This window comes from Leopardus geoffroyi, chromosome C2, assembly GCF_018350155.1.
Source record: "Leopardus geoffroyi isolate Oge1 chromosome C2, O.geoffroyi_Oge1_pat1.0, whole genome shotgun sequence".
NCBI classification, from domain to species: domain Eukaryota; kingdom Metazoa; phylum Chordata; class Mammalia; order Carnivora; family Felidae; genus Leopardus; species Leopardus geoffroyi.
In genome coordinates, this window is record NC_059333.1 from 42,535,500 (window position 1) to 42,823,857 (window position 288,358).

The 288,358-nt window shown below is 37.2% G+C and overlaps 4 protein-coding genes and 1 pseudogene across 10 annotated transcripts; 3 read left to right on the forward strand and 2 right to left on the reverse strand.

The window, feature by feature from the left end:
* The first annotated feature begins 6,420 nt into the window (after positions 1–6,420).
* Positions 6,421–6,747, forward strand: LOC123610311 (annotated as a pseudogene).
* Positions 6,748–20,339: 13,592 nt separating this feature from the next.
* On the reverse strand, positions 20,340–97,236 carry PROS1 (protein S). The gene is made up of 15 exons (XM_045501702.1): positions 96,943–97,236; positions 74,581–74,738; positions 71,817–71,841; positions 63,441–63,527; positions 60,558–60,680; positions 60,327–60,458; positions 56,734–56,859; positions 48,132–48,253; positions 45,131–45,246; positions 41,883–42,072; positions 34,730–34,897; positions 33,287–33,455; positions 27,346–27,494; positions 24,842–25,067; positions 20,340–20,742 (listed from the first exon to the last, which is right to left on the reverse strand). Exons 1-15 carry the CDS (start codon positions 97,016–97,018, stop codon positions 20,582–20,584), a joined length of 2,028 nt encoding a protein of 675 aa, XP_045357658.1. The 5' UTR covers positions 97,019–97,236; the 3' UTR covers positions 20,340–20,581.
* A 5,314-nt stretch (positions 97,237–102,550) lies between these two features.
* Positions 102,551–172,603, forward strand: ARL13B (ADP ribosylation factor like GTPase 13B). Of its 4 annotated transcripts, XM_045501703.1 has the most exons (11): positions 102,561–102,890; positions 116,400–116,470; positions 122,926–123,175; positions 149,057–149,162; positions 150,211–150,413; positions 154,980–155,094; positions 158,268–158,493; positions 161,252–161,368; positions 162,321–162,389; positions 165,120–165,197; positions 170,538–172,603. In XM_045501703.1, exons 1-10 carry the CDS (start codon positions 102,832–102,834, stop codon positions 165,185–165,187), a joined length of 1,284 nt encoding a protein of 427 aa, XP_045357659.1. In that variant the 5' UTR covers positions 102,561–102,831; the 3' UTR covers positions 165,188–165,197; positions 170,538–172,603. The 4 variants fall into 4 exon arrangements, with proteins under 4 accessions (XP_045357660.1, XP_045357661.1, XP_045357659.1 ...); XM_045501704.1 differs by lacking the exon at positions 165,120–165,197 and having other exon boundaries at positions 102,551–102,890; XM_045501705.1 differs by lacking the exons at positions 162,321–162,389; positions 165,120–165,197 and having other exon boundaries at positions 102,554–102,890.
* Positions 131,726–145,365, reverse strand: STX19 (syntaxin 19). 2 transcript variants are annotated; one of them, XM_045501709.1, is made up of 2 exons: positions 143,832–145,365; positions 131,726–132,640 (listed from the first exon to the last, which is right to left on the reverse strand). In XM_045501709.1, the coding sequence occupies exon 2, from the start codon at positions 132,628–132,630 to the stop codon at positions 131,746–131,748; it is 885 nt and encodes a 294-aa protein (XP_045357665.1). In that variant the 5' UTR covers positions 132,631–132,640; positions 143,832–145,365; the 3' UTR covers positions 131,726–131,745. The 2 variants fall into 2 exon arrangements, with proteins under 2 accessions (XP_045357665.1, XP_045357664.1); XM_045501708.1 differs by having other exon boundaries at positions 131,726–132,755.
* A 4,949-nt stretch (positions 172,604–177,552) lies between the features above and the next one.
* Positions 177,553–237,786, forward strand: NSUN3 (NOP2/Sun RNA methyltransferase 3). Of its 3 annotated transcripts, none has more exons than XM_045501711.1 (6): positions 177,556–177,741; positions 178,562–178,671; positions 189,798–190,141; positions 204,533–204,687; positions 205,405–205,526; positions 235,923–237,786. In XM_045501711.1, exons 1-6 carry the CDS (start codon positions 177,739–177,741, stop codon positions 236,191–236,193), a joined length of 1,005 nt encoding a protein of 334 aa, XP_045357667.1. In that variant the 5' UTR covers positions 177,556–177,738; the 3' UTR covers positions 236,194–237,786. The 3 variants fall into 3 exon arrangements, with proteins under 3 accessions (XP_045357668.1, XP_045357667.1, XP_045357666.1); XM_045501710.1 differs by having other exon boundaries at positions 177,559–177,788; XM_045501712.1 differs by lacking the exon at positions 178,562–178,671 and having other exon boundaries at positions 177,553–177,788.
* Positions 237,787–288,358: the final 50,572 nt, after the last annotated feature.

Here is a 288,358-nt window from a genome sequence, read left to right on the forward strand (position 1 = left end):
TCCTAGAAGAGAAAACAGGCAAAATTTTTTCTGACATTGGCTGTAGCAACATTATTTTTGGATATTTCTCCTAAAGCAAGGAAAACAAAGCAAATAAACTATTGAGACTACATCAAAACAAAAAGCATTTGCACAGCAAAAGAAACCATCAAGAAAACAAAAAGGCAATGCACTGAAAAGGAGAAGATATTTCCAAATAAAATATCCATTAAGGAGTTAATATTCAACATATATAAAGAACTTATACAAGTAAACACCAAAAGGAAAACAATCTGATTGACAAATGGGCAGAGGATCTAAATAGACATTTTGCAAAGAAGACATCCAGATGGCCAACAGACACCTGAAAAGATGCTCAACATCACTCACCATCAGGGAAATGCAAATCAAAACCACATGCCATGTCACTTCACACCTGTCAGAATGGCTAAAATCAAAAACCACAAGAAACAACAAGTATTGGCGAGGATGTGGAGAAATAGGAACCCTGTGCACTGTTGGTAGAAATGAAAACTGGTGCATCCACTGTGGAAAACAGTAAAGAGGTTCCTCAAAAAACTAAAAATAGAACTACCTACTCTATGATACAGCACTTGCACTACTGGATGTTTACCCCAAGAATACAAGAATACTAATTTCCCCTATGTTTATTGCAGCCTTATTTACAATAGCCAAATTATGGAAGTAATGTAAGTGTCCATTGACTGAGGAATGCATAAAGGAGATATACGTATATAATGGAATATTACTCGGCCATAAAAAAGAATGAAATCTTGCCATTTGTAACAACATGGATGGAGCTAGAGAGTATATTATGCTAGGTCAAATAGGTCAGTCAGAGAAAGACAAATACCATATGATTTCATTCATACGTAGAATTTCACAAAACAAATGAACAAAGGAAAAAGAGAGAGGAAGAGAGAAACCGGGAAACACACGTTTAACTATAAAGAACAAAGAGAAGGTTACCAGAGGGGAGGTGGGGGGGAGGGGAATGGGTGAAATAGGGGAAGGAGATTAAAGGGTACACTTATCTTGATGAGCCCTGAGAAATATATGGAATTGTTGAATCCCTAAATCCCTAAATTGTACACCTGTATGACTACAACCGTATGCTAACTACACTAGAATAAAATCTATTAAATATACATATTTTATTAATTGAATGTATATATTTTTATTAATTAAATATACATTTTTTTAAATTCAGAGAAAACAGTATAACCAAAACTGTGGAAACTTAAAATGAAACTCTGAGGGCAGAAATTCATTTGCTGCTTTTTTTTTTTCCTATCCTTAGCATTTATCACAATGCTTGCCATACAGTAGCTGTTCAGTAAATGAATTGTTCAGAAAATAAGTGCATCGAGAGTTAACTGAACTGTGGAATGCATAGGAGAAATTCAATATAGAGAATGACAATGGAAACACAGGCAAGGAGAAATGCAATCACCCACGTGGGAGAGGAAGTGAGCAGAGGGCAGCAGTACTGTAAGCGGTAAGTGAGAAGAGATAACAAATCCCCAAAATATTTCAGGGGTAGAATTGACAAGATGTGGTAACCGAATGAATACATACGAAGGAAGTGAGGAAAGAAAGAAGCATGAGGTCACAGATGAAAGGTTCGCAGAGAAAGCGCCCAAGTGAATGATGATCCTTTTATTTAAGATAAAGAACACAACAGGAAAAACAGACTTGCAGGAATTAATAAAAAGTGCAATTTCGGGCTCTGTTAATTTTGAAATGCCAGGGATGTGTTGGGGATGTTCTAAAGATACAGAACAAAAGCTCAATAGAAGTCAGGACAGAGATACATCTTTGGAAGTCATTTCCAAAGAGTTTGACCTCTCAAAACGGAATATGCACAAAAAGGGTCTATATACTTAGCAGCACAGTGAGTTTACACTAAGTCATAGGAGACTACGGGGTGTTCTCCTAGGACAAGTGATCTCAAGCATTGGCAATGGGAAAACAAATTTTAAAACTAAGCTCATGGCGCGTAGCTCTTGCTGAAAGAATTCAGTTTCCAGGAAAACGTTAAGAAAATGATTCTCAGAATGTGTCGATGCAGAACATCCTTAGAGGACAGGCCGAGGCAAATGGAAAGGTATCACATGATGGGTAACTGCGAATACGGATGAACAAGAATGGCTAATGTCGCTTTGAAGTTACTTTTTAAATAACTGTCATCAGGTACATCAAAACTCTACTGAGTGCTGCACCTTTAAATTCATTGTGTCAGCTGTATTTGGAAAACTGCGGAGAAAGAAGTTTATCTTCTACACTTGGGGCGATGGTGTTCTGACAGGGATGGATGGTACTAGAAGGATAGTGAAATAGTATATAAAATGAACTACATCAGAAACAGCAGGAACTCAAAGTCAGAAGTGACTGAGGAAAGCTTAAATGCCTCTCGCTGCCACACAGAGTCACCAAATCCCCAGAGAGTTGGAGGGGGACCCACAGTACATGGTATGAGGTTTAAGCAAACACAGTAATCATTCCCAAGGACAGACTACCTCACCTGACATTTTAGTGACAAGTTTTATAAATTAAAGAACAATAAATATAATATCAAGTGGAATAGAAAATCCACCTGAATTAATATAAAACTCAGACCTTCGAAGTAGTTTTGTGCTTAGGGTGAACAACTTCATGTTATGCTTCCAAACCTTCACAAGACAAAAGTTCATTCTCATTTGCTCTTGGAGCTGTTTTTTCAGTTTGCAGAACAACTAAAACAGAAGACAGGAGATGGAATGAGAGATTGTGAAGTCAACCATGGAAGTGTATAAAGTGAGTAGAAAGCCAAATATGAAGTTTTAAAAAAATTCAATTTAAAGGATGGCTTTCCCAGAGTTGGCCCCGCACCCAATGTTTTCTTTCTTTTTTTTTTTTTTTTTTTTTCCCCCAGAGGGGATGGAAAAAGAATCCTGAAAGAGACATAGCACAAAAACCAAAGACCAACAGTGTTTCAGATCAAATAGTAGGCCCTGGTCAACAGGGTCAAATGTGGTTAAAAGGTCTTTGAAAATTATAATTAAGATCTTCAGTTTGGTAAATGAGAGGTGACTTTTGCAAAAACAGTTTTAGTGGAATCTGGAGCATGGGTTAAGTTGTAAATAGATGACTTTTTAAAATGAGCAAAAGAATACGATGGCTCTCTTGAGAAGTTTAGAAAAGTGGGAGGCAGTCAAGAGATAAGAATGGACTAAAGCCTTTCACAGAGTGGAGAAATCATGGACCAGGGAAACAGGTAGAAAGAAGAAAGAATTGATTAAGAATGCAAGGAAAGGGAGCCTGGGTGGCTCAGTTGGTTAAGTGCCTGATTTCACCTCAGGTCATGATCTCACGGGTGTGAGTTGGAGCCCCGTGGGAGGCTCTGTGCTGTCAGCATGGAGCCCGCTTCAGATCCTCTGTCTCCTTCTCTCTTGGCCCTTTCCCTGCTTGCACACACGCTCTCCCGCTCATCTCTCTCTCTCCCTTTCTCCCTCTCTCTCTCAAATAAATAAACATTAAAAAAAAGAATGCAAAGGAAAGAGGGTATTTGGGGGCACAGGGTACCAACAAAGTGGAGGCAATATGACAGAGGCACTGCTGAGAAAAGAAGGGGTACAAGAGGTGAAAAGCTAGGAAGTCTGTGAGGCTTCTGCCTTCTCAGAGGATTTAGACACTGGTGAGAGCTGAAGGCACAGGGTTGAGCTCAGTCATGAAGAGATAACAAAAGTTTGTTAAATATGGTCAACTCAACAGAAGTAAAAGAATTAGTGAGTACATTGTAAATGCACTCGACGCCACCAAATGACTTTAAAATGGCTAATTTTATGTTATGTGAGTTTTACTTCAATTAAAAAAAAAAACAAAAACAAAAACAAAAAAACTGGTGAGCAAAAGCGAGAGCCTGAAAAGCACCCAGTCAAGGTTAGTGCAAAACAATAGGAAGGGAGAAATATAGGTTTTGCTCAAAGACCATGACATGTTCTGCCAAATACGTTACAGTTCTGGTTTGACTTTACTGACCTGAAACAAAGTTAAGACTGAAATATGAGTCTATCTTCAAAGGCAGACAGAGAGAAAAAGCAGTATTGTAGGCAAAAATATTATATGTACAAAAGGAAAAAAAAATGTAGTCAGATATTGGTCTTTTAAATCAGGAGGGGGAAAAACAGGTCTGTTAAATGTAAATAATGGGAGATTTTTCCCTTTGTGATGGAGTAGAGTTCATTTGAATTATTCCCAAGGATGTCAAGGTCATGATGGAACACTCCTTTTGTAAGAGTATTTGAAAAATAATGACATGACCAGGTTGATATGAAAGTTGAGGATTTCCTTCGAGACAGTTCTGGCAAGATTTGTGGGTGTGGGCTGTTCTACAGTAATATGAGTCATCTGTTTTGCCTGGGACGTGAAATTCCAAGAATGAGGAGGAAAATAGGATGCATCTTTGCATGTCAATATCTTCCCTACACGATAATCTCTCTTTAGAGTGCAATGCCTTTTGCCCTAAATCATCTGGTTGTGGACTTGCATAGAAATGGCTTGTTCTTGCCTCCTTTTAGAGACAACAGAAACACAGAAGCCTTCAATGTTTTCCTTTATATCCTGCAAATGTTCTGCCATAAACATTCAGCTCCAAAAAACTTCATTATTGTGATATTCTCTTTTAGATGAGATAGTAGGTGAAGCATAACATACTTCCTCTCTGTGTGCTAAAAAAGCGCTTACGGAAACTCACGTGCCTCATTCTTTCCCACCTTCTTGCTTGTTCTTCCTTTGACCTTCACTAGTGCCTCATGATTTTAATGAGCCTCGATTTTTGAAGTATCCATGAAGTCACTGGTATTTTAGGAGGCAGACAGATTGTCCAGAAGCATCTGTGGATTCAAAAAGAATAACAGGTATTTTTCCCCATATGAGAATATTTGCAAATTTGTTGCAAGTTGGAGAGGAAGTAAAGCAAATACTTACAAACAAAAGTATTTAACAAATATGTATTACTTAACAAATGCTAGGCACTAGCGTAGAGATAATGCCCAACGTTCATAAAAATTGCAGTCCCTGGGAGGGCACATTGTAAATAATCAGTGTATATGAAAGTGTATAAGTGGGATCAGGTGCTACAAGGGAAAATGGATGGATTAATTTCAAAAAGTCTGGATTAAAGTAGGGAGGGCTCTGTTAGTGGATGAAGACAAGGGGATTAAGTGGTAGATTAGTAGTACCTGTGAAAAGCCACAGAGTAACTGACCTAATGAGGTAGAGATAATGGCTGGGGAAGTACTGTGATAGGAGGAGAAAAGATTATGAAGGACCTTGGAAACTCTGCAGGGAACTTACACATAAAACAAAGCAATTAGTGACCAAGGAAGTAGCCTGTTTTTAAAATAAGCTTAAGCAGACTCATCACTTTTGTCTACAATGAGGATTTACTCTTAGTCTTTTCACTGGAGAATTTTGCAGGTGAGGGAAAAGGTGGGAGTCAGAGAAAGCACCTGGGGACGTGTGGTAACTTGTCATTTTGTCTAGTTGCCTTCGGTTTTACTTACGAACTTCACTGAAAGCATAAGTGGAGAGAAACTTCATGCAAAAGGCTTCTTTAACACCTGAGTAATTAATGGGGTGCCTGGGTGGCTCAGTCAGTTAAGCGTTTGACTCTTGATTTCAGCTCAGGTCAGGATGTCATAACTCGCGAGATAGAGCCCCACGTCGGGCTCCGTGCTGACAGTGCACAGCCTGCTTGGGAGTCTCTCTTTCCCTTTCTCTCTGCCCCTCCCCTGCTTGTCACTCTCTCTCTCTTTCTCTCAAAATACATAAATAAACTTAAAAAAATAAAAATTAAAAAAATAAAATAAAATTTAAGTTATTAAGAGCAAAAATGAAAGTCATCTGATCATAGTGTTAAATTTGGATAACTCATAATAAATATTGAGCTGCTTTTCTCAGCCCTTAGATACACTTTATAAACAGTACATTTTATTATGCAATTAATGGAGCTAAATATTTTTTCAACGTACGTTATTACTGAGTAGTCACATAAATGTAGAGTAATAGAGAATCCTAAGAATAACTTCGAAATATACGTTATTTTCCTGACTTTACCTCACCATGGTCACGAGACCACTTTTTTGGATCTAACAGCCTGACGCTTTCTAGTTTCTGGCCAGGCAAATTAAACGTGAGTAATAATAACACAGATAAAAAGCTACTTTCAGAAACACAGTTTTGTTCATTACAACTGACATTTTTCATACCAATTATTTGAATTATTTAGCATTTCCCATTCTGCCCACCCCCAGAAGGGTCTTATATTTATTTTTAACAAAAGAGATCTTATCCTTTCTCACTCCCATCCATCTTGGCAACTGCTCTTGCTTGGGACCATCCCGCGCCTAAGGCAGGAAGAGGGTGGCCACAACGACGATGAAAAAGCCACTGGAGTGAATCAACTCTAGGCTCCAACTCACTGTGAAAAGTGGAACGTACGCACTGGGGTATAAGCAGACTGGAAATGATCACACATGGCAAGCAAAACTAGTCATCCTCCTCAACAACTGCCTGGCCTTGAGGAAATCCGAGATGGGATACTGTGCCATGTTGGCCAAAACTGGCGTCCGTCACTACAGTGGCAATACTATTGAACGGGGTGCAGCGTGTGGGAAATACTGCATAGTGTTGCACGGCGGCCGTCATGATCCAGGTGATTCTGATATCATTAGAAGCATGCGAGAACACACCGGTGAAAAGTAAACCGTGCAGAAGTTTTCCTTAATAAAACCCGCTGGAGCGCGTTAAAAAAATAAATAAATAAATAAATAAATTTTTTTAAAATTAATTAATTAAATAAAAGGGATCTTAAAAATTAAAAAAAAAAAACACAAAATAAACTAAAAGTTCAGTTGAATTGGATTTAAAATGAAAGTCAGAAAATAGAACAAAGCATTAAATAGTAATTGCCTATATAATTGACCAGATCGTGGAAGATAATTTTTATTTGAATGAATCTATGGTCTACAAATGAGGGTCAATTTGAAAATGGAATTCTAGAGTTTTTCTTTTTTTTAACTTTCTAAACCACATAATTGGCTATCTGAAAATTCTATAGAAGAAGCATAATATGTCAGTGTTTTAAGTAATTCCTAGAGGAAGCAACAAAGACATTTTCATACTTGCAGAGGAAAGGCATCAAAATGACTTATGTGAGTTAATTATATTTTATATTTCTTACCTTCCCCCTCACATAATTTACCAGGATGTCAGAATCTATTTATTTTATTAAATAAACATTAACATGAGTGCTTAGTGGACTAGCATTTCTGTTCTTGCACCATAATGAATCTGAATGAATGTTCTAGTGATGCTGATTCAAATTGTGATGGTGAAAGCATATAGCATTAATACATCTTTCAAGGTTTTCAAAGTTTGCTTTTTCCTAAATCTGGAACTGTTGGAGGAAGGGACAAACTTAAGCCATTTTGATCAAGTAGAAGGTATACATTCTCCTCTCCAATTCAAAAGAGGAACCAGGAAAACAAAGCAGCCTGTTACCATTTTCAAGACAGACCTGAGACAAAATTGGAATGTACATTTGAATGAAGTTGGATCTTTAGTCCACTCCTTTCAAACCTAGTTAGTGGACTTCTAAATGGCAAATTTCTGGTCTTGCACAGTAGAAGATTTTCAATCTTTAATAAAGGCCACTATTTTAATGAATCTTGGGAATCCAGCCAACCTCCCTCTACTTAATAATAACAATAATAAAAATACTAATAACAAACACATATATTACTATGGGCAATTTAATCTTCAAACCAACCCAATAAACCAGGCATTATTATCTCATGTTACAGATGAGGAAATAGAGGCACAGAGACAATAAGTAACAGTGCTAACAGCTAGGTAGTGATGGAACTGGTATTTAAACTAGTCTGGCTCCAGATTTCATGTCCATAATAATAACATAATATTCCTCTCACTTTCAGGGCACATGGGTGGCTCAGTCAGTTAAATGTTTGACTCTTGATTTCAGCTCAGGTCATGATCTCATAATTCATGAGATTGAGCCCTATGTCAGGCTCTGTGCTGACAACTCAGAGCGTGGAGTGTGCTTCAGATCCTGGGTCTCCTACTCTCTCCACCCTTCCCCCACTCTCTCTGTGTCACTCAAAAAGTAAATATTAAAAAAAATATTCCTCTCGTTTTCTCTGTTCTCTTAATTCTTAACATCTATCTAATGTGAATTTTATAAATTTTTTTTAACATTTATTCATCTTTGAGAGACAGAGAGAGACAGAGTGTGAGTGGGGGAGGAGCAGAGAGAGAGGGAGACACAGAATCTGAAGCAGGCTCCAGGCTCTGAGCTGTCAGCACAGAGCCCGACGCGGGACCCCAACTCACTGGCTGCGAGATCATGACCTGAGCCGAAGTCGGACGCTTAACCGACTGAGCCACCCAGGCACCCCTCTAATATGAATTTTAGACTATAGTAAATGTAATGGGCTGGATGGTGTCCCCCAATACTCCAAAAATACATGCCTACATCTTAATCCTGTAAACTACAGATGTTACTTTACTTGGAAAAAGAGATTTTTTTTGCACGTGATTAAGTTAAACATCTTGAGATGAGAAATCATTTGGATTATCTAGGTGGACCCTAATTTTTTTTTAAGAGAGAGAATGAGGGAGGGAAGGAAGGAGGGAGGAGGGGCAGAGGGAGAGAGAGAGAGAGAGAGAGAGAGAGAGAGAGAATCTTAAGCAGGGTCCACATCCAGCACAGAGCCTGACACTGGGCTCAATCTCAAGACTGAGATCATGACTGGAGCCAAAACCAAGAGTTGGACACTTAACTGACTAAGCCACCCAGGCACCTCAGATGGGCCCTAAATTTAATGGCAAAGGCCATTGAAAGAGACAGATGCACAGAGAAAAGACACACAGAAGGGAAAGCAATGTTAAGAAGGAGACAGAAATGGAGTAATGTGGTCACAAGCCAAGAAAGCCAAAGAATGATGACAACCACCAGAAATTAGAAGAGGTAAGGAATGGATTCTCTTCTAGAGCCCCCAGAGGAAGCATGACCTTGCCAGATTTTGAACTCTGGCCTCCAGAACTGTGAGAGAAGAAATTTCTGTTATTTTCAGCCACCAAGTCTGTAGTAATTTGTTACAGCAGCCTCAGGAAACTAGTACAGTAAACAATGTGTTGGTTTTGGATGACTACACTGGAAACACATTTTGAGGAACTATTAACAGTGGTATAGCTCAGACAGACTTGTGAGAGATGATTCTTGAATATTCAAGAATTTTGCAAATTTGTTGTTAAATTGCTACCAATCAGGCATCCCCTTATCCCCTCAGAACCACTTGCCTATTTCCCCACTCCCTCTACTTGATACACTACTGGAGCTGGGTGTTCTCTCTTGGCCTAGGTCTCATCTTTTCACAGCCCTCACTCATTGAGTCTAGTAGAGCTCTGGATTCTGGCAATAGGCAATGTTTTCCTTTCTTCAGGAGAGGCATCTTATGCCCTTTAGCAAGTTTTGATTATTACAGTTAGTGTGTATAGGGAGAAGAAGTGTGGAGAAAGCAGGACAAGAATATGAAGTGTTGCTAAACAGCAAAACAGGGGCTTCTATAACAGACCTGTTAGAAAAGCTAGTTAAGTATCGACACATTCAACACCTCCCCCCACCTTCTCTCGCCCTGCCTCAGACACACATATACTTCTATTCTAAAATTCAGCTTGTATTTCATAGGATAATTCCTGAGATCAGATATGCTTGAGTCAAAAGATATTTCAAATCAAAAACTGGAATATTGTTAACTTCCCAAAACCCATAGACATGCCTCTACTGTCTGAATATCTGTTGATTTACCCTGTATTTTTTCCTTCTGTCCCAAAAGTTTTACCTAATTCCTAACTACAGGAAACCTTCTGCTGTGTATTGAATTGTGCTTGCCCAAAATTTATATGTTGAAGACCTAAACCCCAGTTTCTCAGAATGTGACCTTATTTGGGGACAGGGTCTTTACAGACCCTAAGTATCAAGTCAAAATGATGTCATTAAGGGAGCACCTGGGTGGCTCATTTGGTTGAGTGTCAGACTTTGGCTCAGGTCATGACTTTGGCTCAGGTCATGATCTCACGGTTCATGAGTTCAGGCCCCACATCAGGCTCTGTGCTGACAACTCAGAGCCTGGAGCCTGCTTTGGGTTCTGTGTCTTCCTCTCTCTCTGCCCCTCCCCTACTCGCATTCTGTCTCTCTCTGTCTCTCAAAATGAATAAAATAAAAAAAAAATTTTAATTGTTAATATGTGTCCTAATTTAATATGGCTGCTATCCTTCTAAGAAGGGGACATTTAGAAACAATTATATAAGGAGGAAGATGATGTGAAGACATGGCAGGAGATGGCCATCTGTGAGACAAAGAAAGATGGAGGAACATATCTTCCCTTCCCAGTCCTTAGAAAGAGCCAAACTTGCTGATATCCTGAGTTCACACTAAGCCCCCAGAACCATGGGACAATGAATTTTGTTATATAAGCCAAACAGTTTGTGCTATTTTATTCAGCATCACCGGCAATCCCATTCAATCATACATAATCTGAATAGAAAAATTGGACAAAGACAGAACCAAGAAAAATTATCTAGACTTACCCCACTTATGAGTATATAAAAGTGTCAGAATATACTATAAATAAAAACCCTTTATTTGACAAATACAAGGATAGTTCAATGTTAGGAAATCTGTTGATATAACTAACTACAGTATATTAAAGAAGAAAAAAATAATCCCAGTGGACACTAATGACATACATGATAAGCTTCAATAAGCAATCTGGAAAAAAAACTAGAAAAATATAAAGTATTACTGTTAAGTAATTTATAAATAAATTGATGAGTAAGTAATATTTTTAGATATCTACAGCAAATTTTAACTTAATGGTGAAATAGCAAAAATAATCCTATTAAAATCAAGAGCAATATAAGAACAACTGTTAACAATCAGCAATATTCTGAAAGTCTTAGCCAATATAATTAGTAATTAAAACAAATGAAGCATAGTGTACAGAGAAGAAAAATTACCACTATTTTAGTAGTAGTGAAAACAGTAAAAACCAAAGAAATATACTGAGCCAATCAAATGGAGCATTCAGTGATAAATAATAGATGATAGATGGTTTATAAGATAAATAATAGATGATATTTAATATCTATGATATATAAAGAGCCCCTAGACTTCAATAAGAAAGACAAACCATTGAATCGCAAAATACATAAAGAACAAGCAAGCCTCTTCTCCCCAACCAAGTCAACATAAAATTCCAATAAATGTGTGCAAAGTTTCTCAGCCCCATTTGTTATTAGTAAAAGGCAAATAAAAACAACAAGCTGCCACTTTTTTCTCATCAGATTAACAAAACGTAAAAAAGATTATCAATATGAAGCATTGGTGAGAAAGTGGAAACAATATTTAAATACATTTTGAGGGAATAAAGTTTGGTATCTGACCAAATAGAACGATAACATCAGAAAGCATGGTAATTTACAAGAGAACCAATCATTTAAACAGGTTTTACCAAGACTCTCCAAAGCAAAATGAAGATAAATTCAAGAAAAAATTTAGTATTGTATTCCAACCAGGGTTGCTTTAAAACATTTCTGAAGAGCCTGAACAGGCAGAACGTGAAACCTGGAAAAGAGGTGGCCTCAGTAGATCCCACTGCTAAAGTGGTATCTCCTCCACAATGGAAGAAAGTAATTTATTAAAAGGAGTTATCTGCTAGCGTAAGTTTAATGCCAAAAGTTTGGTTTGTTTTAGAAGCATATATGTTTTCAGACTTTTCTTTCTGTATGAAAAGTATATTTCAAGTTAGAGGGTTTTTTAAACAAATATTATTTTTATAAGGTATATATATTACCTGCTAGAGTAAGTTACTTTTCCTATGGTACATGAAGGATTTTTTTGGTATGTGTTTTTAATAAAATCTTTAACCAAAAACGTGGCAAAATAAGACATGCTTTAAAAATGGGGTGTAGAAATATAGCTTTTATTGAATAGGTTAAGTAAAAAGGTTCCTTAGAAACAATGGAAAGTTTTACTTCATGGTGGGAATCTACAGGTGGTTGCCAGGACCGCTTCTTTGCAGTTGTTCGCACTCCCACCCCCTCCCACCCATCTAGCTTCATGGGTGATGCATGTTCCTGTGATGTGCCTTAAAATCACCTGTAGAGTTTTAAAACTCTCCATAACCAAATGGCACACCAAACTGATTAAGTTACAATCCTGGGCTGGAGTTTGGAGTCTGGGGGTGAGGCGAAGGGGATGGAGGTAAGTGGTTAGTATTTTTAAAGGTCTGCAGGTGATTTCACTGTGCAATCAAGCTTGAGGACCACTGGTCTAATGTAAGCCCACCATTGTTGCTTTCCTACCATTGTTGATGGTTCAGAATGAACACTTGACCCAGGCTGGGCCACTCAAATATTCCCCTTGGAATTCTGGAACTGGAGATGAAAAAAATATTACCTCTGAGCTGTATGTGACCTGAATACGCAAATTCAGAAACAGTTGGCAGCCATATTCCATGATGTTCCAATTCAATAGTTGAGGAAACCAGTATGTATTCTTATGGCAAACTATAGTTGTTCAGAGAGAAACAGCCATGAGAAACAAAGTGAGGAAACTTTCCTTGTTTATTACAGCAATCCAACCCTCAGGAACAGTTTTTACCCTTAAATTCTGAAAGTCAACTAAATACCTTTCTAAAAATTATTTTTGTGTAAGCTAGTTCTAACTGAATTCCTGCTACTTGCAACCAATAGAATCCTAATTCGTTTGTGTCAGTAATAGAGGAGCATTTAGTGTTAAGTGTGGATACTCTGATTTTTTTTTTAATATAAGGAGAGCTTTCTAAGAGAGCTGACGGGAAGCTCTCTTAGAGCAGATAGGGAAGCATGCTGCTTAGACCACCTTTGAGAACCTGCTGTTGGAACACAGCTGACTGACAGCTGCAGTTGTTCCCTCCCTGGATCCATCTGGAATGTCTCCCAGCCAATAACTAACCACAGTTACAGCATTTACGCCAGGCCACTCCTGCCTTGTGCAAAACTCTTCTGATGGACAATATTTTCAAGAAGTCCTCATCAACCTAGATGAAACTTTCTCAGAACTACACTGAGATATTAGACTCTTCCTATCAATCTATTTCCTTCTCTCTTTGTATGGGTATCAGACATACCTGGCTACCTGAAGATTCTCCCTACCCATTCCTGCTGTCTCCCACTTTTTCCTTCACAGGTGATTCTCCCAATAAATCTATTGCCTGCTGTATTTGCTAGGACTGCCAAAATAAAATACTACACATCAGGTGACTTCAACAACAGAAACTTGTTTTCTCATGGTTCTGGAGGCTGGAAGTCCAAAAACCAAGGTATCAGCAGGTTTGTTTCTCCTAGGGCCTCTCTCTTCTTTGCCTTGCAGATGGCTGCCTTCTTCTCGCTATGTCCTAATATGATTTTTCCTCTGTGCGTACATCCTGTCTCTCTCTCTCTCTCTCTCTCTCTCTCTCTCTCTCTCTCTCCTTATAAGGATAGCAGTTGTATTGAATTAGGACCCCACTCTTACGACCTCACTTAACCTTAATTACTTCCTCAAATGCCCTATGTCTAAATACAGCCACACTGGGGTTTAAGGTTTTAACATACAAATTTGTGGACATGCAATTCAGTTCATAACATCTGCCTAATACCTTCTTGGTATCTGCTTCTTGAAGCTTCCAAACTAATGCACTGAGCAAAGAGAAAAGGAGCTTTCTCAAATAGTGAGCCCTGCATCAGTGAAGGTGTTCACACAGAGCCTGAAGGATCGCCTCTCAATGATATCATCTGGTCCTACTGATTAGGTTTCAATCTGAATTCCAGACTCAAATAAGTTTTTTTTTAATGCTTTATTATTTATTTTTGAGAGAGAGAGAGTAGGAGCAGGGGAGAGGCAGAGAGAGAGGGAGACACAGAATCCAAAGCAGGCTCTAGGCTCCGAGCTGTCTGCACAGAGCCTGACATGGGACTTGAACTCACAAGCTGTGAGATGATAACCTGAGCTGAAGTCAGATGCTTAGCCAAATGAGCCATCCAGGTGCCCCCTCCCGCTTTTTTTTTTTTAAATAAACATGAGCAGTAAAAAAGTAAACTGAAATCTGGAATACAAAGTAAAACCTGATTTAAATTAAGCCATGATATGCAAAGAGTCACAGAAGATACTTTTGCTTTCTGGGTTGGACCTCTAGTTTCTTTTTTTCCCATGACTGTATTTGTACATAGGTGCAAGGTTTTCACTCATGTAGCCCAAGTACCTACAAGTATAGAACAAGTGTAGCATATTGTATGTGTTCCACAACAAAACTTTCAGAAGTTTTCCTACAATCGTGTGCCGTTCATGGCCTTCAGAAACCCCACAGATAATTCTCTGGGGTAAACAATCTGATCACCAGGAAGACTTGATGTTATTACACCAATAGTTTTCAAGCAATCAGGGCCTGTAAGGCTTAATCTTCCTTACTAGAAAGGGAGGAAGGAATAAAGATGGAAGGAAAGAAAGGCAGGAGCGAGGAAGACATCTTTGTGATCTTGAAGGGAGATTCATGATTAGATGCCATGCTCTATGCACAGAGCTCTTGTGAAGCTAGATTGAGCTAAGAGTGAAATAACAATTACTATTTAAAAGTTACAGATCCCTTGGGGCGCCTGGGTGGCTCTGTTAAGCATCTGACTCTTGATTTCAGCTCACATCATGAGATTGAGCTCCGCCTCAGGCTATGCACTGGGCTTGGAGTCTGCTTAAGATTGATTCTTCCTCACCATCTCTCTGTCCATCCCCTGCTTGCAGGCTCTCTCTATCTCAAAAAAAAAAAAAAAAAAAAAAAAAAAAAAAAAAAAAAAGGCTATATATCCCTAGTCTTTTCAGGCATTTCTAGAGTATTTTAAACAACAGACGGGAAAGTACAGATACCACAGAGTGTGAGGATTCAGCTCAAAATGGCCTGGCATAAGAGAAAAATTTTCTTTGAAAGCTACTATTTTTAGTTTCATATGCATCTGCCAAAGCCTTCCAAGAGCAACATGTTCAACAGCAAGTTTCACGCTTTGGGGAGATTCTGGAAAAATGTGGTGCTTGCAAGGAAAATAAAAACACATTACTTAAATTTCCAGACAATTAGTTTCCAAAACTAATTGTTCTACATGTTTTGGGGTCTATAACAAAGACAAAGGAATGTTAAAAATCGAGAGAAGCTGTTCCAAAGAGGTATAAGGAGATGGCTACATTACCTTAACAATTCATTCTACCGGAGGGTGCAATTCAAGCAAGCTTCTTCCTTTGTGGAATATGATATAACACTCTCTGTAACTCAGTAGTTTTCATAAACTTGTCATTTGCAAATACGACTGGATTTTCTTTCCTTCACTCCTAGGGGTTGCACATTTATATAACTAGACCACTATTAATAGGCCAGCAGCCACAGGCTATGATGCTTCGATTCTCATACGACAGTGGGTTTAAAAGTTTTTGGGGTGCCTGGGTGGCTCAGTAGGTTAAGCACCCGAGTCTTGGTTTCAGCTCAGGTCGTAATCTCACAGTTTGTGAGTTTGAGCCCCACATCAGGCTTCACACTGACAGTGCAGAGCCTGCTTGGGATTCTCTCTCTCCCCCTCTCTCTCTCTGCCCCTCCCCCGTTCTCTCTCTCTCCCTCTCTCTCTCTCAGAATAAATACAAACTTAAAGAAAAAATAAAATGTAAGTTCTCACTGTTCCAATTGTAGCATCGATCTCACCCCATGTTTAAGAGTGCCCTCTCTCCTCTGCATTTCCCCAGATGTAATTCCTGACAATTCCTTTTGGTGTAAACTGACCGAGCCCCTAATTTCAAAGAGGTCAGAAATAAGGCCAGAAAAATGCCAGCGATGCTAGTGGCAAGCCCTTCCATCCATTCCTGGCAGAATGGTACAAGAGCATACCTATGAATTCCCATAGAGGATTCCTTGGTGATGATTTTGGGGACACTCTGGGGTGTATCCTATTTAGCAGATACTTGGCCGAGAGCTCCGCCTCCCAGCATGGAACATCATCTCCAGCCCCAAGTCTTACAGTTGTCACCCTCACCTTGGGTAAACTGAATGCGTCCCCTCTACTTCTTGCCTTCCTCCGTATTTCTAGTTCTTTCTTTCTTTCTTTCTTTCTTTCTTTCTTTCTTTCTTTCTTTCTTTCTCTCTCTCTCATTTCTTACTTTTTCCTCTTTCAATTATTACTATTTCTTCTTGTTCCTGCGTTCTCTTCCCGGACATATTCTCTTTATTTCTACATCTGCCCCTTTCTTGTTTTTCTTCTGGCACTCTTTCCCTCCTTCTTTCCATTTATATTTGTTCCTTCTGTCTGTCTGCCTATGCTTGGCTCATCTCCTCCCTACTTCTTTTTTTCTTTCTATGCTCATCTAGTCTTTTGTTTGTCTCTTTCTACCTTTCTTCTTTCACTTTTTCCTTTTAAATGTCTTTTCTTTTTTAACGTTTATTTTTGAGAGAGAGGGAGAGAGAAATAGATTGTGAGCTGGGGAGGAGCAGAGAGAGAGGAAGTCACTGAATCTGAAGCAGGCTCCAGGCTCTGAGCTGTCAGGAGAGAGCCCGACGTGGGGCTGGAACTCACAGACCGGGAGATCATGACCTGAGCCGAAGTCAGACGCTTAACCGAATGAGCCAACTGGGCGCCCCTAAACTTCTTCTTATAAATTATTATCTCTATTTCATTATCTCAGTCTCTCTCTAATCCCTTTTCTATGTGGATCTCAGTTTGTCACTACTAATATCACCTACTCCTATCTAAGTGTCTAGAGGAAAGTAGATATTTCATTTCTTTTTATATTTTTTCTCTATATCATATTCTCTTCACCAATATCTGTCTGTGTCCTTTGCTTTTTCTCTTTCCTTTTCTTCATTTTGTATCTTACCAAATCGTTCACTGAACCTGTTTTCATATCTTTCTCATCTCCTCTCATTTTCTCTTTGTCCTTTCCTCTCCTCCTGGTTTTGTTCACACACACTCTCATACCTGTCCCTCCCTCCCTTTCTCCTATCTCCACTTTTCACTGATTTTTTGCTTTATGTCTGTTTTGCTGTGTGCCCCCGTGAGCTCACATGCACATGGGAGACAAAAGGAGACAGAGGGAAGAACCCAGAGGCTGGATCTGTGCCTTGTGACTCTGGTTATCCACGGGAATCTTCTGATTCAGTTGTCTGCAATGGGGCCAGTGAATCTAATAAGCATCTTGGGTTGAGATTCACTAGTTTAATGATAAAAGCTCTTGACAACTAGGATTAATCATCTGTACTTCATGCAATAATCAATAGGGAAATAAGGGAGATTTTGAGAATTATGCTGAAATAAGATCTCTGTGTGAGAGATTACCAAAACATTATGGGAAAGAGGACTTGGAAGCAGAGAAACTAATGGAAATTCATATGTTCACATATATGTATATATATGTATATGAATATATATACTTAATGTTTATTTTGAGTGTGTGTGTGTGTGTGTATGTGTGTGTGTGTGTGTGTGTGTGAGAGAGAGAGAGAGAGAGAGAGAGAAAGAGAGAGAATGAGCAGGGGAGGGGCAGAGAGAGAAGGAGAGAGATGGGAGGGGCAGAGAGAATCCCAAGCAGGCTTCATGCTCAGGGCAGAGCCCAATGCGGACTCAATCTCATGACTGTGAGGTCAAGATCTGAACCAAAACCAAGAGTCAGATGCTTAACTGACTGAGCCACCCAGGTGCCCCAAGAAATTCATATGGATCTTATTAGGCCTAAGTTAAATAGCAACTCACTAGGCTTGCATTTATAATCAATTTCTCCCTCACCAAAACCCCCTGCATATGGTTTATTCTCCTGTTGCACCTCTTACCAAACTCAGGCTCACATTTGAATTATTTGTACCATTTCTCTACTATCTCCTAGACTGTGATTATTTTTATGGGAGGACTAGAACATTTTCTCCGTTGTTTTCCTAGGACAATATATAGCCTAGAGTTCTAATTATATACATTTTCAGAGTCATTGTCAGCATTTCCTTAATTTAATTAAGTAATATTAATTTGTCTTCAAAACTATTAAATTGTTGATATTATCAGCTGAGAAAGATATAGCAAGTCTTTGCTATATAGAGCTAAATACAGAATTTGTTCACACCAACAATTAACATTTACTGAGTGGTGGGATAACTGGTAAGGATATAAGAGCAATATAGATTTTTGAATTTGGACATGGACTCTTGATTCAGACGACCTAGTTTGGATCCCCTCCTTGTAACCTGCTAGCCACACGTACAAAGCAGGCTAGGACTGTACCTATTTTCCAGAACAGCCAGCTGTTAATCCTCTGTGGCTGCCTTGTCCATGCTGAGTTGGCTCAGTAAGGTATTCATCCCTGAAGGCTCCAGCCTCAACCCATGTTCAATATAGCTCTGTTTAATTACATTTTATATTTATTATTTATATCTGTATAAAATAATTTATTATTATTTTACATTTATTTATTATTTGGCAACTCCAGATAATGATATTAGATTCTTCCTATGTCATTTAAATATTGACCCAACTCCCTGAAGATCAACTTGAAAAAAGATCAGATGTATCCACTGGTTTTTCCGTCTGGAGACTACTAACAGAATAAGACTTTAGATCCCACCATTTGAAACTTTAGTAAGAAAAACGATTTATCCCCTTCTATAGGAGAAGATCCAATTTTCAAATGTAAGTTCTCTGGGAAGCCTTGAAGTCTGGTATAACAAATAACCCATGTGTAAAATCATTGTCGGATGAATCTTGTTTGTAAGAAATACCCCCCACCCCAAGCCACATGTACATGCATCGCAAAGAAAGATGGAGCCTCTATGAAGGTCACTGCATGTTGGAAGTTTTCTGTTTCTGATGGGAAATGTGGAATCGATCCCTATAGCTGTCCTCGTATCTGGGCATAATTAAGCAAGAATGTGAAAACTCCTCCGCAAAGAAAATTCATTTCCCTTCCTTCCTTTCCTTTTTTCCCTTTCCATATGCTTTCAGTTTTCGTACTTCTTTGCTTTTTTACACCAACATAATTGTCCATAGTTGTTGCCTGAATTCATCACCCATAGTACACCGTAGTAACTGGGAGAAAGATTACAGCCAGTAAGATGAGCTAGCACAATTTTTGGCATGAGTCAAACACTCAACACATATTACCTTTGCTTTTCTTCCCTTTCTGAGCTCCAGCATACACCTTACCCATAACTACTGATCAAATATTTGAGCTTTACACCTTTCAACTAAAGAACTACTGTGCTGTATGAAGACTCACATGTATATTACATAATTATACCTTCTGTTCAAAGAGTTGATAGAATATAGATATTATTCACATAATTTTTAGAAAATACCCCAGTCGATTATGTTTTACATGCTATAAAATATCTACAGTAGAAAAAAAATTTATTTCCAAAACTATCAATGAAACCTTTGGTACCTACCTAATGTGACTGGTAGGTTTGGGAGTGATAAAACTGCCACTGGAAATGCATTACCAACAAGGACTTGGCATCCTTACCTCCTCATTCCAAAGACACAATCTTAACTATGTCCCCGTGTGGTTATCCTTTCATTACATCTGTTTTACTTTTCAGAGTTCATTGCCCTTCAACAATCACATGCTGGCAAGTTACCCTGGTAATTGAAGTTTGATTTAAGAATAACTATGAACTTCCACCTCATTCATTCTCTCATTCATCCTTTCCACTTAGGTTCTGCCTTTTCTAATCTAGAGCTTGTGCGCCCCCACACAGCCAAATTTAAGGAGTGTACCCGTCCCAGGTTTCCACGCCCATTCCAGCACAATATAGTATCTCATCCTTGTGAACTCCAATTACTAACCAGCAACAAACATGAGCTCTCGTGAACAGGTGTCCCACTTGTTTTGTAACTCACGAGAGCTACTGGTTAAAATGTGAAGCTAAGAGAAAGAAAAATGAAGCCAAAACTGGTCCGCCTGAGGAGCTGCTGGGAATAAAGCTTTAAAGCCTTCCACTCAATTCATACTTAGGCCACTGTCTCTCCTTCTGCCTTCATTAGGAAATAATGAAAATAAATAAAATAGTATCTGCTATGATCACAAGTATTTAGTACATGCACTTTTGTTTGAGTTTACTTCCCTGCCTTCCAAAAAAACACAGATATTTAAGCACCAACTCACGGTGATAAAATTAAATTTTACTTTTGCAAACATAAACATGAAGAAATGTCATTTGTAGCAAAAAAATTCAAATTAGAAATGTTTGTGTATTTCATTATTTAATTTCTAGGCAGCAATAGAGGTAAGAATTTTTTAATGTGGTTTGTATCACAAAAGGGTCTTGTTCTCTTGAAAAACAACCTTTTTTGAAATTCCAGGAAAGTCGAAGTACCATAAAATAATCAAGGCCTGCACACTGCAGGTAAAAACCCTTCAGCTATTATTGAAACGTAAGTATAATTACACACAGGAAAAAAATATCATCAGCACAGGAAAGATGCCTTAAGAATTCTTTGTTTTTTTCAAAACTGATGGACATGAGTGAGCTCTAATATCATTATGCTTAGAAATGGCTTCATCCAGATCCAACTGAACACCATTAATGCTCATTTCCATACAGCCATTATAAAAAGCATTCACTGGCGTGGCGCTGAACGGAATATCTGTAAAAACAGAACGTTAAGATATTAGCCCAAGACTTTTGGCATCTTATTTGCTTACAACTAGAGGAACTATTCAGACTTCCCATTTCCAACCTAATTCTCACCATAAGGCAAATGTTAGTAATGTTATTCAACCCAATAAATTTATATTAAGTGACTCATGTATATAAAGTATGGTGCCTGGCACTGGATTCAGCATATCATGAGTTCCTCTGATTTCATAAACACAATCAGTCTCATCAAAACCTAAGCTAAGTAAACACACTTGAAAAAGAGTCGAAAAGAGCATATTCTTACTTGCGATGTTCTACTTTATTATTTTCTCTTTTGAAAAATTTTTTTTGAGAGAGAGAGAGAGCATGAGAGCAGGAGAGAGGGTCAGAGAGAGACAGAGAGAGAGAGAAAGAGAGAGACAGATAGAGACAGAGAGAGAATCTCAAGCAGGCTCCATGCTCAGTGTGGAGCCAGATGTGGGGCTCGATCCCATGACCCTGGGATCATGACCTGAGCCGAAATCAAGAGTCGGACACTTAACTGACTGAACCGCCCGGGCGCCCTTATTATTTTCTCTTTAAATTTGAACAATAGTTTATAAGCATTTTTAAATCATTTTTTTCAAATCCAAGCTATAGCTACTTGGAAATCTTTTAAAAATGTCATGATAAATATATCTCTTTTATTATTGCTAGAATAAAAGCAGATTTCTGTATTTTCCCAAAAAATAGCTTCTTGCTGAGCATAAAATGGCAACTCATGATAGGGAATTCACTTTTATGTGCTGTTTGGTGTTCTAAAAAATAATTTTAATAATGCTTCAGTGACTAGGGTCTTTGGGCCTTTCTACACTTTCACTTTCTTCATCAGACTTAATACTTGAGTTACACCCTTGAATTCCTAAGAGCTATGATTCATCTTAACAACAACCATCTCTATACTTGCTTCTTTCTTGGCATCTTCTCTCCATCAATTTAGTTCCCAATGCACATGTTTCAGCCTTTATTCTTCTTCCTTAGTGCCTTATGCAAAAAATATTCAGTTCAAATTTTCTACCTCTAGTTTGCCAATACAGTGAATAAAGTCCATACTTTCCTAGGGGCTCACAGCATTTTTTATGAAACCCTTTCAAGTCTGGCAGAGCATCAAAGATTATGCCACTATTATAAAAATCCTCAGAATCGTCAATTTTCCCTGATTTTTACTTCATAACATTCAATTCAATATGCCTATTTTGCATGTTAACTGGTACTTTACCTATCCCATTGTTTCTACTCCTAATATCTCAATTGTCACAGTTCTCCTCAATTTTCCTCACTCTTTTTCTAAACACATCTTACCTGAAGTCAATCTAAAGTGTTGGTGAAAAAGTCCTGGAACCGCTAAAATTTGACAGTTTTACCTCTTTCGAACTCTTTCGTTGTCTGATTTACAAAAATTGCATTCAACTAATTTGTAAATAAGGAGGTAGATTTTGATATAGAATTCATTTATTTGAACAATAATTATACTTCCTAATAATTATCCACAGTAACTTAAGTAACTTTGTAATAATTAACAATGATAGATCTTCTATCTGTCTAATCTATCACTTTAAAAAAAATTTTATGTTTATTTTTTTAACGTTTATTTATTTTTTGAGAGAGAGAGAGAGAGAGAGAGAGAGAGAGACTGTGAGCAGGGGAAGGGCAGAGAGGGAGAGGGAGACACAGAAACCGAAGCAGGCTCCAGGCTCCGAGCCATCAGCAAAGAGCCTGATGCGGGGCTGGAACTCACAAGCTGTGAGATCATGACCTGAGCTGAAGTCAGACGCCTAACCGACTGAGCCACCCAGGCGCCCCATAATCTATCATTTTCATAGAATCTTTACTTCTATTCCTCAAAAACCCAGATAAAATTTCCATATACAAAAAAGAAGGCCCTGAGCAGTTAAAGTAATATAATGAAGATTACTAGAAGTCCAGACATCAAACTCAGAATTTTCCTAGGAGAATAACCTGAAAATGGTATCAGAAAATATTCCTCAAAAACTCTCTCCCTCAATTATTTTTGCCATTTAAAATGAAAGATCAATGCCAATTTCATATTTTCCAATATTAAGTTAAAGATGAATGTGCTCTTCCTCCAGTTTTCCCCATTTTATGGTAAATGGAATCTCCACCCATGAAACTGGACATGCCAGATACCTAAGAAGGGGATCCCTACACCTGCCTTTCTACCCTATTAAAATTTTTAATGTTTATTTATTTGTTTTGAGGGGGGAAGCATGGGGGGGGGCAGAGAGAGAGGGAGAGAGAGAATCCCAAGCAGGCTCCGCACTGTCAACACAGAGCCTGATGCAGGACTTGATCTCACGAACAGTGAGATCATGACCTGAGCTGAAATCAAGAGTTGCTCAACCAACTGAGAAACCCAGGTGCCCCAATCCTATTAATTTTGTTTTTCACATACATCTCCAATCTAAACACTGTGCCATCTTCACTGCCATCATCCTAGTCTGGCAGCTTTCTCATCTGTAATATGGGGATAATAATAGCACCTACCTCACAGGTCTATTTCAAATTAAAATTAAACAAGTGGATCCATTTGAAGCAGTCTGAACACGCCCAGACTGGTCACTAGGCACTCATTGATGACGGTATGCTTATTGCTTCTGTTTGTTACTACTTCATTAGCCCCCAGCTCATCTCATCCACTTTTGCCTTCCACCTGTCCATTTCCATCCATCACGCATGGTATATTGATATACCATTTCCTTGCCTACAAATTTTTATTTTTTTTATTTTTTTATTTTTTTAATTTTTTTTTCAACGTTTTTTAATTTATTTTTGGGACAGAGAGAGACAGAGCATGAACAGGGGAGGGGCAGAGAGAGAGGGAGACACAGAATCGGAAACAGGCTCCAGGCTCTGAGCCATCAGCCCAGAGCCTGACCCGGGGCTCGAACTCACGGACCGCGAGATCGTGACCTGGCTGAAGTCGGACGCTTAACTGACTGCGCCACCCAGGCGCCCCACCTACAAATTTTTAAAGACTCCCATGGTTCTTACAAGAAGACTCGGGACCCCAGACCAGGTCTACAAATCCTCACCCAGTTCACAGCCTCATCTTGTACTACCATCCCCTTGCTCAATATGCTCGCACCATACCCATCTTCTATATGTTCCTCAAGCGTGTCAATCCCCCGTTCTGCCCACATATAGACCAGTTCACTTGCATATTAATTCCAATTCCTACCCCATTACTTGGTTAAGTTTAATCCTTCAATTTATCATATTTATTTACATCTTAGCCTTTTCTGTAGAGAGCTCATTCCTGGCCCCCACAACCAGACCAAGTCCCCATTTTCAGGCTCTAAGAGCAATACCTACTATTCCTTCATAGGAGTTATCACTATTTTAACTATCCTCATATTTTCCTAACTGGTTATTTAATGACTGCCTCTACCACTAGATTGTAAAAGGTTTAGAAACAGGGATCATATCTTTTTTTTTATTACTATGTCCCTGGTACCTGGGATGTAGGTTCTTAATAAATATAAGGTAAACAAATGATGGATGAATTAAAGAATAAATGTTAAACTCACAAGACTATTTGAGGATGAGCTGAAATAATAAATATGTTTTTTTAAATTTTTTTAATGTTTATTTCTGAGACAGAGAGAGACAGAGGATGAGTGAGGGAGAGGCAGAGAGAGAGGGGGACACAGAATCCGAAGCAGGCTCAGGCTCCGAGCTGTCAGCACAGAGCCTGACGCAGGGCTTGAACTCATGGACCGTGAGGTCATGACCTGAGCTGAAGTTGGACGCTCAACCAACTGAGCCACCCAGGCGCCCCAATAATAAATATGTTCTGACTAAGATAGTCAAATGCAGCAAAACTTGGTTAGTTTTAGTTCACTATTAAAAACAATTAATAAACAAAATGTACCAATAAAATGTCAATATAAATCCCCAGGAAAAGACTAATGGATACCGGAATTTTGTCTTCCCTTCTAATGCCCTTTTATTAAAATGAAAATTTTAAAATAGTATCAATTTGATTAAAAACATACTTTGAAAGATGTTTTAAAGATAACTTTGAAAAAAAAAAAGTAAGAAGATACCTGGAAGGCCACCCAGGTAAGTGGACACTCTTTCTTTCATTGCTATGTCCAAAATGGCAAGTTGACTTTGAAGGTCTTCGGAGTAGATGATATCTTTTTTAAGTGGAGTCAACAGTTCCAGACTGGTTCTGTTGACCCTTACTTCCAGATGGAATTGTTCATTGGAACACAGACTTACGGCCTCTACCCTAGATACTACCATATTTTCGACAGATACCAGGATATCCTGAAAAACACAGCAAAGACAAAATGTAAGCAAATATTAATGGTAATGCCACTTAAGAGTGACTTTGGGGTTTTTAAATTCAAAAACTGACTTACAATGAAGAAAAAATAAGTATGATAGAGCCTCCCAATTTAAATTTAAAAATTTTGTTATAATAATCATAACTTTAAAATTTTTTTTAACATTTTTTTTATTTATTTTTGAGACAGAGAGAGACAGAGCATGAACGGGGGAGGGGCAGAGAGAGAGGGAGACACAGAATCGGAAGCAGGCTGCAGGCTCTGAGCCATCAGCCCAGAGCCCGACGGGGGGCTCGAACTCACGGACCACGAGATCTTGACCCGGGCTGAAGTCGGACGCTTAACCGACTGAGCCACCCAGGCGCCCCTAATCATAACTTTAAAATATACATTAGCTTTACGAATTTCAGGGTCAGCTAAGATGTATAGTGGCTTCTAAAAATTCAGTAAGCCAAGAGAGTTGTTTGCCTAAACTCATGTCTTAAGCAATATTTTTCTGTTTGTGAGCCTTCCTAACTTCAACACTTACATGTGAAAGAGGAAGGAGCTGAATAACCCTTTGTTGGGGAAAAGACTTGGAAAATGTAAAGTGCTTTAGTAAGCACATGCCAGCAAGACTGAAAGGGTTTTGTGTGCCACACAAGCAATCCTGTTAAGACTTGGGACAAAGTGAGCGAAGAACTCCTGAGAGGGAAAAGCCAGGGTTCACCAGAACTAAGTTAGAGTATTCACCAGATGATATTCAAAACACAGAATGTTTTCATTTTGTTAACTTTTCAAAGTGCTGATACACAAAATCACTCAACTTGTTGACAGTGATCTATGCATATAACATATGTGTATGTAGAGGAAATGTAAAAAGACAGAAAATAAAATGGGGACTAGGAACATGGATGTTATGAGACAGTAGAAAGATAGTCTGAAATATTTACTTAAGAATCCAAGATACCTATGTTAAGTCTCTACTTCACAAATACAGGCTGTCTGAGGAAATCTGTTACCGTTATACATGTCTATATCCTTGAACTCACTAATATGAGTCTTAAAATGGCCAGCTGACAAACTGTTCCAGAATGATCAATAGTATGTGAAATAATGTTATGAAACGCTGCACACAGATCTTGAGAAGGCAGTCTGACATGGAAATGAAGAAGGAGAAGGAGGAGAAGGAGGGGGAGCAGGAGGAGGGCAGTGAGGGGAGAAGCAGCAGCAGCAGCCATGGAGTCAAACACGGAAAAGACCAAATAAACATCAAAGACATGGCATGCCTTAATGTCCTCTACTGCATGGATGTAGTGCTGAAGATAGGATTTCCATTTCATTAAAAAAAAAAAAAAAAGGGCAAACAAAAAGTTGAAATCAAGTTGAAATCTAAAACGTAGTAAGCTCCTGGTGGTACACTGGAGATAAAAACTTGGCAGGATCTCTTAGGTTGCTTATGCTTAACCACCAGCAACTCTCTGCAATCATCATTAGTCTGCAAACAGCACATCTTTGTATTATTACAGACATGATTCAATTACATGTCTCTTTCCAAAAGCTACAGAGAACATCCAAACCAACCTGGGCATAAACACAAGCTTCTTGTTATAACTTGTTGGAATCCACTGTCGATGACACATGGTCAGAGCTATTAGCCTCTAATAGAAGGCTGAATAATATAGATCTTCTGATAACGGTCATGTTTGCTTTTATCCAAGAGGTTTTTTCCTGTTCTTCCTCTTAATTTGAAATCAGAGTTGCCAGCAAGAAGCCAGGTGGACTGGTTTTACTTTTCTCTAGTTCTTTCTAATTTACTCATGGGAGAAAAGATTAAGAGTGCCAGAGAGCACAAAACATTATAATTAGGCACAGAATATCTGCGAGTGTTTTAATCAGACTCACTTTTATGTAGTTAGCACAGACTCCCGTGATAACTTCCAGAACTCTAAATAAAGGTGGATCTCTATGAACTCTGGGAAACCTCGAGGCAGCCTGTGTGTGTCTACCTAATCTTGGCTGTAGATGCAGTAACAGGCTTTTCAATTTCTCCCACTTCTTAGATCAGACCTTGGAAATAAGCCAGTAAGAAAGTGATAATAATGGACATTTATGGAGTCTTTACTGATGTACTAGAGACCGTGTGCCAAATACTTTGCATATGTTATCTCATTTAATCTTCAAAATAGCACTCTGAGGTAAATACTGCTAATATATCCACTTTACAGATAACAAAACAAAACAGAAAAACAAGAATCACAAAGGTTTAGTAAAGTTACCTGAAGCTTTTCAGAGGCGGAGTCTACCAAAGACAAGGCAAAGGGCACCGTGTAACCAGAAACCAAGGCGAACATAACACCAGTGCCCGCGGACGGACGAATATTCAAGGACACGTTTACTTGCCAGCCCTCAGCGTTGGATATATTATCTGTTTAAACAATAAAGCAGAAGCAGGATCAGTGTACTCCTAAAGTGCACCAGAAGGAATTATTCCAATCCTATTCATACTCAAAGCCATTTTCGTGTAATACTAAAGATTTTAGTTCTCCTTTCTCAATGATCTATGTAACTTAGGCAAAAAAAAAAAAAAAAAAAAAAAAACCCACAGAAAAACAAAAGCCATTTTTTTTTTTTTAAATGCAGGCAAAAAACAAATAAATAAAGCCCCATTCGTCTGGTCTTTCTAGAATAAAATTCTAGACGTGGTATTTCAGATTATTATGAATTTTCCCTGTTTGCTCTTTTATAGATATTCCTTCCACTTGTATAATCACCACTGGTCAAATCTCAAGGTGGTCATATTTGAAAGCACACATTTAGAAGGAAGTTCACTGAATTTATTATAACATTTCTGAGGGAACACTTAGGTATAGCCCCACCACCCACCATTCCTCATCCTTAAAGTGGGGGGGGGGGTGGGTCAGTTCAAAGCAGGGGGAAGGAAAAATAAGGATTTATACAAATAGGGGAGTTAGATATTTGATAGTAGAGAAATACTCTGAAATCAATTCTGGACTCTGAAATTCTAACAGGAACTCTTCTCCTGTGATTCTCTTGTCATAATAGTTAGTTAACATCCTTTTTATTCATTACTAGGTTAATTGTCTATCCCACTAGAGTACAGGCTCTACATGTCTCTAACACCATGTTGTTCTCCACAGCAGTCACTCAACAAACATGTGTTGAATTGATATGTTTCCAAAATAGTGTAATTCCTAAAAATATTAATCCACAATTTGAATGAAGTCTTCCTTATTTAATAAGAAGTAATATATAGCAATAGCCCAAATACCGCTTGTAGATTTTGAAAAGGTAAATGTCAATGGAGAAAATAATGACCCCCTGACAAGATGATCTTCCACTTAGCCACATCTAATGCTATTACATTTTTTCCTCCTAATCCTTAATTTCCACTCAAGAGAAAAAAAAAAATATATATATATATATATAAAATATAATCATTTTGAAATAAGTAAATTTACAATAAGATATTAACAAACTAAAACTAAAATAAACATGCAAATGTACAGAAATTATAATGTAACTTTAAATATTAATTTAAAAGTTGGTCACTTTTGGGCAGTATGGTACTGGCACAAAACCAAACACTTAATAGAAAAGAATAGAGAACCCAGAAATGGATCCACAAATGTATGACTAATTAATCTTTGAAAAAGTAGGAAAGAATATCCAATGAAATAAAGACAGTCTCTTCAGCAAATGGTGTTGAGAAAACTGGATAGCAACATGCAGAAGATTGACCCTGGTCATTTTCTTACATCATTCACAAAAATAAACTCAAAATGGATGAAACACCTAAACGTAAGACAGGAAGCCATCAAAATCCTAGAGGAGAAAGCAGTCAAAAACCTCTTTGACATCAGCCACAGCAACTTCTTACTCAACACATCTCTGGAGGCAAGGGAAACAAAAGCAAAAACAAACTATTGGGACCTCTTCAAGATATAAATCTTCTGCGCAGTGAAGGAAACAATCAACAAAACTAAAAGGCAACCAACAGAATGGGAGAAGATATTTGCAAATGACATATCAGATAAAGGGTTACTATCCAAAATCTATAAAGAACATATCAAACTCAACACCCAAAAAACAAATAATCCAGTGAAGAAATGGGCAAAAGACACAAATAGACACTCTTCCAAAGAAGACATCCAGATGGCTAACAGACACATGAAAAGATCCTCAACATCACTTATCATCAGGGAAATACAAATCAAAACCACAATGAGACATGACCTCATACCAGTCAGAATGACTAAAATGAACAACTCAGGCAATGACAGATGTTGGTGAGGATGCGGAGAAATCCCACTACTGGTATGAATGCAAACTGGTGCAACCACTCTGGAAAGCAGCATGGAGGTTCCTCAAAAAATTAAAAATAGAACTACCTTACGACCCAGCAATTGCACTACTAGGTATTTATCCAAAGGATACATGTGTGCTGTTTGAAGGGAAACATGCACCCCAATGTTTATAGCAGTGCTATTGATAATAGCCAAAGTATGGAAAGAGCCCAAATGTCCATCAACTGATGAATGGGTAAAGAAGAGGTAGTATGTGTGTGTGTGTGTGTGTGTGTGTGTGCATATATATATATATATATATATATATATATATATATATACACACATATATACACACACACAATGGAATATTACTTGGCAATCAAGAGAATGAAATCTTGCCATTTGCAACAACGTGGATAGAATTAGAATATATTATGCTAAGTAAAATTAGTCAGAGAAAGACATCATTTGACTTCACTCATGTGGAATTTAAGATATGAAACAGATGAACATAAGAGAAGGTAAGTAAAAAAATATAAAAACAGGGATAGGGGCAAACCATAAGATGCTCTTAAATATAGAGAACAAACTGAGTGTTGCTGGAGGGGTTTGGGGTGGGGGATGGGCTAAATGGACAAGGGACATTAAGGAAGACACTTGGTGGGATGAGCACTGGGTATTATGTGGAGGGGATGAATCACTGGAATCTACTCCTGAAATCATTATTGCACTATATGCTAACTAATTTGGATATAAAATGTTTTAAAAAGTTGGATCACTTTCAAGTTATCCATGAAATAGCTAATTACTTATGAAAGTGATTTTTTTCAGACACGATATAACTATTTTCATTTTCTTTTTTTTAATGTTTATTTATTTTTGACAGACAGAGACAGAGCACAAGTAGGGTAGAGGCATAGAGGGGGAGACACAGAATCTGAAGCAGGCTCCAGGCTCTGAGCTGTCAGTATAGAACCCGATGCAGGGCTTGAACTCATAAACCGTGAGATCATGACCTGAGTGGAAGTAGGAGGCTTAACCGACTGAGCCACCCAGCCGCCCCTCATTTTCTCTTCAGGGAGTTTTTCCTTCAAGCAAATTATTGTGGGCCTAGTTTTTTCCTGCATTCAGTCATCAACTTTAGTTAAAACACTTTTTAAAAATCATATACAGAACTGGGCGCCTGGGTGGCGCAGTCGGTTAAGCGTCCGACTTCAGCCAGGTCACGATCTCGCGGTCCGTGGGTTCGAGCCCCGCGTCGGGCTCTGGGCTGATGGCTCAGAGCCTGGAGCCTGTTTCCGATTCTGTGTCTCCCTCTCTCTCTGCCCCTCCCCCGTTCATGCTCTGTCTCTCTCTGTCCCAAAAATAAATAAACGTTGAAAAAAAAAAAAATCATATACAGAACTAATGTTGAATACATTGCATTAACTTATGTTAGGAATACAGAAAGTACCAACGTAAGATTCATCCTTAAAACTGTAGCAATACTTCGTAGACTGCAAATAAACACATTTCACATATAATGTTTTTCTTGGGGCGCCTGGGTGGTCCAGTCAGTTAAGCATCCGACTTCAGCTCAGGTCATGATCTCACAGCTTGTGGGTTTGAGCCCCGCGACAGGCTCTGCGCTGACAGCTTCAGAGCCTTGAGCCTGCTTCGGATTCTGTGTCTCCCTCTCTCTCTGCCCCTCCCCTGCTCTCTCTCTCGAAAATAAACATTAAAATTATATATATATGTATATATATATAATTTTTTCTTAAAGCAGAGATATCAGAATAACATTAAATTTATGACGCAAAATTTAGTCACTCAAATAACGGACTCCTAAACAGAAAAAGACAAAGAACCTAATAAGATAGTTAAGATATAAAAATAGCTAATTAGCATCTGGAGAGATATTCAACTTCAGTAGAAACTGGGATAACCATACATAAAACTACAAGTTGTAATTTTTCAACTCTCAGATTGGAAACAAATCTCAAGCACAAACTCTCTTATTCTGTTGGTAGGAGTGTAAATTCATAAAACATTTTTGGAAAAGCATCTAACTGAGCAACAGGAACTATACATTTGCATAATCTTTGATGGACATAATCTAAGATTCTCTCCTACAGAATTAATCACATAAAAGTACAAAGATGTATGTCCTAGGATATTACAGATATATTATTTGTACACACAAAAACCTGGATCAGTCTGGCAAGAGCTCCTGTTCTGCTTAAGACTGTAGACAAAACTGGAAATAGCACTGCTCCTGCCCTTACAACCACAACAACAAAAGACCAATTATATACTTAAACACAATTTTTCTTGAACTGTCAGGGAGCTGTGGTTGCAGAGCAACTAACAAAGTAGAAATCTGAAGAAAGATAAGTGCTTCCATGGAAAGACAGGAAGAGTTTCCTCTCTTACTCAGAGCAGACACCAGATGCTATACAATTTGATGAGAAGAATTTAAATAAAAATATTAACAAACTGATAATTCCAAATGGGGGCTCATATGAGAATACAGAAACCCTGGGAACTTCAGGCACATGAGGAATCCACACCCATTTATAGGCTCTTCTTCATAGACCTTAAATGGGTACTCAAGAGAAAAATGGGGCAGAGAAAGAAATTAGAGAAAGCTTCCCTCCTGGTGCAGGCCTAGAAGAGAGGAGCAGTAACCTGAAGGGAGTATACAAAGTCCCACCCAGATCCTTCTCTGTCTTCTTTAGGCAACAAAAGCCTTACAGCTTTGGGAGAAAGGCAACAAACTTTGTCATCATTAGGACACATACAAAGACCCATTACATCTTCAGGTTAGGGAAAGGAAACTGGAAAAAAACAAAACAAACAACCAAAGAGCACCTACCATGGAAAAGAAGCAGAAATGAGTCTTGACCATTAGATATCTCCCCCGCTGGTGGTTGGGAGGGGGGAAAAGAAAAGTCAAAGGATACAACATCTGCCAAAAATTGAATCTGTATTAGAACATTAGAGAATGCTCTCCAGACCCCATTGCCTTGCTAGCAAATGTCAAGTAACGAGAGCATTCTTCTGGGGAGAAGCAAGACCATGGAGAGACACGTTCTTGAGGCATACCCTAAACAGAATACCTAAACCTAACGATGGATCAGCTATTAAGAAAAATCCTCTAGAAACCATTCCCTACCATAAGCACTAGGTAACAATAAAGGAATTTGAAGAATACTCGTGGAAACAAGAAAGCTTAAGCAGCTCAACTCTTGATGAGACTGATTCAACCACCTTATTAAGGGCCTAGCAAAAGCAGAAATATGCTCATTTCAGACAAAAAAAGTATTTATCTGTCTTTACTATTCTACATAAGTTGCTCATCTTTAAACCAAAAATTATCCAATTCAGAAGGAAACAAAGAAAAACAACACATCGTCAAGAGACAAAGCAGTCAACATGACCAGTCTTAGCTATGACTCAGATATTGGACCTATCAGACAGGGAATTGAAAATAATTATGAATAATAAGTTGAAGGCTCAGGTAGAAAATGTGTACAGATGGGCAATTTCAACAGAGGGGTGGACATTTTAAGAAACAATTACATGAAAATGCCAGAAATGAAGACAAATCCTTTTGATGCATTAATCAATAGACTCAATACAACTGAGAAATGGGTGAACCTTAAAATAGGTTAAGCGAATTTACTTGAAATTGATCGGGTTATGTGCCAATAATCTTTAAATAATAACATAAGCATATTCAACTACTTTTTCCCCCTAATATACTTCAAAAAGTTAATTTAAAAAATATATAACAATATGAATTAGCCTAACACCATTCCTGGCACATAGTAAGTACTCCATAATGTTTACTGAAGGAATTACTGAAGTTTGTCAATGAATAAATTTAGTCATTAATGAGAAAAGAGAAGTAAAATGAGAAATCACTTACTATAATCTATGCTAAATAGGGCAACTCCAGAACCAGGATAGTAGGAACCCTTCTCCACAGTGACAAGACAATGCTTATTTTGTTTTTCTTGAATAATTTCCTTTACTCCCGAAGCTCCTTGATTCATCAAATTCCAGCCTCGTATACATCCATCCAGACGAGGGTTAATCTAACCAATTGAAATATAGGTCAAGGAGTGCAACTTAAACAAGTCAGACTCAGAGTGGTTTAACTGAATATAGATGCAGTTTTCATTTAGAGGGAAAACCCTTTCTTTGATGACATTTTAAAATATTTTAAATGTTTCGAATTTTATCTAATTTTTTAAGGTATCCTTCAGATGGACAGTCTTTTTCAGTTTATGCCATCACAGAGCCCCACTGGGATCCTAATGATTTTTAACACCTCAAGTCCTACTGGCCTTTCCCAGCCAGAGATGGTTTTTCTGCTCTCAAGTTCCATGTACGCTATTAGCTGTGGCCCTGGGCTGTAAGCTGCTTTCTTTAGTTGCATTTATAATATAGGTTTGTGTTGCCATCAGACCCTGACTGTCTTCAGGAACAAAAGTGTTTGCTTTCTTCAGTCAAAAAAGCATCCAGACTCGAGACACACAGTAGCCATTTTACCAATAGTTTTTGAATAATTTATTTTACTTTTAAAATGTCTTGATTTCTCAATTTCAAAGGAACAGATATATTCACTCTGACATGGGTTAACCAATTCAGGTTTTATACCATATTGCAGAAATCTTTCAAAAGTTATGGTAACTGAATTGCCATGAGTAAAAGATGGATATAAAATAGTAAATATTTAAGGTAAATCAGCAAGTATAATTGGCAGGCCCGTGACTTCAAATGAAATTTTTAAAGCTCTTGAAGAACAGTGATTAGTCTCCTTTATAAAACCTATTCCATGGTTATTAGACAAACATCATATGCAGAAAATCATCTTTTATTTATAACTTCAATTTATGACAGGCTGAAGTTGTACTCCCAGCAAAGATTTTTTTTTTAAGATTTTTAGAAGTTCTATCTTACACGCTATTCTGTCTCCCAAATTTTAAGTCCTAAGATAGACCTAAGAAAATTCTTTGGCTTCCATAAAATATTGTATTTTTGGACTCAAATAAATGTACTTGTATCTGCAATAGCTGAATATGGACAGTTATCTTGACACTGAATTGATGCTTGAGAATTGAAAAGGCCTACTTCTCCATGAGTAACACTGGGGATTTAAATGGGCTCAAAAACACGACATTCATTTTCTTATTTCCTTAATACAATTTCAAGGATCACTATGTGATTTTTCCTTGTTCAATTCAAGCTGTCACAGTTGGTGTGTTCAACAAAATAACTTCTTTGACTATAAGAAAAACACATCTTCAAATCTATTACAGACAAGAGGAATTCATCCATGATAAATGATAGAAGCTTGGATCATTACCGGTTTAATGAGTACATTCTCCCCTTTCCGAGGTAATCCTGCAAAATAAACTTTAGTTTCTAGAAATCCATTTGCAGGCTTAAAAAGGCTTCTGGGTTTATTTATATTCATTACGGCTTCTTTAGCTATTTTTACACTAATACTGTATTCTAATTCTTCCACAGAGACCTACAATTAAAAATACAGAAATTATCAAACAACCAAACATCACTGCATGTCATTTGAAACACTAAGATTGAAAAAATCCTGGCATTATTCCAGTAAATAATTTTTCAAAATAATCATTTTAATGTAATAATTAATTTGTCGTAAACCCATTTGAAATGTCTAATTACTATAAAGGTGGTAAAAAATGTGTTTTAAAGTGATAATTCTTGTCTGAAAAGTAAATGAATATTTTAAGGTAAAAAAATCAATATTATTCTTTTAAATTTAAACATTCAATTATAATACATCTTTCAACCCCAGTGTGTAATTAAACAAAATCTTAGGAAACTTTTAAGTGTTCTTATTTTGCAATTGTCTGGAAGTATACATATGGAATCAATAAGGGAAATAAAATTTTAATATAAATTATGAGAAATCAGTATCTCTAGTGTTCCGTTCATTACATACAAGTTATATTTTATTTCATAATTCAAAAGTAATTGAGGTCATAAGGAAACATAATACATAAAATTAAATTGGGTTTTTCCAATTTTGAAAGTGGTTTGGTTTTTTAAAAAAGATTGAAAGTGATGGCAAACAACAATAAAAAATCCTCCCAAAAAGACGACTTGAAGAACCAATCTCCTCAAGCAAAACTCTAGCACTCAAAATGAAAACTCTTCTTTTACTCATCAGTAATGGAAGTGAAAAGGTAGGCATGTTAAAGCACCACTATAGGAAGAGAAAAATTATGCTGTAATGTAAAAATAACTTTGGTAACATTTACAGATTTAAAGTTGGTCAATGCTCTGTCCTCAATGCAGCCAATCAGTATCATTTTACTCAAATGACTATTCCCTTCTGGAGAAATTTTTTTTTTTCAATATATGAAGTTTATTGTCAGATTGGTTTCCATACAACACCCGGTGCTCATCCCAAAAGGTGCCCTCCTCAATACCCATCACCCACCCTCCTCTACCTCCCACCCCCCATCAACCCTCAGTTTGTTCTCAGTTTTTAAGAGTCTCTTATGCTTTGGCTCTCTTCCACTCTAACCTCTTTTTTTTCCTTCCCCTCCCCCATGGGTTTCTGTTAAGTTTCTCAGGATCCACATAAGAGTGAAACCATATGGTATCTGTCTTTCTCTGTATGGCTTATTTCACTTAGCATCACACTCTCCCCTTCTGGAGAAATTTAAGTTAGCCTCTAGAACTTCAGTCTAGCTTGCTTCTGGAAGTCTTACCACTCCATCTCTGTCTCTTTTGGGGGCTCCTCCTTTTCTTTTCAACCTCTATAATAAGCCCCAGAGCTCAGTTCTCAGACCTTTTTCCCCTTAGTCATGCAAATACTTTTAAATGGGGTCTCTACTCTCCCACTCTAGGGCATTTGGAAAATTTGGGGGTGGGGAGGGTACTTAGCTGTTGCAATGAGTAGGATGCATGCTCACATTGCAAGATGCTGGATACCTGTAATAGGGAGGATCGTCATGCAAAATAATAAAATGCCCAATATCCTGCAAACCTTCTGAATATCCCTGCAGGATATTCATGCAGAGTGTACTCATGCTTATCTGAGTTTGGCATATATGAACACAAAACATTTTTTGTACCATTTCAGCATTCACTGAATTTTTCAAGAATATCAACAGTCTTGCAAACCAAGGATAAATTGATGTTTGTTTTGCGTGGATCTTTACCAAGAGTTTCTCACTATTTTGGAAGATCACCTTTACTGATGGTATCTATGCATTTACAGTATTTGAATTGCCAATACAATACTCCAGCATGAGTCTTCATTTGCAGCTTTCACATTATTCTACATATAGGAGCAAGCTTTGACAAATACTGTACTTGCACTTGAGCCCTTATATACTGAAATATGTATTATTTTCTTATAAATTACTTCCCTTTATTTCTTTTTATAGTAATTAGGGTATTCTATTGGTTTCTACTAGGGATATGCAAAAGTAGCTTACATTATTGACGCATTTCATTATAGGACAGGAAAGGAGCATTATGAATATATGGGCACTCGATGAGACAGTTTAGAACCACAGATAAACAATAATCAATCTCATGGCTGTTAAACCCCTCTTTATGTTGAATATTCAAAACTTTTTATCTACCTTAAATTGAAGGCTGAAGCTCAAAAGTATATCCAGAATCTGATTACTTCTCACCACCTACCATCAACGCTCTAGTCAGAGATGCCATCTTCTCTCCACTGAGTTACTACAGTGGTCCAGTGGTCTCATAAACTCATATCCTGTCTCATTCTTACTCTCTACTATCTAGTTTCCACAAAGTCATCATGTCCTGATTAGGATTATCTTCTTTTTTTTTAGTGTTTGCTTATTTTGGGGCGGGGGGGGGGGAGGGAGAGGGGCAGAGACAGAGTGAGAGACAGGGAATCTCAAGCAGGCTCCACACTGTCAGTGCAGAGCCCGACATGGGGCTCGATCCCACAGACCATAAGATCATGATCTCAGCTGAAATCAAGAGTCGAAACCCAATCAACTGAGCCACCCAGGTGCCCCTAGAATTGATTATCTTTTAACATACATGCAAATTAAATCATGTCACTTCTCAAAATCATCTTAGGTCTTTCTACTTAGCATAAAATCTAATTTCTCAATAGAGTCCCCATGGCCCTACCTGGTGTTATTCCAGACCACATTTCTAACCTCATTTTCTATTCCTCCCTCCCTCCCTTACTCCACTGCATCTATGCTGAGCTTTGCGTTGTTCCTCAAATACAACAATCACATCCGCTTGCCTGATGGTCTGCACTTGCTGTTCATATGGCACAGAATCATCTTCCCCCATATATTGCTCATGATGTGCCCTCAAGTCTCCGGTCAGATGTGATTTCATCGGAGATGGCTTTCCTGATTCCACATGCACACTCACCATCATGACTCTTGCCTGGCCTTGCTTTTCCTTTTTCTCTGAGCACTAACCACTATCTGACGTAGCTATTTTGTTCATGCATTCGTGGTTAACATCTCACCACTAGAGTGCAAGCTCCACAAGAGTGGTGATTTTGTTTTAATCACTATTGTAGCCTCACTACCTAGAAGAAGGAACAGCACATAAAGCACTCAATAAATACCTTTTTGAATGAATAAAAATATGGTACAAAGTACAAATTTCCCACCAATATTGGAATTATACCTATTTTTTTTCTTTTTTTTTTTTCAACGTTTATTTATTTTTTTGGGGACAGAGAGAGACAGAGCATGAACGGGGGAGGGGCAGAGAGAGAGGGAGACACAGAATCGGAAACAGGCTCCAGGCTCTGAGCCATCAGCCCAGAGCCTGACGCGGGCTCGAACTCACGACCGCGAGATCGTGACCTGGCTGAAGTCGGACGCTTAACCGACTGCGCCACCCAGGCGCCCCTGGAATTATACCTAAATATGAGATGTAATGACTTATAATATAGCCTTATTTATTTCTATGGTTTATAACCATTTTAATTAACAATTACCCACATTCTATTTATCTCAATTACAACAATCCTAAGCTCTACATTTTAAATTCTTATTTTCAAAGTATTTTATTTGAGGGGCACCTGGGTGGCTCAGTTGGTTAAACATCTCACTTCGGCTCAGGTTATGATCTCACTGTTCGTGAGTTCGAGCCCCGCATCAGGCTCTGTGCTGACAGCTCGGAGCCTGGAACCTGCTTCAGATTCTGTGTCTCCTTCTCTCTCTGCCCTCACCCCAAGCTTGCACTCTGTCTCTGTCTCTCAAATATGAATAAACATTAAAAAAAAGTTTAAAGTATTTTATTTGAAATTTTAAAATTATTTAAAATTAGTGAAGCAAATGGTACTAAGTGAACACTCCAGTTTGCTTAATGTAACTTAAATATTAATGCTTAATGATTAATATAACTTAACTTTGTCAATTAAAGCATTTACTTAAAATATCTATTTATTTGAGATAATTTCCGTGTCTGCATAAATTTGCCTGAAACTGTACAAGTTATTAACAAACCAACAAAACTGTAAAATGGTAAAAATACCATGAAGCAATATTTTTTAAATGAAAGATAGGGAGAAAAGAAATCTTATTTAAATGGCGGGGGAGAAAATTCATAAATTCCTAAAATACCAAATTAAGAATTTTTAAAAACTAGCCAGCATCAAATTTATTACCAGATTAAAGTTTTTCTCTGATTTCCTTATTATTCTTAAATTTTTAATGTCAAGTTGTATTCAATTTACAAAGGGAAATTTTATGTTTTATTTAAAATATGGGCATATCGGGGCGCCTGGGTGGCACAGTCGGTTAAGCGTCCGACTTCAGCCAGGTCACGATCTCGTGGTCCGTGAATTCGAGCCCCGCGTAGGGCTCTGGGCTGATGGCTCAGAGCCTGGAGCCTGTTTCCGATTCTGTGTCTCCCTCTCTCTCTGCCCCTCCCCCGTTCATGCTCTGTCTCTCTCTGTCCCAAAAATAAATAAACGTTGAAAAAAAAAATTTTTTTTTAAATAAAATAAAATAAAATAAAATATGGGCATATCATTAAATAATAGTTTATTTTTAATAAGAATCATAAATATAGAAGACAAAATGTATGGAACTGAATAGCTAGCTGCCTTCCATCCAATCCAGAATCCTGCCTCTAACATATCATTCATGGATAACTCATTAGTAAACACTATCTGCAACTCAAGATGTTAGCCTTGCAGGTAAATATTTACCTTCTTTATATATATTCTATATTACCTAAAATGTATCTAAATTCTCCTCCAAACAGCTGACATTCTCAATTTGTATCAATTGATCAGAAAAATTCTGTTTGCTCTCTTTTGCTGAAAAAGTAATTTTAGTGATTTTTAGATAGGAGATGTGGGGACACGAGGCAATAAAATGTATTCTTCAGGAGTGCCTTGGTGGCTCAGCCGGTTAAGTGTCCGACTTTGGCTCAAGTCATGATCTCGTGGTCCATGAGTTCAAGCCCCACTTCGAGCTCTGCACTGACTGTGCGGGGTATGCTTGCCTTTCTGTCTTCCTCTTTCTGTGCCCCTCCCCTGCTCAAGCTTGCCATCTCAAAATAAATAAATAAACTTAAAAAAATGGGGCGCCTGGGTGCCTCAGTCGGTTGAGCGTCCAACTTTGGCTCAGGTCATGATCTCACGGTTTGTGAATTTGAGCCCCACGTCAGGCTTTACTGACAGCTCAGGGTCTGGAGCCTGCTTTGGATTGTGTGTCTCCCTCTCTGTCTCTGCCCCTCCCCCACTTGTGTGTGTGTGCGCATGCGCTCTCTCTCTCACAAAAATAAACATTAAAAAAATTTTTTTAAAAACTTAAAAATGTATTCTCTAGGACAGTCGAGGAATAGCTGTATGAGCCAAGTATTCTACGTATAGATGCAGTAGGAAAGATGTAGCGGCAAAGCTACGCTAATGAGAGCATTTGGAGAAGCCAGAAAATTTTAGTGATTTCTCTGACAGTTGCATCTGATCATGCGCAGACACTGTTTGGTCAAGAGTCAAGAGCCCCGGGGCACCTGGGCGGCTCAGTTGGTTAAGCATCCAACTCTTTGTTTTGGCTCAAGTCGTGATCTCACGGTTTGTGGGTTTGAGCCCCACATCAGGCTCTCCACTGACAGTGTAGAGCCTGCTTGGGATTCTCTCTTCCTCTCTCTCTACCCCTCCCCGACTACCCGCTGTCCCTGTCTCCCTCAAAATAGAATAAATAAACTTAAAAAAAAGTGTATTTAAGAGTCCAGAGCCCCAAATCTATGGCTATCAAAGGACAGATAGCCCCATTTTTGGTAAACCATATCTGTGTGCAATTGTACCTTATTTGCTACCTGTACTGTAATGATTTCACATTATATTGTATTAGTTCATAAGGCATCACCTGTTAAATTGTGAGGTACCAAGTAAGCTCAAGAGCAAGGAAAATCTCTTGCCATAGCTCTAGTGCCTTGAACTCAGGAACTTAGCATTTTCATCAATTCTTTGTTTTAAGTTGATTTATTTTGAGAGAGAAAGAGACAGACGGCACATGTGAACATGAGTGGCGGAGGGCCAGGGAGGGAGAGAGAGAGAATCCCAAGCCGACTCCGCACCGACAGCACAGGGCCGGATGCAGGGCTGGAACTCACAAACCGTGAGATCAATGACCTGAACCAAAATCAAGAGTCAGATGCTTAACCGACTGAGCCACCCAGGAGCCCCAGGCACTTAACATTTTAGAAGTTCTCACTAAAGGCTTAGTTAATATAGGAGTGCACGAGTGGGTAAATAAAGAAATGAAATAATGTAGTGATGATGTCACATGTCTTTTCAATATAGACCTCTTGCCAGATCCCACAGGCATATAAAGTGTCTCTTTTGGGTACCACGTTCTAAGGTGAAGCTGATTTCTCAGTTAGAACCTGCTGAAAACAGCAATGACTCTTGCAGAAAAGAGTTCTCCCCATTATAGATGAAAGTAATCCCTTCACGAAAACTTCCATTTTAGGCTCACTTTTAGTGATTATCTAAAAGAGCACTGTAATTGGTACTGGCTGGTATATACTCTCTATACAAATTGGTTCCTTATCTATATGCTAATATTCGAAATTGAATTAATTACTATATGTACCAGTCTTTCGATGTGTATTTCTATGTTACTATTGCATTTCTCTTTCATTTAAAAAATATTGGTGGCTATTCAGTATTTTTGTCCTTGATCAGTAGTATCTTTGCACAAACTGTTATGCCCGCTAATAACCTATAGGAGAGACATCAATAAGTCATTAAAAAAGGTAAAAAGTTATAGAGTAGTTTAAGCAAATAACTGAAAACAATGTTACAAAAATCCTAAATATATTCTGTGACATTATCATTTCTCAGACTGTTTCAAGGATTTACAGCGTATGTAGTATACTTCATATAACATCAAATAAATCAACTCCATTTTGATTTGGTATCACCATAGAAATAAATTATTAATGATGTTAAACTGTGTTAAAGTAGAGATATTCTTTCTAAAATCTATAAAACATACCGTATTCCATAAACCATTATTAATAACTTTGCCTCCAGTTGTGATTTTGGTTGTATATTCATTCTTAAACTGAATTTCAATCTTTCCATCACGAAGAGCAATCAGGAACCAACATGAGTGGTCAAGAGATTCTGCGTACAGGATAACACCTTCTGAATCATAGGTCCGGAAATCAAATTCAGCTGAAAATCTATATAATGGGCAAAGAGAGAGCCTTAACAGAGAAATAGGGAATGCTTAATGCATTATTCTTTTTCTCTTATACTAGAAACAGTAATATGTTGAAAGAGTCAAGTATTTCTTTCTTTCCTGGAATTAGTAAAAGAGTAGAGCACAATTAGACTGTTCATGTGTTATCTCTGGCTCTGTGTATGCTCAAAATCAAGGTATTATATTTTCTTTCGTATTCTTGGAGACTTTTTCTCCAGTGAACAGATGCTTTGGTACTTTTTCATCTCTTTTTGGCATTTGTTTTCAAGGTACTCTTGTAAATGCTGGAATTCATACATATGTACAAAATATTAGATATATTGTATCTCTCCTGGAGCTTTTTATACACTATATAATCTGATGTTAAGATTCCTTTTTTTTTTTTTTTTTTTTTGGCTGTATCCTTGATTAGTAAAAGATGTTACCATCTCATGATTGGTTTATACATCAAAAGGCCTGTTTTCCCTGTGACTTCATATATGTCAGGAAGGAATCACTCACAGAGATATACAAAACAGCATCTGGATGACTGCAAACATAATTAAGTCTTTGTGTGCGGTAAGAAAAGTAAAGTAAAAAACTCTAAGATAGATCTGTTAGCTTGATTTTAAAAAGTTCTCCAAAGCTTTAATTGTATAAATCACTACACTAGAGCACATGGAAGGAAACCTGAAAAGATATAGTCTAGTCATATGTTTGGGGGTACCTGAGTTTGGGTAATGTCTGTTGCTATTAAGACACTGAGTATATATGTAGCTATTACAGGGGAGGAAATATCTTAGAAATGCTGGGTTAAAAACATGTATCCGGGCCCCTGGGCAGCTCAGTCGGTTAAGCGTCCGACTCTTGATTTTGGTTCAGGTCATAATCTCACAGTTTGTGAGTTTGAGCCCCATATCGGGCTCCACGCTGACAGTGCAGAGCCTGATTGGGATTCTTTCTCTCCCCCTCTTTCCTTGCCCCTCCCATGTTTTCCCTCTCCCTCTCTCTCTCTCAAAATAAATAAATAAATTTTAAGAAAAAATAACATGTATTGACTAGTGCCCTATGACACTGTAATGAAAATTAGCATTAACATTTCCAAGAAACCATCAAATCAAAATGATTGAAAAAAGACAAACAGGGAATAGAAAAAAAATAGTTGTATAACTGTTAGTCACTTGAATTAAATTAAAATAAAGGTGATTTAAGTTAAAAAAAAAAAAAGTCAGGACTTCAGATAATTTGCAAGAAAGGCAAGAAAGAATCCCCATAGAGGCACTATATGCAATGGGGAACAGACTTAACTTCAAATAGAACAAAGAAAGGCTGATGAAATAAATGTTTTAATCTTTAGAATTCCAAAGAAATATTTTAAAGAGGTTATGTGGAGGGAAGTATGTTGGACAGATAACAATATAGTAGGGATTTACTGAACTAAGATTATTTTGTTTATTTACTTTTGCTTAGGATAAGGACCTCTATTCTCTTTCATAATCATCACATTTTGCTGATGTGAAGCAGGTATTATCTTGTCAAAACCCAAATCTGCATATGCTCAGGATCTTCCAGAAGTTGATCCTCTTAGGGAGATAATTTCCTTCTCTTTGCAAAATCATGCTACACCAGTAAAACAAAGAGTTGTGTTCTACATTCTTTCTGTCTGGAATACATCAGCATACCCCGGGGAACAATTCATTCTTTCTCTGAAGTTTTGTAGAATGAAAAAGAAGAGTGAATTTGTTAACTTTAGGGTGGGATAAGTATTTGATCATTGGAGACTGAGCTGAAGGAATTTGCAAAAAAAAAAACAAAAAAAAAACAAGGAAAAATGCCACAACAAAGCACTAGTTATTCTTTGTGTTGGTTACCAGGTGGCAGTTTATAAACAGTTCATCAAGTTGTATATTTAAGATACGTGTTTATTTCTATACACATATATATATTAAACTTCAATAAAAAAGTTTAAACTATATAAATAAAGGACAAATAAATACTGGAAAAAATAATAATTTGGCTTATGTTATTCCGTGTTACAGCCCAAGCTATTGTGAATTGTCAGAAATGAACCCCCCTGACAGTGACTAAAGGTATGCAATAATTAACCTTTTTCTCTCTCATTCTCATTATTATCTTAGCAAGGAAATGTTGTCTCCAGTCTATGTCACTAGATGACATTATTTGCTCTGAGATATTAAAGGGGAAAACCAAGTCTTGGTAGATAAAAGAGTGTTGAAGGAGCACAATTACATTAGTGAATTTGAGAATAATGTTCCTTAAGGATACAATTTCTATGAATTTAGTTGAATTATTTAATGAATAATCATTCATGTATCTAATGAATTAAATTGTACATATGCATGCTTATCTAATTAAAATATTTTAAAATATGGATTCTGTAATCAGTCTTAAATACATTCCCTTTCTATTATTACAACAAAATTCTAATTTCCTTTTTTCTAGTTTCAATCATATATGACTCTTAGAAAATTTGATAATTAAAGGAGAATCATGAGTCTAAATCATCAACAACTATTCTTTCCCTAGACACAACCTAACTACAGGAATAGCAGATAAGCTACTCAGACAATCAACTAAAATCATGTGATGTGTTTCTTTAAAATACCACTTACACAATCTTATGAATTTTCCTTAGTAATTATGAATACAGCTATATTCTGAAAGCAATACTTTCAGTATTTTCTTTTTACTTAGCTTTTATAACACGTATAAAGAAGAATGAAAATTTGACAAATACATTAAATCTACTTTCCCAACTTCTTAGTAAATTTGTATTCACTAGAAATGGAAGAAGGATGGATTAAGGTACAATGATCATTGGGGAAGGGCAGCCTAGAATGACCCAAATGATTTTAGCATGAAAATTACATGTGTGAAGGGGTGAATTAACGTTAGGGTTTCCTAAATTATATGATTGATAATATATCTAAATTATCTAATTGGGAGTGCAATTTCATACATTTCAAACCTTTTTGGTCACTTTTCTTCTGTCCTTACCTGCTTACCTCTAGAGATTATCACTGACATTGGTACCTCACCTGGTGATTTCCGGCAAACGAAATTTTAAATATAAAACCACCCCTATGAACTGCTCTGCCAAGTAAAGTAATTCATAATTTTTGTCAAGGTTCAAGGGAAGGCACACTGGAACAGCCTGGAGAAAAGGAAACAAAGCACATAAAAAAATGCATAGATTATTGCTTGCTGTTTGTGTCAGGTTATACATTCTTTCTCTGGTTCCTAGTGATCTTGTCAAATGTATTCTTTGGGATACATTAAATAAAGAACACCCTTGGTAATAAAGCAACAGTTTTTACTTCCTTATATAGTCCATGAGTAAAACCTCCCAGAACACATGTTTTAAAGTCTTGTTCAATGTGTGTGGCTTTATATTTTTGTCCTTAATATTTCCTTTGCAAATCTCAGAACAAAACACAACCTTTTCCTTCCAGTAACAACATGTATCCCCTTAACTAACTGCAGTTCTGATGCTTTCAAAGAATTACATTGGAAGAAAAAAAAAAAAACTGGAGTCAGAAATCATGGAAGAATTAATATACCAATAAGTAGCATCTCATACACTCATTCATTTATTAAGAAAAAATTTTCTGAGCAAAAATATACTATCTAGACAGTGAAGCTGAAGTAGGGAAGTTGAAGGAAATCCATTTTAGAAAGGCTCCATTTCTGCTGTTTTCTTGCCAGGCCCTATTTACTCATGTTCTCTATTTCACTTTGAGTCTATATAGAAACCAAAGAAGCCATATTCCCACTCCAGGGGGGAAACAAGAAAGTTGATCATTTTCTGAGTTTTGTCCTAGGGCCCCCAAACACCTGATAACATCTAAGAAGAGCCAGATCCCAAACATGTTGCAGGACATTAGCCTCGAATAAACCCCAGCTGATGCTGGCATCAATACCCCCTACCTTCTATGATTATAAAATAGGCAACTATTATCCACCACCACTTGCCTTTGATTGGACCCTACCTAGATTCCTGAAGGAACATGTATCCTGGACCCTTTCCAATATAAACCCCTAACCCTCAACAATGAAGAGACTCATTCTCTTTTCCTTTCTGTGTCCCCCAGACACTCTGTCTGCTATACTCTGTTATTCATGCTATTCAATAAACTCTGCTTTCACTTTCTCCGGTTTGCATTTGATTTCTACCCTTTGCAAAGCCAAGGGACCTCTTGGATGATCCCGTGGGGACACCCTGCCCCACCTCAACCCAGGTTCTCGGACTCAGCCTGACAGCATCAAAGAGAATGCCTAGAAAACCTAGATAGGATAAATATAAGCAAATAGATTGTGTTAGTCTCCAAGGAATTTACAAAAAAGTGATTCAGAGTCATTAAATTTAATATCAAGTATTTTTTTCCTAAGAGTAACACCAAACATTAAAATGGAAAGATTTTGGGGTGCCTGGGTGGCTCAGTCGGTTAAGCGTCCAACTTCAGCTCAGGTCACGATCTCACAGCTTGTGAGTTGGACCCCCGCATCAGCCCCCTTCCTGACAGCTCAGAGCCTGGAGCCTGCTTCAGATTCTGTGTCACCCTCTCTCTCTGCTCCTCTCCCGCTCATGCTCTGTCTCTCTCGGTCTCTCAAAAATAAATAAACATTAAAAAAATAAAAAAAATAATAGAATGGAAAGATTTTTAGGGATAAGTTTTCAGGCATACATACAGGGATGTTCTGGGGGAACTGTACACACGGCACGGAAACAACATCTCATCTCCTCTTAGAACTTTAACAAACCTATTCTAAGGAAGATGGTGATGTGTAACTACTATGAATACTAAAATAATAAAAGGTTAAATTACAAAGCAGACATTCACGCGGCATGGAATTCCATTCAATAAAATCAAAGTTACTACATTGATATAGTATAATCTCACCTTCCCTGTCTTTACCAAGGAGGTAGCATATATTGAATGTTTCATTCTTGGACATAGATAGTTTTATCTTGGTAACAGATACAGAGGTTTGTGTATATACATGATTAAATCATTATTGAGGTGGGTTTTTTTGTTTTTTGTTTTTTTTTCTTACTGTCTGCTTCATGATCATATAACATTTTACTTTCACTTATGAAAAGAAATGCTGGAGTTGGACCAAGAATCACTAACACATGATCCTTAGTTAGGGGGAGAAACGCTTCAGATGTTGACCTATTTATTTCAGTGAAGGAAAAGCTACCCCCAACATTCAATTCCTGGATCTATAATGAATTAAATCCAAGTAACTAAAAGCAAGTTTGAGGGGCGCCTGGGTGGCGCAGTCGGTTAAGCGTCCGACTTCAGCCAGGTCACGATCTCGCGGTCCGTGAGTTCGAGCCCCGCGTCGGGCTCTGGGCTGATGGCTCAGAGCCTGGAGCCTGTTTCCGATTCTGTGTCTCCCTCTCTCTCTGCCCCTCCCCCGTTCATGCTCTGTCTCTCTCTGTCCCAAAAAAAAAAATAAATAAATAAATAAAAAAACGTTGGAAAAAAAAAGCAAGTTTGAGACATACAGATTAACAAAATCAACCTCTCTGAATTTTGATGTACTTAAACCTCACTGAATCCTATCCTGACAGTTATTTCCACCTGAGATTTTATGAGCCCTCTTGCAAGTACCAACATGACGAAATGTGATCAGACTCATCAAGAGTGGGATAAAGTATACATAGGAAAATGTTTCTGCTAAGGTTTCTACATAAGATTTTTTTCCTCACAAAGAGAGGTATGAACTTCAGCTTGTCTTAATTTTTTAAATAAACATACACATTGGATTTTGTAAATGTATAGGCTATACAGATGAGTGCTCTCTGAACTATGACTTTGCAGCCTTTTTTAAACCTAGTCACTAATTATCCCCAATATTTATGGCTTACATGACCAAAATTAGTAAATAGGCTATGACTCTGAGCCTGCTAGATCTATAGCAATTATTATAGAATATCTGTATTTCCCCGACTTACCTCAGCTATATGGAAATAAGTACCCAGTTCTCTCATTTTAGAAAAGAGACGGGAAGTTTAACGTTGCAAAATGTTACCTCACAACTCTTGTGATCTTGGGCAAGTTTGAATCCTTTTTTCCCATCACAATAACAAGAGTAACCTCCAGGGTAATTGACACAAAGTTGAGCACACATGTTCTCAGAGCATTCATCCACATCTGGGGTAAAAGAGAACATAAATCTTAATATCTTCTAAATGTTCAATCCAAGAGGAGTATTCTGATTTTACTGTAAGATAATCAGTGATAATAGATTCTTTAGTGAAAGGAATCTCTGTGACATGAAATCACATTTCAACACTTGACAGAAATTTAAATGAGTTACAAGCGTAATGCCTATCTATTTATACACCTAAAGCAACAAATGTAATGTATAACTTTCAGCAATAAATAATTAGTAAAAATATAACAACTACACTAATTTTCCAATTTTTGAATTTGAGGGAAAAAAGACTAAGAGTCTCAGGATAACTATCATTTCTGACTAAATAAATTCCATTAAGACTGCTTCACCATTCTTTTCTTGGAAGAAAAGAAAGGGAAGGGTAAGGAAGGGAGAAGAGAGGAAGGGGAGGAGGAGCAGATAGTGAAGAGAGGGGAAGGGGAAAAAGATCCCTTTTAACTGAAGGTTAATGTAATCGGGTATTAAATAATATCAAGAACATTTGACTTTCCATAATGCAGTGATTAATGGTGGCAATATATTTAAGGTTCTATCTTTATTTCTTATCAATTAAAAAAGAAAAACACACCTCACGGTACTATAATCTCCCATATCGTGAAATCTTTGATATGGCCCTGTCCTCACTCCATATTTTGAGAAAATCATTCTTGAAAAGTTGTAATGATACACTTCATCTAAAGTACACTTCAGAGCTACGTAGGATCCTTGATATTTTCAATGAATGCACCCTGCAATCTTTGAAAGTTCCCAAGTACATAAACGCATATATTCATGGCATATAAATTCCCCCATAAAATGCCTCAACATACAACTCCAAAATTAGTGATCCCTCAGCATTAAAATTAATTGGCATATAATTCAGTGTGCCTGGGTAGCTCAGTCAGCTACGCATCTGACTTCAGCTCAGGTCATTATCTCGCGGTTCAGGCTGACAGCTCAGAGCCTGAAGCCTGCTTCGGATTTTGTGTCTCCCTCTCTCCCTTTCTGCCCCTTCCCTGCTTGTATGCGCTCTCTTTCTCTCTCTCTCTCTCTCTCTCTCTCTCTCTCTCAAAAATAAATAAACATTAAAAAAAAAAAAAAGCTATTGAGATGTTGGAAGATGGCGGCGTAGGAGGACGCTGGGCTCACCGCGCGTCCTGCTGATCATTTAGATTCCACCTACACCTGCCTAAATAACCCAGAAAACCGCCAGAGGATTAGCAGAACGGAGTCGCCGGAGCCAAGCGCAGACGAGAGGCCCACGGAAGAGGGTAGGAAGGGCGGCGAGGCGATGTGCGCTCCACGGACTGGCGGGAGGGAGCCAGGGCGGAGGGGCGGATCGCTGGCCAAGCAGAGCCCCCGAGTCTGGCTGGCAAAAGCGGAGGGGCCGGACGGACGGAGTGTGTTCTGACAGCAAGCGCGACTTAGCGTCTGGGAGGTCATAAGTTAACAGCTCTGCTCAGAAAGCGGGAAGGCTGGAGGACAAAGGGAGGGAGAGATGCTGAGCCCCCGGACGACAGAGCTCAGTTTGGTGGGGAACAAAGGCGCTCGCCAGCGCCATCTCCCCCGCCCATCCCCCAGCCAAAATCCCAAGGAGAACCAGTTCCTGCCAGGGAACTTCCTCGCTCCGCACAAACACCCAACTCTGTGCTTCTGCGGAGCCAAACCTCCGGCAGCGGATCTGACTCCCTCCCGCTGCCACAGGGCCCCTCCTGAAGTGGATCACCTAAGGAGAAGCGAGCTAAGCCTGCCCCTCCTGCCCCTGTGCACCTTGCCTACCCACCCCAGCTAATACGCCAGATCCCCAGCATCACAAGCCTGGCAGTGTGCAAGTAGCCCAGACGGGCCACGCCACCCCACAGTGAATCCCGCCCCTAGGAGAGGGGAAGAGAAGGCACACACAGTCTGGCTGTGGCCCCAGCGGTGGGCTGGGAGCAGACATCAGGTCGGACTGCGGCCCTGCCAACCAACTCCAGTTATACACCACAGCACAGGGGAAGTGCCCTGCAGGTCCTCACCACTCCAGGGACTATCCAAAATGACCAAGCGGAAGAATTCCCCTCAGAAGAATCTCCAGGAAATAACAACAGCTAATGAACTGATCAAAAAGGATTTAAATAATACAACAGAAAGTGAATTTAGAATAATAGTCATAAAATTAATCGCTGGGCTTGAAAAGAGTATAGAGGACAGCAGAGAATCTCTTGTTACAGAGATCAAGGGTCTAAGGAACAGTCACGAGGAGCTGAAAAGCTCTTTAAATGAAATGCAAAACAAAATGGAAACGATGACAGCTCGGATTGAAGAGGCAGAGGAGAGAATAGGTGAACTAGAAGATAAAGTTATGGAAAAAGAGGAAGCTGAGAGAAAGAGAGATAAAAAAATCCAGGAGTATGAGGGGAAAATTAGAGAACTAAGTGATACATTAAAAAGAAATAATATACGCATAATTGGTATCCCAGAGGAGGAAGAGAGAGGGAAAGGTGCTGAAGGGGTACTTGAAGAAATTATAGCTGAGAACTTCCCTGAACTGGGGAAGGAAAAAGGCATTGAAATCCAAGAGGCACAGAGAACTCCCTTCAGACGTAACTTGAACCGATCTTCTGCACGACATATCATAGTGAAACTGGGAAAATACAAGGATAAAGAGAAAATTCTGAAAGCAGCAAGGGATAAAAGTGCCCTCACATATAAAGGGAGACCTATAAGACTCGTGACTGATCTCTCTTTTGAAACTTGGCAGGCCAGAAAGAATTGGCACGATATTTTCAGTGTGCTAAACAGGAAAAATATGCAGCCGAGAATCCTTTATCCAGCAAGTCTGTCATTTAGAATAGAAGGAGAGATAAAGGTCTTCCCAAACAAACAAAAACTGAAGGAATTTGTCACCACTAAACCAGCCCTACAAGAGATCCTAGGGGGGATCCTGTGAGACAAAGTACCAGAGACATCACTACAAGCATAAAACATACAGACATCACAATGACTCTAAACCCGTATCTTTCTATAATAACACTGAATGTAAATGGATTAAATGCGCCAACCAAAAGACATAGGGTATCAGAATGGATAAAAAAAACAAGACCCATCTATTTGCTGTCTATAAGAGACTCATTTTAGACCTGAGGACACCTTTAGATTGAGAGTGAGGGGATGGAGAACTATTTATCATGCTACTGGAAGCCAAAAGAAAGCTGGAGTAGCCATACTTATATCAGACAAACTAGACTTTAAATTAAAGGCTGTAACAAGAGATGAAGAAGGGCATTATATAATAATTACAGGGTCTATCCACCAGGAAGAGCTAACAATTATAAATGTCCCTTCGCCGAATACCGGAGCCCCCAAGTATATAAAACAATTACTCACAAACGTAAGCAACCTTATTGATAAGAATGTGGTAATTGCAGGGGACTTTAACACCCCACTTACAGAAATGGATAGATCATCTAGACACACGGTCAATAAAGAAACAAGGGCCCTGAATGAGACATTGGATCAGATGGACTTGACAGATATATTTAGAACTCTGCATCTCAAAGCAACAGAATATACTTTCTTCTCGAGTGCACATGGAACATTCTCCAAGATAGATCATATACTGGGTCACAAACAGCCCTTCATAAATTTACAAGAATTGAAATTATACCATGCATACTTTCAGACCACAACGCTATGAAGCTTGAAATCAACCACAGGAAAAAGTCTGGAAAACCTCCAAAAGCATGGAGGTTAAAGAACACTCTACTAACGAATGAGTGGGTCAACCAGGCAATTCGAGAAGAAATTAAAAAATATATGGAAACAAACGAAAATGAAAATACAACAATCCAAACGCTTTGGGACGCAGCGAAGGCAGTCCTGAGAGGAAAATACATTGCAATCCAGGCCTATCTCAAGAAACAAGAAAAATCCCAAATACAAAATCTAACAGCACACCTAAAGGAAATGGAAGCAGAACAGCAAAGGCAGCCTAAACCTAGCAGAAGAAGAGAAATAATAAAGATCAGAGCAGAAATAAACAATATAGAATCTAAAAAAACTGTAGAGCAGATCAACGAAACCAAGAGTTGGTTTTTTGAAAAAATAAACAAAATTGACAAACCTCTAGCCAGGCTTCTCAAAAAGAAAAGGGAGATGACCCAAATAGATAAAATCATGAATGAAAATGGAATTATTACAACGAATCCCTCAGAGATACAAACAATTATCAGGGAATACTATGAAAAATTATATGCCAACAAATTGGACAACCTGGAAGAAATGGACAAATTCCTAAACACCCACACTCTTCCAAAACTCAATCAGGAGGAAACAGAAAGCTTGAACAGACCCATCACCAGCGAAGAAATTGAATCGGTTATCAAAAATCTCCCAACAAATAAGAGTCCAGGACCAGATGGCTTCCCAGGGGAGTTCTACCAGACGTTTAAAGCAGAGATAATACCTATCCTTCTCAAGCTATTCCAAGAAATCAAAAGGGAAGGAAAACTTCCAGACTCATTCTATGAAGCCAGTATTACTTTGATTCCTAAACCAGACAGAGACCCAGTAAAAAAAGAGAACTACAGGCCAATATCCCTGATGAATATGGATGCAAAAATTCTCAATAAGATACTAGCAAATCGAATTCAACGGCATATAAAAAGAATTATTCACCATGATCAAGTGGGATTCATTCCTGGGATGCAGGGCTGGTTCAACATTCACAAATCAATCAACGTGATACATCACATTAACAAAAAAAAAGAGAAGAACCATATGATCCTGTCAATCGATGCAGAAAAGGCCTTTGACAAAATCCAGCACCCTTTCTTAATAAAAACCCTTGAGAAAGTCGGGATAGAAGGAACATACTTAAAGATCATAAAAGCCATTTATGAAAAGCCCACAGCTAACATCATCCTCAAGGGGGAAAAACTGAGAGCTTTTTCCCTGAGATCAGGAACACGACAGGGATGTCCACTCTCACCGCTGTTGTTTAACATAGTGCTGGAAGTTCTAGCATCAGCAATCAGACAACAAAAGGAAATCAAAGGCATCAAAATTGGCAAAGATGAAGTCAAGCTTTCGCTTTTTGCAGATGACATGATATTATACATGGAAAATCCGATAGACTCCACCAAAAGTCTGCTAGAACTGATACATGAATTCAGCAAAGTTGCAGGATACAAAATCAATGTACAGAAATCAGTTGCATTCTTATACACTAACAATGAAGCAACAGAAAGACAAATAAAGAAACTGATCCCATTCACAATTGCACCAAGAAGCATAAAATACCTAGGAATAAATCTAACCAAAGATGTCAAAGATCTGTATGCTGAAAACTATAGAAAGCTTATGAAGGTAATTGAAGAAGATTTAAAGAAATGGAAAGACACTCCCTGCTAATGGATTGGAAATATAAATATTGTCAAAATGTCAATACTACCCAAAGGTATCTACATATTCAATGCAATCCCTATCAAAATTGCACCAGCATTCTTCTCGAAACTAGAACAAGCAATCCTAAAATTCATATGGAACCACAAAAGGCCCCGAATAGCCAAAGTAATTTTGAAGAAGAAGACCAAAGCAGGAGGCATCACAATCCCAGACTTTAGCCTCTACTACAAAGCTGTCATCATCAAGACAGCATGGTATTGGCACAAAAACAGACACATAGACCAATGGAATAGAATAGAAACCCCAGAACTAGACCCACAAACGTATGGCCAACTCATCTTTGACAAAGCAGGAAAGAACATCCAATGGAAAAAAGACAGTCTCTTTAACAAATGGTGCTGGGAGAACTGGACAGCAACATGCAGAAGGTTGAAACTAGACCACTTTCTCACACCATTCACAAAAATAAACTCAAAATGGATAAAGGACCTGAATGTGAGACAGGAAACCATCAAAACCTTAGAAGAGAAAGCAGGAAAAGACCTCTCTGACCTCAGCCGTAGCAATCTCTTACTCGACATATCCCCAAAGGCAAGGGAATCAAAAACAAAAGTGAATTACTGGGGCCTTATGAAGATAAAAAGCTTCTGCACGGCAAAGGAAACAACCAACAAAACTAAAAGGCAACCAACAGAATGGGAAAAGATATTTGCAAATGACATATCGGACAAAGGGCTAGTATCCAAAATCTATAAAGAGCTCACCAAACTCCACACCCGAAAAACAAATAACCCAGTGAAGAAATGGGCAGAAAACATGAATAGACACTTCTCTAAAGAAGACATCCGGATGGCCAACAGGCACATGAAAAGATGTTCAGCGTCGCTCCTTATCAGGGAAATACAAATCAAAACCACACTCAGATATCACCTCACGCCAGTCAGAGTGGCCAAAATGAACAAATCAGGAGACTATAGATGCTGGAGAGGATGTGGAGAAACGGGAACCCTCTTGCACTGTTGGTGGGAATGCAAATTAGTGCAGCCGCTCTGGAAAGCAGTGTGGAGGTTCCTCAGAAAATTAAAAATAGACCTACCCTATGACCCAGCAATAGCACCGCTAGGAATTTATCCAAGGGATACAGGAGTGCTGATGCATAGGGGCACTTGTACCCCAATGTTTATAGCAGCAGTCTCAACAATAGCCAAATTATGGAAAGATCCTAAATGTCCATCAATTGTTGAATGGATAAAGAAATTGTGGTTTATATATACAATGGAATACTACGTGGCAATGAGAAAGAATGAAATATGGCCTTTTGTAGCAACGTGGATGGAACTGGAGAGTGTGATGCTAAGTGAAATAAGCCATACAGAGAAACACAGATACCGTATGGTTTCACTCTTACGTGGATCCTGAGAAACTTAACAGAAACCCATGGGGGAAGGGAAGGAAAAAAAAAAAAAAAAGAGGTTAGAGTGGGAGAGAGCCAAAACATAAGAGACTGTTAAAAACTAAGAACAAACTGAGGGTTGATGGGGGGTGGGAGGGAGGGGAGGGTGGGTAATGGGTATTGAGGAGGGCACCTTTTGGGATGAGCACTGGGTGTTGTATGGAAACCAAGTTGACAATAAATTTCATATATTAAAAAAAAAAACAAAAACAAAAAAACAAAAAAAAACCTATTGCCAAATCCAAAGTAATAAATGATTTACAAAAAAAATAAATGACATATAAAGTACTTTGAATATTGTACATAGGTACCACACATGCATCTTTTTTTAAAAAAGAATCTGTCATTCTTGAATAAAACTACAATATACACAATGAAGTTGGCTAATAATAAATCTGAATATTACCACAGTAATTTCTATCTGGAGTCTTGGGAGAACAGAGATGGTATGTGGAGGGCATAATTTTTGATGAGTGTATGGGAGGTAAAACATCAAAATATCAAGAGAAGCACATATATTTGAGAAAAAAAAACTATTCTGGAATTACTATTGATTTAGGCAAATTAATATAGAGAGGAATTAGATTAAAGGTTATCTCCCAAAAAGTAGATAGAGACAGAAGGTAGATTAGAGTTTAGGAGAGGAAGGAGGGGTAACTTATTGCTTAATGGTTACAGAGTTCTGTTTGGGATGATGTAAAGTTTTGGAAACAGATAGCCTTGATGGCTCCATAACCATGTGGAAGCAATTAATGCCACTGAATTGTACCCTTAAAAATGGTTAAAAGGGTATCTTATATCATATATACATATATATACACATGTATATACATGTGTATATATATGTATATATATCTCCACTATGAAAAATCACTATTGATTTGATTAGTTTTAATTATGATATTAAGTTTATTTTGAAATTTTACAAAATTTAAAGGAGGATATGAGTGTATTTGCATATATCCATAATAAAAAAATCCCCCAAATATCTAAGCCTCTGGGGCACACCTGGCAGTGCGCCTTCAGCCAAATGAAGTAATGAGTCCAAAGGGCTCTCCCAAATGCGCAGATGCTGACAGTACTAATCAATACTTCTCAAATTTCTAGAGCTCAGTTATTTAATTATGATGAGATTTTTCTTTTACACGTATTTAATTATCACAGAACTACGTCATTTCCTATTTGAGAATAAATGACATAATAATACATGCACAGAAAATCATCCAAAAGTTTGGCATACACCTGAAGGTTTCTAACCATCCATGTAACACCCGTGTGATTTTTCAACTTATCTTTCATTTGCTTATGTTTTTCCTTCCAGGTTGAAATGCTTTTCATCTTTGAATATTATTTAAATGATGTGAACGTCTTTTTATCATCCACGGGAGATCTCCAATTCATACACAGCTTTGAGGGCAAACAGACTGCACAACCCCAGACTTAAAGACCATGTGTCTTACGTACTGTTATTCTGGAAGGAAGCCAACGACCCCCAAACCGACCAAGCTACATCACGGAGCTTGCCATCGTAGAACATCTGATTGCTGATTTCAAGCAGAACCAGTGCTTCTAATAGGAAAGCAGGACTCAAACCCACCCTCTGCGCCATCAACAATGATACCACCACAACTCTACCTTCACAAGACTTTAATGTGGGGTTATATCTGTAGCCTTCAGCACATTCACATTCAAAGTCTCCTGGAATGTTCTTGCACACAGCTGTGCCACAAATGTCTGGCTTCATTGAGCATTCATCCACATCTATAAATGAAACCAATAGATTAAAAAAAAATATTTTTTCCCATGCCAGAGAATACTAGCAAAGAATGCTTGATTTGCGTTTCCTGGATCTAGTTTAATATATGTAATGAGAAAAGAGAGTGGCCTGGGAATAACAAAATTTTAAATCTGTCACCATGTTTTAGTTTACTAAATATGATTTCTTCATACACACATACAGGGAATTTGATGTTTGCTATGTTCTTTATAGTTATGTAAAAGGAGAGGGCTGTAGTTATTTTCTTATCTACCAGGTTACATTACATGAATAAATGGGAGAAAAGATTCACCATATTCTTAATATATACCCCTAAATGCATGTTTTTGAAGTATGTTCTTAAAAGTAGATTCACTCTGTATTATCACAATCATAAAAAATAAAAAAGAGGTGGCTCATCAGTCACTTTTTCCTTTGGAAATATACACTTGCTAAATCTGCATACTATTATTGTTGGCTAAAGTATTCAAGAGTGATTCAAATTTAAAATGGAATTGAGTAAGGTCTCAAAGTATTTATAAAATCCCAATACAAACTTTAGTGCTAAATTAATATCCAGAAATTTCAGACGCATTTATTATATTACATGGTAGAGTAGGAAATAAAGTATTGATTGCAGCTAGTCGCTAGATAAAAACAACTATGAGAAAAACAAAGCAAGAAACAGAAATAGTTCAATGGAGATGTAATTATTTTAGTGAACTTTTCTCATCTGTAATCTCTGGAGACAGACAAGTTCAGAATAGGAAAAATATTTTCTACTCTAAAAAATTGAGAGTTTAATTTTTTCACAGACTAATAACCAAAATTTCAGATAATACTCTAGCTAAAAAAAAAAAAAAAAAACGGCATGCACAGAAATAATTGAATCAATTCCTGTGGTAAGGGAATTTTTCTGTATCATGACTGTATCAATGTCAATGTCATAGGTGTGATATTGTACTATAGTTTTGTAGAATGTTACTATTAAGGGAAACTCAGCAAAGAGTACATGGGATCTCTTTTTATAATTTCTTGCAACTGTATGTGAATCTACAATTACCTCAAATAAAATATTCATTTTTTTAAAGAGCTATTAAATCCATATTTTTAAATGAAAGTAGGGGCGCCTGGGTGACTCAGTGGATTGAGCGACCAACTTCAGCTCAGGTCATAATCTCATGATTTATGAGTTCGAACCCTGCATCGGGCTCTGTGCTGAGAGCTCAGAGCCTGAAGCCTGCTTTACATTCTGTGTCCACCTCTCTCTCTACCCCTCCCCTGCTCACGCTCTGTCTCTCAAAAATAAATAAACATTAAAAATAAAATAGTAAAAACATATGACTAAAATTATTTGGTTTCAGGCATATTGCAGAGAATTACTTAAATCATATGAGTCCAAGTTATAGTACGTTGATTTTATTACTCTACACTGACATCTAATGTCTGATAAAAAGTTTCATTCTTCCATTTTTAGACAATTACTGGCAACTTGATCTCAAGCATATCCACATCTTGGCAAAGGCCTTATTGTAATAGCTATACACATATTCTTCTATCACCTAGTTTACAGATAAAGACTGTAAATCAGGATGCCTGGTTGGATCGGTCAGTTAAGCATCAGACTTCAGCTCAGGTCATGATCTTACGGTCCAGGGGTTCAAGCCCCGCCATCAGACTCTGTGCTTGGAGCCTGCTTTGGATTCTGTGCCTACTTCTCTCTATCCCTCTCCCACCTCATGCTCCATCTCTCTCTCTCTCTCTCTCTCTCTCTCTCTCTCTCTCTCTCTCTCAAAAAACAAACATTAAAAAAAAACAGATTAATAAGAAAAACATATTTGAAAAAAAGACTGCGTAAATGAAGTATACCAGAACACATGTTCTGGTCATCAGGGACATTCTATGTGTGAGAACTTCTTGTAATAATTTGCATACATGTGTATTAACTCAATGGATAAGAATTAAATACCTTTTAATTAAAAATATAAGTTACAACTTCTTTAGAAGAACAGACCATTCAAGTACTAAGATGCAGAAGTATAAATGGGTATTATTTGCTTATAGAATGCATATGGTTCCTGCATTATGATGGCTTTCTATAATGTGTTCTAACAATACTGGTATTCTAAATTTCTAACCTCAAACAGACCTTCAAATAGGCAGATGAGAAAGATGTATATTCACAAATTGGGACAATGGTTCAGGAATAATTGTTAATGAATGCAGTTCACTTTAGAGTCATTAAACTGCACTTTAAATAATATAGTAAATTATACTAAACATTATAGTACGATGAGGGACAGATCATCTCTTGAGTATGAATTCAATCTGGGGATTTCCCAAAGCAGATATGAATAAAGTTGAACAAGGATACTTTATGTTTTAACTTACTAAATTTTCAACCTCACAGAAAAAAGAAGAGGAATAGGAGGAAGGAAGAAGGAAGGAAGGAAGGAAGGAAGAAAGAAAGGAAGGAAGGAAGGAAGGAAGGAAGGAAGGAAGGAAGGAAGGAAGGAAGGAAAGAAGGAAGAATAGAAGGAAGGAAGGAGGGAAGGAAGGAGGCATGGGAGGGAGGATGGAAAGAAAGGGAAAATTGCTCCCAATTTCTAAAGGCAAAATTTAACTCCAGGCTGGGAAATTTCATTTTTAGTCATCCACACACCTAGCACAAATATTTGAATATTTACCTATGGCAGATAAAGGAGTCAAATAGAAAGGACAATAGGCAGAAAGAAAAAGTAAAAATTGAAGGGAAACATAAAGACAAAGAAAAACAAAAGAAATACACTAGTAAAATGACTTACTGAAATAACCTGACAGGAATTTTTTTTAATCTGAAGGAAAAAAATAGTTATGACCAAAGATGAGATCTTAAATGTATAAAGAGAAAGAAAACAAGTTCTTCATCTTTCCCAAAACTGCAACAGGAGATAAGGTGCAAGAGGAAAGGTTTATACTGGATACGCAAAAGGTATTTCTAACAAGGAAATACGACCCACAGTGGGAGAGGTTATGAAGGATTGGATTATGGTGCACTACTTTGTATAGATGGTGTATACTTTGTATAGATGTTTACCTTATTGGAATAAAGGGCATCATATTATAGTGTCTGACAAAAATACCAACAATGGTTTTGCAAAGACTCTAGTAAGCAAGGATTTGCACTGAGACTTCACGTTATCACCATTTGATGAAATTCTTTATTCAAACGTGCACAGGCACACACACACACACACATACACACAGTAAGAAAACAATAAAATACTCAGTAATAAAATATAATAAGAAAACACTGAAAAATTCTATAAATAACAAAATATGAGTATAAACATTAACCTAAAAGGCAGTCCCCTAGTATCATAAGCCTTCAAGGTGGATAATAACGTATATATATTAGAAGCACTTAGAACCAGAGAGTTCCAAGCATTTTCTGGGGGAAATTCCTGTAGCGGAACTTTGCTCTCACACTTACCTTTACAGTCCTTCTTATTTGAAAGCATAACAAAACCACTTTTACAGGAACAGTGGTAACTTCCAGGTGTATTATCACATATCTGACTGCAACCTCCATTCACATTTGAGGGATCTTTGCATTCATTTATATCTAAGAAGGGAAGAACAGATTGTTTTCAAAGAGATAAAGCCTTTGGAGAACTTCCCAGGAGGTCAATCCGGACGAGCCAGGCGGGTTTACCATACGTACCATATTCACACTTGTCTCCTTGCCAACCTGATTTACAAACGCAAGTGAATGTAGCTTGGCCATCTTTGCAGCTCATATATCCATCTTCATTGCATGGTAGAGGACTACACTGGTCTGGAATGGCTGAAGGAGATAGACAACTATTTAATTTTACCACGTGCCATGGTAAAAAAAGAATTATATGCCCTTTAATAGAAATCCTGTGCACGAAGCCTGTAATCAATACCAAAAAAAATTACAACCCCTTCCTTCAAGTAACACTTTTTCATAGAAAAGTGAGTCCATATTTATTTTTTCTTCTATGATTGTTTGCCTTGTTTTCCAAACTCCACATATGAATGAAGTCACATGGTATCTGTCTTTCTCTGACTGACCTACCTCACTCAGCATAATACTCTTCAGCTCTATTCACGTTTCTGCAAATGGAGAGATTTCATTCTTTTTTTTTTTTTTTAATTTTTTTTTTTCAACGTTTATTTATTTTTGGGACAGAGAGAGACACAGCATGAACGGGGGAGGGGCAGAGAGAGAGGGAAACACAGAATCAGAAACAGGCTCCAGGCTCTGAGCCATCAACCCAGAGCCTGACGCGGGGCTCGAACTCACGGACCGCGAGATCGTGACCTGGCTGAAGTCGGACGCTTAACCGACTGCGCCACCCAGGTGCCCCAAGATTTCATTCTTTTTTAAAAAGAGAGGCAGACCATGAAGCCGCCTTTTGACTATAGAGAAGAGGCTGATGGTTGCCAGAAGGGAGATGGGTGGGGGGATGGGTTGAATGGGTGATGGGAATTGGAGTTACGATTGTGATAGCGCAGGGTGTTGTTGTATGTAGGTATCAAGTCACTATATTGCTCACCTAAAACTAATATTGCTTTTATGTTGGCTAACTGAAATTTAAATAAAACATTAAAAGAAAAAGGAAAAAAAAGAAAGAAAACACATAACTTCCTGAAAAAAAATTGATTCCCCTAAACAAACCTTTATAATTATTTTGCAAAAGGGAACTACTTCTTTATTTGCAAATATAGAGAGTACTTAACTGTAATTTGATATTTTTCACATAAATTATTTTATTTGATCCTTAAAATGATTCAGTGAGGTGTGCAGAACAAATAAAACTACTCAGTATCAACAGAAAATGAATTTGGGACTTCCAATTTGGCTAAGAAGAAGTAACATGGACTAGATTTATCTTCCTGCTCAAAATACATAAAACAGTGGTTTCCAGACACTGGACAACAGGTAGCAGAGTATTGGTGATGCCCAGGGGAAGGCTATTTTCTTCATAAAATGTTATAGCACCTTATCATGATCTTAAATGATATGCCCATTTGCTTCTTTACTAATTTGTGGTCTCTCTACCTCCACTAGACACTGCAATGGTCCCTTGGTTCCTGTACATTTCCACATCTGTTTCTCAAGCCTCCCCAGTTAACTCTGCAAGTTCCTTCCATCCTTCTAACACATTTCCCTTTGCTTAAGTTGGCTAAGGAATTTTCTGTGACTTGCAAAAAAAAAAAAAAAAAAAAAGTTTTAAAACTAACCAAAACCTAATTACCCAATTTTTCAACAAACATCCTCATAAAATCATCAAGTTTTTTGAAAAGTAGTAATAAAATAGGTATTAGTTACAATGATAGAAAACAAGCTAATTAGCAACTTATCAAATTATTTTCATATATTTTGGTAAATTAAAAATAAATAAAGTATGGATGCCTGGGGTAGCTCAGTCAGTTAAGCATCTGACTTCAGCTCAGGTCATGATCTCACAGTACGTGAGTTCGAGCCCCACCTCTGGCTCTGTACTGACAGCTCAGAGCCTGCAGCCTGCTTTGGATTCTGTGTCTCCCTCTCTCTCTGCCCCTCCCATGCTTATGCTCTACTTCTGTCTCTTAACAATAAATAAACGTTAAAAAAAATTTTTTTTAATTAAATAAATAAATAAATAAATAAATAAATAAATAAATAAAGTAGGGGTGCCTAGGTGGCTCAGTCGATTAAGCATCCAACTTAGGCTCAGGTCATGATCTCACAGTACATGAGTTTGAGCCCCACATCAGCCCCACACTACCAGCTTGGAGCCTGACTGGGATTCTCTCTCTTTGCCCCTCCCCCACCAGGGCTTTCTCTCTCTCTCTCTCTGCCACTCCCCCACTCACACTTTCTCAAAAAATAAACTTTAAAATAAATAAAGTATGAATTAAATATGTTTGTTCAGCAAACTGTTTTACCTGTGTAATTAAAACCAACTTAAAATTAGAGAAAATGCAGATAAATGAATATTTAGATAATGCCGATGCTATATGTACAATGTTCACTAGATAAACATCCTAATTTACACCTTGCAATTTCACCTTTGTCTCTTTGACCCTCAATTGGGAAAATGGGTAATGAGAGACAAATAATCTACCAGAATTACCACTAGGCCCTATGTGAACTTTAGGGGGAGAAGGCTAATTTGATATTCAAACAGTTTTCACATTTATGTTATTGATGCCAAAAGTTAGAAGAATAAACACGGCTCCACTTTGACCTATCAATCAACCGTAACATTTGGTCATACTACATGATTATGCAACAACATCCAAAATAAAACTGTTTGGGAATAAAATTCTGAAGTCAATGACCTAAAGCTTAGTAAACAAGGAACACTGTTCAATTTAAACCTTAGGTGAATATTTATTTTGAGTAAAAGAGCAGCATATGCATTTGAAAAAACACTTTTCCAAATGATGTCAACAATATCTCCTTGCTGGGCATAACAAGTCTTGTAGGGCTCATTCGTTGATTTTAAACATCAGTATATTTACATGGTGTATTTACTTGCAGATTTTTATTTTGTTTTGTTTTGTTACTTAAATGGACGACAGCAGTGCTTACCAGTGACACAGCTCCTTAGATCAGGGTAGGCATCGGTTGACTGACGTGCAGCAGTGAACAATCCAGCTCGGAAAGAGCCAAGACAATCTGGAAACACAAATGTAATCTTAGAGTAGATACATTTACCTCATCTGAAATCATGGTGGAAGTAGAAATTATCCAAAGTGATAGAATATTTATGTTCCTGTGGATTTATAGGATTCAGCATTCAAAACGTGAGCCCTAAATGTTTCCATCCACCTTTTTGAAAAATTAAGTATCTATAAGCAAGATGACAATACATACAGATGACAATAAGGAAAGACAGGTTTATGGAAGCTTCTTCTCAGAGAATAACCTTAAAGCAAGAAGTGAAACGATCTTAGGTTAACGAAAAAATTTATTCGCAAATAAGTCTATGTTCTTCATTCCGCAGCAGAGACCTAAAGTTACCCTCAAATCTGTAGATCAGAGCCTGGTTTAAAAGCATCTATAATTAAATCAATAGACTAACTTAGTGTTTCTGGTCACTGTAGGCAACTTCTACTTCTCCTAGTGTTGCATATAGATTAATATAATAATATTTGTGTAATGCCTCAGTATTACAAAGTAGGTTTACTTCATTCATGTTATTCCTCACTACAACTCCGGGAAATTAGAGCAATCTGGCAGCAATAACAGCTGAAATAACAGATAAAATACTTATATACTTAAAAAATAAAATAAAATACTTACTTATATACTTTAAATTAACTAGGAGTCATTTAGTCTCAACAACATAACATTTCTCAATAGTCCCTCAAGACAACATTGTATAAATATATATGTATGTATATATACACGTATATATCTTACTTCATTGTACAGCTAATCACAACTTACTAAAAAAGTGGTATTTTTATTATCTTTTGCTGACTAATAACCCCCAAAATCAGAAGCTTAAATAACAACTCCATTTTAGATTAAATTTTAGGTCAAATATTTAGAAAGGGTTTGGTTGGGCTGTTTGTCCCTGCTGCACATAAGAGTCAGCCAGGGTGGCTAGGATCGGAAGATCCACTTCCCAGATGGTTTTTCACTCACATGGCTGACAGCTCAGGATCCTTGGCATTTCTCTCTATACACATGTCATGTTTCAGGGCTTCTCACTGTGGTTGGGTTTCTCTTAGCAGGCTGGTCCTAAAGTGGTACTTCTTTCGTGGTAGCTAACTTCCAAGAGGAATAAAGCAGAAACTGCCAGGCCAATGAAAGAGGCATTTTGTCACCTTTGCCACAGTCTACTGATCAAAGCAATCCCAGGGGCCATCCAAAGTCAGGGGGTAAGGGGGCACTATATTTTTATGAGCACTTCATACTGCTGCATAGAAGTTATTGTTTCTAATTTATTGCTTGTTAAACATTACTCCATGGCAAGCAACGACCATTTTTATAATCCCCTCTACCAATAAAAGATACTCAGGTTGCCCCCAACATCCCACCTCCACAGGTGCACTGTGATGGACATCTTCATATGTGTCTCATTAGTATATGCATAAGAAATAGATGCCTGGGGGGTCCAGAATTGTGAGATCATTAGATAGGCAGGTACTTTGTGACTCTCTAGAGGTGCATTCCCACCAGAGAGCACAAGAATTTCTATATCTTGGCTGTCTAATTTTTGCCAGAATAGGTAATAAAGTGACATCGCATATTGTTTTTCTGATTTCTAGTGAGATGCAGCATACCGTTATGTCATCTAAAAAACTTTTGAGGGGCACCTGGGTGGCTCAGTGGTTAAGCCTCCAGCTTCGGCTCAGGTCATGATCTCACAGTTTGTGGGTTTGAGCTCCAAGTCGGGCTCTATGCTGACAGCTCAGAGCCTGAAGCCTGCTCTGGATTCTGTGTGTGTGTGTCTCTCTCTACCCCTTTCCTGCTCATTTTCTTTCTTTCTCTCTCTCTCTCTCTCAAAAATAAATAAGCATTAAAAAATTTAATAAAGAAATAAAAAATTTTTGAGTTTCCTCCTCCGAAAATTTTCATTACTTACTAACCATTTTTCTATTGGCAGTTATTTATTGTTCATGTGGGTTTGCAGAAATTTAAACATTTATAAATATCATCTCTCATTCTATTATCTGTCTCTTAAACTTTTACGTCTCTTTTAAGAGAAGTTCCTAACTTTGTTGTAATCAAATTTACCAAATGCTTTGCCTTATGGTTTGTGAATTTGCAGGTGTTTTTCCATGCTGTTGATTACAAAGATATTACAAAGATATTCTACTGTGTTAATTCTTTAATTTCATGGTTTGTCTTTAACATTTTTGTCTTTATTCCACCTAGAATACATCATTACATTTGGTGGTACTTAGGAACCCAGATTTATATTTCTGGTTAGAGTTAGCCATTCTCCCCCACACCATCTTCTCAACAACCCACAGTGATTTGTGGTGTCATCTTTATCAGATATTAGGTTGGCATATATACATGGGTCTCTGAACTCTCTAGGTTGATTAGTCTACATGTTCTGACAATATTATATGGTTTTCTTTATAGCTTTGAATTAATATTTGATGAGGTACTTCCTCCTTTTATATTTTTAAAGGTTTATATAGACATAGGTGAACTTTTATTCCCTGATTTAAATGCTAAAGTGAACTTACTGAATTCCTTTAAAAAATCTGAAATTCTAAATGGGATTGCTTTGAATATGTAGATCAATTTGCAGTTAACTGATCTCTCTTTAGCATTACTCAATTCAAGATCATGAAATGTCTTTCCATGATTTCAGTTCATCCTCTATATCCTTAATTCAAGTTTAAAAAATTTTTTCTATAGAGATCTTACAGAATTTGCAGCTATAGAAAAAGGTATCATCTTTTCATTTTCTAGTGGACTACTATTTGTGTAAGAACTACTACTGATTTTTATAGGCTAGTCTTAGAGCTATCTAAAAATCTCCTATGTGTTCTAATATATTGTCTATGGATCATTTTTATTTCTAGGCATATCATTGTATCAGTTATAATTAATGCTAGGTATATACTTTGCTCATGAGCTATACAATTCCTATTTCTTTTTCTTTCCTTATTTCATTGGCTATAACTTCCAGTGCTTCTCTTCTTGCCCTCAACCATAGACTATATCTAAACTTTACCCAGTAAGTATAATTACTGCAGATTTTGAGTTTTTCCTTCCTTCTTTCTTCCTTTTTTTCCATCCTCTTTTTCTTTCTTTCCTTCTTTTTTTCTCTCCAGTTGTGTGTATATCATTAAAGTGACCATACATGGCAATATTTCCAGAACAGTCCTAGTACTGGGTAGTACTGGTCCTGGACAAAAGTATCAAAATTTGTAAATTATATGGTTATTCTGTATAACCTTCACCAAGTTCAGAAAGTTCCCTGAAAATTATAGTTTGCAAAAAGGTTTTATAATTAAGCTCTGAATTTTATCAACTGCTTTTTCTGTATGAACTGAAGTAATAATATACTATTTACATGGATAATTACATTGATAGATTTTCTGATGTTAAACCACTCTTAAATTTCTGGAATAAACCTAATTTATTATGATATACTCTCTTTGATACATTTTAGATAGATTGGATATCATATTATTTTCTTGTGTTGTTCTTACCTGATTTTGACTTTTTTTAATTTTTATTTAATTTTGAAAGAGACAGACAGAGCATGAGTGGGGGAGGGGCAGAGAGCAAGGGAGACGGAATCCGAAGCAGTCTCCAGGCTCCCAGCTGTCAGCAGAGTCCAGTGTGGGGCTTGAACCCACAAACTATGAGATCTTGACCTGAGCTGAAGATCATGACCTGAGACGCTTAATCGACTGAGCCACCCAGGCACCCCTTACCTGATTTTGGAATCAAGATTATATCAGCCTTTCTGAATAAGCTCACAGCATAGAATCTTATTCTCTCTTCTAGGGCAATTTTATAAGAGAAAATTTAACTTTTTTTTTTTTTTTTTTAATTTGGAAGAAGTCATCTCTAAAACATCTAGATCTAGGAGATCCGGAAGATTGGTTGAGGTTTTACTTTTTCACTAGTTATTTATAACCAAGTTATCTATATCTTCATGTAAAATTATAGATGTTTCCTACTTTTCTAGGAATGTATCCATTTTATCAAGTTTTCACATATATTTTGGTATAGCTGTTTGTATTATTTTGTGATTATATTTTATTTTATGATACTCTTTATTTTACCATTATAAATTCAATCAATGTTGGACTTCTAGTATTTCTTCTTTTTATCCTACACCTTCTATTTTGGCATTTCCTCTTTCCTCCTTTTTCTTTTTCCTTAATTATTCTTGCTAAAGATCAGGCTAACTTAATAACCTTTGCACCAAATGCAATTTTGCTTTTGTGAATGTTCTCTTTTGTTTTGTTTTCCTTTTAACTTATTTCCATGTCTATTTTTGTTATTATTTTTTGCTATTCAGTGTCAAATTTAAGAATTTTTCTTGATTTGTATGTTTAGGTCATCTTGTAAATTCTTCAATGTGTTTTTTCACTGCTGCTTCAGAGGTCACCGCCCAGTCCCCACACACACTAGGTAAATCCAGACTTCAGCTTACCCATGGATTCCTCACATTTCTTGTTGTTTTTCATTTTATGTTGTTATCATTAGGGCCTGGAATGCCAATGTTTCTCCTGAGATGATTTTAAGAGAAGGAGTCAGCAGTTTGGGCTAGTTCGCCAACTTGGCAAGAACTAAATAACTAAAACTTATTTCTAACGTTTATATTTAGGCTCAGAATTAGCATTTTTTCCAAAAATTTTCTCTCCCATTAATAAAATCATCCATTCTATCAGGTGATATTTTAAAGGCTCATATAAATGGTAGAGTTATTTATTCTATTTTCTAAGGAAAGAACACAACTCAAAAACTTATGTTCGTATAATGAAGCCCCAGAGTATTTCTGACCAAATTCTATGTTTCCAGTGCAGCACATAGGATATGTGGATAAACTGAACCACTTTCTAAGCCTCTGAATCTCTAAATCTAAACACTGCCCACTGTGTTAGTATTAGTGGTCTAATTTCTTAGGTGTCCTTATCTTGCTGCAAGTTTTCTGAATGAGCTATGATAATTAGTAAAATTATGTTAGATTTACCAAGGACAGGATTACAAAGTTTTTGTTTGTTTGTTTGTTTGTTTGTTTGTTTCCAATTAGGGCCATTGGCCTCTAGAATGCACATAATCAAATGACAGAAAGGTTTAAGTTAGGTAGAGCATTTCTTTTCTGTTTTCAGCAGTAGGATTCATTGCATATGCCTATATACATAACTAAAGACCCAAATATAAAATATGAATCAAAAAATAAAACATAATAAAAAGTATATATTTTTTATATTATGAGTTGGTTAAATAATAATACTTTACATTTCAAGACAGTTCCATGCAGTAAAAAACCTATCTGCATACATATACTTATTTGTTATTCCCAATAGGTCCAAAGTTAGAAAATATAATTATGGTGTACATTTAAATGCAGAACCTGAAAAGCTAAATAACTTGCTTAACCTGACACAGTAGAAATTTTTAGACCTAGGAGTAGAGCCCACATCTTGTGTTTTCATTTTTTTTTCCTTTGTTTGCACTTGTTTTTTCTACCAAGCTGCCACATAAGATAAGCAAAGAGAAGAAAAAGTTGAGTCGAGCCAGAAAAGAGGAAGTTGAGAAGCATAAAAGGAGAAAAAAAGCAAAGTATTTTATTAAAGGCACTTCCCCAGAATACATAATACTGTATTAAAATGTTATTTATCTTCATCCAAATATACTCTGTGATCAAAGGTCTGTGCTTCTAGAGTACTGATATCTGCAGAAACACAACTTCATTACATAAACCTAAGAAACAAGAATTAATACTATTTTTTAAGCTTTTAATTTTTCATAGCCAAATATTATCTTTTGTTTTTAAATAAAATATGTAAATTCCTACCTAAAATTGAGTAGCCGAAGCAGCCTTGATATTCTATTTTTTCTCCATTTTAACAGTATAAACACTTAGTTTTTGTTTTAGAAAGTGAGTAACTTTACATGTGTAACTTTACAAAAGAAGAGAACTGTTTCATGGATGTGTATCTATACCCCATTGCTCTTTAAGATACGGCAGCTAAAGATTTTAGAGAATCTTGCTGCATTTTCACATCTATAGACATGAGTAATATTACTACACAGTTTTTATAGTGTCCTCTTTCCAAATTTGAAGGAAACTAAGTTTGTTATCAGCAGCTAGAAAAGGGAAGGAAAAAAAGAAAATGGGAATAGAGGGGGAGTCAGGGAAGAAAACTAAAAAGGACTAGCATAACATATTCCTCTATGTACTTTCAAAACATCATCTCATGTTATTTCTTGCTAGAAACGTATTGGTAAATTGCTGTTATCCATCTGACCACTGAGAAAACTCGGGCTCCTTCAGGTAAAGTAATTTTAAGATCTTGCAGTAGATACGTATTAGATTGGAAATTATAGAAAGAAATTATAATAAGTCAGCTGGAAAACACCCCGCAGCCCACAGAACATGGGTTCAAATGGGTCATGCCATGAAGATCTAAGAGATACCACTGAACTGATGTCTTCCAACTGTTAACACAGATAAAATGAGATGGAGTATATTGCAGTTAAGTCTCCTTGGCTCAGGATATGCCACATAAGTAAGAATTCAGACCGTCATGGATACAAAACATGTAAGAGTAACCACTTCAGGAATTATGAAAAAGGGCACGTGGTTCTAAAAGGGTGTTCTACCAGTAGTCTTGGGCTCTTCTCTTGCTAATTGTCCTGAAGGGAAAATATAACAACATACCATCATTTCAGTATAAATCTTCCTAGGAAAAGGGGAAAGGTATAAATCTAAAGACCATCTAAAGATGGTCTCTGAAACTTCAGAAACAAGACAAAAGCAAACAAAAAGTAAAGCCCTAAACTATAATGAAACCGTCTAACTTCAAGAGAAATGCATTTAACAGAAAGAGTTATTTGCAACATTATATTAATAACTCTAAGCTGCATAGTTATTAATGCGTATAAGATCACATTTCTACTATTCTTTCTCCAAGGTGGATTTTTCATTTCTGTAGTGCTTGAACCCTCAAATTGGCTTGGATAAGAGCTGGGTGGAAAGAGGTACAAATGGTGAATATTCTGAGCCTAAAGGAGGAGGGAGAGCATGCCTGTGTAAGTTGGACCTACAGAGAATTCCATCAGAAAAAGGGGATTTTTGCAGATTTGCAAATTATTGTCTACTTTTATTGTTTGGAAATATTGACAACTTTCCCAAGTAATATTAATATATCTCAACATTTGCTTAAAGCAAACTGGAGCCTTGTTATCTTTCATGTCTATTGAGTTGAAATCATCTAATCTATTTGGGTGTAGAAATACCACCTCCCTCCTTGAGAATCCAGAATGGTATCCAAAGGCAAAACATGGGTAGGGATACTTCAGGGAATGGTGAAATGATGTTTCAAAGAGAGATACTACTAATGATTTCTATAACTATTTAAATTATGATGATTTCTGTCATAAGCTCTGGGGAGTATAGAGATCTTTCCTTTCATTAAGTGATAATCTATAAGCTCCAGTTATAAAGTAAACAAGTCCTAGAGTATAATGTATAGGATGGTGACTACAGTTAATAATATTTGAAAGTTGCTAAGAAAGTGGATCTTAAAAGTTCTAATCACAAGAAAAAAAATTTACTATGTGTGGTGATGGATGTTAACTAGACTTACTGGGTGATCATTTTGCAATATATACAAACACATATTAAATATTATGTTGTATACCTGAAACTAATCCAACACTATATGTATGTATGTTAACTATGTATCAATTTTAAAAAGATAATCCAGGGTGTCTGGGTGGCTCAGTTGGTGAAGTGCCAACTTTGGCTCAGGTCATGATCTTGCGGTTCATGAGTTCAAGCCCCACGTTGGGCTCTGTGCTGACAGCTCGGAGCCTGGAGCTTGCTTCGGATTCTGTGTCTCCCTCTCTCTCTCCCCCTCCCCTGCTCATGCTCTGTCTCTCTCTCTCTCTCTCAAAATAAATAAACATTAAATAAAAATTTTTAAAAGGTAATCCATGAAAATTCACATGCTTATAAAGAATGTCCTGATATATAAATATAATTTATCAACAGCTCATAGACCTTTATAAGAAAGATATGAGAATGAAAAAGGCTAAAAGTCAAATGCCACATGGTAATTAAAGAACCATTTCAAATTTTTCTACATGTCTTTAAATAAAAGGACAGCAAAACTGAATATAAAATGAGATATTACTCCCAAGGCAAATTAAATTATATTGGATGGAATATATGGATGGAAGATTGGACTTGATCAAATCTAACTTCCTTTCCATTTCTAAGATGATATGATTAAGATTCTTTGAACTTACCTAAGTATTTTGGATAAAAATAATCCTAGAAAGAAAGAAAAGAGAAAAATATATCTTAGCAAGCCTAAATTTCACTATACAGTTAAAACTCAATTTTATCATGTGTTTTGTATTAATGGTGCAAATATATTACATATAACTATCATTTTCCAAATATATTACATATAACTACATTTTTGCTATAATAAAATATAGCAAGAGTAGGTAACTAATAACATTAAGTCAATAAGATGCTTAGCTTAACTCAATATTGATCAATAAAATCATGTCACAAAAGCTTCTAATCTGAAAACAGGCTCTATTGAAGATGTTAAATATAACATATGCCCTCTATTTGTAACTCCTTTAATTTTTCCATAATGATCAGATACCCAGGTGACACATTTCATGTCATGCTGATGACACACACCAGATTTAATGCTGAATAACAGTGCCATAATTTGAAATTAATTAAAGTGAACATTATCTTTTAGCATCTTCTGTACATGTAATCCCTTACTTACAAATTAGTTACGTACCAAAAGCTTGTCTCTAAATCGGTAATTTGGGCTAAGGAATGTACTTTACCAAATGGAGAAAAATGTTAAAAATGATTTCTGCAGGTAACATTTCTAGGCTGGTTCCCCAAAGCCATCTTAAGCCACAATATATCTAATATGTAACATTAGTGACACAAAAAACCAGTGCTTCAACAGAAAAACATACTCTAGTAAGGAACATACCTGGTCCAGTATAGAGTCAAAGTCTTCACTCTTGCCTCCTCTCACATATAAACCTACACAACACTTACCTACTAGTTTATAAGGATGGGATCTCCCACCAAGTGATTCCAACAGTGGTGTTTTCCTCTACAGAACAAAAGCCAAGAGGACAAGCAACGACGAATGGGTTCAAAGAGAGATGATGTGAGGGGAAAGGAAGATATTAGTGGCAGTGAAGAGATGAGCAATAGGGTGGATACTGGCAGTGCGGACTATTACAGCATGGACAGGGAGAGGCTGGGGTGGGATAGAAAATGAGAAGCTGTCACAAATGTTTTTTCCTTTCTCCCTTTTCTTCATTACTCTCTCTGTCATCTTTCGCTTTCATATATGAGGCCAATGTCAGAAAGTGGAGGAGAGGAAGCACATAAATGAGGTTCCCTTCTCCACTACTTTCCATCTTCTCCACTATGGTCTTCTACCTCACTCTCCATTTGCTATTCAGAGGCTAAGCTACCAGAACATATCTATGGTATTAGACATATGTACTCAAGTATTTATGGGCAATGTAATAATATGATATCTCAGGGACGCAGGCTTGCCTTAAGCAATCCAGCAAAACAAAACAAAAATCAGACTGGGTGGGGTAGAGAACAGGCAAAACAAGAATGGCTGATCGCTAATAACTGTTGAAGTCTAGGGAGGTATGCTATATATACCACATATATGTGTGTGTGTATATATATATTATAGTATAGTATATTACAGTATAGTATATAGTATAGTATATAAATACATACTATGGTATTTAAATTTCTATAATAAACAATATAATATTTTACACCCCACATAACAAGAGTACTGGTCTGCTATATTGTGTGAAATAAAATTTTGTTGCCTTGTCAATTGCTTACCCACACAAAGCAACAAAACTGAGAGAGAAACGTGTTGATTTAATCCTGGAGAATATTACAAACGATTCCTTGGATATCTTGGGGAAAAAAATGTCTTTGAACCTGCTAGAATATGTAGAGGTAAAAGGATTAAAGAGGAACTATGGAGAACACAAGCTGTTACTGTCTTGGACAAGTTCTCTAATATAGACAAATGTTCCTGTTCATCCTCTCTCATCTAGTGTCACGGTCCCAGAAGCCACTGCCAAGCTGAAGGAGATACTTTGTATATGTCTTCTCCCTCATTTCATGTTGGTTACATAGTTCATCTCAGGAAAAGTATCTGAGGTAACCCTGAGAGGTATCAGATTTGAATTCTCACGGTCATCCTCATCCCAATTTTTAGAGGCACTGTTTATAATCCTGTTTTCCACAGGCATATTAGCAAACACCCTCCCCCAGGGAAACTGGGGGACTACAGATAAGGTCGAGGGCTCCATATTTCTGTATGATATTTAGTGGTCTTTATGATTAAATTTTTCGAGACTAACTTGGAAAAATGTAGACACTAAATATATATATTCTAACCCCAGGAATTACTGATCATATTAGGTGGACTCAGGAAACATCCCAAGGATCTTTGTTAAAGATTCTACTCAGGGAATATAATACAGTCATGAATTCTTCGGTGAGTATTCACTGGGTACCAATTATGTACCAAACTCTGGATCAGAGGGCCTTGTTTTCTAAAGCCTGGTAAAAAATGCCAATGGAGAGATTTAATGACGTATAGTGATAATGCAGTCACACACACACACACACACACACACACCACTTGAGACACCTTCTTCCCCATCTACCCAATACCACCAAATTCTGGTTGGGAGAAAGTATTTATAAACCATGAGGTCAAAACCATTGCTGACTCTGAAGTATAAGGAAATCATAGTTTGGTCAGAGCACATGGCTATGGCAGCAGTGTCTCCCTAACAAAGCCCACTTTCCTTTGAAGGTACTCCCTACTGAAATGCTTCAGTGGTTACACGTGGAAGGCGATATACACAATTAACTTTGTAAAGGAACACAAGGGAACACAGATTCAAGCTGGAAATGTTCAGTCTTTCACTGTATGGCTAGTATGCTAACTTATTAGCTTTCATGAATTCTTACCGTTTCCGGGTTATTTTCAAAGATCTCCCTGGCTTCTTCCTTATTGCACAGTTCTTCAATACATTCTCGTTCCAGATTACCCTTTTTGGTTTCTTCAAACATAGAATTTGCACGGCGTTTCCTAATCAGGACTTGTGAAGCATGCTGCTTTGACAAAACTGAAGGAAAAAACAAGTTGGGGGGGGGTTAGTCTTTCATTTCTCCACTTAAAATATTTTACTAAACAGTGAGAATTAAAATCATTGTCTGATTGTGAATTGCATAACATTTAAACTCAGTATAGGTGAACTGAGAAGAAAAAATGCAGGTACATACGCACTTTGGTTAACAATTCAAAGAGCGGGTTTGGTGTGCAAACTATAGCACTTGTAGAATGATCCACACAAATCATTCAAGTTCACACACAAGGTCAAACATACTAGACAATATTTAATGTTCACTTTATTATGACCATACTGGAAAAAGCATCATGCTGAAATGTCTATATCAAAAGTTACAACCACACATCTTTAAAGCTGGAGTAACAAACCTTCTCAATTTTAATGGAAAACCACATGATCTCTATAAAGATAGAGAAATGCAGGAGTACGGTCTAATCAGCTATTTGAAAGATACCTGATGGGCTAAAACACTTGATTTATTCATACAAAGGAAAATAGGAATCTTTGAAACAAGGAAGACCTTGTACAAAGCACAAAATACAGAAGGCAAAGAGAAAAAAATTTGGTAATATTGACTACATAACAAATTTTAAACAACTGAAAAACAACAACAAAAGTAACAAAACAAAGTTCAACATCAAGCGACAGACTAGAGGAAAATATTTCATGATATAGAATGGAAAAAGATCACACATTATAGAATGTATAGACAACTTTTGCAAACTAAAACAATAACAACAGCATTAAGACAATGAATAATGAGAATGTGTGCTCATTCGGTGGCTCAGTCAGTTAAGTGTCCGACTTCGGCTCAGGTCATGAACTCACCATTTGTGAGTTTGAGCCCTGCACTGGGCTCTGTGCTGACAGCTCAGAGCCTGGAGCCTGCTTCGGATTCTGTGTTCCCTCTCTCTCTGCCCCTCCCCTGCTCATTTTCTGACTCTCTCTCTCAAAAATAAATATTTTTTTTAACGTTTATTTATTTTTGAGACAGAGAGAGACAGAGCATGAACGGGGGAGGGTCAGAGAGAGGGAGACACAGAATCCGAAACAGGCTCCAGGCTCTGAGCTGTCAGCACAGAGCCCGACGCAGGGCTCGAACTCAGGGACGCGAGATCATGACCTGAGCCAAAGTCAGCCGCTTAACCGACTGAGACACCCAGGCGCCCCTCAAAAATAAATATTAAAAAAAAATTTTTAATGAAAATTGTCTGGGATGCCTAGGTGGCTCAGTTGGTTAAGTTCAGCTCAGGTCATGATCTCCCAGTTTGTGAGTTGGAGCCCCGTGCCCTGCCTCAGATTCTGTGTCTCCCTCTCTCTGTTCCTCCCCAGCTTGCTCTCTCTCTCAAAAATAAACATTAAAAAAAATTAAAAATGAAAATTGTGGAATGCCACACCTATAGCATAACCTGATATATATATCAGCCATACTTGTAGATATGTAAGTATCACGTGGACAAATTCATAGAAAAGAGTTTGAGAAGACAAACTACTGATTGCAATTATATTTGAAAAAAAAAAAGGCAGTATGAAGCTTTGGTGTCATTGCTTTAGTATGTAAACAGAACATTGTTTTATAGTACAAATTTTTTAAACCAAAATTAAATCTACAAATAATTTTTTAATCTTGATTTTAACCACAAATGGTTCTTTCATTAAGATAAGCAAGTAATATAAATAGATAATTTTGTTTTTCTCTTATTTATCTTATTACCTGGTAAATAAGGCACACACAACAGATGACAATAGAAGGAAGAAAAAAAGCAAAAGAACTAATTAATCAAAAATCTTTCAAGAGGGAAGGAAGTAATGTTACTATTTCTCCTATTTGCCAAAACAGATGTTTAAATGTGATGATTAAATAAATAAAGTGTCTGGGTTACATTTTTAGCTGTATGTTTTACCATTTTTATCAGTGTTCATTAAGATCAAGATTAAATCAAGGCTGTTTGTGTCTAACAGATGGGTTTCTGTGAGCACATTACCTCCCAAGTGTGCTACTGACTGATAAATGGTAGTGCTATCCACAATGAAAGAGTCTGACATGGCCAATTATTTCATTTATTTGAAATAGTCTTAAGGATGCTACTTTATAATAAATATAGCAAAAACATGTCCCTTTTGAACTTCAAAGCAAATATGTAAGTTTTTCTGGGGAAAGCAAGAGCATCATTCTTTGAAAGATAAATACAGTGATTAAGTAACCAAAAAATCAAGGTCAAATGCACTTAGGAAACTAACCATAAACATCACTTTTTGGTATTTCTTCCTTATGGAATGTTAAGTTTTGGACTTTAGATCTTAATATTGGTATCTAAGAATATCTGGTCCCCTGCAAGGGACCCTGCTACAGGACACAGAACAGGGTTGGTAACACAGACTATATTCACATTTGTGAAAGGGAAAGCTTTCAAGTGTCCAGAGAGAACTAAGGTAGACATTTAAAGGAATGCTTACGTAAGTTTATAGAAGTAGAAGGAAACAAAAAAGCCTCCATTATTTCAGAGATGATGAAACTCACATAAAGAGCATGTAAGATAGTTACCCTAAGTTATAACAGCAAAATTAGGACTTAGATGCCAATGTCCAGACCTGTGACCATCCATTACTATTTGCTGCTTCTCAAAAAAACAGAGGGTTCGTTTTCTCCATTGATTAGAGGAATACTAAAAAGGAAAATTATTAACACCTCCATCCTAAAGGATAATGAAGCTAACAATAAATAACTAATTTTGTCTAGATTTGAATGTTTATGTTTTATTTCATCTAGGTTCAAACCAATAATGCTTTAAATTGTCATGGTACTTAATAATTTTCAATGTGTATATTATTTCATTTTGATCCTCACATAAATAATGAAATAAACTAGAGTGTAGAATTATCATCCCCACTTTCCTTGAGTTACTTCAACTTAAGCTGAGAGAGGCTTCATGATTTAGCCCAAGGTCATAGAGTTAGGATGTGGTCTAATGGGACAGGGATTCAAATATACCCATCCTTCTAATAAAGTGCTCTTTCCTCTGTATATTCTGCCACTAAATGACCACAATGTACTTGATCTAAGAAAAAAAAATTATGTGACTGTGGCAATGGACAAGTTTGATATCTTCAATAAGACATTTACTGCCCTTTAGAAAATAAACCCATCCATTTAACAAGTGTGCTTTCAAAGAAGTCTACTATTCCTTCTCAAAAAAATATAAACATGACATTACAGATCCGAATTAAAAACTACAGAACTGTAGGATGAGAAAAATATGTGCGTTAGAAGTGCTTTAACCAGATGCCTCCGTCTATCCACCTAAAAGCATCCACCCTGCTGTACTGCTCCATTATTAAAAACGTTCCATTATTTATCAGAATAGTCATGGTATATAAGCATATGTATGCTGTTTTTAAATGATCTCCTTCAATACTAATCACAACTGTTCTAAGTAGACAGTAATTGTCCCATTTTATACGTGAACAAACTACAACTCAGGGAAGCTGAGTTCATCTCACCAAGTTCACACAGCTAATCACAGAGCCAAGCCTGCCTCCAAAACATGTTCTCCTTTTGCATTACTACACTGTGGCTAGTCATTTGTTTCACTTCTTTGGGTCAAGAAGTATTTCAAGTAAGCCTTTGTTAAAACTCAACTTTGCTGCTTGAAATGTGTTACATTCAGATTCAAAATTTCAGGTTATTAGTTCAGTTAAGGGTCTTTCAAGTTAGAAGAATGATGGAACTATTCACATTTTTAACTTATCTGAGTCCTCCCTTCTTCAAACAATGTCCATAGCAGGTTCAACAACTACGTCAATAACATAACCATTGTTCAAACATTAACTGGAATTCTTTCTTGACATTGCTTAACAGCCTTCAAATGTTCCTCTTTCTGTGGGGGCAAATCTTTGTTTTTTGAGCACAAAATTTGATTGTCTTATCTCCAAAAAAGTAATTTATTGTTATTAGTACTTCATCAAAGCACCTGTAATAAGGATAAGCATTATCCTTATTAATAATTAAGCATTATTAATAATAAGTATTAGCATTGCCTCTGCTCACAGGAGAATTTCCCAGTGTTCAATTCAGTTCCACCACGGTCACAGGGAGGTACTTTCCTCAGGCCCTTTTCCCACTTAAGTTTTCAAACTTGCTACCATCTGTTCAGGGGGTGAGGACCAGAGATCTGCAATTTGCCCAAAACTGATCAGTCAGATGCGAGTGAGGTTTCAGACAAGGGAGATGAAGAAGGTTCATGCTTTAGGAAAGTCCATCCTCTGAATCTTCTCCATTCTGTTCTCTTGTCCTTCGCAAAGCTGGTTCTCACATCCCTCCTTCCAAAAGCTCATCTTTTTTTAGTTCTGCTTTTTGTCTCTCTTTTCCCCAGGATCTACTTATCTGGCATCCCAAGAATGAAAAACTACCCTAGAAAATGTGTCTGAGAATCTCTGGTAGAATTTGGGTTGGCAGAGTGTTTGAATCCTTGTTTCTGCTTCAGTCTGGGATGAAGCAGGGGAAAATTGCTTTCAATGTACAAATAGAACAACTAGACAATACTCTAAGATATAACTGTGCCCCATATGTGCCAACTGTTGAAATGGCATGTTTTCATTAGTCAAAGCCTGAGAAACATAGAACTGCATGTAATATAGAAAAACTGTTAGTTAATAATGATGGGAAAACATATGCCCAGATATTACCAATTGTATTTAAAATAATCACATGATAATCAAATGTAAAGTGTTTCATTTTTTTCCATAAAGATTTCTCCCACAGAATATTTCTAATTGAGGAAGGATATTTTAAAATATGAAGGTTGCAGGGACTATGAAAAACCGAAAGATAGATTTTTTTTTTTTAAGGCAGGCTTCATACCCAGCACAAAGCCCAATGTAAGGCTCAAACTCATGACCATGAAATCACGACCTGAGCTGAGATCAAGAGTCGGACGCTCAACTGACTGAGCCACCCAGGCACCCCCCACAAAGATAGATTTTTAATTAGGCATTTGTCAGACTGTATAATTATTACCAATTTTCAGAGAAGCTTGGGCTAGCTTTCAGGAAGATATGCTATGTCTGTATGCATGGTACACTTCAATCTTTTTTTAAGTCAATTTTTTGAAGACAGCTATTACACTTACTTTTCTCTAAAGTTCTTACTTTTGTTTACAATGAGGATTATGCCGCTGAGCAACTGATTCTTCTCATATTTTTATGTTAAAGGTTAGAAATGTGTTAGAAAAAAGTATTCTCTAAAGGTGAATTATCCATTCTCCAAGACGACTAAGCAATAAATAGGCTAGTAAGAAATACTTTAAAAGAGTATAAGGAATAGATCTGGATAAGAATTTAAATCTGAGAAACAAAAAGAGGAAATAATCTGTGAGTTACCTGTTGTACATATAAAGCTGAGTCCTGGAAACATCTGGATTAGAAGAGATGAAGGTCGGCTTTCATTTAGAAGTTGAAAAGCCACTGATGGCATTAAAAAAAAATGCGACCATCGACCCCCATTCTGGATGAGGAGGGAAACAATGCCTGAACTGTTTAGCCACAACTGGAGTGACATGGACCTTTCCTTACTCCAGGATTTAATTATGACTTTAATTTACAGTCCCTATTCTAGAGTGGGTGGGGATGGGGGAGAACAAATCAAACACTCTGCTATTGTTTACCCAAGGTTAAAACCTTTGATTGTAGCCATAGACAGAGAAAGTGGTACATTTCAGTTATTCCTTCCAAAACAACAAATACTTCTACCCAAAAGACAGCTTATTACCCAGAAAACAAAACAGAACAAAACACTACGTTAATCATTTCTTTCATTTGACTTGTTTGCTCTTGGTGAGTGATAAATTACGGTACTTCATTTGAAGGGACTCAGAGTTCAGATTTTGGCAAGGTGTGGAGAAGAATTTTCTATAGTCCTCTCTTTTCTTCTCTCGACTACCACACTGCAGGCTATACTTCCTGAAGCTACAGCAGGAGGCCTCTTTTATGACGTGCACAAGATATTTCACGCAGTCAGCTCTCCTTGTCTTTTTTATCTCCTACACACTAGGACACCAAAACACCATCTGATTTTGACGTCATGTACCAAGAGGTTACAGCCCAGGAAAAGTTGTGTTTTTGTTCTATTTGACCTATTTGTTAGGATAGCATCAATTAATATTATTAGTTCACTGGCCTGTGTCTGTGTTTATGTTTGGAAAAGCAACAGGCAAACTGTTCCTGGACGTTTTTAAAGGCAACAATGAAAGAGGTGGCCTAATTCTGCACTATCCTACTTCTGCAATATCTCCCAGATATGAAACAAGACTTAGAAAGACTCTAGATGCTTCTCCTTTGACTCCTAGAATATATCTTTCTTTAAGTGCTGATGTAAAAATGAGATTATTTGGAATATTGGTATAGTATTGAATAAATGCTTAGAATTCAATTTTTACATTTTTGCTAGCCCCTTGTTGACTTTCTAAAACGCTATAAGATACAGTCTAAATAACAATGGAATAACATAATTTCTTTTAAAAAAGGGAGAAAGCGATTGGGATAAGGAGTGGGAACAAGAAGGATAGTAAAACAAGTAATAAGGAAAGGTACACTTAACATACAGAAACTCAGGTTCACTTAAAAAAGTTAGCCACAAAATTTAAAAAAAACTACCTCTCTCATTCCATAATAACAAAAATAATAAATTAAGCAATTGTGTTCCACTTGACAAGGCATTATGGACTGAATGTTTGGTATTATGGTCTGAATGTTTATGTCCACCTCCCATCCCCTACGCCCTGAATTCATATGTTCAAGTGGAAATCCCCAGTGCAGCTGTATTTGGAAAAGGGGCCTCTAAGGAAATAATTAAGGTTAAATGAGGTCATGAGGGTGGGGCCCTAATACCATACGATTAGTGTCCTGATAAGAGGAAACATTAGCAAGCTTGCACACCCCATCCGCCCCCCCCCCCTTCTCTCTCCCTGCAAGCATATGGGCCCTGAGGAAAGGCCACATGAGAACACAGTGAGAATACAAGGTCTGCAAGCCAGGAAGAGAGTCCTCACTAGAAACTAAAGTGGCCAAAACTTTCATCTTGGATTTTCCAGCCTCCAGAACTGTGAGAAAATATTTTCTCTTGTTTAAACCATGTAGTCTATGATATTTTTGTCAGAGTGGTCCAAGCAGACTAACATATAAGGCGAGAAGGTTGGTGACTATTTCTAGATGCTCTTTAAAGACATGGAAAGTGGTGTTTATGGTTAGTGATGTTAAAGAGCATTTATCTGCTCTCTATCCAAGACAGCATTAAAATGACTGCAGGAGAATTTTAAAAAGGAAAAACCAACAACAGTTGAGACAATGGGAAGGGTCTTTGGCAGATAAGAACTTTAACAAATTCTCCAGAAGCTGGAAAGCTGAGGAAAACCTATTAATAAATAAGGGAGAGGAAGCCTTGACCCAAAATACACCCATAGAGATATAACAGAAGTAAGAATGCTCTTGCCTTTGGGAAATAAAAGCTCAGAAAGACTGTAATACAGCATTTAGTGGGAGAGTGGGAGAAAGGCAACTAGAAGCAGAAGATTAATTTGAAAGTCCAGCAATGACACAGCACTGGTTTCCCAGTGCATCACAAAATACATGAAGCAGTACACTTAGAGTAGGCTCAATAAACATTAATTGTATAAATGAATCATGTAATGAGTGTATGTAGAGCTACCTGCTAACTCTCCCTTTAAAAAAAAAAAAAAGGAAGAAAAAAAAAAGACCAGCAGGAAGCCACAAAACGGAGTCACCTAAAGCCTACCCAGTACTGTTGCTTAAATATGAAGAGACAACCAAGAATCCTCAGAAATATGGAGGAAAAAAATTAACAGCTACCAATAGCATGAAAAAGAAAACCAGGGGCGCCTGGGTGGCGCAGTCGGTTGAGCGTCCGACTTCAGCCAGGTCACGATCTCGCGGTCCGTGAGTTCGAGCCCCGCGTCAGGCTCTGGGCTGATGGCTCAGAGCCTGGAGCCTGTTTCCGATTCTGTGTCTCCCTCTCTCTCTGCCCCTCCCCCGTTCATGGTCTGTCTCTCTCTCTGTCCCAAAAATAAATAAACGTTGAAAAAAAAAATTTTTCTTAAAAAGAAAACCAATATGAGAAAAAACAGGCAATTCAGAGAAGAGAACTTTAAAAAAACTTTTTTAAAGTCTAATGAATATCGTCATAGTGACTTAAGAAGATAATGAATCCATAAAAGGATGAAAGTAAAATCAAAGAAAAAAATACTTCAAGAAATTTACAATATGATTGCCAATACAGAAGGTTTGAAAGAAAAAGTTAAAGAAATCTCCTGGAATATAGAGCAAAATTTTAAAGATATAAAAACATGAGAGTCAAAGTCATGAAGGATCAATTCTGGAAGAGTTCTAGAAAGAAAACAGAGGCTATGGAGAGAGGAAATTATCATGTAAGTACAGGTAGAAAAATTTTTGGAGCTGATGAGAAATACTAACGTTCATATAAAGATGGTATTAAAGACACAAAAGATAACTTAAAAATGTATACTAAATATCCTAAAATAAATTGAGAGATCTAGCATGCATAAAACAAAAGTAGGCTGCTAAGAAAAGGGAGGAGAGAATTAAAATATGATTTTGAAATAAAAAAGTTAATGGATAAACTGAAAAACAGAATGGACTACTTTTCTCTCCCACCCCAAGAAAGTCAACCCCATTTATATCCCTATTGCACTGACAAAAATTTAAAAAGAAGTTCATGTCTAATGTTGGTAAAGATGAGAGGGATTAGGGACTCTTAAAATCTACTTTTAAAACCAAATTTCCAGGGAGAAATCTAACAATATATACCCAAAGCCTTTAGACATTCAGCTAACCATTCTATTTCTAGGAAATTAATCTGAGGAAATGAATATGGACAAATGTAAAGAAACACTTATGAATATGTTCATCACAGTATTATTGATATAAGCAAAACACTGGAAATAATGTAAATCTCCAAAGACACATTTTTGGTTAAATATATTATGATGAACATATATGAAAGAAAATTATAAATCTATTTTAAAGTGTGACAGAATTTATGGATATGAAAGCCATCATATCTTAATTTTATTTTTTTAAATTTTTTTTTTTTTCAACGTTTATTTATTTTTGGGACAGAGAGAGACAGAGCATGAACAGGGGAGGGGCAGAGAGAGAGGGAGAGACAGAATCGGAAACAGGCTCCAGGCTCCGAGCCATCAGCCCAGAGCCTGACGCGGGGCTCGAACTCCCGGACCGCGAGATCGTGACCTGGCTGAAGTCGGACGCTTAACCGACTGCGCCACCCAGGCGCCCCTATTTTTTTAATTAATTAATTTTTTAAAATTTACATCCAAGTTAGTTAGCATATAGTATAATAATGGTTTCAGGAATAGAATTTAGTGATTCATCACTTATACATAACACCCAGTGCTCATCTCAACAAGTGTCCTCCTTAATGCCCTTTGCCCATTTAGCCCATCACCCTACCCCAAATCCCTTCAGCAACCCTCAGTTTGCTCTCTGTATTTAAGAGTCTCTTATGGTTGGTCCCCCTCCCTGTTTTTATATTATTTTTGATTCCCTTCCCTTATGTTCATCTGTTTTGTATCTTAAAGTCCTCATATGAGTGAAGTCATATGATACTTGTCTTTCTCTGACTAATTTTGTTTAGCATAATACACACTAGTTCCATCCACATTGCTGCAAATGAGAAAATTTCATTCCTTTTGATGGCCAAGTAATATTCCATTGTATATATATATACACCACATCTTCTTTATCCATTCATCAGTCGATGGACATTTGGGCTCTTTCCATAGTTTGGCTATTGTCGATAGTGCTGCTATAAATATTGGGGTGCATATGCCCTTTGAAAACAGCATACCTATATCCTTTGGATAAATATCTAGTAGTACAATTTCTGGGTCATAGGGTATTTCTATTTTTTAATTTTTTGAAGAACCTCGATACTGTTTTTCAGAATGGTTGCACCAGTTTGCATTCCCGCCAGCAGTGCAAAAGGTGCAAATACTCGCCAGCATCTGTTGTTGCCTGGGTTGATCATTTTAGCCATTCTGACAGGTGTGAGATCATATCTCATTGTGGTTTTGATTTGTATTTCATTGATGATGAGTGATGTTGAGCATCTCTTCATGTGTCTGTTGGCCATCTGGATGTCTTCTTTGGAGAAGTATCTATTTATGTTTTTTGCCCATTTCTTCAATGGATTATTTGTTTTCTGGGTGTTGAGTTTGATAAGTTCTTTATAGATTTTGGATACTAACCCTTTATCTGATATATCATTTGCAAATATCTTCTCCTATTCCATCAGTTGCCTTTTAGTTTTGCTCATTGTTTCCTTCATTGTGCAGAAGCTTTGCATCTTGAAGAGATCCCAATAGTTCATTTTTGCTTTTGTTTCCCTTGCCTCTGGAGAAATGTCAAGAAGTTGCTGTGGCCCAGGTCAAAGAGGTTTTTGCCTATTTTCTCCTCTAGGATTTTGATGTCTTCCTGTCTTATGTTTAGGTCTTTCATCCATTTTGAGTTTATTTTTGTGTATGGTAGGAAAGTGGTCCAGTTTCATTTTTTGAATGTCGCTGTCCAGTTTTCCCAACACCGTATGCTGAAGAGACTTTTTTCCATTGGATATTCTTTCCTTCTTTGTCAAGGATTAGTTGGCCGTATGTTTGTGGGTCCATTTCTGGGTTCTCTATTCCATTCCATTGATCTATGGGTCTGTTTTTGTGCCAGTACTATACCGTCTTGATGATTACAGCTTTGTAATACAGCTTGAAGTCCGGAATTGTGACACGTCCAGCTTTGGTTTTCTTTTTCAGGATTGCTTTGGCTATTCAGAGTCTTTCCTGGTTCCATATAAATTTAAGGATTGTTTGTTCTAGCTCTGTGAAGAATGCTGGCGTTATTTTTATAGGGATTGGATTGAATGTGTAGATTGCTTTGGGTAGTATTGACATTGTAACAATATTTGTTCTTTCAATCCATGGGAATGGAATGTTTTTCCACTTTTTTGTGTCTTCTTCAATTTCATTCAGAAGCTTTCTACAGTTTTCAGTATATAGATTTCTCACCTCTTTGGTTAGGTTTATTCCTAGATATTTTATGGTTCTGGTGCATCATCATATATTTAGGTGAAACATCAAGTTCAAAATAATATTAGAAAAAAAAATAAAAAAATAAATTTAAAAAGGGGTACCTGGGTAGCACAGTCAGTTAAGTGTCTGACTTAGGCTCAGGTCACAATCTCATGGTTCATGGGTTCTAGCCCTGCGTTGGGCTCTGTGCTGACAGCTTAGAGCCTGGAGCCGGCTTCGGATTCTGTGTCTCCCTCTCTCTCTGCCCCTACCCACCCCCTCCCAAAAATAGACATTAAAAAAATAATAATAATAAAAGAAAAAAAATAGTATTAGAGCACAATTCCATTCTTGTATTTATGTATTTTAATTTCTAAGAATGTGTATATGCAGACAAGTTTGCTTAGAAGAATATAAAGCAAAACAATACTTTGGTCTCGGGCTAGTGAACTACAGATGGATTTTATTTTTTTGTTAGTGCAATATTACAGTGAATATCTGTATTCCCAAATTAGATTATATTAATCATGGATTACTTGAATGGTTTAAAAATGTTAGGGAGTTGGTAGAATATAGCTGGTAGTTTAAGCTGGAAAAAGATGTTCAATGAGGCTAGAAGGTCAAGTGGAAGCCAAGGAAACTTTAATATTTAAGGAAAAACAGAGATCAACAAAACAACAGAAGTAGAATTAGTAACACACATATATAGAGAAAGAAAGAATAAAATTTTTTTAAGCAGGCTTCACACCCTGCATGGATCCCAAAGCAGGGCTTAAACTCATGACCCTGAGATCAAGACCTGAGCTGAGATCAAGAGCAGATGCTCAACCGACTGATCTACCCAAGTGTCCCAGGAGAGAAAGAAAAGTTGAAGATAATGTTTATAGACATAAAAGAAGGTCAATTTCAAAAAGATAATTTCAATAGTGTCAAATGTTGTAAGGAGCTTATTAATAATAATTACCATGATTTGCGATGAGAGGTGAAATGTAGTTGGTTTAACAATAGGATCACCATTGGGGCGCCTGGGTGGCGCAGTCGGTTAAGCGTCCGACTTCAGCCAGGTCACGATCTCGCGGTCCGGGAGTTCGAGCCCCGCGTCAGGCTCTGGGCTGATGGCTCAGAGCCTGGAGCCTGTTTCCGATTCTGTGTCTCCCTCTCTCTCTGCCCCTCCCCCATTCATGCTGTCTCTCTCTGTCCCAAAAATAAATAAACGTTGAAAAAAAAATTTTTTTTAAAAAACAATAGGATCACCATTAAAATTCCCCATCACCAATACCAGCGGGAGGTATACCAGAAGGAAGAAAGGAAATAGAAACTGCTAGAATAAACTACTTCCTCAAGAAGTTCAAATGAGAGCAGGAAAAGAAAGAGGGGGTAATAACTTTCTGTAGAGGGGGAGTAAAGGTAACATTTTCCTAAAGATGGGAAGGTGAATCACAGAACAGCTGTAAAACTCAATGAGAAAATGCCAAAGACACCATTTTGAAATATGGAAACCATCACACAAACACATGAAGTTATAATTTCGCCATTTTTATGAAGATTTAAAAGCCATTTTTCTTTTTTTTTTTTTTAACGTTTATTTATTTTTGAGACAGAGAGAGACAGAGCATGAACGGGGGAGGTTCAGAGACAGAGGGAGACACAGAATCTGAAACAGGCCCCGGGCTCTGAGCTGTCAGCACACAGCCCGACGCAGGGCTCGAACTCAGACTGTGAGATCATGACCCGAGCTGAAGTCGGGCGCTCAACCGACTGAGCCACCCAGGCTCAAAGCCACAAAGCCATTTTTCTTGAATGTGTCTTTTCAAAGTCCATTCCAAAAAAAATGAACAAGAGGACTAAGAAGAATTCTACTAATGGCCTAGAACCAGTTTATATTACTTTACTTACTGTAGAAACACTCAGAATCTATTTAGATAAATATCCTTACTTCACTTCCCCTCAAGCCTGGAGGATTCAATTTCTATAGTTAGAACAATATAATATAAACAAAACTCTTATATGAGGTTGTTTCCTATACTAGAGTAATAACACAATTTATTATAGTTATTAAAAACAAAAAGGTAAACAAGGAATAAAAAGCATCATAACTCCCACTGAGTATTGTATGTAAATGATGAATCACTGAATTCTGCTCCTGAAACCAATGTTGCACTGTATGTTAACTACCTAGAATTCACATAAAAATTTGAAAAGAAAAAAAAAAGCATCATGCCTCTACTCTCTAAAGACACTCACTATTAAAATGTTATCCATTTTTTTCCAATCTTTTGTGTGCACAGTATTTTCTTGTCTAAAATTAATGAATTATTAATAGTATTAATTAATTAATTAATATTATTATAATTATTTACTTATGTATTTCCCAAATATATGTACAATAAAATAGGAATATTTAGGTAAAAAGGATTTGCTTCACTTAATAGAAAAAAGAGTCAAGACTACTGTCTGTTTTTGCATCACCAAGGTGAGTTTTTTCTTTTAGTGTTAACAAAACATTTACCCTCAATCAAAGCTTAACAATTTAAAAATAGCTTGAGTTTTGCTAATGTCACATACCATCTTGACCTTTTTTTTAAAGTCTATTTATCTGTTTTGAGAGAGAGAGAGAGAGCAAGAACAAGCGGGGGAAGGCCAGAGAAAAAGAGGGAGAGAGGGAGAATCACAAGCAGGCTCCCCACTCACAGAGCAGATCCTGATGCAGGGCTTGAACTCACCAACTACGAGCTCATGACCTGAGCTGAAACCAAGGGTTGGATGCTTAACCAACTGAGCCACCCAGGTGCCTCCATCTTGCGTTTTTTGATTCACTGACTGGTGACCAAAACCCCAATCACATACCTGATAAAACGTCTCTTAAGACTTCTGCATTCTTTTGTAGCTGAGGTTCTTATGAGTCACTACTCACTCAGTGTGTTAGCTTTCAGTAAACTGTTCAACTCCGTTGCATCTTATGGAACTCTTCTCTTCGTTCTTAACCAACTTAAATGTGGAAATAACCTCTTCTGAAGAAACACTGGGGGTAAGTGGCAGGGGGAAGGTGCAAAGGGCTATGGTTTACATTAAAGCAATTTTTGCAATTTAAAGTTGAGTCTCAAAAAAAAAAAAAAAAAAAAAAGCCAGTTCCTAAAGGTCCTCTGTCCATCTCACATCTAATAATTTCTTCCTGGAGACCTTTTCACAAGCTGCATTCTCTTGCCTTGTGCTCGCTTCTTTTCTCCCTTCTCTGACATCCTCTCCCCTTCTGTCTCCCTGGTTGCCTCCTACTGCTATCCCCCTACTGCCACCCCTGTAAATTTCTGCTCACTTCTTATGCAAAACCATTGATCACTCTTTTCTGCTATCTCCTTATAGACCAAACATGATTCAAATCTTAAACGTGCATAGGAGTCACCTGGAATCTTCTTAAAATGCATATTCTGAATTGGTAGGTCTGGGGTGGGGCCAGAGAGGCTTCATTTCTAATAAGCTCACAGGTAATTCTCCCACTACTGGTTCATGAAATATTCTAGAACAGCAAAGCTATAGATCATGTGTTCAGGACTTCACTTTCTAAACCTAAAGCCACTTTTCAATCTAAAATAGTAACAGTTCTCACAAGAGAAATAATTTCAGTATCACCTATTACCCTATTTTTTTTCACCTTGCTACATTAACCGCCAACTCACTGTCATCAGAGTATGTCCCCAGCTTAGGTCTATTGGGCACAGTTAATTATGCCTTCCCTATTTAACAAGTAGTTATTACAACCTCACACTTTGTAAGTATATTACCAAAGGTAAAATAAGCAGTAAGTATTTGTGTTTCTCTTAGAGGAAGAAATAGTAATCTTAACCTTAGAGGAAAGATATTTGTAACAGAAACAATGCTGATCAAATATCCCATGTGCTTCCTTGGGTTGGAACTAACAGAACTATAAGCAGAAGTGAGTTTTGTCACTTCCGCGCACAAGTCCACCTCCTCCACTGCTCTCCCTTCTCCTTCCTCTCATTGGAGAGATCAGTGCACTTGGAAGAGGACGCTTCAAATGAGATCTCAGCCCTGGTGGACCCCTTGATTTTAGCTTTATGAGACCCTGAGCAGGTCCCTGGACTTGAGCCTGGACTACAAGATAATAAATTGTGCTGTTTCAAGATGCCAAGTTTGCGGTAATTTGTTATACAACAATAGAAAACCAATACAAAAGGCATGTGTAATTTTCCATCAGGCTGAACGTATTAATATTGCCGATTCCATCCCATGTGCTAGCTAGGGCCACCAGTTTCAGTTCTAACAGTGGCTTGGTTGGCTAATGCCATCCTAGACAAAACCTCGGCACACCCTAAAATGACTGAAAATCCAGACATTCCTTGGCATAGTATTAAAGCAAGAATTCACAAAGACTAGGAGACAGACATTCTGGCTTGAATCTGTCACATTGTTCCTACCTATTCACTTCCTCACTTACCCATCCCACCTCCCAGTATGAAATAAAAGAAGGCATTTTCAAGATTATCACAGAAATAATTATTAAGGAAACCACTGGGCCTTCTAAAAGGGATTTTACTGGCTGTTCTCCCTGGATCAGAAATGCTGGTGGGAGAGGTTGCAATAGAAATGGGCTCCCAGATCTCAGATGGAATGGGAAGAACCTGGGGGGTGGGTGGCTGAGCTTAGGTGGCAGCCCATATTCACATGAATCAAAGTCAAGGTGTTGTAGTGATTGAATGTTGGAGAAAGAATTAACAGGTGAAGATCCTCCTCGAATGAGATGGGAAGACAACCCACAAAGTTCTTCACTGGGTTTTTTTTTATCCAAAAACTCGGTGGGTTAGCAAACAGAGGCTGTACTTCAGTCACAATACAAAGAAATCGCCACGTCTCCTGAATCACCAATCTTGAGTCAGTTGATGGATCCAGAACCTCTCGAATGGAGGAGAGGAGAGATGCCCTTGAAGAACCCTCCTGTATACTGTGAACTTTTCTCCTTGTTCTCTCCAAAGCAAGTTAACTTTATTGGGTAACTGCACTAAGGGAAAAGATCCCAAAAACCTTTAGTGATTATTAGGTATTGGCCTTTAGGGAAGGAAAGCATCTAAAATCTAAGGTTTCTCATTAGAACTGAAGCTTATGGGGGTCAGTTGATTATGGGAATTGTGTCCTAAAACTACCTAACTATAGGTCCAATAAAACTCAAACTCCAAACTGATCCATTCCCCTGAGAGCATTGAACTATTTTCAGCAACAGTTTGGTCATGCTAGAATATTACTGCCCAAGTGAGAGACAACCTTTTATAAACCTAGGTGTCCAACACTAAGGTGGAAGAATACATATTTGTGGACCTCTCATTTTTGAGGCATATTCCATTTTTAGGTGTTCTATTCTGATCTGTTTACCCTATGAATCCAAAAGGTGCCAGATGTAGACGGGAACCAGAATAAGAAAATGCTCTCTACCTATTTCAAAGTTCAATTCAAGCAGTCTGTCAGTCAGACTAGCCAGTGACCCATCAGATCCAATTGTGTCAAATTGTCCATAGGATGGCAGGGTACTTTGGTCCTATACCGGGTACCATAGCAAGTCCCAAAAGAAGAATTTCCGTAGAGGTCCTTCCGATTAGGGAGCAAGTCACATTTCTTTCTGCAAGTAACTAGTCTACCCTTGACAAACTGTTCCTGGCATCCTTTTGGACCTCAGTGAAATCTGCAAATCTGACCACAGGATACCTGGTGACCATGTGATTTAAATAGCTCATCGTGAACTGGCTGCTACCTTTTCTGTCTAGCCAGAAATTTAGTTATGACGGCAGTTCAACTGTGACATGTTCAAATGGTATGAACAAGATGGAACTAAAGGCAAAACTATGTGGCCTGAGCAGGTTGCTCACTTTTCTAACTTGAAGAAGTCCTCCTGTAAGCTCCCTTTACAGCCTTAGGAGGGAAAGCCCATGACCAACCTACTGAAGATGCAAATCAACCTACAGAAGATGAAGTCTCTAGTTTACAGATACTTCTTTGTAATGTACCAATATGAACAAGAGGTAGATCTGCTATGAAGATACAGCTTACAATGAACAAATAAACAAACTACAGCCTCCCTGCGGCTGAAATAGAATCCTGAGGAGAAATAGAATTTTGGGAGAAACAAAAACCTCACAATGGGCAGACATATAAGCAGTATTTCTCATTGTCCACTTTGCTTGGAATGAGATCAAGATCTATTCTGCTTCCTGAATGGTTGTAAATGGTCTGCTTAGTTGTTCAGAGACCTAAAAAGAGCTAGATATCAGGTCTAGAGACAAGGAAGTTTGGAAAGAATTGCCCAGAGCTGAGAATATTTCTTTTCCAGTTGAATACTCACAACATAGCACCACATCAGAGAAGTTCTTAATAAGAGGGGATAGAATGATCCACTTAAGGATTGTCAGTTGTGTTCCTTTCCAAAGCAATCTAGTACAAGGGTCACAAACTCAGAAATCTACAAGTTTCAGATAGATACCATAAATAAGAGAAGAGAATTTAATGAGAGATGACAGAGGATGCTTAGAATTGTGGTTAACTGGATAGAGTATATTCTACCTTAAGAAGGCAGCTTTGAATGTGTGTCCAGTATGGCCAGATCTTCCTTTATTTGCTTTCCTTTTTTTTCTTTTTAATTTTTTTTTAATGTTTATTTTTGACAGAGAGAGACAGAGCACAAGCAGGTAAGGGGCAAAGAGAGAGGGAGACACAGAATCTGAAGCAGGCTCCAGACCCTGAGCTGTCAGCACAGAGCGGGATGTGGGGCTTGAACCCATGAACCGCAGTATCATGACCTGAGCCACCCAGGTGGCTGCTTCCCCTTTAGTTGTTTTTCAAGAGAAGTCATAACACAAACTTTTTAGATGAAATTTCCTGATCTTTAAAATGCCATGAAGGCCAAACATACAAGTCCGTGGGTACCTTTGGTGCTAAGGCAATCTCGGGTTATCACTTGTGTCACTGGGTCTACTGTTGTTCGATACACATACCAGGTGGCAAGGATGGACACTACGTATTGACTCAACTATACAGATTTTTCCTCCCTCAGATCTACTAGGCTCTTACTACTAAAAGACACCACATTTGCCGGCAAAATTACCATTCCTTCTGCTGTTAGAGATTAGACGCATTGCAAAATCCAATCAGATATCTGGTGAATGGTTGATTAATTAGGGCTCTTTTATCATGCAGGAGCAGCACACTGTTCCCAGACACAGAGATATTTATTCTGTATTTAGATTTGGTTTTTCTATCGGTATCACTGTTGTTGGGCTTACTTAATGCTTTATGCTAACCACACAACTTTACCTCTAACTAAAGAATTAACTCCACGGTTAAGGAAATACGTCAATAGAATGTTGATTATGGTGTTCATGGGTCCTACTGTGTACCCTAATACCTGAAAGGAGCTAGCCTTATAGCATGATGGACTGACCAATTATTGAAGGTTCTGTTACTGCCTTTTAAGACACAACACTATCTTCCAAAATGTGGTTAAAAGGTGTGGTATGTTTTGGGGGCCCCTCACTGGCTCAGTCGGTAGAGTCAGCAACTCTTGATCTTGGGGTTGTGAGTTTGAGACCCACATTGGGCATAGAGCTTACTTAAAAAAATGTGGTACATGTTTTGTACTAGACACCATAAAATTTAGTGCTTTTTCCCCCTAAAGCTAAAATACACAGGTCAGGAATAAAGGTAGAAAGGGAAGAAGTAGTTGTCATGATATGATGCTTACTGACTGTCATGGATTGAAAGGTGCCCCCTATAAAGATGGTAATGACCTAATCCCCCACTACTTACAAATATGACCTTATTTGGAAAAAGCAGTTTTGCAGATGATCAAGTTAAGACAAGGTCATAAGAGTCAACTCTAATCCAATATGATTGATGTTTTATCAAAAGGGGGAATTTGCAATGGAACCACTCATGCAGAGGAAAAATGATGTGAAGACATAGGGAAAACGCCATCGATAAACCAAGAGATGTCTGAGGCTACCAGAAGCTAGGAGAGAGGCATGAAACAGATTCTCCCTCACAGCTCCCAGAAGGAATCAATCCTGCTGACACCTTAATCTCAGACCTCTAGTTTCCAGAACTGTGAGACAATAAACTCTGTTGTTTAAGCCACCCAGTTTGTGGTACTTTGTTACAGCAGCCTAAGAAATTAATTCAATGACCCATTCCCAGTGTTTTTGCTTTCTTCCCTTGTTCATCTCAAAATTGGTAAACCAAGAAGAAATGCATTCACCATGGGACTTAATATATTTCCACTGAATTAGAAGCTGAGACTGTTATGTAGCCATTTCAAGTTCCTTATTCCTGTTGAAAAAAAAAATTAAGATTGTGCTGGTATGACAGTAATCAAGGCAAAAGAGTGATGTTGCCACATATAAATCAAGGCTAGAAGGAGTGCTGCTCCCTCAAGATGACTATTATGCACAATAGAAATTGTCAAAGAGACAGATACAACCGACCACAGCTAGAACAAGGCTCAGATTCTTCCTGAATAAGGGTGTGGTTCATCTCAGAGAGCAGACAAAAAAATCAAACATAAGGGAACTACCTGAAAGCAAGAGACAAGTCGAATTGGGTAGTGAAGGAGGAGGTCGTAAATACCAGGTCCAGCTCAAAAGAAAGAAAGACAGTTCACCCTAAAGTCAGTACTTGTATTCCCTCGCTCTTTTGATTATTATTGTTATATTATTATTGTTGTTGTTATTATTATTATAGTATTGGTACACTACAATGTATCATTTTATCCACAAGGCATAGCGCATTGACATGAGAGGAGGCAGGCACATCACTCAATGATCCCCTAAATTAGGAAATGGTAGCCTTGAGCCTTCCTCTTTGGATGTGGTGACTGGAATCTTCTAAGAAGGAGGTCCTTTCTGCTGTACCTTAGTTATTTGCATTATATGAAAAATATCTGCATTATACTTCAAATATTTCCAAATGGTGTTTATGGAAAGAAGGGCATATGTGAATGTTGTACAACCAATTAGAATGTGTAGACTTCTCTTGTTTCTGCTTCCTTTGCAGGATGCATCCCTTCGCTGGAGCTGTCGGGGCACTTCACCTGATTCTAGTGACCTGTCAGTCACAGGACTCTCCAAAACGATCAAGCTCTCTCTCCTAGGAATTTTGATCATGAGCGGGGACACCCAGGACTAGAAGGCAGTTAGAACCCAGTCATCTGATGGCAGCTCCTAACAGTGAGTGCATGAGTTCCCACTGTATAGATCACAGAAATGCCCAAGTTCCTGGCTTCTGTAGGCCGAGTTATTCACCATGCCATTCAGTAGTCTTCCAATAAATTCACTCAGCTTTCTTTCTTTCTTTCTTTCTTTCTTTCTTTCTTTCTTCCTTTCTCTTTCTTTCGTTCCTTTTTTGTTCTTTCATTCTTTCTCTTTCATTTTCTTTTTTCTTTCTTTCTTTCTTTCTTTCTTTCTTTCTTTCTTTCTTTCTTTCTTTCCTTCTGCATTAGTTAGCAAGAGTGCATTACTGTTGCTTGTACCTAAAGAATATTGATATCTGTGTTATCAAGCTTCTCATTTTTTCTCATAATATGTCGAAAATTTAAATATAGATCATTTAGGTGTGAAGAGGATATTGAACGTGGTGGACAGAAAAGGTCTATTATGAAGCAGTACTTATGTAACCTGGCATAGAATTCATGATAAGAGAATGTGGCAAAGGGTATTGTGGTTGTTTCTGTATTCTATCTGTATCTGTATTCTATCAGGGTTTGTATATAACAAGTGCATCTCTTCATATATATGGTTTGATTACCTGTGTGTAATACATACAGACATTCACATCATTTTTAACTCTGTCTAGATTCAACGAAAATGTAACAATCTCTACAGAAAGAAAGGGTTTGTGATGACAAGGAGTGAATGTTGGAAGATAGTTTTGCCTCTTTCTGGTTACCAGGCAAATACTTGATTTTTCTAATGAACCATATAAATAATAAATTCATACATGTGGTCTACATATAGGCTTAATGACAGTGGTTTGAATAGAAATGCTGCTATTGTAGCTCTTTAATATAAAATCAACAGATGATGTTTTAACCTGTAAACTAGAATTTTAAAATACCTCATTCATCCTGATCAGTAACTGATACAAACTAGTGGAATGTTAGTAAATTCCTACTGAATTCTCCTAAAATTACCATCCTTGAAAAGTTTCCACAGGAGCTTGAAGCAGCCTAAACGTTTTTGCAATTCAAAGTTTATCTCTCCCATGCCATTTCCTGAGAATAAAATGTAGCACAAGTAAGCATTTTTAATCAGGGAGCATGCTTAAACTTTAGAAAACAAATTAACAGGCAATCAAAATGTACTAAATGCCTCAATATTCCTTATATACTTTACAGAGAAAATTCAATATCCTGCCTTGAATCCACCCGTGGGAACATAAAGAACTGGAAATACAAAAATAAAGCACAAAGAATTCATGCCATGACCTCAGATCAGTGACAGTGTCAAAAATAGTACAAAATGATCCGAGAAACACAACATTTAACAGTCCTTTTGATTTCAAGGTTAGAAAATGACATCTGCCTACTGCCATGCAAACCAGCAGTGATCCTAAAACAATTGTTTTGTCAATGTTGAGATAAGCAAACCAAGCTCAAAGTCCAGAAATTGCAAAAGGGAGGTAAATTGCAACAAGGGGTGCTGCCTGAGGACAGCCACTTGTACCACGGGTATAAAATATAGTAGGTTGCCCTTTCCCCCCTATTATACTGGAAGGTGCTCATCCCTGTCTTCTGACTGGGAACTTCAGCTGTTGAGGGCCAGTGGGTAGGTGTTGTAATTCCTTCACTGATATTTAGTGTCACCCGGGTTCTTGAATCTGTCCTGTAGGCAGCGCTTGACTCCCAGAGCAGGGCAATATCGCCCCTGCCCCACCATTACACTGCCCGCTAGATCCCCGGCTGCCTCCATCAGCCCGGAGATTGTCGGGACTTACTGGAAACTTTCTAGCAGGCTGCAGCCCCAGACGAGAAAATCCTATCGACAGGGCTCCCGGTTCAGAGGGCGCTGCTGGGGAGAGAAGACAGGACGCTATTGCTTACTCACAGTTTGCCTCGGAGACGGGGAGCACTAGCACGAGGCACGCCAGCAGCGCCCCACAGCGCCCACCCAGGACCCTCATCGCGGAGCGGGCGGAGGCGCGGGCGGGGACCCGGACCGTGGCGCGGCGCAGCGGGGACCTGCGAGCCTGGGCGCCGCTCTCCGAGGACTGCGGCGCGGCGGCGCCTGCGAGCGAGCGCTCCGGTGGAACAGCGGGAGCCGGGGGCGGGGGGACCGCCCGCTCCCAGCCCCCAGCCCGAGAGGGGAAGTGATAACGAGGACTTTTCCAGGAAGCTTTTCGACGCTGGGGGGCAGGGCTCCGGGAGAGTGTTGGAGGCCTAGTAAACACGGTGGAGACACCTTCCTCGCCTGCTCCCGAGCTCCTGCGTTTCGTTCCCAGCCTCCGCAATGTGAACTTGCCCGAGAAGGGAAGTTAAACGCAGTGGAAACCTCTAGCGAGCTAGGGTGAGAGGCTCAGGGGCCGGGAACATTGAGGACTCAGAGGACAGGGTATCCGAGCTAAGATGGAAAAATCATGCCGAGACACTCTGATGTTGGGGATGAAGACATTCGTCAAGCCTAGAAGCGAGTAACTCCAGGAAGGCGACAGAGAAGAAAGAGAATGGAAACAAATGGGATAGTTTTGATCATCTACATTTTTATTTTGTTTTTGCATTTATGGTGTAAAAAAAAAAAAACTATAGCAAAAATATGTTTTGAGAAGGAAATGAGAAATACATCAATTCCATCACCTTCAGACAGCTCGTTTTGGTTTGTTTTTTTGTTTTTTTTTTTTTTTGCAATATAACCCCTACTTGTTGTGCTTAGACATATACATTTGAAATGTTATGTAATGTTTAAGGGGGCATCTGGAGCTAAAACGCCTGATTCAAATCTCGATACTTCTATCACTAGTTCTGTAACTTAAAGCAAATTGCTTAACTTCTATAAGCCCCAGTTGTATCATCTGTAAAAGGGGATAATAATGGGTTTTCATAATGTTAATGTAAGGATATTTTAAAGTGTATTTATTTATTTATTTTGAGAGAGAGAGAGAGGGAGCGCAAGCGCCAAGAGTGGCCGAGGAGAGAGGGAGAGAGGGAGAATCCCAAGTAGGCTCCTCACCACCAGCGCTGAGCCCCACGCCCCATCCTGGGCTCCCCACTCCTGGGCTCCAACCCACCCTGAAATCAAGATTTGGACCCTCAAGCAACTCAGCCAACCAGGCACCCCTGAAATCACTATCATGAGATACTGTACTCCCATATTCATTACAGCATTTCTCAGAATAGCCAGGATTTGGAAACCACAACCTAAGTTTAATCAATGGATGAATGGATAGAGAAAACATATGATATAGAGATAGAGATAGATAGACATAGATATCTCACATTTATACATGGCTTTTGGGATATTATGCTAAGTGAAATAAGCCAGACAGAGAAAGACAACTACTGTACTGAATCACTTATATGTAGAATCTTTAAAAAAAAATTAAAAAAGAGAAAATTCATAGAAATAAAGAAGCTGAGGAGTAAGGAAACGGAGGAACACTGATAAAGGGTATATAAACTTTCAGTTATAAGATGAATATGTTCTGAGAATTCAATGTGCAACATGGTGACTATAGTTAATTATACTATATTATATACTGAAATTTGCTATGAGAGTAGTTCTTAAATGTGTTCTCAAAAAAAAAAAAAGGTTAACAATGTAAGGTGATGGATGTGTTAACTGTAGGAATCATTTTACCATGTATACATATATTAAATCATCGTATTATACACTTCAAATATGTTATAATTTTGTCAATTATCCTTCAATAAGGCTGGAAAAAGAAATCAAGTAACATTTAGGCTGCTAAATAATCTCTGGGAGAAGAAATAAGAGTCTTAGCTAGAATCATGACAGCAAGATGGTTTTCATTATTAAGAATACACTAGATTACACTATGGTGAAATAGTCATGAAAATACAGTGGCTTAAGGTGAGTGATTAGGTGTGTGAAAATACAGTGGCTTAAGGTGAGTGATTCTTGCTTATGGGAAGTTCGCTGCAGGACTTCCTAGGCAGACATCTTCCATGTGTTGGCTCAGCATTCCATGCTGTTTGGGTTTCATAGTACTTCCAAGTTAACAACATGGTCTTCCACAATTACCATTTTGCTCACATTTCACTGGACAAAGCAAGTTGCATGACTTCTAAAGGGTAGGAATAACTATCGTATATGCTTGTAAAAGGAAAAGGAAAAGAAAACTGAAAATAGTATGCAGTGCGTATGTCTACTAAACCACTTACGGTATTGAAAAATGAGTACTCAATTTAGTTGACTAACTGACCATCTATATGTGACACCAGAAATATTTGGTAATGTATCATTCTCAGGGAAGACAAGAAGTAGAGCTGAGGTTGAGTATATTTTTTTGGGGGGGGGGAAGAGTGTTGAGTACAGTTCCAGAAATCCTGAAGAAACACCTGCATGGTAAGTCCCTTCAGGTACAGAAGTAAGTAATTGGATTCTTCAAGAGAACATGTTTTTCTTTATTTTTTGTTTACTGAGAGAGAGAAAGAGGGAGAGAGAGAGAGAGAGAAAGAGAGAGAGAGAAGGAACAGGGGAGGGGCAGAGAGAGAGAATCCCAAGCAGGCTTCTCGCTGTCAGCATAGAGCCAGATGTGGGGCTAGATCTCAGGAACCGTGAGATCATGACCTAAGCTGAGATCAAGAGTTGGACATTTAACCGACTAAGCTACCCAGGCACCCTTAAGAGAACATGTTTTTGAAAGGGAAAGTAGAAGGGAACGCCTGGGTGGCTCAGTTGGTTGAGCGTCAGACTTTGGCTCAGGTCATGATCTCACAGTCAGTGAGTTCGAGCCCCGCATCGGGCCCTGTGCTGACAGCTCAGAGCCTGGAGCCTGCTTCAGATTCTGTGTCTCCCTCTCTCTGCTCCTCCCCCACTCACTCTCTGTCTCTCTCTGTCTCTCAAAGATAAATAAATGTTAAAAAATTAAAAAAGGAAAAAAGGAAAGTAGAAGGATAAGGTCAGATCCTGGAGAATACATATTGGAAGCTGAAGGAAGAGTGACCAGTGAGATCAGAAGAGAACCAGAATAGTATGTAATTGTGAAAAGCCAAAGGAGGAAAGAGTTTTAAAAGAGTTAACTATATTAAATGCATTAAGTAATAAAAAAGAAAATGAGAACTGACTTGGTAATTAGGAAGATAGAGGTTACATTTAAAAATGTGTTTTGCATAGTTTGATGAAGCAGAAGCCCAATCACAGTACATTGATAAAAAGAGGGAACAGAAAAAAAAAAAAATAGTGCTTTAGGCTTTTAGTGGTAAACTACCAGTTTAAAAAGTTAGGTTGTGAAGGTAGAGTCATCAGAAGAGAACTAACCTGGCTCATAGCTAAGGGGAAATTGTGGATCTTTCCTGCCCTGCCTTCTTACCCCTTCTCCACCTGGAAATTATAGCCAAAGGTCTAGGAAAATAAAATGGGGAGGGATGTATTTCACATGTTGGATCAAGAATAAATAATCAGGGGCACCTCGGTGGCTCAGTTGGTTAAGCGTTGGACTTTGGCTCAGGTCATGATCTCACAGCTTGTGAGTTTGAGCCTCATGTCAGGCTCTGTGCTGACAGCTCAGAGCCTGGAGCCTGCTTTGGATTCTGTCTCCCCCACCCCTGCCCCTCCCTCACTCATGCTCTGTCTCTCACTGTGTTTCAAAAGTAATAAACGAAATGTTAAAAAAATAAATAATCAAAGGAACAGGATTTCAGAAAAGTTGAGAAGTGATGTTTGTCAAAGTTGCAGGAAAGTGGTTAACCTTGGACAAGATAAGGTAGATACCTTCAGATATTAGAAAATGAGAGGAAACAGATAACAGTGAGAAAAGAAAATTCATGAAAGTATAATCTAACTTTCCCATTAGCACTGTAGAATAGAAGTATTATTGTTTCTGGATAGGACAGTCCAGGCAGAGGAAGCATCTGGCATGAAGGGCAGGTTCACTTAGGAAAACCAGTAGAGGTCATGCAGCCTGCAGTGACTGGAAACAAAACTGAAGTTATCAAGTTAGGACAATAAAAATACTAAACAAGGTCCTACCAATTTGGAGAAAGAGGTGGGAGGTCATGTGCCATAAATGTTTATTAGGCAAGTGACACCAACTTCGAAATCTGCTATCTGTTATTTGTTAGAAACTGCACTTAAGCTTTATTTCTCTCATTTCATCATCTTAGCATCCCCACAGTGTAGGTATTTTCATTGACATTTGGCAGATGGGGTGCTTGGGTTCAGAGATAGCAAGCTGTAAGAGATGTATATGAGTTTGAATTAGGGTTACATGAATGAGTGAAGAACAGAGAACAATTTTAAAGCTAAATCTATTGTAGTCCCAAACCATTATTTTCCCCCTGGATACGCTGGACATTACAGGGCCCTCTCTCCTCTTACCAAGATTTGAAAAAATTTATTTAAGTAGAAACGGAATAGACACACAGGTTCCTACAGACCATGCATGCATTTTTTTCCCTACAGGAATGTACTTGTCATTTCTTTTTCAATTTTTTAAACGTTTATTTATTTTTGAGACAGAGAGAGACAGAGCATGAATGGGGGAGCGTCAGAGAGAGAGGGAGACACAGAATCTGAAACAGGCTCCAGGCTCTGAGCTGTCAGCACAGAGCCCGACAGGGGGCTCGAACTCACGGACCGCGAGATCGTGACATGAGCCGAAGTTGGACGCTTAACCGACTGAGCCACCCAGGCGCCCCTTGTCATTTCTTTTTCAAAAAAGTATAAAAACAAATGCAGACATTACATATCTTTGTAAATAAAATAAGACATAGTGCAAAAACAGCATATCATCATCTCCATCGTGCAGAAACCAGAGCTAGCAACCGAATACTTTCTAAAAATCCCAGAAAGTATATTAAAATGTTAATATTGGTTATCTTTGGGTGGTGAATGTGAGATCTTGTTTTCTGATCTTATGTTTTTTTCAGTGTTTTTCACATTTCCTACAATGAACATACTATTTCTTTTGAAATCATAACCCCCCACAATATCATTTTACATTTTCTGTAACAAACAGCAATAAACATTATAGAGATTAAAACGTCACTGTCATCTGAATTATTGGATAGTTAGCAAATGAGTTTTCCCTTCGTCCTTAACTTATAATAACTGTCGCAGGGCATTGTTTCTGCAGTTGTGCAGTCAGAGTCTACCGGAGTCCCAAAGGATCCCAGTCCTGCTTGACAAAACAAAACAAAACAAAACAAAACACGCACAAGACCTAAGTAAGCTCTCTGGATCTCAGTTGGGGTTAGAGACACACGAGGAACAACAACCTCGGCTGGCAACACATTTTGCGTGGGTATACAGAGAGGACTTGCCCAAGATCTGTCGGGGATTTTTCAGCTCATCTGTGGACGCTCCGGTTGCCTAGTTACGAGCGCCACCTCCCCGCCCCCCGCCGTCCCGGGGGAAGGGGAGCCCGACCCTTCAGCCACTCAGCGGCCCGCACTACGGGCCGACGAATGCTGATTGGAGAAGCGAAAGGCGGTGCTTGGGGAGGGCCTTCCGCGCCTGGGAGAAACGTCAGCGCGTCGACGCGGGGTTTTCACTGGCGGGGCTCCGCTAACACTACTCGGGTCTGGGTGTCTGCGCCTTTGGCCGAGCTGTGCCTGGGCGAGGAGGCCGTTGTTCGCTCGCCGGCCGGCGCGGTTACCGGGACTTGGCGCTGGTACTGACCACCTCGACCCCACTCCAGACTTCTCCGCCTCCGAGGTGCCTCGGAACGGCTGCGGCCGCCGGGACTCGGCCCGGGGCAACTAGGGGCCCTTCCTCGCTCGGGGCTCGGATGGGAGGCGTTGGGAGGAGCGGCCTGGGATGTTCAGTCTGATGGCCAATTGCTGCAGCTGGTTCAAGCGGTGGCGGGAGCCCGTCAGGTAAGCTGCAGCCGGCTGGCCGGTGCCGTCCTAGGGGATTTGGACAGTTGCCCCCTGAGGGGCCTGTTGGGGCGCCACCTTTCCTCCGGGAAGAGTCGCTCCCAGGCCGCAGGGATGGTTTTGCTCCCAGGTTGAATCGTCTCCGAGGGAGAGAGCAGGAGGTAGCTTTTTTTGCCTAGTTACCTTTCAGATTTCTCAGAATGCGTACTCTAATTTAAACGGGTTCGAATTTCTTAAGAAGTTGTGTCTTTTGCGTATGGAGTTGGAAACTACCCGTTGTGTGTTTTTCCTGACTTTTGTAATAGGATTTTTTTTTTTTTTTTAAACAGAGAAGCATGGGATACAGTTTTCATAACATCCACACATTATTTTCCAACACACACACACACACACTCACACTCACTCACTCACTCACTCACTGTTTTAAGGACTTAGGTTTGAAATCTGGCTCCACTGCTTAATAATTACATGAGTTAACCACTTTGGCCCCTCCTTTGTCATCGATTAAATGGGGGTGATAATCTCTGTGCCTTAAGAGTGTTGTATTAAGTGAGAATAGCTGATGGAAAGTGTCTTCCTAACTGTAGTGTAGCTTCAATTTTCATGTAACATCTAGTTAAGCCTTTAGTTGAAAAAGTCCACTTCTTAACCTTTCATTTTGGAATGCTAGATGTATCAATATTTAGCACCTGCTACTTGATATTCATTCATTTGTTGAGAAAATACCATGTGCCATGTACCGTGCTAGGAAAGAGTCCGTGAAAATGACACTTTTTTAGGCTTACCCTATAAAGAAACCTTAAATTTGTTACTCCTTATAAATAATGTTGACTTTGGAATTAGACCAAGAGTAAATTATAACAAAGTTTTGATTTTCTTGTGATTTCCCATTTCCTAGTGAGCTTCAGTTATTCAGCATTTTGTCAGAGATCACAGAGAAGACTTTTGGGATACAAGAATAAACCTAAACTTTTACCCCAAAATTTTTTGTTAAATTTTATTGTCAAAAATACAAAGTCTCTCTTTTGTCTTCATAGCATTGATCTGTTTTCTTTATTATGCCAAACATGCACAAGCCTCTCTTACCTAAAAAAAACAACCCAAACCAAATGTTTCCTATTGCTGCTGTAACAAATTACTATTAACTTAGTGACTTAAAACACAAATTTATTATCCTGCATTTCTGAGGTCAGAAGTCTAAAATGGGTTAGCAGGGTTGCATGCCTTCTGGAGGCTCTATGAGAGGATCTGTTTTTCTTTGCCTTTTCCAGAGGGGTGGGAAGGGGAGGGGTTGGGAAGAGGTTGCCTGCTGTCCTTGGTTTGTGGCCCCCTTCCTCCGTCTTCAAAGCCAATTGCATAACATCTCTTTTGTCTGATCTTTTACCAGGACATTTAAGAGTCCCTTTTATAAGGACTCTTGTATTGAATTGGGCCATCCCAAAATAAGCTTCCATAAGAGACCCTTCACTTAATTGTGTCTGCAAAATCGGTTTGCCATGTAGGGTGACATATTCACAGGTTCCAGCGATTAGGATGTGGACGTTGTGGGGAAGCCATTATTCTGTGCCCACCATGATAAACAACCCTCTGTCCCTGCAGCTATGTTTGCTCTTTCCCTTCACTCCAGATGGAAGAGTTGGCTATGGATTCCTGTCTCTGACACTTTAACTCCTTTCCTCTCATGCATTCCTTAACTTCCTACATTAGGAGACTTCTGCCCAGAAGTTGTTCCTGCTACACCAGATGCTCCCTGGTTATTAAATCCAATGGATTCTTTTCAATCTCTTGGCATCATTTGACACGTAAGACCATTCTCTTCTTGAAATTCTCTGATTTTATTTTTTCTGAATTAAAAAATTTTTACCTTTCTATCTGTTGTCTTTTCTGTCTCTTTTTGGCATTTAGCCTTTCTTCATCTCACTCTCAAGTCTTCCCCAGGATTCTGTGTTCAACTCTCTCTTTTTTTCCGTATATTCTCCTTTCCTGGGCAATTTCACCACACAGAGACTTCAGCGGCTACTTAAACATTGACTCTCAAGTTCATATTTCCAGCAAAGACTCCTCTACTGCTTGAAGACTTACTTATCCTGTTCCACAAGAATCCTCAATCCCTGCGTATCCAAAATTGAACTTTATGTCCTCTCTCATTTCTATGCTGAATTGCTTCTGCTTTCCTTTTACCCAAATCTAGCCAAGAGTGATTCTAGATACCTCTTTGTGCTTTGTTCTCTCAAATCATCAAGTCCTTTGGTTTCTACCTGTTTAATACCACTTATATGTCTTACACTCTTTTAGCCTTTCCATACCCACTGCTCTGTTGTAGCTAAACTTTCCATTATTTCTCCCCCAGATGTCTTTGACAGACTTTCCACTGTTCCCTTCTGATTGATTCTCTGCACTGTTGCCACTGGTCTTTTTCCTTTTTCCTCCTGTTGTGCCAGTTTTGGGGTACTTAAGTTCTCTAGCCCTCCATACCTCACCAAATGCCCTTCTTTTTTTTGGCTGTTCCTAATCATTCCTCACTTGTCAGTTGGGCAATTCTTTCAGGAAACTGTCTTTGCATTCCAGCTAGATTCTTTACCCTTTCATTGTGTTTGCTTTGCACCTTGTATTTGTCTCTACTTATCCATGTTTTGTAATGAAGTGTTTATTCAGCTCTTCTCACTGGTCCTCTAGGATGGCTTGTGGGCAGGAGCTGTTGTTATTTAAAAATAGTTAAAATTAATGCATATTTATTGTTATTTAAAGGTGATATGTTTATGTAGAACGTTGATGGCATGGATGGCTAAGCAAAAAAGTGGCAGATATTAGTTACCCTCAATCTCATACCCAAAGATTCCCATTTTGGTGTAGAATCTCTTAAATATCTGTAAAGTTTGTTTTTATTGAAGTGTAATTGACATACAATATCTTATTAGCTTTAGGTGTATATCATAGTTATTCAGTATTTTTATACAGTATCAAATGATCCCCATGGTAAGTGTAATTATGATTTGACATTATACAAAGTTATTATAGTATTATTGACTGTATTCCTGATGCTGTATATAACATCCCCATGAATTATTTATTTTATAACTGGAAGTTTGTATCTCTTAATCCCCTTCACCTATTTCACCTGCACACCAGCTCTCCCCACTCTGGTAACCAAGTTTGTTTCTTGTCTCTGTCTCTGTTTTGTTTGTGTGTTTATTTGTTTTTTAGACTCCACATATAAATGAAATCATATGATATTTGTCTTTGTCTGATTTGTTTCACCTAGCGTGATACCCTCTAGGTCCATCCTTGTTGTTGTAAATGACAGTATTTCATTCTTTTTCTTGACCAAGTAACATTCCATTGCATATCTATATAGTTCCTCTTCTAAATCTGTCCATCAGTGGACACTTGGGTTGCTTACGTATCTTGTGTATTGTAAATAATGCTGCAGTGAACATGGGGGTGCATATATCTCTTCAAATTGGTAGTTGTGTTTTTTTGGATAGATACCCAGAAGTGGAATTGCTGGATCATATGGTAGTTCTATTTTTAATTTTTTGAGGAGCTTCCGTACTATATGTTTTCCATAATGGGTGTGGTTGCACCAATTTACATTTCCACTAATAGTGTATGAGATTTCCCTTTTCACCACATCTCCACCAACACTTGTTATTTTTTGTCTTTTTGATAATAGCCAGTCTGACCAGTATGAGGTAATATCTTATTATAATTTTTATTTACATTTCCCTCATGATTAGTGATGTTAAGCATCACTATGTGCCTGTTGTCTGTCTGTAGTTGTCTTTGGGAAGATATTTGTTCACGTCCTCTGCCTGTTTTTTAATCGGGTTGCTTTTTTTTTTTTTTCTTTTTTTGAGTTGTGTCTGTATATTCTCCTAAGTTTTATACATTTGCATATTAATCCTTTATTGGATGTATGATTTGCAAATATATTCTCTCATTCTTTGCCTTTTTGTTTTGTTGATAGTTTCCATATGTGTGAATTTTTAAACAATAGATAATAGAGTTGCTGTTTCACACCTTTTTATTTATTTTTGCTCTAATCATAATTAACATCTTTTTGCAACATTACACGTTTCTCATCTTTTTAAGCAGAATAGTGTGTTCTATACATTCACCAAAGAATGTTTAATCATTCCTGTTATTAGATATTTAGGATATTTAAAATATTTCACTATTGTGAGCAGTGCTTGGGTGGGCATCCTTATATAAATATTTTTAGAAATGGAATTCGAGATCAAATGGTATGAAAAAGTTTAATGTATTTGATATCTGTTGCCAAATTGCTCTTCAGCAAGGCTTTAAAGAAAATCACTTGTTACTCCTACCAGAAGTATATAAAAGTGCCTTTTTCCCCTCAAAAAGTGAGAGTCATCACTTGTTTTTTCCAAGTTATAGGGGGAAATGCTATCTGCTTTTAGTTTCTATTTTCTGAGTTCCTAGTAAAGTTGTTTTTTCCCTTGGACTTTTGTATTTCTTGTTTTGGGAATTTCCCAACGATTTCCTTCTCTATTTTTCTATCGAGGCAAGTGCATTTTCTTACTGAATTTTCTAAAAGAGATTTTAAATGTATACAGTAGTAACCATTTCTCTGTAGTATATATTGCAGATATATTTTTTTGATTTGCTATATTTGTAAATTTTTGGTGGCATTTGAAGCATAACCATTAAAAACATTTTTTTTATTGGGTGCCTGGGTGGCTCAGTCGGTTAAGCGTCCGACTTCAGCTCAGATCATGATCTCACAGTTTGTGAGTTCAAGCCCTGCATCAGGCTCTGTGCTGACAGCTCAGAGCCTGGAGCCTGCTTCATTCGGATTCTGTGTCTCCCCCTCTCTCTTCCCCTTCCCTGCTCATGCTCTGTGTGTCTCTGTCTCTCAATAATAAATAAGTGTTAAAAAAAATTAAAAAAAAATTTATTTAAATGCACCACTCTTTCAGTGTAATAATTAGATTATATTCCATTATATGTATCCAAGATTATATTCACCTACACCTTTTTTCTAATATGTTCATATTTTAATTTTTAACATTTAAAAGTCTACTGAAATTTATTTTGTGTATAGGGAACAGGCTTTGTCCTGGACACAGACCCCAAGCCATGGTGGTCAGTATATTCTGGACCTTGTAAACAGGTCCTTACCTTTACATATTATCATTTACATATTTTGAATGCCTGTTATTTATACCAAGTAGCATCTTGGTATTAGTGCATTAGTGCATATAAAATATGATAGAATATGCAAGAATTGAAAAACGATTTCCAAGATTTTTAGCAAGAATAGAAAGCAGAATTTTGGAAGCGGTATAATTTTGCCTGGATCTTGAAGAAATTTGTGCTTCCCAAGCTTCCCATGGGCATGAATTCAGAAGTGGCTCACCTAACAGAAGCAGAAAATTAATATCAATTTAAATGAAAAAAATTTGGCAACAAGAGTTATATAATATTATAATTAAAAAATAGGTAGGGGCACCTGGATGGCTCATTCGATTGAACGTCTGGCTCTTGTTTTCGGCTCAGGTCAGGATCTTCCCGTTTGTGGGATTGAGCCCTGCGACACAGGCTCTGTGCTGACAGCATAGAGCCTGCTTGGGATTCTCTATGCTACTCCCCCCGCCCCTCCCCACTCCTCTGCCTGGCCTCTGCCCCTACTCCCCCTGCATGTGCACATGTGCACGCTCTCTCAAAATAAATAAACATTAAAAAATAAATTAAAGGTATTTTTACTATTAATGTAAACAAAAAGAAAAATATACTAGGTACTCATGTGCCTATCACCCAGATTTTACAAGTATTAACTTTTGGTTAGCACATCTCTGCTTTTTTTCTAAAGAAAAATAGATAACAAATCTTTGAAGCTCCCTACATCCTATTCATCTCCTACCAATCCATCCCCAGAGGTAACCACTAGCTGGAATTAGTTTCTTGTCTGCCTGTGTTTTTTGTTGTTACAATTCAGCCTATCTAAGCTTTACCGCAAATTTATTAGTAAATTGTCATTCATTTGGCCAAGTCTAAAGGAAGAGACTCAGATGTTACAGTAAGCACTGCAGATTAATGCTTTCTGTATATCACTGTGGTGTTTGGTAAGGCCTACATAGCCATGTTTTTTGGTTTAAATAAATATAACTATAAATCCTAGGCCATTTATAGAAATTGCTGAGTTTTTAATTTGTTAATTAAGCTGTACATACAGATTAGCAAGGATTATCTGATGTGCTGTACACAGAACTGGAATGTTTCACATTTCTTTTTAAACCCCTACGGCTTCTTGTTTATCCTCAGTACGAAGTTTAGAATTTTAGGATAAAAAGGACTTAGAGACATTCGTATTCTACCTCTTTATATTTTAGGAATGAATAAATTGACACTAAGAATTTGACTTAAGATTTCAGAGTTAGCATATGATCTCAAGTTTGGTCCTCTTGCTATTTATTAATGCTCCATAAATTTAGGTAGTGATTTTGATGTAATATTATCCTGAACTCCACAGTTTGAATTAAAATGTCAGCGAATAATGCACTTGTACAATAAAATCACGCCATAATTTTTTTTTTGGTAAATATTTTTTATTGTATCAATTTTTTTTGTGGTAGGTTTTTTCTTTCTCTTGTACATTTATCATAAAATAATGTTCCCACGTGTCTTCTCCTACATGTGTCTACATTACTTTTTAACTTTGTAACTTGCTTTATGTGGTTCCAAATATTTTCAGTAATATCAATTTGATGTGTCAGGTTTTTTGTGTTTTACTGAAATATTTTATTTTGACTTGCAAAATATTTTTGAAGTTAGAAATAGTTTCTATGTAATTATCTCATTTGAGGTATTGTCTCCTTAGTTGATAGATCAGGAAGTTTAGAATTGTAGATGTTCAAATGATCGCAATAAAATCACTCAGAGAAGATTAATAATTCAAATATTTTCTGAATCTGAGTTCAAAAGCCCAGTATTATGTTGCTTATATTTCTGACATATCAAATTATTTATCTGTTACATACAAAGAGACTCTGAGATTAAATATATAATACAAGCTTTTGACTCTTAATCCCTACTTTTTTTTTTTTTTAACTCAGAATTGCTTCAGTTTTAAAAATCTTTCTCACCATTAATTATTTCCTTGAAAACTTGGGCATGTAAACTTCTTTAGAAAACTTCAGTCAGTTTAGTGTAAGAAGATAAATAATTGTGATTATGTTCTCTAAGATTGAACGGTTACTTTTATGTGAAGATTAATGTAAATTAAATCCATTATAATACTTTATCAACTGAAAATTATATATTTTCGTTTTACATAATGTTTACTCAGGCAAATGGGGGAGTCAGAAAATATATTATGCTGTGTCATTCCATAAAGATGCTTAATGTGTGCCCAGCACATTTGATCCTGGGGCTCCCGAGCTGATTGACAAGTTCCAGTAGAGGAGACTATGTGAGAAGTTGCATGAGAACGTTAAGGTCTGTTTGCTGTGGTAGCATAGACGGTCAGGAAGGACAGAAAGGACTAGGGGAATAGCAGGACTAGTAGGCCTACTTGAGGAGAGTGTCAGAAGAGGAGTCTGCAGAGTTGGGACTTGAGTCTGTTTAAGGATTTTAAGCAGAAAAATGCTATAGTTAGATTCCATCGACATCATGATTAGGTTTTATTAGCCGCATGCAATTCATGACCTTAGTATCCCTGTTACTAGGTAATCTACCTTCTGTTAGGTCCATAAACTAGGTTATGATTGTGACAGACCTAAGTCTGGGGTGATACTTGCAAGGTTCCTTGATGAAAACGAGCCACATGTTTATCTCTGTGCATGTATATAAATATTTTCTAAAATATTTTTTGAGAAAGAGAGAGACAGAGTGCAAGCCAGGGAGGGACAGAGAGCTAGGGAGAAGCAGGCTCCAGACTCTGAGCTGTTAGCACAGATACTGACATGGGGCTCGAACCCAGGAACCGTGAGATCATGACCCAAGCTGGAGTTGGATGCTTAACCGACTGAGCCACCCAGGCGCCCCTGTGTGCATATATATGATGCGAATAAATTACAGGCTAAACAAATGGTTCAAGTTTCCTTTAAAATAATTATTACTATTTTTACAAACCATTGTATTTAAACTTCCCATGGAAACTTCTGTTGACTAACTTCTTATTAGCGCTATAGCCTTGAGTAACTTGTACCTGCTCTGCTTGCAGGGACAGTATGATGTAAATGATAGGACAAAATAGCTTTGAACTGTTGAGACATACTGTGTAAATTCAAAGCATTGGTTATTGCAGGATTTGGGAAAAGATGAAAGCATTTTCTTCTGAGTTACTTAATTTGGGGCAATTATATAAAAGATACTTTTATTTTACAAAACTTTGCAGTATTTGATATTGATTGTCTTCTTCACCCCTCTGGAAACTATTCCCGGTGCAGCCATTTCTTTGGTCTCATTTCTTTCTGACTGCAGTTTTAAGAGTTTTTCCAAAGGTTCTTGGGGCGCCATGTTCCCCTGGCTCTTCTCCGTCCTGCGCTCTTCCTGGGATCTTTCATCTCTTCTCATAGTTTTAATTACCAGGTATGTCTCATAAACCCAAGACAGATCTTTCTACAGCTTCAGACTTCAGTGTGAGATGAGTGAGCACTGCTGTCGGCGTGTGTAAAACTGAAACCTGTTCATTCTCTTCTGTAATCTGGTTCCTGCCTGTTTTTGTGGTCTCATCTCATGGACTCCCTAGCTTAAATTTTGTGGTATAGTAAGAATAGCTATTGGTTGAGCACTTATTTTGTGCCACAGACATTGAGCACTTCACTTGCATTGTCATATTTCATTTTACCACATCCCTATGGGATAGTTGTTATAATCTCATTTTACTGATAAAATTCTAAGAAGTTAAATAACATGGCCCAGGTCATATAGCTTGGAAGTGGCAAATCTGGGACTTGAATACAGGTCTCTCTAATACCAACTGTGTGCAAATATATCAGATTGCACACAATCCCTGTTATTTGTTCCTGGTAAAAACATAGTCCTTCCCATCCCAGCCTTTTTAGTTTGATATATAATTAAAGACTCAGGGATAAACTGCAATAAGAATGAAGTGATAACTTCTGGGAAGGTCACATTGTTAACTATTTGTTGATAATAGTTCCTAAAGCAGAAGTATATCAGGTTTCGTTTACACTCAATGTGTAGTTGTAGTGAGTCGTGATTATGTATGATGAGCCTCTAGCAAGCATGGTCTCCTTTTGTTTAAAACGGCTCTACTGAGGTGTGCTCTTAACCCCTGGGTTTAGCAACTTGGCATCCTGCCAGTTCTCCCCTCCTTGGTATGGTATCTTCCCAGGCAGTGTTCTCAGTCTGGACTCTATTCATTCTCCCTCCTTCTATTTGCACCTTTCCCTTGCTTGGCAAACTTCTCCACTTTAACAATTTAGCTGAGGCATTGCCTCGTGTAAAAAGCTTCCCTGATCTTCTGTATCTGTATCTCTAGGCTAAAATCATCTTGCCCTGTATTACTTAAACATCTTGCATATATAGATGTGCATATTCAACTGTCATAGTGTCACAATGTGCTAATATTTATGTTTTAGTCACTCTCATTAGAAGATGAGTACACTGAGATAGAAAACCATGTCTCAGGCATTTTTGTGTCTATAATGCCTAATGCCTAATGCCTAATGTACTTTTATTGAATTACTGTCTGATCAAATGACTAAATGATTGTTTTTTTGCTAGTGTCAACTTTTCCAGATGCTATGAACCTAAGAACACTGTATACTGTTTTTTTTTCAATTGAAGGATTAATGTACTTGATCAGTAATCATAAGATTAAAAGACATTAAAAGTCTTCCATTTTTGTACCACAGCCAACTGTTCCCAGTGATAATTTACCATACTTTAAGCAGGTGTAATGACATGTACATTTTAACATGTGTTAGATTGTACATCTTCATGTTTTAAAACGTTGCATAGGATTTTGAGTGTTAGGTGAATGTTAACCTTTTAAATCCATTCTATTCTGAAAGTATAAATTCAATGTTTTGTTATCAGAGATTGCAGTAATTCATGCTGATTTTTATTTGTACTGCTAATGTTATGTTTATTCATTAAGACTTTAATGACCTCAAGTATTTAATTAAAGTCATGTTTTCAAGTGTATAGCATAATGATCTAAAAAATTAACTACTTTCAACAGTAGTCAAAGTAAAAAAGAAATCTAGAGAGGCTTATTTTGTGCCGGTCTCAGCATAATTATAATTTTCCAAAGTGATTTGTATGTTTGAAGGACTTTTTTTGTTTGAACCTAATATTTTAGTAAGAAAGGAAAGCATTTTTTTTAAGTTTATTTATTTATTTAGAGAGCACAAGCAGGAAGGGGGAGAGAGAGAGAGACAGAGAGAGAGAGAGAGAGACAGAGAATCCCAAACAGGCCCCACACTCTTAGCGCGGATCCCAGTGTAGGGCTTGAACTCACCAGCCGTGAGATCACGACCTGAGCTGAAACCAAGAGTCAGACACTTAACCGACTGAGCCACCCAGGTGCCCCTAGAAAGGAAAGCTTTTAAAGTAAAAAGCAAATATCTTTGGTAGCTAGCTTTAAGAGCAGTGTTTCAAAATGTGTAATAGCAATTACTTGGAAGGTTTTTTTAGGCTGACAGACAAGAATGGAGAGAAAACGTTAAGATGCAACCTGTGTAATACAGAAGGAAGGACAGCAACCTGTTTCTTGTTGTAAGGTATAGGAGGGCTAGGGATTATGGATGTTTGTGTGCCGCTCTGTACAAGGTGTATAATTAATATTTATAGAATAAATGATGTACATAAGCATAATGTGGGCATTTGTTCCCTCATGGTAATTGTTTTGGTTTATGGTCAGGTTTGAAGCATGGTGGATCTTGAAATTCATCATACATTTTTCAGAGGACAATTGAATTTGTTTTAATATCATTTTAATCTAATTCATTGTATATCTAGTAACTTGAGTTACCTAAAATATTATATAAATGCGACATTATCCATCCATCTCTTTTGGATAATCATTTATTGTATTTTGTTTAGGGAATTATTTTGTGTTTAAGTCTTATTTGATATTTAGTAGTTATGAATTCTTCAAACAAAATAATAAATTTACATTCTTAAAAATCACACACAGCTTCCTTAAGAAGTAAATTCATATTTTTCAAAGTTGATAATGCGGGCAAAATTTCTGTATGCACAGAGATATCTGGACCTCACATACAACCTCAGCTCCTTAAATTCGTGCCAGTACCATACTATCTTGATGATTACAGCTTTGTAATACGTCTTGAAGTCTGGACAGCTCCTTAAATTCGTAATCTGTCATGGTTCTCTTTGACATTCCCATTGACCCCACCACTGGCTGACAAGGTTGGGGTAAGGGGATGCTGCTAATTGTGGCTTACTTTATTCTTGCACTTACTCAAGCTTAGATATACTTCCATTCATTTCCCATGGTGGGTAGAGATGGTTGAAACATTTAGAAGACTAAGGCTCTTGGATAACAAAGGAAATTAATATGGAGAGTAAATTAACTTCATTCACAAAAACCAAAGCCCTCAACTACAAGGCCCCGCATGATCTGGCCTCTGGTGTCCTTCCCTGCTCCCTGTCCTTCCCTGCTCCATTCTCACTGGGTTTTACCACATTGACTTGCATGCTGATGCTAGAACATTCCTGCATACCCCCATGTTAATGCCTTTGCCCTGGGTGTTCTCTCTTGCCCTAGATATTTGCATGACTAACTCCCTCCTTCAAGGCCTTGCTTCGATTTTACCTTCTCAAGAAGGTCTGCCCTGAACACCCTAATGTAAAACTGCAACCTGGCTCCCATCTCCATTCCTGCCTCCCTTTAGCCTGCTTTACTCTATATTCTTCTTTTTATAGTAACTAATCACCTTCTAACATACTACATAGCTTATAATGTACTTATTTCTTACATTTATTATTATTGTTTCTTTTCACTAACGTGTAAATTTAGTAAGGGAAGAGTTTCTGTGTCTCTTTTTGTTTGCTTTTTTTTGTTGCAGTCATTTGAATAAAAAGGTATATCTCAAGTACCTAGAACACTGGTGTCTAGCGTCCAGAGGGTGGTCAGTAACTATTTAATTGGTTTAATAAGCGACCAGTTTGGTTTTTGCAAGACCGAGTGTGTTCTTCCTCAGTGTGCAACCCCTAACTTGTCTGCCTCACACCTCAACTCTGTCCTTTCTTTTTGTTATATGAATCCTTTGAAGACATCTGGAATTAAAAACAAACAAACAAACAAAAAAACTCAACATAACATATCCAAGAGAGTCAGGGCTAGGGCGATGAAAGAACACCCCTTCTAACATCTAAGCTCTGTTTTTTTAAACTCTTCTTGAGATGATCCTCAGTGAAGATGAGTTGGCAGAAACCCTGACTGTATCACATAGGAATGTGGCCCTGTGGTTTTAACACAACAGCTGCGTTATGCTGCGACTTTCTCTCTATATTCCCAAATCCATGGTGTTAATGAATGGTCTTCCTTCTTGTATTGTGCAGTGGTTCAGCCTGAAACAGAAATGAGCTTTAGTGGTAGACTGAATTGCCAAGATAATAGGACCCTTATAATAGGTTTGTTCCTTTATACCTAGGCCAGGTTTAAGAAGTCTCTAGGAATTAAGTGACTTTGGTTCTGGTTTTGACTCTAAGCAACTTGTCGTCTTAACAAGTCTGGGTTTATGTTTCTTCGATTGTAAATTGAACTAGACTTTTTTTTTTCTCTGATTCTCTGAAGTTTAGCTATGTCATCAAAAGTATTTTAAGCTTTATAATTTTAGGAACACTTTCAAAATATGTTAGCACTTAAGTTAATAATCATGTTATTATACTGTATTTAAGAATTATACTTGGAGGGGCGCCTGGGTGGCGCAGTCGGTTAAGCGTCCGACTTCAGCCAGGTCACGATCTCGCGGTCTGTGAGTTCGAGCCCCGCGTCGGGCTCTGGGCTGATGGCTCAGAGCCTGGAGCCTGTTTCCGATTCTGTGTCTCCCTCTCTCGCTGCCCCTCCCCCATTCATGCTATGTCTCTCTCTGTCCCAAAAATAAATAAACGTTGAAAAAAAAAATTAAAAAATAAATAAATAAAAAAAAAGAATTATACTTGGAAAGGTGCTGCATATCTGAAAACAGAGCTGAACACACCGTTGGTGTGTGTGAATCTTTAGGCATGATAAGTAGCTCATGTGTTAGAATCCTTTTCCTTCTTTCTCTTATTTCTTCTCTACCTTTTGTACTCTCTGTTGTACAACTTTCTTTTATTTTTTTCCTTTTTTGCTTATAGAACAAAAGGATGACACTTCAAGGATATTTCTCAAGAATTTTGTTTTTTGAATCTGTTTCATTCATTACTGAACTGCCTGGGGTCCAGCAGATTGTCCTATACGTAGTAGATGTTCCTTATATGTTGCTTGAGTGAATGAATTTGCTTTTATTTTCCCCTGATATTGGATTAACTCAAAAGTGATTTTTAAATTTTTATTATTTTAAGAAAGGTGACTCTTGTGATGGTGGGACTTGATAATGCTGGTAAAACGGCAACAGCAAAGGGAATCCAAGGAGGTAAGTTGAAAATGTTTCTTATTAAATTACTCTGAATTATTTATTTATGTAAATTGTTTTGTTACATAATCATTTGGTACAGATAGTATACACTCCATCTCTTTATATTCTTAGTAGACTTGTGGCTAATATGGGGAATAGATTCTAGCTTACTAGTACCAGCCTATTAACATGTTTCAGATATGAATAAATGCAGAGGTGCAGAGGATCCTTGAGGTCTTTGATCAGATAAAAGACATTACATCTGTCTTCTCAGCACAGGAGGGAAAAAGTAAAAAAAGGACATGCCCATCTTTAAGGATACCTATCTTCTACTTGCATTCTCTTGGCCGGAATTTAGTCCCAAGGCTGCACCTAAATCAAACGGAGGTAGAAATACAGTTAGCCAGCATGTCTTTCCTTGCGCGTCTTGATTGTTTTTCAATATGATATGTAATTTTTATAGTTATGTTAAAAGTAGGGCCTCTTTTTTACTAAAGAGTTTTATGTCACTTATATTACATCTCATTGGATGTATTTACTTAGTCTTAGTTTAATGCTGTTTACTACAACATAGAAGCAACTGTGCAAGTGAGTTTGTTGTGTACCCAGAAGATGTAGCATCAGCCAAGCATGAGTATGAATTGAGAAGAAACTTAACATATATTTTTTGCTGAAAAAGAATGTTGCAACAAGATACACATACCAAATAGTCAGGGGCTTTTATTTATGGAAGTTTATGAAAGAAAATTAACACCTTGCAACACTTGCTTTTGAAGGAAAATGTTTTGCCATCCCATATTCTACCATGTAATATTAGATATAAATTGTGTATTATTATCTGTGGATTCTTATGGTACCCCTCGTGCTATCTCCTAGCTTATATCCTCGCAGAGCACTGACTGTCATCATCTTAACCAGGGGCTGGCAAACTTCTTCTGTTAAAGAGCCAGATAGTAAATATTCGAGACTGAGGATCACGCAGTCTCTTTCCCAACTATACAACCCTCACATGATAATGCAAAAGCAACCATAGGCAATATGTAAACAAATGAGCATGGCCACCTTCCAATGAAACTGTGTTTATGGACACTGAAATCTGATGTGTTATGAAATACTATCCTTTTGATTTTTTTTGCAGTTATTTTAAAATGTGAAACACATTCTTAGCTTGAGGGCCATATAAAAATAGTGAGCCAGATTTGGCCTGCAGGCCATGACTGCTCATCTAAACATCTTCACTTCTTCCATTTCTTCAAAGCCTTACATTCAAGGGAGTAGAATCTAAGAATCAGACTATCTAATTTGTTGTGTGTACTTAGAACATCCTCTTTCCACTAGGATCTTTCTCTTCTGATTTTCACCTCCATCAGTTTCTCTTTCTGAGTTTAGAAAAAAATACTCAGGGTGTTACATCATGAACAAAAAGTCAAAGCTGCTTTCCACTTTGAGCTCCCCTCTGGTTCTGTTTTTGTTCTTTATCTCATATTTGTTTACTCCTCAGCCTACTCCAGTGGCTGATTTCTTACATTTTTTCTTTTTTTAAAGATTCCAGTTATATAGAGCTACATGAAATTTTCCAGTGGAACCTTTTCATGCTTTTGTATTTGTTTATGCTCTTCCCACTTGTCTTAGTAGAGGGAATATCTGCTTTTAAAGCAGAATATCTAAATGTCTCTAAAGATGGTTTTTTTGTTATATAGTCTCCTTTATGAAGTCTTTTCCAACCTCCTGCTACCTTTACCCATTCCCATCACCATCAGTAGACTTGGCTACTTCCTCTGCTTTGGACTATACTTACCTATACCTGCTTGTATCACTACTTAATTACCCCCTTTGTTCCTGTATCTCTTCACCTCTCCAGACCATAAATTCCCAAAGGGCAGTTTTACTCATTTTGGTGTCTCAGTTCAGCCATGCCATAGGTGTAGTAGGTGGTCTTCTTACAACATATCTGCCATGGCTTCCACTCTTCAGCTTATTTCTGCCTCATTTCTGTTTCTTTTCTTCCCTTTCTCCCCCCCCCTCCCCCCCACATTTCTTTTGGGATATATCTGCTTCTCTTCTAACTGTAGTGTCTAAATCCACATCCTCAGTGTCTTTCATCTAGAATGTTATAGCTTCCTAATCAAGGAATACTTTCCATACCTTGACCTTTGCTTCTTTCAATCAACTTCTCTTTTTTTATGGCTGTCAAAGTGATTGTATTCGTTGGATATAGGTTCAGTTGTCCTAACAAGAGACCTAAAATAACAATGGCTTAACAAAATAGAATTTTATTTCTCATAATAGTGCATGCAAAAGTAGTGTAGGGCTGGCATAACACCCCCATGGTGTTATGTTCCTTCTCCTCTTTTTTTTTTTTTTCCCTTGCCTACCTGGTCCAAGATGGCTCACTAGTACTGTGCATTTCAGCTGAGGGAAGAGGTAAGGTTGAAGGGAGGCCATTTTCTTTTCCTTTAAGGGCATGGACTAGAAGCTGCCACGTCACTTCAGTGGTATTTTGGAGCTGGCTCTTACTTGCTCTTATTGGCTTATATCAGCTATCGAGATCCAGTTAGGTATATCCCTTCCCAACCATGTGTTCAGGTACCTCACACTGGTAGTTTGAAATTGACCATAGTGGGAGTATTCACACCATGGAAAATGACAAATACTACATATCAAAGTCCTGCAAGAGAGGTTAAACATTTAATGCTACACCACTAGCTCACTACCTAGAATATGTTCTAATAGCCATTCCTAGCTGCCACAGAGGCTAGGGATTTAAGTTTTTATCCTAAATAGGTATGTGCTCAGCTAAAAAACTAGGATTCTCTGACTGTCCAGTGCTATTTCCTAATAATTTCTAAGGAACAGTTGTTTTTTGGGTAGCAAAATTCTTCTTTGTGTAAATTGGTCCCTAGCATTGTTGGATATTAAAATATCTTCATTGTATTATAGTTGTTTGTTTATGTTTCCCCTTTTCTCCTCTAAGAGCTCTGTAAGGTCAGAAGATGGATCTTATTATTGTGTATCTAGGACCTTGCACGGTGCTTAGCATACAATAGATGCTCAATAAATAAGTTATTGATGATATATTTCACTTTATCTTGGACTTCGCAGAGATTGTCTTAGCACATACACTTTACCGAAATCCTCAGGGTTGGGGACCATTTGTCTTTGTACCCCTGGTTCTTATATGATCCCTGATCTATAATAGACACATGATAAATGGCTACTAGCATGAATGGATGGATAAATATGTGGCATGACAAAAGGAAGGATGGATGTAAGAATAGTAGCTTCAGCTGTCATGGCAGTCTGTAATGTTGAGCCACTATATACTTTGTGCTAAGTACTAAGGATACAACGATTGGTCCCAGCTACTGGGAAGGTATAGGCTATTGTGAGGACTAGCAAGAAGACAGAATATTATGATAGTGCAGGTGATACTGAAAGTAGGAAGGAATTATCAGAAAGGATTTACAGGGAAGTTGTATCCAGAACATTTAGTCCTGAGTCTTGAAACACAGAACCGTGAGCAGGAACCAGAGGAAAGGATAGACAAATCAGGGAGGGAAGACTTTTAAAGTTCTGACCTGGATTTGAGTCCTGGCTCTGCCTACCATATAACCTTAAAAAAACTACCTAATTTGAATTGGTTTCCTGAGAATGTTGCCATCATTTTATCTGTGCTTACGTTGGTCTCCTGCCTAGAATGTTCTTCTCCCTTCTTTATTATAATTTTGTGGTTTTTAAGACTTCATTTTTATTTCATGGCCTTTCTGAAGGCTTTGTGTTCTATAACTTTCCCCTCCCTCCTCTTTACCCTTTTCCTCTTGAATACCCTCAGTCTTAGTCTGGGCTGCTATACCAAACCATAGGCTGGGTGGCTTAAACAACAGTTATTTCTCACAGTTCTGGAGGTTGGAAGTGTGAGGTCGGGGTGCCAGCATGGTTGGGTTCTTGATGAGGGAGTCCTCTTCCTGATTTACAGACAATTATCTTCTTTCTGTGTTCTTATGTGGTGCAGAGAGACACAAGACAAACTTTCTTGTGTCTCTTTTTATAACGGTAATAATCCCATCATGGGGACTACACCTTCATGACCTCACTGAAACCTAATTACTTCTCAAAGGCTCCACCTCCAAATACCATCACATTGGGGATTAGGGTTTTAACATAGGAGTTTTGCAAGGTGGTGGGGGAAAGGGGGGGCGTGGACACATGTAATCTATAACATCCTTATAGTATCCTCTCCAGACTTTTTTCATAGAAATATAGGTTCTTGTGTTAATTCCATTAATACGTATCTGTTGATATTGTACTGTATGTTCTTTGAGGACAGCAACCCTATCTTATTCATCTTTACATCCTAATGCCTAACAAATTCCTGGTACTGAGTAGGTGTCTATACGTATTAGTTCCCTCATCCCTACTCCAGCATAGTTGATTTATTTGCACTGATAATTTCCTGGAGGTACCTCTAAACTCGTATTCAAAGATGGCTGCCTGTTTTAACTATGGAAACCAATTCTGGCCTGGATTAGATCCATTTGTTTTAGATGTCTAGGGTAATCCTGTTTTAGGAATATCACGCTGCTTATATTGCTTCTAAACTTTTCTTTTTCTCCTAGATAAAGAAGATCTTAGAAAAGTGTGACTTGTAACATCTCTGCTAACTTTCTAGGGAGTTGTTTAAATTTTTTTTAATGTTTATTTTTGAGAGAGAGAGAGAGAGCGTGCGCAAGCAGGGGAGGGGCAGAGCGAGAGGGAGACACAGAATCCAAAGCAGGATCCAGCACAGATGACAGGCTCTGTCAGCACAGAGCCTGATGTGGGTCTCAAACCCATGAGACGTGAGATCATGACCTGAGCCAAAGTCAGAGGCTTAACCAACTGAGCCACCCAGGTGCCTCTAGGGAGTTGTTTAAACTTCACTAAAGTAGTTGCTGAAAGAGAGTAGTATGTGGCAAATCTGATGCCCAGTCACACCTAAGCCTAGCAGCAAATGCCTTTCAAATTTATCTTTGTAATAGCAAATATTCTGTTGAATGTGGGAATAATAACACTAGTGGTATTCAACAGAGCTTTCTGCAATGATAGAAATGTTCTGTATTGGCTCTGTCTAGTAGTAATGTGGGCCACTAGCCTTGTGTGGCTCTGAGCACTTTAAATCTAGATAGTTCAATTGAGAAACTGAAATTTTAATTTAATTTTAATTGATTTTAATTTAAAAAGCCTAGCCTAAAAATTTAAAAAGCCTACAATTGTGGCCATTGTAAACAAAGTCCAATGGAGTAATGTTTGTTGTGGATTCTGGTGGTGAAGAGAGAGTGAAAGAGACAAACATGAAGTTTGAACTCTTCTTCATAACCATTGAGTCACCAGGTTCTATTAATGTTTCATGAGTTCTGTCTTTCCATTCTTCTCATTTTCATATCTCTCTGAAAAGTGGCTGTCACTCTCATTTCTTGTCAGCTCTAGAGATTTTGCAAAGATGTACCTTAAAAAAGCACTACTTTAGTCACATTAATTATATGATTGGTCTGCTGAAATACCTTCAGCTTCCATTTCTCTGTCTTCAGAACTCTCTTAAGTCTTCATTCCCAATCTTAAGGGTTTGCGCCAAAGTTCAGTTTGTACTTCTTTCCTTTGCTATTTCTGCTACTTAGCTCACTCTTTTGCCTGTCTACATACTACCTAGCTTTAAGGCCTAAGTCTGAGCTCCTAGTTGAAGTCTTTCTTGAACCTTAGTTATCTTTTTAATGTTGTCATTATTACCACCCCCTTGGCAGTTATAATCATGCATCCTATGCCTTCTTTGTATTGTCATATACAGAAGTCCAAAAAAATTCAATTTTAAATTTATGAAAACATATGAAACATGTTCCTTAGAAACAATGAAATCTGCTCTATGTTTGTAAGCTGTCCTGAAAAGTTTTTTTTATTTCAATTATAGCTTTAATTCAGTAGTTTGAAAAGAGTGGTCCTACTCTTCATAGCTTCTCCCATTCTTTGGTTCTTCTCAACTATTCTCTAAATATTCAGTTTTTCTTTATAGCTTCACAGAAGTTGTAATGGTCCCTGGGGATGGCTGTAGTGTTGAAGGGTTGAAATTTTTATTGTTTGTAACTTGGAGAGTCAACAGCCTTAAAGGCAAGAGTTCATTTATTTATTCATTCTACAGATATTTATTAAGTACCTGTTATATGGTAGACATTATTCTAGGAGCTGGGGTCAATTCAAAACAAATAAGCAAAATACAGAAATTTTTATCTGCATGGAGCATAAGTTCTGGTTGGATATTTTATAGTATCTACCCTTCCCCATATCTACCAGTATGCTTAGATGTAAAGCTTAGTGTGTAAGCAAATAATAAACATTCCAATTAAGACTAAATTATGAAAAATACTTTTTTTGTCCTTTAATTTGTGTTGTTAATGTTATTAATTTAAAGTCTAAGGTTGTTTCTTTTGTGTGATTTGAAACAGAGTATCCTGAAGATGTAGCTCCTACTGTTGGCTTTTCCAAAATTGACCTCAGACAAGGAAAATTTGAAGTCACCATCTTTGACTTGGGAGGTGGAAAAAGAATTCGGGGTATCTGGAAGAATTACTATGCTGAGTCCTATGGGGTAATATTTGTTGTGGATTCCAGTGATGAAGAGAGAATGGAAGAGACAAAAGAGACAATGTCAGAAGTGCTAAGACATCCTAGGATATCGGGAAAGCCTATACTGGTGTAAGTAATGTTGGTGTCATTGTAAACACAGGAGCAGTGGCATTAGCCAATAAAAAAATTTACCTAAGTTCCAAAATAAGCTAAAATAAGCTGAATAAGCTAAAATCATCATGTCCTAGTATAATAAAATGTATGCAGTTAATGGGATTGTTTATATAGTGAGACCTTATTGTGATGTTCTCTGTAGGGATTAAGGGTTGAGGCTATATTATAAAGAAGAGTTATACTTCAATCTTCTGGGTATTCAAATATAAACTCTTTGTTTTGTTTGATAATTTACTTTTTATAAAATTTTGCATTTTGAAATGACCTATTAATAACATTCTAGAATGGTTTTCAGAAAATTTTTTGCCCTCTTTTAATAACTTATTTATGTTTTGCCTTTGTCCTGTTTTTCTTAAAGAGTATTATTGTCTGGAAGTTATTTAAAAAGTTTATTCTTCTAATGCCACACTGATTTCCAAATTTTTATTTCTATATTTCCAAATTGAATATGTGATCTGTGTTATCAACTTAGTCATATGCTTGTATCACTTTGTCCAGCTGCCTAACACTCTTTGCAAAGTGACAAAGGACTTTTACACCACCTGCCCTCATAGCCTTTCTGCATAGTAAACACCAGATGGTGCTGTACCTATAAGACGTAGTATAAAGTGAAAGTTCTTTAAGTTGTTCTTAAAATCAGAGCGAGCTGAATGTGTGCCCTTGCCTTCTTGTCCTTTTTCCTCATGCTTGTTTCATTACTGAGGATTAAAAAAAAAAAAACAAAAAAAACCTGCTTACCACATGGTTAAGTGAGAAATTATAAGCAGAGTTTCTTAGTGGTTCTCAGTAGTAAATGAACATTTTTAAATGAGGCAGTTTGGAAGCTCTGATTACATGAAGTAAGACTTTATGGCATTATTTATTGGTATAGGTTTTATGGCTTAATTTTTATACATTTAACCAATTAGAAAAGTGATTTGTGTAATAAATTCTTACCTTTATTGACTCTGAAGGAAAGTTTAATAGACATATATATGAAGAATGAATTTTGTTGAACCACATAGGCTTAGTCTCTACACGTTTAAGCAAAGAACCAGCGTCTTCTAAAGTAAAAAGTATTAATGACTGAGAAGACTGATGCTCATGTGTAACATAATCGTGTGTGTAGTTTTTAACCTAATAGTCATTTACTGAATTTATTCATTTGTTAATTCGTGCATGTGTTAATGAAGCAAATATTTACTAAGCATCCACTATATGCTAGTCATTGTTCTGGTGATGGGGATACCGCTGGGAACAAAACAATATAATCCATGGGTGGCCTCAGAAGCTTACATTCTAGGGCTGGAGACACACAGTAAATGTAATAAGTAAGTTATATCAGACATGCGGTGATAAGTATATTGAAAAAAAAGTAAAGATCTCTTATCTTATGGTGGTGGTATGGCAGGGGTATGTTGCTCTTGTAATCAGGATAATCATAGCGGGTCTTACTGAGGAGATGACACTTGAGGAGAGAGAGGCAGTCAGGCAGATGTATGTGGAAAAGCCCCGAGATGGGAGCATGCAGTTCATAAGCGACTGCAGTTATCACTGAAGAATCAAATAACAGCAGGAGGCCTGCTTCCAATTCTTTCACCTCCCTCACCTAATAGATTATCAGAATAGAGGTGAAAAAACCCAGAAAACCTCCAACTAGGGGATTGCTTCACTATGATAATTTTGTGGTCAGTGAGATCTCACAAAGACATGAGAATTCATTATGGATACTATAATATGCTTGTGAAATATAAAATGATTTGCCATTTGACCAATTCTCATCCGGGGAATTTTACAACCAAAGGGTTCTTATTAATAAAGGTAAACTGCTTTTTGAAATGAGTGTGCTTAAAAAGTATACAAAATATTCAAAAAGTGCACATTGTTAATAAATTTAGAACATGTAGGGAAGAGTGAGTTAAAAAACGTTGATCAAGGGGTGCATAGGTGGCTCAGTTGGTTAAGCATCGATTCTTGATCTCGGCTCAGGTCATGATCTCAGGTTTTGTGAGTTCAAGCCCCACATCGGATTCTGTGCTGACAGAGCTTGGGATTCTGTCTCTCCCTCTCTCTGCGTCCCCCCGCTCCTAGGCCCCACTCTCAAAATAAATAAATAAACTTAAAAAAAAAAAGTTGATTGACCATGCAGAACCAACCACTGCTAACATTCTGATGAATTTCCTATGCATAGTTTTGCAAAATTCATAATATATACAGTTGCATATAATATATGAAAATTTGTACCTCACCTTTTTACATTTTTATGTATTTTTTGAAGCTTTATTTACTTTGCAAGAGAGAGAACACATGAGCAGGGAAGGGGCAGAGAGAGGGAGAGAGAGAATTCCAAGCAGGCTCTGTGTTATTAGTGTGGAGCCCAATGTGGGGCTCGATTTCATGAACTGTGAAATTATAACCTGAGCCAAAATCAAGAGTCTGACGCTCAACTGACTGGGCCACCCAGACTCCCCTTAATTTTTATTTAAAAAAAAAAGTATATATATATATACATACATATATATATGTATATATATGTATGTATATATGTATATATGTATATAAATTTATTTATTTATTTTTAAGTAAGCTCTCATGACCCCAAGATCAAGAGTCACATGCTCTTCTGACTAAGCCAGCCAGGAGCCCCTGTATCTCATCGTCTTTTATATGTTTCTAAACCCCTCTTAAATATCTACCCCAAACCTGTGTTTGGAAATTCTCCTGTTTACCTTTTTCTCTCTGACCTACAAGTAATTCCTCTTGTTGATATTACTGTATTAATATGGCTTGAGTCTCCACTTCCCTCTCTATTCGCCTTGATGTACTTCCTTTCATCCCCTCTACATTCCTCCCCTGTGTTACTTACTGGTCTTGACCAGTCTCTCTGTTGTCTATCCCATCCTCCAAGCTCTCCTCTGCATTGCTAGCAGGAACCTTTTTCTTTCTTTCTTTTTTTTTTTTTTTTTGATGTTTTTCAACTTTACAAAATTTGGTGTTTTACCAAAAAAATTGATGTTTTATAAAACTGGTACATGCTGTAACAAGTGAAACAATGCAGGAGTATATAAAGAATGTGAGAGCTCTTTTTAGCATACACATTTGATCATTTTACAGTTCCTCTGCTTAAAGTCCTTCAGGTAGCCTTCACTGCCCCCATGCAGATAAGAAATTGTGCTTAACTGATAACAACCCTAGCATGTAATAGGTATGACATTGAAGAGTCCACTAGGTAATAAGTGGAAAGAACCCTGCTAAGCTCAGTGCTAGGATATCTGGTGGGTTGTGGAGAGGCAGGGCAAGGTTACTTGAATTAGGAGGCAGGCTCTAGTGCCCCTTGTTGCACTTAGCTGCTTCCTTCCAGTCCACAAACATCTGGACCAATCAGGAGCAAAATTTAATGACAGCATCTCATCTCATCTTCTGTTCCTCCCTTGACTGAGCCTAAACTAGCTGATTTAGGACCCACAAAGCCTCTCAGAACTAACTTCAACATCTAGATAACTTTCTCTTCCCACCCTAGAATGATGAACAAACAGAGAACAATATCAGACCTCTGAGAAAATTCAGCCATTCAGCAGAAGGAAATAAACCTGAAAAATTAGAGTATTGTCTATAATCACAAAACTGCAAATTGGTGGAGCCAGAATTCTTTCATGCTATGGGAGCAAAGTTAGATCAGCACAGTAGAAGGTCCTAGACAGTCTCTGGCTCTGCCTGACGTGCTGTTGCACACCAGCCTGATAGCATGTGTCACTGCAAATGAAGCCTCAGCAAATGTCACTTTATGTCACAGCCTTGAGAGTTCTCTTGAAAGGTCAGAATCATAGAACATCATTAGGCTTCTGTGCTTTATTAGCTCAGAAGTTATGTTTTATAGTTCTATAGCTTTACTACTTAATAAGCATAATATTTTGATGAAAATCTCTGAAATAATGGTGAAAAATTGACAAACCATGGGTGTAGAGAGAAGATGAAGAGTCTGGAACCTGAATTCTAAGAGCTGGTGTGCATTTGTTTATGAGTCTGGCAAGTCACTTTACTTCTTTGGACTTAGTGGTTAAATACCTCTTGTATTAAAAGTAGATGTAAAATATTGTAATTCTGTTTTTTGTATTCAGCTGTATATAATCATGTGAACCATTTCAGTAGAAAAGTAAAAGTGACTGAAGAGATTAAAAATAGATGCTATTCAAACTTTTTGCCCTGTAATCATGTTAACCTGTTTATTTACTTAGAAAGTGTTCCTTTTACTCCCCTAGGTACAATAGAGATTAACCTGTACTCTGATTAAGGTATGAAATAGATTATCTACCCTCATGTACCCCTGTATACTCTTGCTTTAACAATTTATAACTTAATTTTTAAAAAACTAAAATTAGATACTCTGAACAGATGAAGACCTTTCCAATAGAAAAAAGTGAGTAACTTTTGCAGTAGTATGAATAGCACTGGAATCAACATAACCTCCAATTTCTTTTTTAGTTGAAACATAGTTGACATGTAATACTAGTTCCAGGTGTACAACATAGTGATTCAGCAATTGTGTATACGTTACAAAATGCTCACCGTGGTTAAGTGTAGTTACCCCCTGTCCCCATACACTTACTACATCATCAACTGTATTCCCTTGCTGTACTTTTCCTTCCCATGACTTATTTATTTTACAGCTGCAAGTTGTAACCTCTGACTTTGAAGTCAGACAGGCCTAGGGGAGGTTATTTGCTCTGAGTTTCCATGTCTACACTTGTAAATAAGGATTTTAGTAAGTGTGTTGTCATGAGAATTTCAGATCATGTATTTAAAGCAGCTAGTGCAGTGCTTTACTAGTGGCTTTGCAAGTGTGATTGATGATGGATATGAATAGTTATTGTTGATGACATGCTGTGTCTGGATGGAGATGAATTAGGAGAGCTTTTAAAATGTCTCATTATATGAATTCAGGCTACATGAAGCTTTTGATTACAGAAAATGACAGAGTTTAGTAGGTGAGAACATGAGCCCAGGTGCTCATAGTAATTTTACCAGTAGATTTTCTAATATTGTCCCTCTAATGCTTAGTAAGGTTTTCCCTTTAAGGTAATCATTTTAAGGGAAAAAAATACTTTTAGTGCCTACTAAGTGTGTGGATAACATATAAAATATGTTAAGCAACCAATTAAGTATTCTGGTTTTTTTTTTTTTTTTTGCTTAGGTTAGGTGATTCTTTTTTTTTTTTTTTTTAAGATTTTACTTTATTTTGTTTATTTATTTACTCTTTGAGAGAGCACACGCACGTACATATGAGCTGGGGAGAGAGGCAGAGGAGAGAGAGAGATTCCCAGACAGGCTCCGTGCTGTCAGTGCAGACAGAGCCTGACACAGGGCTTGATCTCACAAACCGTGAGATCATGACCTGAGCTGAAATCAAGAGTTGGATGCTTACCGAACTGAGCTACCCAAGGCGCCCTTCTTTACACCCAACATAGGGCGTGAACTCACAACCCCAAGATCAGGAGTCACGCTTCACTGCACCACTGACTGAGCCATCCAGTCCTCCCAGTGTGATTCTAATTAGTTTTAAAATATAACAGTGAAAATTATATGCAATATATTGCTTTGCCATGAATCTTTCTGTGTTAAGTCTTGCTGTAAAAGCACTATGTGCAGATATAAATACTAATAGAACTCTACAGTTTTACAAACGCTTTTGGACATAATTATGCTAGTGAATATTAAATAATACTTAATGTTCTCAGTTTCCATGATAAACAATTTGGGAACAATTATAAACCAGTATCAGTAATGTCATAGATAAAAGGATATAGTGCAACTTCAGAAGGGGCAGAAGAAATTTATCACCACCTGATTAGGTGGAGAGTTTGTCATTGGTTTTAAATTTATCTTTTTTATAAAGTTCTTTAAACATTAGGAGCTGACATAGATGAAACATCTTTTTCTCTGGTAATACTTGATAATTGACACAGCAGAAAGCTCTTCAATTTCTTTGTATTTTATAATTTAAAATTTATTTTATAGTGTTAGGAGGTTATGTATATGTATATGCCTGTTATCCATCAACTCCACTGTGCTTTCAACTAATAATTTTGCCTCCTAGTTCTTTAAGGAAGTAGAAACTTATGTAAGAATTCTTTCATTTAGGACCACCAAATTTGTTCAACTATCTGCTTTTATTCCTAAATATTGCCTTTTCTCGAGACTATAATATGGAAAAAGTGCTTCTGCTCCTATCCAAGGCCACCTTCTCCATTTGTACTATAGATCCCAATCCTTTCTACTTTTGCATATAATCCCTTCCATTTCTTATATCAAGAGTTTGCCAGTGTGGATCGTTCCCATTAGCAGGATGTGCTCTTGGACTTCTTAACTTTAAGTGTTATGGAATCCTTTGACCCTGCATTCTTCTCAAGCAGTTCATTCCTTTTCACAGTCCTCTATTCACATAGCTGGAAAGTATACTTCGTAGTGGCTGCTATACTTCATATCGCATTCTTTCTTCAACGTACTTCTCTTGTGCTTCTATCCCTACAAATCCTGGAAATGGCTCATGTTCGAGTCAACGATTTGTCTTCACTTTTCCAAATCCATTGTCAGTTTGCTGTTCTTATTTTACTTCAGGTTGACTTCTTCCTAAACTTTGTCCTTTTAACACTCTGCATTGTAGCACACTTTTTTGGTTTTCCTTATACTTCATTAATAGTTTCTTCTCAATCTCCTTTATTAACTCTTCCACTTTAGGTGGGAATTTTGGAATACCTCAGGCTCTTCTCTGGGTATTTGATTTTTTTGGATCTACAAACTTTTTAGGTAACTTCATTCTAAAATCACCCACCTCTGGGGCACTTAGGTGGCCCAGTTGGTTGAGCCTGTGACTCTTGATTTTGGTTCAGGTCATGATCCCAGGGTCACAAGATCATCCAATCAGTCTCCTGTAGATTCTAGCTTTGAAATCTATCACAAGTTAGTCTAATTTTTTTTTCATCGCCACTTATATAGTACCTAGTAGTTAAGAATTTGTTTTGGAATCAGACAGCCTGGGTTCAAATTCTGATTCTCACAGTTTCTGTGACCTGGGACAGGTTACTTAACCTCACCATACCTAGTGTTTTTGTGGGCAAAACTGTAAAATTATTAGAACAATGCTGAGACATAACACACTTTATTAACCTTGAGTGTTAGTAATGCTACTCCCACCACCACCTCCATTCCCATCCTAGTCCAGGCTTCCACCATCTCTTACTGGGATTGCTGCATTACCCTTCTGGTGGTTTTCTATACCTGCATCCTTGTCCTCCACTCATCTGCCTCAAATCCATTCTAACCCACATACAGCAGACAAGATGATTTTTCTCAGATAAATTACATAATGTCATTTTCACGCTAGAGACAGTCTAAGGGCTTTACATTGATTATACTTGCTGTAAACTTCGGACTTACATGGCCAACAAAGCCTTTCATCTAGCCCCTGCTGACCTTTCTTAACTTTATCTCTTACCTCATTACTCCTTTCTTACTATGATACAGCTGTACTGCTCATTTTTTTTTTAAACAGAGTAAGTTATATCATCCTCAGGTTCTTTGTACTATGCCTGGGATATACTGTTCCTTGTCCTCATCATTTAGATACTCATTTAATGTTCCCTTTCAGAGAGGCCTTCACTGACCACCCAAGGAAAAGAAGCCATTCCAAAAGTCAGTTTCTCAATACTTTAAGTTTCTGCCAAGAGCTTAACAGTATCTAATATTTGTATTTGTTTTTTTACCTGCTTTCTCCATTAAAATGTGAATTCCAAAACTCTATTCCTGTGTGAGTTTAGACTATATCCCTAGTCCATTGTGCAGTGTTCAGCTTCACCGTAAAGTGATAGAGAATCTTTTGAGAATGCAATTGTCTTTATTTTTTACTTTCTTTGCCAACCTTCCTGATCTGTACTACAATGTCCTGAATGGACCCAAGTTCAGGAAAACAGTGCCTTACTTTCTTAGGCCTTAAGCTAGATTCAGCTCTCAGTTACCAACCGGACTCTTCATTCAGTTACATAGTTGGATTTTTCCATGATTTGTTGACCACTGAGTTAACTTACCCATCTGAGCATAAAAGATTTGACACAGCTTCTGGTTTGATTTTAATATAGCACTTTTTGAGGTCTTGTTTCATGCACTTAATTTACCACTGAAATGCTCTCAAATGAGCCAGAAGGATTGGTTAAGCAGTTGTCACTTACATTCATCTTGTTAAGGCATTAAAAGTTACAAAATACATAATAGAGCTTGGTACCTGAACGGAAACATAAGATCATTGATCTCATTTTTAGTAGTTAACTTGTGAGTTTAAAGTTAACTAGCTATACTGTTTTTGGTTTAATAAATGACTTGCTTTGTCCCTGACTGAAGAAGTTTCTGTTGGTCTAGCAGATAAGGGCTGAAGAGGAAAATTATGACTTAATAATGATGAAAGGTATGTGAATGGATCTGTAAAATGAAGAAAGATGCTGAAATATGGGACATCCTTCATTCTACAACTGGAAAAAATGTCTAAAATAGCTTCTTTATTTTGAGCCACAGCACGGGCAACACCAACAACACAATACCTTACAAGGATTTCTTTTTTTGTATTTTACAGCGAGTCCAAATTTCTCTTTAGTAGTGTTAACATATTCTTTTGTACCATTCACTATCATTTCAATATTGTTGATGCTTTCTCCTTGTTCCTCTACTAAAAGAGATATCTGAATGAAAAGGTCCCTTAAATCTTTTATTTCGTTCTCCAAATTAACAAGTTCCTTGTGTCTTTGTTCTATCTCTGAGAGTTGTGCTTTAGTGATAGTGATTTCTGTAAGTAAGCTTTCATTAAAAACTTCCCATTTGCCTTGATAAAGCATATCATTTACTTCTTCTTCAGGCACTTCTTTTCCAGCAACTTCAAGCTGACGGAAAATAAATGTCTTGCACTTCTCTTGCTTTGCTGCTAATGTGTCATTGTATGTAAACATTGTTTGCTGAAATTGGCGGAACATCGCAGCATGCTGAGATTTAAGTATCCTTGTCACCACTGCTGATGGACCATTTTCAGCCTCTGACTTCTTAACTTCTTTTACTAAATCATCCAAACCTCTGTTAATGTGTTCTGCTTGTATTTTTATCTCCTTTGTAATGCTAGACTCTCTCTTAAGTAGACTAAATCTTCTCATTGAAGCCACCAGACTTCTCTGTTGCTGCCCAAATTTTTGAACATCATCTGTCAAATTGTTAATACTCTCCTGTAGTTTTTGGATCTCATGTAAGTGTCTCTCAGCTACCGGCTCTCTTTCATAAATAACAGCTTGCTGCAAAAACACCCCTTGTTCTTCTGCTTCTGTAGTCAACACATGCCTGTCTCTGGAGAGTTCAATTTCTTTTGTTCGTTGCTTTAGTTCTTGAAGTCGGTCTTTCATCTTCCGTTTCCTTTTAAGAAGCAAAAATGATTGTGTTGAACAAAGAAAAGTTTGGCATTTTCTCTCAGTGACGGTTGGCTTCACATAGCTAATGTGTGTCTCCCAGGAAAAATCCTCCTAGTTTTCTGAAAAGAGTTTGAAAAATTAGAAAAATCAGTAAGTATTTCTTCATAAAGATAACTGAATAGGAAAAGTAATGTAAAATAATTTATAAGTTACTGCATACCCTGTGGGCCTACTATGAGTCCTGTTCGGTTGGGTGAAATAGCTGAGAAAGCAGTGATAGAGATACAATTGCCCCCAAATACGTAGTTCAGTCTCATCTCATGATTCTGCCATTTAATAGATTTTTGTGCATCTAGAGGATATATCTTAAAATGGAAGATTTGACCATATCTTCAACTTTTAGGAGTAAAAGGGCACTTTGAAAATGCCCTTATTACTAAAGATATTGTTCCTAATTAATTTGGTCTATGTAATGTTAAACTCATTTGCTAAATATGCATTTTAGTGACAGGGCAGATTCCATAGGAAAGATGGAAGCAATATAGATAATATTGGATTTTTTTTTTTAATTTCTGAGGCTTCTAGATTGATTAACACATTTGACATAGCATTGTTTTTTTATCCATTATATACACATATATATATATATATATATATATATATATATATATATATATCCATTATATCCACATATGCTTGGTTTGATTATGCTGATTCCTTATTCTTAGCAGTCCTTTGCAGAGATATCCAGACTTAGAACAAAATTTCTACCAATTCATATTAAGTGCTATTTTTTCAGAAATGACAATATATAACATGCTATTTTGGGGTGCTGATAGGGTTGACATCACATCCTGTGTTGGTAGTTATCCACAGGATTAAATTTGGTGTACATTATATATACACACACACATATACATGCACACACATATATACGTATATAATTTATATATACATATATATGTGTTTAGGTCTATACACATGCATGTATATACATATATAACTTATATGTACATATATTGATTTATGTATATGTACTATATATACACTCATTGTTATGCATATATATAAAATGAAATGAGTAAGGGGAATGCAAACTGATGTATTCTCTGGAAAACAGTATGGAGTTTCCTCAAAAAGTTAAAAATAGAACTACCCTATGATCTAGCAATTGCATTACTAGATATTTACCCAAAGGATACAAAAGTAATAATCCAAAGGAATACATGTACCCCTATGTTTATAGCAGTATTATTTACTTCCAAATTATGGACGTGTGTGTGTGTGTGTGTGTGTGTGTGTGTATGTTATCTCACTGGAATTTAGATAAAAACAAAAATATATTTAAAAAGACAATCCATGTTAATAAAATATTTTCATAGAACATCTTGACTTTAGAAGGGCATTTAATAATGCCTTTCATGATATTTTTGCAGATAAGAAGCTGTTGGGGAGTTACAAATAGTGTGTTGAACCACACATAATATCAGTATAAGCCAGAGAAAAATCAGCCAGTATTGCTAATGTTATGCTGTTATGCTATGGGATGTAAGTGTTTGATATTGCTTATGCAAATATTTTTATCAGTGATTTGGGTGTTGTCACAGAAGGCATACTTATCAAATATGTTGATGACACATAATTTGGAGAGATCTTCAAGTACAGAGTTGGGATTCAAAGATTAAAATAGCATAGAACACTCTACTAAAAGGAACAAAATTATGTTTAACCAGGACGGATATAAAATATTGCAACTAATTGTTTAGAAAGCATCTTTACATCTATAAAATGGAAGATCCTATCTTCATAGCAGTGCTGATCAAAATAACTGGAGGTTTTACTTGATTATGAGCTTTATATCAGAATAATCATTATGCTTTCATGAATAATATTGTCATGTCTAGATTGACTAAGGAAGATATTTGTTCCACTGACTTTATGTTAGTCAAAGCAAATGAGAGAAGGACTGTGTTAAGTTCTGATGTTTTGAGATAAGAATTCAAAAATTGGGAATTTCCATACTATCACGGGAAGGTTGAGATTGGAAGACAATCTCAGGGACATAATACAAGGAGAATCACTGAAAAGAATGGAAATACTTTTCCTGCAACAGAGATGTAGGGAGTATCTACAACTGTTTTCTGAAATGTGTAGGTCTGTATGTATAAGAGGGACCAGACTTAACTTGGCATTAATCCAAGAGACATGAGTGGAAATTACATGGAGAGAGGTTTGATTTAGTGTAAAGAAGACTTTTCAAATGAGTAGAGTTGTCCCAAGATAGAATGAACTGCTTCAAGAGTTAATAGGCTTGTTGTCACTGGAGATGTTCAAGATTCTTGATTGATGACCCAGTTGATGATGTGGAAATGAAGCCTGCATTGCACGAAAAGTTAAACCAGTGTCCTAATAATATTCCTTTGGTTTTAAAGGACTGACATTCTGTCAAATAATTATTGAGGCTTACTATATGCAAAGTTTTAAATACTGTAGTATTTATTTAATAGTACCTGTCCTGGAATAATTTACTCTCTGAGGGGAGATGGGCAATATACAATTAAATAAATAAATGAGACAATTTTAGATCCTGATGGATCAATTAAGCAAATCTTCTCTAAGGTGGTATTTGAACTATGAGACCTACTGTTGAGAAGATGAAGAGCCATGGGATAGTACCCAGGCTGTAGGAAATGGGGTGCCAAGGCAATGAATGGGATTCCAGAAAGAAGCCTTATAAGTTAGCTAATCAATTTCCACATTTTTCTTATGGGAAAGTTGAGAATCAGAAAAGTTAAATGTCTTACCCAGAGCTTGTTAATGGTAGTACTGGTTAAATAATGCAAGATTTCCTGGCTTCTAGACTAGTGCTTCTTCCAGTGTGAGATATATAAATTTCCCAGAATATATATATATATATATGCGCATGTAATATACATTATAATATATATAATGTATATATATGTATATATATAATGTATATATAATGTATATAATATATATTATATATATATATTACATAAAGCTGGGATCATCTATATGCTCTTTTGTATTCAGTATTTTATTAAATGATGATCATGCTGAAGATATTTATTTATTTATTTATTTATTCAACGTTTATTTATTTTTGGGACAGAGAGAGACAGAGCATGAACGGGGGAGGGGCAGAGAGAGAGGGAGACACAGAATCGGAAACAGGCTCCAGGTTCTGAGCCATCAGCCCGGAGCCTGACGCGGGGCTCGAACTCCCAGACCGCAAGATCGTGACCTGGCTGAAGTCGGACGCTTAACCTACTGCGCCACCCAGGCGCCCCAGAAGATATTTAAAAACACTCAAAAACATTGGGAAGTGATTGTAGAAACTTTTTCTCATGTGGCAACTTTGTGAAAGCAGAATTACCACCCATAATTTACTATATACTTCTGGTAAAGACTCACCCTCTTTCTGGTGTAGAGGGAGGTTGATGCTAAAAAGTCAGTTAGCTTAATGATGTGTCTTGAATAGCTCCTTACTGTTCTTTGTTTGGTTTAGCGTTATTTATTACTTCCTTATCTATATGCTCTCTCTGGTATTACCTTATTGATGCTGACAATAAACCCCTCCCCTTAGTGCTTAGGATGTCAGGTTGCTTGTAAACTTTGTCTTTTTTAATTTTTTTTGGCTGAGGTAATTTCTTTATTTTACACTGCTTTTCTTCCAATCTCTTTATTGAGGAATAATTGACAAATATAATTGTATATTTTTAAAGTGTTCAGTGTGATGACTTCATATACATTGAGGAATAATTGAGGAATAATTGACTTTATTGAGGAATAATTGACAAATATAATTGTATATTTTTAAAGTGTTCAGTGTGATGACTTCATATACATTGTGGAATGATTACCAGTTTCAACATAATGAATACATCCTTCACTTCACATAATTAGCCTTTTTTTGCATGTGTGGTTAGAATACTTATGATGTACTCTGAGCAACTTTCAAATATATACACCATATTATTAACCACAGTCCCCATGCTGTACTTTATATCCTCAGAACCTATTTTTCTTTAAATTGAAAGTGTGTACTCTTTGACCTATCTCTGCTCATTTCAGTCTTTCCCCAGCCACCATTCTATTTCTATTCTGTTTCTATGAAATCAAATTTTTTTTTTTTTTTTAAGATTCCACATGTAAGTGACACAATACAACATTTGTCTTTCTCTGTTTGGCTTATTTCACTTAGCATAATGTCCTCCAGTTTCATCCATGTTGTTGCAAATGTAGAATTTCCTTCTTTTATTTTTTAATTTTATTTTTTTTAATTTGCATCCAAATTAGTTAGCATATAGTGCAACGATGATTTCAGGAGTAGATTCCTTAGTTTCCCTTACCCATTTAGCCCCCCCCCCACAACCCTCCAGTAACCCTCTGTTTGTTCTCCATATTTATGAGTCTCTTATGCTTTGCCCTCTCCCTGTTTTTATATTATTTGTGTTTCCCTTCCCTTATGTTCATCTGTTTTGTCTCTTAAAGTCCTCATATGAATGAAGTCATAGGATTTTTGTCTTTCTCTGACTAATTTCACTTAGCATAATACCCTCCAGTTCCATCCACGTAGTTGCAAATGGCAAGATTTCATTATTTTTGATTGCCGAGTAATACTCCATTATATATATATATATTATATTATATATTATATATTATATATTATATATTATATATTATATATTATATATATACCACATCTTCTTTATCCATTCATCCATCGATGGACATTTGGGCTCTTTCCATAGTTTAGCTATTGTCGATAGCGCTGCTATAAACATTGGGGTGCATGTGCCCCTTCGAAACAGCATATCTGTATCCCTTGGATAAATGCCTAGTGGTGCAATTGCTGGGTTGTAGGGTACTTCTGTTTTTAGTTTTTTGAGGAACCTCCATACTGTTTTCCAGAGTGGCTCCACCAGCTTGCATCCCCAAAACTTTGTCTTTTTTAAATTGGCTTTTTAAATATGATTTTTTTCTCCTCAAATTAGCACATATAGACAGTTTAAGAAGTCAAATCACTTCAAAGCTTGTAAAGATATACAGCCGACCCTTGCCTGCCCCACCACGCCTCATTTCCATTTTCCCATTCCCAAAGGCAGTTGTTTCCAGCCCCTTAGCTGTATGTTACTTTTAAACTCTCTGTTTCTAGGTAATTTGCTTCCATAGGTGTTTCCGCTTTTTCAGTTTTAAATATTCTATTGTACCTCTGCTATGAAAGATGTGGTTTTACCACATTATACCCCCAGTCTTCCCTCAATTTTTCCCTCTCAGTATAGTTATATCACAATTTTTGGTTAGTATTCTGTGTTTACATTATTCTGACTACCCAAATATTACATATACCAGAGTCACAAAAGGTTAGTATGGCTATATTTTCTTTCTCAGATAATTTTTTTCATTGTTTCTAGGCCTTTTCAGTGGATAAGGCTAGGAAATGTGTATTTTCACTTTAAGAAAGCTTTTTGTTGAAGTATTTGCACATATACAAAAAGTGTCCCAAATAAAAATGTATAGTTTGATGATTTTTCACAAAGTGAACACATCCATGTAACCACTACTCAGATCAAGAACCATGCAACTTTTAAATTTCTCTTGAAAATACTAATAACCTCAGGTTTTTAGTTGCTTAATTTTGTACATGTGCATTACTACTTCACTCTAAACTCTTGACTTGAACTGAAAATACCCTCTTAATATATTCAAATATAGTAGGTATTCTTTTTCTTTTATTTCATGTTGTTATTCCATCTTCTGAGGCTTCTTTCTCGAAACCCTCTAGTATGACCTGATTTACTACACAGCTGCTATGTTTGGATATTTTTCTCTTTTCTTGTGTCTTATCTCCTCCTGATTCCTCGTTCCTCATCTCTATTCTTGGTTTATTCCCTTGATTTGGGGGCATACCATAGTTTCCTTTTAAAACATAAATGTGGTGATCACTTATATTTCTGAAAACATTTTTATTCTATCCTTACTACCGGAATGACAGATTTTCTGCAGATATAATTCTTACTTGGAAATTATATTCCATAGAATTTTGAAAACCTTGCTGCATTTTTATCTAACATTCTTTGTCGCCCTTAAGAAATCTGCCATAGAATTCCTGGTATTTTAAATCGGATCGTTTTTTTCCCCTTCCTTTCATAAAAGTCTTGGCCTTTTCTTTTTAATCTCAGTGTTCTGAATTTTCACAATAACATGACTTGGGGTACATCTTTTTGCATTTATTTGCTGGAAGTTGAATGATTTTTCAGTCTGGAAATTGATGTATTTAGGATTTTTTTGGGGGGGGAAAGGAGGTTCCTAATTTTTCAAAAACTTCATCTTTTCCATTCTCTTTGTATTACTTTCTTTAAAATTCCCCTTATTTGGATGTTAACTTTCTTAGCTTTTCCTCTAACTTTCTTAGTGTCTGAAAGGTAAAGTGACTTGCCAGAGGTCACATAACTAAAAAGTGGCAGAACCTCATTCAGATACAAGACTGCCTGATTGCAGATCTGTTCTTTTTCTGATTTGTATAGTGACTAGAAATAGGTTATCCTAGTGAAGTATGCTCTAAATGAAGTTGATCTATATCAAATAGTGTTTTTAGTATAAGTACTATAATAAATTAGTATAATTACTATAAAGACTAAAATAAAGTTCTTGCAGAAGGTAATATAGTATATCAGAGCTAAAATAATTATGTTGTTTGCAGCTTTATTATAACCTGTAGTATAATTAGACCAAATTAAGCACTTTACAGTTTAGAAGAGGAAAAAGATTTAATTCTATCTCATATACCTATGTTACAGAAAGTCTCCAAGAATCTTTGAATCCTATCCTTGATACCATGGTAGAGATAGGTATTGTTATATTTTGTTTAGGCTCACAGTCATAGGCTGAGATAAGATAGATGAGAAGTAATACTTCATTTCTATATATGTACACAGATTTCTGTTTTCTACTAACCTGTTACTATGAATTCTTACAGCTACAATGTATATACTATGCTTTATATAGTTATGTTGTTTTTTGCACTTTTATTTTTGAAAAAACTGACTTTTATCCTTGATAACATGGGAAAAAGAAAAGACTGAGTATTAGAGGCTCAGATGAGAGATGGGGGTGGTAGGGACCAAAACAAAACAGATTCTGATTTTTATATTCATGAAAATTAAGTCCTGTTTAATGCTTATCTATGGCTAAGTAGTTTTTGGCAATGCTTAAATTTCACAGTTCTCAAGAACCGCAATGTCCCCAACTTTCTCCTTGGTTGCATGGTTTAGAACAAATCCTGAAACAACCCCCTTTAACATTTTTATGGCTGGATAGATATGGTTTTGTTTATTTGTTTGTTTGTTTGTTTTAATTAGCAATAAGTGATCAGTGCCATCAAAAGCCTTTTTCTCAAGCATCATAGTTTGAAAAAATGTTTTAAGGAATAGAATATTTCAGATTGCTATTGTAACACAGTATGCCTTTGTAAGTGCTTTTAGAAAAGTAAATTTTACTGTCACTGATTTTGGAAACCAACACATTTGACTCTCACCCTTGTTAGGGTTGTCTTTTCCTGGGTTTCTGTTCTTGAAAGATTAGTTCCCTTGTGTACCTCATTTTAATATTTGTTTTTTTTTCACATTTTAATATTTGAATAAAACATGCTTCAAGGAATCCTTCAAAACATATTGATAGTATTTTCTATTCATTAATATTAATAATTTTTCCAGAAAAAAACAAGTAAATATTCCACATCTTTTATTCTGTAGGTGTAAATATGTTACTGATATTAAAGGAAAAACAGACTTCCTTTCAGTGCTATGTATCATGGCATGCATATTATAGTAAATAATGTTTATATAAAATCAGTGATACAGTTTATACTGTGTTGATCTTCATTTATAGATCCAATGCCTTTCTTTCTTTTCTTTTTTTAAATGTTTTATTTTATTTTTTTGAGAGACAGCATATTTCTTTTGAATATTTAAAGTGTATTTATGTTAAAGATACCTTAAATTATTAGATTATTTCTGGTTTCTTAGGAATAAATTCCTTTGTTGTGGCCACAGACTGTTTCTTCTGGTGGTGGGCAGGTGTATTTTGTGACCTTTGTCAGTAGTAGGTGATTATATTATACAAGGATGTCCTGAGTGCTCTGCATTATGGATACATCCTTAACCCATTTTTTGTTTGTTTGTTTGTTTTTGGCATGACTAGGGCCCTCTGGAGTTTGCCTTCTTAGCCCAGGTACAATAAATATGGGCTTGATTTTTCTCTAGTGCTTTTTCTATAGCCCAGGTATATACATATGGGTCTGGATTTTTTTCTTACTGATTTTTATAGCCTCAGTGGATACCTCACCTCCCACTGTAATCCTGACATTAAATCCAACAGAGATTTTCCTGTAACTGTATATGAACTATATTCTATTTTTTTCTAGTTTACCACTTTAGGAAGCTCAGTTTTAGTCCCCTATTATGCACAAATTCTAAACTGCAGCCTCTAAGGTAAAGTATTTGCATGGAGTTACCTTTAATTCCTGCTTTCCATTTGGCTGTGTGTTGCCTCTTCAATTCTAGCATCTGGAAATTTCCCTTTCTTACTTCAAATGTAATGACGCAATTTTAAATTTTGTGCTTTTTCCCTTAAGACTACATCAAACATGTCTACATGTTTTGTTTTGTTGTGTTTTTTTTTTTTTTTTTTCAACGTTTATTTATTTTTGGGACAGAGAGAGACAGAGCATGAACGGGGGAGGGGCAGAGAGAGAGGGAGACACAGAATCAGAAACAGGCTCCAGGCTCCGAGCCATCAGCCCAGAGCCCGACGCGGGGCTCGAACTCACGGACCGCGAGATCGTGACCTGGCTGAAGTCGGACGCTTAACCGACTGCGCCACCCAGGCGCCCCATGTTGTTTTTTTTTTTAATGTGTTTTATTTTGAGAGAGGGAGAGAGAAGTACCAAGCAGGCTCCGTGCTGTCAGTGTGGAGCCTGACGTAGGGCTCCATCTCACAAATCATGTGAGTTGAAACCGTGAGTCGAAACCTTAATCAACTGAACCACCCAGGCACCCCGTACTTCCATATGTTTGTAGCAAGAGGGTGGGATATCTGTATATCTTGACTGAAAGTCATAGGTGATTATCTTTACAGAGTTAACATAGTTCAGAGTGTTCCTTAAATTCTTCTTAATCTGCCCCAAAATTGACTTAATGTAGGAGGTACTCAGTTGCACTTACATGTTACATATAAATTGTATTTCCTAGTAGTTACCTTCTCATAAGTACATGCATAACTATTTCCAATTTAACCTCTTAATTTTACAGCTTCATAAATTAGAATATTAAGTAAAGTGAGACATGTAAGTATATTAGAATTTGAAAGTTGGAAGAGACAGAGTTCATGAAGCCATAAATGTGTAATTGCTTAGGCTACATGACATTGATGAGACTACCATTGTATATAATCTTTCTGTACCTTAAATGTATTTTTCTTAATGTTGGAAGATTTCTATCCAAATATGAATCCTCTGTCAGTATGTTTAGCTTACTGTATTGCTATACAATTTTTAATGGTACTGTTAATAACTGACTTATCTCGAGCTTAGACAGGATATTTGCAGAAAGAAAGAAGACTAATTTATAAATATGGTAATCAACTTTGACAATTTGTTCTGGGAAATAGAAAAGTAAACTTTGTATGACGTAAAACTTTCTCCGCCCTATTACAAACAGGGAACATTCTCAGAAACAGAAATATGAATAAAAATTACCTAATGCTTTAAGAAACATATACCCTGAGACAGATATTTACAGATTTATAGATTTTTTAGTAAGAAATTTCTTTCTACAGTTACTGTATTAAATACACTATTTTAATAAATGTAACCAGTTTTTATCCAACATGAAATAGAGTATTCTTTTGCTTTTATGTGTGAAGACAACTTGTAACATTTTCCTAATTCAAAGTGAGAGCATCTGTTCATGGAAAATTCACTTCTTGGGCTGCTTAAATATGGAAAGCAAACTAAAAAGAAATATTGAAAATTGCATATATTTTCTCAGAGTTTAAATTATCTCATATTTTTTATAATGCAGTCTTTCAGTACTTTTTTATTCTACGCATTTGTTGTAAATAAATTGTTAAATTACCTTGCGTAATGTAACAATAAGACCATTTTTGTTTAAATATTTAAGACTTTGGTATAATTTTGAACTCCCACTTATCTTATTAAGCTGTGCATACAGGAAAAGATTTTTATATTAAGTTTAAAACTACATAGCCATGGAGATAATGTGTTCTAAATATATCATAGCCAACTTTCAAGTCCACCCTTAAAACATTTAATAAAAGTCATTATTATTTTGATTGAAAATGGGCTATTTATTAAGATCTAACATGGTAGGCATTATAAAATAACTTTGAAGAAATATCAAAAAATAAAATAGGTTTTGGTTAAGCTTCTATAGATTACTTAATTCTGAACATATCAGACTACCTATATATATGTTGCATTTAAATAGTACTGACTTAAGTTTTAAAACCATCAAATCAAATATATTTACATTAAGTTTTATAATTTAAGTACTTAGGATATACTTAAACATTAAAATATAGAATATAGAATATACTGAAACATTAAAAATCTGAGTACTTTGATATTTTTACTGTAGTCCTTTTACAACAAAGTTATTATCTAATTTCTTCCAATTTAAAAGATTTTCAGAAACAATGAAGACGTTAAGATCTTACAGGAAATTATCTTAACTTTAAAAATATTATACATGTGTGTCAATGTGTATATGTGTATGGACATAAGCATCTTTTCACGATTAAATGTAAAAGTGTTCTGAAAGTAAGCACAGTATGACTAATTTATAGTCTACAAAAGAAAGCGTTTTAAGTTTGTTTTTAGAGGATCTGATTTTCTAGTGTTTCCAAAATGAGAAGTTATTTTTTAAAGGAATTAAAAGAAAAAGTTGATTTTTATTATAGTGGTTTATTTCGAAGAGCTCTAAACCCAAACCTTATTCAAGATATAGCAGTGTAAATGAACAGATCAGTTACCTGGTCGAAATCTAAGCAAACCAGTAACTTTAATTATCTGTTGAGCTATTTTTAAATGTCACACATTTCAGTCTATGGATGTCTTGCATTGAAAAGTACAAAAAAGTAGTTTTATTTACCTTTGTCTTGTTCTTTTTGTTGCTTTTCCACCTGCAGTGTTGGAGTCCTGCCCTTGAGAGAACAGCTGAATTATCTGTAACGTTTCAATCAAATTATTTAAGCCTGTGTCTTATAGTTCACAGGCTAATTTCTGTAAGGTTTTCATGTAGTTAATGTAATTGAAAGCCAAATAATGAAGTCAAATAAGTTAGACGTAGAGTTGTCCTTTTGCTGTTAGTATCAAATGAGAAGAACAAATTGCTTGCTTCACACCTGGAGGATCCGGTTTTGCCTGTTAGCTGCCTATTCTTTAGATTAAAGGAAGATCATTTTCATTGGAGCTAGCCGGTAGCAGGAAGTCCTTGTTAAACTGCCTACATAGAGCATTTGGCACAGGCTCTGTAATTTTGATCTTGTATTATGCATAAAAGATATTACGAAAAAGGTGGTTTGTCTTTAAATAGATGTTACTTTGCTTTCTTTAGGTATTAAAACTTGCTAAATATTACAGAATTTGGAATAAATAGGAATGGAAACAAGCTTGGGGTGAAGATTTTTGTTCCATTTACTCTAACATGATTGAATTCTGCTTTATTTTAGGAAATCCCAAGGGCTTAACTCATGAAATCATTGAATTTCAGAACCATACCAGCCAGAAAAGAGCTCATATTTAAACCTTCCACTTCACTCTTCTTTTTACTTATACTTGCCATTTTCACTTTAAAATAGTTTCAGCATAGAAAACCTAAAGGTGTGCAGCAATATGTGATATTATTTATAATGTACAGTATAACAATTCAAAATTAATTTTCACTGGAGTAAAATACTTACAGGAAGTATTAGAAATGAAATTTCTCTCACCTTACTGAATTTTCTTACTCTCTCTTTTTTGCTGCCTGAGTTGTTATGATTTGAGGGTAAGAGGAGGGAAATTGCTATATCCTTAGAATGTTTCCAAAATAAGAAATAACTCATCACACAATTACTCTTCACAGCACTCTTTGTGACAACAAATCACTGGAAACAACCCAAAAGCCCTTCCATGTAGGCCTGGCTGAATAAATGGAACATCTGTATAATGACCGTTTTATTCATTAGTAAAGAATATAGTAATAAAAAAGATTTCTTTATACTACAGGGTAATTGTAGAATTTACAATTAAAAAAAGCATGCTAGTGCACCAAAGTGTATATAGTGTAGTAGTTTTTGAGGCAAAAAGGAAAGGTGGATATACACACAAATACTCCTCTCCCCCACCAATCAATAATGGTGAATTTCCATAGTCTCCAAATTGTGTACTTTAAAATACCATTTCCCCCATATATATGTTTATATGTTCAAAAAGAAGCAATGGGAGGATGAGCTAAAAACTAATGAAAACAGTTACCTAGATGAGAATGGAAGGAATAGAGAGAGGGACAGGGACAGAGATGGAAAATAGTTCTGATTGTACCTTGTTTTTACAGTTTTGAATTTGGAACCATATAAACGTTTTAAAAATTAAATCTTAAAATAATAAAACTGTATGTAAAAAGCAAAAGAAGCCTGAAACAAATGAACGTGGCTACATATCTAGATGTTGGCATAGCCACACAGAGAAGCATTATTCCAAGTAATTTTAAAAACCCGTATTTTGACTCATGCATCTTTTGTGGGATATATGTTAGAGACAAAAATAACCACAATGAGGTCTTAACCTGCATTTGGAAGTATTTTTAGTAATAATATTGGTATTGTGTTGAAACTCTTTATACTGTATGGTAAATTGTTAATGTCAGTGTGATTACAAACTGAAGTTTTTAAGTATAAGAAAAAAGAACTACAAATGAAGCTAAGTAAAAACTAATATTTGATTTAAAATGGAAAAATCACTATGAGCTCATGATTTAATTTTTTTCTAAACCAATTTTTCCTAGCTCTATCCACTGAAAGGGTCTAGAAGCAATGGCAAGTCAATAGCAGTAAATGCCCATAGTCCCCAGATTGTGGTCTTTAAAATACCAGTTCCTTCCTTACTGAAAGGAATCAGGGCACCTTAGAGAAACTGATGATTTCAGGTCTGGGACATTCTTTTCTTTCTTTCTTTCTTTCTTTCTTTCTTTCTTTCTTTCTTTCTTTCTTTCTTTCTTTTTTTTTAAGTTTATTCATTTTTGAGAGAGAGAGAGACAGAGCATGAGCAGGAGAGGGGCAGAGAGAGAGGGAGACAGAATCCAAAGCAGGCTCCAGGCTCTGAGCTGTCAGCACAGAGCCCTGACGTGGGACTTGAACTCATGAACTGTCAGATCATGACCTGCGCTGAAGTTGGCCACTTAACTGACTGAGCCACCCAGGCGCCCCTGGGATATAGTTTCTTATGGGAAAGCAAAGAAGCTATCAAAGATTACTGGAGTTGTGCCAAAAGAACACAGGAGCTAGTTCAAAGAGGACTCCCAATGACCAAAAATCTGTAACTTTGAGCCTCAAAAAAGAACACCGACTAAAATAAACTAAAATACATTATCATATACATGTGTGTTTGAGGATATTCAAGTAATCTCTACCCCCAACGTGTAGGCTCAAACTCCGGACCCTGAGATCAAGAGTCACATGCTCTTCTTCTGACTGAGCCAGCCAGGCACCTCTAAAATCCATGAGTTCATAATGATATCTATCCCTCCACAAACCAAAGAAAGCAACTTGATTACCTTTGGAGGTTGATAAGGCACCAATTCACTCTTAGGAAAACTAGGAAATGAAGCAAAGGATCAAACATTTATGTTGACTTTTAACTGAATTTAAGCATTATCGAGTAGTTGATGAAAGTTTATTCTTTAGACAAAACATAGCTAGTAAATTCAGCAGGAATATAGAACTAGAAAAATCATGATTTGATAAGCTCTTGAAAATAATGAAATTAAGCAAAGGTCATTATGCCTGTTAAAATCATTAGATGAAAGAAAGGTTAGTCGGGAACTTTATTTTGGACGAATCAAGCTGACTCTAGACGAATCCACTGATCTATTTTTTTTTTTTTCAACGTTTATTTATTTTTGGGACAGAGAGAGACAGAGCATGAATGGGGGAGGGGCAGAGGGAGAGGGAGACACAGAATCGGAAACAGGCTCCAGGCTCTGAGCCATCAGCCCAGAGCCTGACGCGGGGCTCGAACTCACGGACCACGAGATCGTGACCTGGCTGAAGTCGGACGCTCAACCGACTGCGCCACCCAGGCGCCCCTCCACTGATCTATTATAATATCACTAAAGCTTGTATAACTAGATGTAATATTCCTTCTAAGTATCATATTAGCACTATCTATGCAATATGCTTGTCATAATTTCAACCAGTACATCTAACTACAGATGTCCCATCTACCGATGTGTATCTAATTACAGATACAGGAAATGCACGTTAAAATGACTTCATGAGGAGGGTATCAGCTGAATCGTACTAAACACAGGAAATTCTATAGAAATAGGGCTTATTTTGTTTTACAAATAGATGTCATGGGAGGAAAAGAGGTGGTGGTGGTAATGTTGCAGGGGTGGGTGTGTTGGGACTGCAGATGATATTGATTCAGAAAGATTTAAACGAATACATTGTAATGTGTATCTTGTTTGGATCTGAATTTGGACATAACATAAAAAATATCAAGGGGGGCGCCTGGGTGGTGCAGTCGGTTAAGCGTCCGACTTCAGCCAGGTCACGATCTCGCGGTCCGTGAGTTCGAGCCCCGCATCAGGCTCTGGGCTGACGGCTCAGAGCCTGGAGCCTGTTTCCGATTCTGTGTCTCCCTCTCTCTCTGCCCCTCCCCCGTTCATGCTCTTTCTCTCTCTGTCCCAAAAATAAATAAACGTTGAAAAATTAAAAAAAAAAAATATCAAGGAATGTTAATTTTTTTTTAGGCATGATAGTGTATTATGGTAATGTTTTTTAATTTTTAAATTGCTGGGTGAAGTAACTTGACTGGGCAGGGCAAGTAAAAGATAGTAGATGAGCAAGAATGGCATAATGTTGATAATTTTTTAAGATAGGTGATAAGGATTCATTAGATTTATTATTCTATATATTTGTTAAATAACATATTTGGCTTGAAATGTCTTTCAAACCCTGACCATGACAGTGTTTTATTAAACTTTGTCCTCTGCCATCTGATAGGCAAACGGTGTTATTTTGTAGTAATTCCTATTTTTTAATAATTTATTTTAGTTTTTCATTTTGTTTTTCCTCAATATGTTCCTGATTGAGTGTCATGTTTTTTTATGCCCAATACTATGCCAAATAAATTAAAAGTGGCCCCGGGGTGCCTGGGTGGCTCAGTCGGTTCAGCATCCGACTTCTGCTCAAGTCATGATCTCGTGGTTCATGGATTCATGCCCCCCACCGGGCTCTGTGCTGACGGCTCAGAGCCTGGAGCCTGCTTTGGATTCTCTCTACCTCTCCCCCACTCGTGCTGTCTCTCTCTCTCTCTCTCTCTCTCTCTCTGTCTCTCAAAAATAAAAATAAAACATTAAAAAAAATTTTTTTAAAAGTGGCCCCACCTCTCCAATAGGTTGCACATTTATGTGGACATATTCACACACTGAAAATATAGATGAACTCCAATAGTACAGGCTCAGAATGAATGTCTGGGTGTTTGAAAACATGATACAGTTTGTATTTTAAGAAGATAAGGACATGGGGTGCCTGGGTGGCTCAGGCGGTTGAGCATCCGACTTCGGCTCAGGTCGTGATCTCGTGGTCTATGAGTTCGAGCCCCACGTCGGGCTCTGTGTTGACACCTCAGAGCCTGGAGCCTGTTTCAGATTCTGTGTCTCCCTCTCTCTCTGACCCTCCCCTGTTCACACTCTGTCTTTCTCTGTCTCAAAAATAAATAAACGTTAAAATAAAAAAATTAAAAAAAGAAGATAAGGACATAATTAATGTGAAAGCTGGAACTGATTGCTGAGGGCTGTGGAAACTAGCAGTCCACTTCTTTTTCTCTTTATAGCTTGTTTTGTTGTTGGCCTATTGACCTATTGCTTATTTTCTTGACACTTTTGTTTACTTAATTTCCTTTTATATAGGCCAAATCTTACAAACTTATTTTAGCAGTAATAAATAAAGTGAAAATGATAACATAGATACTACAATACTCTCTAAAACCAGTATGTTTTGTAATCAGTAGGCTTAAATCTTTAGACTAAGAAGAACATGATCAAAATAATTCTAAGTGACTTTATGCTTACATATTTGCTATAAAACTACTTCATTTATGTCTCTCTAGGTTGGCAAATAAACAAGACAAAGAAGGGGCTTTAGGAGAAGCTGATGTGATTGAATGCCTATCTCTGGAAAAATTGGTCAATGAGCACAAGTGCCTATGTCAAATAGTAAGTTTTTGGTGATTTTTTGCCCTATGAGATATGTTTTTGTAGAGGTGATAGGCAATTAGGTGGCAGGCAGCTAACAAAATAATTTATTAGTGTTTAAAAAAATTTTTTTTAACCCAGGAAATCACATTCTCCCTGTTCTGTTGATATTATTCAATACTATAACATTTGTTTTTCTGTTTGGTTGTTGCTTCCATAAACTATCTTTCATGATTTCCAAGACTTTAGATTTGCTTTTTGTTTAAGATATTGCTGATAGGAACTTTAAGTTACACAAACATGTCATGCTATAAATTTTGTAGAGGGGCGCCTGGGTGGCTCAGTCAGTTAAGTGTCTGACTTCAGCTCAGGTTGTGATCTCACAGTTTGTTGAGTTTGAGCCCACATCGGGCTCTGCTATTAGCTCAGAGCCTATTTCAGATCCTCTGTCCCCCTCTCTCTGCCCGTCCCTCACTTGCTTATAGTCTCTCTTCCCCCCCCACCTCAAAAATAAGTTAAAAAAAAATTGTAGCATGCTCTACTATAAATACAAAATGTAAGCATAAGAGAGGTTATCATGAGTTTGGAAGATTTTATCAGGAGAATTATCCTACAATCTTAAGAAAGGTGGACAGAAGATTTAGTCACTCCTTCTGGTTTCAGAAGATGGCCATTAGGGTGTCAATCTTAAAAGATGTTTAATGCTATAAATTCCCTGGTATAAGGAATTAAAACTTTCTGCTGTTTTTAATAAGTAGGGGTATTTTTCTTCTGGCAGTGCAGTTTTGTCTTCCAATGAGTTAGTTTAAAATTGTAATTGGCACTGTCGACTTCTTGTAATGTCTTTCACAGCTTACAGATATTATCCACAAAATATATCAGATTATATGTACTAATGTTTAGTAATCATTGCAAAAGTGTGTTTTATAAGTTAAATAAACAGATGCTTCATATAATTAATTAATGGATTAGTTTTGATTTGCCAGTAATTACACTTAATAGTTTATAAACATTTTTGTGGAGAACTCTTAGTTTTAATCTTTAAGTCAAAGAAATTTCGGTTTCTCAGGAACCTTGTTCAGCAGTCTTGGGCTATGGAAAGAAAATTGACAAGTCCATTAAAAAAGGCCTTTACTGGCTCCTACATATCATTGCAAGAGACTTTGATGCTTTGAATGAACGCATCCAAAGAGACACAACAGAACAGCGTGCTCTTGAAGAACAAGAGAAACGAGAGAGGGCTGAACGAGTGCGAAAATTACGAGAAGAAAGGTAAGTAGATTAATTTTGTACCACAGTGCATTTGAAAAGTCCAGAACACCACAGTTTTATGAATAATTTTATAGTTTTGTCTATTCAGTTTCCCCTTGCTATATGAAGGAAGACACTAGGTAAATATTTTATTTCTTTGGATCTTACTCTACACGAGTTTGAGTGAGAGGGTACTAATTTTCTTAGTGGTGTTATAGTAATTAAATTTATTCCGTAGGTATTTATTAATTCCCAGAATTTGAAGATTTTTCTCTCTTATTTCTTATGGGTACCATTAGTGTAGCGGTTCTCAATTCTTGGGGTGATTTTGTTTCTCAGAGGACATTTAGCAATGTCTGGAGACATTTTTACTTGTCACGGCTGGGAGTAGGTAGAGTGCTCGCTACTGGGATCTAATGGGTAGAGTCCAGGGATGCTGCTAAATATCTTGTGATACACAGGACCATCTCTGATAACAAAGAATTATTGGGCTCAATATGTCAATAGATTAAGAAAGCCTTCCTGAGGCACCTGGATGGCTCAGTTGGTTAAGCGTCTGACTTTAGCTCAGGTCATGATCTATTGGTTTGTGAGTTCGAGCCCCATGTCGGGCTCTGTGCTGACAGCTCGGAGCCTGGAGCCTGCTTCAGATTCTGTGTCTCCCTTTCTCTCTGCCCCTCCCCTGCCCGTGCTCTGTCTCTCTCTCTCTCTCTCTCTCTCTCTCAAAAATGAGTAAACATTAAAAAAATGAAAAAGAAAGGAAGAAAGCAAGCAAGCCTTCTTTAGTCTAAGCAAAGATAGAAGGTAAGCTGCCAGTGGATCTATCAACTAAAGTAAAATCTGATCTTCAGCACTAGTTTTGTCAGAAAGTAGATTAAATTGCAGTGTCTTGCTGCTGGTGGGAATGCAAACTGGTGCAGCCACTCTGGAAAACAGTATGGAGATTCCTCAAGAATTCAAAATAGAACTACCCTACGACCCAGCAATTGCACTAGTAGGCATTTATCCAAGGGATACAGGTGTGCTGTTTCGAAGGGGCACATGTACCCCAATGTTTATAGCAACACTATTGACAATGGCCAAAGTATGGAAGGAGCCCAAATGTCCATTGATGGATGAATGGATAAAGAAGATGTGGTGTGTATATATATACGGTGGAGTATTACTCAGCAATCAAAAAGAATGAAATCTTCCCATTTGCAACTACGTGGATGGAACTGGAGGGTATTGTGCTAAGCAAAATTAGAGAAAGACAAATATGATGACTTCACTCATATGAGGACTTTAAGATACAAAACAGATGAACATAAGGGAAGGGAAGCAAAAATAATATAAAAACAGGGAGGAGGACAAACCATAAGAGACTCTTACATATGGAGAACAAACAGGGTTACTGGAGGGGTTGTGGGAGGGGATTGAGCTAAATGGGTAAGGGGGATTAAGGAATCTACTTCTGAAATCATTGTTGCATTATATGCTAACTAACTGGATGTAAATTAAAAAAAAATTGCAGTGTCTCGGTATTTTAAAAGATGTTTTTAAAATTATTTTTAAAATACGTTGCTTGAGAGCAAACTCTTAAATGGAATTTAGCAAACTCTGAATTAAAAAAAAAAGTGATTATATAACTTTTACCATGAAATCATTTATAATAATCTTAATGCTGGAAGAAAGTACTCAGATTTGATTAGAAGTTGAGTTTAGTACTTAATCCCATGATTCTTTCTTTCTTCACTGGATTGTTATATGGTAGAGGAGGGGGAAAATGAAGATTTTCCAGTGAGTTCCTGTAAGATATAAAGTTATCTTCCATATACCTAAATAATATTGGCTTTCCATGTACTTTAACATAGCTGTAGTCTGATAGGCAAGAACTCACTTTGGTGATGCCTTTGTGAGATGCTTCCTTACACTGTTGAAGAAACCCTCTGATTACTGGTATCTGTCATTTAATTCGGAGATAGGACCTAAAGGAAAGAAATATTTCTAGAGACATACTCTCCATCTCCAAGTACTCAAGAATATGAGCAGATCATTCATCTAGGTCTCTCTTGATACCAGTGTGAGGTTTTATTTTGGTAAATGTGAGAGTCTTTGGGTTTTTTTCTCCTAGTGTAACATATTTTAGTGATGTAAAGCTTGGTACAACCAATCATTCATGGAAGTATACCTTTTATGTATTTATAAAAATAAAATACATGACCACGCTTTTCTGAAGACTCTTTTGTTTTTCTTCCACTGAGAAAACAAACAACGAAAAAAATTTAGTTGGAAAGAAGTCGTCTAATGTTAGTAACTTTTTTTCAAGTTTTTACTTTTTCCATAAAGATATTCTAGATGATGTTAGGACATGTTGTGGCTTTTGTGATACCCATTCTCCTTTCCTCCTTTTTTCCTAGCCACGCCACTTCTGGTCTGAGGCCTCTCCTGTTGAGCAGAGAGACTTTGGAATTAAAAGTGGCATTTAGAGAAGAGTTATTAAAAAAAACGAAAAAACTTTATATTTAAATAAAGGTTCAGATATTTTTGAAAAATAGTAAAACATGCTGTTGTTGATATCTGAAAATAATATGTCAGTGCCAGAAACCTGAAATTGCTTACTAATAAATGAATAACATTACCATCCTGTAGGTATATTCATTTACAGAGTACTTTCACATACGGAGTACTTTGCACAACCTTATGAAGTACATATTTTTATAAACATTTATGGGAAAGCTGAGGCTTAAAGATCTAGATATAAGTCCAAAGTCACAGAGGTAATAAATTGCAAATCTCTAACTCTTGGCTTCCTAGGTTTAGAATGAAAAGATATATATTTCCATAATAGAGCATAATAAATGTCATAGTAATGAGCATTCATATTACCATACTTACAGTGTAGTTGTAGATCTACAATACTTATTCTTCTGTCTTCAGCTACTTGTTTATTTTTTTCACTCCAACAAATCTATTGAGTAATATCTCTGTCTTGAATTCAGCATAAGAAACTGACAATACAGAGATGAATCAGATCTGGTCCCTGCTCGTAATACGTGCAGTAGTACAGTAGAGGAGCCAGAATTGTATGGAAACATTAGTTAAAATATTCAGTGACTTTGTTGTTTTATAGAGACTTGGAAAGACATATCTATGTTACCAGGGAAAAACCAGCTAGTTGGACATCAAGAAGCCCCAGGGATTGGCATCAACTTGGTAAAACAGACACCACACAGTTCTTATATAACTGGCCAGGATTTTTAGTCTTGACAACTCATTAAAAAATGGCGGGGGGAGGGGGGGCAAATTTCTGCCAAGGAAGTCCTCTACAGAGGGACCCTAGTATATTAATTTATAATTAAAAACAGAGCTTGGTGGTTGCCAAAGGGGAGGGGGTTGGGGGTGGAGCAAAATGAGTGAAGGAGAGTGGGAGGTACAGGCTTCCAGTTACCAGAATGAGTAAGTGTCAGGGTTGAAAGGTACAGCAAAGGGAAGATATAAGGTATTATAATAGAGTTGTATGCTGACAGATGGTGACCACACTTATGGTGAACATCCAGCTACTCGTTTTAAAAAGTAACTTATTATTCTTCAGTATGGGGCAATATTAACTATGAATCACAGAGATAGTGTATGTTTCAGTAGTAACTCATGTGGAAATACTTAATCTGAGTGATATAGAGCAACTTAGTTTTATAGTTTCTTTACTTCTTTGCAGGAACAGTTGTTATCTAGTCCATATGTGATATACAGTTTGACACAGCCCTGAAGAAGGCTGTTAACAAGAGGACTTATTTGTTAACATCAATGAAGAGGACAGCATTTGTTTGGGAGAGTAATTAACAAATCTTTGAATATAAACCTTTGCACGTAGAAAATTAATTAGCAACTACCACTGACATTAAGGAGTCAGTCATAGGGAATGTTATTTTTGTCAGCATTTCCTTTTTTTTTTTTTTTAATTCAAATGATTAACAGTGGAATATTACTCAGCCATAAAAAAGAACAAGATCTTACATTTGCAACAACATGGATGGACCTGGAGGGTATTCTGCTAAGTGAAATAAGTGAAAGACAGATACCGTGTTTTCATTTATATGTGGAATCTAAAAAGCAAATGAAAAACAAAGTGAAACAGACCCAGAAGCACAGAGAACAAACTGGTGGTTGCCAAGGGAAGGGGGGGCGGGGTGGACAGGCAAAATGGGTAAAGGGGAGTGGGAGGTACAGGCTTCCAGTTATGGAATGAATAACTGATGGAGATGAAAGGTACAGCATAGAGAATATTATAATAGTGTTACATGGTGACAGTGGCTACGCTTGTGAGCATAGCATAATGTATAGGCTTGTCACATCACTATGTTGTACACCTGAAGCTAATGTAATATTGTGGGTCAACTATACTTCAAATAAAAAGTTCCAATTATTACACGTGGCTAGGGGCCTATTACCAGAAGTAAGGATTTCTGAAAATCTCCTAGTAATTGAAAGCCATGTCCAGATGTTTAACTTACTAAATTTAATAGCGTTAAGCCGATTACAAATGTTCTTACACATGGTTCAGCGTTTTCTCATAAGGAATCCCAAAACTTTTCCCTCAAACAATAGAGAACAAAGAGAACGAGAGCAGGCGGAACTCAATGGAACCAGCAGCCTGGCTGAGTTGGACTCCGAACCAATTATTGTTAATCCTTTCCAGCCAATCGCATCTGTCATCCTTGAGGTACGGATGGTGGCAAATGTGATTTTTTCTATCTTAAGTTATAAAGTTAGAAGTTGAGAAAGGAGGTGGGGAGAAGTGTTTCACCAGAGATTATTCCTAAAAGAAATTAAATGGGAGAGATGGATTAAAGGCTTACTGCTTTTTTTTCCTCATAAAGTTTACTTTTTGATCTGATATAAAAAAGGAGAGATGACTCCTGAATTAACCGAGAATGAAAACGAAGATTGAATGTGGCAACTGCCATAATTACTGTCCTGCTAAATCTTTTTTTTTTTTTTTGTCGTTTATTTCATAGGATAGTGCTGTATTTACTCTTTTTTACACTTTGTCCCTGTATTGCTGTTACTATCTCTTTAAAGTAATATTTGGATGCCTGTGATGCATTTTAGAGCATGTAAATGATTTTTTAATGACTTCCCCAGAATACTTAAGAATGTTGGAAACTATAAGTTCTCCTATATATGAGTATCATTTATTTTAATTTTGATTGTCAGAAATTTTACCAAAATTAACTTGTAGATTTTAATCATGAAGAAGGAGCTGTGTATGTGTGTCTGTATGTCTCTATCTTCGTTTTCATTTCTCCACTGGGTGTCCAGAGTTTGCGCTGGCCCTGCTTCAGTCACCATCCGCAGCCATGCCTCCTTCGAGGCAGAGCTTTCTAAATCTGCTCTCCATTCACTCAGAGCTTAATGTGGCAGCTGGCTCACTGGTCCCACCTGTATGTTCTCCATTCCTCTTCCCCTGTCACTGCCTCCTTCCACACAGGTCCTCATCTGGAAAGGTGGATGATTCTTTCTTCCTTGGGGCTGCTGCTGAGGAGGGAGGCAGCTCCACAGGTAAGAAGATGATTGGATAGTTGTGGTATTGCTTTATTTTGCAGAATAATTGGTAATAGGAGATATTTTGTCTTGGGTTGCTTCAATACCAGAAGGTTAATTGTATTTAATCTTTTTATTAACCCCGCCACATTTACCTTCAGTATATGCTTTTCTAAGTACATTAAAGCTGTCTTAATAACTTGACCTATTGATTTATCTCTATCCTATCAAATACCATGTTTTCCAAGTTTTGTTGTATGTTCTTTAAAAAATATTGGTAGACAAGGAAATCAAGTTTGACTTTGCACTTTGAAACATTAATTTACTCTATATTTGTAATAAAGTTCACCTTGTAAATAATGACCAATTATTTTATAGCACCACGGTTGTAAATTACTTAGAAGGCCTTAGTCCTTCTATCACCAGTGTATTTTTCACAATATAAAGATGTGAACAATACGGTGTGCAGCGTAGCATACCTTATATTGAAAGTCCCTGAACTAATTAGTGGCATGCGGAAAGTTATTATGCTTTTAAACTGTGCTAATTTTAAGAAAATAATCAGTAAAGAAATGAAGTAAATGAAAACAAATGACCTGAAGTCTTCTTTTTACTGAGCAAGTATTTTTTTCCTTCCATTAAACATGTCTTTTAAAATGTTTGCATTTTAGAGAATCACCTTGCATTCCTTTGAATTTACTATAGATTAAAAAAAAAAAAATGGTGAAGTATTCGTTCCAGAAGAGACTTGTCAATGGTACAAATAGTAACAAACGTAATTATACATGAGCATTTAGGGTAAGGTAAAGGTGACATTTTATATTTGAGAGAAAAGGGAGATGGAATAACTGAACAGTCATTTGGAAAAAAGTAAAATTAATGAGTAGCAAATATCAGATTGAACTCCAGAAGACTTAAATGTGTAAAATGTGTAAAGTAGCCTTAAAAGTACTAGCTCAGGGGCACGTGTGTGGCTCAGTCCGTTAAACGTCCAACTTCGGCTCAGGTCATGATCTCGCGGTTCGTGAGTTCAAGCCCCGCGTCGGGCTCTGTGCTGACAGCTCAGAGCCTGGAGCCTGGTTCTGATTCTGTGTCTCCCTCTCTCTCTGACCCTCCCCCGCTCATGCTCTGTCTCTCTCTGTCTCAAAAATAAATAAACGTTTTTAAAAAAAAAAAGTACTAGCACATAATATAAATATTTGCATATACTTGGAGAAGGAAAACTTTTAAAGCGGGACAATTAAGCCACAAATCATAAAGTAAAAAACAGATAGGTCTTATTATATTTGTTTTTAAAGATCTGTTCTACAAAGCTAAAAGCAAAAAACTCTAAACAAACCCTAATGAAAAATATCTGAGACACATAAGACAAACAAACAAACAAGCAAACAAACCCTTAGCAATTCCTATGAAAATAGTGAGAATCTAGGAGGAAAAAAAAAAGGTTTTGGGTTACCATGGATAAAAGTAAAAATAAAAATGACAATAAGTGTAGTTGATAGTTCATTTTCACTAGCAATAAAAAAAATGAAACTAACACTAAGGTAAAAATATGTATTTATTAGTTTGGTGGACATCTAAAAGATAGATAATGGTATACAGGGATTGAAAAAGATATGGGGAAATGTCACTCTCTTAACCTTTTGCCTGGAGTGTAAATTCACTGTTGCTTTTCTGAAGGGAAGTGTTTAGGTACCTGTTGATCCAATAGTTCCACTGTTAGGAATGTATTCTAAAAAATGAATTCCATAACTGTATTTGTTATAATGAAAAATTGAAAATAATTTGTCTACTGATTAGGAGTTGGTAAATTACATTATAACCTTGAAAATGATAATGTAATTGATGAAAGTAGTAATAGCTAACACATATAACTAACACTTTATTATGGGTCAGGTACTAGTCTAAGCACTTCATATATTTGTTGACAAGGAAAGAAATATACATTCTTAAGTAAAAACTGAAATTCTTTTTTGTTTAAAAAACAAATGCATAAAATAAATATGCATATATAGAGAGACATTCAATCATATGTATGTTTGTGGGTGGTGTACCTGTACATATGTGGGGTAGGAGAAGAAAACACCTCTTAGTGATCATGCACCAAGTAGAGATCATCTCTTGATTGTGGAATTACAGATATTATTTGTTTTCTTTCTTTATACTATATGTGTTTTCTGCATGTTTACCAATTAGTATGCTTTAATGATATATTCAACGAATGCGTTTTTTAATAAAAATATCACAGTGCCCTGAAGTTACAGAATGCGTTTGGATTATTTGATTTCTCCCTTAGAACTGTCTTAGATACACAACTTTTATATTAAAAATGATATATTTCATTTTTGTTAGAATGAAAGAAAACTTGAAAAAGACAAAAAGAGACACAGTATGGAGAAAGACAGTGATGGCTGCCCCCCGAAACATAAAACGGAGAATGAGCAAATAGAGACACAGAGCCAGATCAGTGACAATAGCCAAAAAAACAATGAGCTTGGAATAGTTGAAAATTATAAAGAGGCATTAACACAGCAGTTGGAGAATGAAGATGATACAGACCAGCGATCATCAGAATCAGGTGACAAATCTAGGTGATAAATATATTAAAAAAAATATGTATATATATATGTGTATACACACACACACACACACACACAGAATTTAATGATACATCTATCATTTGTCATGATTATTTTCACAAAAAATGTACTATAATATTTTTTGTCTCCAAATGCATTATATATCATGGTTTTCTCATGGTTTTTAGTTTCTCCTTAATTTGCTAACTTATGTTTTTATTCATGATACCTTAAAATGTGATTCTTTGCAATTGAAATGAATTTCAGCAGAAAATTCTGTTTTCAATTTTGTTTCATAAATTTGGAATATAGCACATAGTCCCAGGAATCCTTGAAATATATTTAACCCTTAAGGCTCTTTTAGGGAGTTTTATTTGGGTTTTATTTTAAGCTTCATAATACTGCAATCAGTGTCACTTCTTTTATTGACTTGTTATTTCCATAGAATGCAGACCTACTCAGTTGAACAAAGTTTTTATTTTATTTACTTTGATAGAAAGCATGAGTGGGTGAAGGGGGGAGGGATAGAGAGAGAGGAAGAGAGAGAGAATTCCAAACAGGCTCTGTGCGGTCAGCGCAGAGTCCGATGCAGGGCTAGAAGGCAAAACCGTGAGACCATGACCTGAGCCGAAATCAAGAATCGGATATTTAACTGACTAAGCCACCCAGATGCCCCATGAACATATTTAAAGCCAGTAGCCATTTTCCTATTATTTTAATATCATACAAAATCTTCAGTTCATAATTGCTTTGTTTTCTCTAAGTGGTTTTGTGATTTAACGGGAAGTTCATGTCTTTGGTTTCGTAGACAGCCTGTGTTTGGAATCAGACATCTTGGGATAGAATCGAGATATTTGTTATGTTACAGTGTATTGTTCTTCAGTCTTGGTTTCCTCATCTCTAAGGTGGGGATAAGCATCATATTTTTCCCACAGGGCTTTTAGTACTTATAACAAAAATAACCCTACAGTTCTTCTAGCACAGGGCCTGACGTATGAACCAATAATCATACATCCTTGCAATTTCTGGCTAGCAGTATGGTTCCATTGTATATAAGAATTTTTGTACATACTTGGGGTGCCTCGGTGGCTCAATGGGTTAGGTGTCCGACTGTAATTTCAGCCCAGGTATGATCTCATGGTTCGGACGGCGTGGAGCCTGCTTGGGATTCTCTCTCTCTTTCCCTCCCTCTAAAAAATAAGGGAATAAATCTTAAAAAAGAATTTTTGTATGGTATCAGAAACATTATAAAAATAAGATCTCAATCCCTGAGGTTCAGATTTAAAAAATTAGATTTGAAAGTTATACCTTTTGTAAGTTGGGAAGTTAGGGCAGCCATATTCATACCCTTGTAGCTCTGTTAACAGAGTTAAACAGAAAGTAGATTTAAAGTGGCCTCCCAATATGTTGAAAGAACTTTGAACAGTGACACATTGTTAAAGAGAAAAATATTTGGCAGGTTATTTGAAAGTAAGAAGGAAGAAGATCTAAGATAGTCAAACATATAACTATAATAGTAATAAGTAACATTTTTGTGCTTTAGAACCTGGCTTCAGATACCTTAGATTATTTAATGCAGGATTATATTATTTAATGTAAATAATTTTAGGGCATATTATTCCCATTATTTTGAATAGGAAATCAGGGACTTGGAGAGGTTGAGGAGCTTGTTAAGGTCATATGTCTTGTCTGTAGCTGGGACAGATCATCTGCCCATTATCCTGTGCTGTTTCATGACCCTGAGCCACTGCCCATCTGAAATACCATATGGTTCTGGACTTTCTCTTCCCTTTTTCTCATCTGTAAAGCTTACGATTTAATTGTAAAACGATGTCTTTGTTTCTCTGTGGAGTAAGATGTCTCAAATGACACTACTTTATTTAGAAAAAGTATGTGTTTCTAAAAATGTTTATATTTCTCATTGCTTTGTAGATTTCATAATGTTGGCTATTTCTCACATAATAGATAATTCCCAATTTATAAAATGTATTACATACATACAAATTAAGCAGTTTGGGATTGTCACTTAAAATACTTTAATAACTTTGATGTTTGGTTATTTAACTACATGGCCATACAGTTTACACTGTTAAAATTTACATGTTAATGGCATAGATGTCCTTAAATTGTTTATATGTGCTTAAGTGAGAATCTATAGTTATTTTTTAGAAAGAACACCGATTCTGCAATGTCCAATAATGTGATTTTGGTTACATATATTTATTTATATTGGGCATACCTTGTCTGGGGGTTATTTTAATGGGTAATGTGTTTAAGTTTGATTAGGGTATTTTTTCACATTCAAAGGATTACTTTTGGGTTATTTATACCTAGAATCATTCTATATATTCTATTGAGACAAATCAACATCTCTCCCCTTTCCCTGGGCCATTCTGAGTTTCATGAGAATGCCTGGAATTAGACAATTATATTTACTTGCTATGACATTTGGAAAAAATACAAGTTACTTTTGGAAATGTGAACTTTTTTTGTATGCTGAATAATCTCTCATAAAACTTAAAATACAGGCTTTTTTCCATTTGTGTCATATTCATTAAGTATTAATTCAATGAGGAATCATTTAAAATTTTATGCTTAGTGAAAGCAGATTCACATTTCATTACTGGTAACAATTTCCAAAGTTTGGAGATCTGTTTTTATGGTAATGATAATATCAGTAGTCTAGTTCCATTCTTTTTTATTGTAGAAGTTTACATTTTCTCAAAGGCATATAGTTCAATGTTTATATTCTTATAGATAACAGCAAAAAGAAAACTAAGAAACTAAGAATAAAAAGGAGTCACCGTGTAGAACCTGTTAATACAGATGACTCTGCTCCTAAGAGTCCAACACCACCCCCGCCTCCTCCTCCTGGTGAGTAAATTGATATTGGTACTGAATTTAGATTTACTGCTTTAAACGGTAAAGAAAAATAAAGAAATTTTGTAGTTTTATTCAGTATATTTATTTTTGTGTGAATTTATGAAAAGCTCTTTTCTCTCTTTTGTTCAAAATTTATCATTGCTTTTTTAATCAGAAAAAAATGTTTCCTAAAAGTAAAAAAAAAAAAGTAAAATTAATAAGGACACTTTACACCAGCACTTTCTAGAATGAATTCAGGTCCTATTTGAAGTATCATTGTCCAGATTTCTGAAAGGAATTTAAGTTTAATGAATGGATGGCTAATGTAAGTTTTTAAATAGTTGAATCTTTCATCCTGAAAGTTAACATTTAAAACCAAGATGTGTGATTTTTTCCAATATATTTCCGACTTACATACTGACCTTCTAAGTTGTTATGAGAATTAAAAGGAATATTGTATGTAAAACACTAAGACATACTAACTGCACAATAATTGTAATTTTTCAGCACTAGGCATAGTACCTCACATACTATACGTGCTCAATAAATATCTGAATGTATATATTTGTGGTGTCCTTTTAGCCCTGTTAGAAGGCTTTAGGTGGTAATATTTTCCTTTGAGAATTATTTCAAGACTCATTTCTAGTATTTCACTTATTAGAAGAAATTTCTTTTAGCCTTGGCTAGAAGCTAGAATAGTAGCCTAAGGTAATTTTTGATGGTGGTGAAGATGCTTATATTTTTAACTAAAGTAAAAACTTAAAAGAGATGTTACCAGCCTATAATTACATTTTTCAATAAAAACTATTTCAAATGCCTTTGTGGTTATTCAGTACTGTGTCATTCAACATACATATATGACCTGGCATCAAATATATACATTCCTGTCAAGGGAGGGAACCTCTCAACAGGCCTAAAGGGACATTGTTTAACAGTGTTTTAAAATGTTTTTCTTTTTCTTTAGTTGGCTGGGGAACCCCCAAAGTCACTAGACTTCCAAAACTTGAGCCTCTTGGTGAAACACGTCATAATGGTAATGCAAAAGGATCAGTTTTAAAATATACATATTAAATCCACTTTTCTTTACCTTGACAAACTTTTATTTTTGGAAGCCTTTCAAATCCACAACCATCCTTTTTCATTATACTTTACTCTTTTTATTTTATTTAATTTTTTTATTCTTTAGTGACTTTTGGTTCTATATAATTTGTTTACTCTGGAATACAGAGGTAAAAATAACCATAGTTTATGTTTATCCATTACGTAATTATGTAAATTGTTATGGAATGGGGACAGTTTTAAAGCAATTTAAGTTAAATATGAGAAATTACAATTATCCTTAGTATTAAAAACAGCATTGTCCTGTATATGCTCAGTGTACTCAGTGATAATGCTTCATAATTGTTTTTTGTCTGCTTCTAATAAGTTGACTCAGCCGCTGAATATTGGAATGAAGTAAAAATCAACACAGTTTGTAAAATCAGAGACTAAATCAGTAAACCAAATGAAGTTCAGCTAAATAGAAAGTTACGAAAGACTTATTGACTCTAGAAAACAGTTTTCTTTGGATGAAATTAACATAAGGTGTAGTTCAGCCAATATATGGCATTAGAAATCCACATTTGGAAAGAGAAAGGGAAGCTGGGTATAGAGAACTGCTTTGTACAACAGGCAGAAGTTCTGATTTCAGACCATCAGGTCAGGCTGTTGCAATAAAATGTTTCTGGAATGCGAAAGTGTAATTATATATAGCGTAGCTCATTAAAGTTCTCCATCAAGAATAACCAGTTCCCGGGGCACCTGGGTGGCTCAGTTGGTTGAGCATCTGACTTCGGCTCAGGTCACGATCTCGCGGTTGACGAGTTCAAGCCCCGCGTCAGGCTCTGTGCTGATGGCTCAGAGCCTGGAGCCTGCCTGTCTCTCTGCCCCTCTCCTGCTCATGCTCTGTCTCTCTCTGTCTCAAAAATAAAGAAACATTAAAAAATAAAAATAAAAAAAATACCCAGTTCCCTTTTTGATAGCTCTGTTTACCTAATCTAGAACTTGGTTTACTATGGAGATCCATTTACCAGCGGAAAAGAAAAATCAGAAGTTTAGAAAAGCATTATCATGTAACGTGAAATTATATCAAACTGCATAAAATACTTTTATTCAAAGAGTTTTGAAACTGGAATTATGGCTTTGGGTCAGATTGTGAAGTCCCTTACACATATGTTAAGATGTCTGGACTTGCTATAATTTTCCAAGAGACACTATACATTTTTGAACAGGGAAGTAGTGTTACTAGGTGTATTGTTTAGGAAAATAATTTTTTGTCACAATGGAAAGTACAGACTTGATGGTGGCCACACTTGAGGTCAAGATCCCATCTAGGAGGCTGTTGTAACAGTTACAGTGAGAAGTGAGGTATAGAAATTGGAATGAAGAGTAAAAAATGTACGCAGAAAAAAAATCTTTTTTTTTTTTTTTTAATGATTATTTATTTGAGAGAGAGAGAAACAGAGAGACAGGGACAGAATCTGAAGCAAGCTCCAAGCTGTGAGCTGTCAGCACAGAGCCCAACACAGGGCTCAAATCCACAAGCAGTGAGATCATGACCTAAGCCGAATTCTGATGCCTGACTGACTGAGCAACCAGGCACCCTGGAAATATCTTAATTATAGTAATTAATATTTGATGAGTGGATGTATGGGCCGAGGGAGAGAGGAATAGAGGATTTTTTATTCAAGGGGCTGGAAGGTTGGTGCTGTCTCTAAGACTGAAAATACCTGAGGAAGGAGATATGGTTTGGAGGTGTCTGTAGGCTTATTTATTTGTAAATGTCTTTTGGCCAATCAGTACCAGAAAGATTCAAGAACTCAGGAGAAAAGAAGGGACCCTGGTGGGTGGAGGGTTTGCAGATGGATTTTTTTTTTTTCCAGTTATCACACAGTATGAAATCTTTGCTGTAATAGATGCTTTGTAATCATTTACTGAATGAATGCGGGAAGGAATGATAGTTTCTTGTTTCTGAGAGAAATTTTATAGAATGAGGAGAAAAGAAGTAATGGTAGCATGCAGGGGGAAGCTGGTTAAGGGCAAGTGGAAAAAGGTCAAAAATGGGTTGAGAAGGTTATTTTGTTTTGTTCATCCTCACTTTCCTGTGTTTGTTTTAAAATTAAAACTCATGGGAAAGAATTGTAATAAATCAGCTAAGTTTAAGACCACCATATTCCAATAATTTAGTTAATTTTCAGTATGTATCAATAAATGTAGCTTTCCAGAGCAGAGAAGAAAACACTGTAACTTCACAAGTTTTAAAATGTTTTCATTGTTTTTTTTCCCATAAGTTAGAAATTTTTTTTTAATCTTTATTTATTTTTGACAGAGAGAGCGAGTGAGCGCACATGCATAAGCGGGGGAGGGGCAGAGAGAGAGAGAAAGGGAGACTCAGAATCTGAAGCAGGCTCCAGGCTCTGAGCTGTCAGCACAGAGCCCGACACGGGGCTTTGGCTCTAATCCATGAACTGTGAGATCATGACCTGAGCTGAAGTCAGACACTCAACCAACTGAGCCACCCAGGTGCCCCTTTCCCATAAATTTTAAATCTAAGTATACATAACCTGGGTTAAAAAAAAAAAAAAAAAAAAGTACAATCAACTGCTTTCATTAACAGGGAAGAAAACAGGTATAATTAAAAATTGTAATAAAAATAATTTTTTAAGGTTTATCTGAGATGCTGATAGCTGCAAATTTTAAAATTGCATTCTCTTCTTTTCTCTAGCTTGGTACACATTTCTTTGCACTTGGTTAATGGCAAGTAAACAACAGATACATGATGAACTAGAGTAGTAATTAAAAGGTAACTACTATTGGCTTAGCACTTAAAACTTACTCGGTTGGAAAACAATTTTTTATAGTTATATTGGGAATTTTTAAGGCAAATTCTTACTTGTTCTTTGATAATAGACATTTACCTTGATAGCAATTTCATTTTACTTTTCTAATGTCTATAATGCTTGCTCAGCATAATAGTTAAGACATGCATTGAGAAAAGAAACTTAAAAAGAGAATGTGTATTTACTATGTAAACACTCTCAATCCATACTTCATTAACATGTATCTTACATTATGGGAAATATATCAAGGATTCTGTTAGCTAAAAACACCAAATGCACTAAAGAATATTTCATATCTTAAAATGTGAATGAAGATAAAATTTTGTATGTAGTTTTACTACTCTTCAATTTCATGTTTAAAAAGTTTGAAGCTCTTTATAAAAATGTGTGTTAGCAATTAAGTTGGTCCTATCAGTTGGCAACTAACATCAACATATATTCCCTACATTTAAGGCAATAAGAAACCTACTTTGTATGAATGATTTTATTTCCTGGCAAAGAAATAATACTAAATAAATTGTAAAAATAAAATAATTTCTTGGGAGGGAAAAAGATATTTCTTGCCATGTGTATGTGATTTTTCTTTGTAGGAGGGTACTTTTTTTTTAATGTTTATTTTTTGAGAGAGCATGAGTGGGGGAGGGATAGAGAGGGGGGACATAGGAGCTGAAGTGAACTCTGCACTGACAGGCTGACAGCAGCGAGCCCAATATGGAGCTCGAATTCATGAATCGTAAGATCATGACCGGAGCCGAAGTCGGATGTTCAACAGACTGAGCCACCCAGGAACCTCTGGAGTTTTGGTTGTTTAATAAACTTAAATATACCATATTAGAAACTATATTCACTCTGGTTTAATTGTGAGTTCTGTTAACGTATTAAAATTCTCATTAATTTTGAAAATAAGAAATAAGAAAAGTCATACTTGAAATTTATCAAAAATAATTGTTTTAATTTAAATCATAACAATGATATAGCAATAATATTAATGGTATGCTCTGTGTTACTGGCATGTTGCTAAGCACTTCAGGTACCATTATCTCATTTTCATTCTCCTAAAAGCCTTGTAAGATGGGCAATGATATCCCCATTTTTTGCACAGGGAACCTATACCCCAATGTCACATAGCTACCAAGTAACAATATTAGGATTTGAACTTAGGTGTGTCCAGCTTTCAAATCCATACCTGTCTTAATTCATTATGTTATACTATTACATTAAGATTTATTAGGGTATCCTTGCAGCTTACTAGTTGTTTTGAATTTGTAGTTGCTTGAAAAGCCATTTTCTGCTGACACATTTTTATATTTAAAGTGGTTTTCTTGTAGATAGCCTATAGTTGGATCGTACTTTTTGATCCTCTCTGACTCTCTGCCTTTTAATTGTTGAATTTGGACCATCCAGCATTCAAAGTGATATTGGTATAGTTGGATTAATATCTACCATATCCATTACTGTTTTCTATGTGTTGCCCTCATTCTTTGTACCTATTTTTGTCTTTTACTCTTTTTCAGCCTTTTGTGGTTTTACTCATTTCTTTAGTTATTTGAAATGTTTATTTATTTTGAGAGAGAGAGTCCATGTGCACAAGTGGGGACAGGCAGAGAGGAAGGGAGAATCCCAAGCAGGCGCTGTGTTGATAGCCCTGACACAGGGCTCAGTCTCATTAACCATGAGATCATGATCTGAGCCAAAATCAAGAGTAGGATGCTTAACCGACCGAGCTGCCCAGGTGTCCCTGCATATTTTGGTTTTAATTGAGCATTTTATATGATTCCATTTTCTCTCCTTTCTTAGCACATCAGGTATACTAGTTTTTTTTTTTTACCGTTTTTACTGGTTTCTCTAGAGTTTGCATTTACATTTACAACCAATCCAAGTCCACTTTCAAATAATGCTATATGATTTAATGGGTACTTGAAGTGCCTACAGTAATCAAGTAATCTTAATTCCTTTCTCCTGTTCTTTGTGCCTTGATGTTATTCATTTGACTTATATATATAAGCATGCATAAGTGTATATATGTATGTATACATACATTCATAAGATAAATATGTTTATATACATAAATACATTGAACAAACATTTATAGATCATTTAAGAATAAGACAAATGTGTTTTCATTTTACTTTTACTTATTTCTTCAATGCTTTTTCTTTATGTAGATCTGAGTTTCTGACCTATATTATTTTCCTTCTTTCTAAGGAACTAATTTTTGCATTTCTTGCAAGGCAAGTCTACTCGCAATAAATTCTCTCAATTTTTGTTTGAGAAAGTCTTTATTTTTCCTTTACTTTTTAAGGGCAGTTTTGCAGGGTACAGAATTCTAGGTGGGTGTGTTTTTTTTTTTCCTCTAAATATTTTAAATATTTCACTTTACTTTCTTCTTGCTTGCACGGTGTTTTAGGAAAAGTTGGATGTAATTCTTATCTTGGATCCTTTGTTGGAAAGGTGTTTTTTTTTTTTTTCTGGCTTCTTTCAGGATTTTTAATTTTCTTTTATTTTCTGGAATTTGAAAATGATGTGCTTATATGTGGTTCATTTGGCATATATCCTGCTCAGTGTTCTCTGGATTCCTGGATCTGTGCTCTGATGTCTGACATTAATTTGGGAAAAGGCTTAGTCATTGTTGCTTCAAATATTGCTTCTGTTCTTTTTTCTTTCTTCTTCTGATATTCCCATTATAAATAAGGTATGCCTTTTGTACTTGTCCCACAGTTCTTGGATGTTCTCTTGTTTTGTTTTTCCAGTCTTTTTTCTCTTTGCTTTTCAGTTTTTGAGGATTTTATTGATTTATCCTCAAGCTCAGAGGTTCTTGCCTCAGTTGCATCCAGTCTACTAATAAGCCTATCACAGGCATCCTTCATTTCTGTAAGAGTGGGGGGGGGGGGTTGGTTCTTTTTTAGGATTTCTATCTGTCTGCTTACATTGCCATCTGTTCCCGCATGCTACTTATCCATGAAAGCCCTTAGTCTATTAATCATAGTTGTTTTAAATTCCTGGCCTGATAATTCCAACATTCCTGCCATGTCTTTTGCTGATGTTTGATCTAGCTCTTCAAATTCTGGGTGTTTTGCCTTTTTGAATGCCTTGTATTATTATTTTATTATTATTATTATTATTATTATTATTATTACTATTACTATTTTGATAGCCTGACATGATGTCCCAGGTGAAAAGAACTGTTACAAATTGGCATTTAGTAATATGGTGGTGATGTGTGGTGGAAGGAGAAGTGTTCTATATGTCTATGATTAGATCTTAGTCTTTTAGTGAGCCTGTGCCTCTGGACTATGAACTTCACAAAAGTTTCTCAGTTTTTTTTTTTCTGCTGAAAAGGAATGCACAGAATGGATAGAGCCAGCTGGAATTGGTGATTTCCTTCCTGAGATCAGTTAGGGTTTGATAATACCCCACTAGGTTAGGTTCTGGTTAACTAGTTTCTCCTGACAGCAGGTCTTGTGCCCCAGAACAGAGTGCTGTGGGGTATTTCTAAATGGTTTCTTTTCCCGTCTCTTGCCAGAAGCAGGAGGGGACTTTTCTCCCATATTTATTGTGGGAATTTGTTCAAGTTCCTAGAGATAAATCTCACAGTATTGTGGGGATCCTCTTATGACTTAGTCCCCCTGGAGTCTTTTATTCTCAGACTTCTGTGTACTAAGCCTCCAGCAATTCATCACTACAGTTCGGGTTTTCTTACCGGGCACTGGTTTCCTCCACAGATTATATTCATGAATGTCTGCTCTGGTAAACTGAGACTCCCTATATTTGCCAGTTTGCCTTTGGTATTGGGGCAGTGGTTTGTCTTATGACTTACCCCCCCTTAAGGATCTGAGACAAATTGTTGTTGTTGTTTTTTTAGTCTGTTCAGCTTTTTTTACTTCTTGTAGCATGCAGTGGTGACTTCCAATCTCCTTAATAAATGCTGTTATGACTTTGTTAAATTGACATTTGTTAAGTAGGGCCCCTGGGTGCTAGATGATAAACCTTGGCTCAAAAAGACCACAAGAGAAATCAAAGTGGGAGAAATTTATTATTCACAGGTTCTGGAGGAAGTATATGGCATACCTTGAGGGTTCCACAGGGGGAGATCAAGGCACGGTACAAGCAGAGAGACCTGTAGGAACTGGGGCACATGCTAAGGCCAGTTTCGTGAATTCAAAACAAAAGAGTGTAGAAGCTCCACCATAGTCTTACCTCACGGAAGGTCCTGGAAGGTGAGGGAGACTGTTGGTCACAAAGGGCATTTGGGGAAGTCATATCAGGCACTTACATTTACTTGTGACCTTGCAGGCTCTTATCTAGGGCATGTGCTTGTTTGCATGAGGGGCTAGTTAGCCAAACACTCCACATATGTGAAACTGGAAACAGACCTGTAATACATTTTTAATATATTTATTTCAAGTGATCCTAAAAATCTTTGCTTCTAGAATAATTTTAAGGTAATAGGCTAGGAAAGAATTACTTCCTGAAGGTTTACATATTCTTAAATTTTTTAAAATGTTTTATTTATTTTTGAGAGAGAGGGAAAGAGAGAGACAGAGTGTGAGTGGGGAGGGGCAGAGAGAGAGAGAGGGAGACACAGAATCCAGAACAGGCTCCAGGCTCTGAGCTGTCAGCACAGAGCCCGATTCAGGGCTTGAATTCATGAACCCTGAGATCATGACCTGAGTTGAAGTCAGATGCTCAACCAACTGAGCCACCCAGATGCTCCCGAAGGTTTACATATTCTCTTAAATTTAAGCCAATTTATAATAATTAAGGGACAGGAACTTGTTAAGAAATATAAAATAAGACTTTCTTTGTATCAGATATGTCTTAAATCACTAATAGTAAATCATCATTGTAAAAGATTACGACTTACCAGAAAACTAAGATAATTAACTCTTTTCCCAAAATACCTAGAAGTAATAGCCATTGGATGAGAACATGGATTATACACATACTGACTTACCAGGGCCTTGGCAACAGTTTCCATAGATTTTGAATATTTGTTATTTGTTTGTTCTAATGCAAATGAATGTGTGATTGGAAATAACAATTATATAGCTTTTTATTAAATCAAGTGGAGATTAATTTATGATCTAGAGTTAGGAATTTATCCTACTGGTTGTGTTTTGAATCTATTCAAGTTTTCTGGAATTTTGACTTTTTTTTTTTTTCTATTCTCCTCACCTGTTGTTTCTCATGCCAAGTCAGAGTGCTCTACTCTTTTAAAGTGTTGGTTGGTAAATAATGAATTGTATCAAAAATTTTGATTTACCACATTTGTTTTATATTTTTGGTATCCCTTCTTTTCTTAGATTTCTATGGGAAGCCACTGCCTCCCCTGTCTGCGCGACAGAGGCCTAACAGTGATGCTCATGATGTGGTTTCATAACCGAGTCGTGATGAGCTTTTTAAAGATCTGCAAGATCAACTAGAAGACCTTCCTTCTCAAAGAAGAAAAACCCTAAGCATTGATGACTGGGGCAAGATAACCATAGTGATTTAAGTGAGATAAATAGCCAAAGACCTGACTGATATGACAATTATCCATGTTATTCATGGTTTAAAACAAAGGAAGGAAAATGACCAATAGATGGGATGAGCATTTGAATCAAGTTAGCAGGAGTTACTGTTGACTCTGGTTTTTACAGTCCTGCTCATGGGCATACTCCTGAAGGAAACCTCTTCAGAAAAAGAGCCAATGGACTCTGCACACTTTCTTTACTATATGTTTAATAGTCTTTATTATTGTATCCTAAACATTTTTTGTAAGATACATGTGCATGGAAGGGGAACTCTTGGGAATTTATAACCTAAGTTTTTAACTTTTTATATTTTTCTAAAACTTATAAGAATTTTAATTATTATGATATCGACTGTGCACTTTTCTATAGATGCTTTGTTTAAATTGTGTCTGGAAATGGAGTTGATTTACTTGACAAACATGAACTACACAAACAGGACATATTTATATGGTTTAAGGTATATTTCATAATAGTATTGTTCTTGAAGTGTACATTCTAATTTTACCTAATTTTAAAGTAATGCCTTTTAAAAATAGATTCTTAGATCTTTACTCTACCAAATTATATTATTTGAAAACACTACCCAAGGAGAGTTCAATTTTTTTGTCATTTGCTTTTTTTTTTTTTTTTTTTTTTTTGGTGATGATCACAATAAATCAAGGAGACTTGAAATACTTTTTTGACCTATATGCTATATGCTTTTTAAATGAATAAAAATGTTATGTGAGATATTATTAAAATTCCTAATGAACACCTCTTTTATAAGATAGACCTTTTCAGATCAGGATGCTCCTTGTCACCCCCTCATTCTATCAGAAGCTTCAATGACTCTTTTAGGTTATTCTAATTGTTTTGTGCCTTGGAAATAAAGGCAGAAAGCCTGAAAAAGCCACCGTTAAGTACAGAGACTTGTGTTTTGTAACCAGGAAATGCTTGGGAACTAATCAATAGGAATAAAAATGTTGGCTTAAAATTACTAAATAATTCCAAAATAATTTCCCAATTTAAAATAATAGCACTTTTCTTGCAGTAAAGAATGGCATCTGTAGAATTCTCTACTTGTCTGGCATTTAGACAAACTTTTAGAAATATACTTTGAGTAATAGATTTATAACGTTGCATTTAATTGAAAGTGTACATTTATATCAAGGTGAAAATGCAATATGGAAATACATATTCCTTATCACCTTGTTAAAATTGGTTAAGTTGGGTAACTTGTACTGACAACTGATATATACTAGTATCTAACAATAACAAGATTAAGTAGGTCTAAGGCAGTTTAATATGGTTATTTACTTTAAAAGTTTAACTTTGGAGCATCACATTTTAGTCATATTTTATAACAACCTAAATTTGCTAAATGGCTGAAATGTAAGGAAAAGCAACACAAGAAGGCAGAATGTAAATTTTGAATTGGATTTTAGAGAAAAACTTGTTTGTACATCTTTTTGGCTCCTTTTTGTAACATTTACATTTAGTCATTTTTTTAAAAAAACTGAACTTTTACTTTTGCCATCTTTTAAATTTTCATCTAGTTTGAGAATAAATAAAAGTTAAATTTTTTTGTTTCCTACCAGTGATTACTGTAGTGTACAGTAATTATTGAGTTCATTTATTAGAAATGAATAAAAATGATTTGGAAATTAAATATATGATAAAGTGAAATAAATGTTTTATATCTCTCTCTCAAAAAAGTAATTTGTATTCTTAAAGCATTCTAAAAATATTTTAAAAGAAGTTTTGTAAATCCAGGTTGCTTTTAACAAGTAAATGCCTATTTTGTTATATGCTGTATTTTTGTTCATAATCATCATAAATTATGACATTTTCACACAATAAAAATAATTTATATCAGTGTCCTGCTTTGCTTTTCATTTGATAAATTTAAATGATTTCTTTTCGGTAATAAAATAGAAAAGGATTTTTTGAATATGATTTTTGGAAGAAATTTTAAGTCAATAGATTAAAATAATGATATTTATATGGAACCTTTTTTCTGCACACAAGTTTTTATGTTTGTAGAAAAGAATATTGTCATTTTAAAGGCAGTTAAAAATAACATCATATCACTTTATGATTCTAGATGATCCAATGTCTGTATTTTGTTAAAGCTGCTACTGATCCAAAGATAGTATTTTTACTTATTTCAAAAATAATTACTTATTGCATAATTCTTTATGAAAAAAGGCATACATAACATATATCCAATATCATAAGTGATTCTAACTATGACACTATGATAGCAGCACTAGAAAAAAATGTTCCAAAACATTAATAATGAATTTTTTTAGAGTTATTGGTTGTGTGTTTTCCTCAATTTTTCAGACTAATTTTTAAAATTTAAAAATTTGCTTACTTTTATCATGGGAGAATCAAACTTACAATTTTGTAAAAATTAAGTGCCATGTTTTCTGCAAGCTTAAAATTAAATGGTCTTTTAAGTGTCAAATGAAAGACTTAATATATAAAATTTATTTTGAATAGCCCAGAAACATTATAGAATGTGCCATTATATTTGCAGCTGATCTCTTACTAAGTATTCTTTTACTAGGACAATATTTTATTTTATTTGATACTTAGTTCTTTCATATTATTCAATTTCTCCTGTTCTGCACTAATCTAATACTTCTAGGTGTCAAAAGCTTATCAAAAATGAAACTGCTTATATAAATAAAGCTGTTGCTTATAAACTTTATTATCCTTGGCTTTAAATACTTAAGTTTTCTCTATGTGGAGTAGACTTTGCAAGTGAGATTCTGCTAATACTATTTATCAAGAAAATATTCCATCTGATCCAAAAAACAGATTCAGATATTTCAAGACTTACTTTAAAGTATGATTATAAATTATCAAAATAACAATAATGCATTGGCTTTGTGGACACACTAATGGAAGCCTTTTGCAGGGAGGAGAGGGGAGATAGGAAATCAGAAATGAATTGCCTTTATTTTTACTTAATTTTTTAAATGTTTATTTTTGAGAGAGAGAGTGCATGTGCACAGGAGGGAGAGGCAGAGAGAGGGAGAGAGAATCCCAAGCAGGCTCCTTGCTGTCAGCTCAGAGCTAGAGGACGAGAGACTTGATCTCAGAACCACCGTGAGATCAGGACCTGATCCAAAATCAAGAGTTGGTCACTCAACCATGTAAACCACCCAGGTGGCCTAGAAATGAATTTCCTTTCATGAAGGAAAGCTGTTTATAATTGAAGGAAAAATAGGAATATAATTATTTGCTTGTTTAGAGCCTGAGTTGTCAATTCTTTCTGTGTGCTGATGAGGAAACAGAATTTATGATCTAGGTAAATGAGTAAGTGGTCTCCATATTCTTATGACACCTCTTTTCCAGTAAATATTTAAGTTATTGTATTTGGTAGATCTGCCATAACATGTATCGAAGGCTTGGTGGATCAAACAACAAATTAATTTTCTCACAGTTCTGAAGTCTGAAAGTCCAAGATCAGTCTGGAACCTTGTTGGCAGGATTGGTTTCTTCTGAAACTTAACTCCTTGGCTTATAGATGGCCTCCTTTTCCCTGTTTCTTCACATGGTCTCTATACTGTGTGTGTTTATTCTTAGCATCTCAGCCTGTGTAAATTTCCTCTTTTTATAAAGATACCAGTCAGATTATATTAGGACCCACCCTAAAGGCCTCTTTTACCTCTGGAAAGAGTATTTCTAAATAGTCACATTCTGAGGTACTGGGGCTTAGGGCTTCAACATATGAATTTTGAAGGGATAAGTTTCAGCTCCTAACAGTTATATACATGTTTGGCTGTACTTTGTACATGTACCTCTCCCTAATTTTAAGTTTTTATGAAGTTAAATAAAAATACAAGTTTTATGAAGTTAAATAAAAATACAAGTTATTTACTTCCCAGTCCCAGTGGATTGTTTGTACATACACTTTGGGGACCAAAATAATAAAATGAGAGTCTCTACTAATTAGCTACTCTCCTGAGGTGAAATTTCAAGATTGCCTCTAACTATGCTTTGTTCTCTTGCTTTGATTGTGAATTTCTCTGTTTTGTTTTTCTGCCATTCATTGTAAGGAGCTAATGGTCTTTTGGTATTAGATCATTTTACTGGAAAGCCTGTCTTTACCTTTTTGACACACAAACCTCTCTACAAACATGAGGGTTTTGAGAAATGTTTTATGTAAATATGAAAATTCGTAAAACATACAGAAGCCTATAAAGTATACCTATGCTGAAACACTTTTTAAAAATCTTTAGTTGTTTTTGAGAGAGAGAGACAGAGAGAGACAGAGCCTGAGCAGGGAGGGCAGAGAGAGTGAGACACAGAATCCAAAGCAGGCTCCAGGCTCTGAGCTCGATGTGGCGCTCGAAGTCAGGAGCTGTGAGATCATGACCTGAGCCGAAATCAGCCGCTCAATCGACTGGACCACCCAGATGCCCACTGAAACACTTCTTATATCAAATGGCTTTGTGATAAAACTGCTTAGATATGTAAAAATTCCTTTCCTGCCCAGTGTAGGTCCTTATTAAGTTGCTTTATTCTTTAGTAATAATAATAAAATATATAATTGCTGGTATTTGTGTCAGCTCAATTTGTTATATCTGCAGTGATTTAAAACAAGTCTGCTAACAGTTTCTATTTTTAAAATTCAGTGTGGAGCTTTGTTTATTCTTCAGTAGCTATTTGGTGTGAGATAGGGGAAGTCCACTAACATTCTCATGATACATTAATGTTGATTCTAGATAGAGTAACGGGTTAAATATTAAATATCAAACTGTAAAGAAAAACAAAAAGAGGAAGAAATAATAGCTTGACTCTGTGAGAAGAAATTTCCAAGCCAAAAAGCAATGGAATCAATTACAAAATCAAAGAATTGCATAAAACTTTAAAGTATTTTCACATTTAAAGTCAAAAGATTGTAAGAAAAAATGGGAAAATGTGAAATGGTTAACACTCTAATATAAATAAAAATAGCACTCAGGCATCTATAGGTAAGTGGACATGAGGTGATATTTACAAAAGAAATATAATAACTAATGAGATTTGAAAACCTTGAATTAAGGACATAATAAAAAAATTTATAAGGCTATCAGACATGCAAAGAAACATGAACAAAAATGTTGATCCATAATAAGGGGGTAGCTAGTGTAGTAACCTCCATACCTTGGAATACTATGCAACTTTTAGAAATGATGTATATGAAGAATTTTTAATATAAGAAAATGCTTATAAAAACAGAGGATACATTATACATATTGTTTGATAAACCTTGAAAATGCAGGGGCGCCTGGGTGGCTCAGTCGGTTAAGCATCCGACTTTGACTCATGTCATGATCTCGCGGTTTGTGAGTTTCAGCCCTGTGTTGGGCTCTGCTGACAGCTCAGAGCCTGAAGCCTGCTTTGGATTCTGTGTCTCCCTCTCTCTCTGCCCCTTCCCTGCTCATGCTCTGTCTCTCTCTGTCTCAAAAATAAAAAAACGTTAAAAAAAAACTTTTTAATGCATAAAATTAGAGGAATACACCAAAATAACAATAGTGATGATCTCTAATGGCATCATGCCCATTTTTCATTCTCATAGGCTTTTGTTTTTACATTTTCTTCGGTAATCATTAGCTTACTTAATATCAGAAAATAGAAACATGCTAAAAAAGTAAAAAACAATATAATAGAACCAATATGACCTCTTTCTAAGCATTACACATCCCCTTAACCTAATAGAAATAAAGTATATGATTTCTACTACCTCCTTAAAAGTCTTGACAATGTCTATTTTGCAAATATACTACCACATTAATTCATTAAACGCAGGATTCTGTAATGAGCACAGAAAAAATATAAAATCTCAAAGATAGAGGCTGAAAGGTAGACTAATGACTTTTCCCTACACAACAAACTGCATTTAATCACTTGGCTCCTTAATACTATAATTTTCTTTTGCACCAAATCTAAATGTATTTTTAGAATATGAATTCATATGCATTATTAGATTTAAAAAGGGGGGATGTGTAAGTAAATATATTAAGCTTCTAATTACATTAGAGGTGATGAAAAATTTCATTTTACACTGTTCTAGGATTTATACTTGTGATTATATGCCTATACTGACATTTTGAGCATCAAAGGTCTCAAAATGATGATGCTCATTAGATACCAGGGACCATATGAAGCCCTGATTTTCCTGATGCAACTGAATAGCAACTGAATAGTAACACTAAAAGAGCAAATAAACTGGGTGTAAAACATTCCTCAGAACCAGTAACACTGCCCCTAGTAAAAGCGGGTGGGAGGCTAGTGTGTAGGGTCATCTTGGTCTTGAGGCATTTGGTATCAGAACGTGATATTACTCTCGAAGATCATGAGAGTGAAGAGAATACATAGCAGCAGCTAACATTTGGGCATTTACTGTTTCCTCCTCTTTGTGCTAAATGCTTTACCGTATTTCAGTTAATCATTTAACCCTCCCTGTTAAAAGAGATTATCCCAATTGACCATCTCTAGGAAATAGGTGCCTTAATTTCTTCATCATATCCATCCCTTTTACCCTGAGTTCTGAATATCCGAGCTAAGTGAGAGGGTCATCAAACTTGGTAGATTAATGCAGTAACTAGCGTAGCTCCTGAGAACATTTTTCAACAATGATCATTATACAAATCCTAACAGTAACAAAGACACCTTTTCCTTTTCTTTCTTTCGTCTTTTTTTTTTTTTTTTTAACTGAGCGGCAAGCACACAGCAATCCGTTTAATGTGAAAGGTTCAACTTGAAGCTCTGGCCTCTCAAGGCTCCGCCCCAGGATCTAGCCACGCCCCTGGGAGTAAGTAAGGCCTCTACCTGCCTCCCGAGGAAGGAACTTCGCGCGTGCCTCTCGCGGGATCTTTTTGGCGAGATTTCTATAACGCAGGCAAAGCAGTATCTCGCGGGAAGTTGAACCGGAAAAGTGAGGGTTGGAAGCGAATGCGGGTGAAGCTCGCGCGTGAGGCTGTGCTTTTGGTTTCCTGGAGGTTTTGGATGCTGGATGGTTAAACCTCTTGTTCGGCATCTCCCAGCGGGATAATGTTGACCAGGGTGAGGGCTGGGACCCAGCTGGGCGCCTCGGCGAGGGTGGGGGTCGGGATGGGGGAACCTCGCGAGCTGTTGGTTTCTCTGGCTTCACTGTCCAAAGCCCTAGAATAATGCTGAATGCTCTGATGCCTTCTCGTGAGCGTTCTCAGTCGTTTTCTCCCAAGACTCCCCTGCACCCCAAGTAACTTGTCTGCAATCCAGTCTTCAAACTTTATGACCTACACCCCTCAGCTTTGAACACAATGCAAGCTCCTCAAGGGCTGAGACTATCACTGTTCTGTCCTGGGAGCTTAGAACGATGTTACGTACCAAGCCCTCGATTAAGTTTGGGTGAGTAAGTGAAATCCAATTGCAAGGAAGTTTCCACAGGAAACGAGTGACTTTTTTTCTCCCCCCTGAAATAAGCTCTTTTATTTTAGAACACTTTTACAAAAGTTGCAAAGATAATACAGACTTCCATATGCTTTTCACCCAGTTTCCCCTAATGTTAACACCTAGATTGGCTTATTTAAGTTAATTTTGTTCCTTTAACACAGCTTCTGTTAATGCCACTAATTCTTTAACCTTTGTTTTCCATTTGACCAATAATTATTTGAAGACACCGTCTTTTTTCATAAATAGAATGTCATAATACAGTTTTGTTGCATTTGAGGTACTGCTCCCTTGCAAGAACTAGTAATTATTTTAAAACATGTTCTTAAGAAAATAACTGTGTTAATTTGAAGTTGAATAAATTTGTAATATTAGATTGTGTCAGCAACGTTTTCTTGTTGTAGCTGAAGACAAAATCAGAGAGGAAGCTTGCAAAACAAATTTGCAAAGTTGTATTGGATCATTTTGAAAAACAGTATTCCAAAGAACTTGGAGATGCCTGGAATACAATAAGGTTAGTGTAATATATCTCTTGATGCCTATGATAGAACACAAATAAACCCTTTTGTGGGGGGGGGTGCTGTGAGGAGAAGGGGTGAAAGAATCTAAACCTGGCTTCCCTTTTCCTACAGGGGCTAGAGAAGGGAAGAACTAGGAAGAGATAGATGGAATCATAGGAAAATGGAAAGGGGAGAAAGAAAACTTTGTAGTGATAGTAAGAAAAAAATTGTTATGCCCTTGCTTGAGCAACTGTTTTGATCTTTGAAACAGGAATGCCCACCAGTTTGACAAAATTAATTCTGTAGCAGAAAAATCTGAAAACTTTTGTCTGGTTTCTGAATTCAGAAGAAACAACCTATTTACAGCTAGCACTGCTCTGTCTTAGCTAGAGTGACTTTATTTGATGATCCTATGTCTTCCCCGTGTCCATGTCTGGCTATGTTTTGAACACACGTGCACACACATACACACACACACAGATTCTTTAAATGTATTACGGAAAACAAACATTTCATGGATAGAAGTTTGATTTGTGTGTTTAGTGAGTGTTACCTTTGGTCAGAGTGTTACTCCATGGCTTCTTTACATTGAGTTCTTATATAGTATGTCCCGTGCTCTGTGGTGTACAAAGCGCAAGACAGTCCCCGTGTCTAATTTGCTTGCAGTCTGGTGTTCATAGTTTATAAATTACTAATTCCGTAAGTATCCTGATAGAAATAGGCAGGAGTACCTTGTCTTATTTAACAGAGCCTGAGGGTGCCAGCAAAGGCCTGAGGAGAAGCCAGGCCTTGGGACTTCATGGGAGTTACCCCAGCAAAAAGAACCAGGCAGTTTAGCCTGAAAGAAGATCCGCTAGTTCTGAAGCCAGGGGCAAAAGCCCAATACGTTTTGCTCAGGGAAAAGAAAAAGTTCTGTGGCTGTAAACAATGGAATTTGGTTGCATTGTTGTCTTAATCTCTTGTTGGATCAACTCAATAACAATTTCTCATTTACAAACGATAGCTTTAAGCGTTTTTTAAAACAGATTACACAGTGACTGATGGTAAAGTCTGAGGCTGTTCGGAGACCATTTTAGGACAAATTACGCTGTTTTAGAAACTTGTAAATGCTAGAATATGAAAAAGTCGTTTATAATTGTGGTTTTTATTTCAAAAGTAGATTTTAAATGGGTGTCTTCTGGCACAGAGCAGAAAGAGGAAAGAACGAGAGTGAAGTGCAATAAATTCATTATGTTTTTGGTGTGCAAAGTTACTTAACGTACTATATCCAAATAACCACACACCTACTGTATGTTTATTATGTACCAGATGATATTGACTCTGTGTGATCCTTAGAACAAAGCTCTGAGGTTTCCCGTTTCCCACCTGATAAAACCAGAGCAGGGATTTGTGTCCAGTCTTTCTGGTTCAAGAACTCCCAATGCTAATCCCTATTTGCACACCTGGGGTGTAATTAGGCATATATGGATGATTTAAAAAAAAAAAAAAGATTTTGAAAGGTATATTGTTTTCAGACTATAGTAGTCTGGCTACTCCTACCCTGTAATGAGTTATTTTTCTATTTAATGTGCTCAGACAGATTTATAAATTATTGTTTGACCCTAAACAAAATGAGCAATGAACCTCAAATCCATCTAATTAGCTGTGCCTTCTGCTTCATCTGTCTTTTTATTGGGTTTTCATGGTAATTTAAGTTTTGCATAAATGTGCTAAATTTGCCATGGGCAAAATAAAGGCTGAGTTTAGAAAATGGTCTGAGCATGGAAGATGGCATGGGAAATAAAAACAAATATTTTTGGTTTCTTTAACTTTTATTCGGAAGACATGGTGTCAGGCTTGCAGAGTCTGTTTACTTCCAGGGAAAGGTGAGTGCATTTTTGTCCTCTGCCTAGAAATTTACTCAACATTTTTTGTTTCCTTTCTTATATAACAGATTTAGATAGTGGGGAAGATTTAATATTTATTTAAATTTTATTGTTTTGTAATAGCTTTTTTTTTTTTTTTTTTTTAAACAAGTCACCCTTTGAGAATCCTTTAAAGTTGTTTACAGTGTGTTCAAGTTTTGCTCTGTTTGTTACCTACATGTTACCCTTCAGGTAAGCCCATTCATGGTAGGACTTTAAACTTCCCTCAGTATGCTGCCATCTCAAGCTTTGCGGTCCTCCACAAACTTTGTTTCGTAGTCCTCAGTATATTCTGGTGACTTCACTTGGTTTCATACTAGGCAATCTCAAAAGCGTGTTATTTTTCCCTTCCAAATCTGTGTTGTCATTTGCTACTTGCATATCTTATCTCAACTGAAGGTGTCACCATTAATATGTTTCTTCTCCTCCTCCACACCTTCAAGGTAAAGAATGAACCTGAATCAAAAATAAGTTTGGCATTTGCCCTCAGCTCCTTGGAGGTTATCTGTAAGCCCATGGAATGTCCCGCCTGAGAGTGTCTTTGTATACCCAGGGGACTAGGCCACACTGGAAAGTCTAACTGTGATTTATGGTGGCTGCTGTGGGCCATGGTATCAGCTCGCCCTCTGACCTGCGACCTCCAGAGGAGCTGGAGACTAACGATTAGCCAATTGATCATGTTTGTGTGACTGAACCCCAGTAAAATCTAGACTCCAAGGCTCGGGTGAGCCTTCCTACTTGGCAGTACAACATATTGACACATGTTGTGGCAGGCAAAAGTTGTCCTCGTCCGTGATTCCCCTGGAAAGGACAACCGAAACCTTCACGCTTTGATCTTTCCTGCACTCTACACCACGTGTCTCTTACCTGGACTGACTTTAATCGGTCTTGGGGGCTCCCAAAGTATGTACTCCCATACACCACTACCCTGCCTCCATCAAAATTTAAATGCCCAGTTTTTGCTTCTTCCTGAAAAATTTCTTAATTTGGATTTCATTTTTATCCCCTCTATTACTGTTGAGTTAGGCCTTCATCATTTCTTACTTGGCATATTACATTAGCTTCTTTCCATAGTCTCCTACCTTTAGTATTTATCTGTTGGCTTGTTGTAGCAGCTGCTTTATGGCACGATACTCCAGGCAATATTTTAATCACTTTTCAAATACTAACATAATCCTCTGTACAGCCTTCTGAGGTAGTTATTACTATTGACATTTTACAGATAGGAAAGCCGAGACAGATAGAGGTTACTTAACTTGCCCAGTAGCACACAGCTCACGTTTGAAAGAGCCTTGGGAGTTAGTTTTACCCTCTGTGTGGTGCTGCTTCTCATTGCCATCGTGTGCCATTGGGCCACCCCTGAAGTACACGCCTCCTTTGCTCCCCTGCTGTCTGCAGCATTCTGTTTGTACTAAATACATTCTCCTGGTAGACAGGCTCCTTCATCCCTTTGGGATCGGATATGCTATGCCCTCTGCAAGGAATGACACTCTCCTTTTTCCCTCTGTACAGTGGTTAAAGTATGGGTTTCAATCCTACCTCTGCATCTTGTAGCATATGACCTAGGTAAGTTACTTAACATCCCTGCCTCACTATCCTAGTGTGTAAAATAGGATCTATCTCGAATAATTATTTGGAAGATAAAATGATTTCATATACATACACAGTGCTTAGAATATTGTTTGACAAACTGTAAACCCTCAATACATGATAGCATTATTTTTATTACTATTACTGTTATTACCCAGTCCTCCATCAGGCTGTCTCATATACCCTTGACAAAATTAGTTCTGCCTTTGTGTTTCCATTGCATTTTGTTGATAGAGCTATTATAATTCTTTCAAGATTGCATTGTCATAATTTATTAAGTTGTCTCCCAACAAGGGAGGGTCTTGAAGAACCAATACCTTGAGACTTGAGCAATTCATCTACTTACTCACAATTTAGTGTTTAATAAACCAGGCATTGTGCTAAGTATTGGGATGCAAAGATGGATTTTATATATATATATATATATGTATATATGTGTGTGTGTGTGTATATATATATATGTGTATATATATATATATAATACAGATGAATGAATGAAATATATATGTATATTCATTCTGCCCTCAAATATATATGAGGAGAGGATTACTTGGAAATCTTTACATGAACTTTGGAAATTTTGTGTGTGCTTTGTAGAAAGCAAAACAAAAGAGCCTCAGTTAAATATATATGTCTGTAAAATATATATGTTTTTTTATTTAGACACTCTTCTCATTAATCCAGAGTTCACATAATTCACATATGGGGGAAAAGATATTATATAACCAGATTCCATTACCAGAATCTGTGAAGGGAATAGAGTGGGATGGTTGGGGAAAACAGAAATGAACTAGTGTCTGTATTTCTTATTTTGTTCCTTATTATGGCTTTACACAAATATTCAACTTTAATTTGTGCAAATTCCTGTGAAGTAATAACTTTTAGCCCCTTTAGAATTCGGAAGTTAGAAAGTACCAATTTTAATGGCCAATTCAGGCCTGTGATTTTAAAATCCATGCCTTTTCCTCTACCGCATGTGCTGCTGTGAAGGGTCTGGAGTCCCAGCCCTGGGAGTATGTGCACACATCTCCTGACACAAGGGAGTAGATATGCAGCATTTTCATCCTTTTGCTGGTCTTTACCAGAAACACAAACCTTCACTCAGGACTTCCTATCTGAGGTACTGTAGATAACAAATATGGACATAGATTACCCTTCTATGAGAGATACTAAGGAGACAATGGCAAGAAACAGTAGGTGGTCAGTTCATCATTAGAATCTCTGAAGAATAAAAATAAAAGTCTCAAGCATACTTAGGTGCTCTTAAATGAATCCATGATTTCATTCATTTCTAAACCAGACTTTTAAAATGATTGAATGACTACCTTCTAGTGGATACCAATAGTAATAAAACAAAAGGGTTTTTTTTTTTGTTTAATGTTTAAAAATATTTCTTTATTTTGAGAGAGAGCATATGTGCATGTGGCGGGGGGGGGAGGGACAGAGAGTAGGAGAGAGAATCCCAAGCAGTTTCTGCACTGTCAGAGCCTGAATGGGGCTCATCTTAGGAACCATGAGATCATGGCCTGAGCTGAAATCAAGAATCTGGTGCTTAACTGACTGAGCCACCCAGCCTCCCCATAAAAGGGATTTTAATTTTTTTAACCATAAAAATTTAATTGATTTTGTAATTGGCAGGGTTATACTAATTTTGCTTAGCAATACCTAGATAAAATGATTTTTCATCCTCATCATTAGGTAGGAAGGTAGAGTGGAGAATAGAACAGTAAGAAGAACTCACAAAAAAATTGAATGAAAATAATATCAAATAATGTATAAATCAAATAATTATAAAATAATACATTATATAATTTTTCAAGGGATATTTGGGCACAGGCAAGTTACAGCAATCAACTTCTAGATTCTCAGTTTTCATGTATGCTCTTTCAGAAAACCAGTTTCCTCATGTGCCTAAGAGAGTATTTACTCTCCTTTCAAAACCTGCCTTTCTGTTACTGTCTTTCTCCCACTTTACAAAAAAAAAAAGACACACTTTAACCATCCTGACTCTTGCACATTGCATTTTTCCAGGGTGTCAACACCTCCATATGCCAGAGGCTGTTGGAATGTCATTGTAAGGGTTTAGAAAGTAAATGACTAATGACTAACAAATCTTTGACAGGTCATGTGGTTTCCAAGGTTTGCTTTTAACAAAAGTAAGGAGCTCCAATTCAGTTGTCAATTAACAGATCATTTAAAGTATTTTTGAAGATAGGTCATTAAATAATTTGGGAAAATTACTCAGGAAGAAATACAAGTCAAAAGGGGAGATACTGCTATAGGAAAACATTAAATTCCCACCCATTTATGTAAGTGAAGTTTTTTTATCAACCTTTGTGAAAACAAAATAGGAATAAAATTGATTTGAACCCTGACTCCGTATAACACGAGGTAATATTCATCTCTGGATGTATGGGGGCAGGTGAAGCTCATTTCATTGAGATCCATTTCCTTTCACTTTTCCTTTCTTTAAAAATTTTTTTTAATTTATTTATTTAGAGAGAGCATGAGTGGGGTAGCATCAGAGAAAGAGGAAGAGAGAATTCCAAGCAAGCCCCATGCTGTCAGTGCCAGAGCCCTATGCAGGGCTCATAAACCGTGAGACTATGATCTGAATCGAGATCCAGAGTCGGATGCTTAACCAACTGAGCCACCCAGGCACCCCTCACCTTTTCTTTTTATGTTTAATTATTATCAAATCAGTAATAGGTTATTTTCATCAATTTTATAATGACAGCTCTAACAAGTTTCCATTTTAACAGAGATTTAGGCCACAAGGAAAACAAATTTAGTATATATACACTTTGTGTGTGTGTGTGTGTGTGTGTGTGTGTGTGTGTGTGTAGCAGAGAAGTACAATAAGGCAATAAAAGATTTCAAGCACGAAAATGTATTAGGATAAAGTGATATGGGGAAATAGAATGTAAATAGAAAAAGGAGCTGTAAAATTTTCACCTGTTTAAGAAGAGTCAGTCCATGAATTTTTAAATGGACAATGATGGGTTTCAAAATCACTCTGGTATTTAGGTTCCATTGGATACATTTTAAAAAGTGGTATAATTTATATTTTAAAATGTCAATTTTTATAGTATGCTGGAAATTACATTCTTAAACATACGGTGAAGATTTTGATGTCAACTTAAAATGTGCCAGAGGGTACATAGTTTTTTTCAAAATGGTGTCAGTTGGAGGTACTAGCAAAACATTTGTAGGTCACTCCTCTTGTGGGTCCCAGTTCATCTGGCTGCTGATGTACTTGAATTTCTGTCATTGAAGACCAGTAAGTGGGACAGCTTCAGACTCCTCATGAATCTTGAGAGTGGAGAATGTCTTCTTGAGTCCTCTAATGTACACCCCCTCCACTGTCTGACAGGTTACTTGCCCATCCAGTCAGAGCTTTGGACTTGAGTAGCCATTGGCATGCCAGCCTCAGGGGCATCATCCTGCCATCACAAGCACTGAAGAATTGTTTGTGTGTGTGTGTGTGCGCGTGTGTGTACGTGTGCGCGTCTGTGTATGTGTGCACATGCACATGCCCATGCTGGAGGGAGGAATGCCACTGGTAGCTGAGTGCAGGGGGAGCTGAGATCTACATTAATAGGCAGTTTTGTTTTCTCAGGGCTAGGAAGCACCAGCTTGAGTAGCCTGTTCATCAAGTGGTCACATGTCGGGTCCTCAGGGCAGTGTGCGTCAGGCTATTCCCCAGTGTTAGAAGTGATGGCAGGCCAGGGTGCTGACACTAAGTGAGGGTTAGGTGCAAATTCTCTGTCTCTCCCTGTGGTATGCCACTAATGCTATAGTACCAGATGTCACACTATGTCAGCCAGATTTTTGAACCAGGTACTTCTGGTTAGTAGTGTAGCTTTGGGTAAGTTGCCGAATTTCTGAAAGTTTTAGTTACGTAAGTTCTAAAATGTGTATCATAGCTCCTCTTCACGGTAGTGATAGTTACATGGGGTAAGCATGCAAAATGCATATTGTAAGTATATAATCAGTATTTTTATTATTAGTATCAGGGTGAGGTGGAGCAGGTTAGTTGGGTTGTGGGTAGAAAGGCTTCCCTGGGGAGAGAAATCCTAAACCACCCCCCTCAGTAGAGAGTAGGGGAGTCAACCAGGCTACATGTGGGTCATTGTAGGTCAGAGGAAGGGTCATTCTAGGCAGAGGGAGCAGTTTATACTGAGACCAGTAAAGGCTAAAGACAACATGTTCCAGGAACTTCAAGTAGTTCAGTAGGGCAGGGTATATGTTAGGAGGAATCAGAATATTTATTTATTTTTAAACTTGTTTTATTTTTTATTTTTTTTTAAATTTGCATCCAAATCAGTTAGCATACATGATTTCAGGAGTAGATTCCTTAGTGCCCCTTACCCATTTAGCCCCTCCCACAACCCCTCCAGTAACCCTCAGTTTGTCCTCCATATTTATGAGTCTCTTCTGTTTTGTCCCCCTCCCTGCTTTTATGTTATTTTTGTTTCCCTTCCATTATGTTCATCTGTTTTGTCTCTTAAAGTCCTCATATGAGTAAAGTCATATGATTTTTGTCTTGCTCTAATTTCACTTAGCATAATACCCTCCAGTTCCATCCATGTAGTTGCAAATGGCAAGATTTCATTATTTTTGACTGCTGAATAATACTCCACTATGTATGTATGTATGTATATATGTGTATATATACATATACACATGTATATGTGTATGTATGTATCTATGTGTGTGTGTATATATATATATATATATATATATATATATACATATATATATGTATACACACAACGTATATATACATATATATACCATGTCTTCTTTATCCATTCATCCATCAATGGACGTTTGGGCTCTTTCCATAATTTGGCTATTGTTGATAGTGATGCTATAAACATTGGGGTACATGTGTCCCTTCGAAACAGCACACCTGTATCCCTTAGATAAATGCCTAGTAGTGCAATTGCTGGGTCGTAGGGTAGTTCTATTTTTAGAAGGAACCTCCATACTGTTCCAGAGTGGCTGACCAGCTTGCATTCCCAAGAAAATTTGTTTAAGCAAGTTCTTGTTTTATCTAGTTGTTAAAGAATGAGGACAATTTCTGAAGATTTCCTGCCTCATCCTGCCGTAAGTATGTGTTTTTAAATCCAGTGAGGCTGTCTACCCAAAGTCCTTCAATAACTTCCCATCACATACAGGATAAAATTTTAAAACTTTATCATCTTATACTTGACCCATATAATCTTCCATAAACCACACTAGACTTTTTTTTTTTTAATGTTTATTCATCTTTGAGAGAGTGGGAGTGGGAAGGAGCAGAGAAAGAGAGGGACAGAGGATCCGAAGCGGATTCAGCGCTGACAAGAGTGAGCCTGATGCGGGCCTCGAACTTACACACTGTGAGATCTCCACTTGAGCTGAAGTTGGACACTCAACCAGCTGATACACCCAGGCGCCCCTAGACTACTTTTAATTCCCCAAGTGGGAATGTGCCTGTGGATGTGCTATTGCCTTTGCCCTTGAACTTCTTTCTCATTTTGTCCTGTAACTAATTCCTCCTTATCCTTCAAGATTTAACATATTGTATAACATATGAAAATAACTAGCATTCCTAAACTAACTGTCCTTTTATGTACAATAAGGTTGAAAAGAAATATGCAAGATTAATAACCTTTATACTAAGTGATCTAACAGGAAATGTGAATAAATGCATAAACATATAGTTTAGTGTGGAGACTAACTGCAATAAGGGTGTTAATTCTTCCCAAATTTAGTACATTTAATATAATCCCAGTCAAAGTTTCTATCTATGTTCGCAGATATTTTATAAATTATTAACTGACACACTGATTTCTGAAGTTCATCTGAAAGAATAAACATTCTAAAATCACTTTGGAAATTCTTAAGAAAAAAAAGAGAATAGAGATTTGCTCTGTCAGATATTAACCAATTGAAAGTGACCTACCTTTGTTAGCTAAAGGGATGGACACATGTCATCCAAGCCACTCCAATCTGTATGAATTATGTTTCTGACCATTATTTCTCTGTTACTGTGTGATTCAAAATTGTGAGTAGATTTTCATCCAGCTTGGAGGGTAAGATTAGGATGTACTGAAGTAAGAGTTACAGCAGTGACGTTCACAGATTTCCCTTTTGGGTCCATTTTAATGCATTGGTTCCCAAAGTATGGCCCCGAAGATTGGCAACATCATTCTCACTTGAGAGCTTGCTAGAAATGCAAATTCTCAGGTCGCATCTCCAACCCACTGAATCAGAAAGTCCTTGGGTAGGGCTCAGCAGTCTTTTATAGACACTGGATGCATGCTAAAGTTTGCAAAGCATGTTCTTAAAAAAAGAGGCTGGGCGCCTGGGTGGCTCAGTCGATTAAGTGTCCGACTTCAGCTCAGGTCATGATCTCGCGGTTCGTGGGTTCGAGTCCCGCGTCAGGCTCTGCTGACAGCTCAGAGCCGGGTGCCTGCTTCAGATTCTGCGTCTCCCTCTCTCTGCACCTCCCCACTCACACACACACACACTCTCTCTCTCAAAAAGTAAAATGTTAAAAAAAAAAAAGAAAAAAGAGGCTGTCATCCTCCAGAATTCCTAAAACAGGTACTGGATCCTATGATGATGCACCATCATAGTAAGAGGCAGTGAAGGAGAAAGCAGTTTCACATATTAGTCCCCAGTTGAAATTCACATGGCACAATTCCAGTCGCAGGTGTTACATTTCAATCCAGCCATTTCTCACATAGGCAACTCCAGAGTGAGTAGCAGCTGGAATTTATTTAATTGACCATGGTTAATGAGGCTCCCAAATAACTCAGCTAGAAAGGTCAGCTTGTAAATAAATTAAATATTTCCTGCTGTATCATCTGTCAGTTGATGTGAGCTTGTGACTGTTAAGAGATCTAGATGTTGGACTGAATAAGAAATTAGGAAGGTAAAATCTGCTGGTGGAGGTGTGGGGGGGCGGGGGGTGTGGGTGGCACTATCAAGCCGTAAGTGATTTTTAAATCATCCTTGGTTTTGTATCATCTGAGCCATTGAGCGCCTCATTAACTCTGTTACGATAGAGTTGACTATAGTTAGTTTTCCATACTTTGATTTCATGAGAGGAAGACTTTAACACTCACTCCTTTAAACACTCTTTAATGATAGTATTTTTCCTTCCAATATTAGCAGTCTCAGGTTTTAAATTTTGTCTTTATGAAAAACCCTTCCTTGTGCAGAGTGGTAGACTGACATCTATTTTGATGTGTTCAGAGGTATGTAAAAACACGTGTTTTTGGCAAGATGTTCTGCAGGAAGGGACTAGGCTGAGGCATAGGAGGCATTCCTTTCTGATGCAGATATTAAGGGGCCCCTAAAACCCAATAATCAAAATAAATGATTCTTTAATGGGCACAATTGATGCAAAAGAAAGAAAACCTATGAATAAGAATAAAATGCCAAAGTTTTAAATAAAGGCAGGATGTCATAACACCAGTAGACTGAGCCATATCATGGTCTGAGGCAAAAGGGCAAAGTCGATGGTAATAACCCTGACTCTGAAAAAAAACACAGGTGAGTGTAAACTAAGACCCCATTCACTCAATTACTTACAAAATTATATTGGTGTGTGTAATACTAATGTTTATTTGTTTTTCTTTTTCTGTTTCTAGGGATATACTAATGACACCATCATGCTGGCAATATGCTGTCCTTCTTAACCGATTCAATTATTCTTTTGAACTGGAAAAAGATTTACGTTTAAAGGGCTATCACACACTCTTTCAAGGATCTTTACCCTACTATCCCAAATCAATGAAGTGTTACCTTAGTAAAACTCCAGACAGAATGCCTTCAGAAAGACACCAAATTGGAAATCTAAAAAAATACTATCTCCTGAATGCCGCCTCTCTTCTCCCAGTATTGGCTCTGGAGTTAAGAGATGGGGAGAAGGTTCTGGATCTGTGTGCAGCTCCTGGAGGCAAATCAATAGCTCTGCTGCAGTGTGCTTATCCAGGTAGTGTGCTTTTCTTTCAGTAATTGACAACTCTGAAATAGCCATGTATTAAAAAATACTTAAAGTACATGAGGAGAAATGTAAGATTGAATTTGCAGACTTTGGAAGCCTGAAAATCAGGACAGTATGTAGAAGAATGGAAGTTTTAGCTGAGGAAATCAATGTAATAGCATTTTTTTTTCTAGCTAAATACTAGCAGATAATTTTGAACACAACTGCAGCATTTTATAAACACAAATCTGTCAGATAACATGAATCCTGATAAGCCAATAACAAACATTTTTTCTTTTTTTTTTTTTTTTTTTTAATTTTTTTTTTTTCAACGTTTATTTTTGGGACAGAGAGAGACAGAGCATGAATGGGGGAGGGGCAGAGAGAGAGGGAGACACAGAATCGGAAACAGGCTCCAGGCTCTGAGCCATCAGCCCAGAGCCTGACACGGGACTCGAACTCACGGACCGCGAGATCGTGACCTGGCTGAAGTCAGACGCTTAACCGACTGCGCCACCCAGGCGCCCCCAAACATTTTTTATTGTTACTTTCATACTTAAGAATCTTGTGTTGATACCTTGTCATACTTTTAAGCAACAAAAATATACACATTTAAAACCATTTTTTGTATTATTGGTTATAAGTTCTGTCCAGTAGAAATATAATATGAAGTGTACATAAAATTTTATATTTTTAGGTACTCATTTAAAAAAGGTAGAAAAACACAGTTGAGATTACTTTTAGTAGTACATTGTAGCCCAGTATATCCAAAATATTATTTCAGCATGTAATCAAAATAAAAGTTATTAATGAAGTATTTTGCATTCTAATATTCTTAGAATGTCTTTAAAGTGGGTATTTTAAAGCACATTTCAGTTTGGACTAGCTGCCACCTTCTAAGGGCTTATAGTCACATGTGGCAAACGGGGATGGTGTTAGACAATGCAGTTCTAAAAGATTTTGGAAAGTTCTTTGGAAGTAACTTGTTACATCAAAAATGATGAAATGTATTTAAATGTACATTTTTATAAATATTAAAAGTAATGAGTCAACATTCATCAAAAATTCTTTTCTTAATTAGATGATGAGACTGTTTCAAAAAATTATTTCAGATTTCCCTGGATAAATACTACTTACAGCTTGAGAAGACAGGGTTTAGCAACAGTTACATCTGGTTTTTGTTTGATATTTGTTATTTTTATAAATGTAAATGCCTTTGTTCATAGAGATGAGATGATGGAAATGGTGGAAATTGTGTTACAATAATTTCACTAAGCTCTTTAAACTCTTGAGTTATGACCCCAGATCACACAGACATTTTTAATCAAGCATTATTTTAATGATCTGTTAGGCGAGCACTCTTTGGTCTGCTTTTGATACTGTTGAAGGCAAAGGATTACAAACCATCTCAATTACAAAAGGCTACATCGCCTAGTTGTTTAACTCATTTACTTTCTCAGCCAGGGTACCCATGTGTTTACCTGCCTTTGGTGCTTTGGAAGTTTTTACACCCTGGCACAATTTGCAGTAATAAGATTCTGGATGGGTGGGAAGCATGCTCCTCAGTTATGAGGTTGGTGAAGGGTCGTTTGTGAAAAGAGATGCCCTGGTGTTCTGCTTTAGGAAGTTGATGATCTGAAATTGATTCTTCTTCTTCCTTCTTCCTTTTTCCTTCTTCCCTCTTCCCTGTTCTCCTCCTCCTCCTCCTCCTTCTTCTTCTTCTATGTTTATTTTTTTATTTTGAGAGAGAGAGTGAGTCCACTAGTTAGGGGGGTGGGTGGGCAGAGAAAGGGAGAGAGAATGCTAAGCGGCCTCCACACACTGTCAGCACAGAGCCTGAGGCAGGGTTCAACCTCAAAATTGTGAGATCTTGACCTGAGCTGAAATCAAGAGTCAGACGCTTAACTCCTTAACAGACCGAGCCTCCCGAGCGCCCCTGAAAATCGATTTCCTTTAAAACTATCCAAGCTTCCTTATCCCTTAGAAAGTTGTTATATATCCCTAGGGCATACATATCCCAGTTTGAAGACTAATTTATATCTTCCTTATTATTTTTTTTTTAATCTATATCTTCCTTTGAGGGCACTCCCTGTTGAAATAGATTTCAAAAACTTTTATGAGAATTGTGAATCCAGTTGTACTAGTCATTGGTACGAATATGTATTTAGGAGAAAACATGCTGTGTGTTTTCGAATTGTGGTTAAACCTCCATTATTGAAGCTTGCTATATTTTTTAATGTAAGAAATCACAACCAAAGAGATCATTTTGTAAGGTTATTTTATTATTTTTATAATATAATAATGACCTGAAGGTTTATGGAATCATGTGTTATAAGGAATATTTTTATTTTCACTCTTTGTGTGTTCTTTTGACAGTATTCTTACTTTGGCTGTTACATCAGTTTTGAATATAGAATTTTTAGTATTGTAAAAAAATGGAAGAGAAATGTCGAATTTGGGTACCGTTTTGAAGAGAGCATTTTAATCCTAAATTATCCTCATTAGTAGGTAGGCTATAAATATTTTACATACTTATGATAGGGAAGGTGATTTGATTAGGAATCTGAATGCAAACTGATATTCTAGGAGTTTGAAGTGGAGAGGAATCTTCCTGTTCTTACATCAAGGGCAATGAACTACAGGCAGTGTTCCAAGTAAAGTAGCTTTTCATCTAAGTAGGACTAATGATAATGGTTTAGTAAGAAGTACAGATGTCTTCATGCTGATGCTCAAAGCCCAAATTAGGTTAGCTACAGTGCTTGAATTTGGAATGCAGAAGCAATGCTAAAATAAGCTTTTAAAAGCAAAACCTATAATGATGGCTGCAACTAAATGTGCATTTATACAATGAATTTCTTTAGATCAGCACTGGCCTTTATTGTGGGCCAAGAGGCTCACAGCTTTGAATGATTAAAAAGCTCATATTTTAGGATGGTTAAGGAAATTAGTGTACTTCTCTTTTGGTCCAGCTGCACCCACGTGTTAGCACAGTGATGGATTGTGCCATTGTTTTTTTGTTGTTGTTTTTGTTTTTGTCAACACAGCCTTTGTTATGTCCTGGTCTTGGTAGAAAAAGAGCAAAGAATTCTACTCTAAATAGGAAGGCATTAACATACTAAGAATGACCTAGCTTGGTAGAGTGGCTTCCTCAACTTTCTGGCTGAGGGCTCTATCCTTCCATGGAATTCTCTTACGCTGTCAGTAATACCTTTGCCATCTAAGTTAGCCTTTGGTGGTAGAAAAGATGAGAAAGACTCCTTTCTTTACTGAATTGCTTTCATTCTGCTTCCTGCTTCCTTTTAGGCCTCCAGGCCTTTTACACACCCTACAGATATCACTTTTCTCTACCTCTTGCCCTGCTTGCTTTTTCATCAGATTTTCACTCAGGAATCAACTTTCTTAGAAAGCCTTCCAGAACTCCCTGCATTAGGTGCACTTTTTATTTATTTTGTTAGTAATAAAAACATTTTGGAATACCTAGTATGTGCCAAGGACTGTGTTAATCACATTGCATAAATCCAAATTTCTGTATAAATACGTTTATGAAATCCTAGGGCTCTGAGGAACACAGTGTGACTATCTCTGGTGTGCATGATCTTAATTTAACCCTGCAGCCACATTAGTTGGGCACTATTATCCCCATTTTAAAGATGAAACCAAGACAAAGAGAAGTTAACCTAAATTGTCCTAGGTAAGTGGCAGAGCTGTGCTCTGAACTCAGGTTTTCACGAATGTGCACTTGACTGTGTTTTGAGGTCTCCTGATGTTACCAGCATCCTCCATTAGACAGCTTCTTGAGAATTGCGCAAGTTCTCACTTGTGTGTGCAGCTGCTAGCACCACGCCCATTCCGTAACAGGTACTTAGTAAACCAGGATCTTGATGTGGGTGTATTCTCAAGTGTATTTTAATCTGTCGTCAACCATGTTTTAACAAATTTGTTGTTACCATTTTGTTCTCTTGTGAATTTGTAACATTGCTTTCAGATATCTGGGAGAACCTTATCATTAGCTTTCATAGCACTTGTAATACATGGACAATATTATTATTTCAATATTTGTGTTGAGAGGAAAATCTAATTCCTCAGACAGTCATAATTAGGGCTTATGGCTCTAAGGAATAATGAACAGAAATGAAAATAGGCAGAATTGTTTTCTTTTTTTTCTTTTCAAGTCAGTTGCACCAAAATAAATTAATAAATGAAACTATCAGCTTCAGTTTCTTTCCATGGACGAAGGCTACCATATATAGATGTAAAGCTTCAATGACTTTTGCAAGTATTTGTTAAATTCACTTCCTTTCCTGCTTAGATGAAAAATTACCAAGAGTTGGTTTATTTTTGACAATTTAAGCTTGAAGTTAATTCTGCTTCAATGTAGGAAGTTTTAGTATTTTATATATATATATATATACACACACACACACATATTATATACATATACATATACATATATATACACATATGTACATATATATAATTTATAGTATTATATATTTGTGTATATATATATATATATATATATATATATGAGACTTGGGTTGTGATGTCGTATATTACATATTTTAAAAAAGTTTAACCAATCTAAGATTTTTAAAATAAAATCTACATCTACACCAAACAGTAATACAACATAAAGCTATATTTGAACTAAGAGGTATTTTAAAATGCTCTATTGAGAATCTTGACAAAAGCTATAATTTAATGAAAAACTGACCTGATTTTCAGTTTTAGCAATTCATTCTTTATTATGATGTCATGTTTCAAATCAAGTTAGCTACATTTAGTGAGCACATACTACACGTGAAAGGCATTGGATGTGAAGGTGTGGAGATGTGAAGGATATAGAAGTAACTAAGACTTCGGTTCTTGCAGAATGACAAACTAGATCTCCTAACCAAGCCTCCCACTGAAAACAACTAAGAAATGTAAGATATAATATTAAAGAAAAACACAGTCAATGATCTCTAAATGCTCAGTGACCAAAATCTAAGAGATAATGGGAACCTAGGAGATCAACTAAGCTTTGAAGCTAGCTTTTCACTTGAGAGCATTTGCTTAACCTGAAAAATTTGCATGTTGCTTTTCATTACTTCCTGAAAATGTAAGAATAGAAGACTGAGCCTCCCCAAGAGAGCATCTGCTAGGAGGTTAACTTACATAAAGCTGAGATTCCAAAATGGTATACCCTCCATGTAAGGTAAACTAGGAAGAAATTGTCCTCTTCAAGGGACTGAAAGGAAAACCATCTGTCTTCAACTTTGATGATGAGAGCAGAAGAACTCTCTGAATTTGTGTAAGCACAACTAAGCCAGTGTAGACCATTATAGTCAAGTTGTAGAACACTGAAAATAAAGAGAAGATCTTAATAGCAGTCAAGTGGACATTTTACCTTCAAAAGACAACAACCTGAGGATTGACCTTTGAGAGTAACAATGGAAACTAGCATTCAGAGGAATGCTATTTTCAATGTCCTAAGAAAAGATGACTGTAAATCCAGAAATACATTCACCAAAATATCTTTGAAGAGCAAAAGTGAAATGGACATGGTTTTTAGACAAAGAGAGATACAGTATAAGTTTGTTACCGATGATTCTGAAGGATGTGCTTCAGGAAGAAGGAAAGCCATTGTAGATGGATGATAAAACATACAAGAAAAAATGAAGAACAAAGACGATGGGAAATATATGGGAAGAATCTGCCATTGACTGTAGAAGACAATGATAATAATTTGTGCAGTTAAAAAAGGTAAGCCCAAATAAAACCCAAATACACAGTAATAATAGCATCTAGTTTGAGAAGGAGAATTAAAAGATTCTTATATCTTTTAGGAAAAATGGTAAAGGTTGACTTAATGTAGATTTTTTTTTTTACATATGCATGTTAAAATCTTTAGGTTTACTAATAAAATAATAGAAATGGAATGTAAAACATTTAAACCAGAAAAAGGGAGAAGTGGAATGAAAAATAATTAGAGACATGTTTTTCTCCTTTGAGTGTCTTAGTATCTGATGGGGACAAGGTGTGACTTTGGGGAGCTGCCTTGGCCCCATTTTATGCTCCACCACAGATATGTTTGGCTTCACCTTTACTGTCATTCCTCACGTCAGGGCTGGAGACACCTGAATTGTTTCCAGACTGGAGAAACCCTAGAAAAGATTCATGCTATTCCTGCGGGTGTCTGCTGCTGATGTTACTACTGCCACAAACTGAGGAGCCTCCAGATAGCGGCCAGCTGACCAGCAGAAATCACCACACTTAAGTGGTTGCTGTAACTGGCCTTGGGACTCTCTGGCTAGGGCCAGGTAGCACAGACCTGAATGAAGTGTGTGGGAGTTAGCAGCTATTGAGAGGGACTTTAACCAATGAGAGGCAGGAGGCGGGAAGATGCCAGCCGATTCATTGTTCTTCCTCCCTATAATCGTTAAACCCCATAGTTTCTTCCAAGGCTCAGTATTTTCAGACTGTGGACATATCCTGAGAGACTGACCAGTGCTGTAGCCAGCTTGATTGCAAACCCTTTTACATTTGTGCTCTCCCTTTGCATGATTTACTTCCTTTTTTCTCTCACTCTGACTTCCTTGGGATTGCATCCCCTCCATAACAAACTTTTGTCTTAGGTTGTTTTCTAGTGATTTCAAGCTTTTAGACAAGAGCTTTTAGCCTGTCCATAAGCTGCCTTAGCAAATCCTTTAATGCCTCCCAAAATAAACACGTAAACTAATTTTTTAAAATTTAAATCTATGTTAGTTAACATATAATAATTTCAAGAATAGAATTTAGTGATTCATCACTTACATATAGCATCTAGGGCTCATCCCAACAAGTGTTCTCCTTAATGCGCCTTACCCCTTTAGCCCTTTATATTATATTACATTAACATATAATAATTTCAAGAATAGAATTTAGTGATTCATCACTTACATATAACATCTAGTGCACATGCCAACAAGTGTTCTCTTTAATGCGCTTTACCCCTTTAGCCCTTTCCCCACCCAACACCCTTCCAGCAACCCTCAGTTTGTTCTCTGTATTTAAGAGCCTCTTATGGTCAGTTGCCTTCTAGTTTTGCTGATTGTTTCCTTCACTGTGCAGAGGCTTTTTATCTTAATGAGGTCTCAATAGTTCATTTTTGCTTTTGTTTCCCTTGCTTCTGGAGACTTGTCTACTAAGAAGTTGCTGTGGCTGAGGTCAAAGAGGTTGTTGCCTGTTTTCTCCTCTAGGATTTTGATGGCTTCCTGTCATATGTTTAGGTCTTTCATCTGTTTTGAGTTTATTTTTGTGTATGATGTAAGAACGTGGTTCAGGTTCATTCCTCTGCATGTTGCTGTCCATTTTTCCCAGCACCACTTGCTGAAGAGATTGTGTTTTTCCATTCAATATTCTTTACTTCTTTGTCAAAGATTAGTTGGCCATACGTTTGTGAATCCATTTCTGGGTTCTCTGTTCTGTTCCATTGATCTACGTGTCTGTTCTTATGCCAGTACCATACTGTCTTGATTACAGCTTTGTAATACAGCTTGAAGTCCGGGATTGTGATGTTCCAGCTTTGGTTTTCTTTTTCAGGATTGCTTTGGCTATTCGGGGTCTTTTGTGATTCCATACAAATTTTAGGATTGTTTGTTCTAGCTCTGTGAAAAATGCTGGTATTATTTTGATAGGGATTGCATTGAATGTGTAGATTGTTTTGGGTAATATTGACATTTCAACAGTATCTGTTCTTCCAATCCATGAGCATGGAATGTTTTTTTCACTTCTTTGTGTCTTCAGTTTCTTTCATAAACTCTCTATAGTTTTCAGTGTATAGACTTTTCACCTCTTTGGTTAGGTTTATTCCTAGGTATTTTATGTTTTTTGGTGCAATTGTAAATGGGATCGATTCCTTAATTTCTCTTTCTGCTGCTTCATTATTGGTGTATAGAAATAAAATCAATTTCTGTACATTGATTTTATATCCTGCAACTTTGTTCAATTCATGTATCAGTTCTAGCATTTTTGGTGGAGTCTTTTGGGTTTTCCACACAAAGTATCATGTCATCTGCAAAGAGTGAAAGTTTGACTTCCTCCTTGTGATTTGGATGCCTTTTATTTCTTTCTGTTGACTGATTGCCAAACTGTGTTGAATAACAGTGGTGAGAGTGGACATCCTTGTCATGTTGGGAGGAAAGCTCTCAGTTTTTTCCCATTGAGGATATTAGTGGTGGGTCTTTCATATATGGCCTTTATGATCTTGAGGTATGATCCCTCTATCCCTACTTTGAGGGTTTTTATCAAGAAAGTATGCTGTATTTTGTCAAATGCTTTTTCAGAATCTATTGAGAGTACTACGTGGTTCTTATCTTTTCTTTTATTAATGTGATGTATCACATTGATTGATTTACAGATATTGAACCAGTCCTGAATCCCAGGAATAAATCCTACTGACCATAGTGAATAATTCTTTTAACGTATTGTTGGATCCAGTTTGCTAGTATCTTGTTGAGAATTTTTGCATCCATGTTTTTCAGGGAAATTGTCCTGTAATTCTCCTTTTTAGTGGGATCTCAGTCTGGTTTTGGAATCAAGGTAATGCTGGCTTCATAGAATGAGTTTGGAAGTTTTCCTTCCACTTCTATTTTTGGGAACAACTTCAAAAGAATAGGTATTAACTTTAATACCTATTAAATGAGTGGTAGAATTCCCATGGGAAGCCACCTGGCCCTGGACTCTTGTTTGTTGGGGGATATTTGATTACTGATTCAATTTCTTTACTGGTTATGGGTCTGTTCAAATTTTCTATTCCTGTTTCAGTTTTGGTAGTTTATATATTTCTAGGAATTTGTCTATTTTTTCCAGATTGCCCAATTTGTTGGCATATAATTGCTCATAATATTCTCTTATCATTGTTGGTATTTCTGTTGTGTTGGTTGTGATCTCTCTTCTTTCATTTGAAACACATAAACTAAATTAAAAAAGAGTATACTACCCATGCAAATGCAAATAAGGTGACTTTCTTTTAAAAAAAATTTTTTTTAATGTTTATTATTTTTTCAAGACAGGAAGAGAGAGCAGTGAGAGGGAGAAGGGCAGAGAGAGAGAGGGAGACACAGAATCCAAAGCAGGCTCCAGGCTCTGAGCTGTCAGCACATAGCCTGACGCGGGTCTCGAACTCACAAATCGTGAGATCATGACCTGAGCCAAAGTCAGATGCCTAACTGACTGAGCCACCCAGGCACCCCTTTAAGGTAATTTTCTACTCTTTTCTGCTCCTGACAAAATTGATGCCATCTCCTGAGCACTTTCTGTATAGAAGTCACGGCACACTGGTAGTAGGAAAGGTAAGCAAAACACACACAAACCTCTATCCTAAGACAAATTATGGTAAGTACTGTAAGAGAGGTTTGAAGTATGTATGAGAAGTGGACAAGTCAGTCAAATTTGGTGGAGCACAGAGTATGTTGATAAAATAGCAGGAGGTTGCAAAATTGAAAGGTTGTCGTGAGAGCTTATTATCACAGACCTTGAAATAAATCACTAGTTTGAACTTTAATGGATGATGGGAAATCATTAAAAGTTTTTAATCCTGGAGTGGCAATCAAAAAACAACATATGTGTAGATATATATAGATTTGTAAATGCATATATATTTATACAGATATATATTTGAGCAAAGGGTTTACAAAAATATTTCCCCTCTACATTAGAATTTCACCTTCATTTAGTACTCCAGCTTTGTTTCCCTGGTAACCGGACATATTGTCGCTATGTTTCCAGGCAACATTGCTCATGATAAAAAAGACCCTGAAGGGTAAAATCCATGTGCACTTGGAGAAAGAATGAATAAGCCCCAGAGATCTCATGGGGATGCCCTGACTGGGCCTTCCTGAGTACACTGATTCTTGTAACTTGGCATGCCCCTCATGGGGATCCTGGAAGCTGTGCCTATAGAGTTGTTAGAGGAGATCTTGTCTCCTATGGGACATGAAGCTTTTAAGCCAGGACAGCTCCTACACCTGCCCAGTGTGATTCTTATCATCTTGCACCTAAATTACCAACTGTGAGGATTGCCCAAGGTCTTCCATGAAAGAGGAGTGTCTCACCCTCTCCTCTTGGCAAGCTGTGATTCCTGTGGGATGAGGCCAGACATGGCCTGCATGAATGTTGAGCTGAGTCAGACCTGAAAATCTAGTCTCAATAGACTGCCTTGAATATGACCAAAAAACCTAGAAATTATAAAAGTGGTATGATTGACTATTAAAAAATTGTGAAACTTATCTTAGAATTAAGATACTACAAATAAATTCAGAGTGCAATTTAGGAAAGATTTGCAGATCACATGGCAGATAGAGAGTTAGTATCTATACTATGAAAATATCTCTTACCTAGTAGAAAAAAATACAAATAGTGGAATAGGAAAAAAAAAAAAAAAAGGACAAAGAATAAGAATAATCATTGACAGAAAAGCAAAACCAAATGGCAAATGGAAAATGAAAAGATAATTGTGTTATAGATCAAGGATTATACTACAACATCCCATCTCATGTTATACTACAACACCACTTTGATAATAACACTTCTTGTGGGAGTTTGCTGGAAGGACCGGGTAATATTTACTAAAAGTAAAAAATTACCCTGCCCTAACCTATCCATTTTTCTGAAACTGTCTCATAATAATAAAATCATATTATAATAGGATAACTGTATAAAGATGTTTACTGTGCTTTATTAGTGACAGCGATGTGAATGCCCAATGATTGGTAATGGATGAATAAAGGATGGTGTCTCCATCTCATGTACTATTTAGCAGCCTTTAACAATTACTTATATTTCTACCTGTTGACTTGGTAGTGTTTCTTTTAAAGTGTTGGCATAGTATATGTGGAAAACGAGGCTTATATTGGGTTGATAATTTAAGTTCCTTTTGATGGGCAGCTGGTGGAGAGGGTAGATGAAAAATGAGATGCAACAACTCGAGGATAATATATAATTCCACTTATATAAGTTTTATATGAGTATACACATAAAGCAATGTGGTGTGATTATCAAAATGTTAAATGGTTACCTGAAGACAATTGGTTTGAGGTAATTTTTGATGTTCTTTGTACTTTTGTGCATTTAAAAATATGCCTGTAGGGGTGCCTAAGTGGCTCAGTCAGTTTAGCCTCTGACTCTTGATTTCAGCTCAGGTCATGATCTCATGGTTTGGTTCATGAGTTTGAGCCCCACGTCAGGCTCTGTGCTGATGGTGTGGAGCCTGCTTAGGATTCTCCCCTTCTCTCTGCCCCTCCCCTGCACTTACACATTCTCTCGCTCGTTGTAAATAAATAAATAAACTTTAAAACATATGCTTGTATTTATAGATTATATATTTATATATATCATATAACTTCTATGATATATATCAATATATACAAACATGTAAAATAGCTGTTGGTGAAGATGTGGAGAAAGGGGAAACCTTTTGTACTGTTGATGGGAATTCAAGCTGGTACAGCCACTCGAAAACAGCATGGAGGTTTCTCAAAAAATTAAAACTAGAACTACCCTACGACCCAGCAATTGCACTACCTGGTATTTATCCAGAGATATACAGGAGTGCTGATTTGAAGGGCCACATGCACCCCAATGTTTATAGCAGTGCTATCAGCAATAGCCAAATTACAGAAAGAGCCCAAGTGTCCTATCGACTGATGAATGGATAAAGAAGATGTATATATACACAATGGAATAGTACTCAGTGATTGAAAAAAATGAGATACTGCCATTTTCAATAACATGCGTGGAACTAGAGTGTGTTATGCTAAGCGAAATAAGTCAGAGAAAGACAAATGTATGATTTCGCTCATGGGGAACTTAACAGACACAGCAGAAGAAAATAATGCTCCTGAAACTAATACTACACTCTATGTTAACTAACTTGAATTTAAATAAATAAAATTTTTAAATGATTAAATTAATTTTAAGAAAATGTATACTTAGGGATGCCTGGGGTCGCTCAGTTGGTTAAGCCTCCAACTTAGCTTAGGTCATGGTTTCATGGTTCGTGAATTTGAGCCCCATGTTGGACTCTGTGCTGACAGCTCAGAGCCTGAGGCCTTCAGGTTCTGTGTGGCTCTCTCTCTGTGCCTCTCTCTCTGCCTGCCTCTGCCCCACTTGTGTGCATGTGCTCTCTCTCTCAAAAATAAATAAACATTAAAAAGATATGTACATATATATTTAAATAAAGGAAAGACAAATCACTATTTCACTAGGGAATAAACCATTTATAGGTGCCTTCTATAGTGAGAAGCAGTATATAGCATGATGCTTAAGAGGTGCTTAACGATAGGTAGGGCTCTGGAACTGTCTGGATTTCTGGTTCTGAACTTAGGCAAATTACTTAACCTCTCATGGTCTAAGTTTCCTCATTAGTAAAATATAAATAACAATAAAAGTACCAGGGGGAGCCTGGATGGCTCAGTCCTTGGGCATCAGATTTTGGCCCAGGTCATGATCTCATGGTTCAAGTCCCGTGTCAGGCTTTGTGCTGACAGCTCAGAGCCTGGAGCCTGCTTCGGATTCTGTGTCTCTATCTCTGTCCCTCCCCTGCTCATGCTTGCTTTCTCTCTTTCTCTCTCTCCTCCTCAAAAATAAATTAAAAAAAATTTTTTTTTTTAGTTTTAAAAAAAGTACCTACCTCAAGTTTGTGAGGATTAAATGTGACCCTACATGTAAAGTTTTTGTTTTTGATTTTTTTTTAAAGTTTATTTATTTAGGGGGAAAGAGCATGTGAGCCGGGGCAGAGCAGAGAGAGAAAGAGAGAATCCCAAGCAGGCTCCACGCTGTCAGCGTGAAGCCAGATGTGGGGTTTGATCCCATAAACCTTGAGATGACCTGAGTTGTAATCAAGAGTTGGATGCTTGACTAACTGAGACACCCAGGCCCACCCCCTGACATGTAAAGTTTTTAGAGCAAGGCCTAGCGCTTGATAAGGACTCAAGAATTGTTAATAATCATAAACATTTGTTACTACTACTTTTGCAGTCCTATGCTAGAAATATTACTAAAGTATCACGTTTTAAACTGAACAGGTTTTTAAGGCAGCCAGTGTAGAGGAGATAAAATTTTGCTGAGACTGACATAAAACAGGTTAGTAGAAGTAAAGCATATAAATTTTGTTTAATAGAATTTTACATGTATATGGGAGTTGCCACAAGAAAACAAAGATCCAAAAAAGTGGCCAAGTCTAAGTGCTTATATTACTAGGTTGAACATAAAGTGCCAGTTGTGGAAAAGTAACCTATGTGGGGGAGAAGACAGGAAGAATTTTTAGCAAGGTCTATTTGTGCAGATTTCTCTGGGCCCTAACTCCTCATCTCTTGATGATCAGAATATTTCTTTCCTTCTGGTATAGGGAGAGTGTCTGTCATGTGAGAGTTCATCTCCGGCTTTCAGGAAGAAAAAGGAAGGCAGAGATGCCCTTTGTGCATCTGCTGTTATTCAGGTGCCTTTAACTCAAAATAATCAACAGGGCAAAGTGGCATGTTTTAGAGATGCATGTTCTGAATCCCTTCACTAGGTATAATATCCATTTGACACAAAAGGAAACTGAGACTCTTAAAGAAAGCTAAGAAACTTCCCCAGAGTCTTATAGCTCATAACTTGAGCCCATGATTTCCCATAGAGCCAACAGCACTTTATGTGTCTTTTCCCATATACCATATACTTTCTTTTACTTAATATGTTCTTTCCTGGAAGGAGAAAGAAGAAAGAAAGGGAAGGGACAGGAGGGGAGGAGAGGTGGAAAGGGAAGGGAAGGGAAGAGAAGGAGGAAAGGAAAAGAAGGAAAGGAAAGGGGAGAAGGAAGGAAGGAAAGAAAGGAAAACTGGGGTGCCTGGGTGGCTTGGTTGGTTAAGCGCCCAACTTTGGCTCAGGTCATCATCTTAGGGTTGATGGATTCGAGTCCCATCTTGGGCTTGGTGCTGATGGCTCGGAGCCTGGAACCTGCTTCAGATTCTGTGTCTCCCTCTCTCTGCTCCTCCCCCACTCACTCCTCTGTCTGTCTCTCTCTCTCTCTCAAAAATAAACAAAAAAAAAAAAAAAAGGAAAAGAAAGATCATACACCAAATATATCATTTGCTCTTTAGAGCTTTAGAGGAGAACTGTGTTTGAGGTTTTGGTTGTATAGCATATCTTTAGGAATCCATAATTAAATTTGAATGAGTGTGTGGTCAGAGCTGATGGGCTGGGTAAGGCATGACTGTTATAAATTTGTGTGTGTGTGTGTGTGTGTGTGTATTTTTTAAACATAATCATAATATTTATCTTTGCACCCTATTTCTGCATGATTATGATGAATTTCTTTCTGAAATTTATTTGGTCAAAAGTGGAAATTTAACAGTTCCATTGCATTCAGTTTAAAACTTTTTAATCCTTTATATTTAGGTTATCTTCACTGTAATGAACATGATAGTCTGAGATTGAGGTGGCTGAGGCAGACGTTAGAATCATTCATCCCGCAGCCTTTGGTAAATGTAATTAAAGTGTCTGAATTGGATGGCAGAGAAATGGGAGATGCCCAGCCTGAAATGTTTGACAAGGTACTGTTATTACATTGTGACAAACTGATGGACTCCCAATGATACAGCTGTTATGCTGCTTTGTTGTTGTTGTTTTCCATCTGCTTCCAGACATAGCCTGATACAATTTCTCAGTACTCTGGGAAATTTTGATAAAGTGAACAAGGAAGCAGTTTTTATTTGATGGTCAGCATGGTTCAAAGGAAGCGGTAACATTGGGATTGGGGATTATTGAATGTTTTTCATTTCCAAGTGCCTCAAAGATACTCAGGAAAAGATCAGATGTTATTTGGGTCAGTGTACAAACATGTGCAGTGTATTGCTTTAATTTGGTAATATTTCATATCAGTGTATGACAGTTGAAGAAAAAGAGAACATTTCAATAAACCAAAATTGAAATATTAGTTCTTAAGAGTAAATGCTGAGAATTCAGAAATATAGTTATGTCTGTTTAAAATGAGTAACTTCTGTAAAAATTTTTGCTGTAGTTGTCAAGAGTATGAAATGTGATTATACGTTAGTAGACTTTTAGTTCTCCTGTTACCTACCCCCCCCCCCCCCAGAAAAACAAACACTGGAAGTGTAAAGTATTACTGAAGAAAGGTCATGAAGAATTTAGCATGATATATTTTTGGCTTTAAAAGAATGACTTTATTTATTAGCTATTTTTTTTTATCACATTTTACATAGCTTCTCCATGTACTACGTATTTGCATCATATATCCTTTTTTTCTCTAGGTGTTAGTTGATGCTCCGTGTTCAAATGATCGAAATTGGTTGTTCTCTTCTGATTCTCAGAAGGCAGCCTGGAGGATAAGCCAAAGGAGCAATTTGCCTGTTCTGCAGATAGAACTCTTGAGGTGAGGGCTATTAATACAAAAGTTTATTCCGGCTTCTAATGTAATTTAAATAGGCATGACAAATCATGACACAGAGAAGTCCCCAAATGGAGGGTTTCCTGTGTAGGTGTTGGTAATTATTCCTCCAAAGGCTGTATCCAGAAAATTCTTAACCTTTTTCCTTTCAGCTCTCCTGCTCTAAGGACTCACTACTCCTATCCACTCAATGAAATTTGGTATTGCTGTGTATTGTCATTTAAAATTGTTTGCATATCTGGACTGTCTCAGATCTAGGGTTCGGCACCCTATTCTTTCTTCAGGACCTGAACAGCACCCCCATAATAGTAGCTTTGGACCAGGTTGTATTTTGTTGGTAATGGACACATTGTTCTGGATGAGTCAGCCTCCTAGGAAGTTATAGTTTATTGTTAGCACTTATCTACCCTTTAAGAGTTTTCTAGAAGCATGTGACCACCAAGAGATACTTGGCTTTCCTCTAAAAAGAGACACTGTGGAACATACTGTCCTGGTTTTAAAAGAGATTTCTACTTATACTCCACTCTCAAGCAATTCCTGTTGTTTAATGCTGAACAGAAATTCTCTGAAATATTTAAAATATGGTTAAATGATGCATTATCACCTATTATCTCTTACATGTGGAATAAGAATGATTAACATTTTATGCACTGCTGACAATGTGGTTTGCTTCCAACTTCTGACTGATACACAACAATGAATACATGCCATTATCTAAGTATTACAGTCAACTAATATGTAGTCTTGTTCTTGTACCGGATTAAGTATCAGCTCATTATGGCTATTCTGGTTAGTACCCATTAGAGGGTTCTTGTAGATGTTACTCATCTGGCATTTAAACTGTTCATATGATTCCAGTGTCAGCCTTTCATCTACTAAACCCTAAGATATTTTGAGAATTTTATATCACTTTTCCCCTTCTACCTCTTGGGTTATTAGCTTTGGCATGTTGATCTGGCTTCTTGGTTAGTTATTCCAGCTACTCTGGGCCTTGCTATTTTTATAACTTACGCCTTGTAATAGACAATAAGTGTTATGATGGCTTGTTACCATTGTTACCTCTAATTTTTTTTTAAGGTGTGATTAAGCAACCAGGCTTCCTGAGAATATCATTGTTCTTTCTCTCATGAAAAAGCCTCCCTATACTTCTTTTTCTTCCTGTTCATTATTAAGCTTTTTGTGTTTTATATTCTGTCGATTGCTTTTCCTCCCATTTTGTCTCAATTCATGGTAATCTATTTTCTGTTCCCTTTATTCTTCCAAATCTATGCTTGTTAAAAATACTAAAGATCCATTAAATGGATAAATAGATATTTTTCAATTTTAATTTTACTTGATCTCTTGATAGCATTTAAAAAATATATTTTATTATACAACTATTAAATGCAAACATTTTCATTGTAAACAGATTCAGATAATGAAAATGAAGCAAAAAGCCCCCTTGGACGTAGACCCAGCCAAATACCAGCTTTCTTCACTGAGTTAACTGTTGGACTTAAGTTTGGGGCACACTTAGAGAAATACATTAAAAAAATAACTGCTATCGTTGTGTATATATTGATCTGAAACTTGCTTTTTTGTACTTAATTTTTCTTAGTTTTTTTTTTCCTTGTAGATTTACTTTGTTCTTTTCAACTTTTGTGAAATATTAAATAGCGTCAGTCTATCCTATGCTATTTAATCTTCTAATTTTGGATGTTTACATTATTCCTTTTTTTTTTCTTTTTACTTTTTAAAAATGATTATTTTTGAGAGTGAGAGAGAGAGAGAGAGAGACAGAGGGTGAGCAGGGGAGGGGCAGAGAGAGAGAGACACACACAGAATCTGAAGCAGGCTCCAGGCTCCAAGCTGTCAGCACAGTCTAATGCGAGATCATTATGTTATATATAACATCATATAGCATTACAGTCATCATCATGAAGGTCCTGCATTTGTATAAACCTCACATAGGCACCTTCTTATGCCTTAACAACGAAGGCTCTTCCTTAGTGGCCCCTCCCCTCCCCCATTGTCTTAGTCTCCAAAAGGAGTGGCTTTAGCGCTACATCATTTTAGTAGCATATCAAACAGGTGCAAAACTGACCTCTCAATCACTACAGGTGTAGATTTTCATGTAATCACATGGGCAGCACCATCATACCAGCTGTCTCGTATTCTTTTCCTTGACCAGCTACTCTACACTTCCTGTCCCTGATGCTTGGTCTGTGTGAGAGTTTTCAGAGCCACCTAGACTAGTTGAAACTTTGGGTCCCTTTGCTGTATGATTATGATGATACCAGGGAAAGTGTGGGATACCCAAGCTCTAGGCACAGAAAGCAGTTCTAGTTCCCTGACATCTACAAGTCTGGGAGTTAAAAATATAAAGGAAAAAATGATAACTCTAGCCACAATTTCTGTTGTATCACCTGCCCCTGACTCCAGAAAATGAAATATGTGTGTGGGTGTGTATACACATATATAGTAATTTTCTCATAGCTCTATCACCATACCACATATAAAGAAGTTCCCTACTTTTTTCGAAATCTTTTTCACCTAGTTATTGCCTTACCTCCCTTTAACAAAAGGTAATCCTTTTATTCCACAATAAGAAATAAAAGGTTTCAAATGCAAACATATGCAAGAGAGTAAATATATTGATGTGTGAATTTTAGTCAAAAGTATAAAGGATTGATAGTAGATCCTTATTTACATTTGCAAAGAGCAATTAGAAGGCAAGCAAGCAAATATTGCCTGGCCTGATATTGTGGACAGAAGATGGCACTCAGGAGGGAGAAAACAAGAGGGTAATTGAGAGGCAAATAAAGAAAACTTTTTGTACTGTTTTGTTGAAGACTAGACTTGTATTTGCATTTGTCAGCTGACAGGTTATGGTACACGAAGATACTTTATGTTCTCTATGGCTGTATATTCATTTACGTTATCAGAAATCATTCATATTTATATTAAATAGGCCATCTACACACTGTTTACAGTTGTAGCTTTTGAAAACACAATACTCTGTAGCCAAATATTAATCTTACATATTTTTATGAATGTGATACCTAAATTAAAATTGGTACTTTTTTAAAGTTTATTTATTTATTTCAAAAGAGACAGAGAGAGTGAGCAGGGGAGGGGCAGAGAAAGAGGGAGAGATCCCAAGCCGGCTCTGCACTGTCAGCGTGGAGCGGGAAGCGGGGCTTGAACTCACGAACCACCACGAGATCATGATGTGAGCTGAAACCAAGAGTCGGATGCTTAACCGATTGAGCAACGCAGGTGCCCCTAAAATTGATACTTTTTTTAATAGAAGTTTCTTGATTTACACTTTTTTTAAAGACTAATATTAGTAGATACGTCTTTTTTAAAAAATTCTTTTAAAGATTAATGTATGCATATAATCATGAAAACAGTGATCAAACCTGATTTTTCTTTTTAGCATGAAAAGCTTATTAGAGGGCACAATGATGACAGGAGATAGATACCAAAGCATATGGCTTCATTGTACACTTATTGAGGACCCTTTGATTTATCCATACAGAAATGGAAAAATTAGACTCTTCTATTTAATTTACAATACAGGAAGATAAAACTGTATACAACTCTCTTACACATCTGTCCCCAAACCATTTTCAGAAGATGAGAATGTAGGACAATGATAAAGGAATAATTGAACATAAGACATTTTTATTAATTGAATACTGTTTGAAAGTATATCTTTATTATCATTTCTCAAAATAATTTCTGAGAGCAGTCGTTTCTGTTACAAACTGTGTACATACATAATCAGGTTCTCTTGCCTCATTTTTATTAAATGTATTAGGATAAACAGAGTGAGAAAATATGCTAAAAATGATATACATGTTGTCTCTAGAAAGTGCCATGGTGTTTGTGCAAGAGAAGTTTACATGATTTTTAGGTGGGAAAGCACGAACTGAAGAGTATGATTTATAACAAAAATATTGGTATGTTATTGCAGTAATGTATCATGTCATCTATTTACCCAGAGAAAATCAATCACATTTAAAATACTGACCCCTTCTGGTTCTCTTTTCTCACTACTTGACAAGTAAAATCCAATTTGTGAACTCATTGAAAAAGGAAGCTTAGATTATTCAGTAACATTTTGAAAATTTGTATAAATCATCCAGATAACTATCCTTAAAAAGTGGTACTCTGACAGCAAGAATTGTGTTTTAAAAGAAACATTAAAAAAATAAAAATCACCAACAATTCCTCTGTCATGCTCTTGAGCTGAGATAAGGGATACCTGGTGACTGTGAAGCCTGAGTCCTCATCATTCATCAACACAGTGACTAAAACGTTGATATATTCATGTTGGAAAAATAATCTTTGGACATACAGGTCTATTAGAATGGAAGATTTCCACCAGTGTTTCAGCTATGTATATATTTTCTTTTTAAAGGTCAACTAATTCAGTTAGCTTTGCATACTATCATGATATGCTTAGTCGTATGTTTGGAATCCAGAAAACACAAGCAAACCCTTAATACCCCTACGGCTACTATTGCTACTGCTGATACTTCTCTTACTCCCCTACCTCCTCCTTTTTCTTCTTTTTCTCAAGTTAGATGGCAGGAGTCAGAGATTCTCAGATTAAAAATCTGTTATTTGTTTGAGGCACTTGGGTGGCTCAGTCATTTGAACGTCCGACTTTGGCTCAGGTCATGATCTCACGGTTCATGGGTTTGAGCGCCCTGTGTCGGGTTCTGCGCTGATAGCTCAGAGCCTGGAGTCTGCTTTGGATTCTGTGTCTCTCTCTCTCTGCCCCTCCCCTGCTCACACTCTGTCTCTTCCTTTTTCAATAATAAACATTAAAACAATTTTTTTTTAAATCTGTAATTTGCACAAAGTACACACTTCTTTTTATTAAGATTGTACAGATCAAAATATTCCACATTAAATACAATTGTAAAAGGTTGAAGAGACATCCAAAGTTTGTAGCTATTGTATTTTCAACACTAAAAATGTCTCAAGTATAGATTGACAATATGAAATACAATCTTGAGTGTTATGCTAAGTGAAATAAGTCATACAGAGAAAGACAGATACCATATGTTTTCACTCTTATGTGGATCCTGAGAAACTTAACAGAAGACCATGGGGGAGGGGAAGGGAAAAAACAAGTTAGAGAGGGAGGGAGCCAAATCATAAGAGACTCTTAGAAACGGAGAATGAACTGAGGGTTGATGGGGGGGTGGTGGTGGGAGGGAGGGGAAAGTGGGTGATGGGCATTGAGGAGGACACCTGTTGGGATGAGCACTTGGTGTTGTATGGAACATGATAAATTTCATATTAAAAAAAAAAAAGAAATACAATCTTGAAAATAAGATTTTATCAGCATTTATTAATTTATCCAACGTTTATTAAGTACTTTATATCAGAACTTTGCTAGGCATTGCAGATACTAAAATATATATGAAATGCTCCTTGTTCTCAAGGTAGTAGAATAGAGTACAGAGGGAACAAGAGGAGGGACAGGCAACTTTGGTCATGTTAAGGATGGAATATGGGTGTAAGAAAGCAAATTTTACAAAGTAAGCAACAGATAAATATTTAAACTGAAGAGGTTTATTCTGATAACCTTTCCTAACATGGAAGTAGTATAGCCTCATAAAACATTTGAAATATACAAAGAAATATAAAGCAGAAAATAAGCCACCCATTGAAACTTACACCGACTTAACTTCTTTGACTGCATATAGTATTTATAATAGAAATCAGAATAGAATTCAGTATCTTTGTCTATTTAATTTATGATCATGTTAATTATTATTTTTAAAAATTTGAGAGAGCGAGCATGTGTGTGTGCACAGGAGGGGCAGAGAGAGAGAGACAGAGAGAGAATCCCAAGCAGGCTCCATGCCATAAGCACAGAACCTGATGCCGGGCTGGATCTCATGAACTGTGCGATCATAACCTGAGCCAAAACCAGGAGTCAGATGCTCAACCGACTGAGCCACCCAAGTGCTCCATGAACATGTTAATTAGTAAATAGTCTTTGAAAATATACTTTTGAGATGACTGCATATTAAATCCCTCATTCATTCATTCATTCATTCAGGTAGTTAGGAGTATCAAAGACTTTCTTATGATAGGATATCATAAATGCAAGAAATAGGTATAGGTACAAAACATCCTAGTGGAGGGGTGCCTGGGTGGTTCAGTTGGTAAAGCGTCCGGCTCAGGTCATGATCCTGTGGTTCGTGGGTTTCAGCCCCATGTAGGGCTCTGTGCTGACAGCATAGAGCCTGCAGCCCACTTTGAGTTCTGTGTCTCCCTTCCTCTCTCTCTCTCTCTCTCTCTCTCTCTCTCTCTCTCTCTCTCTCTCTCAAAAACAAACGTTAAAAAAGAAATCCTAGTGGAGATTAAAACATCAGCCTTTTCAGTGATCCAGGAAGAGCTTTATAACTCTCTGGGAAAGGAGTTAGCAGCTGGGCTGTGATCCATTTCTCTTGATTTCTATGGAGGCACTCCCATGGAAAGAAAGAAGGCAGGTGACCCAGTTAAACATGTTGATAACTGACCTCCTTGGTGAATAGACTAATGAATTTTGCTGTCAGGAGAACTCCTACTTATGTCATTTTTTGAGCAGAATATCCCTGATTAGGATTGTGGTAAACACAGCCTAGAATCTGTAGATTTGTGAGGCACAGCTTTCTAGAGAACGTCATACAAGCTTTTCAACTCCTTAAGATATATTAGAAATATGACATCTCCCCATTGTGTGAACTTACCTGTGAACTTTGCTTAGAGAACTCATCTCTTATCTGAGCTAGAAAACATTCTGAGCTAGAAGCTCTGTTTGAGCTATTCTGAGCTATAAGCCAGACTGAGGTAGCCACTTTGGATGTCCTTGCTTCTTTTGTGCACTTTGATTACTTGTGTACTTGAAATTATTAATAAATCTTGATAGTAGGTAGGTTCATGAGAATCTGATTTGACAATCCAGTCCTTTGTATTAGCTCACCCTAAACCCCAACCCGGTGCCTCTGATGAAACCTCTTATTCCAGTCCCACATCTAACTCTTAGAATTCATTCAACTAATCAGCAAACACTTAAAAAGTAAAACCCCTTCCCCTTTATATCCTGTGCATTGAAACATGATTATAAAGATGAAAGGGTAGGACTTGTGCCAGAGGTTAGTCAGGTCCAAGAGAACAAAAAAGTTTGTGATGTTCCATGAATAGTGATTTTTCCATTTTGGCTCCATCACTAGTAAAAATAATAACAGTGGATACCATTCATTGACTACATTAGCTACTTCTCCTTGTTTGCAGAGGCTCAAGTAAGTAGGTGGAGAGTCTTGCATTGTTTACTCCAACAAAATGCCTACCCCTGCCTTGTAGGTGGAGGGGGAAGAATCTCCTCTTTCTTCATAGAAACATGTGGCAAGGATGGTGACAGTTCTCCCCTAACCATATATTCTTTCTAGAGGTATTTATTGAGTTCCTTTTATGTTCTGGGCACCAGTGGTAAAACAGGGCAGATTCAAATTTTGTTTGAATTGGCTGCTATTATTTTGTAGGTAATTAACCATCCATTAGTTCTGATTTAGGAGTTTCATGTCTTCTACTAACATCCCTGTAACTGGCATGCTACCTGTGTAACTTGCAAGAAGGATGAACATCAGTCCCTTCACAATTTTGTGGCACAAATATCTCCTCCCATATTGTGGCATGGCGGCTCACCGTTTCACTCTTCTTGGTGTTTTGGTTCTTTTATTTTTGTTTTACAAGAAGAGTTTATTGCTTTTTGTATATAATTTATTACATCTGTGTCTTCTTTTAGGATTAATGCTTTTTTGTGTGCCCTATTTTAAGAAGTCTTTTCCATACGTCAGATAATTTCTTGTGTTATTTTCTGGAAGCTTTATTTTTTAACTTTTACACTTAGGTCTATAATCCACCTCAGCTGATTTTTGCTTAGTAGTGGGAGGTAGGAATCTTATTTTCTTTTCTTCCATCTTTTCTTTCTCCATTCTTCATTTTTTTTTAACTTTGTGCATGGACACTTAATTGTCCCAACAGCATTTATTGAAAACTCTGTCCATTTGCCAGGAGTCTGTAGTGCTACTTCTTTTGTAAATCAAATGTCCACATTAACATCAGTCTGATTTCTGTTCTATTCAATTGCTTTATTTATAGACCCAACAGCTAATGCTACACTGACTTAATTAGCATGGCATTAATATCATAATATGTAGGCACAGATATTCCCTTGTTGTTTATTTCATTCTGTTTTGTTAAGAGTATCCTGACCATTTTCAGTTCTTTGCATCTTTATATACATTTTAGAACCAGCTTTTCAAGTTTCATGAAAAACTTGTAGGGATTTTGATTGGAATTACATTAAGTCTACCAATTCAGACAGTTTTGACATTTTCCTGCTATTTCACGATATTGAGAAGTTTATTAAGTCTAAAAATTTATAGATTCTTTTGGATTTTCAACAAAAACCCTCATGATTTTGTAATATGTAGAAATATTTATAGGTGTTTTTTTTTCTGGATTCTGTGTGATATTTTGCTTAGGATTTTTTCCATGTGTGTTCATAAGTGAAACTGGCCTATAAGTTTTCATTTTTGAAATATTCTTAGAGTTTAGAATTAAGGTTATAGTAGCTTCATGAAATGAATTGAAGAGTAGGTTCTCATTTATATTCTCTGGAACATTTTATGGCAAGTTGCAAGTATTTTTTTCCCCTGAATATTTGATAGAAATTGCTGTGGAAGCCATGATGGGCCTGGAGTTCTGTGGGAAAATTTTTGACCATTGATTTAGTTTCTTTAAAGGTTACAGGACTCTTAAGTTTTCTCTCTCTCTTTTTTAATCAGTTTTATGAGAGTTTGTTGTTAAGTAATTTTCCATTTTATCCAAGTCAACAAACTTATTGACACAAAATTGTATACAGTATCTCCTTATTATCTTCTTAGTGTCTTCAGGATTTACAATGATGTTCTCTTTTATTTTTGTTAATCAGTCTTGCCTGAGGTTTGTCAAGTTTTATGTCTTTTCAGGATCTAGTATTTAAATTTGTTCATCTTTTTTTTTTTTTTTTAATATTTGTGAGAGAGAGAGCACATAGGTGAGAGGAGAGGGACACAGAGAGAGGGAGACAGAGAATCTGAAGCAGGCTCCGTGCTGTCAGTGCACAGCCTGACTACCTGACATGGGGCTTCAACCCATGAACCTGTGAAATTATGACCTGAGCCAAAGGCAGACGCTCAACCAACTGAACCACCCAGGCACCCCTGTTGATCTTTTTTTACTGTGAGTTTGTTTCCAGTTTCCAAACATATGGGTATTTTTTGGTTATCTTATTATTTTTTAATTTTTATTGTGATCAGAGAACATATGCTATATCAGCCTGTTGTTTTCCTCTAAACAATTATTTACAATAGTGGCTTTTAAGCTTTGCTCTATAAAGACATAGGGATTCTGTAGCACTGTTGTAGGAGCCATCTTGAGGGGAGGGAGAGGGATGACTTATACTACGCTAGATCCAACTAGAGGCATATCTTCATCTGGTTAAACTTGTAGGTTGTCATTTGAAGAAAGTTTCTTTTTACTAAAGAAAAAAAAGTTTGAAAAAACTTTAAAGACCACTTAAATCTGTAAGAAGCAATCTGTCTTCATTTATAAGCATGTTTGCCATGGGCCAAAATTTAGTCAATTCTGGTGGTTTTCTTGAAAGCTTTTCATTAGTTCTTTTTCTTTGTATGAGTGAAGAGACAATATTTGATAGTAGATTAAAGACCCTACATAAAAGTTAGGCAGACCTAATGTGGTCTGTTGTCACTCTTCCTAACTTAAACAACACAAAACTGGCTTCCTTTATATTCAGTCTCAGCAGAGAGCTTTTCAAACTTAACCAACCCTCCTGTGCTCATCTTAATGAGGTAATTAACAATTGAGAAAATATACTAAAGATCTCCAAGTAGAAATGTATAAGAAATGTATTAAAACTTGTTTATAATTTATTTCAGGAGTATCTAGCATCTTTTATCACACCACTCTACCACATATAAAAATACTATATAAAAAATATTCCTTCTTCAAGGTAAAAAGTTCTGCCAGTGGAGAGGAGATAATTATCAGCATTATTTTTGTTTCTTAGGTTGATAAAGGAATAGCTGCTGGGTATGGCATCTCTGAAAATAGCAAGCTTGGTCATGTTTCTCTATCTTGAATTTGCAGAACTTTTTTGATAATAAACAGTTTGATATCTAGAAACTTGATTACTTACTGTGAGCATAGTGAAGGGTACCCTCAAGGCTTGTAAAATAATACTTTTAAAACTGATGATAGCACTATGTAACTATCAACCCAGAAATATCTGTGTTTTAGATGCTTAAAGTATCTGAAACTTAATTTTGAATCTGCATTTATTTGATAGATTGTACATGAGCTTCAACTTTTCACCTTAATGTTTTCTTTGGTCATAGTACATAATAGTGGTATTTGCTTTCTTAGACTGCTATTTGCCAGCAGAAATAGTAAACTGATACAAACAGAGTGGAAATGATGAGAAACAGGCCATGGAAAAATGAAAGAAATAAGGAACAAAAATAGAAAAATTCTAAAGGAGTACTAGAAGCCAACAATGTAACATGGGAAAAAAATATGGGATGATAAGGAAAAATAAATGAAATGGAAATATCCTGAAATACTCAGAGGAAAAAATGATACAAAAAATGGAGGAATTAAACTTTTAGGATAGTGGGGGGGGAGGGGGGACAGAAAAGGAACAACTTAAACATAAAAGCTTTGTGAGCTCCTAACAGTTGGCTAAAGTTGTGGTTTTATTATTTGTTAAATTACCTTGTAGTAATTAAAATATTTAGTATATCAAATTAGGCTAATAATTTTTTTTAAGACTAGATTTATTTTCTTCCTTTTAAATCCAGTTGTCTGCCCCCCACACTAACTTTCTCTGTTAAATTTCCCTTATGTGTCCATAAAGACAGCGTCAGGGATAACCTTCATTTTTAAGTATGTCTTAATGGTATTTTTGGTGTCTAAAAGGGTTCTGGTATTAATTCCAATGTGGTGGTTGCAGGGGGGGGGGGAGTTCTCACCCACACCACTAAGGAATTCTCTGTGGTATCAGCTAGGTGTCCTACAGTTTAACTCAGTCTGACACTCTCTACCTGCGGTGTCACATCCCACAGGTTCAGTCCCACAAGGCTGCCCCCACTCACATTTCAGATGCCACTTACAGGTCCAGGTTTGTCACCCTGCTTTTAAACAATGGGCTATAAATCACAGGTTCCTATGACCCCCTTGATGGTTCCGTTTGCTAGAGCAGCTCATGGAACTCAATACCAATTCTATTAAAGAAGACAGAATTAGTAGATACTGGTAATATGAGAGATATCTTCTAAAGATAGAAGATAGATATTGGTAATATTTTATTACCAATTCTATTAAAGAAAATGATAAAGGATACAGATGGACATCCAGATGGAAGAGATGCAGAATGTAAGGTATATGGGAAAGAGCAAGAGCTTCCATGTACTCTCTGCGCATGTCGTTCTCTCCCAGCTTCTCTACATGTTCACCAACCCAGAAGCTCTCTGACCTAAACTGCTGGGTTTTTATGGAGCCTTTATTATGTAGGCATGGTTGTTGATTAAATCGTTGGCCATTGGCAGTTGTTAAATCTTCAGCTCATCATCTTTCCCTAGGGATTCGAGGGTGAGGCTGAAAGTTACAATCCCCTGGTCATATGACTGGTTTCCCTGGAAACCAGTAGCCTTCTTTAGCTGAGGTCCAAAGTCATCTCATTAGTGTAACAAAAGAAACCTTTGTTACAATCACTCTTAGGAAATTTCAAGGTTTTAGGAGCTCGGTGTCAGAAAAAGGAATGAAGACCAAGATCACAAGATCTTATTATATATTATATATCACAAGATCACAATACCACATATCTCAGTTTTAAAGTAGTGGCCATGGTTTTCCCTATGGAAAGTCAAGTTCATTTACTAAAATTTACCAAACTATTCCATTCAATCAGAATTGAGACCACAATTGTTATGTAGCAACCTTCCTTAATAGATTATTTTACTTTTTTTAGGAGTTTATCTACCCCTGTTAGCAAGGGAAAAAACCTTCCATTTTTATAAATATCTCATTTTTATAAATTACTTGTTGGCAAAAGCTTTATTATTTTTTTTCCAAATAAAGCCTCTGGCCTCTAACATTTCCATCTGTTCTACAACATGAGAGTTGTAGTTTGCTTAAGCTGTTTGTTCCCTATTCAGAATTTTTGAGTGTTAGTTGCAATGAAGCGTATTTCTTTTGTTTTACACTGAAAAGTTCTCTGCCTGACCTACCTCTTAATTGAGGTGGCATTCATTCATTCATTCATTCAATGAATATATTTTGAGGACATACTTTCCAGTTGTGCTATGCATGAAAAAGGCAACAATGCATATCATATAAACCCTGTTTTCAAGGAGCTGAAAACTTCTTGCTTGGGAAAAATAGAAGAGGAAGGAATTTCATGGGAAGTCAGTGGAAGTTTCGGAGATTATGTGAACTTTGAAATAGGTGTAGAAGGATGAATAAAAGTTTGATCGAAAGGAAACTGGAAAATAATTATGTAAGCATTAGAATTTACTAAACACCTAGAAAGATGAGGCAAAGAATGAATTTTAACTCCTTTACTGACTTGATAGTTACTTACACAATATTGTCTCATTCTACAGGGAACAAGGTATTCCTGACTGAGTGTTAGTTAGGGTTTGGTCAGAGAAGAATCTCTGTAAGTGAAGTAAGGGATCTTCTAGGAATTAGATCTTACTGAATCCATAGAAGCTGGTTAAACAGTCTGTAGAAGTTGTGTATAATTGTGCCTCTACTTCTGGTGTGGAACCTGAAGTTAACCAGGGCTAGTAACCAGCACACAAAGTGGGGGGGTGGGAGGGGGGAGAGTACAAAGACACACTAGAACCCAGAAGGACAGAGTAGCCACGTTTTTCTAGCACCAGAACCTTCATAGGTCTCTTATCACCTCTAAGCATCTGTTTATAGTGATATGGGTGATCTGCAGACTAGCACGTGCATTTCATTATGGAACTGCACAGGAACATGGTCTAGAATTCAGGGAAGCTGAAGGAGGAACCCATAATTGCTGGAGGAGCTACCCCCTACCCCACCTACAAGTTGAGCCAGTGGATCTGTAACATGTGCATACACGAGGCTGTATGTGCGTTCAAGGAATTTTGACAGTTACATAGGCATGTGTAACCCACAACCTTATCAAGATATAGAATATTTCCATCGCCCAGAAAGATCCCTGGTGCTTCTTCAGAATCCATTTGCTCCACTCACCAAAGGCAAACGTTGTTCTGACATCTCTTACTGTAGATTAGCTTTGCCTGTTCTCAAACTATATAAAATGTAATCAAACAGCATGTATTCTTTATTATCTGGAATTTTTCTCTCAGCATGTTTTTGATATTTATTCATGTTGTGTATATCAGAAGTATGTTCCATTTTATTGGATGAGGTGTGAAAGAAACATCTTTGTTTTTGGACTAAATCCCACTGTCCGAATAAGAACATTTGCTCAGAAGTACTAGAGCGAGGCTTGAGGCCACTGTCTTATCTCTGCAAGAGCTGCCTCTTCAGGAATACCTTTTGATCACTGCTTTACTTTGGGGCATGGAATCTGTCGACTCTTTCAATCCTAGCAAGGCCCAAATTACCGAATTTCTTTGTTGATTTAGATTATAACCCATGGGCAGAGAGCCTTCCTTAGGAGAGCTGTATTCCTTCCAGCGCTCCTTCCAAATTACTGCGATCTTTTCAGAGCTTTCTTTCATTAACCTAGAGTAACATTTTGAGATTTTGTTCTAGTCACCCTAGAGTTCTATAAGCTTTGTTTAGCATATGGTCTATCTTCCAAGATATGATAAACAATGATTTTATTAAATGTTTTTCTATGGCATAATAAGGGTTACTGGCTGTATTATTCTGGGTTCTCCAGAGAAACATAGGATGTGTGTATATATACAGAGAGAAGGAGTTTTTTTTAAGGAATTGGCTCACATGATTATGGAGGCTGGCAAGTTCAAACTCTGCAGGATGAGTCAGCAGACTGGAGATCTAAAGAAAAGTTGATGTTGTGGTTCAAGTTTGAATGCTACCACCTGGTAGAATTCCTTCCTGCTCAAGAGAGGTGTCAGTCTTCTGTTCAGGCCTTCTGTGACTGGTTGAGGTCTGACCTCATTATGGAGTGCATTCTGCGTTACTCAAAGACCACCAATTTAATGTTGATTTTACCCCCAAATACCCAGAAATACCCAGAATAATGTTTAACCAGATACCTAGGCACAATGGCATAGTCAAGTTCACATATAAAATTAATAGTCACTGGCTTTCCAGCCGGTAGTATTGTTTGAACATGCCCCCTATTGCCTTCTTACTAAGCCAGTTCTACATTTTAGATTCTGCTAAAGCAAGTCCACGTTTGGTGCCAAATTCGGTGTAAGATCATTTTCTGATGGAGAAAGAAATAGACAAAGGGAAAGACTCAAAATAATAGTGACTTAAGTGAGTAAAAGCCTGAGTAGGCTTCTCAGGGTTGTTCCAGCAATCAGTTGATTGCCAGAGTCCATAATCATCAGAGATCCAGGCCTCATCTTTCTTCTATCTCATGCTCCAAGGTGGCTATTCCAGCTCTTGCTGTTTAATCTGCATTGCAACTAGTAGGAAGGAACAAAAGAACATACCTCACATTACTTCTACTCACATCTCCTGGGTCATACTTAGTCCTATGACTACCTTTAGTGAAAGGCAATTTAGGAAACTAGCCTTAACTGTACCTAATTAAAAATTGCATTACTACAGAAGAAAGTGAGAACTGGTATTAGGGAACAGTTAAAAGTGTTTGTCACAAGTTGGAAATCCCTTGATCAGATAACAATAACATTGGGAGGCTACAAAGATTTACAAGAATACCCTTTAACAAGAAAACCAATTTGAAAGAATTTTACAGTAGTCAAGAATGAGATGACAAAGGCCTTAACTAACTGAATAGTAGGGAGATGTGTGGTTAGATTTGCAAGATAATTTCAATGGAAAATTAGTAGAACTTGGTGATTGATTGGCTCTGGAGTGGGAAGGAAAAGAAGGTGTCAAGGGTAACACTTCGGTTAACAGCATGAACTGTAGAGCTCTATTGCCTGGATTTGAATCTTGGTTTGTGTATTTACTGAGTGGCCTTGTACAAGTTGCTTAGCTATCTTGCCTTGGTCTTCTCATCTGCAAAGTGAGAATAAGAATTCATGTCTCAAAACTTAATTGAAAGATTGAATGAGATAACATGTAACACATCCAACTTTAGGAAGAAGGGAGCCTGGCTGGCCCAGTCGGTAGAGCATGCAACTCTTGATCTGAGGATTGTAGGTTCAAGCTCCATTTTGGGTGGAGAGATTACTTAAAAATAAAATCTTTAGGGACACCTGAGTGGCTCAGTCGGTGAAGCATCCAGCTTTTGATTTCAGCTCAGATTATGATTTCACATGGATCCAGCCCCATGTCGTCGAGCTCTGCACTGACAGCCTGGAGCCTGCTTGGGATTCTCATTTTCCCTCTCTCTCTGCCCCTCCCCTGCTTTCTCTCTCTTTAAATAAATAAATAAACATTAAATTAAATTAAATTTAATTTAATTTAATTTAATTTAAAAAAATAAACCAAGGATAAAATTCTAGGGAAGACTTATATTTAATGGACAGGAAGCAGAGGAAAGGGTGGATAAGGAGGCTGAAAGGGAACTTCAGACTTTTGTAGAAGGAGGAGTGAACAAAGTGTCCAGGAAACCAAAGTTGGGGAATGTTTCTTAAGGTTGAGGATGAATGACAGAATCAAATAGTATGGTAAGATCAAAGCTGAAAATGAACCTTTTAGTCTGGTTTTGTAATCATTTTATCAATAAACTTCTGAGAAAATATTATTTTTTAATGTTTATTTTTGCGAGAGAAAGGGGGCAAAAGTGCATGCGTGCGAGCCGGGGAGGAGCAGAGGGGGAAAGAGAGATAATTCCAAGCAGGCTCTGTGCCACCAATGCAGAGCTTGATGGGGGGCTTGAACCCACAAACCTCTAGACCATGACTTAAGCGGAAATCAAGAGTCGAATGCTGAACCAACTGAGCCACCCAGGTGCCCCAGGAAAACATATTTTTATTTAAAGCTGTGTAAATAACATTTGGCTAAATTAATTTCCATATTCTTTGGAATTTGGAGTACTTACCGAATTATTCCAAATTATTTGGAATTTTAATGGAGTGACTAACTCAGAGGTTCTAACAGTTGAGTGTAGTTTGTGAAAATTCTTTACAACTATGATTTAGATGTCAGACTGTGGCGAACAGGTTCAAATTATGTGTCAACATGAAGTAATTGCTTTCATTTACCTCATCATAAATTCTGTGCTATATAGCACTTGAATAGGTGAAGGTTGTATATTCTATAAAAGGAACAGGTAGCCAAGAGTTGCAGGTCATAGTGCCAGACCTATTAATTCTTAGTTTCTTTTTGTTAAAAGTACCTGGAAGTACTTGGAAGTATATGATTATTCCTCACTGAAGGTGAGCATTTGGGACAGTTGAGATGACAAAATGTATGCATGTGGCATGCTCTGTCTTATTGCCCTAGATTCCATACTTATTTTAGCAGTGGTAACATTTGCTTCAGGGTATATAGCAGTGGTAAGGCTTGCAGTCCTTTTCCTGGTATTAGATTAGGATAACATTCTTTGTGCTGCATTAATTAACTGTGTAACTTTGAGCAAGTCACTGAGTCTTTGTGACCCTCCATTTGACAAATTGGGCCAGACTGTTTACCCTGTGCATCTCATAAGGTTTTATTAAGACTCCATGTGTGAGGTGCTCTTTAAATTAAGTACCAAATAAACATAAGGAAACATTACTAATTAGACTGATCACTTGTCCTTCACTTGGCTAACATAGGAATCAACATCTCATTTGATTCCTGGACCAAATCCATATTCCCATTGATTCAGGAATATTCTCTTTTATTCTAAAAAAAAAAAAAAAAAAAAAAAAAAGTAAAAATTTCTTCACAGAGGAACATGTGCTGTGTGTGCAGTGTCCTCTGGAAGCATTTAACCTTTTCAGTTTTGGATTTAGTTTGTCATTTGAGTAGTAAGATACAAAGACTGCCAGTATTATTCATACGTTTCTCACAGTATTAATTATACAAATGTTTTTCTTTTCTGTACAAGTTGCTAGTAACCTTATAAAGTAGTCTTAAATAGAATCTCTGAAATATGAATTGAATATTAGATGGTTACAGGGGACCAATTTCAGGATTGATGCTCCTATGCTCATTTAAAATTTTTAAAATTAACTACAGTCTTACCTGGTTTAAAAAAAAAAATGTTTAATACTAGAGTTTCTAAGAGGAAGGGAATAAGCTTGATAATATTGTGGCAATAAAGGAATCTTTAAGTCCATTTTACTTGATTGCTTCCCTGTATTTACATCTGAACGGATGGTAGCTGTTGCCTTGATGCTTTAATGTTGGTAGAAGGGAAGAGAGGAAAGATGAAGAATAAATATATTAATCACAGTAATGTTTAGCTGTATTCTTAATTTTTCAAAAGTACAGACATCTATGATTGCTTTACTTCTACACCAGAAATTGTTGTAAGAGGGTCAGTGACTGTCACTTCACACACGTTACAAGGAAGACATATAAAGATGTTGTTTATCTCCTGATAGTAAATCATGAGGAATTAATGAAAGGGGGAGAGAATCACTTTCTGCTTTGGTCAAAAGATGGCACTATTGCCGCGCTGATTATTTTCTTCTGCAGTTTGGTTCAGTCTTTTTAAATGCAGAAAACAGTTAAATTTAGTGATCTAATTAACACTGACCCTCCCAACAGAATGCCAGATTTCTAATCAAGGACCAAAAGAATAGACCAGAAAAATGGAATTTGTATTTTAAAAATGTGTTAGGTTGTTTTAGGAGCTATTCAAATAACATTCTCTGAGATTCAGAGATTTGCCTTAGGAACAACAGAACACCCTACATCATGTTTTCAATTTTGGTTAAGTTAAATAAATACCTTCAGTTTGGAACTTTGATAGCTGCCAGGGTTCCAAGACATGTTAGTTAGGGGGGTGTGTGTGTGTGTGTGTGTGTGTGTGTGTGTGTGTGTGTATGTGTGTGTGTGTGCGTTTAGTTTTTCAAGGTCATTGAACTTATGCTTTGATTAAGGAAATAATACATTTTATTTTCAAGGTATGACAGTCAGGTAATGATTTTTTTCCCCCACTCAGCCATTACATACTTTACTTCTTGGTAGCTGGAAGACTATGTGGACCAGTCTGTAAATATAAAGGTGATCTCCCTTCTTGTGCTGGGAATGCAATGTCCTCTCATCTTATTTCTTTTTTTTAATGTTATTTTATTTAAAAATATTTTAATGTTTATTTATTTTTGAGAGACAGAGCACAAGCAGGGGTGGGGCAGAGAAAGAGAGAGAGAGAGAGAGAGAGAGAGAGAGACAGAATCTGAAGCAGGATCCAGGCTCTGAGCTGTCAGCACAGCCCGACACGGGGCCTGAACTCATGAACTGTGAGATCATGACCTGAACTGAAGTCAGATGCTTAACTGACTGAGCCACCTAGGTGCCCCATTCTCATCTTATGTCTAAGCCAGTACCTTACATGGCTCTTGGGGCTTAATTCTCTGTTTCTCTTTAAGCAGATCTTTCAAGGATAAAGAGATTCAGTGAAAAGCAGTGAACAAAATGACAAAATAAACTCCTGATAAAAAGGCTTTATTATTGATTGTACACAGTGTTCTTTAAAAATACAAAAAATACAAAAAGAAATACAAAAAATAAAATAAAAAATACACATGCACAAATCAAAACACTTTTTTGGGGAGAAGGGGGAATCTTTGGTGTATTGAGAGAACACAAAACCAATTTTTTCTCTTACTTGATGTTGGAATAGGAAAACACTGATGGACTCTTGTATATAGACTGCAGACGTACTTATCTGATGCTTTTTAAAGTTAAGATTTTAATGGTTTACTTTTAAAAGTAATTAAATTAAGCTTTCATCAGTTAACGATGTGGCTAATTTATCATGTAGATATAGTACAGAAGATATTTATGTAACTTTGCACTGTAACTCATTTGAATCTAAAATACAAGTCTAAAACCTTAGTCAAAATCATTGAGGCCAGATATGTTTCAGAATTCTGATTTTTTTTTGGATTTTAAAAAGGTAATGTAGTAGATATTTGGTATGTCACCCACTGCCCCCAGTAGGGTCTGAGGCCACACCCTGTCATCAAACATTAATATGTTTTCAACAAAACCTAGGAATAGTTATATCACATGGGCTAAGTCTTGACCATAAATAGCCTCACATCAATTTAGGTCAGATTTTGAAGCCAAATGAGTCTGCCACAAACTTAGAACAACTGTAGGTTGCAGAGCGTTTGGATTTCACAAAGGCATGTAAGAGATAGTAGACCTGAAGTATCGTTCGGGTATGCTCTGTGAAGTGCCAAAAATCAGCTAAGGTTTTCTGTTTGTAAATGGGAGAATTTAGTTTAACATTTTATTCTTAATTTCATGGCTTTTTTAAGAATATTTTTTATTTTGTTTTTAGTTGCTTCATTAACTAGGTGGTTCAAGCACAAAATGCTTTTCAGCTTATTTCATAATATACTGAAAGACAACCAAAGATTTGGAGACAGTAGTATAGCCAATACCTGCCATAAAGCAACAGGCTATCTAGCGTAGGTTCTGTGGCAAGAAGGCCATCATTCTTTTTCTATTAGGAGTGCTTGAGGTAAAAGCATTTCCCACTTTATTCTGTGCTATAGTATTAATACCAGCTTTATTTCCTACAGCAGTGTTGTGAGGTAGAATCTTAATTTCTTATTTCAAGTAGGATTAAGCGTGATAACCACTTAGATTGGAGGTTTCTGAAGACAGTATATATGTTTCAGGGATATGATAGAGGGATTATATTATGTGGCATATCTGCTTCCTTTAGAAGTACTTCCCCCAGTTCTGCATTATAGTTAGGCATTGTGTATTCAGTAATATAGCTAACCCAAGATAACGTCTACTAGTTCCTATTTCACCTTAAGGAATTAGGTTAGCCTTCTACCTAATCTGATCAAAATAATACTTCTGCTCCATCTGTTATAGTCAGTCATGACATCTTTTTCTGCCTTCTGCTGGCAAGTATTATTAGCTCTGCTGACCATCTCTCTAGCATCTGTTATAATTCAGTGGTAAATAATGGCAGTCTTAACACAACTTGGTTTGTAGTAATTCGATGCAGTAGAGTTAGTGTTCTGTCATAGATGAAAAATATCCCATTACTCAGGTTCTTGTTAAGCTGTGAAATTTAGTCATTGAGAAACCACAGGGCCACAGCTCATATGGAAAAGGTTAGCAGAGGATACCATTATGCCAAAATGGATGTTGCTTAGTTAACTTAGTTTTCTTTCCTATTATTAAAAACCAAAAAAAAAAAGAAAAAGAACTTTTCATGGACAGAAATTTACACAATCATAGAGAACCTTTTTGCCTTCTACCAGACCCCAGATCCAACATGTCTTATTTTTCTTCTCTAGTCCTGACTTACGTATTTATATGGTCATGACCACAGCTTTGCCAGTTTACTTGTATTATTCAAGTCTCTCTGACTTCTAAATGTGTTTTCCCTCTCTCTGGAATTTTAAATTTCTTACTGGGCTTGTTAAGATCTACTAAGCAGTATCTTTCTTCCATTCTGATTGTAATCATTTCTGTCTTGAAGCATCACACCCTTCTCCCACCATACTGTCTAAAAAATAATATATATATAGTCTTTTTATGATTGGGAACCATATACTTGGTTCTTATGGACTGTTTCAAAGTGTGAATTATTATAGAAGCAGATGATTTATCCTAGACACAACTATAGTAGGCAAAGTAGTGCATATTTAAGTACTTATATTTTAGAAGTGTGTTAATTTTCACTTAGTATATTGTAAAACACATACTAAATTAATTTATCAAATGCCAATACCAGAAGTATTGGTTTTTAAACCATTGACTAATCTGATTATGCAGTTGTTATATACTGTAGCCTTAACTAAAATTAAGTACCTGTTGCCATTTATGTGTCAAACTGAAGAAACTATTATATGTTTTGATAAATGCTCATTATAAAGATATCTTTATACTTTACAATAATTCCCAGCTGTCTGAACCTTGGGAGTGAGTTTTTTCACATTATCTATTTTCCTTGATTTTTTTTTTTAATGTTTATTTATTTTTGAAAGAGAGAGAGACAGAGCATGAGCAAGGGAGGGTCAGAGAGAGAAGGAGACACAGAATCCGAAGCAGGCTCCAGGCTCTGAGCTGTCAGCACAGAGACCAGCACGGGGTGTGAACTCACCAGTCATGAGATCGTGACCTGAGCCAAAGTCAGATGATTAACCAATTGAGCCACTCAGGCACCCCTTTTTGATCTTTTAATACAAAATCATGTTATTCTTGAAATCTATAACTACTACAAGCAAAAGGACAAAAATGGTATACAAACAACCATCAGCAGCAGCAAAATAGTAACAACCATTTTACAGAAATCCCTAACAGTTTGCCCTATGGTGTTGAGATTAACCCAATTTGTAAAAAGGCTTTTGTGTTGCCACATACAATTTCCTTCTGTAGAAATTAATGTGACCAGTTAACTTATACCAACCTAATTTTAGAAACATAAGTTATGAATGTTGGAAAAAAAAAAAAAAGAAGAATTAGCCAGCATTGCCAACATTGTAGAAATTAATTAAATTTCCATTAGGCCAGGAACATATTGTTTGTAGATGATGAGGCTTCTGTGTACTTTTGTATAATTGTAATAAGAAAGAATCATACTTACTTGATTAGGCATTGGCTTTGCTAATTGTGGAACTAGGAACAAAGTCCTTTTAGTGGGGGTTTAAAAGATCTCCATTCAAACTGTGTATATATCCCTTACACAGTAATCTGAGTTTTTTAAAGAAAATCTTATACCCATTGCTATAATCAGAAAATGATCCAAAATGAGTGTAGTTGTAATTTATGCAGTTTTAGAAAAGTCTGCTAATACCTTAGTAGGTTACTGTAAAAGAAAAATTAAAAAAAAAAAAAAAAAACCTGTCACTAGGTGTGTATTAATTTTTTATTGCTATAACAAATTACAACAAAGTTAGTGGCTTAAAGTAACACAAGTTTATTATCTTACACTTCTGAGGGTTCTAAGTTCACAATGAAGGTGCTGGCAAAGCTGCAATTCCTTCTGGGTGCTCTAGGTGAGTGCTATAGACTGAACATTTGTGTCCTCCCAAAATTGATGTTAAAATCCTAATCCTAAAGGTGATGGTTTTAGGTGGTGGGGCTTTGGGAGGTGATTAGGTTATAAGGGTGGAGCCCTCAGGAATGGGTTTTGTGTCCTTATAAAAGAGACCCCAGAGAGTTCCCTCAGCCCTTCTGCCATGTGAGGACACAAGGGCCATCAGTGAACCAGAAAGCAGGTCCTCACCAGACACCGAACCTGCTGGTACCTTGATCTTGGGCTTCCTACCGTCAGAACTGTGAGGAATAAATGTTTACTGTTTAAGCCACCCAGTCTGTTATTTTTGTTACAGTAGCCTAAACAGACTAAGATGGAGGATTGCTTCCTTACCTTTACAGTTTCCAGAAGCAGCTCACATTCCTTGGTTTATGGTCTTTGGCCAGCAATCCTGTCACTCCTGCCTTAGCTATGGTTATCAACTCTTCCTCTGACTCTCCTGCCTTCTTTTTGATTTCTAAGGATTTGGGGGATTACATTGGGCATACTCCGATAATCCAAAATAATCTTCCCATCTCTAGTTCCTTCATTTAATCACATCCGCAAATACCCTTTTGCCACTTAACGTGAGATGTTTAAAGGTTCTGAGGATTAGGATATGGACAACTTTGCCATGTGGCCATTATTCTTCCTACTACAGGCTCTACACAAATGTGAACACATTAATGGTTCACATGTCTGGTGTCTAGATAGGAGCCTTTTGTGTGTGTGGTGGGCGGGGGGGGCGGTATATTTAGGGCACAGTGAACAGTTAAAAGGTAAATATAAGAAATTTTTTAGACACTGCCAACAAACACTGAAGGTTAAATAGGCTTTCAGTGGTAAGAAATTCCCGAAATATTTTTTAATCAGTAAACGAATACATGAAGAGCCTAGAAATTCTGAATACCATAAAATTTTAGTTATCTGGAACCTCAGGGAATAAGTTTTCTAGAGAGTTAATTCCTTAAGAGTAAAAAAAGAAAAAAAATAACTGACATCTGTAGGAACATTTTTGACATTTATCCTACTGTCATAGCTCCTTTAATTTGTATTATCATAGAAATACACATATGGGTAAAAATTGAAAATAAAAATGAGCTTTTACTTAAAGGAAATTTACTCCTACCCCTCCTCCCTCTTTCCCTAGTCTTATTCCTCATAGGCAACACTTCTAATTATTTCTGTTCTTTACTTATTCTGTACATAACTCCCAAACCTCTGACTAGTACGTTTAGCTGTCATTTCTTAACCTAACAGCCTTGGATGTTGACTACTGACTTCTTGCTCAGGTTTGTCTCACTTACGCCACCCTTACCTCTTCACACCACACTCTACACCCTGAGTTCTTACCCTGTTCTCATTTCTTCTTCGTTCAGCCCAGAAACGTAGTACACTGCATGCTTATACTTATGCTTCTTGTTCTGTTAGTATTGGAATGTGTCTCTGGCATACTTCAAGCTTTATTCTTTTTTGCAATAATCAGGCCACTATCTCCTGGTTTCTCTCTTTGTGCTACAAGAATATTTGTACTCCCATTCTGCCTTCCATTTCTCCCTCCCTTCTTCCCAATGTCTGTAGCTTTATGTTTGGGTTGGACAGTATTCTTTCAGGGACATAAAAATCTGTTCTGAAGCATTACTAAGATCAGTCTATGCAATGATTCTGAACATTGAAGACCCATAATCAGTGTATGTTAATTCTGTAAATATTGTTCATTGCAGAATGGACAGATACTTTGGAATTAAATTTTCTTTTCTATTGCTTCAGTGTAATGATCAAGTGCCACTGAAAGGAAAATTTTCCTACAGTCCAGTTTGATGGGAAAATCTCTCTCTCTCTTCTTTTCCTCCCTCCCCCCAGCCCCAGTCTAGTTGCATATACCAGATCTTCAAGGTTTTCTTAGTTTTCAGTCATTTCATCTCTTCATCCCTTCTCACTTCCCTCTAATGATCTCCCTGTCATTCTAGCCTGGAGTAGTTACCTCTAGGGCTCCTGAGTAGTCATCATTCTGGGCTTCACTCCCCTCACTGCTTTTCTGTGTTACATTTACTATTTTCAGTACATTTCTCCCCCTTTTTTAAAAAATATTTTTTTTAATGTTTGTTTATTTTTGAGAGAGAGACAGAGTGAGAGTAGGAGAGGGACAGAGAGAGAGGGAGACACAGTATATGAAGTGGGCTCCAGGCTCCAGGCTGTCAGCACAGAGCCTGACACGGGGCTCGAACTCACGAACCGTGAGATCATGACCTGAGCCGAAGTCGGACGCTTAACCGACTGAGCCACCCAGGTGCGCCCATTTCTCCCCTTTCTTGATTGAGCTCCTCATTTTGCTAGAGGTAAAATTTTTGAGTCATCAGATATCTGAAAAGTTTCTGTATTTCTCCTCTATATTTATTTGACAATTTGGCAGTAAGTAGCATCCACTTTAAATTGCTTTTTTTCCAGGGTTTGGGGTGAGCGACACCATTGATGCCAGTCAGTTTCATGAACCCTTATTGGTGACCCATTTTTCTTTCTGGAGGCATTTAGCATCTTTTGTTCTTGAAATTCTAAAGTTTAACATTAATGCATCTAAGTATGGATTTTTTTTTGTTCATTATAAGACTGAAACTTTTATGGGAATATAAGACCTTCTGCACCCCTCCCCTCTTGGCTTTCTGATCTCATCTCGTCCTGCCACCCCCTTGCCCACCTTGCTTTAGCCACTCTAGCTCCTCTTTCCTCTTTTCTCAAGTATGCTATAGGGTCTTTGCACTGGCTTTTCCTTTTGTGTGGAATGCTCTTCCCTCAGATATTTGCATGGCCACTTCCTTACCTCCTCAGATCTTTGTTCAAATGTCACTTCCTGAATGTCATCCTGTTCCAACTACCCCATTTAAAATTGCAATCGTCTCCTCCATCCAAGCTCTTTTAACCCTCTTATCCTGTTTGAATTTTCTACATAGAACCTATTGCTAGATTAAAAAAAAAAAAAAAAAAAAAAAATAGGGGCTCCTGGGTGGCTCAGTCGGTTGAGTGTCCGACTTCGGTTCAGGTCATGATCTCACAGTTGGTGAGTTTGAGCCCCGCATCAGACTCTGTGCTGACAGCCTGGAGCCTGGAACCCGCTTCGGATTCTGTGTCTCCCTCTCTCTCTGCCCCTCCCCCACTCATGCTCTGTCTCTCTCCCCTTCAAAAATAAACGTTAAAAAAAAAAATAGGCAAACTGTGATATTGTGAAAATATATTTGGTCTTTGTTCCTGGATCCTGGCCAGAGGCTCCTAAAACTTTTGAAATTTCCTCAATGGTAAGAGGGATAGGAACATCTATTGTTATAATGTTTGCATTTTGTAAAGATGAAAGGAACTTTTGTTATTGATAAACTTTTCTCAACCACACCTTGGTTTATGTTAATGAGGTGGCTTTTGGAAAGTTTCTAAGGACTTTCTGGGAACCAACCGTGTGTTAAGAGGGTTGGAACTTTCAGCTTCCCTCCCATCTGCCTCCCCTGCTAGAGAGATTAGGTAAAATCACCAGTGGCTAATGTTTCAATCAATTACATCCTCTTAATGAAGTCTCTGTAAAAAACACTGAAGGGATTTGGAGGGCTTCCAGGTTGGTGAGGAAGAGGTGCCGGGAGGGTGGCATGCCTGGAAAGCCCACAGTAAATCTGCACCCCTTTTAAAACTCATACTCTTCCATCTCTGCAACTCTACCATCTGGCTGTTCCTGAATTGTATCTTTTTATAATAAAACAGTAATCTAGTAAGTAAACTCCTTCCCTGAGTTCTGTGAGCCATTCCACCAAATTGTTGGACAGGGGTTGTGGGAACGTTTAACATATGGCAGGTTAGTCAGAAGTGGCCTGGATTTCCGGTTGTCATCTGAAGGGCACCCTTGTAGGGCTTAGCCCTTAACCTGTGGGATCTGATGCTTAACTCCAGGTGAATAGTGTCAGAACTGAGTTAAGTTGTTAGACATGCAGTCACTGTTTTGAGAGACTTGGAGGATTGTCTGGTGAGGAAAAAATTCACAAACACACATACACCCATATACAGTAAAACCTTGGTTTATAGGCATAATTCTTTCTTGAAACATGCTTATAATCCAAAACACTTGTATGTCAAAGCGAATTTCGAGAACCGTTGGCTCAGTTGTGATCATGTGACATTCAGCATCCTGTACTACTTGTATTGCAAAACATTGCTCATTTATCAAGTTAAAATTTATTAGAAATGTTTGCTTGTCTCATGGAAAACTCGCAGAACAAGTTACTTGCAATCAAGGTTTTACTGTATATGTTGTGTGTGTATATAAATATATACATATATATGTACATACACATATATATAGAGAGAAAATGTGTGTGTGTGTATATATATACATATACACATATACATACATATATATGGTTTAGGTTTATGGTTTATATGTATGTGTGTGTGTATATATGTATTTGTTTACACACACACTCACAAGTTGTTTTTTGGTGAGTATATACTTTGTATTAGTTTTCTAGGACTACTATAAAGTACCATAGACTGTGTGGCTTAAACAACAGAAGTTTATTTTCTCATGGTTCTGGAGGATAGAAGTCTGAGATCAGGGTCCCCAGGGTTGGTTTCTTCTGAATCCTTTCTGGTTGGCTCGTAGATTATCTGTCTTTTCCTTGCGTCTTCACATGGTCTTCTCTCTGTAACTCTGTGTCCAAATTTCCTCTTCTTATAAGGACACCAGTTACATTGGAGTAGGGCCCACCCTAAAGATCTCATTTTAAATTAATTACCTCTTCAAAGACCCAATCTCCAAATACAGTAAGATTCTGAGGTACTGGGGGTTAGGAGTTCAAATGAATTTTGGTGGGGGGACACAGTTTAGCTCATGACAGACTTACTATTGATATTATTTTTTTAATATTCTATCTCCCCCAGCTAGAATGTTAGCTTCATGAAAGCAAAGGGTATTGTTGTTGCAGTTGTTGTTATTCTATTTTAATATATACCTAACTTCTAGAACAAAGCACAACATAATAGATGCTCAATAAATAATAATTCTAGCCTACTGATGAGTTCTTTCTAGCCTACTGATGAACACTCCTTTTATCTCTGGAAATTACTCTTATTATTTCATTGATTTAATGTCCCTCACTACCAGTTCTCTGTATTACCTTTCTGGTATTCCTGTTAATTGAAATTTGGATCTGCTTGACCTTACTTGTCTCATTTTCAGTCAATCTGTTCTACTTTTTTAGAAGATTTCTTCAACCTTAACTTCCAAACACTTCTACAAAATATTCTTTATCATGATGAACATATATTTAATACCTATGAGCCTTTTCCTTGGTCCTGTTCCATGGCATTGTGTTACTGTTCTGTGGGTGCTGTATCTTTACTGATCTTTCTGCATTTATTAGGTCTTATTATGTCTCGTTTTCTGAATTTTCTGTTTTTTCCTAGGCCATTTTGTTGTTGTTGTTCGTTTGTTTATTTTGTTCTTGCTCTTACACATTGCTTAAGCATTTTTCAACTGAAATTATCTGGCAGGTTGTACTTTTTTATTTAATGGGACAATAAAGTACTAGGAAGTTTATTATAGGGGTGGAATTTTTTGCCTCGTGATGTCACTTTATGAGAAGCTGGCAGTTACCCTGGAGGTTCTCCTCAAGGTAGAATGTAGAGGTCTTTGGTTTTGGGGACAAACACACACAGTGACTGTCTTAGGTCTCCCGAAACAATTTATTCAACTTCCTTAGGCAAAAACTTTGCAACTTTTTCTTGGCTTCCTGACTTGCTAAGTATTGGAGTATGGTTTCTTTCTCTTTTTTTCTTTTTTTAATGCTGATGTAATTTTTTAAGTTTACTTATTCATTTTGAGAGAGAGGGAGAGAGAGCGCACGTGCGCTGGCGAGGAGCAGAGACAGAGAGAGAGAATCATGACCCGAGCAAAGATCAAGTGTCAGATGCTTAACCAACTGAGCCACCCACGTGCCCCTCCATGGTTTCTTACATATGCTTTGAATCAGTATCTTTGTTTTCACTTTTTACTCCCATCACATTACCTCTGGTATTTCCTGGTCCCAAACTCTTCTGTAGTTCAACAGGTCAAATTATGCCCTCTGTGGCTGCTGTCCTCACCATGAGAGGCTCTCTACACTCTGGTGAACTGCTGCCACTCCCCTGTCTGCATATCATCTTTCAGAAATGTGTTGAAATCTTTTGTTAGTAATTCTGTCCTATTATTTTATTGTTTTGAGTCTGTACTTAAAAATATACATAAGGGCGCCTGGGTGGCTCAGTCGGTTGGGCGGCCGACTTCAGCTCAGGTCACGATCTCGCGGTCCGTGAGTTCGAGCCCCGCGTCGGGCTCTGTGCTGACAGCTCAGAGCCTGGAGCCTGTTTAGGATTCTGTGTCTCCCTCTCTCTGACCCTCCCCCATTCATGCTCTGTCTCTCTCTGTCTCAAAAATAAATAAACGTTAAAAAAAAAAAAAAAAAAATATATATATATATATATACATACACATATGTATGTATTTTTTACCTTACTGTTTAAGTGTGTCTAGGAGGTTTGAGGTAAGAAAACCTTGTCATCAGTTTCTTTGTTTTGAATTAGAATTCTTCAATCCTTTAATAATTGAAAATAGGGAATAGAATTTGAACTAGTTTTGATCATGTGGGTAACCTCATTTATTGGCCTGTGCTCTAGTTTTTTAAATACAGATGTGAGACATGGGGCTGTCTGTAGACTTAAATCTGGTACAGATTCTACAACATGGATTTCTTAAAAAAAAAAAAAAAAATTCTTGAGTAGTAATTGCTCAGAGGTTATCACCCCAGCAGCAGAACTAAGACTTTCTAGTTTTCTCTCAGGAGATTACCTTACCTCCCACTCCCCTCTTATTATCAAGGCTTTGTGTCATGAACTTTTGTTTACCTTCCAACATCCTAGTTCCCTGTTCATGCTCCCACATTGTTTCAGATGAAGAGCTGTAACCCCTCTTTTCTGAAGCTAATAACTTTTTCATTTGCAGTGTGAAGTCCTGGGACTGTTCTCCTGGATCTGCATTTACAATTATGTTTAAGTCTTCCCCTAAAAAAAAATAAAAAACAAACAAACAAAAACCACCTTCCTTTCCATCTTTTCTCAAAGCTACACATTCATCTGGTGAAGCTGCCTTTATTTCCTTTCTAAGTTTTGCCTCTCTTTAAATGTAGGTATTCTCTTAGTGTCTGTCTTTAGTTTACTTATTTTCTTTCTTTTTTTTTTAAGTCTGTTTATTTTGAGAGAGAGAGAGAGAGAGAGAGAGCGAGCGAGCAAGCCAGGGAGGGGCAGATAGGGAGAGAGAGAGAATCCCAAGCAGGCTCCACATCATTAGTGTAGAGCCTGATATGGGGCTCGAACTCCTGAACCGTGAGATCATGGCCTGAGCCAAAATCAAGAGTCAGATGCTTAACTGAGCTACTTAGGCACCCCAGGCCACTTATTTTCTTCTCTTTTCCTGGGAAATCCTATTTACTACTATGACTTCAGCTATCACTGAACCTTAACTCCTTTCCTGAAGTTCAGATGTTTTCTTCCCACCTACCTATTAGTACCACTCAGTATATTCAAAGACAAACCCATTACATTAACAGCTCTGAGCTGTCTTCACAGAGCCCGATGTGGGGTTCAAACTTACAAACCATGAGATCATGACCTGAGCTGAAGTCAGATGCTTAACCCACTGAGCCACCCAGGTGCCCCACCCATCTTCCTATTCTTAAAAAAAAAAAGAAGAAGAAAAAACAAAGCAAGGAACCTGTCAAACACACCTCCTGTTTTTCCCATGTTGATTAACCTGATTATCATTTTTCTCAAGTCATCCAGGGATACATTAGAAAGAAATAGTTGTAAGGCTAGAAAATATCCAAAGTTCTTGCAGCCTGAATCAGAGTAAGGGTAGTTTCAAGTATATAAGCTTCCTTGACCTGTGACTTCATCTGTTTCTTTTAATGAATCTAACCAAACTTCTCCATTTTCCTGATGACACACAGGTCTGCAATTAAGGCCTTACGCCCTGGAGGGTTACTTGTGTACTCTACATGCACACTTTCCAAGGCAGAAAATCAAGATGTCATCAGTGAAATTTTAAACTCCTACAGTAACATCATGCCCGTGGACATTAAGGAAATGGCAAGGACTTGCTCCCAAGACTTCACATTTGCTCCCACTGGCCAGGAATGTGGACTCTTGGTGATACCAGATAAGGGCAAAGCCTGGGGCCCAATGTATGTGGCCAAATTGAAAAAATCATGGACTACGTGAAATTGGTGACTTGCATTTTGTAAACCATGTCAATGTGTTATTTTATTTGTTTTCCTGAGCTCTTTCTGTTTTAACATTTAAATAATTATGGAGTCATTTTCCCTGGGTCTGTTTGGAATCCTATTTAGTTAATACTTGGCATCTCAGAATTTAGGCTTGAGAATTTTCCAGGTGTATTTTTTTCCTGAAAATACATCTATAGCACTGGTTTAAGGTGTTGCAGATGGTGTTTGTTCTGTATAATACATCTCCTGTCTTTTAGTTGGCATTTTGTAGTTAAATTAGTCAGAATACATGGTTTTATGCATAATGTGTTTAGCAATACATTCTATCCATGATGTTGGTGCTTTGAACCTTTAAAAATGCACATTTCCTGGCCCTTTCATAATTTTTCTCCTTATCAAATATACAGATTCTTTAGAAGTCCCACCCCCTATCCTTTTTCTGTAAGAACTGATTAGAATTCCGAGACTAACTTCTTAAGCAGCACTATTTCTAGTTCTAGAAAATAGGTTTCTTATTTGCCACGTTGTTTTCTGCTAAGGACTGTCTTCTGTTTACTGCAAAGGTCAGTGACTCTATTGACACCAGCTTTATTTCTCCACTTTTTTTTGTATTCACAAATACAAATTGAAAGGGTAAATTATGTTGAAAGGCTGTTAGAACAGCAGATTCACATGCGCAAGTTTGACTTTCGACATTCAGGTTGTAGAATAATGGAGTCTATCCAGCAGGCTATAAAGCAAGTACTTGAAACAAAACCAGAATGATTAATAACTACAATAACTGAACTATATTTGGAGAGTTTTGTTACATAATTGCAGTCATAATGAGCACTACAGAATCTGATTATCTTACCGTTGCAATCTGGAGGGGCTTTTTATTTCACTCTGCTATGAAATGTTATATGAGAATATGATGTCACATATTAATGCACAAGACGGAGATGCCTAATGAGAGTGGATTATACTATTACCAGAGCCCAATACCATTTACTGAGTGACTCTTTCTGTTTACATATATCTGGGAATCTTGTATACATTTCTGTATATGAACTTAGGGTTTTAGCTTCAGGTTTGGATCATGTGTTTTCTCTAGAAATTACTTCACTTAGAGTCCAAATGTACTTTTCCAACTATTAAGAAAAATTCTGCAGCATACTTCAAAAGAGAATATCTATTTGGAAATTAACTTAAAAAAATAAACTAACTATAGAAATAGAAAATTCTGCTGAAGCTGAATCTTTTTGAATTTGTTTACTATATTCTATGCATTTAAACTACAGACTGCTCATTAACTGTTTTTTTTTGGTATGTTTCTTTGTTTTTGTTTTTGTTTTTGTTTTTTTTTAATTTGCAAGCATATATAACGAGTTTCCTATAGCTGGGAATGAAAAACCAGATCTCTTGGACTCAATGAAATATACTGGATTAATACAGAAAATTAATGATAATGGAAAACTTATTTATTTATTTAAGTTTGTGCTTGTTTTGTTTTTTTTTTTTCAGTTTGAAACCCTGTCTTCAGTTATTATAGATTTAAAAGTGCATTTATTCTGTGTAGGTTAATCACTAAGTAAATTTTCATAGTGCACTTTGTTGAATGTCATTATTTTTCCATTATGCTGCCATGAAGCCTAATCTGAATACTCAGTGTGCCATTGGATTTGACCTTCCTGTGATTACTGAAAAATGCAAATAGAGGTAGGTGTGTGTGTGTGTGTGTGTGTGTGTGTGTGTGTGTGTGTATAACTTATGTTATTATTAACATTAATTATAATGAAGCAGCTGGCGTTTGTGGAGCATCAAATATTATTAAGTTCTCTATATACATGTTATCTTTTTTGATCTTCAAAACAACTTGAGGAGTGAGTATTGTAACTGCCTTATGTGAATGAGAAAACCCTAGCTCAGTGCCATTTGTACTATTCTGGTAAGTAAAGAATGGAGCCAAGGTGAAAACTAGATCCAAAGGCCCAGGCCCTTCTCCCTACACTATGCTGTCTCACAAGACATAGGTTATAGGAACCCCCAAATTTATCAGCTGGCCCTCCCTTGCTCTCCATCACTCAGTTTTTCACTTGTATGCAATTCTTTAGTCACAGAGCATCAAAGGTTCATCAGTACTTGGAAAAAAACTAGAGTCTTTCAGGGTGTGTTCTAAAATACTTCTGATTGTCATACCCAGAAATCTCCCATGGAGGTGCTCTGTGCCTTCCTTTTCTTTGCAGATGCTGAACTGAAGAATAGAAATTTGGAGCAGCCCTGCAATGTCAATTGAAAAGCAAGGAGTAATTGATATTACTTTCTGTGGCATTGAGTTACTTTCAAAATAGCTTTATAAAAATTTAGGTTGCTTACCAACACATTAACTTCTCTCTGCCTTCAGCACACTGAATAGCCACTAGTTTCAGAAATAGACTGTGAATAAATGTAATGCATTTAAATGGTTTATACTGAATTTTTAAAGCATTGGATATTATCTATGGTTTGGAATCAAGGCGGCATACAGTCCTTTATCCTATTATATGTATCCATATAGCCTCATATTCAAGATTGCATGTTACCCCCTTAGCAGTATTGTAAAAAATATCCTTTCCTACAATGTGAGTAGGTGTAACATAATAGGTACCAGAACACTTGCTACATGACTAAATAAAGTAATCACAAATCTAATAGGCCCTATTCAAGAAGGCTTTATACCTAGAAGATAAGCATCAGATGATCTGCATAGGCTAATGCAACTCTCCTGGAATACAAAGAGAAAATTGGAACCGATAGCAACAGTTTTATTAGATGCAAAGAAGTCCTTTGATGCAATTGAATGGGACTACTTATATTATGTGTTAGGTAAATTTGGCTTTGGGGACAAATATAACAGATAGCACAACCCATTTATATGGTTCAAACCAGTGGTTTACAATCTCCCTTCCTTGCCTTATTGCTGCAGTGGGGAGGAAGTAAGGATGGTACCCATTACTGATGTTACTTTTCAGGCTGACATTGGAGCTATAATATCACCCAGATCCCATGGGTATCTGAAGGATATTCAGATGAAGGTTCACAAGTTAACTAATGTCTGCTGATATCCTACCAGTTGTGCTGAAAGCCCTAACAGCATCTGTCCTGAAAACATTACAAGTAATGTCAGAATTTGGATTGGCTTCAGGCTGCAAAGTCAATGGGAGAGAATCAGAAACGCTATCTTAACAGAATAGTTTCTATTAATATTACTTACTGTGTGACATTTAAAATAAGATGAAAATTTAACAAGAATTGATTTGAGATTCTCATTAGGGGCTGATTAAACAATAGAGTAAAAACAAAAAACCAAACCAACTTTAAAAAATTGACCTGTAATTTAATGCTAAGATTTTTTAAAAATAGGTTTCTCTAAGTCTGAGGAGGAAGAAAGCCTGGTAGACCAGAGAGCTCTTTAAAATTTAATTAGCTCAATCAAATGTTAACTCCATACATTCCTGTAACTTCACAAATGAAAAAAAGTAATTTCCTTAGTTATGTGAGATCATATAGTCATGTTGAAACTCGGTGAAGTCTTATGCTACCTTAGAAAAAGGGCTTTTTGCCTCCCTGGAAGCTATTTGATGGCATACGTCATGACTCAATTAAGCTTGCTATGGCTTGTCAAAAGGAATTTTCTGCTGCATATTGCTATGGAAGAGCCTATTACACACAAATAACTGTACAACCTAGGAGAATCAACAGAGACTGAAAACGTATAGCCTAGTGAAAAATAAGCAGGACCCAGCTTCTTTCTAGTTCTTAAAAACAAGTAGGAGTAAAATTGCAGGTGTTAACATGAATGGACAAAGTAAGAGAGATTAATGTTGGTGATAGAAAAGGGGGACTGAACTTATTTCAACTTACAATTATTAAGTTAGAGAAAGACTAATAGTTACTAATCCAAACAAGGTGTAATAGCCTTTCCAAAACAGTAAGTATTTTTCTCCCACTGTTACATTAATCATGGGGGTGAGGGATAGAGAAATGAGAAGGCTAAGGAACCAGTGCTGACTCATGAACTGGTGTGAGAAGGCATGGATTACTGTGGAGTTATAGCTCTTAACTGCCAACTTTTTTTCTTTTTTTTAAGTTTACTTATTTTAAGAGAGAGCGAGAACACACATGCAAGCAGGGGAGAGGCAGAGTGAGAGGTGAGAGAGCCAAGCAGCCTCCCCACAGTGCAGAACCCAATGTAGAGCTTGATCCCACAAACTGTGAGATCACGATCTGAGCCTAAATCAAGAGTCAGATGCCCAACTGACTGAGCCACCCAGGCACCCCCATAACTGCCAACTTTTAAGAAAAAAGAGAACATGGTGGTGGCAATTACCTCTGATGCTACTGGAAATCGTTCGGTATGATATAGCCATGAATAGCCAACTAGCTGTACCACATTTCTTAATTTTTTTCTTTAACGTTTATTTATTTTTGAGACAGAGAGACAGAGCATGAACGGGGGAGGGTCAGAGAGAGGGAGACACAGAGTCTGGAACAGGCTCCAGGCTCTGAGCTGTCAGCACAGAGCCCGACGTGGGGCTCAAACTCACGGACCGCGAGATCATGACCTGAGCCGAAGTCGGCCGCTTAATCAACTGAGCCACCCAGGCGCCCCATGCATTTCTACACATTATCCCAAGAGAGATAGATATGCCTCTTGACTCAATTATAAAAAACCTCAGTGTAAGTCCTAAATTATAACAAATGTGTTTAATAAGCAGAATAGACATACACAAACTACCTGTGCTCTTCAATTAAGAAGGATTGCTTTTGTCATATATTCTATAGCTAATCTCTGTTAAATGTTTTATATGAAACTAGAGCTCTGCCCATAGGCACATTATTTTCAACTATCTAGTTAACCTGACTATATAGGGTTAACAGGTTTCTTTTCCACCCCACAGTGTTGAGTTGGCCAAAGCAAGTTGGAGTTTCAGAAGAGGTGATTTTTGAACGAGGAGAATGGTTCAGGAGAGGTTTAGGTAGGATCTGGAATATCGCTCTGGGATAGGGTCTAGATTGAGTCAGTCAAGTGTGTTTCACAAATAAAGGACACTACACTAGGCCTAAAGGGTTTTAGGATATACTGTCATTAGGAAGCACATTGCAACTCCATACAAAGGTTTTGTGTTCATCTACCTGCTAACACTCTGCATTCACTGAGGACTTTAGTGTTTGGCTCATATCTTCTCCATTGGAACTCCTGACAAAGGCTGAATTCAACACCTTTATGGAAAGCCCATCCAATATCCTGCCTTTCTGGTTCCTTTACTGCCTCTCTCTCAATTCCTTTTGTCTTCATTGTCTTCAGAGGCTCACACTCTTGGGCATTTTCTAAAACTTGGCATTATCTAGGGACACACTCTCCAATGGAGCTTTCTATATGATGGCAGTGTTTTACCTGACCTGTGCAATATGGACAGTATGGTAGCCGTGCATGGCTACTGAGCACTTGAAATGTAACTAAATGTGACAGAGGAACATAATTTTTTTTAATATTAAATTTATTGTCAAATTGGTTTCCATACAATATCCAGTGCTCATCCCAATAGGTGCCCTCCTCAATGCCCATCACCCACTTTCCCCTCCTCCCCACCCCTCATCAACCCTCAGTTTATTCTTCGTTTTTAAGAGTCTCTTATGGTTTGCCTCCTTCCCTCTCTAACTTTTATTTCCCCCTTTCCCTCCCCCATGGTCTTCTGTTAAGTTTCTCAGGATCCACATAAGAGTGAAAACATATGATATCTTCCTTCAGAGGAACATAATCTATTTTTTAATTATTTTAAATATAAGTAGCCACTGTGGCTATTGGCTAACCATACTTGACAGCACAGATCTAGAATTTCTGTAGTTAGGAAAATTTAATCTCAGTACCCCCTGTCCTTCCAACTTTTTTACTCTCTTATTCTCATTAAGACTATAATTCAATTTCCGGGGTGCCTGAGTGACTCAGTCGGTTAAGCGTCCAACTTAGGCTCAGGTCATGATCTCACGGTTCATGGGTTCAGGCCCCATGTCAGGCTCTGTGCTGACAGCTCAGAGCCTGGAGCCTGCTTCAGATTCTGTGTCCCCCTCTCTTTCTGTCCTTCCCCTGCTGGGACTCTGTCCCTCTATCTCTCTGAAGAAATAAATAAACACTAAAAGAACACCTATAATCCAGTTTCCTTGACACCTGTAGTTTTTAAAGCTTCATTCCCTTAAGACTATTCATTCCTCTTTTGTTCTCCTTTCCTTATCTATCATACTAAACACTAAGATTGATGCCTTAAAACTTTTTTCGAACAGTGCTTTTATCTCCCCGTACTTTTGGAGTTCAACTCTGATATTTAAAATTGCAACTCTGGATTAGTCCAGTAGTCCCTGAATCTGCCTCTGTCATACCTAGATGGCCGAGCACTATTTGGGAAAAAAGAAAACCATATAGTAGTGCAGATTGATCTCATTACATATTCACACACCTGTGCAGATTAATTTCATTACAGATTCATGTTCACCTGCCTCCCCTAAGACTTTTACACTGCTCAATAACTTTGGCTATTCTTGAGCCAGCTTCCTTTTCCCTTCCCATTAGTGACTTTCCTGAACTTCCACTATTGTCTACAATTTTTCTAGATAAACACTCTCCTCTTCTCCCTCAGAAGATACTCCTGCCTCCTAGTTTCTTGAGAAAATTGTGGCCATCTGAGTGAATGTCCTTAATCTTTCTCTATGCATACTTCTCATTTTATTTAGAAGCACCTCCATCCATCTGGCTTCTCAAGCTGGAAACCTGGGAGTCGTGTTCAGTTTTTCTCTCCTTTTTTTTCACTCTTACCTCTAGATAATAACCAAGTTTTACCCTTTTTTATTGTTCTGTCTTAATACCATTGGTGTTGCCTTAGTTAAGCCCACCTGAGCTATTGAATTTTTTCCTACCTCCTGCCTTACACTTCACAATACACTCTTTTTTTTTTTAATATATATTTTTTCAAATTCTTTTTTTCTTTTTTATTTTTTTAAATATGAAATTTATTGTCAAATTGGTTTCCATACAACACCCAGTGCTCATCCCAAAAGGTGCCCTCCTCAATACCCATCACCCATCCTCCCCTCCCTCCCACCCCCCATCAACCCTCAGTTTGTTCTCAGTTTTTAAGAGTCTCATGCTTTGGCTCTCTCCCACTCTAACCTCTTTTTTTTTCTTCCCCTCCCCCATGGACTTCTGTTAAGTTTCTCAGGATCCACATAAGAGTGAAAACATATGGTATCTGTCTTTTTCTGTATGACTTATTTCACTTAGCATAACAGTCTTCATTTCTATCCACGTTGCTACAAAAGGCCATATTTCATTCTTTCTCATTGCCACGTAGTACTCCATTGTGTATATACACCACAATTTCTTTATCCATTCATCAGTTGATGGACATTTAGGCTCTTTCCATAATTTGGCTGTTGTTGAAAGTGCTGCTATAAACATTGGGGTACAAGTGTCCCTATGCATCAGCACTCCTGTTTCCCTTGGGTAAATTCATAGCAGTGCTATTGCTGGGTCACAGGGTAGATCTATTTTTAATTTTTTGAGGAACCTCCACTCTGTTTTCCAGAGCGGCTGCACCAGTTTGCAAATGGTGCTGGGAGAACTGGACAGCAACATGCAGAAGGTTGAAACTAGACCACTTTCTTACACCATTCACAAAAATAAACTCAAAATGGATAAAGGACCTGAATGTGAGACAGGAAACCATCAAAACCCTAGAGGAGAAAACAGGAAAAAACCTCTCTGACCTCAGCCGCAGCAATCTCTTACTCGACACATCCCCAAAGGCAAGGGAATTAAAAGCAAAAAGGAGCTATTGGGACCTCATGAAGATAAAAAGCTTCTGCACAGCAAAGGAAACAGTCAACAAAACTAAAAGGCAACCAATGGAATGGGAAAAGATATTTGCAAATGACATATCGGACAAAGGGCTAGTATCCAAAATCTATAAAGAGCTCACCAAACTCCGCACCCGAAAAACAAATAACCCAGTGAAGAAATGGGCAGAAAACATGAATAGACACTTCTCTAAAGAAGACATCCGGATGGCCAACAGGCACATGAAAAGATGCTTAACGTTGCTGCTTATCAGGGAAATACAAATCAAAACTACACTCAGATATCACCTTACTCCAGTCAGAGTGGCTAAAATGAACAAATCAGGAGACTATAGATGCTGGAGAGGATGTGGAGAAACGGGAACCCTCTTGAACTGTTGGTGGGAACACAGTCCACTCTTCTTTGCTGCTGAAGTTCTCTTCCGACAACAAAATCCCATCGTGTCATTACCCTGTTTAAAATTCTTCAGTGTCTCCCTGTTGCCTACAGGATGAAACTTGAGCCCTTAGCATTTCATGCTAGGTCCTCTTGCTTTGAGATCTGTATCTTTCTCACTGTCACTCTCTTTCACACACACAGACACACAATTACATCCTCTTTAACTTCATCAAAATTTGAATACTCAGGTTGAGGAAACCTAACATCACAATGTATGAAGTGTCCTAGCTTATTGATTGGGATATCCTTAAATAACTTGCCAGCACTTCCACTCTAGAATTAGCTGAAGTTCTACTAGAGGACTTGTTATTTTTTTCAAAGTTGATCTAGATTTTTAAGAATATAGTCTTGTTGTTCTTACACTCTTACATGAAAACAATACAGGCATATTTTAGGCTGCAATACTTAAGTTTTCCATAGTGAATTGGAAGAATAGTCAAATCATTTTCAAAAGCTTGTGCATTGGACTGAGAGATGTAAATTAAATAGAGAACCCACTATATTATGAGCATGCTTAGGCATGCATACAGTGTGGGAAAATTTTAAAATGAAATAGGCTCAATAATAAGGTTGGAATGCCAATGGATAAATCCATAATTGTCTTCTAGAGGATACTTCAAACCTACAAGGAATATCCAAGGGCAGAACAGCAGATGAGAATGTCTTAAAATAGAAAAAGAAATTGTACTTCAGCATATCAAGGACAGTCAAAAAATAGATTATTAAAGTGGCACTTGCAGAAACTATAGAAAAATCTTATTCTCCATAAACTTATCAGTTACTCCAGAGTTTTTCTTTTTTCTTTTTTTAAAATATGATTTGGAGCCACTTCTGCCTTTAACTCTATCTGTAACATTAAATAGGTCTCTAACTTTCTAAATCTTGGTTGCCTAATTTTTAGAGTAAAACAGATTGTCTCTAAATATGTTTTGAACCATTACTATATTTCAGGCATTGTTCTAAGTATTTATATACTCGTTATTTTATTTAATCCATTCTCTTTTGAAAAGTTTCTGAGCTGCAACAGATTGAGGTAAAGGGCTACTAATACCGTGTATATTAAAGAAAGAAAATAGACAATAGTGAACCAAAATACGTGTAAGAAGAGTTGATAAATAGAAGAGTAAGGTCTGAGTAGGCAGTGTGTCCAACAAGGGAGAAGCAGACAGGAGAGAGCCTGGTTGAAAAGGGCACATGCCTGTGTTACTTCATACTCTTGGCAATTACATTCATTTTGCTAAACTGACATTTCTTTTAAGCCAATATGCCAGAAAGCCTGGTTGTTTCCATTTCTTTTTCTTAGAAAACAACTTTTTGTTTCCAAGCATGATATTTTTCACTGTAACGTATCTCAAACTTTGGTAATATGGGAGCCCCCTTTTAAGGAACAAGAACATTTTCTGAAGCTCCAGTGTTTTATTATTTATTTAAAAAGAAACAGAACGGTGTATAAAATTCTATATACATATGATTTTACACAACTCTCAAATCCACAAAACCCTATATTTTCAAAATTGAAAAGTAAAGTTGAAATAAATAGCATTAGTTAATATCACAGATGACACTGTTCTATTGAAACTGTTGCCCCTTGAAAACTGAGCATGCTCTTAACTGGTAAGGTATAGGGCTTTAGATTTCAGCCTGTCTTGGCTGTCATGCATCACTTAATTTCTCAATTCTTCCACTAATTTTCTCTATTTGTACTAAAGTAAAACCTTCATTTTTGCTGCGTGCTATGGTGCCATTCTGTCTCCAACTTTTCATGAATACAGGACATATATACTAAGAACACCTTTAGTGTTCTTAAGTTATTATGTCCCAGATATTATAACAGTACTGCTGAATCTTAACTGGATAACAGAAACACCTTGAGCACAGCAGTCTTAATTGTGACCATCCAAATGATAGAGAGTATGCCTACATTCTTTTTTTTTTTTTTAATTTAGAGTAACTTTAATGAACTTTGGTCTGAGAAAAGTTTCTCTGCTCTTTATTGACACTTCTGAATAGGAAAACATGGAGTTTCCTCTGACAAGTATCTCTCAGAGGGCTTACCAGGAGAAAGAGAAGCATGAGAAAATCCTAATTTGAATAAAAGGATAGAACATCTTTGGTAGCCAGGTTGTCCCTACAAAATATTTCCGGGCCAGGGACATTTTTCCTTCCTTGTGGGAAGGGTGGTCACATAATTTGTCATCCATCCAGGACATTTTTGAGAGTGGAAGGGCAAGCTATTAATAATTTCAGCCAGACAGGTGATGAAACCACAACTATCATGGACCCATAGGTCATTTGGTGAACTTAATTGTGCATGGGGCAGGGTGAGGGGAGTACTCATGCATTTGAATATTTCAAATATGGGGCTCCTCGGTTAAATGTTCAACTCTTGATTTCCTCTTAGGTCATGATCTCACAGTCGTGAGATCCAAGTCCCACATCAGGCTCTTGGCTGAGTTTAGAGCCTGCTTAATATTCTCCCTTTCCCACTTGCCCTCTCTCTCTCTCTCTCAAAAAAAAAAAACAGATCAAATACATCTCAGGCTTCATGAGAAAAATGTTTGTCCCTCCTGTACACTTTCCTGCAGTTCTCCATCTCAGCACAAATAGAAACCTCTTTAATTCAAAAATGACTTCCTTTCCACTTCTTTGCCTTAAATCTGAAGCACGAGGGTCTCCTTTTAGTCAGCAACTCAAAATGCTAACTCCAAACACTTTGTAATGACTTCAGTTTAGGTGATCTTTTATGAAGCTGAAGCTTTGACAGTATCCCAGCTGAATAACTGATAGTCTGACAGGGTGAATAGCATAAATTAACGAGTGTCTTTTAAACTTAAAAAAATGTAAATCAGGGGCGCCTGCGTGGCGCAGTCGGTTAAGCGTCCGACTTCAGCCAGGTCACGATCTCGCGGTCCGTGAGTTCGAGCCCCGCGTCAGGCTCTGGCCTGATGGCTCAGAGCCTGGAGCCTGTTTCCGATTCTGTGTCTCCCTCTCTCTCTGCCCCTCCCCCATTCATGCTCTGTCTCTCTCTGTCCCAAAAATAAATAAACGTTGAAAAAAAAATGTAAATCATATTTATAAGATGATATGTACATATAAACCCACTAACGTACCAAAATTTTTATTATACAATACAGACATGCCCCTTTATTGCAGTTTATTATACTTCATAAATATTGCAGTTTTTACAAATTTAAGTTTTGTGGCAATGCTGCATGGACCAAGTCTGTTGGTGTAATTTTTCCAACAGTGTTTGCTCGCTTCGTGTCTCTGTGTCACACTTTCTAAATTCTCTCAGTATTTCAAAGTTTTTCATCATTATTATATTTGTCATAGTCATCTGTGATCAGGGGTAGCAACTCGCTGAAAGCTCAGATGACAACATTGTTTAGTAATAAAATGTTTCTTCAGGTAAGTACATTTTTTAAAGTTTAATTTTATTTATTTTTGAGAGAGAAATAGAGTGAGTGGGCCAGGGGCAGATAGAGGCAGACAGAATCCCACGGAGGCTCCACACTGTCAGCACAGAGCCTGATGCGGGGCTTGAACTCACAAACCATGAGATCATGACCTAAGCCAAAATCAAGGGTCAGATCCTAAACTGACTGAGCCACCCAGGCACCCTGGTATGTACATTTTTTATTAAGTTTTTTAAATTCTAGTATGGTTAACATACAGTGTCGTATTAGTTTTGGATGTACAATGTAGCAATTTGAGACTTCCATACAACACCTGGTGCTCATTACAAGTGCTCTCCTTATTCCCCATCACCTATTTAACCCATCCCCCCCACCCACCTCTGGTAACCATGAATTTGTTCTCTATAGTTAAGTAGAGTCTGTTTTATTGTTTGTCTTTTTCCCCCTTTGTTCATTTGTTTTGTTTCTTAAATTCCACATATGAGTAAAGTCATGTGGTATTTGCCGTTCTTTGACTGACTTACGTTGTTTAGCATTATACTCTCTAGCTTCGTCCATGTTACTGCAAAAACCAAGATTTCATTTTTTTTTATGGCTGAGTAATATTCCAGTGTGTGTGTGTGTGTATTCCCCATATACATTGGTTGTTTTTTTTTTCAATATATGAAATTTATTGTCAAATTGGTTTCCATACAACACCCAGTGCTCATCCCAAAAGGTGCCCTCCTCAATACCCATCACCCACCCTCCCCTCCCACCCACCCCCCATCAACCCTCAGTTTGTTCTCAGTTTTTAACAGTCTCTTATGCTTTGGCTCTCTCCCACTCTAACCTCTTTTTTTTTTTTTTCCTTCCCCTCCCCCATGGGTTTCTGTTAAGTTTCACAAGATCCACATAAGAGTGAAACCATATGGTATCTGTCTTTCTCTGTATGGCTTATTTCACTTAGCATCACACTCTCCAGTTCCATCCATATGGCCATTGCTACAAAAGGCCATATTTCATTCTTTCTCATTGCCACGTAGTATTCCATTATGTATATAAACCACAATTTCTTTATCCATTCATCAGTTGATGGACATTTAGGCTCTTTCCACAATTTGGCTATTGTTGAGAGTGCTGCTATGAACATTGGGGTACAAGTGCCCCTAGGCATCAGTACTCCTGTATCCCTTGGGTAAATTCCTAGTAGTGCTATTGCTGGGTCATAGGGTAGGTCTATTTTTAATTTTCTGAGGAACCTCCACACTGAGTAATATTCCAGTGTGTGTGTGTGTGTGTATTCCCCATATACATTGTTTTTAAAAATGTAATACTATTGCACGGTTAATTTACTACAGTAGAGTGTAAACATAACTTTTATATGCACCAGGAAACCAAAAAATTCATTTGATATTCTTTTGATTTCAGTGGTCTAGAACCAAACCCACAATATCTCCAAGGTATGTCTATATTTATTTTTGAACTTGTGATGTATCCCCCTCTTCAACATAAATATATGTCTGTATAATTTTTTAAAAACTGCCTGTGACTCACTTAGCTAATTTCATGATCACTAATGGTTCGTGATCTGCAGTTTGAAAGGACTGCTAACCAGCCATTCCCACTGTGTTAAGTAAAAAAGTATATACTGTACTTTATAATTTTTACATGCTTTCACAGAACTTCACTATACTATTTTGTTCTTGGTTTATAATAATCTCAGAACATGTCAAAATCTTATATAAGATACAGTGTACAATGTCATTCAAAATCCTCCCCATGTAAGGACCCTAGTTATGAATTTTTCTTAGATTTCAGTAAATGTTTTCAGATTAGGAAGGCTGTGTACATCAAGTTATCTCCCATTTTGCCTTGGGTGCTGAGAAACATAGATGAATTCTGTGACCAATTGCAGCAAATATCTGTCTCCCTTCACCTACCTCATTTTATGCATGGCTGTTATTCTCCTTTTCAAATAAAATGGTCGTGTTGTGGAATGTGTCCTAGTGTATGTACCAGAGTCAAACTTCAGAGTTTGTGATGTTAGTCAAGTTACTTAACCTCTTTGTATCTGAGTTTCCTCATCAGCAAAATTACAGTAACAATAATAATAATTTCTATTTTGTTGGGTTTTTGAGAACTAAATAGGATAATAACTTGTAAGTACTTTGAACATTGCTTAGCTTACAGTGAGGGAACAATAAATGAAGTTATTACTGGTATCATCTAAAGTTTTGGAAGCAAACATGCATTTACTGATTATTTATTTCCCAATCTTACAGAACGAGGAAACCCCCATAAATATAAAATCTTGTCTGATGTGAGCATGAAAACATGTCTCTGCATCTTACTCTATAAATACCCCTTTCTCAGGTACATTAACAGACAAATGTTTTCTCTTGGAAGCTCCAGGCTGGGTAGTTAGTTCCACCCTGCCTCCTTAGTTACTGCTTTGTGATATTTATGTATGAATTCCTTTTCCCACTGCGATGCAAGAAGCTTAAGGGTCAGGCTCAGTCTGATCAGTCTTTGAATTCCCCCAACACTTCCTTCAGTGCTTTGTTACAGTAGGCATTTCACAGATGTTTAACGAAAAAATTTAACTGGTTCTTTGCAGTGTCAATAAGGTGAGGAAGTTCTCAGTAAGGAGTGAACAACCATGCAGAGCTTGATGAAAACACAGAGAGAGTTTGAGATGTTAGCAGAGGTAGTAAGGCCTATTAAGAATGCCCAGCTTTCCTATCAGTGGCGGTTCAGAACATGGGCTTTGTTGGTAAATGTGGATATAAACTCTTGTCTCTGTCACTTCCTAGTTATGCAAACTTGGGCAGAGTATGTACCCTCTCTAAACTTCAGATCCCTTAGCTCTACAGTAAAGGTAATATAAAAAATCATATTTAAAGTATGTAGCACACATTATTCCTATGTGTCAGACACATAGGAAGCTCATGTATTAGGTTTTCTTTTGCTGTGTCACAAATTACCACAAACTTGCCAGTTTAAAATCTATTATTTTATAGTTTTCATGGGTCCATAGTTCAGAACGTTTTAAGTGGGCCTTCTGTTTATGGTTTCAAAAAGCTAAAATCAAGATGTAAGCCAAGTATACCCTCATCCAGAGATGAGACTAAGGGAGATATGTTTCCAAGCTCTCGACTTGTTGGCCCAATTTTGATATTAACTGTCAGCTGAAATCATTCTCAGCAATTGGAAGCAATTGGCAGGTCCTTGTCCTATGGCCCTCTCCATATGTCATAGGCCCTCTCACTCTATGAATCTCTTAAGTCTCTTCATTTCTTTCTTCAGAAAAGGCTCCAAGTCACTTTAAGCACTCGTCTCATTAAGTCAAGCCCACCTAGGGTAATCTCCCTTTTGATGAACTCATAGTCAACTGATCGGTAACTCAGTCTTGGGAGTGAACTTCATCATATGCAGAGGTCTGACCCACACGCAGTAGGAGGAGGGTGTGAGGGTCATAGGGGAATGGGAATCTTAAGGGCCATCTTAGAATTCTTCATAACATAAGAAGTAGTTTCAGATCCGCTCTGAACAAGCATTTAAGTTTTGGGAAACAAGTGACTAAAGAGAGAGAGAATTTACATTTCATTCCACCATTCCACATTCAGTGAGTCCATACACTGTAATAAGTATGAGAAACATGTTCCCTCGCTGCATGCCTTTGTACTGTGAGCATCTTGCCATTCTGAGTATGATTTTACTACTTGTATATACATATACATTATATAGCATGGCTCTTAGCTATTTAATCGGGATAAATTGAAGAAACTACATTTTTTTTTAGATTGGAAGAAAAACTGGCTTTGTTAAATTTTTTGACACCAGGTAGTTCTCCAATATAGCACTTCCCTAAGAGATTTTTAAAGGAATTTTGGTTATATAATATTTGCACTTAATACTCTGTTTCTAGAACCCAAATTCAATAAAGAAACAGCTCTACTATATTTTTCTTATTGTTATTGTCATCTAGGACCCCTTGAGGTAACCGATGAGAGAAAAATGATTGAAAGGATGAGTTAGGAAGGTACAGGTCCTCTTTCATATCCCTCCTGTATCAAGTGGTTTAAACAGAAAATTTTTTATGATTTTCCTTTGTATGAATTATATTCAGTGTTGTAGGGAGTACAAAGTAATAAGAAGCTACCTATATAGTCAACAGATTTTCAACCTCGCTGCAAAGGTAAGACACAAATATGAAGAGCTAAGTCATGGTAGAAGGCAGTATGTAATTATAAGTCAATGAATAGTGACCGTTCAATGGTAGAGTCATAATTAAAAACTGGGGATGTTGGGGATTGCTAAAGGAACTAGGGGACCACAGCTCAACCTACAGAGATGGGAAGGGTGTCACCAGATAGAATGGAAGAGGACATTTCAAGTGGGTGGAGCAGTATGAACAGAAATGCAGAGGCACATACAATGAAAGACATTCATGGAGTGGCAGTCAGCCTGGAATCCACAGTCCATCTCAGTGAACAGGAAGAGATCAAATTGAAAATGTAGATATTCTTTGGAACTTCAAGTGCAAAGCCAAAGAGTTTGGACTTAATTAAATAGGCAATGGCAGTCCACTGAACCTTTTTCAAAGAGGGATGTTGCACAGAGTAAATATTGACTAAGCATTTGCAGAATAAATGAATACATAATGCATATGTTATTTTCAGAAGAATACTAGTTTGGGGAAGGTTAAACTGGAGGAAATAGAATATTGGTCTGGTCTGTATTATTCGAAGGATCTGAGACATGGCCTGTGCAGTCATAGGATCTGAGGTCATATCATAAGATTTCAAAGGCAGGTATAGATGGAAAGGAAGAATTAATAGGATTTGAAGACAAATTTAATATAGGGGTAAGGGAAAGGGAGAGGACTGAAAATACCTCTAGATTTCTAGCCTGGAAAATTAAAAAAAATGATGGTAGCACTTTACACTGTTTCTGTATATAAAATGAAGAAAATAAACAGTATTTACCTCATAGTAAGCACATTTCTGTTATTATTGTTATGTACCTAAAATATCTAACACATTGCTTGAGCAATTGTTAGCTTTCATTAAATAATTGTTATTGTAATACTGTTGTCATCATTAATATTATTTTTTTAACTTTTTTTTTTTTTTTTAAGTTCATTTACTTTGAGAGAGAGTGTGAGTGAGGCGGGGACAGAGAGAGGATCCCACGCAGGCTCCATGCTGTCGGCACGGAGCCCGATGCGGGCCCAGACCCGCAAACTGTGAGATCTGACCTGAGCTGAAATCAAGAGTCAGACAGTTAACCAACTGAGCCACCCAGGTGCCCTCATCATTAACATTCTTTAATTCACAATCCCTGAATCCAAAAAGCTCTGGAAAAAACTTGTTGATAATGCATTCAGTAACCTGAAGTCCTTTGACAGCAAAACCTTACTTGAACTGAGAAGTTATTTGTATCTTTATTTACTATGTCAGTAATGGTATCTTTTGCTCCCTAAATATTAACATATTTATAGTGAGAGAAGATGTTTGGTTCAAGCTCTGTGACCTACCTTTGCCTGTTTCCCTGACTCAACTCTTTCAGCATAATTATGACAGTAGCATTCATGTTGTTATCTAGCTCAATGAAAGGAACAGATTTGGATTCTGACTGAGATACTCCTGGGACTGTTAAAAAAACATGTGGTAAATAGAATATGTTGCTCTTCTAATGTTTGAAAATATCTAATTTCAAGTTCCATCTAGCTCAAGGGTGTTACTTACAGGATAGTGAACCTATAATGCTGTTGATGGGAAAAGAAAAACAGAGCTACATTAAAGGGACAAATAGTTGATCTGGATACGTTGGGTTGGAGGTGGTTTTTCTCACCCAAATGAAACACTGTTTTTCAGGAAATTGGAGATGCATGGTTAGAATTTCAGGCAAATGAGTGAGAGCAATATCTCAGTGAATTTTTAAGCTGTGAGTAGGATGCGATCTTCTAGAAAGACTTTGAGGAGGGAGGAAACGAGTACTGAGGGATTACTGAAACCTGGGGTGTGCACACCATGCATGTAATGAAAAGCCCAGGCTAAGCTACCACAGTGCAGATGCTTGGTCAGGGTGGAAGCCGAGTCAGTAGGAATAGTTTGAAATGGGAAAGGCTTGGGATGGCTCCAGAGTTGGCAAGGAAGGAACTAATTTTAAGAAGGAGCAGCTGATCACTAGAGTCAGGTGTGACAGAGAGGTCAGGGAAACGGGCAACAAGAACAACAGATTGGATTTGGTAATTTTGAAGGTTCAGAGGTGGTGACCGTGCATGCTGAACTGCTAGCAGGGAGGTGAGAAGAGAAGCCTCGGGATTTCGGCGGGCGGGGGGAGTGGCAATGATCTGTCTAGATTTTATTACTACTTCTTTTTTTTTTTTTTCCTTAATTATACCCATCCCTGCTTTATCCAAGAACAAAAAATTCAAAGAGTCATAGAATTTCCAGGCTAAATCTGATCATGTATTCCAGCCCTCGTGCTTTGCAGTTAAGGCTGCTAATATCCCCAAAGTAGTTAAGATTCTGATACTGCTGAGTTAGTGGCAGAGCTAAGACTAGACCATGAGTACTAAGACTCCCAATGTAGTGCTATTTGTGCTATGCCTCATGTGTCCAAGCAGGAGACTCTGCTATGGGTGCTGTTTGAATGCTGCCTGTAGATATCCTTAGCACAGAAGCAAAGCTAGTCTTCCACCAACCAGCTCAAGTATAAAAAGGCTGTATATATCTTGCCTATATGTGTCCATATATATGTATATATGGTGGTTTCTATTACAAAGCATTTTTCTTCACGCTAATTTGCCTCTCACACAATTGGTATTTTATTGAAAATTGAAAATCTCACACATTCATATATTTTAACTTCCAGTGCGCCCAGAGAACCGTTCCTTTGTATCAGTGTCCATGACAGGAGATCAGTCACTCTGTCCATAAACTCTCTTGGGAGTTTCATTTTTCTTTGGCTTAATCTCTATAACTCGCAGAATCCCAACAGCTTTGAGAGGAGTGCCACAGCATAGTGAGTTTTTAAAGGCAGGGGCTTTATCTTACTTATCTTCTGTCTGTGGCATCCTAGAACAATGTCCGGGATACAGTATATATTCAATAAATGCTTGTTGAATGAATGAATGAATGGGCAAAGAAACGAATGAAGGAAGGAAGGAATGTAACGGTCAGTAAACCTCGTCCAGAGACCGTGGCAAGAAAAGATATTTGGTTCAATCTCCTGACCTAGCTTGTGCCTGTTTTTTTTCTCACTCAACTCCAATAGAAATGGCCCTCAGCATATTTGTAAGTACAACAGTAGCCCTCAGTGAAAGCATCAGATCTGAATCGTCCCTCAGAATTATTGTTAACAGATTTACTTCTTTGGGTGCCCGTAACCCTGAATAAAGATTTGGGACTTGAGGAGGGGGTCACAGGGATGGTGGTAGAACACATTGATGTGGCCCTCTAACATTCTGGTTATATATTTCTTTGCTACTCAGTCTCTATTTGGGCTTCTTGTTTCTTCTGACATGCAGCCTAGAGAGCAAAAAGATATACCAGAAAGTCCAGCCCTATTTGGAAGGTCTCTGTCGAAAATGGCTTATCAATACTCACCACTTTGCCAAGTTTAGTGCACAAATAGGCCTCATTTCAAGAAATGTGAAAAGTATTCATCATATATTTCACACTGTACTTTAAGAATTTTTTTTTCTTCTCTGAGTGTGATGGATTTTCAACTTATAACATGTAGTGTCACAGATTTCTAGCACTGCCAAATTAAAATTCCTCAGAGGCCTGATTCCCAAGGATCTCACAATAGGCCCGATCTCACTAAAATGCCTGTACTTTGCCCAAGGACCCATGTATTATGCTGGCAGTCTGCCTTACTAGTGAGTTACCTTGGAACAAAAGCTTTGTCGGCAGTGGGACACTCTTTTTCTCTGTAAAACCTTTTATTTATTCCCCACTCCCCTCCCCTAGCTAGGTCAACTTGTATTTTAAAGCCACGATCATAGGGGCGCCTGGGCGGCTCAGTCGGTTAAGTATCTGACTTCAGCTCAGGTCATGATCTCACGGTTCAGTTCGTGAGTTCAAGCCCCACTGGGCTGTACTGACAGCTCAGAGCCTGGAGCCTGCTTTGGATTCTGTGTCTCCCTCTCTCTCTGCCCTTCCCCCGCTTGTGCTTTCTCTCTCTCTCTCTCTTTCTCTGTCTCTCTCAAAAATAAACATAAAAAAAAATTAAAGCAGCAATCATAAAGTACTTAGCTAGTTTGTCAGGATTTCTAGATAAATTAGCTTATAGAGCTACATAAGTGGAATATACCTCCCTGGCTTCTCTGCCAGCCTACCCTGAGAACATTCTGGCTTAATTCCTACCTTTAACAGGACCTAGAAGACAGTCTTTGCATATCCATGTGCAGAGTATTTACATATTCAGAGATCAGCTTGGCAAACCACAACTTAAGAGTATGGGGAATAAACATTGTCTCCATTCTTTTTTTCCTCCTCAAAGTTGAGAATTTAATTCTTGAATATGGTAAGAGCTAAAAATTGGCAAAGGGGAGATGACAGCAGTGATGTGGCATCTGTCAGAAACTCATGTTGATCAGGGAAGCCTCTCTGCCTACCTGTGCACCCTCGGACTCTTGTGAGCTTGACAGGTGTTTCCCTTTTTCCCCTTCCCTTCCCCTGAACTGGCTGCCATAGGCCTTAGAGAGGCAGAAGCAAACATTCCACAGCTCACACCGCCTGATTTAAAATGCACGGTGGGTAGAAATTAAAATTAAAATGAGTTCTTTTTTAAGCAAAAATGTCACCATTCTCTTGCAAAGATGAGAATGTGAGTAATGACTCTCAAGAGAAAAGATTGGTGTCAAATTATGAGGTTGTGCTTAGTGAGCTTATGATTGATGTATAGGGATACTTAGTTTTTTAATCAAGAGCAAGATGAGGTTGAAATTGTATTTATTTGGCAAGCTAACATTGGCTTCTTTTACCTTTAAGCCATTAGCATACGTTTTATGTGTCATGTACACTTATTCAATATCATACAGCAAGGACATGACTGTTCATGCTCAAAACTAGGGCAGGCACTCATCCACTAGACCATTGCAGGAAGTCTCCAAAGAATTCCATGGGATGAGATCTCTCTATGTTGTGATGTGTCTAAACCATTCATTTTGTTCCTAGGAGTGTGATTTCTGTAGCTGTCAGCTCTGTCTCTCCCTTTTGTCTATTAATGCTACAAAGAGTGGTCTTTTCCCTCAGGCAAGTGGGAATTTCATATAACGACCACTAGCTTTTAGAAATTCTTTGGAAATTTATATTCAGTTCTCCCTATTTCTCTCCCTAGAAAGGCGTGCTATTTTAGCAGTCAAGGTATTTGTGTACCAAAAATAAGAATTGTAAATCACCTCGTCTGTCTTCACTAAGTAATAATCATGAATGTGATTACGTGTGAGATTTTCCTGTGGGTTCCATGTGACCTCTTGAAGTCCTGGGGGCTGTTCCCCCACCGTCTGCATTGTCATCATGACGGCTACTCTCTAAGATGGCTCTTCCTGATCCTTGCCTCCTGGAATTCATACTCCTTTGCACTCCTCCTCAGTGTTGAATAGGGATGATCTGTGCAACCAATAAGATATTGTGGAGATGATTGTGTGTAATTTCTGAGCGTAGGTCATAAAGAACACTGCAGGTTCAGCCTTTTTCTCTTGGATCATTTGCTTTGGGGGAAGCCTGGTGTCATGTTAGAGGACATTGAAGAAATCTCTGGAGAAGACTGCATGGCAAGGAAGTGATACCTGTGAATAAACCATCTTGCAAGTGCATCCTCCAGCCCGAGCCAGAACTGCAGTCCTGGCCAAATTTTGTCTATGCTTTCATGAGAGACTCTGAGCCAGAACCATCCTGTTAAGCTGCTCCCAAACTCCTGACCCATAAGAACTATGAGATGAAACCTTTTTTGTTGTTGTTTTAAGCTACTAAGTGTTGAAGTAATTGTTACACAGCAGCAGATAGCTAATATAATCATCACTGCACTCCCTGAATGCCTTCCATATACAAGCAAGTATATCAGTTCATTCTTGTACTAATCCTCTGAGTTTGTAGTCATATCCTCACTATACACGTGAGCAAATGGAGACCCAGAGAGGTTGTGCCACACATGTAGTGAGTGGATGAGCTAAAATTTGAACACCGACTTTATTTTTAACCAGTGTTCAGTGTTCTATTCTGAGTAGTATAATCTTCAGAGTATAAGGCTGTTGCTGGCAATGTCTGAACATGATACCTGGGGAACTTGGTACCACAAACCACTGTCAGTAATGTTCCTCTTAAGGCACAAGGTTGGGATCCCTAGGTACTTTGAGTTTCAGGAATCATTCGAAGCTTCCCAGAATCTTCTAAGATAATGCATAGGTTCTATATAGTAACAATCTTTGTCTCATGCTAAGTTTTTAATTAACTAGCTAGTCCGTTCCCAATGGAATTGAACACAAGAGGGAAGTTTGGATGGTAGAAGGGGATCAGGAATAGTGACATTGAGAGATGAGAGAGATACATAGAAATCTTGATTTTAAAATGTGATAATCTTTCATTTCATAAATCATCGGCCAAGTCTGGCCTTCAAAGAAAGGTATACTTCTTTACTATTAGTAGCTAGTAGCTTCCCTTGTTTTCTTTGGTTCACTACTCTAGTATTTCATCTTAAAAATGGTTATATCCAATAGGGAGGGGAGAACATAAGAAATCCCCAACCTGAACTTTATTCACATCCACTCCTATTTCCTATCAGTCTGAAATAGAATTAAATGTAATTAAAGTAATTTTCCCAGTAGAACCCCAGCAAAGTAATGTGAATTATATATTCTGATTGTTTAAAATGTTTACATGAAATTAAGACACAAAGCTTATGTCTGTGAAACAGGTGCAGGCTTACAAATCTAACTGATGAGTACTTAAAGATGACAGTCTAATTTCCCCAAATATATAAACCACCTCATAATGCCATTTTTGTGCTCAGTACTCCCCTTGTCCTTTGTGTTTTAAATTCTTTTGCTGACTTATTTCCTGTGTCAGTTTTCCACAGTCAGCGTCCTTTAAAATTGGCTTAGAATTTTGCTACAGAAAATGCTGAAAAAATCCCTTGCTGATTGTGTATGGCATATACCCCACATAAAATACTCCATATCTCATTTTCTTTTTGAATAGTGGTTCTTAGAAACATGAAATTACAATGGAGTTGGGGAAACTATCTAGAAATGAACAAATGGTTGATAGGGGTGTATGGCAGACTCTTTATGGGCACTCCCACTATATAAGACCTTGAACCTAACTCCAAAAATACAAGGACACAATATAGAAAAGAGGAGATTGGGCGTCCATACAAATAGCCAAATGGGAAATGGATTCAGCAGGAAACTTACTGAACCAGTGGGGTATTGTGGCAGCCAGTAAAGCTAACGGGCATTTAACAGAAGAATGCAGTTTAGAATGAAGAAGATGATAACCGTACTCTGCTCAGACGTTTGTTGGGAGATTGCATTATATTCTGAATAGCAAACTGTTAAATAAATAGAAACAAACTAAGCTATATGCAGAGAAGAAAATTTAAAATGTTGGATTATTTCAAATCTATGTCTTATGAGAAACATATTCAAATGTTTAATGAGCTCTGTGGAATCAAGGTTAATGTATATATTTAATTTTATGTTACTATATTTTAAGTTTTTACTTAAATGCCAGTTAACATACAATGTAATATTAGTTTCAGGTGTAGGATTTGGTGATTCAACACTTCCATACAACACCCGGTGCTCATTGCAGCAAGTGCTCTTCTTAATACCCATCACCTATTTAACCCATTCCCCCCTGCCCCTTCTGGTAACCCTCAGTTTGCTCTCCATAGTTAAGAGTCTGTTTCTTGGTTTGCCTCTCTTTCTCTCTCTTTTTTTCCTTTTGCTTGTTTTGCTTCTTAAATTCCACATATGAGTGAAATCATACGGTATTTGTTTTTCTCTGACTTATTTCACTTAGCATAATACATTCTAGCTCCATCCATGTCATTGCAAATGACAAGATTTCATTCTTTTTGATGGCTGAGTAATATTCCATTATGTATATGTAGCTACTACCTCTTCTTTACCCATTCATCAGTCAATAGACACTTTGGCTATTTCTATAATTTGTCTATTGTAGATGATGCTGCTATAAACATCAAGGTGCATGTATCCCTTTGAATTAGTATTTTTGTATTCTTGGGTAAATACCTAGTAGTGCAATTGCTGGATTGTAAAGTAGTTCTTTTTTTAGTTTTTTTGAGGAAACTCCACAGTTTTCCACAGTGGCTGCACCAGTTTGCATTCCCACCAATAGTGCAAGAGAGTTCCCCTTTCTCCACATCCTCGTCAATACCTGTTTTTTCTTGTATTGTTGATTTTAGCCATTCTGACAAGTAGGAGATGGTGTCTCATTGCAGTTTTGATTTGCATTTCCCAAATGATCAGTTATGTTGAGTATCTTTTCATGTGTCTGTTGGCCATCTGTATGTCTTTGGAAAAATGTCTATTCATGTCTTCTGCCCATTTCTTAATTGGATTATTCAGGTTTGGGGTGTTGAGTTGTTTAATTTATATATATTTTGGATACTAACCCTTTATCAGATATGTCATTTACAAATATCTTCTCCCATTCAGTAGGTTGCCTTTTAGTTTTGTTGCTTGTTTACTATGCTGAAACTTTTTATTTTGATGAAGCCCCAATAGTTTATTTTTGCTTTTATTTCCCTTGCCTCAGGAGACGTATCTTGGAATTAGAAATTGCTACAGCTGATGTCAAAGAAAAGTTACCGCCTGTGTTCTCTTCTAGAACTTTATGGTTTCCTGTCTCACATTTAGGTCTTTAATCCATTTTGAATTTATTTTTGTGTATGGTGTAAGAAAGTGGTTCCATTTCATTCGTTCACACGTTGCTCTCCATATTCCCCAACAGCATTTGTTGAAGAGACTATCTTTTTCCCATTAGGTAGTCTTTCCTGTTTTGTGAAAGGTTAATTGACCATATTGTTGTGGGTTCATTTCTGGGTTCTCCATTATGTTCCATTGATCTATATGTCTATTTTTGTGCCAGTACAGCTGGGACAATATTGTTTTGATTACTACAGCTTTGTAATATAACTTGAGGTCCAGAATTGTGATGCCTCCAGCTTCGCTTTTCTTTTTCAAGTTTGCATTAGCTATTCAGGATCTTTCATGGTTCCATACAAATTTGTTTGTTTTAGCTGTGTGAAAAATGCAATTGGTATTTTAATAGGAATTGCACTAAATGTGTAGATGGCTTTGGGTAATATAGACATTTTAATAATATCTATTCTTCTAATCCATGAACATGGAGTGTCTTTCCATTTCTTTGTGTCATCTTTAATTTCTTTTATCAGTGCTTTATAGTTTTCTGAATACAGATAGTTTACCTCCTTTGATAGGTTTATTTCTAAGTATCTTATTGTTTTTGGTCTAATTATAAGTGGTATTGATTCCTTAATATTGTTTTCTGCTGCTTTATTATTGGTGTATAGAAATGTAACATATTTCTGTACATTGATATTGTATCCTGCGACTTTACTGCATTTATCAGTTCTAATGGTTTTTTTCGTGGAATTTTTTGGGTTTTCTATAATATATAATATGTCATCTGCAAATAGTGAAAGTTTTACATTTTACTTGCCAATTGGGATGCCTTTTATTTCTTTGTTATGTCTGATTGATGTGGCTGTAACTTTCATTATATGTTAAATAACAGTGATGAGAGTGGACATCCTGTCTTGTTCTTGACCATGCAGGAAAGGTCTCAGTTTTTTCCCATTTAGGATATTAGTTGTGGGTTTTTCATGTATGGCCTTTATTATGTTGAGCTATGTTCCTTAAGTTTCATATTTTTAATTAAGTTTTCAAATTATGGACCTGAGCCCATGCATAGAAGAAAATAGGCTGAATCAAAAGAATTAAGGACATAAGTAGCTGCTTTAGGAGGTGTGTATTTTTGGTTATTAAAGGTGCTCAAATGTAGAAAACTACTTGTGAGAGAATGTGTACATAGATGCATCATCTCTTACACTTGATCTTAGCCAAAAGGCCGAGAAGCGATGCATCATCTCTTAATATAAAGTTGTCTCATGTTTTGCCCAACCAATGTCCAGAATTTAGACCAATCAGATTGGCAAATCCTCATTGCTTAGTGGTGGGCAGAGCAGCAGAAGCCTGGAGGAGGACTAGTTGCTATTATTTCTCCTGACACACACACACACACACACACACACACACACACACACACACACACAACAATATTAGTAAATTTATCTTCCCTGGAAAAGAACTAGAAAACTGTTTGGCAATAAAGAGTAGGAACTTTAAAGATGCTCGTGTCATTTGATCTAACAATTTCACTTCCAGAGTATGAAAGATATAAATGGATGTTGTGAGAAAACTTTATATACAGAAATGCTCAGGGCGCCTGGGTGGCTCAGTTGGTTCAGTGTCTGATTTCAGCTCAAGTCACGATCTCATGGTTCGTGGGTTAGAGCCCTGCATTGGGCTCTGTGCTGTCAGCTTGCTTTGGATCCTTTGTCCTGCCTCTCTCTGCCCCTCCTCCGCTCATGCTCATGCTCTTTCTCTCTCAAAAATAAATAAACATTAAAAAAAAAAAAAGAATACTCATCACAACATTATAATAGTAAAAAAGAAAAAAGTGTGGGGTCTTTTCAACTTAGCAAATATTTACTGAACACCTGCTCTGTTACAGATATTTTGTAGGTGCTTGGGCTGTATCAATGAGCAAAATAGTTTACTGCTCTCAAGGAGTTTATGGTCCAACAGGGAAGGTAAAAGTAAATATAAATACAGTAAACAAATATTTATATAATAATATTTATATAATATTTATATAATGGTAGAAGGGAACAAATGCTATGGGGCAACCGAAAAGCAGAGAAAGCAGCTGATGTTGGGATGGGTGGCTGCAGAGTGACGAGGGTAGGTCTCATTGAGGAGGCAGGATGTCCAAAGACTCGGTGATGCTGGTAGCTGTGCAGATATCTGGAGAGAAATAACAGTATGTAAACTAATAAGAATGCCTTAGTAGGAAGTGAAAATCTGATGAAATAGGATTTCTTTCATTAAAATAGGCAATGGTAACAATATAGTATTCAGTGAAATAAGCAGGGTATAAGTTGTATATTCAGTATTGCAGTTTTTCATTATGTACATGTGTATATATTCATTTATTCCATAAATATTTATTGAATACCTATTTATTTTATAAACATTTATAGAGCACTTACTATATTCCAGGCCCTATTCTAAGCATTTCCAGATATTAATGACATTGAATCTTCCAAACATTGTTATGAACAAGGACTATTTTGACCTCACGAATGGAAAAGATTCTAATTAATTAACTACCTAAGGTCACATTGTCAGTAAGAGCAGACCGCAGTTTTGCTCTGAGTCTGTTTTCTTTTTTTTTTTTCTTTTTTCCCCCCTTTTTTAGTGTTTATTTTTGAAGGAGAGAGATGCAGAGCGCAAGCAGGGAGGGGCAGAGAGAGAGAGGGAGACACAGAATCCAAAGCAGGTTCCAGGCTCCGAGCTGTCAACACAGAGCCCAATGGAGGGCTCAAACTCATAAAATGTGAGATCACGACCTGAGCAGAAGAAGTCGGATGCTTAATCGACTCAGCCACCCAGCCGCCCCTGAGTCTGTTTTCTTAATCCATGTGATTCTGTCTCCTCTTTGCTGGGCACTGTTTACATGTTGGGGAGAGAGTAAGACACATAAATATATGCCTAGAAAAAGTTCTGGAAAGGTACATGCCAGATGTTAATATTGATTTTTCTGTGTGGGTGGAATTATAGATAATACTCATTATTTTGTGTAGGTTTGTGCTTTTTTAAATTTTCTATAATAAAGATATTTAAAATTATGACTAGAATATTACATATATTTTAATAGTGTAATGCCTTTTACAGTACTTATGATGCTTATGATAATAAAAGCATAAACAGAGTTTGAGGGCAGAGCTGGAACAAGACTTTGGTCTCCCTTATTTAGTTAATTTTTTTCCACCCTTAGCTGTGTTTCTTTTACATAGTATATTAACATACTATGGTAGAGAGATGATTTTACTGGAAGCTAGACTCCAGTCCTACTTCTGACTCTAATAGCCTCTGCACCTTCAAACAAGTTGCTTAACCAGTCTGTGCTTCAGTTAACTCTTTCGTGAAATTAGAGAACTGGACTCTTCCGTATCTGGTCCCTTTCATTTCTGACTTGCCTTGATTCTTTGTGAGTTTCACGTTCTTATCTTAACCAAAAGGCAAATTATTCTGAAACAGACATTGGAATAGCATTGGAATACCAATGTCTTTATTAGCTTGTAAAATGAATTATGTGGCATGTGGACAAAAACCTTGGAGGTCTGTATTATTAATTCATTTTCTTCATATAGACAAGTTACTGTTTTGAAGATCAAAACAATAGGCAAATAGTAACAAATTGATAATGTTTAACTTAATACCTGGAAAGACACAGTAATCAGCCACTTTGTTGATTAAATTTGAAGTTACTATCACATGCATAGAGATACTATAGGTTCCAATAGTTAGAAAATTTTGCAATATAGACTGACCATCCTTGGAGTCTGAAGTTTGCTTGGTGAGTATGGAATCAGAGTAAGGTATTAGAAGAATCAAGCTGTCTAATGCCATCAGCGTAAGATAGTCTGAAACATCTACGTATCCACCTGGAGACTCAAAATCTGTTGCCTATAACTGCCATATGCCACCCCCACCCATCCTTTCTAATGAGACTAGTTGTCCTTGAAATCTGTTGAAATGTTGAAGGCTCTCTCTTTTGGCGCATTGCCAAAGTTAGGCTCTGTCCCGACTGAGAAACCTATACCTTTTCTTCCTCTGTTTCCTGGCTGGGCCCAAACTTCTTTCTCTGGAGGATTGGCTTCTTTGGGTTACTTTGCATATCTGTTTCATCCAGGTTATAGTTTAACGCCCTAAAGGCTTTTTCTTTTTATCAATATCCCAGTTTTTGAAAGAGGGGAGCAATTCACCATTGACCTGCAAGTATTGGTAACACAATTTGCTCCTTTGGTCCTATTTGGCTAGAAGAAGCAACTTTTCCTTAAAATCTCAGGCTGAGAATAAATTAAAGTTACCTGTGAAGCCACTAGAGCACCCAGGCACCTCTACAAAGCTGTTACCAGCAACTTTGCTGTCCAAGAAAAGAAGCACCAAATGCACCCGCAAATCAGCTTCATAATTCACAGATGGGCGTTATTAACAATGTGCACCATCTGGCAGCTTCCTCTTTTTGACTAATTTGTCTTGCTAACTAGGCTCAGTTATGGTCTATGCTGCTGAGGAAGTTCATGTGCTGTCAACATGTATATATAACAAATTTTAAGACTGCACAACCTTCAAATCATTACTTTAGAAGTTTTTTTTTTTTAAGTTTTCACCACCCAGCCCTAGGTTATTGCTGTGCTTTTACGTAAATATCCTCAGTTTTCTCATATATCCTATGTTGACGGGGAAATTTTAGAGGATTTTTCTTTTAATCCATATGGAGAAATATCTACGGAGCACATAGACAGTAAACAGTGGAAGGTTACAAAAGCCTCCACGTTCTAAAAACCCAACAAAATTATTATACCAATTATTGTCTGTTTTATAGTTTCAAACTCCGTTTCTTATATGAATTCTGTGGAATATCTAAGGTGGTCTATACATTTAACACTATTCTATGGTATTTCTATTCTGAAAATTGCTATCATTAATCTTCCATTTCTTCCTGCTCAATATCCTCTCTATTTTAACTAGGAAAGGGCAAATTACATCATTCCCTGGTATATAGTTGCTGTGGAATTGATTAAATACAGTTTCAATAACTTTCCCATTATAGCTAGACCTTGCACTTTTTATGAGAGATTATCTTGCCTATTAACAGATTGTCAGATCTTTTTAAGTTATAAGGGGCAGAAACTCCACTCAGACTAGCTAAGCAAAACAGTGGATTTTATTGATTCACCACCTGGGGGAAAAGAAAAGGAAATGGCGCCAGCTACGGCCAGATCCAGCATGTAGGGATATTTTCAGAATCTCTTTCTCTCTACTGTTCAGCTCTTTCTGTCTTGGTGTGTTAGTCTCAATCCCTCCTGTTGCTTTTCAGCTTTCTTTTGCTGGAAACTTCAGGCCTGTAAGAAACCAGCTTAGCACCTTCGAAGATGGGAGTGAGCACCAGCTCTTTTCCCCAGTGTCCATATTGCAGTCTCGGGAGAGGACTCCGTTGGGTTTTGGTTAGTCACTTACCACCAGTGAATGAATCCTGGAGATCACAATGGGGTTGTGTGCTCCCGTGCCAATCTTTGGTTATTCTTTTGGCAGGAGGTGGGGGACTGGGTAGTATTTGTCAACAGAAAAAAGGGAAAGTATGCATTCATGTTAAATAGGCAAACACAGTAGCTACCCTGGTTTACTATAGCATCTAAGAATAAAGTCATTTGCAGTATTATATTTAACTTTTCATTATGGTTAGCCAAACATTCTGGATCTTCTGGAACAATCCCGATTTTGAATACTCTCTCCCACTGAGTGGCCATGTGTTCAAAGTTTTGAATTGGAAAATTACATCATTCTGCTCTAAGGCATACAGTGATTGGCTCTCACAGCAGAACATTTTGATAGCTTTTTACATGACCATCTACATGTTTTTAAAAAAGCTTTAATTATTAATGGACTGGAGTATACATTCAAGGGGAACATAATCAACAAAAGGTTGTAAAAAATGTAGCCAAATACTCTTATAAAAGAAAAAAAAAATAATTTGAGGATTTTGGTAAGCCCTCAAACCTTGCCAGCAAATATCCTTTGCCATTTTGAACTTATGTAACTCTCAGTGCTGACACGTAAGCTACTGTTTTCTTGGCACTTTTCATGAGCTCATTAATTATGCTTTGAAATTTTACTTTACAAACTATTACTTTTTAATGAGAGAGCTCATTATCTTGCAGTGGAAGTGCTTCCCTGCCAAGTGCTACCATTTCGTAGGAGGTAGGCAGACTTTAATTTAAGCGGCAGCACAAGGCTCCATTATGCGTTTCTGTTCATATTGGCCCCAGTCCTCTGTCCTTGCCCCTCCCTGCCAAAATAAACATTTCCCCCCACCAGGCGTACATTTTCAATCCTTGGAACTTGAAGCAGCTATCAGGAGTCTACAAATTAATCTGTTCTGCCTTTGCTAACAGATGCCGCACTGGCACCGGGCACATGGGCTGAACTCAAGGGATTCGTAACATTAAGAGTAAGTGCGAAAACTATAAGCATTCGAAAGGCACTTATTTTGTTTAATTCGCCAGGCCTTGGCATTTTATTAAAAAATGAAAGTACAAACCCCTTTCTCATTACCCCTCTCAAGTAATTTCTCCTTTATTGAAAAACAGGGCTCTTTTTAATAAGCCCCCCAATAAGCACAACAACCAGATGTGACCAGAAAAAACTGCATGAAACCATACAAACTAATTATCATAAAATGCCACCAAACGCTTTAGGACCCAAGGGACTTTTTCTTAAGGTCACTGCCCACAGTACTGCTACAATACATGCGTTGTGAGGATAGAGGGAGAACCACCAGACAGAGGAGAATAAGACGTGGAAACCGTGTGCCTTTCCAGGCAAGTTACTCAAGAGGCAGTGCCTGTGTGGCGGTGGAAAAGTGACAACGTGTTTTGGAAAGTAAATTTAAAGGACGAGAATACTTTTGCCACCTTAACGCCATAAAAGGGAGAAAGTACACAACGGGCTTTTAGGAATCAGGAGAGAGTTGGGGCATGCAGTGTTCTGATTTAAAATCCTTTTAAAGACTGCCCATTTTTTCTTACTCTTTCTCATTTCCTGACAATAGAACAGAAAGCACTCCATGGTATGCAAGTGACACATCATTTTATGCATCCAAGTGCTTTCTTCGCTTAACCATCTTTTCCAGCAATTTAAATAAATCACAGAGATGGAATTAGATTTTCCTGAAGAGCTAGAGAAAGGCAGTGAGAGGCTGAGTCACAGTTAATTTCTACTGAGCTGATAGGAATCTCACTCCCTCCATTTAGGTGATACTCATGTAGTTTGGAGAGTAATGTCTGGCATCTTATCAGCCTACTATAAAGGCTGCTTAAGCTCCTGACTAATGAGTCTCTGAAATGTTTCTAATGAATGATGGGGGGAGGAGTATGAAGTGCCCTCATGTTTATTCATTTCCTCCTTGTAATGCTAGTTGATAGACTGACTAAAAGATTGAGCACTTAAATAATTAACTCATTTAAAATGTGAATTATATGCATGATTTGCCTGACATGCTACTTGCGAAGTGGAACACACACGAAAACCTCTCTGCACTGGTAGAGAAGAGAGCAAGTTATTTTAGGTCTGGTGACTCTGGGAAGGAACATTTAGTGAAAGGATGAGACATTAAAGGGAATGAAGAAGCAGAGGATCATAAACTCAATTTTCTTCCTCCAGGGCAGGGGTCTACAGTCTTTTTTAGTAAAGGGCCAGATACTAAATATTTTAGGCTCTGCAAACTATTTGGTCTCTGCTGTGTCTCCTCAGCTGTTCCAAAGCCGCACAAAAGCAGCCATAGACAGTATGTAAACGAATAGACGTGGTGGCATTATAGCAAAGCGTCATTTATTGGCATTAAATCTGAATTTCATATAATACGAACTGTCACAAAATATTCTTCTCTTGACTTTTTCAATCAGCAAAAATGTAGAAGATATGCTTAGCTCACAAGCAGGACAAACTGTCAGCGCCCCTGTGAGTGGTAGTTTACAGTCTCACTCTGGAAGACTGAATTAGGTTTCTCCATTTAATTACGAAGTGACTGTGTCCAGGGCTTGAGGTAGGACATAGAGTTATAAAATTCTAGAATGTTAGATCCGAGTGGCCTTTAAAGATTGTCCAGTCCAACATGCTCACTTTAATGATCATCCTTAGCATTTCTAGTTCACCGTTCAGTATGGTAGAATATAGATATAATAGTATGGTACAAAGAGTATCGTATCGTCGATGATTTGGCTTGGCATAGGATCTGCTTTTGGGCTTTGCAAGTCCAATAACACTTGTCAGTACTGTAGATTTCCTTAGACTAGGTGAGGCTGGCTCATGGTAATTCATCATGAGTAACTAACCTCTTAAAGCCCCTTTTCCTTTTGCGATATCACGAAGCCCAAGGATCTCATCTCAGAAAAGCTTTTTAAAAGCATAAAATAAAATGCACTTGGCAGTGATTGTTTATAATGACACAAATTATGTTAAAATGCAGTTGTAAAATTACAAATGAATTGTGCTATGGTAATGGTTGTTTATTGTTTATGGTATGCTTGTTTTGAACTCAATAAAATTTAGTGAAGAAGGGATGAACACACATGATATTTTGCAAACAATATTTCGTGTCACAATGTGATCTGAAAAGATTTGTGATTTATGTTGGAAATGAAGCCTTAAGTCCTGTTAAAATCTCATAACATAGCGAAGTATATTAACAAGAATGCTAATGTATTAGTTTTCAGTAAGAACTATAAATACGAAGGAGACCAAGTCTTCCTACTGTCTTTACTGTATTGTTCCCTCTATAGGCCAAATGCATAAGAAGTTAAAGCACAGGGAGGTTGCTTTATGAGCAGAGAAGTATAGAGCAAAGGTGGTTTTGATTCAAGTAAATCGATTCCTCCACCCCCACAGTGGAGAGTCATGGAGAAAACAAGGTCTACTTGGCAGTGTCCTCCCCTGCAGAGTACTTGGCTAGATACTGCCAGTACTTCCTATGGTGGCAGCTTTGTTCTGTGTCCCTTTGAAACAGCGACTCTGAAGGACACATTCTTTATGTAACAGGCTTTTCTGTAGTTCATCTGCTGAGCAAGCTTCCCAATCATATGTGGAGTCCCTTAGTAGGTACCTTACATATGCTCCCAACAAGAACTCTTCCTGCGTTACATTCCCAAAATGGCCATACACGCACACATACACTCACTCACACCCCTTCTATCTATACTATTAATACTTTTTTTTAAAATTTTAGTTTTACATTTATACATTTTTGAGAGACAGAGACAGAGCACAAGCGGGGGAGGGGCAGAGAGAGAGGGAGACACAGAATCTGAAGCAGGCTCCAGGCTCTGAGCCATCAGCACAGAGCCTGACGCGGGGCTCGAACTCACGAGCTGTGAGATCATGACCTGAGCCGAAGTCGGACTCCCAACCGACTCAGCCACCCAGGCGCCCCTATACTATTAATACTATTGATACCCTGCCTCCCACACCACTTCTTAGCTCGACTGTATGGTATGCTTTGGCCGATGGGACATGAGCAAAATGACATAGCAGGGTCATGAAGAGCACTTGCACTTAGGGGTTTGCTCCTCTGTTCTTGAAACCTAGAAACCCTACATGAGAAAGTCAGGGCTCACTGGCTTGGTGACTGAAGACACGTGGCTCATAACAACGTGACCCTTCTACGCCTTGCAGCTCCTTTCCAAATCCCGCAAGTGACGAGAAGAGATACCAGTTAAATACGTCCCAAATCTACAGGCTCTCGCAGCCAATGCATGGATTCCAGAGCAATAATAAATGTTTGCTGTTTCAAGCCTCCGTATTGCATGATACGTTGTTGTGAAGCAAAAGCCAACTGCTGACAGCACCGTTCCCTTTGCCCTCCAACTCCTTTCCAGCACGCTGTCTTCAAAGCTTAAGGAGATGCCACTGTGCTCCGAAGGCACTCTGCTGAAGTACAACATTTCTTCCCAACCTTCGCCCACCATTCCTCAGTGTTACATTCTCCCACCGAGATCCTAGACAAGTTGGCTCAAGCACCCCAAATGTAACACAGATATCTTGTGGAAATAACTCACTGGTTTGATTCCAAAGGGTATCTCTTCTGTGACAAGGAAGGAGCATGACAGTATAATAAACTCATCTTTAGGGGCATTTGAATGTAGGATATATCGCAGAGAGAAGGTGAGGCTTTGAAAAAAGGAATAAACTGCTAGTGATAGAATTTTAGGAATCGGGTGCCTGGGTGGCTCAGTTGGTTAAGTGTCCACTGCTGATTTCAGCTCACGTCCTGAGACTGAGCCCTGCCTCATGCTCTGCACTGGGCATAGAGCCTGCTTAAGATTCTCTCTCCCCCACTACCTCTGCCTTCCCCTCCTCTTTCTCTAAATAAATAAATAGAAAGAAAGAAAGAAAGAAAGAAAGAAAGAAAGAAAGAAAGAAAGAAAGAAAGAAAGAAAGAATTTTAGGAATCAATTGAGATATTTATAGGCAAAATAGGTTTCCTAACACATTTTAAAATTAAATAAACGCATTTACTGAACTTATTATACCATATCTGTAGCCAGGGCTAAGACTAGGGTAAAGCCAGCAATGTTTGTAGGACACAAAATTTGAGAAGGTGTTTACTCTCAGGGTCCCCCAAGTGTACAGAGTGAATGCATCCCTAAATTTGGTGCCCCAGGTGCCCCAATCCCAGCCCTGTCTGCTCTGCAGCCTTCTGCAGGGTATTGTACTTACCAATATTTGCTCTCACTGTGGCAGGACACTGTTGGTTGTAACCGTAACAGCTATTTCTCTCCTTTTCTTTCTCTGTTTTTTTTTTTTTTTTAATATTTATTCATTTTTAAGACACGGAAAGAGACAGAATGAGTGGGGGAGAGGCAGAGAGAGAGGGAGACACAGAATCTGAAGCAGGCTCCAGGCTCTGAGCTGTCAGCACAGAGCCCGACACAGGACACGAACCCACGGACCAAGAGATCATGACCTGAGCTGAAGTCAAACGCTTAACTGACTGAGTCACCCGGGCACCCCTTTTCTTTTTTTTCAGGGAGAGAAAGAGAGAGGCAAATGGAGAGGGAGACAGAATCTTCAGCAGGCTACACGCTCAGCATGGAGCCCAACGTGGGGCTCAATCTCATGACCTCGAGATCATGATCTGAGCCAAAATCAAGAGTCAGATGCTTAACTGACTGAGCCATCCAGTGCCCCTCTCCTTTTTGTTGTGCTGATACAGACTGGGTTTTGTGCAGGTGCAATCACAGAGCTTTGTGTTTATGCATTAATGGGCTCCCGACGTACCCCAGGAGGCAATCAGGGTAAGTCTAAGGTATGCATGGTGCCCCACACCCCTTGCCAGTGATTGCTCTCCACGAGTGGGGTTTAATCTTAGAGAGTGGGACCTGAGGAAAACCTGCTGTGGTGCTTCTGGGAAAGGTATCCTCCTTAATCAAAAGAAATGCACCGGAGGGAAGCTTCTGTTCCTTGCTAAACATGGTCTTCTTTGCAAATGCTGCCTAGGCCTGCTACAACCATTTACAACCAGGAGGGGTGGATCGCTGACATGCTGGAGATGGCAGATGAAAGCGATGTCAAGCACCCGGGTCCTTAATGACAAGGCTGAGTCACAGAATTAACCACAAATGAGTGCTACCTCTGGACTCTTAAAATATGAGATAGAGTTTTAAGCCGCTTCTAGTCAAGTTTCTGTTAATTGAAGCTGAAAGTGTATGTGATGCAACCGAATAGTCTGAATTTGCAGAAAGAGAGCTTGCTGATGGGGGAGACTGCACTTCCTTCATGCTCTAATTAAACAGCATACAAAATATCTCCTTTCATTTCAAGCATGGCTAAAGAAACAGCAAACAACTTATGAGACCTGAGATCTTATGAATCCATGTAATTTAATTTGTGGAGTGAGCTGTATAGCCACAGGCTACGTATTAATGAATGCAGAAAAGATTCTGCAACCTCTGGTTACAGAGATGGCATCTCAGGACACCAGGGTGAGAAACACAGGTACTAATAAGCAGAGTACCTCTGGTTTTTACTATGAGAACAAGAAGAGCATCCAAGAAAATTGGTGGAGAAAAAGGCTCACTTACTTTTAATCGACTGAGATACACATCAGTGATGATTTAGAAAAGTTGATGGGCTGATGGCTACCTATCTATAGAAATAAACCAAGAGAAGACATGTCTTGCTCTGGAGACTTTATTATTTTTTTAATGATTATTTATTTTTGAGAGAGAGAAAGAGAGAGCACTAGCGGGAGAGGGGCAGAGAGAGAGAGAGAGAGAGAGAGAGAGGGACAGAGACAGAGGATCCATAGCCGGCTCTGCGCTGAAAGTAGAGAGCCCGATGCAGGGCTCGAACCCACGAACTGTGAGGTCATGACCTGAACTGAAATTGGAGGCTCAACTGACTGAGCCACCCGGGTGCCCCATGGAGTCTTTATTTTTAAGAGAAATTAGAGGTATGAGAAGAAAACCATGACATCATAACTGTATAGGTTGTACAGGCTGGGCTTTTCTCCACAGCTCTATTCCATCTCTGCACTGGGAGTGTGAAACCAGAGAGGAAGTTACAAATGGGAGGGAAAAGAAGCTAGAACACTGGTTGAGGGAAACACACATCAGGAAAATCTGAAAACACGCAAAGCAAAATGATGCACTGGGATGAAGAGATGAGAGACGGAATTGATAAGAGAAGCCAGGGAGGGCAGCTGTGTTCACTGCCTACCTACCGTGTGCCACGTTGGTATCACGCCTCCTCATTTAATTTGCACAACAATCTTGCAAAGAAACGATTTTTACCTCCATTTTACAGATACGGAAACTCAGACAGTAAGCTTATGTGACTTGCTCATCCAGGTGATTGGGTTGGGATTCACATTCAGGTCCAGCCTGTCACACTGCCACAAATTAAAAGTCTTTGAATTTACCAGTGCAAGGGCTGTAAGATGGGAAGAAAAAAATTAAGTCTGCCTTAGATAGTCACATGTGGAACCCTTCAAGTTGTGAGTCAACGCAAGACCAAATGAGCTGACTGATCTAAGGCAGTGGGAAAGCTAGGTGTCTGGCATGAAGTGTGGGGAGAGGGAAAGGTAGGTTTCTGGGAGATGCCGAATGGACATGAAGTGGTCTTGAGTAATGTGATTTCATTGGGAGGGGTTCTTCTATGAGGTAGGGAGATAGAACAACAGAAGAGGACACAAGACAAACTGGGACTGGGGGTATAGAGGTATGGTAAGCCAAGCTATTTACTCGGTGCCTGGAGTTGTCCCACATGGTCAGTTGAAAGGGAAAGATAGGGAGACAGAGAAGTAATCGGTTGGGTTTGGCAGTGGTCCTGTGAGGCACCACGGTTTTTATCTGCAACATAGTCCTATTGGCTTCTCGTTGTCCCTAACAACAGTCCAGCTTTCTATCCACGTTAGAATAGGCTTCCTAAGAGGGATGTATCCCAAGTGCCAGGAGAATATGCTTCTGCTTGGATTTTCTGGGTTAGTTCTTCCTGAGGAAGGTAGCCAGGAAGAGTTGCCACAAGTTACCAGATCAGGAGGAAGATGGCCATCAAAAGAAACCCCAGAGCATCAATCTCATATAACCTCTATTTGCCAGGTTTCACAGACACCTTACATCCAGCATGTCCCAAACCAAGCTCATTTTCTTTTTTGAAACCCTGCTCTTTCTGTCTTTGTTTTTTTAAAAAAAAAATTTTTTTTAATGTTTATTTACTTTTGAGACAGAGAGAGACAGAGCATGAATGGGAGAGGGTCAGAGAGAGAGGGAGACACAGAATCTGAAGCAGGCTCCAGGCTCTGAGCTGTCAGCACAGAGCCCGACGCGGGGCTCGAACTCACGGACCGTGAGATCATGACCTGAGCCGAAGTCGGACGCCCAGCCGACTGAGCCACTCAGGCACCCCCTGTCTTTGTAACCACAGGTCATAACATCAAGACACTCATGCCAGAAACCATGGTATCATTCTAGACTCTTCCCTCTCCTCCTCTGACACATCCCGGGTCCCTCCAACTTCTCTCTTCAATCACCCTTTCCTCTGTTAACTCCTTCCACACACAGTTATCATTGCCCTGCACCAGATCCTCACCATACCATATCTGGATTCTTCTAGCTGTTCCTGCCCTTCTCATCCAGTCCCTTTTCAGTTCACTCCCCACACTGCCCAGAGTGAAGTTTCTACCATACTCCCTTGCTATGATTAGCTCTTGGTGAGTTACAGCATCAAGCACAAGCTCTTTGGCTACTCACTGTAGTACATGAGTCTCTCCAATAACTAGTGTTAAGTACTTCTTAATCTTTGTCTCTTCCTATGATCTGTTTTGAGCTTTATTATTTAGCAATATCTAACAGTTTATAGTTCGCAGAACATACCATACTGGTTCATGCCTTAGGTCTTTGTTCATGTCTGGATGTCTTTGTCATCTTTCACCACCTTGCTAACTCCTTAATCATCCTGTCCAGTACATTAGTCATCTTCTTCAGGAATCCTGAACCAAAGGTGAGGCTAAGTACCACCCCCTCCCCGCCCCCCTTCGCTTCTGTGCTCCAAATAGAGCCCTCATTAGATCCCTAATTTAACATATAGACATTTTCTGTCTAGGTATCTGCCTCCCTCAGAAGATCATAGAAGTCTAGATGGCAGGACCTTGAGACTTGCTTAGCTTTGTATGTTCAGTCATCTAAATAATAGACATAGTAGGCAGATAATAAATGTTTAATAAACCCAATGAAAATTCTCTTACATTGACCAGAGTTTGCTGTTTGCATTCATCACAGACACAGTCTCACATGCCATAAACGTACTTTGAGCTGGAGGGATACCCCTGGGCTGGTGGCCTGGGTAATACTTGTTACACTGTCCAATTAATAATACTCCTGTTTTTAAAGAAGCAGACAGAAGTGTTATTTTTAGAAATACTTTTTTAAAATTATGTAAACAAGATTTTGGAGACTAATGTCTAAATCATTGCAAGAGGATAAGGGTGTCTGTGTGGCTCATTTGGTTAAGCATCTGACTTTGGGTCAGGTCATCATCTCACAATTGATGGGTTCGAGCCCCCTGTTGGGCTTCGTGCTGACAGCTCGGAGCCTGGAGCCTGCTTTTGATTGTGTCTATGTCTCTCTCTGCTCCACCCCCCACCAAAGATAGATAAACATTAAAAATTTTTTTTCAAATTAAATCATTACAAGAGGATATACTATAGTTATTTCTTTGCTGAATTACCATCTGCAAGTTAAACTCAACCATGATCCTCCAGGAAATGTCATTTTGAGATCGATGTATTGTATCTCCTTGTTTCTTTGTCCTGTTCACTTACAAAAACTAGTTTGAATCTTACCATATTGCAAGCTAAGTGCGGAGTCCATGGACTAGCTTGTGGATAAGACACACAAGAGCCCTCGGTAGTTTTAAGAGCTTACAGAGCGGATGACGTATAGCCATTATGCTTTCCTCGGTATCGAGGATAGTTGAAAAATTGATGTCTCTCTCTTACAAAAATAGACTTTTTGCAAACTATGATACTGGAAGAAATGAATTTTGTACAGTTTATACTTCAGGCATAGGTATAGGTGGGGGGTTTTTCCCCCTATTTTATGTGGAAGGATTGTCTTTTTGCTGATCTACATGGACACTTTCAATTGGTTTCTTAATAGGTGTCAAATTTTAAGAAATAACGATTATATACCCAGAGTGTTGAGTGCCCCGAGTATGTGTGGACCCAATAGGTGTTGGTTGTTGACAGTGTGATATTTTACCTCTCCCATCACAATGAGTGGAAACGCGCCGGAGATAGGCCTCATTCCAGCCCTGCTCTGTATAGCTAATAAGGTTTGTGCTCTTAGAAGAGCCCAGGGTATTCTTTGGGCCTCAGTTTTCTCATCTGTGAAGTGTAAGGGTTCAACTTTATAGTCTCGAAACCAAAGTTATATTTGGTACTGAACACTGCTAAAAGCTTTAATGCTTGGATGATAGATTTGTGATCACATTTACCTTTCTTTTCTACTTTTCTGTGCTTTCTGTTCTTCTCAGTATTTTTTACTGGCTTGTTCTAGAAAATGAAAATAATGTATGGAATTATACTGCCTCTAAAACAACTAAATAGCATTATTTAAGTATCCGTTATACATACCATGATACCAGTAAGTAAATTATCTCATTTAGTTATTACATCTGCACTGAGAGTTAATTATCTCTACTTATGATAAGGAACCTAAGGGCAGAGAGATGAAATAGCTTTCCCAATGCAACTAGTTAAGTTAGAGAATCAAGATGTTAAGCTCTACATACACATTCCTAGTAGGCCATGCTGCTTCTGTTTATAATATTTTAATATACAAGGAATTGGGGAATAAAAAAAAAATAGATTGGTCTAAGGAAGTTAGCCTGACCTAGGGACGATGCTAATATAGGCTGTGATTAAAATGCTTTAGGGTAGTTTCTGTTTTCTAGTGGTTGAATTTTAAACTTTACCAATGTCATAGCTGGCTCAAAGTACACTCACCATCTGTTGTTAAAACCTCCAATCTTCTGGCTGTCCTTTTCAAATAGAGTAGTGTATGCACGTCTCCTCCTTAGTGATGTATGCTGTGCTTTCTATGAGCCACCGATCCGCCATCAATCCAGCTTCTCTACTAGCTGTTACCCAGCATCAGTGACAGATTTCAAGCAAAACTCTGCAGACTTGGCCTACAACCAATTCACGCTGCCTGACTTTAATTGCTTCTTAATCCTTTCATTAATCTCTTGTTGATCCTCTAACACAGACTGCACAAGAGCTATTCCAAACCTTCGCTCACTTTCAATTCAGGGTCCCATCCCTCCCTCTCATTTTGAAGTGGACAGCTTCCCTTCTTTATCAAGAAGTTAGAGACTATGGGAGCCTTTTTTTTTTTTTTTTCTTTTTTTACAGTTGAGCATAAGAAAAGCTTTTCTTTAGAGCTAATTCTTCCACTTGAGTCCCAGGTGCCATGGCTTAATCACCTCTCCCTCCAGCATCATTAATCTTTTTTCTCTTACTTTGACCATGTTGAAATATACATTCCTTAACCCTACACTCTGCATCACTCAACTTTCGTTAAACATCTTCCTTTAATTTCCGAAGCTGTTCTATTTATCTATATTCAGCATCTCCAAATTTGCATTATCTATCCCCTCTCCATTTCCTTAAAATATTTATTTTGAAGCTCCATAGTCCAGTGAAGCTACTCTCTCAACAGAGCCCAGGGACCATTTTCCATTTTCTTAAGAAATATAATGACTTTTTTATAGTTTTTTTGACATCTCTTTTTTTTTTAATTTTTAAAAAAAAATTTTTTTTTTTAACGTTTATTTATTTTTGGGACAGAGAGAGACAAAGCATGAACGGGGGAGGGGCAGAGAGAGAGGGAGACACAGAATCGGAAACAGGCTCCAGGCTCTGAGCCATCAGCCCATAGCCTGACGCGGGGCTCGAACTCACGGACCGCGAGATCGTGACCTGGCTGAAGTCGAACGCTTAACCGACTGCGCCACCCAGGCGCCCCTTGACATCTCTTTAAGTACTGGATTTTTAATCTCTTTGTCATGATTTTTTTCCTCATTTCTAAGACCTTTTCATGACTCTTCTGGCTCCCCCTTGGCTCTTCTTTCCAGCTTCTATATGTTCCTCTGTTACATGATGTTTCATTTCATAATGAGTCTCTGAAATACCTGACAACAAACTCGTATCTCTTCTAAGTTCCAATCCTCGGTATTTAGATATTCTATTAGTTTTAGTGCTCGCTCTAAAATAATTTTTGTTTCCCCCATAATTTTTTGCTCTTTTCATCATGTCTTGAGTGATAGAAATAGTACTGCCAGTTCCCCATTTATCCAAGTTTCTCTTCACCTGAATCCACACAATTATCATCTAGCCATATTAGTTTTCTATGCTATATAATAACTTACCACACATTTAGCAGCTTAAAATACATTTATTATGTCGTATTTTCTCTTGGTCAGGATTCTAAGCATGGCTTAGCTAGGTCCTCTGCTTAGGGTCTTATGAGACTACAATAAAGATACTAGCTGAGAATGAGGTCTCATGTGAAGTCTCAACTGGGAAATGATCCATTTCTAAGCTCCCACAAGTTGTTGGTAGAATTATTTTCCTTTTTTTTTTCTTTTTTTTGTTTGTGGAGAAGAGGTGTGTAGCTTTAGAACCGAGGGTGGCTTGCTTCTTCAGTGCTGTTGTGAGATCAAAATTGATAGGAGATCTGCTGCCTATCTGACCATCTATGTTAAACAAGAGAGTGGTAGCCAATCACTCTTACCATGTTTTTTTTTTTTGTTTTTGTTTTCATTTTGTTGTTGTTGTTGTTGTTTTTTGTTTTTTGGCTACAGGCAAGTCATAGGTCCTGCCTACAGTCAAAGGAGAGGGATGATACCCGGCATAACACCAAGGAACTATCTTAGAATTTTGCCTATTTTCTACAGGACTCAGGCAAGGGAAAGAAGTGCCTCTTATCCATGCTTCTGGAACAATTTGGGAGCCAAATTGCATAAGCATAGAAAATGCACAAAAGACATTTTAGTTAACTACTAAATCCCTGAGATTCCAGGGAAGGAATCAAATTGGGTTTAGAAAACAGATAAGATGGGTCAAACAGCTGCCATTAACATCTTCCCCAGATGGTCTAAGTCAGTGCTTAAGCTACCTGTGGTAATAGATCAAGATTTTTATTTGTGTGTTTCTGTGTTTGTTTGTAACATATCCAATCTATTACACACCAGAATTTTTGTAAAAGTAAATATGTGTGTGTGTGTGTGTATAGAAAATGAAATAAAAAAGAAAACAAAAACATATAAAATGTGAGTCCAAATTTTTAATTATAGATAAAACAGACATAAAATCACTCTGTTAAATTTCTATAAAAGTTTCTAAATGCTTATTTTTAATACACTTTTGTTTGTTTGTTTTTTATCTCAAGGACACATGACTGTTTGAGGAACAGCATTGTCTACAGTCCGTACTCTGAGCAGGACTGATTTAATGCACTCCCACAGCATAAATTCTCCTGGGTATACATGAATTCCCTTTTCTAGATTCAAGTCTAGATCTCTTTTCTGAGCATTTTTGTTTATTTATTCACAAATGAATTACTGAGCACTTACTGTTGGTCAGGTACCATGCAGCATGAGACAAAATGCTAGCTAAATTGATGGCTTCTCTTTACACATCTTTACTTTAGGATTCAAATGATCTCAAACACAGCATGCACGAACTTTGAAGAGTAAACTTACCATCTTCCCTGTCGCCTGCTACCCCTACTGTGTCTTCTAGTTTCACAGAAACTGTGAAAAAGAAACCAGATTACTTACTTCCAGATACAGATTTAAAATGCACTGTGAAAAATTCTGCCAATAAATCTCTTTCTACAGAAAAACTAAGATCAGAAAAAAAGAAAAGAAATTGATGATTTACCCATAGAAGATGAAATCTTGGAACAGTTATTCAAGAACACAAAATCAGAGTTAGAAATTGGAGTGAAAGTTCAAAAACAAGAGGAAGATGTCAATATTAGAAAAAGGCCAAGATTGGATATAGAAACAAATGGCACCTTGACTGATGAAGCAATACCAGAAGGTAACAGAATATCTCATGAAAATGAAATTGGGTAGAAACATAAGCTCAAGAAAGATTCACTATGGTCCACTGAAGAAGAACTATCTATCAAAGATAGACTTCAGGATGATGGTGGTATGCTTCCAAGGAGGGTGTTACTGACTGAATTTAGATCACTGGTGGTTAGTAACTTTACCTCCAGAAATGCATCCAGTGTAAACAGTGATTATGGTCAACTAAAGAATTTCAAGGATTTCAAAACGGTCACATTTCCTGGAGTAGGAAAACATTCACACATCATTGGAGGATCAGATCTAATAGCTCATCATGCTTGGAAGAATATAGAATTGGAAGAATGGTTAAGGCAGGAAATAAGGTGCGGAATCAACATGCAAAAGAAGAGTCTCTTGGTGATGATCTCTTTAGATACAATCCTAATGTAAAGAGGAGAAGATAGCTGAGGATTTTATAAAGAAGCCACAGACAAACATTTCCCATCAAGCATTTGTGTCCATTTCCTCTGGGATACAGGAATAAAGTATATAGAAGAGATTTAAATTACAAATTTTTTCTGTCCCAGATTTGTTGAATAAAATGCACAAAACTCCAAAAAAAAAAAAAAAAGTCCCCAAACAAGAAACTGGAGTGCTGTTCTCTCTCCTTGCTCTCACTCTTTATATCTAGCCTTCAGTCCTTGTCAGTTCTCCCGCTGACACTCCTCCATTCCACCCAACTGTCTGGGCCACCACCTCTTCTCTGGCTCTTTTAATCTACTTTGACCCTCCTCCAGTTCGGCCTCACACTTCTTTCTAAACACAGATTGACTGTCTCTCTTTCTTTGTAAACTCTTTGGTAGCTCCCATCACCTCCCTGGAAAGTCCTGGTTCCTCTAACTTGTGCTGGTTCCTGCTGCTCTCCACAACCTGGTTTGTGCTTTCCCCTTCCATCCACAAATTGCCAAAGTCAGAATTTTACTTATTTACTCTTTACTCCCTCATGTTTTCTTTCCAAAATTACAAATGTATCTATTGACATGTATCTCCAGTACTCCTACATTGGTTCAGACACCCAACATTTCCCATTGGGACCAGTGCTCTCCTTGACATCATTCTCGCTTCTCTCCATTCAGCTGCCACAGTACATTCAAGAGGATCTTTCTTTTTCTTTTAATTTTTTAAATGTTTATTTATTTTTGAGAGAGAGAGGCAGAGTGAGAGCAGGGGAGGGGCAGAGAGAGAGGGAGACACAGAATCTAAAGCAGGCTCAGGCTGTAAGCTGTCAGCACAGAGCCTGACGTGGGGCCTGAACTCATGAACCATGAGATCATGACCTGAACCAAAGTCGGACGCTCCACTGACTGAGCCACCCAGGCGGCCCTAAAGAAGATCTTTCTAAACTCTAAATCTCATTATGTCATTGCTTTGCTTAGGACCCCTCCTCAGAGGTTCCTAACAGCTCATCTACCAAAAGACCTGAAAATCTATCAAGGTCTATTTTTTTTTTTTTTTTAATAGACTGATTCCTGATTACATCTTCTCTTGACTCACTTCCTCTCTGAAACTTTATTCCAACCACACTGAGTTATTTTCAATACCTAGGATTTGCTATGCTGTTTCTTGTGTCAGTTTTGTATGTTTGCTGAATTTCCTCCCTGACACATCTTTCACTTGATCCTTTATTTGAGTACTTCTTGTGGCCTCAACATTGGATCAAGGTTTTTGTTTGTTTGTTTGTTTTCTTTTTGTTTTTTTCCAGGAAAACTTCATGCTGCATCCCCAGTCCCTGTCGGTGTCTGCCTTTATGGTGTAGCACTGTCAAATTTGGCTGTAATACAGAAAGGAAATGGCTAGAATATTTTCCATCATTAGACTGTGAATACTTGAATTTAGAAATTCCATCACATTTTCACTGACATTTTGAAATGGATATATGAAAGGATTCTAGAGAATGGGTTTTTACGCACGTTTTGGGGGCAAGCTCAGCCCCCTTTAATGAGGTCAAATTGATCTATCCTTCTTCTCCAGTTCTTGCTGTCACCACCCTGGTTCAAGATCTCATCATGGCATATCTGGAGTATCACTATAGCCTTCTCCTCACTTTTTGGGAATCCATTTAAATGCCTTTTCAGAGTCTTTATGCATTCAGAGATAATAAATATTTGGTTAAAGGCATTTCGTTTTTCAACCAAAAAAAATTTTTGAGTACCTACTCTGTGCCAGTCACTCTTCTTGATGCTTGGGCTACATCAGTCGGAAACAAAATAGAAACGAAACAAAACATAGTCTTGGGAACTTGCATTTATTTTATTACATTTTTGGTGATGACATTTGTTTTAACCACTGAAATGTATCTACAGCTCGAATTATATAGATGTAGTTGCATATTACAAGTAAAGAAAGCCATGGCTCCTTATGCATTTGCAAATGTTGCATCCACTACCCTATATCGGTTATATATCACACAACAGTGTATTTATTACTGTGCAGTAAACCATCTCAATCTCAGTGCCTCAAAAGAATACACTTGTGTTATTTCTCATGAGTCTGTGAGTCAGCTTGACAGTTCTGCTGATCTGGACCAGGCTCAGCTGCTCTCAGCTGGGTTAGCTCACACATCTGTGGAAATCTGGCGGATCAGCTAGAGGCTGCTTCATCTAAAATAGTCTTACTCATGTCTGGCTGTGTGCTGGTTGCTGGTTGGGGTGATGGAAATGACCAGGCCAGATATGTCTCACCATCTAGCCATCTAGCTTGGGCTTGTTCACATTCTGATTACAAGGTCCCAGGAGAGAGAACAGAATAGATCGGGCCTCTTGGAACCTTAGGTCAGAACTGGCACGTGGACTCATCTGTTGGCCAGAACAAGTTATAAGGCCAGTCCAGATTCAAGGGGTAGAGGAATGGATTCTACCTTCGGAAGAAGGAAACGGTCACATTGCAAAGTGGGTGAAGGATTGAGGACATTTTGGCAATCAATCTACAACAGTTTCCTTCTTTGCAGATTCAGTACGTGATAGAATGCTTAAAGAGGTTTTTGCTTGCCAGTCATTGTACACAATTAGCTTATTTCTGTATATGGTTCAGAACTTCCTGTGATACATAAAACTAAAATGTTAAACCCTTAAGTTTTTGTGAGCTTCGTGAGGACAAGGAACATACCTAATTCATCTCATCTTCTGTGGGACATAGCACAGCACATTGCACAGAATAGACTCTCAAAATATTTGCTGAATCAGTTATTCACGAAATCAGTCATATGAACCTGCAATAAAGAGTAGGAGAGTGCCATAGTGAGATGTCCCTTCACATACACTTGACTTAAATGGAACATGAAAACACTAATTCAAAGTACTTTCCCAATATTATTTGGCTAGCTAAAATACTTTCCTATTTGATGGGGGGAAAGAGCTGAAATCCATTATTTTTGACTCACCAACAGTCATGTGATACTTCTGAGAAGAGATAAGGATTGATTTCTTCAGATAGTTAAAGTGCTGGCAAACAACAACAACAACAAACAACAACAACAACAACAACAACAACAACAACAACAAAACAACCAGGAAGGGAAGCAGAGAGATCAGAGGTCCTGCCATATGCCACAGTGAAGTTAAACTGGGTAGAGCTAAAGCCCTATCATCCTGTGTTTGGGGGAAGTAGGAAGGTGTGGTTAAAAAAAAAAAAAAAAAGTCTATCAAACTCTTGCCTTAGTTGAGCCAAGCTAATGAGGTTAATAAAGAGTGGAATAAACCTTCCAGGGAAAGCATCTAAATTACTCCCAGGAGACCCTATCTGGAGGTAAGGTCCATGTAAAAGATAAAATACAGGTAAATTATAAAGGCAAACTATCCTCATTCATAGTGTTTGAGAGATATATTACTTCTAGAAAGCTCTGATATTAATAACAGAGTTTTTATTGTTGTTTTTGTTTTTTTTCATTTTCCCTCCAGGATGTCTTATATAACTATATGATGCTGAGAGAAGATGGGGACAAAAATAAAAGAAGAAGAAGAAAGTTCCTTAGCTTTAAGAATTTGCATTTTGGGGGTGCCCGGGTGACTAAGAGTTGGTTAAGCATCTAACTCTTGATTTTGGCTCAGGTCGTAATCTTACAGTCTGTGAGACTGAGCCCTGCATTGGGCTCTGTGCTGACAGCGTGGAGCCTGCTTGGGGTTTTCTGTCTCCTCTTTCTCTGCCCCTCTCCTGCTTGTTCTCTCTCTCTCTCTCTCAAAATAAATAAACGTTAAAAAACCACAAAAAACCTTATTAAAAAATTTTGCTTTTTGCATTTGTAAATGTAATTCTGTCAACTTTTAAGAGTTGGAAGGAAATGAGATAGATATATGCTTTTAAAAATGACTTTAGAAAAATTGGAAAGAGGAGTAATTTTTAGTTAGATTTTCATTTATTAAAGAATATTCTGTTTTCTTTAGGATAGACTATATTATTTCATATGATATTTACTTTTGAAAGGAAGTTTGGAATTGTTTAAGTGAAATTTGAATTTTAAGACTTTGTTTTAAATAAAACTAACACCAAAGTATACTCAAAAAGGAGAATAGAATCTCTGTTAAGGGTCACGTAGTATAATTACTACAGAGTACTAATTTAATCACAATAGCCTGTAACATATATGGAATAAAGTAATAATATTGATGTAAACTATTATATTAAGAGAAAGTTCATCTTTTTTGAATAACATGGGCAGTCAGGTTTAAGTCTTACAACCCCAAATTTGTATTTTGCTCAAGCAATCCGGATCTTATTACATTAGGCAAACACTATTCAGGAGAACAGTGGATCATGTAAATACCTTTAATATTATTCATGAATTTTACTTCCACAGTAGGTTGGAAATATGCTACAGATATTCTCTTATGAATGACCTTATTTAACTTCTGATATTGCATTTCTGACTTTTCTCATAACAATTTAAAGAGGCTCTGATTTACCTTCCTGCTACAGATTTAGTGTTCTTTTGTCTCTACATTTTGCTCCAGTTTTCTGAACAGTTTCGCCTCTTTGTTTACCTTCCTTTTTTTTTTTCTTCATCCTTACAGGTCTCTTGGCACTAGTTCATATCAACAGTCAGTATTATAGACCTATGTTAATAAGTTTGGCTTTAGACAACACACATGTTTTGTGTGTGTGTGTGTGTGTGTGTGTGTGAATCAGCCTGTAATTTATGACTACTTCATAGAAATGAGACCAATGAACTCTTGTGCTACAGGACAGCTTTGATAAGCACACTGCTCCTGTCATGTGGCGTCTTTGGGGTGTATTGTAATCTCAGAAGAATGAAAAGAAATATACAACATCAAAAACTAGACAAAACACCTTTGGTACTTCTATATTAACATATTTCTTAATCTCCATAAATAATTTTTCCACTTTAATAAAATAATTTTGAGTTAAGCTGAGCATCCTTAGGAAATGGGGTCAGGAATGGGGTAAAGACCAAAAACAATTAATGAAATTTATTTCCCTTTATTGTTCAGTTACCTCCAATCACATTAACTCATGCTCTTTATTCATTCAGTTATTCAATAAATATTTATTGGGTACTGATAGAGCAGTGAACAAAACAAAAGTGTTGATCTCTTGGAGTTTCTATTTTTAGTTGAGACAGGAAAGAATTAGAAAGTTGACTAGACTAGGTGCTAATAAATGCTAGAACGAAAAGTAAACCAGGAGAAAGGCACCCAATGACAGGTAGAATTTTAGGTATTTCGTTCGGTTGCATCATCACTGGCAGGTGATTTTTGATCCAAGCCCTATGTGAAATAAACAAGTGAAGAGTGTGAATCTCTGAAGGAAAGAGTTTACCTCACAAAGATGTTTGCTGGGTGTGTTAAAGACAAGGGGAGAGGGCCAGTTCAACTGCAGGGAATGAGTGATGGGAAAGTGGGAGATGAGGTCAGGCAGGTGGGTGTGGGGGTTGGCGTAGACACTGTAGAGAGTGGTGGTGGGGACAATCATGCTTAGCCCTCTGGGCCAAGGAAAAAGTTCAGGATTTTGCTGAATAACATGTGAAGTTATGGGAGGATTTTGAGTTGAGGAAAAATAAGCTCTACCATGATTCAAAAAAAAAAAAAAATCAAGTACCAGTTCTCTATATATTGTTCGGTAACATTAACTATATTTACATATAGTTAATTTTCCCCTCCCCCCAGCCCTTGTCAGCCACTGTTCTACTTTCTGTTTCTATGAGTTTGAATATTTTAGATACCTCATCTAAATGGAATCATACAGTATTTGTCATTTTGTGATTGATTTATTTCACTTTGACATGACTTTTATATTTTTGACTTAATTGTTATGTTTTCTTTATATTATAGCTTCTATGTGGAGGGGATATATACACGAAGAGAGGGGCAAAGGTGGAAGCAGAGGTACAAGTTTTGAAGCCATTGCAGTAACTCTAGGTAAGAGATGATGGTACCTTGAACATGGCTGTACCAGTAGAGGTAGAGAGACTCTGGATAGATTTTTAAGGTAATGCTAATGAGATTTACTGATGTTTTGGACATGTGATGTGACAGAAAGAGGAAAGGCTATGAATTATTATATAGTGAATTGTTTGAATCATTTAATCACCAATCCCTTATTCATCATTGAGGATAATCTTTGTAAAATCTCTATAAATGCTGCATGGCTTCTATAAAAGTGTGCCGATGCCAAATCGGCTTAGTTGATGGCTTAGTGTTATTATTTGAACTTCAGTTGTTATATAGGTGTCCTAAATAGAGATGTGGATGGTATAAAACCTAAGGTGTGAGTATGTCAGGAGAAAGGATATGGGAAATCTGGCTGGGCCAGGCAATGATGGACATTTTCTGGTAGAGGAAAAGAATGTCTGATTTTGACAGTAAGTTGGCTCCACACCACCAAATATTTTAAAACATTATCGAGATGTTATATTGCAAACTGTCATCCTTATAAGGTCTCCTCAGTGCTCTATGAGTGTGGGATGAGCTGTAGGAATTTGAAACTTAGCGAAACTTAAGACCTAGAGAAAACAGGAGGGGCAGAAGGGGAAGAATCATACTTTCCTTTCCATTTTTAGGTTAACATTGGAGACAAAAGAAAAAAACAATTCTATAAACAGATTTTTCTAAAGCTAAATGTGTAGAATACTAAAACATAGCCAATGAGGAATATCTCTACGTGTTCGAAAGTTACTGGTTATTGGCTTAAACTGTACAATGAAAATCCATTTATGGGCAGCCTGAGATTTATAAAAAATCTGGTTATGTGTGGCATGCCACATTTCTTATGAGACAATGAGAGGTGTAATGAAAGGACACATGGTCTCCTAGGCTGTGCTTCTCTGACTAAGATTGTGTTCTGTATTTTCTTGATTGACAAGAGGAGATGCCGTGGGTGTTGGGGAGCTGTATGTTGGCCATGTGTACTTTTTTTTGACCGTTCTTAAAGCATGTCAGGCAGAATTTTGTAATTAGTTGAAAAGGCACCCAATTCAGTTTCACTTTGCTGAACCCAGTCTTTAGGATTGACAGCATGCCCTTAATAGATTCCTTCAGTAGATAATTAGACCAGTTTAACGCAAGCACTGCATGAATTAACATTTGCACTTGGGTATGAATATTCAGGGCTACAGTGATTTCTATGGTGTGAGTTGTTTTGCCAGGATTTGCCGGAGTGACTATTAGGTGCTTGTAATGTATTGATTAGTACAGAATGGCACCAATTAGAGGGTATGGAAACATCCCTGGAGTCAGAGATGATATGCTTATTGGTGGTACTTATGCTTTTTCCTGTAAACTCTAACCCAGACAACAGATTGCCTGCTTTAACTAGGCATGCGCTTCAGTTTTGATGTGAATTTTAAATTGCTATGCAGAAACCTATGAAGTTTCCTGGCCTTTCCTGGAATTATGCCATCTGTTCATTTCTCCACTCTCTATGAGATTTTTCAACTGTGAGATTAACCCAAAAG

What these genes read in the sequence shown, in the direction of transcription:
- NSUN3 (XM_045501710.1), top strand. An exon ending in GCTGCAGTGTGCTTATCCAG is followed by an intron (nt 190,142 to 204,532) that starts GTAGTGTGCTTT and finishes CTTTATATTTAG; the next exon opens with GTTATCTTCACTGTAATGAA. An exon ending in CTGCAGATAGAACTCTTGAG is followed by an intron (nt 205,527 to 235,922) that starts GTGAGGGCTATT and finishes GATGACACACAG; the next exon opens with GTCTGCAATTAAGGCCTTAC.
- PROS1 (XM_045501702.1), bottom strand. Translation starts at nt 97,018, where the DNA reads ATGAGGGTCCTGGGTGGGCGCTGTGGGGCGCTGCTGGCGTGCCTCGTG. An exon ending in CCCCGTCTCCGAGGCAAACT is followed by an intron (nt 74,739 to 96,942) that starts GTGAGTAAGCAA and finishes TTTTTCCTTCAG; the next exon opens with TTTTGTCAAAGCAGCATGCT. An exon ending in ATAATGGTTTATGGAATACG is followed by an intron (nt 34,898 to 41,882) that starts GTATGTTTTATA and finishes TTTTAATTGTAG; the next exon opens with GTCTCTGTGGAAGAATTAGA.
- STX19 (XM_045501709.1), bottom strand. Translation starts at nt 132,630, where the DNA reads ATGAAAGACCGACTTCAAGAACTAAAGCAACGAACAAAAGAAATTGAA.
- ARL13B (XM_045501704.1), top strand. Translation starts at nt 102,832, where the DNA reads ATGTTCAGTCTGATGGCCAATTGCTGCAGCTGGTTCAAGCGGTGGCGG. An exon ending in TCGGGAAAGCCTATACTGGT is followed by an intron (nt 123,176 to 149,056) that starts GTAAGTAATGTT and finishes ATGTCTCTCTAG; the next exon opens with GTTGGCAAATAAACAAGACA. An exon ending in TCGCATCTGTCATCCTTGAG is followed by an intron (nt 155,095 to 158,267) that starts GTACGGATGGTG and finishes CATTTTTGTTAG; the next exon opens with AATGAAAGAAAACTTGAAAA.